A 288,358-nucleotide genomic window follows, 5' to 3' on the forward strand; every position below is an offset into this window, starting at 1 on the left:
ATAAAAATACTCTGAGCACCTAACAGGCAATTTATATATTAAGGGGAAACACATATGTCATAAAATAGTCGGGATTTTAAATGATTAAAGCACTTTTCTCATGCATGTCATGCATTGGAGATTGCACTTTTACTTTCTTTTGTTGTTACTGTCTTCAATGCTGACTACTTTTTAGAACTCTACTTGTTAGAGCATCCATTTCTTTCCACAGCTTCAATTAAAATGCAGTATGGCTATTTGTCAGCGTTGCATTACACAGCAGCTCTAGGCTATCTGAATGCTGATGATCCATGATGCAAACTATCTGGAGGCGCAAGTGTAAACCTGGGCCAGCTTCCTTGCCTCTGATCAATTTTCTGTAACTGTGTCCAGGATTGTGTGAGCTCAGACAATGCTGATTTATATTGTTATAACTTAAAGTCTGAAGTTAGGGAATTATTCTTATTGCCTGAAAAAATACTATCTGTCGTCAGATATCAGTGATTTTTCATTTTGATTGGATTGCTGTTTGGATTACTTATGCTCCATCTCCCTTTTCTGTCTCAAAGTTTGTCTCCATTATAAAGATTATTCAGAATTGTCTGTGCTGCTATTCAACTATCCATCACAGTTGATGGGCGCTTTCCCAATATCTGATTATCAACTATTACTTTGAAAAACAAAGCCTATGTATTTGTCCTTCTTCCCATTCTGAATAATAGGATCTCTAAGTAGGAACCATTTGATGTTCCCCCTGCACTATTTTTCTCCCAGTATGCTGTTGTGAAGAGGTGGCGATGGCAGAAGTCTAGCTCCTTGGTGAGTTGTTAAGAGCAGTTTAAGAAGTGTGAATGGTGTTTTCTTAAGGTGAATAAAATGGTGCTTTCTGCAGTGTTGTTTATAATGAAAATTATGATGTTCTGTACTACATGCCTAATTTAATAAACAACAGCGCGTATGAGTGAAACACTATGAATCATAAAATACACTTAAATAAAATTTAAGAAAAATATATATAATATTAATGGAAAATGATGGAGTTAAAATTGTGTGGACACACTAATCCTAATTTTATAAATATATATGTATCTATATTGTGAATAAATAGATGAAAAGTAAATTATATAACTCATTATTTTCTTATATTAAGTAAAATATATAATCTTAAGTAAGATTATGGGTGGTTTTAATTTTTTTTCTTCAGTCTTTTCTGTAGTTTTTAAATATGTGGAATGGTCATGTCTGTTTTTATAGTCAGAATTTAAAATATCTTTACTACAAAAAAAGATTGCCAAAACCAAATAAAAACAACTTACCTCCTTTCTCTCATTTGCTGAAATAAGAGCAAAGTCTACTTAAACTACTCAAATTTCTTCATAAACTTTCAAAGAATCATGATTTTTTTCTTTATTGAGGTAAAATTTGTATTTAACATAGTATTTCAGGTATACAACATAATAATTTGATATTTGTATACACTACAAAGCGATAACCACAATACGTCTAGTTACCATCTGTCACTGTACAGTTGACCCCCTTCACCCATTTTGCCCACTCCCAACCTCTTCCCCTCTGATAACCACCAATCTGTTCTGTGTCTATGTGTTTTGTTTTTTAGATTACATGTATAAATGAAATCATATGTATTTGTCTTTCTTTATTTGACTTATTTCACTTAGCATAATACCCTCAAGCTCTATTCATGTTGTTACAAATGGCAGTATTTCTTTTTTCATGGCTGAATAATATTCCACTGTACCTATATGCCACATCTTCTTTAGCCATTTATCCACCAACAGATACTTAGGTTGTTCCCATATTTTTGCTATTGCAAATAATGCTGCAGTGAACATAAGGGTACACATATCTTTTCAGATTAGTGTTTTTGTTTTATTTGGATACATTTCCAGAAGTGAAATAACGGATCATATGATAGTTCTATTTTTAACTTTTTGAGAAATCTCCATTTTTCCATAGTGGCTGAACCAATTTACATGCCCACCAGCAGTGTATAAGGGTTCCCTTTTCTCCATATCTTCTCCAACACTTGTTGTTTCTTGTCTTTTTGGTAGTAGTCATTCTAACAGGTATGAGGTGATATCACAGTGTGGCTTTGATTCGTGATGCTGAGCATCTTTTCATGAGCCTGTTGGCATCTGTTTGTCTTATTTGGAAGAATCTCTATTTAGATCCTTTGCATATTTTGAAAATATATTGTTTTGTTTGCTGTTGAATTGTTTGATTTTTTAAAATACATTTTAGATAATTAACCTTTTATAATTTGTAAAAATTTTCTCCCATTCAGTAGGTTGCTTTTTCATTTTGTTGAAATGGCTTACTTTGTCAGGACTGATTTCAAGGAGCTTATGTTTTCTTCTAGGAGTTTTATAGTTTCAGGTTTTATATTCAAGTCTTTAATTCATTTTGAGTTGATTTTTGTGTATGATATAAGCTGGTGGTCTAGTTTCATTCTTTTGCATGTGCTTGTCCAGTTTTATTACCATTTATTAAAGAGACTGTTTTTTTACCCATTGTGTGTTCTTGGCTCCTTGGTTGTAAATTAATTGATCATATATGTGTAGAATTTATTCTGGGCTCTCTTTACTGTTTTATGGATTTGTGTAGTTTTATGCTAATACCATACTGTTTTGATTACTATAGATTTGTAGCATAGTTTGATATCAGAGAATGCAATACCTTTAGCTTTGTTCTTCTTTATTAATACTGTTTTGGCTATGCAGGGTCTTTTGTGGTTCTATATAAACTTTAGAAATACTTGTTCTATTTCTGTGAAAGATGGCATTGGAATTTTGATAGGAGCTGCATTGAATCTTTAGATTGCTTTGAATAGTATGGGCGTTTTAAGAATATTAATCCTTCCAATCCATGAGAATGGAATATATTTTCTTGTTATTTGTATGTTCTTCCATTTCTTTTATCACTGTCTTATAGTTTTCAATGTATATGTATTTCGCCTCCTTGGTTAAATTTATTTTTAGGTATTTTATTCTTTTTGATGCAACTGTAAATGGGTTACTTTTAAAATTTCTCTTCCTAGTAGCTCATTATTAGTGTATAGAAATGCAACAGATTATGTTGATTTTGTATCCTGTAACTATACTGAATACATTTATTAGTATTTTGGTGAGGTCTTTATGGTGTCCTATATAGTAACATAGTAACTGCAAATAGTGCCAGTTTTACTTTGCAATTTTGATGCATTTTATTTTCTTTACTTGCCTAAGTGTTGTGGCTAGGATTTCCAATACTATGTTGAATCAAAGTGGTGAGAGTGGGCATCTTTGTCTTTTTCTTGATCTTAAAGGAAAAGCTATCAGTTTTTCACCAATGTGTATAATGTTAGCAGTAGGTTTATCATATATGGCCTTTATTATATTCAGGTACTTTCCCTCTATATTTACTTTTTTGGGAGTTTTTATTATAAATGGATGTTAAATTTTGTCAAATGTTTTTTACATCTTTTGAGATGACCATATGATTTTTATCCTTTATTTTCATAATGTATCAGGTTGATGGATTTGTGAATGTTGAGCCATCCTAGCATCCTTTGAATAAGTTTCCCTTGATCATGCTGTAGGATCCTTTTAAGGTATTATTGAATTTGGTTTGCTACTACTTTGTTGAAGATTTTTGTATGTGTGTTCATCATACATTGGCCTGTAATTTTCTTTTTTTACAGTGTTTTGTCTGGTTTTGGTATTAGGGTGATGCTGGCCTTGTAAAATGAGTTTGGAAGCATTACTTCTTCATTTTTCTGGGATAGATTAAGAGGAATAGGTAGTAGATCTTTGAATGGTTTGTATAATTCACTGGTGAAGCCATCTGGTCCTGGACTTTCATTATTGGGAGATTTTGATCAGTGATTCAGCCTCCTGCTTAGTAATCAGTATATTCAGATATTATTTTCTTGATAGTTCAGTCGTGGAAGATTGTATGTTTCTAGAAATTTATCCATGTTTTCTAAATTGTCCAATTTGTTGGCATATAATTGTTCATAGTAGTCTCTTATGATCCTTTGTATTTCTGTCATATCAGGTAACTTTTATTTCACTTTTTTTTTCATTTTATTTATTTGAGCCTTTTATTTCTTGGAACGTATAGCTAAAAGTTTGTAAAGTTTGTTTCTTTTCAAAGAACCAAATCTTAGTTTCATGAATCTTTTCTACTTTTACTTTAGTCTCATTTCATTTCTTTTTGCTTTGATCTTTATTATTTCCTTCCTTCTGCTAATGTTGAGCTATATTTGTTCCTCTTTTTCTTGTTCCTCTGGGTGATGATTTAATTTAGTCTTTTTGTTTTTTTTGTTTCTTGAGTAGGCCTGTATTGCTACGAACTTTCCTCTTAGAATGGCTTTTGCTACATCTGATAGATTTTGTATTGTTGTATTTACATTTTCATTTATCTGAAGGTATCATTTGACTTATTCACTGACCCATTGGTGGTTCAGTAGCATGTGGTTTAATCTGCATGTATTTGTGATTTTTCCAGTTTTCTTCTTGTAATTGATTTCTAGATTTATACCATTGTGATCAGAGAAGATCCTTGATGTGATTTATTTTTAAATGTATTGAGACTTATTTTGTGGCCTTATATGTTATCTATACTGGAAAAGGTTCCATGTACACTTGAGAAGAAAGTGTTTTCTGCTGCTTTTGGATGGGATGTTCTGTATGTATGTATTAAGTCCATCTGATCTAATGTGTCATTTAAAGCCGATCTTTCTTCATTAATTTTTCTCTCAGGATGATATATCCATTGGCTTAAGTGAGGTATCAAAGTTCACTACTATTACTGTATTTCTGTCAGTTTCTCCCTTTAGGTCTGTTAATATTTGTTTTGTACATTTAAGTGTTTTTCTGTTAGGTGCATAAATATTTACAAGTGTTGTATACTCTTATTAGATTGACCCATTTAATATAGTGTAATAACATTCTTTGTCTCTTGCAGCAGTCTTTGTTTTAAAGTATATTTTGTCTCAGGGTGCCTGGGTGCCTCAGTTGATTGAGTATCCAACTCTTGATTTCAGCTCACACAGTTCATGAGTCTGATCCCTGCATTGAGATCTGCACTGACAGCACAGAGCCTGATTGAGATTCTCTCTCTCCCTCTCTCTCTGACCCTCCCCCACTTGCACACACTCTCTCTCTCTCAAAATAAATAAACATTTAAAAATAAAGTATATTTTGTCTTATATAAGTATAGCGGTACCAGCTTTCTTTTCATTTCTATTTGAATGGAATATCTTTATACACTTCACTTTTTGCACTTTCATTTTCAGTCTGTGTGTGTCCTTAGTCTGAAGTAAGTCTCTTGTAGGCAACATCTAGATGAGGCTTGTGTTCGTGTTTGTTTGTTTTAAATTTATCCAGCCACTCCCTGTCTTTTGATCTTTGAATCTTGTCCATTTACATTTAAAATAATTATTGATAGGCATTATTGTTTTCTGGCTGTTATTTTTAGTTCCTCTTTGTACCTTTCTTCTCTTGCTTTCTTTACTTTGTGATTTGATGCCTTTCTTTAGTGTTATGCTTAGCTTTCTTTTTCATTATCTTTTGTGTATCTTCTCTAGGTTTTTGCATTGTGGTTACCATGAGGTACATGACAGCCTATGTATATAACAGTTTAAGTTCATAACAACTTAAATATGAATGTATTCTAAAAACTCTACCTCCTCCCCTCATGTTTGTTTTTGATACCATATTTTATATCTTTTTGTTTGTGTATCCCTTAAATAATAATTGTAGTTACAGTTATTACCTTTGTCTTTTATCCTCATAGTAGCTTTATAAGTGGTTAATCCACTACCTTTCCTACATATTTGTCTTTACTAGTGAGATTTTTACTTTCATACGTTTTCTTGTCTTTTCAGCTTAAAAAAAGTCCCTTTAACATTTCTTATAAGGCTGGTTTAGTGGTGATGAAATCTTAGCTTTTGCTTGTCTGAGGAACTTTTTATCTCTCCTTCTATGCTGAATGACAACCTTGCTGCGTACAGTATTCTTAGTTTGAAGTTTTATACTTTCAGCACTTTGAATATATCATACCACTCCCTTCTGGCCCTTAAAGTTTCTGTGGAAAAATTGGCTCATAGTGTTAGGGGGATTCCCTTGTACATAACAGATTTTTTTTTTAAGATTCTCTATCTTTGATTTTTGGTATTTTAATTATAATGTGCTTTGGTGTGGATCTTTTTGACTTCATCTTATTTGGAACTGTCTTTGTTTCCTGGACCTTGATGTCTATCTCCTTTCCAGGTTAGGGAAGCTTTTAGCCATTATTCTTCAAATAAGTTTTCTGCATTTTTCTCTCTCTCCTCTCCTTCTGGGATCCCTGTGAAGTGAATGTTACTTCACATGATGTTGTCCTGTTGTCCCTTTAGTTATGTTTACTTTTTAAAATTCCTTTTTTCTTCTTGCTGCCCTATTCAGGTGCATTATATTATCCTGTCTTCCAGGTCACTGGCTTTTTTTCTGCTTCATCTAGTCTGCTGTTGAACCCTTCTAGTGTGTTTTTCAGTTCAGTTGTTGTGTCCTTCTGCTCTGTGACTTCTGTTTGGTACTTTCATATATTTTCTATGTTTTTGTTTAAAGTTATCTCTGTGTTTATCTTCTAAATTCAGTGAGCATCTTTATGATTATTACTTTGTACTCTTTGTCAGGTAGATTACTTATCTTTGTTTAATTTGATCTTTTTCTGTTTTGTCTTATTCTCTCATTTGGAACACATTTCTCTGTCTCTTGATTTTTTTTGTTTGACTTTGTTTGTTTCTATGTGTTAGGAAAAACAGCTTTTCCTCCTATTCTTAAAGGAGTGGCCTTGTGTAGGGCATGAACTTTATTGATAAACCTTGTGTTAGGTCTTGGTTGTCTCTCAAACCTTTGTGATTATCTGATATCTTTTCTCCCTTGGAGAGAAAGATTATTTTTATCTTTTTATTTTATTTTATTTATTTTATATTTTTATTTCTTTTCCTGTTCCTTCCCAGGAGTACCACTTTATCCTATACTTATGCTCAGTCTGACACATTGAGTTTCATGCTAGGTCTTTTGAATCTACATCAGCAAGTTGAATTTCTCCTGATTGTTCTCATTCTTCAATGTATTGTTAAAATATAATGAGGTCATGAGAAACAAAGTGTCTCTCTTACTGAAGAGATAACATTTCATAGCGTAACTTTTGCTCATCATGATATTAGAAAACCTCTTCAGGTGATGATGGAGAGGAGTGTAGGGGTTAAAAGGAAGAGAGTTCCATTCTGCTAATGATAGAAGTGGGCAGAACACAGGGATGAAGTTAGTTGATGATCTCATCTGGCTACACAAGAGTGGGTATATCACTGTTTTGCAATTGGGTGAAATGGAGATCTGACCTATGGTAAGGAATTATTTCATAAAAATGGAAGTTAAAGTGGAGTGATACCTGCCATGTTCAGCTTTTGATCCCAGACACCTCTATCTTTGACTTAACTCCTTATGGGGACCTGAATAATTCTTTGCTCACGAGAAGACTCTTTTCTAGTAATTTCTGGTTTTTCTTTAAAGAATTATCTTGTCCTCTCTTGGTATATATTTCTCAAAGATCTTTGTGACAAGCATGTGGTATTATTAAGAACTCATTGCTAAACTCCTTCTTATTTCCAGAAAGTTATGATTCTTATTGATTTTACTGCTGCAACTGAATTGATTTTAAAAATCAAAATGTCTTCTGGTTAATGCAAAGGCTAACAATGATGAGGAAATCTAATAATTTTTTTTAGCATATTGTCCTATACATAGTGGTCTTGCACACCATTAAATCTAACAATAAAGGTGAATGACATGATAGTAAATAATGAAGGTGGGCTGTCTGTCTTCTTCATCCACATTCAATTGTTATGTTTTTAAAATAAAAATAAAGGCAGTCTTTAAGAGAATATACAAGGAGATCCTTCTTTCTGGTCTTAGTTACTATTAATTTAAATATAAGTTTTAGTTTTCGTCTGTAGCCTACCAAGAAAAGTCATCTCATTTCCATTTGTTCTATCCCAGCTAACAATAAGTATTGGAATATTGAGAATGTCTCTCTTGTAACTCCAGTCAGGATTTTGGGAGGGTGTATCCCACTTAATGCTTTAAATGGTGATGTGGGCTCTGAAGTTACCACCTCACTGACCTTTAGATACTTTCATAAAGAATACAGACAATGACTCAAGATGGTGAGTTTTATATTCCCTGGATCATAGAAATTTGAATGATGATTTATTTCAACTTGGATTGGAAATAGAATGGTCACCTATTTTTGAATAGTTCTACTACTTCCATCATTACTAGCTCTCATACTAAAATCATTTGTAGTTTTATTCCATATTTTGATTTTTTCTCATATATTGTGCAACAGTAAGTTTTAGACTCAGTTAGAGGTTCCTACCTTCTTCCCCTTACCCTTTTCTTGTCTAAAGACTATTATAATATTTTTGTAATCCTTGTTTTTCTCTCTGAAGTTCTGTGGTGGTTTATGTTTTGCAGGGTGTCTTTTGGTAATTTTTTCACAAAATGTCTATAAATATTCTTAGTCCTATGCATCCTCATGTGTACTTTCATTTTGTTCTTATACATGAATAGTAGTGTTATTTTTCTCAGAAAATTGAATATGTGATTTATAATTTAGTGTTAGTGATAAAAGTTCTGATGCCAATTTGATTTTCCCATGCCAGATAATAAGTTTTTATTCTTTCTCCAGGGAAGCCGGTGACTTTTTCTCTTCCATTTAGATTCTTGAGACTTCACCACAATACACCCCAGTGTGAGTTTCTTTTGCACTAACAGTATATTCAGTCACCAGACTTGGGTCGTTATAGGCTTTGACTTTATTTTTTATTATTCCTTCTTTTCTATTCCCCCTGTATTTTCATTTTGAAACTCATAATTGATGGGCCTTGATGGTTCTGGATCTAACCTCTTTGTGGCTCAGCTTTTCAGTCATATTTATCCTTTTACTGGGCCTGCTTCTGCTTATCATGGGGAGGGAGGTGGTACAGAGCTCAGTGGGTGCTTGGAATTGATTTGTTTTCCTAGTGTGAGAACTCTTGGTCCCTCCAGGACTGTGCTATGTCTTTGGTGCCTGGATCTTCTTCCAGATCTGAATTGATACTTCATAGAACAGTATTATATGCAGGCAGAAGTCCTTTTTGTCTTTCTGTCTTTTTATAGACCGCTCTTATCTTTCATTGCCCGTATATACTGTGAGCCCTCCCTGAACAGATGATTCATGGGCTTTCAGGAAATAGTTCTCAGGGCATCAGTCTGGGGGCAGTAGACACTGTTCTCATCTGCTCTGCAGAGTGATAAAGAGTGAGCCCAATGAACACAATTACTTTATTGCATATCTGATGTTTTAGGTTTATTTTTTTTCCCTCTGCCTTTTTGTATCAGTCTTGTTTCATTTGCTTTGTATATTTAAGGAATATTTTTTAATTTCAAAGATATGAATGACATTGGTTCTTGTTTCCCTGTGATGTTACAAGACCTTCATTTTTATATATCTTTTTTTCATTTAAAAGAGATTTTTAAATTTGAGAAGATATAGATATTTGGTCTCATTTCAGTGTTCATATCATTAAAAATTCCAAGACAACAGGCTGCATGCTCAATGAGATTTTTCAGCCTTACTGCCTGTTCAAAAAGCAGATCTGTGGTTGAGGATTTGCCCCCAACACAATCAAGGATGATCTCTCTTCTAGGAGTTTCCTTATCAGATCTGCAACAAAGCTCAGTCGCTCTCCTGGGATAAACAGGAAAGTATCCAAGTTACATTAAGTATTATATTATAGTCTGGAACCTAGCATTTCTTTTCCATAATACTTTTACACTTAATAGCTTATCTTACCCACACATTTCCTGAACTGTAAAGTATTGCTCACTGTATGGTGTGGCTGGCTACACTGAAGTACAAAGACTCTAGTCATCTTGTATTCATGAGAACCAAGACAGGACTGTAATTAGAACCTAGGTATCCTAATCTATTGGTCTCTTTCTGCTTTTGCAGAGCAACACATGTGATGGGAGTAAGCTCGCATACTCACCACATTCAGTGTGTTTCCTGCTGCACTAAACAGAAACTGCACTCTGACTTCATCGTTTAAAGAGCTGGTTGGGTCTGTTAATTTTTGGTGGACTGATAGGAATTTCTTTAATTAAAAATGATAGTAAACAGTTTTGGAGCACTTACTGGTCAGGCAGGTTCTTAATTAACTAAGTCATTCTCACCACTGTCAGTTGAGTTAGGGGATATTATTATCATCTTCATTTTACAGATGAAGAAATTGAGAAAGAGAAAGTCCATCTCACAGCTAATTACAGGCGATGCCAGGACCCTGGCTTTCTGACTCCAGAGCCAATGCTCCAAACTAAGGACACAAAGTAAAGGCCTGTGGGCTAAATTGGGTCAGCTACCTGTTTTTGTTTTTTGTTTTTGTTTTTGTTTTTTATTGCCCATTAATTAAGAATAGACTTTACATTTTTAAATCGATTACACTTTAAATGGTTGTGTAAGTACTTCCAGGATATCCTCAATTTTGCCTCAGCCCCACGAAGCCTGTAACATTTATAATCTGGCCCTTTAAAAAAACGTGTGCCAACTCCAGCAAGTCTAACCATGAGACTAATTCACACACTCCTGCATTTTATTATGAGTTACGGTTAGTTGGGCATAGCTCATTGTTGGCCATACTAAGATACACTTTCGAGTCTGGAGAGTGAAAACAATTTGTGGCTTGTATTGCTCTTCTTGCCCATTTCTTCCTTTCTTGTAAGTAAAGTCTTAATAGGATGTGTGTATGTTTTTAAATTATTGATATTATTTTAATTTTTTTTAACGTTTATTTATTTTTGAGACAGAGAGAGACAGAGCATGAACGGGGGAGGGTCAGAGAGAGAGGGAGACACAGAATCTGAAACAGGCTCCAGGCTCTGAGCTGTCAGCACAGAGCCCGACGAAGGGCTTGAACTCAAGAACCGCGAGATCATGACCTGAGCTGAAGTCGGATGCTTAACCGACTGAGCCACCCCGGCGCCCCTTAAATTATTGGTATTAATTGATATAATCTCTCCCTCTCTTTACCTCTTTCTAAATGTACCTAGTTTTTCCTAGGGAAAAAGGATTGTGCAGAGACATAGTAAATCTAAAAATAAATCAAGAACTCTGCCTCAGGATCTCAGCTGTTCTTTTCAGAATCCACATTAGCAATTTATTTGGTGGTAGGAAGGCTCTGGAAAAGGAATAGGACATACACCTGCCTAAAATACAGAACAGGTCTTCTGCATAGGCATTGCTTTCCAAATAGGTAAATTCATACCAAATCCCCACATTATGTTCATAGGAACCCTTGCTTTGCATGAAGTTAGGGCAAAAGAACTGGTTTGGAAATAATATTTTTATCTGTAACAAGTGTTACACATAATTGTTTCGTGGAACACTAATGGTCATTTGGTGTTGGGAGTCAGGACATCCACATGGCTGAATAAGTTTGAAAAATTCTTGGTTAACCAAGTTTAATTAGCCAGAAATTCTCCTAGAACTCATAATATGCTGATTTCTATTATCAGTCCATAAGTAGATTGATAATGGAATCAGTCCATGACTAGAATATATAGCGTGCAGTGTTTTTTAAAGTTACAAGATGATGAAGTTTGTTGTTGTTGTTGTTTGGTTTTAATGAAATGACTTGTGCTTTAGGGAATACAGTTTAGGGAACACTGGGAACCATAGTGAATTGCTCTTTCCACACTAGAAAATTTTTTTCTGCCCAGTGAATCAGTACCAGTTGATTAGAGTCAGAGCACCGTTTCTCCTGGATATTACAGAACAATATTTATAAATCCCCATTCTCCCATTCCCGTTTCCTGTTTTAGATTTGATGCAAACTATCAGCCTTCTGTGTGTATATGACATTATATCATTCTTTCCAATTCCAACATACTTTTATAACCACAAAATTTTCAGGATGACAAATTATTCCTCATTGCTTTTCTTCTTGGTTTAACTGTCTTGTGTGCACTCAAAGAGCTACCTTAATCTAATCAGCCAGTTCTCTCTAAATCACAGTGTAAAATAGTGACAGTTAATTCTTACCAAGATGGTGAGTTTCTGGTAACTTCTATCTCCAAGGCTCTTTGTAAACCAGTATTTAAGTCTGGAGGTTATAACATCGGGTAGGGAGGTGTAAAACCTTTTGGCAACTGACCACATTCTTCATCTATAACATAAAGTGTCACCTACATAAATAGACAGCTATTACTTTTGTACTGATTTACATTCTATCCAGGGATTGTCTGAAATTGATTTTATTGGTTTTCTTTTTTTTTTAAACAATCTTCAGATGGAGAAACTTACTGAAATCTCTAAATAAAGATCAGTCTCATCTGCCCTGACAACCTTTGGCAATCTTGTCCCCACCCCTGTGTGGCAGAAATTGGCATTCCCACTTTACAGCAGGGATCCAAAAACGATAGCAATTTCCTTGTGCACATCAATTTCTCCTTGTGGATGGGCAGTCTTTGGCTATAATCAGATATGTCAGCTCTTTGCAAAAGAATTGGAAAGTGGCCTTACTCATGTGGAAATCTAATAGCGACTTGTTGTCACTCCCTTTTAGCAGCACAGCCCCAGGCTGTCAATGTCCTATCCTGTGTCATGCTGCTGCAGTGGGCTGGGACCCTGCCTGAAGAGAAATTGCTGAACTGGGCCATTTTGCTCACATTTGGAGAATTCATGATGTACACTAGTGCTCGCTCTCTCTTATGATTGACTTAGACAATGAGGTTGCCAAGTCCTGGGTATTTTGGTCTGTCAGGAACTGGTATAAATTTTGGAATCATAATTCACCCAATGAAAATCAGTTAATGAGAACAGTCCAGGTATTTGTAATAATCCATTTTAATTTTTTGCACTATGAAAAACATGGCACCCTGTTGTACTGAATTGTCATCCTAAGTTTCTGTCATTGCACTTAGATATTGTACCAAATGGGAGAGGTAATATTGGTAAAAATGAAATTCAGAATATATCTTGAGCAGTCATTCTCTCAAACATTAGATGCCAGCTAATTGATTTTTAAGTTTTTACTTTTCAACTCCATTACACTTTACACCTCAGTATATTTTTGTACTCTCTTACATTTTGTGGAGACATGGTATCAGATTTCTAGCTTTTAGCAGAACTGTTCAGTATATCAATTCCTGTTAACACAGCTGTTAAATATTGAGATCATGCTGCATGTTAAATGAAATCAATTTTCAAAGTAAATTAAGTCCCTGAATGAAGGTGGGTGTACCTTTCCACACGAAGGAAGAAATGTTAAGAGAGTTGCATATATAAGCAGATCTTGGGGAAATAAACTGAGTTGTCTGTGGAACAGTTGTATTAGGATGCAACCATTCTATCTTTCTCTGGTGCCTTAAAAAGTAAAATATATTTAGTACAAGTTCAAACACAGAAGACAAAAATAGAGATTTTGAAAATATGATTTTTGTCTGGCAGACGGTTGGTTGTCTTTGCTTTAAAAGAACATCTTCTTGGTCTAGAGTTCAATGTACTCCGATTCCTCATTCATTTCTTCCAATCAGGAGAGAAAAATAAGGTCTAAGTCAAGTCTAAAGCAATTATTACAGTTTAATTAGCTAGTTTTCACTATAGCTGAAACTGTAGGAGTCACATACATCATTTTAAATACTGAATGCTGTAGTCTTCTATAAAACCTACCTTGCCTATTACACTCCTAAAAAGTAGGCTTTAACCTCATTTCCCCTAGTTCTCACCTCTTTCTCCAGCTTTCTTTTCTATGTAGAGAAAACAAAAAGTAAGAAAAACCTTAAGGAGTGTGAAAGAGTAAACACTTTCCCCCCACCTCCAGTTTTCCATTTTAGTGTGGCAAGAAGTGTACTGATTATGTATTACATGGATTACAGACTGTAGTATATATGAAAACATCATATATAATTCATATTCAATCAGACTACTGATAGAAAAAGGTTTTATGAGGTTTTTACATCTTCTCATATTCCATAATATTGTGAAATGTAAGATAAACAGTCACTTAGCAAATACTTTGTCTTGTGGCCTCAAGATAGTGTTAGGTAATCCAGAGGGGTGAGACTCGTGGAAGAGAAGATGCAGGGAGGGCCTTCATGTAACTTGTTATCTGCTTTTTGAGAGAGAAAACTTACTAAGATAAACATAATTGTAAATCTTTCAATCTTTTCATGGGGCAAAACTATATGTAAGATTATTCTGCGCGAGTCTAAATGCAAGTGAATGTAATTAAAGTTGAGGCAAGTTGAAGACTTGAGGTGGAATGATCAGGCCAGGAGAATTAACTGAGGGGTCATGGGGAAGAGAAACTTGCTGATAAAAGGAAAAATCAGAAGGTAGGCATATTGTTTTTGTCAGTGAGGGAAATGGTCTAGAGGAGGGGTTGGCAAATTATGACTCATGGGCTAAATCTCGCATGTGGACAATTTTTGTCTAGTTTCATGTATGTATATGTGTATGCATGTATACATTTTTTGTTATTGAAATAGGGTTGACATACAATGTCATATTAGTTTCAGACGTACGACATAGTGATTCAACAATTCTATACATTATTCAATGTGCAACCATGATAAGTGTAGTCACCATCTGTCACCATTCAGTATTATTACAGTACTTGACTGTATTCTCTGTGCTGTACTTTTTATTCCTGTGACATATATTTTATAACTGGAGGTATGTACCTCTTAATCCTCTTCACCTATTTCACCTGTCCCCCACCTTCTTCCCCTCTGACAGTCATCAGTTTGCTTTCTCTATTTATGAGTCTGTTTCTCCTCCTTTGTTTGTTTTGTTTTTTAGATTCCACATATAAGTGAAATCATATTTGTCTTCCTCTGTCTAACTTATTTCACTTAGTGTAATTCTAGTTTATATAACATAATAATAAAGGGTAGTTTTTAATTTTTAAAGCATTGTAAAAAAAAAAATAAAACCAAGAGGAATCTGAGACAGAGACAGTATGGCTCAGAGCCTAAAATAGGTATTATCTGGGTTCTTCACAGAACACATTTGTTGACTCTTAAGATTTTGTTAATGTTTATTCATTTTTGAGAAAGAGACACAGTGCAAATGGCAGAGGGGCAGAGAGAGGGAGGGAGACACAGAATCCAAAGCAGGCTCCAGGCTCTGAGCTGTCAGTACAGAGCCGGATGTGGGGCTTGAACTCACAAGCCATGAGATCATGACCTGAGCCAAAGGTTGGCTGCTCTGTGCGATGTTAGCTCTGAAGCAAGCTAAAAGTGACAGGGCACCAAACTGAGATTAAGGGGTAATATTTGGAAACTTGAAAAGTTCTGGCAGCAGGATGGGGCAGGAGGACAACCCTATGGAGAGTTCCCATACCAGGGATACAATTTAAATTCTCATTGAGGTTGCCAGATTCCAGCTGTTTCTTCATCATATGGTAAGTATCCCGAAGTAGAGATTTTTTTTTTTTTGAGGAATGAAGGTGAGTATTTAGAATGCAGCATAGAGATGATTGTTATGTCAGACAAAAGATGAACCAAGTGGAGGAATTTGTAATAGAAAAAAGGCAGAATGTTGCTTTATGTCTTCAGAAATAAGACTGACAGAGGAAAAATGGACAAACAGACATTTTAAGGCAGCGAATAGGGAAGTGTTCCTTCTTCGTGGAGCACTAGTATTCTGGAGGGAGGAGAACGGAGAAGTTTCACGGTCTAAGAGACTCTGGCATAGGATACCCACATGGATGTTAGAGCTGAATGGGTGCAGCAGGTACCTTGAAACCTCTATCTCCTAGCTTCATGGAACAAGAGCAGGGTTGCAGATAAAATGCAGTGTAACCAGTTAAATTTGAATTCCAGAAAAATAGCAAATACTTTTAAAATATAAGCATATCTAAAATAGTATGTGTTACATACTTACACTAAAAAATTTATTGGGACGCCTGGGTGGTTCAGTAGGTTAAGCGACTGACTTGGTTTCAGGTCAGGTCATGATCTTGTGGTTCATGGGTTCAAGCCCCACGTCGGGCTCTGTGCTGACAGTGTGGAACCTGCTTGGGATTCTCTCTCTCTCTGCCCCTCCCCACCTGTGCTCTCTCTCTCTTTCTTTCTCTGTCTCTCAAAAACAAACATTAAAAATTTATTGTTTGTCTAAAATTCAAATTTAGGCTTCTTATATTTTTATTTGCTAAATCCGGCAACACTAGGTAAGAGCCATTGACACTGCCTACTGACCTTCTTACTGGCTCCGTGAAAGGGTAGGATAGTTTACTGGAGGCTCCATGCAAATGTCTGGAATCAGGGTCAGCACTTATTAGACATATGCTTTTGGCCACATCACTTAAATTCTCTTAGCCTTCTGTTCTCATTAGTGTGGAGCAAGGAAATTCACTCATTGAGAGTTAGGTCTGTCCTGTGAATAGCAGAACGTTGGAATCACATGTGACCTTAAATTCTTCTATCTAATGCTCTTTTTACGGAAGAGAAGCAGGCCTAAAAAGGTAAGGTGACTTTTCCAGGAACCCACATTTCTACCTGTGATGATGTGAGCATTTCTGGAATCTGAGTATCTTGCTTCTCTGTTCAGTGCCTTTTTTTTTTTCCTTGACACTGTCTTCTATTTTCAAAGACTATAGGAAATAATGCACATTCAAGTTTTTTTTTTTTTGTAAATTGTAATATGCAGAATATAAATGCATAAAATGATTGTTTCTAGGCTGATATCAGAGCATGGAAATCACCTTCCTAATTATACTAATTCATAGTCCTTCTGCTGGAAAAATTTTTTGGGTATCAGCTCCTCAGGAGTCAGGAGTCTTAACCTTTTAGATGGTCTCTGGAAAGCACAACTGATAAATTAAAGCCAGAGTTATCAAAACAGGTTACCTCTTCTAAATCTTTTAAAATCTGACCTCATTGGAAACAAGCCAAAGCCATTTGATGAAGGTAAATATCCTTAGATGCACACACACCGGCCTTTTGCAATTCACTGTTGACAGCTCAGGCTAGATGTACAACTTGTATATTGCTATCTGCCTTGCAGGAGATGATTCGTATTGCAAGGCAAGTCACATCCCTGCCAACATTTATAGCTGCTCTGTCACCGTGGCAGTGACAGGCTGACACCTCCCAGATGCCTAGATTATTTTCCCCTCAGTGTTAATAAACAGGGCGAGGGTGGAGGAATGAGGTAAAATAATAACATTGTCCAGGCAGTTAATGCTAAAGAAATATTTAAATAAAGGAGGAACTGACCTGAACATGAAAAGAGACATTGAAAGGCAATGTTTAAGATCCAAAGTCTAAGAAGAACTCTTTAGAGGTCCCTCTTTGGAGGAGAAAGATTTGAGCCTCCTTGGTTGCTGCTCCTTTGTGCTGTTGCTGTGGATCATACCCTCTCTTTCCTATAATTGACTCATTTTGGCTCAGTTAAGAGTGTGGGAAATTTTAATCTTATATCGAGATATATAACTGCTGGGTGATACGACTGATTCATTGTCTTGTGAATGTGTTTAAGATTTCTTTTTCACAAATGATTCTGTGGGAGTTGGGTTTATTTTTATATTGCTAAATGTTGTATTACATATGTAAATGAAATTTTGCTTGAGGAAATTAGAATGAAATATTTTAAGATATGTAAAGCTTTTAATCCAGCAAATTATTTTGGAAATAAAAGGATTTTTCTTCCTTCGTGCTTATTGTTTGCTCAAAATTATATGTGCCATACATAAATACCATGGATATACTCATAGGGACTTAACACAGTCTAAAAATTCTTCATTTCTTACAGAATCTTTTAAAAAACTCAATCCCCTCGTATTTTCTTGCATGTAACAAAATATTTTGTACTTCCACTGCAGTCTAGAATCTAGTTTTAATCTCCATTGCCTTTTAGTGGTATCTAGCCCTTTAGAATTATCAAGTAGATTATATATTGCTTTTCTTTACCCTATAAAGCACAAGAGCAGCTTTCAGTTTACAAATTCAATGCATATGCTTTTTTTTTTTTTAAAACCAAGCCAAATTGGCAATGACTGCTAAGGATTTACTTTTCTGAACCCAAGTTAGAAAGAGACCTCTAGACTTCTTAGCTGTGTTGTTGAGGTTTGAGATACACTCCTTGCCTCCTTTACAGTACACATTATACATGTACAGTATACACATAAGTCACTAGGCTTCAGTCTTCTACAGTAACAGTTTGAGACTATGTCACTTTGGGTTTGTGACTATAAATACCTATTCTGTGCTGATCACTGTACTGAGAAACATTATTTGAATTGATTAAATGCTTGCTTGTTTGCTTGTTTAAACCAGTCTTTTAAGCCTGGTACCTTTGCAACTCTTGAGTTGGTGGACTGGGATTAGTATCAGTATTAGTGCTTTGGGAACTTGTGAAAGCATGCAGATTAGAAATTTATTAGGAAGAAGTAAGATATTCCTCATCTTTTAAATACAGTGTGAATGGTATTCTGTGTTGATGTTTTTATGATTTGTCCCCCTCTCCTGTTTCTCCACTGCTATCCACATTTTAACCATTGTTTTTACTGGGATCATTGCAAGATCATTCTGGTTAAGTTTCTGTCTCTCTTCAGGGTCCACACCCATAAAATCAAGCAAATAAAGAATCAACCCTTATCATTTCTCTGAATAAGGTAAGGTATAAGTTTTCTTATGATGTATTCTTCCCAGGATTTATAAGCATTCACCCCAGATTATTCTTCAGAAGCAAATGAACTAAAATTAATTTATAATAAAAAGGCATTTAAACAGAATCCCATGGAAAATTCCTGAATTTCATGGAGTACTGATTTTTAAATTGTGTTCCACATACCTCCATAGAAGGGTTCCTTGAGTGCTGATATGAACATGTTATGTTGGTTGTTTTATTTGAAACCTGTCTTTAGGAGAGGTTGTGTTTCCACAGACACTAAAATGAATCCCTTCCAGCACCAAAGTTTCAAAACTCCGCAGTAGTTGTCTGTGGTATCATAGACACTGTGTCTTTATTTTGTGGATAAAGAAACTAAGGATTAATGTTATTTAATGCAAAGTCTTAAAAGGGGGAAAAGCTCTTATATAATGATGACTAATGCCATGTAAAAGGAATTATTTTGGCACAATTGATGATGTCTTTTTCCCTTGCAGTTTTTTAAGTTTCTTAGCTGGTAAGATAACTGTGTCAGAAAAGTTGCTTTTGATTTGACTTTCAAAAGAACTTAAAACAGTTCATTATTTCTGTTCTATTTTCAAAAGAAACCTCCAATTTTTATGTCTTCAATGAAAGTGATTTCATCCACAGTTAACTATTTACAATTGCCCCACAATCTGCAGAGTCCCCCAAGGGAACTGCTCAAGTTACTCTGGTCTGCTCAGCTGGCTCACTCTCAAACCACTACCCAAATCTTTTGGCTTTTCTTTACCCACATCTGTATATCTCTTCTGAGATTTGTCTTGCATCTGTCCCCTTCCCTCTATTATCACTGCCCCCATACTTTCAAGACCCCAGTCTTCTCTTGGCAGGATGGTACAACAGGCCTGCCATTCTCCTGGTCTTAGATCTTCCCACATTCCCATTTATTCCCCATATTTATTACAGCCCTGGTGGTTTCTGTAAAACACAGAAGTGAGCACTTCACTGAGGCCCATACAAACCTCCCTGTGTCCCTGTAGCCCTCATTCTGAAGTTTGTGCCCCTCAGAAAGCCATTCAAGGCTCCACAGCTTCATGCCCCAGCTTTTCTCTGCAGCTGCATCTTTTGCTGTTCGTTCCCTCATACTAAGATGTAGACTTAGTGGGCTCTTCACAGGTTCTACGTTCTATCCTTTTTGTGACTGTTCTCAGGCTAGTCCTTCCTGAAACACCCTTCCCCAGTTCTTTGGTCTCATATTCCCATTGACATGGCTGACTTCTGTTCATCTTTCAAAACCCTCCCCACAGAAGAGATTAATCACTACCTATTCTGAACAGAGGCCCTCTTAGTTGGTGCTCTTGGGTCAGACTGGGTGGGATCAAATCCAAATACCATCTTTTAGTAGCTGTGTGACCTTAGATAAGTTCTTTTCCTTCCCTGAGCCTCACCTGAGGCCTCTTATTTGAAATAATAATAATGTGTCACTCATTGAGTAGTTACCAGAATACAATAAAATTTAAGACAGAAGAGTACTTGCTATACAGTTTGGGCTCAATAAATATAACTACAATTACTATTATTATTTTTATCAACTTAATTCATTAATTTAATGATTATTTATTTTGAAAGATTGAGAAAGAGAAGGAGGGGCAGAGAGAAAGAGAGAGAGAGAGAGAGAGAGAGAGAGAGAGAGAGAGAGAGAGAAATCCACGTTCAGCATGGAGCCCATTGTGGGCCTTGATGTCATGACTGAGATCATGACCTGAGCCGAAATCAAGAGTTGGATGCTTAACTGAGTGAGCCACTCAGGCACCCTAATTAATAACTTGTTCAAAAATATTTATTTACTGTGTGTGTGTGTGTGTGAGAGAGAGAGAGAGAGAGAGAGACAGAGAGAGAGAGAGAGAGAGAGAGAGAGAGAGAGAGAGAGAGAGAATCCCAAGCAGGTTCCACACTGTCAGCGCAGAGCCTGAAGTGGGGCTTGATTTCACAAACCGTGAGAACATGACCTGAGCCGAAATCAAGAGTCAGCCACTTAACCAACTGAGCCACCCTGGCATCCCTATTAATTACTAACATCTATATTCAGTTATTATCACATTTCACATTGTATTGTAATTATTTATTTATACTCCAGTATCTCAATAACATTTAATGAGGATTTTAAGGGCAAACACAGCATTCTCTTCATCTCTGTATCTTTAGAAGTTGCTATAAGGCCAGAAACGTAGCAGACAGACAGTAGGTATGAAGTGCTTTAAAAAGAACAAAATACTGTGTAAGTACACAGCAATATCACTCTACCATGAGAAAGAAAGCACACGGAAAATTCAAAATGAGAGATGACATAAAAAAGTTTAAAATTGACATTGGTTTAAATTTTAAGATGTACCTTGTTTAGACTAACATCAAAATATGAATATGTTTGCAAGTTAAGTGCCTCTATAGTAGAAAAATGAACTGTTCTGATGAGTAGCTTAGTTAAAAAAGAATCCATAAATTACATTGTTTGTTGGGAAACACACAAAATTGATCAACTCTCATGAGGAACTTCAGCTGTTGAATATGGTGCCTCCACTGTACCCCTGAGCACCTCAGCCCCTACATACCTTCTGCCAGAGTCACACTCTTGCTGTCATTGGTGCATTGAATTAATTGCCACGTAAGTCTGCATATATAGGTTCATGGAATCATTCCCCCAAGACCCACACACCCTTGTAAGTTTCCATCCTCCTTTGTGACCTACCAGAAACTTGGAGGGCTCTGGTAGTAATCTCACCCCCACTTTTTCATTGCCTTACTCTCCAACCATGAATTTAAGCGGTACTTGAAGTGGGGTTGTTTGGTGGTAAAACCACATGTAGAATTCCAAATAACTGAAAATATGATCTTTGCAAGTTGAGCACAGTCAAGCTTACTAAATCCATGTAAACCAATAATTGAGAATATCCTGTAGATTTCTTTGGACTTTACAGTTTTACATAAGTACATAAAAATCAGAGGAACATAGCTTCTTCCAATGCATTTGTGCAAACTTTTTGCATTATCCATGGAAAAACAAAAAAATATTTAAATGGTTGATATAGCTAAAGTTCTAGTTGACAAGACAGGAAGAGGAGACGTGGGGTTAGGGATTAAAATGAGACTGACACAATCATAAGCAGCAACCATGAAACTACAGAGGTCATGCTTCGTACTCTGAGCTGATATACACCTCAATTCACATGTGTCAGTGCTCTTTCTGAGACTGAAAGTTGTCAGAGGCTATGAGATTGAAAATAAAGTCACATCCTACTTAAGATGAAGCTCTGTAAGTGCGTTAAGGGTGGGATGCAGGGAGAATGGCTATATGTAGCAGCTCTATGAATAAATATTTACTGAATAATTTATAAAACAGACTGATGCTGGTGGGATTATTTGATTTTTGTGAAAATCAAAGACTTTATGATAGCAATAATAATAATGATGATGATATTAATAGTAATAGCAATAAAAATAAGAAGAAAAACATCCTAAAAGTGTTTTGATAGCATGTACATTTTTTCTGTAACTCCAAGAAGAGCTAATGATGTGCATGTAATCTTATCAAGTTAAATTAGAAAAACAAAACAAACAAACAAAAAAACCCCAGAAAATTTGCTATTGGCGTGTGGCACATTCCTGAATTTCATGCTGTTTTTGGACTTTGCCCCAGGGAAAGAGATATATTATTTTGGATGTGAAAGAGAGATATTATTTTAGCTGTGACAGGATTGCAGATCAGGTATTAAACTGGCCAATGGGAAATTTTGCAGATAGAGTGGCCCTTGTTTCATAATTGCTGCAATTTTCTGGCTCTGAAATAATAGGAAGTTCCAATATGGATTTGAGGCAAATGATATGAGTAGATTTTAAAAAAGGAGACTCCTGTTGACAGTAAGTACAAGACAACATATGATATTGGGGGTGCACATACCACATGGCTGGTTAATCTTCAAAGCTTATTTCATGTCAGAAACCAGAGCCAAGTGAGAACAGCCTCTTCCAAATCCAGACAGCTACCCGAAAGCCAACCATCAAATGCAATATTATCTCATTAAACAAAGCTGTTTCCTCCTGATCAATCTTCTTGAAAAAAAAAAAAATAAAGTGATGTTCAGTTTTTTAAAAAATATAAAATTGGTGAAATTCAAGAAAGCTGTTGGCATACATTCAGCCTCCACCATATCATTGCTTCCTCAGCATGAGTTGTTTTCAGGAAAAACAGCAATCGACAGTAATTAATACTAATTACTCATCTTATTCTTTGAGTTTTTCTGCTCTTTTCAATATGTACTCTTCAAACTAAATATTTGAGGAATGGAGAATTTTTCAGTTCAGCCCTAACATGCTATTTTATTGTAAGCAGGAAAAGGAAGAACAAAGGATATGGTCATGTAAGAGTAGAGATGTGCTTAGGCCTCAAGGGAAGTTATAAACTTCTTAAAGATGTAACGTTTTATTATGGGATTTATTCCAACAATACTTTTTTATATCTGTGTAGTTATTGCAAATAGGCAAGACAACATTGCAGGTATTATTGCTCCTGTCCTTGGTATTATCCTGCTGTTACTGGTACTACTCCTATAGTATCTTTCCTAGGTGGTACTCTGTACTTAAAAACCATCAATGACTCTTCATTGTCCACTGAGTTAAGAATAGAATTTCTGATTTAGAGATTACAAGCTTCATACATAATACAGTCCCCCCTTCCTTCTCTAGTCTCACCTTGTATTGTTTCCTTGGATATTCCCCTCATGATACGCTGGGCTCCTGCTAACTAGACCAGTCGTGACTCCCAACCCCATTCTTAGTTGACGTGCCTTCTTTACTCATGCATGGCCCTTCCATTTTTTAGTTTCTTTGATCTACCAAACTCCTTATGAATAAATAATTTCTTCCACTTTACAATTCATGTAACATTTTTACACTTTTGTTAATAGTACACCTTAGTAAAAGTGCACTTTTGTGTACTTGTATCTGCCTAGTATTCAATACAGTTGTCATATTAGACTTGAAATAAATATTTGACATATAAAACTAAACCATCTAAAAGGGTAGTTATATTTCCTACCCTTTACAAGGGGAGGTGTGGGTATAAACTATTTTCTTGGTTTTAGATATATTCGTATAATATAAATACTTACATATGATTATGGCAGACAGTTTTTTCTGGTCTGCACCTAATAAACATATCCTCTTGGAACCTGTGTATTTGAAGTCCCTCTAAATTTTGTCACTACTCTTCTGATTAATTCTTATATTTTATCATGGTTTCCAACATACACCTAATAAGGACTGGTGGGTCAGAGCTGACCATTTGACAATGATAGTGGGATATTGGGACTGGGTGGGAAATTTTGTCCCAGCAACTGCTATTCAGTTTGTTAAGTGGCCATTCCAAGCTACATCACTCTTTAAACCTGTTTTTTTCCTACTATGGTCCAGACCTGGTGTAGATTGAAACTTTATGACAACTTTCATAGAGAGGAATTTAATGGTAGTAGAAACTTGCGATTTTGTTGTGTTACCATTCAGTGTTTGTTCCTTTGCCCTCAGATCTTTTCTACAAGATATGGTAGATCTGTATTTCTGTGAAATCTTCTTTAAACGCTGTTCAACACTTGACTCTTTTTTTCTTTTTAAGTTTATTACTTTTGAGAGAGAGACAGCATGAGTGGGGGAGGGGCTGAGAGAGGGAGACAGAATCCCATGCAGGCTCTGCACTGAAAGTGCAGAACTGTTTGAACTCACGAAACCATGAGATCATGACCTGAGCCCACAACAAGAGGTGGGCACTTAACCCACTGAGCCACCCAGGCACCCCAATACTTGACTCTTAATTTTACCTTCTATGTTATGTAAATTCAATACAGTACATGTTTAGCACAATCAATGCATCATAATTCTTTATTTAATAGTCATTAGACCTTTTTTACATAATGCACTATAGCCCCAGGGCGCCTGGGTGGCTCAGTGAGTTAAGCATCAGACTTCACTCAGGTCATGATCTCACAGTACTTGAGTTGAGCCCTGCGTCAGGCTCTGCACAAACAGCTCAGAGTCTGGAGACTACTTAGGATTCTGTGTCTTCCTCTCTCTCTGCCCCTACCCCGCTTGTGTTCTCTTACTCTCTTTCTCTCTCTCTCTTTGTCTCAAAAATAAATAAACATTAAAAAAATAATGTGCTGTAGCCCTATTTAAGGTAAATCCTTGTGTGACTAAAGGCATGACGCTGAACTGCAAATATGTATATTACAAATGTCCACACGCAAAATATCCTGGCAAAAAGTCTTTGATTAACATAATAGATCCTACTGAGTGATTAAAATGAGTGGATACAGTAAAGGGGCAGGAGTTTATAAATATTGATTCCTCAAGAGAGACATGAACATTGATATACCTTAAGAACAGGTTGGTGGTACAGCAGAAGTGGATGACATCAGAATTGATAAACTTTTCTTTTCTCCTTTCCTCCAAGCACTTCCAGAGAAATAAATAACTGTTGTATTGAAAATTTGCAAACACGTTCTTTGTTCCTGTATAGTTGCCATTTTATGATTGACTTTAGGCTATTCGTCATGTAAATACTTTAAGATGATGGAGCTCTATATGAATTAACTCACCTCCAAGGTAGTTGAACAGCTTTTAGTACATTCCCTGTCTGGACATGGGAAGGATTTCTGTTTGGGACCACTTATTCTCACATGACTGGTTTACTTATTTGAACATTCAGACCTTATTGCTGTCTGAGAAAGAAATTACTCTAGAGAGAAGTGAGATGGTGAATCAGTATTAGATGGTTTCAGGCAAGGGAATAAGCAAGGTAATAGCCTTCTTTATCATTAGTATTTATTCAGAAAGCCATTTGGAATTTTATAGTCAACTTCTGTGATAACCCTCCAAAAAATAGAAAAAAAGAAGAATTTTTTCTATTATGGAGTACTTCCATACAGAGAGACTGCCTATTCTTTTGGGAATTCTAACCCTTAAAATGAGTTCTTACCAATACAGTCCAATAGCCCCCAAGACATCTCTAACAATTTTCTGGGTGGCAGTTTACATTTATCAACAATTGCTATGAGAACTCAAAATTGAGAAAAGCATAAAACTAGAGATATAATACTTACCATCATTGGGAGATTAATCAAGAACCTCAGGGACTAACACTTCATGGCTTTTCTTTTCAAACACACACACATTTTTGAAGAAAAATTAATAAAACAAAGATAACCATGGGAATTAGAAATTTATTCAGGATAAGAATAAATTATAACATGACCATGGAGGCAAAAGGGAGTGGGGGCTACGGAATTAACATACGGAACCAGCTTTAATGTGTCCAAGCATATCCCAACAAGTTAAGGACCACGTTAAACAAAGCTTTGTAACTTTCTTTAAAGTTGCATTATTGGTATTAAAAAGTGAAAATATTGATGCTAGGGGCAAATCAGACTCTTGGCAGTACCTGATAGAATTGGAACACTGAAGAGAATCTTATTCACGGTTTCATTGTCCCAGAATTTCAGTTTTGCCAGGGTACACAGTTTGGTCATAGTTAAGAGAGACTGATAGAAGCTAAACAAAGGTTTAGGACACTAAAATGTCAACTAGCCCAATTAAAGGATTTACTACAGGCAGCATTATTTCTCATAGAAGATACAGTTATGTTTACTCTGTAGGACAATAGAAGTTGGTTATGGAGAATATCTCCAGAGGTGATTTGTTTTAAGAGATGTTATATTCATTTGATGAAAACAACAACAATGATGTTAAATCTGATTAAAACTCTTCTCATTGTTTTATAATAAACGTCTCAATGACAGCCATTTGAGCAGGCCAGATTCAAAGTCCCTTGCCTTCTTAATCAGTGCTCGATAAGTCATTTGATAAATCTTTTTACTCACCTTTTTCTAGTACACTTGCATATATCCCAACTTTCGTTAATGTTGACCAGATTCTTCAGACAGGTTATAATAAATAGATGGTAAAGTCCTCTATTCCTTCCTTTTCTTTTCTGTCTCAAAAAGCTAGGATTATAGATTTGTAAAGAAAAATCCTAAGCATAAAGAAAAATGTAGAAAATATAACAAATGCCCATAATATAGTCATCTTTCAGCATAAACAAATTATAATAGTTTGTAATATTTGCCATTAATTGTGGGTTTTGAGTGGATTTCTTCTATTAGGTTAAGGAAATTCTTTACTTATCCTTATCAATACTGGTCCTGAATGGGCCAATCATTTTTCTATTTATGGTATTGGCACTATGTGGTCATGAGGTTTCGTTTTTTTGTTTTTTACTATGATAATTTGATTTGCTCCCATTTAGGAATTTTGCTGCTGTTGTACATCTTTGCACAATTTTGATTCTTGATTACATGTTATAGAGTGATTTGGATATCTTTCCTTTGTTTTGTAGTCTTTGAAAGGATTTGTATCATATAAGCTTTACCTGTTCCTTAGAGGTTTAGGTTACATAATGTTTTCTTAAAATTACGTGGCCTAAGCCTTTTGGAAGGTTATATATGTGTGCGTGTTTGTGTGCGCGTGTGTGTGTTTGTATAGTGAGTTGAGTGGTGGATGTAGGTGAACCATCAGTAATGAACTGGGGAAATGGGATTTTAACTGTTTATTAAATTGCTTTAATAAGTGTTGGTTTATTTTCATTCTTGAGAATTCTTCTAAAGGTAGCTTTAGAAATGCTTTTTTATTTTAGTTTCTCATTTTATCTCAGTTGTCAAATTTATTGTTAGAGGTTATTCACATTATTCTGGTTTTTCCTTTACTCTGCCTGCTAATGGTTCTAGTTTTTGAACCATGTGTCAGTTATTTGTACCTTTTCCTATTTTACTAGAAATGCCTATATTTTATGAACATTAACAGCTTCAAAGAATCAACTTTTGATTTTATTAGTTTAGTGTTTTTCTGTGTTTTCATTAATTTCTGCTTTCACATTTAGTAGTTTTATTTCTCTCTATTCTATTAATTTTATTTTTATTCTCTGAGTTGAATGCTTAACCTGTTTTACACTCATATATATAACGAGTGCATTTAAGATTTCCCCTTGCCTTTGATTAAGACTTTAGCCATTTTGTTATATAATACTTTCGATTCTGCCTAGGCTTTTAAGTTGTAAATATGTTATTATTTTCATTGCAATTTCCTCATTTATCTATGTATTAGGAGTTTATTTTCATTGTATTTAAAAAAATTTATAAACACTTTAAGAACTTCCAATTTCTAATATATTTTGACAATAATCAGAAAGTAGTCTGACATTTATTCTTCAACATTTGTTATTTGAATGCTCTTGAATACCATGGACCAGGAGACAGAATTTAAAGCTGTGTAAATAGTAAGTGCAATGACAGTTCTGCCTTGTGAAGGTTAACGTAATTTAGTTTCTGGCCTAATCCAGAATAAAGCATCTTCCTTTTCTCTTCCATTTATAAAAATAACATTTTAAAATTATTTTCACTTGCTGTCACCACAGGGTAGCGATGTATGGATGTGATATGGAGAAGTACTTTATAAAAAGTGAGAAAATGAGCTTTAGTACCAAGGAACATTGGTTTGAATCCAATTTTGATATTTAATATGGCATTGGGCAAGTAACTTGAAATCTCAATATTTTCTCTTTAATTTACCCATATAGAGCTTATACGTTTTTAAACATCATCTCCTACTCCTATAGAGATGCAGGCATCGGTCCACGCTCTGAGAGGACACTGTGTGGAAAGGTGATTTTACCAGGTGAGGCGGGCCTGTTCACTGCTTTGTCATTTTTTCCGTGTGAAATTACAGTGCCATCAGAATTTGAAATGGCTACTTTCCTAGACCAGGTACAAAGTTTCTAATAAAATTTGCTGGGAGAAGACCTAAAAAGGCAATTTTCTTTCCACTTTGATATTCAAATGAGCAATGTGCAGACTTCAGCTTTTCTTTCTCTAATAAGATGGTAAGGAAATGAGTTTGGTGATTTTTTTTTTTCTGCTGTTGGTTATCTACAACACTGAAGTTTGCAGCCCTTTAACTTTCCCTCTGAGCAGCCATGAAATTAGTGATGTTTTGAACATGTGTAAAGTAATATCTTTATTGTCCATCAGCCTTAGTTTTCATCAGCAGCTATTGCTGTTTTGGCTGTGGGGCTCTCCCTAACCCCTGATGGGGCAGGCCTGGGAGCTCTGATTCCCTGAGATGCTGGTTGTACAGTGATAGCGGGGGAGCCCGGCAGACCTACAGGTTCACTTGCAGGGACTCCGCAACTCACTCAGGTCCCTGTGAGACAGCACATTTTGTGTTGGTATGAGGCCAAGGAGCTCACAGCTGTGACTACTCAGCTGGTGTTCCCTCAGGCTCTCCCAGAGAAATTGAGGTGGGTGGAATGTGCATGTTGAGAATTTGGGTGCGTATTATATATTTCTCAGTGTCCTTAGGTTGTGAGGGTACAAGGGCAAAGTAAAGAAGTATTTTTCTTTCCTTTTTCGTGGGTAGTATCACCCTGGGCCTAGAGAGGAGAGAAAAGTTTTATTTTGGGGTTTTCTATATATTTGTGGTTGTTTCAACTAGTTGTTTTTTAAAGTTCTGTGGGGGGTTTCTTATCTTGGCAGAGGAGAGCATCAGAAGGCATATATCAAGCTTGATAAGCAACTCAAAAATAGCAAGGCCACAAATGCTTGAACTCTTTCCTAAGTGACATCTCTTAATAACCCAGTGCATTTAAAAAATCTAGCTACTGATAGGTTTTCATAATCATTTTAACAAAGCAATATTTCTGTGCAATATGGAGAACAGAAATCAGGCAGTTTTCCTAAGATGAGGATTTATCTATAGCTTTTAAAGTAATTTTTTTATCCTCAAGAAAATGTAATAGGAACAGAGGAATTGTGGGACCCCTGTAGAGGCTGGGTCTGGGCAAATATATCTTCATTTGTTAAGTTGTTTACATGTTTATAGCAAGCCTTGCTCTTGGCAACAGACAGAAAATTCAACCAAATGTTGCCTTTGCAAAATCGTTCTTATTTTCCACTCAAGCCAAAGGAAGTTGCATATTCATTTGAAATTTGTTATTGGCTTACTGTGACTAGAGACATCCTAAACTATGAATTTTTAAATCCATGGATTATTAAAAAAACAAAGTTTTGCCAATTCTTTTAGAAATGTGAAAAAATAACTTGGGAAATAGGGAAAGTATTGAGTTAGAAAAGATAGGGTGGGGAGAAGTGAAGGGAAAACGAAATGAGAGATTCTTCTCTGTAGTCAGTGCCTTTGTCTTAGAAGAAACAATTCTGAAGGAAAAAAAATGGCTTCTCTTAAGCACATGAAAGGTGCTCAGATTTTGTCTAATATTAAAAATCATGACATATGTCAGATGGCTGTCAGGATTCCGAGGTAATATTAACTTTGGTTTCATGGCAGTGCTCTGCCACTACTGATTTCACATTTAGCAGAGTCCATTTCTTCATCTCGCCTTCAGAGCTGCTAAATTCAAGATTTATCGATCTAGTGTCAATCATAGATGCTTTATTTTCTGAGTCCTTGCCTCGCCTAACTGACTGTAGCCCCTGGAAGAGAAGACACTGTTAACACCGGTGAATGTGTGTTGAGGCCTTGCAAGTGAGGGAGGAAGGGTTTAGTGGGGTCAGTTTGTTCAGAGCATGAGTGCTAATTGAGAGTTCAGGCCTGGGAGCTTCTAGGTCTTGGCGCTTTGCTTCAATTAAGAGTAGTCAGAAAGAGATCCTCTAAAGCAGCACATACATCAGGGGAGGCGGGGGATAAAAGTAGTGATTACGACACTGGGGAAAATGACAGAATTTTTTTTGAAGATTTGCAATATTGGTATTGGCATTTTATGAAAAAAGACTAGCATAATTTATTCAACAAAATTACCAAATCTAATTACTTAATACTTTTCAAACACTAATTTTGAACAAAATGTATTCAGTGCAAAGTTATAAAAAATATAAAAGTTAAAAATATTTTTTAATGTTTATTGTTTGAAATAAAGAGGCGGGGAGGGAGAATGAATGAATAAGAATGAGCGGGGGAGGGGCAGAGAGAGAGAGTGAGACACAGAAACTGAAGCAGGCTCCAAGCTCTGAGCTGTCAGCACAGAGCCTGACATGGGGCTGGAACTCAGGAACTGTGAGATCATGACCTGATCTGAAGTTGGAGGCTTCACCCAGGTGCCCCAAAAGTTAAAAATATTTAAATTACTAGCCACTAAGTGACATCTCTGGGCTCTGCTGCTTGGTCTCCATTTCTCTCCATCTTGGGACCAGCGAGGTCACTTGGAGCTGTATTTTCTGGTGTGTTCAGTCCAATTGACCTTCAGTATCTTCCTGTCATTTAATAGCTCCCCTGAGTGGAGTTATCACCTCCGGGGATCTTGCCTGTTCTGTCCATAGGGTCAGGTTTCAGCAGTTTTGATTTCTTTGCTTGCCGTCTTCAAAGAAGCGGTCCTGTCCCTAGTCCTTCTTTGTTCCCAGCTGAGGCATCTGCCTGTAAAATGAGCTCCTCCATCCCTGTCAATCTTAGGCTGTTTGTGTGGGATTGTGGTGGGGCTGGGGGAAGGACAACAAATATGGCAGGAAGACAGTGACAGAGAGTAGTTGGTACGGCTTGCAGTGAGGATGTCAGGAAAAGGGGTTGCACAGGAAGTGGAAGGGGAGTCTATTAGAGACTGAGGTAAAAGTGCCCAACTAAGTTGCTGACCTTTGTCTCAAACATTTGCATGACCACAACAAAAGTCCTAGTGTTTCAGTTTTTAAAAATAGCAATGTAAAAGGTGGTGGTTTTCAATCTTGGCTGCACAGTGGGAAGCTCTAAAAATATTGAGGCTTGGGTTCCATCCCCCTAGAGATACTGATTCAATTGGTCTGGGTTGTGGTCCCATCACGAAAAGTGCAAAAATCTTCCCAAGAGATTCCAACATGCAGCAAATGTTAAGAACTGTAGTTATAAGGGAATACTAGGATTTTGAAAATTAGTACTATGATCAGTATTGGGAAAGTATAGCTGTTACCTTTATTTTAACCAGAGGGAGACAGGCTCATCTTTAAGTGCATCTTCCAGGTGCTAGGAACAGTGCTGAGTTACTTATATTATCTTTCTCATTTTTATAGTAACACCATTAGGTGAGGGTAGTCAACCCCATTTAAAAGGGGAAGAAAGTGAGACTTAAGGAAGAGAAGTAATTTGCTTAAGGCGAACCTGCGGAGGTAAAGCTAGCAGCTGGGACTTAATTCTGGGTCTATATGATTCATCTTTTTTCTTACCTTTCCTTTAAAACACAGTTGTGAAGTGTAGTTATCATGGATTGCTTGAAGACCTACATTTTTTGTGCCTTATGTGTAGGGATAAGAAAATAAGTCTATGTGTTCTAATTACTATAATCTGTAAAATTGCTCAAAATTAGAAGTCAATAAATTATTACCCACTGTCTGTTTTTGTGTGGCCTGTAAAGTAAGAATGGGTTTTACATTTCTAAATGGTTGAAGACAAATTAAAGAAGGGTATTTCATGACCCTTGAAAATGATTTGAAATTCAGAGTTTGGTGATCACAAATAAAGTTTTATTGGCACACAAGTACATTTGTTTGTTTATGTATGTTCTATAGCTGCTTTCACACTGTATGGCAGGGTTGAATAGTGATGACAGAGACCATATGGCCAACATAGCCTAAAGTATTTACTATTTAGCCCTTTACAAAATATTTGTTAACAAAGTAAGACCAGATAGAGAAATCTTAATGTACAAAACTGATGTACATATGGAGAATGCTTGTACACATTAAATATATATAACAATATAAAATAATTTGTAAGGTTCTTTGAAGGTATGCTGTGCCCTAGTGCATTTCAGTGTTGGTTTTAAAACCATTAGATGACCTTGGGGGTTGGTGCTTAGACAAATGAAAAGTGAAAGCATAATAAACCATTATTCACAGAAGAATAATCATAGGAAAGGTAAGACCTTTTGCAAATGGCGTCAGTAGCAATTCAGGATTAATTGTAATGACTGCATTCCTTTTTAGCTTTACTTGTAAATTAAGTAAACCACTATGTAGTACTGTTTCTAGTTTTGCACTACATTTCTTTTTCCAAAATTTCAACTTTTTTATAATTTTTTTATAATATTGGTATGTATAGCAGTGTTTTCAGAAATGTACCAATTCAGTTATGTGCTGTCTTTGCTATAGCAATATATCAGAGTTTTTCAAGATGTGTTACATGTGCATCAGAATTACTTAGGATGCTTGTTTTATTTTTTTTAAATTTTTTTCAACGTTTTTTATTTATTTTGGGACAGAGAGAGACAGAGCATGAACGGGGGAGGGGGAGAGAGAGAGGGAGACACAGAATCGGAAACAGGCTCCAGGCTCCGAGCCATCAGCCCAGAGTCCGACACGGGGCTCGAACTCATGGACCGCGAGATCGTGACCTGGCTGAAAGTCGGACGCTTAACCGACTGCGCCACCCAGGTGCCCCAGGATGCTTGTTTTAAATACAGATTCCAGTGTCCCAGACTAGACCTACTGATTCAGGACCTCTGAGGGTAGGATTCTTTCAGCAAGCTCCCTGGGTGAATTCCATGCTCCCTGTAGAGTGAGAATCACACGCTAAGTCATGAGTGAAAATATTTATGGTTATACTAGGAGCATAGATTTATGGGAGCAGGCAAGCAGCGTGTTGAGATGCCTGCAGAGAAATGGAGCAATGTCAGGTTTCTGTAATCCCAGGTTGTATGAATGAAAGCAAATATCGAAACCATCTTATTAATAATAAACAGATTCATTCAGGGAGCCTGGGTGGCTTAGTTGGTTGAGCGTCCCAACTCTTGGTTTCAGCTCAGTTCATGATCTTGTGGTTCATGAGGTTGAACCCTGCATCAGGCTCTGCAGTGACAACATGGGACCTGCTTGGGATTCTCTCTCTCTCCCTCTGCCCTTCCCCCACTCATGCACTTGCTGTCTCTCAAAATAAACTAAAAAAAAAAAAAACAGATTCATTCAACTGGGCAGAGAAATAACAGAAATGAGGAAACTCATGAAAAGAATGGAAGCTGGGATCCATTGCTGCTAGTTTTATTCCTGCTTTATCAGCATATGATTGATTAAGGGCCTTCCTGGCATCCCTTGTTCATCTTGGAAATGACCAAGTTTGCCTGGAATTTTCTGTTTGCTCCTTCAGATCCATTCTCCATCCCTTTCCACCTACCCTGTTCTCTGTTTGCAGAGGCTGAACTGTGTGGACTGCATCAAGAGGCTTCTCTGCCCAGTAGTTTCTATTTGGGGTGATAAGTGGGGTGCCTCAGCAGGAGGTTGAGGGAGGAAGGTGAAGCTCCTTCACTGTAGAACCAACTCTGACTGTAAATCACTGCTCTTCTCAAAGTGACCTTTTCGACACAATACTCCACTGCCAGGTTCTGTTACATGCTTTTGCATGCTTTTGGGTCTGAGGATAGTAATAGCTCTGTGGTTGCAAACCCCCAGCTTAAATGCAGAATCCTTTGTGTTTGTCTACAGTCTGCCCACACATTTATATATTTTGGCCCCTCTTTGAATTACTCTAATTTGACTATGACATCTGTTTCCTGTTTGGACCCTACTGAAACAACAGTCAAACATCTATAGACAGAGTCCAAAAGGAGAGAGGAAGCATCATTTCCTTATTGAGCAAGGGTTTATTTTATCAATTATGACAAGCTCCTTTCTTCAGAGCCCTCACATATACTATTACCCCTGCCTAAGACCCTCTTCCCTCCACCTGTTTGGCTAACTCCTTGTCCTTTTAAAAGTCACCATGATTGCCAGCTTCTAAGGGATGCCTTAAATGCCTCCCCAAAATTAATTCCCTCTGCCCTACCTTCTCATAATATGCTTTACTTTTCCTTAATTGTACCCATCCATGTTGTAAGTAATTTATGTACATTGTTTTTGGCTATCTATCACACTGGGCTGTAATCTCTAGGAGGCCTCTGAATAGTTTAACACTTGGCCTTCACAAGTGCTCATATGATTTTTGTTGACTGTGTGAATAAAATATAGTTAACCCAGCAAATTTCATTGTTGTCCTTTCCCCCTGGGAAAACCTATGACACATATAAACTACATTTTTTGCCTGCTATTTTCTATGCTTCCATAAACCCACACCCTTTTGTGTGACCAATTATGCCACTGCCTACATAGATGGAACTCTAGGTCTCAGGTGAATGGTTTTACTTGTCTCTCAGAAATTTGCCTATTTTAGGAAACATTCGGTATAAGAAACCTACCAAACAGATTGTCAGTAACCGATAAAAAATACATTATACAAAGCAGGAACAATTGCATGGTAAATGTAGAACTGGTGCTGGGTGAACCTCAGTGAGCAGCCATTTACATTTTCCTGGGGAAAAGACCCACTGAATTCCCCTCTCCCCTGTCCTTCTCTCCAAAGAGTTTCTAAACAGAGACAATAGCAGACATGTATCTAGAGCAAAAGGCTTCTCCTTAGAGAATCAGTGTCAGAAATTTTTAGGTGATAAATTTGACAAAACTGCAGGTTTTTATTTAGATTCCCTTTTTGGGAACTTAGTAACATTTCCTACATGAGTAGTCTAGATTAGAAGGAGAGGGGAAGGGGGTGCCTGGGTGGCTCAGTCGTTTGAGCATCTGACTTCTGCTCAGGTCTTGATCTCTCAGTTCATGAGTCATGAGTTCAAGCCCCGCACTGGGCTCTGTGCTGACAGCTCGGAGCCTGGAGCCTGCTTCGGACTCTGTGTCTCCCTCTCTCTCTGCTCTTCCCTTGCTCATGCTCTGTCTCTCTTCTTCAAAAATAAATAAAAACATTAAAAAAATTTTTAAAAAAGGAGAGGAGAAATAAAACCGTTTAATCACTATAAATATTTGGAGATTGAGTAGCCAGTGAGAACTCCTCCTGATAGTGCTTCCTTTTTTTTTTTTTTTTTTTTCCATCCAAACTCCTCATAATGTGGATTTCAGTTTCTTTATAGTGTAAGACTTTGGGAGACATAGATGTGAATGAGTAAGGTGCCCATAGGGATCCATAAAGGTTATCAGTTTTTCTTTCATTTGTATTTCTCCTTTCATCTATCCACTCATAGTCCTCACCCCATTTCAGTTTCTCCCTTCATGGAACAAAATGTCCTGGCCCCAAGGACTCATCTCTTTCTCTTCTTGAAGGACTGCAGTCAGTGCACTTTCTCCTGCCAGCTGCCACCTCACGCTGAGAAATCATGCAGATAACTACCCTTCTCCAAGTCATCACAAGCCCAGAGACAGTCTTTCTGCATTGCACCAAATGCTGCTGTGAAGAAAAAGAAAATCAATGAGAATCTTCCCGTATTTCAGTATGGGCTGGCCTTCTTCCTTTGTGTGAGATTTCAGGGCTTGAGAAAAAACTTTTCAGGCCCTCCCCACCATTTTGCTAATTTTTGAAATTTCTTTGTTAAAGGCTTAACTTAATATTATAGGCCCTGTATTTTAAAACATTTTTCCTGTGTGAGGTAACATATAGCACACTGTTACCACTTAAACATTTCAATTTAAGACTGTCAGATGCAATTTGAAAGCAGATTTCTGCAGGGACTGAGGGAGCAAGAAAACATGAGGACCCTGTATTAACCACAGAGAGGAGCAGAAAGGGGATACTCTGCTCTCAATAGAAGCATCCTTTACTTTTGCCTAGACACATCCCTTATTACAGTCTCAATTTTACCTAACTTTATTACATTTTGTCTAGTTATTAAAGGCATTCCAAATAAAATGATACACAATGAATTTTCCCTGACTTTGGCTAAGGCAGAGAAGTATTTACTTCATTATTAACAACCTTTCAATGTATGTGTATGTTACAGAACTAATATAAAAATGCATGCATTTTAGACTTGTCATTAGTAACATACATATATATATATATATTTTTATTAACATGAGTTAAAACAGTAATATGGATTCTGTATCTCCAAGGGAGTAGGATTTCTAGACCTGTAAGACCACAATAGTGATAGTATGTGTCACTTTGTACCATTACCCTTCAGAAAGTGCAAACAGGGAACATTTATTAAACACTTCAAAATTTGTACCTCCATCTAGTGGTAACTGACAGAAATAACATGTTTTTAAATTGATTTTGTAGGCCCTGGGAGAAGATAAATGGAAAAGTTCTTGGTCAGCCAACATTCATATTCAATTCAGTTACGTTTTGATAAGGAATGGAAAGTGCAAAGTCGAGTGAGACTTGGAGTAGGAGTAGACAAAGCAAAGGCAAGGAATCTCATTCCTGAATGGTAGAGTAGGCTGGAATTATTCAGGATGGAATAAGCCAGGGTTCCAAGCAGTATTTATGTCCGGGAGAGATCACAGGACTAAAGGAGGGGTGATTTGTTTTGAACACGAAAAAGAGGGTCAGGGAATTACCCCCGTTTGCTCCTTTTGCGTCATCGAATGGCCACCCTTCCTTATGGCTGTCCAGTGTCAGTCTCCTTGATGACAAAGAATGCTGTTAAGAGAAGATATTTTGGGATGGGAAAGAATCCCCTGGTTTCCTTAAGTGTCTCGTTTGAAACCCCAATGAGAATATATCTCAATAAAATTTTATTTTAAACTGATAGGAACAAAGGATATCTGCTTCCCGAGTCAAGCCACCAACGAGAAATGCTTGAGAGGGTAACTTGTTAAAATATATAAGTTCCTTGTCCCAAATTTTCTCAGAACCCTTCTTAGATGAATTATTTCCAGGATTCTTTCTGAAAGCAGTAACCTGAGGTTATTTATTTTAATATGAGCAAGACAAGCCAGTTCCATTTTACCTTTATTTTAATGTGATAAAAGAAAGGATTGCTTAGATTTTTCAAATGTCACAAAGAGCTTTCATTCTACTAAGGGTGGGAAAAACTAGTAAGTCTAATAAATCAGACTGACTATAACATTTATAGGTATATATAATTTATATAAAAATTCATGCTTTTTATTGTGAGTTGCCTCAGCACTGGAAAAATGTAGTAAAGACCTTACGTATGCTGTTCCTTAAGCTTTGCCTGCACTTGGCAAGGGACAAAGACTCGAAAAGTGCGTTTTTCTTTTTTTCTTTTTTTTTTTTCAACGTTTATTTATTTTTGGGACAGAGAGAGACAGAGCATGAATGGGGGAGGGGCAGAGAGAGAGGGAGACACAGAATCGGAAACAGGCTCCAGGCTCTGAGCCATCAGCCCAGAGCCTGACGCAGGGCTCGAACTCACGGACCGCGAGATCGTGACCTGGCTGAAGTCGGACGCTTAATCGACTGCGCCACCCAGGCGCCCCGAAAAGTGCATTTTTCAAAGAATTCATCCTAAATGTCATGGACAACTAAGACAATTGATATTTTTTAATTTTATTTTTAAATTTCTGTTTTGAACCATAAGTGTTTTGATTTTGGACTTGAGATTTTGTAGTCACTTTACGATACAGTAGTGATAGTGTTAATACCCTGTAATATTTAATTCATTTATTTATTCATTCATTGTTTTCATTAATTTGTTCTGGTTTTATTAAAAGGATTCTTTCTGGATTCAAGTGGCTTTGGGCTTTAGCACATAACTTTGCTGTGTGTGCGTTTATTTAACAGATGCTTATTGGTTGTTATGTATCATGTCTGGAACTAGGTGCAGGGATACAGTCATAATTTTGGACTGTGTGAGGGAGACTTTGTAGGAGTTGTCTTCCTGAAAAATATTTATGGTAAGTGCCAAAGTTGTAACAACTGTGGCCTCATTAATAATTACTTCTGATGGCTTCTCACTTTTCTTTTGGTTCTGGAAAGATTTATGCAAGGAGGTAGCTTTCTTAGTTTTTGAAAATCATAATTTAACCCTCCCTGCAGGATTCTGCCTACTGTGGAAACATCATTCTTCTGCCAGCTCTAGGTACCCAGTTCTGTCCGTCTGAGGGTAGATCACACTGTCACAAAGCACACCGGTAGGTCTGAGCAATAGCCAAGTGGAGCTGTTGGTGGAAGTTATATAGAGGGAGTGTGGGCACTTAGGCAAGGTGTCCACATTGCATTTGAGAAGTCACTGGAAGGCTGGCCAGAGTCTGGGTAGGAAGTAAAGGCCACCAGCCAGGGCAATCAGCAGCTCCCAGTGCTAGTAAACTGGGGATCACAAAAAGGTAGGATAGGAGAGATTTTACTTGGCAGTCTTGTAGCTCTGTTGACAGCTTTTAAATATTTAGATACATATTATGTTGACTCCATTTATTCTTTTGCCCCCAGGCCTGTGAAGGTTTCGGATGGGCCAGATGGCTGCTTCCCATGGACTGCCCCTGTCCTGCCCTGGCTCTGCTGGGTGTCACTGTCTCTCATCAGCTACTCTGCACTGCCACTCCTCCTGGCTGCTCTGTCACTGGTTTTCTTGGGCCTTCACTGCCGTTGCTCTCGGGAAGTGCTAGGACTCTGCTGGTACGAAGGCTTTTTGGGAAGCACACTTGCTCCAGGTTTGTTTTCACTGTTATCATCTCTCAGAGGTGAACCCAGACAGTACTGGTGCTCTTATATTTGAAAGAGATGTTGAGTGAAATTCCTCTTTGTTTGCATATACAGACCTCACAGGACTCAGGTACGAGTCCAGTAGAGACTGGGGACAAATTCCCATGAAAGAATTTTAATCTGCGAGGAGATTGGGGTTAAGTAATTTGCCTAAAAACATATAGAAATAAGTGACAGAACTATGTTTAAGTCCGTGTTTCTGATTTCAAATCTAGGGCTCTGTGATGGCAGGCTGGCACCTGCTTTCATTTTATCAGGACTTACTTCCTTTTGAATTATTCCTTAATTGTTTTATTCATGTTTATTTGCATTGTCTGTTAAGAGTGTAAACATCTAAGAGCAAAATCAAACATTGTCTGGGAACTGTATCTCCCAGAGCACATGGGATGGTGCTGAAAAAATAGCAGAAGCTCAGAATAAATTATGGATAATATAAGTTTTGTCTTTGGGATAGTAATCTGAGGTATCAAAGACAAAAAGTCTTTGGAGGTTGATTCAGGTCACTGCAACATCACTTACTATTTGTGAGATCTTGGGCAAATTGCTTAATCTAAGACTTTGTTTATTCATCAGTAAAATGGGCATAGTAAAAAAAATTATCTAATGGAATGACTATAATTCAATGATTAACATAGGTAAAGCTCAAAGAACATAATATGCTCCTAATAAATATGCTAGCTAGCATCATCATTTCCTAATCAAATTTCAAAAATCACATGGCATATAATATTTGGCCATTGCATTAAGGAGTCTATTTTCCTAATAATGAGGAGTAAGAACTAATTTTCATACTGGAATATGTGTAACAACTAGCTCAGTGATTGTTTTAATGATGTTGACAGCTTCAATGGATCTATCTTTTCGCTGACATCAGTGATAAAAACTTAGTAGATATCAAGGATATATTGCATAGATGCCAGTGGTCATGAAGAGCTCAAGCATATTCATTTATGGACACGGTGGGCTGAGTAGGCATGGAGTGTAGAACTGGGTCATGCCCTTTTTGTTCCTAAGTAAACTCGTTCTCACAGTACAAAAGAAAAAAAATACTCCTGTCTTGTCTAAGAGCTACTCCTTATTTTCTATTTTTTGAGGAAGACATTACAAAAAAAATTTTTTTTTATTATAAATGGGATCCAGGGAGTCCATTTTACCACCTCATCATAACTCGAGAAATTAACACTTGTATGGTGCCTCAAAGTCTTAAAAAGAAAGCAGTGTTGAAAGATAAAATGTCTTGCATTTCTACTGTGTTATCTACATTAGACTTATTTGAAAGTTCCTTGAGGACTGAAACCCTGCCTTTTCCCCCACTGTCTACAGCTCAGGGCTAAATACATGCTATGAAAACCCATAGCAAGTACATCTTCCCTCAGACCCCTCCCCATCATGCTTTCTTATCCCCCACCAAAAGTAGAATTCCTTGTATATGATACAGGCCACAGACAGGCCACCTGCCAGTTGAAGAAACCGATTTAAAGAATTGACTACAGTTCCACATCTATCTTTCAGCTCCAGCTATAGATGGTTTATTGTGCAAAATAAAAGGCTTGGGTATTCAGCTGACAGAGAAAGTAGAAACCTCTTTGTTTGTTGACAGAAATAAAATGTGTCTTGTCATAGGTGTTGATATCACATATTAATCGCCCCTGCTGGGGAACATGGGCACCCTAGTGTGGTGTGCTATAAATATTGATGTGATCACCCTGAACTGGCAGGATGCCTGGGAAGCCATGAGAGGTATAGATAAAAGATTTTCATAACAGTGTGCTCAATTGCCCTCCACCCTCCTCCTTTTTTCTGCTTTGTAATCTATGCATCTCCAACTAATTTCTTCCCTGTTCAGTCCCCAGAAGTATGGATGTTCCAGGAATATGGTAGAATCTCCTCCCTCTTTTCAAACAGAACACCTAATCCTTTTATCTTTTACACTTTATATAGTTTTTGACAACAATCCCAGCTTCCTCCACTGGCTGCCTATCTGGTGGAGTGGAGGGTTGTCTGTCATTGGCTGCTGGTGAGGCACCATCCAGGCCATTTCAGCTGCAGGGGCAGAATTTTATGCTGTGATGTTATTTTCAGTTCAGGGGACACTTTCTAGTAATCAAGTTGACAGTCTTAAAGTTACATGCCGACCGGAAGAAAATTATTCTGTTTCTGAAGGCTGAGCAATTGCTGATGCTCACAATGGCCAAATGCCAGTCATCTGTGGGATATGTGTTGTTGCTTTGCTACTGTTTACTGATCCTTGCCAAACACAAGACATAGTCTGAATTGTGACCAGATTGAAGTCAAGATTGGGATCCATCATTTAAAATAAGGCTACCTTACTGCAGCAGACTGCATTGTGAACTGTTTCTACAGTAACACCTTTTGTTGCTTCACTCACTGAATATTCATTGAGCATCCAGTGCACATAGGTACTGTGATTATAGGGATGAGCAAGTAAGACAGACAGACAAGCTCTTTGCTCTCAGTCATATTCTCATAATAGGATCTTCAAGTAAGCAAATAAGCAAGGAGCTCATGAGTTATGGAGACTATTCACTACATTAAGATAGAATGGGAGAGTGGGTGGTTATAATAGATTGGGTGTTCAGCAATAGTGTGAAATGTAAGTTTTTAAAAGGAACCAACCGATTATAGCTGGGATAAGATTTTGGCCCAAACAGACTATTAGCTCATGTACAGTTTTTAATGTAGAATGTATGGCATTTTGAGGAACAGTTTGGTCAATACCTTTGAATATTTTTTATTATTAAATGACGAGAGGCAAAGCTGATTGAGGATAGGTGAAAAGAGAAAGGGGGAACCACAAAGAAATAGAGTGGAAGCAATTATTTAAGGTTGTTTAACAAAAGATAACTTTAAGCTCTTCCAGAAAAGGTCTGAACAACAAGGGCCAAGAAAAAATAACAAGATTACCCAGTCTTATCTAAGATGAGGATTTTGTTGGTAAGAGAGACTCTGTGTTGGATCCTCAAAAGGCTATCTCAGCACCCTTAGTTTGGATGAAGTCCATATGCCTTGAGAAGCATTGACAATTCCCTTCTTCTGTTGTATCTGTTCTTAGAGGTTGGCATGGAATTTAATCAATGTTGAATGCTCAGATTTTATAGATGATGTCAGTAAGTAAGCAAATGTGAAAAATCTTCCTCCTTCCCCCAATTGGAAATTAGACCAGCTGCAGAACTATGTAGAATTCCTTGTCTAAATCTGTACCATTTTTGCCATTTTGAAGCACTGATAGAGATAAAGAGGTGGGAGGGTTAAGAGAGAACAATGCATTTGTTTCAAAATATCACTTAAAATGGCTCCAAACCTTTATTTTTCAATATTTGGGAATGAACATCCTATGAGGAATTGTAGGAACTAGGCTAACTTAGTCAACTAGGTTGACTTCCTTTTGTGATCTCATGTATATGCTTATTCCAGGAAAATTAAAGACTTTTTTTGTAATATAGAATAGAACATGCTTCAGATTATTCTCTCAAGGAAACATACAGTTATAAGTAGGTCTTATTGACTAAATTTGTCCAGCTTTATGTACATTGGGGAGATTTTATTTGAGGCAGTGTTTTTGGTTTAGATGTTTTTCCCTGAACCTAATTTACCACATTCTCCACAAATTTCTGCATGGAGCATGATTATTATATTTGGGAAGGTTCTTTTTAGAGACAGTCTGAGAGATGCAAGCAGGCCTTTTTAGGTGGGAAAGTAGCTCAGAGAATTTTTTAGATTCAAGATTTGATAATGACTACTAAAAAAAAAAAGTTCTTATATTTAAATGACAATTGACAGCTTAAGACAGACAGGTTGGATCCCTATGCCTATCTTCAGAAGCTTAAAGTTAAAGAGATCAAATAATTCTGACTGAAAGCTATATTAAAGAGCCTGGCTAATGTGGGAAATAGATTATAGAGTCTGATCACAGGCTTTATGCAGAAATTGGATTTCATAGATATAATGTGAATTGCACAAAGCGATCTATTCAACAGGGGCAGGACCTGACAGTACTTAGAGATTTCATTTGGAAGGGTTTGAAAATACTGCGTATTTCAGTTTATTTTAAGTGATGGATGAATGGGGCAAGCTAAATATTTGATTTTAAGAACTTTTTTAATTGAAATAAAATTATAATGATTTTATAAAATAAAAACGATTTCAAGAACTTTGGCAAAACTATAGGGCTTTGAATGAATCTTATTGTTTTTCTGAAATACTATTTCTGTTCTGGATTGGTGAGGCAGTAAACATTTTGCGGATATTTCTAGTTCCTGCTGAGTTTTGATTGAAAAGAGAATAGGCATTTTGATACTGATTATGTTCTTTCTCTTGGGCCTTCTGACCTTTCCAAAATAGAACTGTCAACTGAATTAAATCTTTTGTTGAATACGCCTAGCGCAAGGGCCTGTACTTGAAGAAACATGACAAAATGAGGAAAACAAGGTCCTTGCTCTTAATTTGTTCAATCTAGAAGTAGAAGCATCCTTCTATTGTCTAGTGGTTATCACTATCTGAAATTTCTGTATCACCTTAAATTCAACATGTCCCAAGCTAAACTTAATTCTTACCTTGTTTAATGTTGGTGATGAACTACCTTATCTTCCAAGCCTGAAATGCAGAAGTCTTCCTTGAAACCTCTTTACTCTTTCATCCAGGCATCAAGTTTTTTTCAAATCTTTCTTCAAAATGTCTTAAGACTGAGGTTTTATTCTCATGTACAAGGGCATAATAGCTATTCCTAGGTTATAGCAGTCATCTCCTAAATAATTTCTGTGCGTATGTAAGTATAAAGTTATCAACTGTCTTTTCTTGAAAGATATGTCCTCATTTTAACTAAATTATTTAATTGCCCATTTGAAAACTGCTTGATTATATGCAAGTAGGCATATGAGAAAATAACTGCTCCAATTTATTGAATGGTTAATGACGTCTCATTTGGTGTTTCTGTGGCTTTTTGCATATTTTTTCCTCTATTCTCTCAATAACCCTATCAGGTGAGTACTATTAGATCTGTGTTATAAAGTTTAACATATAATATTTAAAGATTTACTTTTTATGGTAAAAATATGTTTTCATGGAAATAGTTTTATTTTGCTTTTTTAATTGGCTAAATAAAAATATTTGGCTTTTCTAGACAAATTCTAATGGATTGGTTGATTGATTGAAAGTTAACTGAAATGCAACGTGAGGCGACCTCTGGTAATGGGATGCCTGATAGATTCTATTACCTGATCAGGACTGTCATTTAGAAAGATACTCTGACAACATTTTATACAATGTTTTATTGAGTATTCTACCACAGGGAAGGTATTCCCCAAGTTTTTGTTCAATTAATAAACCTTGAAAACTAGTTGATATGCTGTTACATAGATCTGGAATAATGAGGATTCATAGAGTGGAATTCATATGAGAAGGAGAGGTCAGATGTTACAGAGCCATGGGGTAAAGTGACCAGCATCTGGTGATAAAAGGAAGTTTCCAAGAGAACTCTGGAATTTTAAGGACAGCTAGGAGAAAAGTGATGCTGTAAAGGTACAGAAGGATAGCAGTTCCTGCAGTGATGCTCAGATTGAAGCTTTGGACATTTGAGTGTCATAATAAAATAGTTTTGTATATTTTGTTAAAATTTTAAACGATTATTCTTTCTCTTTTCAAGCAATTAGTGCCAGTTTCTCCTAGTTCTGTTATACTTTATAATGTCCAGTCTTCATTTCACTATCAATATTGAAGGGAAATCTCTCACGAAAGTAATTTAGACTAGCATACTTCTTCTTATGGACATTTATATAGTAAGTCAGCAACACTCATTATCTCAAAGCTTTTGTGGGTCAGAAGTCTGGGCACAGCTTCTCTGCTTAGAGTATCATAGACTGCAATCAGGGTGTTGTCCAGGGCTGGATTCTTAGCCAGAGACTCAGCTGGGGAGGTGTCCACTTCCCTTTTTGCATGGTTATTGGTACCATTTGTTTCCTTGTGATTTTAAGTTTCATGAAAGAAAGCTTGTTTTTTCTGCAAGAAAAGAACTAAGCTAGCGAGATTGAATCTTATATAATGTTACATAATCGCAGGACTGAAAGCCTATGGCTGTGGCTGCATCTGTCGGTTAGAAGCAAAACACAGGTCCTGGTTAAACTCACCGGGAGGGAATTTACAAGCTCATGACTACCAGAAGGCAGAGATCGTGGGACTACCTTCACGTCTGTCTGACACAGGGGAATATAAGAATTGGTTTATAATGAAAAATTTCCTATAATTTTAATTTCCTTTCATATCTCTTCACACATGAACATATTAACTTTGGATGAGGATTGAGGGCACCTGGGTGGCTCGGTTGAGCATCTGACTCTTGATTTCGGCTTGGGTCATGGTCCCAGGGTCCCACAGGGGATTGGATCCCCACATTGTGCTCCATAGTGAGCATGGAGCCTGTTTGAGACACTCTCTCTCTCTCTCTCTCTCTCTCTCTCTCTTTCTCTCTCTCTCTCTCTCTCTTCCTCTCTCCCTCTCTCCCTCTCTCCCTCTCCCTCCCTCTCCTGCTGCCCCTCCCCTGCTCATGTGTGCATGTCTGTGCTCTCTCTCTCTCTCAAATAAAAATAAAAATATTACAAAATGAGAATTTAATGTTGTTACCCACTTTCTGCTGTTTTACTAACTAATGGCAAAATGTGTACTACCATGAAATAATGTTTGCTCTATATTTTTTCCAGCTCTATTGAGATACTATTGGCATATAATATAGGTAAGTTTAAACAACACAGTGTGATGATTTAATACACATGTATATTGTTAAATAACTATCACAATAAGGTTAGTTAACACATTCACTCCTTCACAAAATTACCCTTCCCTCTGTGCAACACCCTCCTCCCCGCAGAGTAAAATATGTAGGATCTACTGTTAACAACTTTCCAAATAGATAATACATTAGATCCCCAGAACTTATTCATCTTACAGATGGACATTTGTACACTTACACCAACATCTCCCTATTTCTCACTCACCCCGCCAGTTTTTGCCAACCACTATTCCACTCTCTGAGTATAGCTTTTTCAGATTCCACACATAAATGAGAACGGTTTGTCTGACTTATTTCACTTAGCATAATGCCCTCAATGTTCCTCCATGTTGTCCAAATAGCAGGTTGTACTTCTTTTTTCATGGCTCAGTAATATTACATTAAATATATACTCTTTCTTTTTTTAATGTTTATTTGAGAGAGAGAGAGAGAGAGAGAGAGAGAGAAACAAAATGAACAGGGGAGGGGCAGAGAGTTAGGGGGACAGGAGACCCGAAGTAGGTTCCATGCTGACAGCAGAGAACTGGATGTGGGGGTTGAACTTGTGAACCACAAGATCATGACCTGAGCCAAAGTCAGATTTAGCTTAACTGACTGAGCCACCCAGGTGCCCCTATACTCATTTTCTTTATCCATCTACTCTTCAGTGGACACTTAGGTTGTTTCCATGTGTTGACTATGGTAAATAATGTTGCAGTGGACGGTGAAGTGCAGATCTCTTCAAGATAGTGATTTCATTACCTTAGCATATATGCATGTAAGTGGGATTGCAGGATCATATAGTAGTTATATTTTAATTTTTTGAGGAACCTCTATACTGTTTTCCGTAGTAGCCTTATTTACATTCCCACCAACAGTGCACAAAGGTTCCCTCTTCTCATGTTCTTGCCAACCTTTGTTATTATTATTATTTTTTTTAATAAAAGCTACTCCAACAGGTGTGAAGTAATTTTTCATTGTGAGATTGATTTGCATGTCCCTGGTGGTTAGAGATGTTGAACATCTTTTTATGTACTTATTGGCCCTTTGCATGTCTTCCTTCAAAAAATATCTATTTAAATCCTTTGGCCATTTTTTTTAAGTTTATTTATTTATTTTGATAGAGCTAGAGCATGAGCAGGGGAAGGGCAGAAAGGGAAAGAGGGAGAGAGAGAGAATCCCAAGCAGGCTCTGTGCTATTAGCACGGAGGCTGACATGGGGCTTGAACTCTAAACACAAGATTATGACCTAAGCAGAAACCGAGAGTTGGAAGCTTAACCGACTGAGCCACCTTGATGCACCCCACCTTTGGCCATTTTCAAATTGAATTATTTGTTTTTTGCTGTTGAGTTGTAGGAGTTCCTTATGTATTTTTAATATTAACCCCTTTTGCGATTGCATATATCTTCTCCCATTAGATTGCCTTTTCATTTTGCTAACTTTTTTTTTTTTTTTCTGTGCAGAAGATTTTAGTTTGGTGTAATCCCACTTGTTGATTTTTGCTTTTCTTGCTTGCACTTTTGGTGTCGCATCCAAAAAATCATTGCCAAGACCAGTATCAAGGAGCCTTTTTTCCATTTTCTTCTAGGAGTTTCATAGTTTAAGGTCATATACTTAGCCTTTAATTGATACTGAGTTAATTTTTGTGACTGGTATAAGACAGGGGTCCAGTTTCATTGTTTTGAACAATTCAAATTTCCCAGCAACATTTATTGAAGAAATTATCTTTCCTCCATTGAATAGTCTTGACTCCATTATCAAATATTAGTAGACTGTATATTCATGTATTTATTTCTGGGCTCTCCATTGTGTGCCATTGATCTATGTGTTTGTTTTGATTGCCAGTACAGTACTGTTTTGATATAGCCTTGTAATAAAATTTTGAAATCAAGAATCGTGATACCTTCATCTTTGTTCTTTTTCAGGATTACTTTGGCTATATTTGGGGTCTTTTTTGGTTCTATACAAATTTTGGATTATCTTTTTATTTCTGTGAAAGATGCCATTGGAATTTTGATAAGGATTGCATTGAATCTATAAATGGGTTTTGGTAGTGTGGACATTTTAACAATATTAATTCTTCTGATCCATGAACATGAGATATATTTCCATTTATTTGTGTCTCTTCAATTTCTTTCAACAGTGTGTTGTAGTTTTCAATGAACAGATATTTCACTTTTTTGGTTAAATTTATTACTAGATATCTTACAGATTTTGATGTTACTGTATATTTGATTTTTTCTTTTCCAGATAGGTCATAACTAGTATATAGAAAAACAGCTGATTTTCAGATATTGGTTTTGCATCCTGTAACTTTATGAAGTGTCTTTTTCTTCTATGTCCTTTTCTGGCTTTGGTGTCAGGGTAATAATGCTAGCCTTGTAAAATGAGTTTGGGAATATGCTCTCATCTTCAGTTTTTGGAAGAGTGTGACAAGGATTGGTGTTAATTCATCTTTATATTTAGTAGAATTCACCAGTGAAATCATCTGCTCCTGGGCTATTTTGGTTGGCTGGTTTATGTTTACTGTTTTAATCCCCTTACTCATTATTTGTTCCCTCAAATTTTCTATTTCTTCGTGGTTCAGTCTTGGTAGATTGTATGTTTCTAGGAATTCATCTATTTCTTGTAGGTAATTTGATTTATTGGCATGTAATTGTTCATAGTAGGATATTCTGATCCTCTGTATTCTTTGTTGTCAGTTGTTATGTGTCCACTTTCATTTTTTGTTTATTTGAGTATTCTTTTATTCTTGGATAGTCTAGCTCAATTTGTTTATCTTTTCAAAACCAGCTTTTAGTTTTGTTGATCTTTTCTATTGTTTTTTAGGTCTCTGTTTTGTTTACTTTGCTCTGATCTTTGTTATTTCCTATGTGCTAATTTTATGCTTGGTTTATTCTTCTAGTTCTTTGAGGTGTAAACTTAGGTTGCTTATTTGAAATCTCACTCTCTTTTTTAATGTAAGTATTTATCACTATGAACTTCTCTCTTTAAACCGCTTTTGTTTTATGCTGTAGGTTTTTGTGTTGTAATTCCATTTTCAACCGTGTCGATATATTTTGATTTCCCTTTTGATTTCTTCTTTGATCTATTGGTTGCTTAGAAGTATGCTGTTTAATTTCCACACATTTGTGTATTTTCCAGTTCTCCTTTATTACTGATTTTTGGTTTTATACTGTTGTGTTTGGAAAAGATACTTGGTATGATTTCAGTCTTTTGTATTTGCTGAGGCTTGTTTTGTGAGCTAACATATTGTCCATCCTAGTGAATGTTCTGCTTTCTTGAAAAGACTCTTACGCGACTGTTGGGTGCAAAACTCTGCATGTCTATTAGATCTGTTTGGTTTAAGGTGTTATTTGAGTCCTGTTGCCTTATTGATTTTCTGTTTATATGATCAATCTATCCATTGTTGTAAGTGGGGTATTGAGCCCCATACTATTATTGTATTGCTGTCTATCTCTTCCTGTATATCTGGTAGTATTTGCTTTATATATTTAGGTGCTTTGATGTCGGGTGCATGTATATTTACATTTGTTATATCCTCTTGATGAATTTACCCCTTTATCATTATATAATGACCTTATTTGCCTTTTGTGACAGTTTTTGACTTAAAATATATTTTGTGTGATATAATCTTAGCTTACCCTGCTCACATTTGTTTTCCATTTGCATGGAATATCTTTTTCTATTCCTTCATTTTGAGCCTGTGCGTGTCCTTAATGAAGTATAGACAGTATATAGTTGGATCTTGTCTTCTTGTTTCTTAATCCATTCAGCTGCTCAAAGCCTTTTGACTTGGGAAATTACTGTATTAACATATAAAGCAATTATTGATAGTTAAGGACTTAATAATGCTAGCTTATTTTCTGACTGTTTTGTAGTTTCCGTGTTCCTTTCTTTTGCTGCCTTTCCTTGTGAATTGATGATTTCCCTAGTGACATGCTTTGATTCCCTTCCCTTTTTCTTTTGGCTATCAACTTTAGGTTTTTGGTTGGTGCTTACCATGAAGCTTATATATAAATTATCTTGTAGATATAACAGTCTATTTTAAGATGATAGCAACTGACCTTCAATCACACCTGAAAATTTTACACTTTTACTCTCTCTATATATTTTATGTTTTTGATGTCTTGTTTACTTATTTTTTGTATTGTTTAGCCATTAACCAATTATTGCAGCTATATTTATTTTAAATACTTTTATTCTTTAAACCTTTTTACTAGAGTAAGTAATTAAAATACTACCATAATACAGTATTATTCTGAAGTTGACCATATACATACCTTTTTGATTTTGCTTGATATTTTTATGTTTTCAGTTAATAATTAGTATCCTTTCATTTCAGCCTGAAGAACACCTTCCAGCATCTTATGAGGCAGGTCTAGTGTTGATGAACTTCTTAAACTTTTGTGTGTTTGGAAAGTATCTCTCTTTCATTCCTGAAAGATCAGTTTGCTGGGTAAAATATTCTTGGGCAGTTTCTTCTCTTAGCAGTTTGAGTATATCCTCTTGCCCTCTCTTGGTCCTTTAGGTTTCTGTTGAGAAATCCACTGATAGCCTTTTAGGGATTCCTTTATATATGAAAATGTCTTTCTCTTGATCTTTCTAAAATTCTCTGTGTCTTTGATTATAGACAGGTTTATTATAATGTGTTTGGAAAAGATCATCTTGAGTTGAAATTTGGGGGTGACCTATTAGCTTCCTGAAATTGAATATCCAAATCTCTCCTCAGATTTTGGAATTTCTCAGTCATTATTTCATTAAATAAGCTTTCTGCCTCTCTTATGATACAATGACCCTAGTAATGTGCAGATTGTTTCTTTTAATGGTATTCTATAATTCAAGTAACCTTTCTTTCCTATATTTATTTATTTTTTTTACTTTTTGCTCCTCTGGCTGCATGATTTCAGATGACCTGTCTTCTACTTCATTAATTCTTCTACATGATTGAGTGTTCTTTTGAAGCTTTCTATTCTGTTCTTCAGTTCAGTCAATGTATTTCTCAACTCTAGGATTTCTGGTTTTTTAATGGTTTCTGTTTCTTTGTTAAACTTCTCTTTTGTTCCTGTATTGTTTTCCCAATTTCATTTAGTTGTCCTATCTATGTTTTCTTGGTGTTCATTGAATTTCTTTAAGAGGATTACTCTGAATTATTTTCAGGCAGTTCATAGATCTCCTTTTCCTTAGGTCATTCGTTAGACTTATATTAGTTTTCTTTGATGGAGTCATGTTTCCTTGATTATTCATGATCCTGTGGCCTTGGATTGGTGCCTGTACATTTGAGGAAGTAGGTACCTCTTTCAGTCTTTAGTGATTGGCTTTTGGCAGGCAAAGCCCTTCACCAGTCAGCCTGTCCAGAGATTCTGGGTAGGTGTCTGAAGGTGGGCTTGCTGCTGATATCCTCTGGTGGTCAGGTGTCGTGCCTGAATCAGCAAGTGGGCAGTCTTCCTGTTTGTGTACATAGGGACAAGCCTGATGCCTGGGTCCATGTGGGTGGGCCTGGTACTTAGGTCTTCTGTAGTGGGCCTGGGACTTGGATCTGTGTGGGCTGGCTTGGATCATGGTTCATAGGGCCAACCAGGCCCTGGATACCACAAGGGTGTCCTTGGCAGCTGGATCTAACAGAGGCTGGACTATCTAACAGATGGGCTGGAAGCCTGGGGTTATGGGGCAGGCCTGGCCCTGGAGTGAGCTTGAAGCTTGGGGCCATGGGAGTTGACTTGTAACCTGGCTTAGGGGACTGGCTTAGCAGTTGAGCCTGCCGAGAGCAGACTGTCATTAGGATGGGCTGGGAGCCTGGGTCCAAGGGGACTGGTCTAGAGTATAGGTTCATGAAGGCTGGGCTGGTAGTTGGATGCGCTGGGGGTTTGGGTATCTGGTAGTCAGCCTGGTGCTGGGACTGCCTCAGAGCCTAGCCTCATGGAATCCTGAGGCTATAGGAACTTCTTAGCACCATGAGAATTCCCCGGGGCTGCTGCAGATGGCAGGTGCCAGGGTGAGCTAGGGGGCTGGATTTATAGGAGCCTGATGGAAGCCACCTAAAGCTTTGGAGTTAGCCTGGTACTGGGGTGGGATGGTTCTGTGGTCTGTGGTAAGCTGGGTGCTCAATTAACTCTCCTCCCATGGGGAGCGTGTCTCTCTGTGTGCTGCACTCCTCTGGGCTTGTGGGAGGGATGATTAGAGTAGTATAAATCAATGTTTCCTACCTCTTTGATGATTATTTTCTTATTTCTTTGCTTCACCTAGGTACTGTAATCCCTCACCTGGAATCCTTGTCTCTTGTGAAATAATTTTCACATGTAGGTAGTTGTTCCAATTGATGTTTCTGGAGGGAGAGGATGAGCTATAAGAAATTCCCAGGCTGCCATTTTTCTGCTGTTACTCTCCCCATATTTTAAGTTGTTCTTCTATCCTAGATATTAGTTCCAAGTATAGTAAAAACAAAGGGGGAAAAAAACACAACAAACTAGGAAACCAGATTCAAAACAAGAAAAACAAGCAAGCAAACAAATATAACAGAATGCTAAAGGTCTAATGGTATAAATCTAACATTATTTGTTCATGTTTCACTTGCTCAGACTGCCTCAGTGCATCCCACTGTTCCAGAAAACATGAATTTAGGAATAGCTTTCCTAAGCCATTATGAGGGTTAAGTCTAGAAACAGTCATATGGTTTCTAAAGGCAGTAGGATCCAGAGAAGTTATCTATCATCTCTAAATCTGTTGGTGCTTCACCGATATGTTTTTACTAAAGCAACTTAGTCCATAGAACGAAAGAAGCAAAAATGTCCCTCAGAGTGGTAACTATCTTCTCATTACGTGTTTAATTTAAGAAATATATTCTCTTTGCATTTTATTGCTGAGTGATTGAGTTGTATGGGGATATATTGTGGGTGAGGAGAAGTGTGTGAGAAAAATATCAAATCCTTTGCCTGGCATTTGATTTAAGCCTTCTGTCCTCATAAACATTCTTGTAGTGATGAATTCAAAATTTCTAGCTGAGTTTTATTTATTAGTAAAATGAACAAAATAAGACTGTAAATATTTTGTAGAAATTTTACTACTTTGGTTTGTTAGGATTTTGGTTATTTTTTTGGGAGAAAGATTTGTAAATCTTTAATCAACTTAAAATGTTGTATATTGATCCCTTGGTTAAGCATGCAACTCTAACCCTTTATAATCAAGTTCAAATAAAGTTTTTAGACCAAAAATATTTTAATTTGATCTTGTAGTCAAGGAATATTGGCTTATACAGATAGCCCTGGAAGAATTCTTTTTATTTGGAATTATCACACCAACAGTTGAATTACTTGACGGCTGAACTTATATGTTCACTAACACGTGGTTTTCTGAATAGTTAACTTTGCTGTGTATGTGGATGGATGGATGGATGGATGGATGGATGGATAGATAGATAGATAGATAGGATATGAATTTTATTTAATGGTAAACATCGTTGTTTGGACAATATTTTCAAGCCCTCCTTACTAAGGAATTGGTGATACTCTTAGCTGCATCAGGTCCAGAGAAATATTTCTCTTATGATTCTGTTTGTTTCATTTTTTGATAGCCTGATGTACCATCTCAAATAAATTTTTTGAGTTTCACCCTTAGAGATGTTAGCTTGACAAAGTTATCACAGGTTGTATTCACTCTCTGCAGTTTCTCAACTATATTCCTGTGATTCTACCTACTATTTTGCTGATTTTCTTTTTTATAGGGATGTGAAATCTAGAAGTTAGAGTTTTCTCTCCTCCAGTATATGTTTAGCAAGAGGCTATGGCTGCCCTAGAAAGTAATCATTTCTCTGTGCTGTTTAGACAGACATTTCAGGTTACAGATCTTGCTCTCTAGTTGTTTTGGGATAAGGAATGACCTCTAGGTTCAGTGTTCTGAAAACAATGGGCTGCAATATTCATGAACATTAAGTCAGTTTCCTTCTAGCTCTACTATTAAATTACCAGGGTTCTGCTGTTTACCTGGTTCGTTTTAGTGTGTGTGTGAGATAGCATCTATAGAGATTTGTAAGCTTTTCAAACCAAAGAGCCAAAAATATCTATATTAAATAAGTGCTATGAAATGAGGCAGTGTGAAAACAAGGGCTGAGATTTTGAATATTTGTCTCAGAATTCATTCCTCTTCACACTCTGTTCTTGGCCTTGTGCCTAGATCCCTATTTTCCTCTGTGCATGGTACCTTTTCTTATACTCTAATTATTCTCCCTTCAACCTCTTACAATAATTAGGTAACATGTAGTTGTTTTTTTTTTTTTACCTCAGACTTAAAATTTAATGATTTTTAAAATTTTTATCTCTTATGTCTTGTTTATTAGTTTCACTTTAGGAGATAGCATTGAAAGTAATTCATTAAGGGTTACATGCTAAGGGGTGTATGTACTTGGGGGTGTTTTGGAATTGCTGATGTTTAAAGTTAAAATGTGTTATTTTAATTTAAGCGAAATGTTTTGGAAGTGAGAGGTCATATTACAAGGTCTCTTGGTTTCCAGAAGATGGTGTCTGTCTCTAAGGTTATAGAAAAATGATCACTTCTGTTCATGGCTGATTAGTGTATATGGAAACTAGAAAGAAAAAATTCTAGAAATGAATTTCTCTTCCTACATAGGGTCAGGTGGAAGGGAGACTTGCCATTTCCAGATACCTTCTTTAGAACAAATATAAGCCTTTTTCTCAAATACAACACAGCAGTGCTTAGAGTTTACAATTGGATTTTAAGTGAACACAAGTCAGGGAATTATTGAAGAATATACAGATTTTTCTCCCTGAAGTGAGTATGATTTCCATTGTTTTGGCTCGTCTCCATTCATAGGGCATGAAGTTTGTAATTATAGCTTTTTACCAAGCTTATTTTAAGGAATAGCTACTTCCAAAGTCTCTCTGGACACATGTATTGTGTATTCAGTTGTATGTTTCTCCTGCTGACCAATGCACTGAAGGAAGCTATAGTATATTTAAAGCTCAAATGCTCAAATGCTCAAGAATATTTGAGATTCTCAAGCCTTAATAGCAAGCAATACAATATTCCCCCAAACTGTAAAGGTGGAAAAGCAGAGATATTTTTAAATGTCTGCTGAGCTTTTGAAAATAAATATACTTCTCTGAACTTATAGCAGTCATGTCTAAACATCATAGGATATTGGAGCTAGAATAACCTAGAGATAATTTATTCATCTCATAGTATCATAGATGGTAAAAATGAGACTCAAAATGTGAAGGGGAAGGTCCAAGGTAATATAAATAGTTATTGGTCAAATGAGTCATAAGCACATCTCGTGCTGTTTCATTTTCACCATATGATGCATAATGCACACCTCCCTTTGAAAGTAGGTATTTGGCTTGGAAGAATTGCCTTATATATCTAATTACATGAGAATTACAAGGCTGAGAAATAGTGATAGCTCAATATCAACTCATTGATCTAATGCAGATTTGCAATGAATGTAATTAATATACCATTATGGAATCATCAGATACCAGTTTTAGGTCCTTTTATCTTAATTACTTGCAGAAAAGGTATTTTATTTTCCTTTTCATAAACAGAGATGACCCAACAAACCTCACTTTTTATACCTCTTTAAAAATTCTAGACAGAGATTCATTTTTCTCACTGACATCATTTTAGGGAGAGCTCATTTTAGCCAAAAATAAATGAAAGTAGCTTTATTCCATCCTCCTTAATGTCCTTTGCCTGGACCTCCCCAAATACCAGAATCACATGGGACTTGAAATCAGCCTATATAATTAAGCAGTTTAGTTGTTGTGGCTTCATAATGTTTGATAACAACAAAAACAAGTTGGTGTCTGGGTTATTTCAAGGATGTTTAGTATAATTCTAGCAAACTGAAGAAAACTTAGATGCAAATAATAATCACAACCTCTTCACTCTGCATTTTTAACACCTACAACCCTGTAATTCACTGGTTGGAATATTCACCTTATACATTTTTGTTGTAAGTTGCTAGGGTATAGAAACATAAATTAATGTGAAAGACTTGCTTTAGACTTCATCTCTTTAATATTCACATTCAAGTTTTTAATTGGAATGAGTTCAAAATATGCATATCAGGGCTCTTTTTGACAATATAATTTTGTAATTTTGATGTGATTCTGTCTCTATGAGTCTTTGTTTTCTCATCTATAAAATGGAGATCATGATAGTTCTGACATAACTGGAGTTTTGCACAAAATGAAAAAAAAAACCCTATATACTTGAAAACATTTTGCATGCATTTTTAAAAATACCTTGGTATATATATTTATGATTGCATTCTATTAAGATTGCAATTTGATAAGATGCTGCTAGTTTCATTTCTAACTCAAATTCTACCGCACCCACATCTCATCACAGAAGTCATCACCACTTCTATAAAGAGCCAGTTCATTTGTTTCAGGCCAGTGGAAATGCCTTTCTCTTATCTTCTGCTCCCTTTAGCATATTAATTACAACACTGATTATTATTCATCTTTGCATCTCCCTAGCTTGGTAACTGACACTCATTCAATGAGTAATCTTGTTTTCAGACCAAGGACGCCTAGACTAATCTGTAGCTATCATTGTGTAGGATATTGTGAAGAGCCAGTAAATTGGCTAATCCAGTTTTTTAAGACCCTACTCCTAAGAAAATGTTGGGAAGATCAAATGCTTAGTCACCTTTGCATCAACCAGTTTTTACTATCTTTCTAAAAAAGAACAGAAACAGGAAACATTCAGAAGGCAAGGAGTGGGTTGATTATTGTTAAACGTTCCTCCCTCTGCTCTTGAAAGTGTAACTTGGCAGTAGTTCTCACTTCTGAATATTGACAAAGTGTTGAAATGAAGCTGAACTTCACTTTCATCTCTCTACACCTGATCGCCCACTTCCACTAAATAGAATGACAGCAGTTACCATCTATTTGCCTTCTTGCAGGGACTTTTGAGATTATCTTTGCAAAGTATTTTGAGGCTATTAAGAGAGAGACACTCCAAACATATACTGGCATTTTCTGTTCCTAAATTTCAGTGCTCATCTTAAAAGTTAATATTTTCTTCTTGGCATTCTTGGGGATAGTATCATAAACTGGCATAAAAGTTTTCAGTACTATGTTATCAAGCCCCCATGCTCTTTTGCTGAAAGTAGAGGAAAACATCTGAATTTCATGAAAGATTGGTCTTATGCTCAGTAAAGTGCAAATATCTACAGCATTGTCTCTGAAAACATAATAGGGCAATAGCACAACACTCTTAAAAGATAAAGTCATTCAAAACAACACTTCACAGGGGTCATTTCCTGACAATGGCATTCTCCTCTCAGAGTTTCAATACTCCTTCACTCTATTATTGATGTAGAGGGTCTTGCTCTTAGCCTAACCATTTTCCCCTCATGCTTTTTAGAATAGAATGTAAGGTTACTCATGTGCTTTGCTATACTGACTTAAGACAGATCAAAAAGGAAACACAGGCAATTTTACTATCACCATTCTTGTTATCTCAATTGTGATGTGGATATTTATGGTTGAGATGGTTTCAGTGCCTCCCAGCTTTCTAATACACCCCTAACTATGATTTACTCCTCCAACTGTTCCTTCCAATAACAAATTCAATTTTTTTAAAGTGTCTAAACATGCTCTTGTGCTTCTCAAAACCCATCACTGATATCCACTGCCTAAATGTAAAATCCAAATATCTTAGCCTGGCATCCAAAACCCACCACTGTATGGCCCTAACATGCTTGTTAGCCTTAACTCGTTTGTTCCCTAGGTGAACTGGTACTCTCCACAAACTGCTATTCTACTCAGTGTATATTTAATCTGTTGTTTAAGTTTTTATTTCCCCAGATTTTTCAGCCTGTTTTTCCTATTACCATAATTGTAGGCCATGTTCAGATCCTATCTTTTCCAACTATTCCAGGGGGAAATGACTCCTATATTTTTGAAGGTGCAGTGCTACCCTTAGGTATAACTACTTTTGTTAGTATTGTTGTTATTTTTATATGTTTCTTACATCTCACACTGTACTAATAGCACCATAAGTCAGAGTTAACAGATCAACCACGATTATCATCCTCACAAGATCATATTCCTACTCTGTGCTCAAATATGTGTTTACTTGAAGATAGCTAATACCATTTATCATACTTCTGTGGTTAGTGTTGCAGGTGCTACATCAGAAGTTTAAGTGTATTTTTATTATTTTAATAAATCTCACAATGATACTGTAAGATAACTACTTTTACTATTAATTTTTAAAAGGGGGAACAAAGATTAAAAAAAAAATGAAGTGACTTGTCAAGCTCATAAAGTCAAAGTGTCCAGTACAGAGTTTCAAACAGATTTATTTCATTTGGGAACTTCATCCCACTAAGACTTAGGGTTAAAGTCCACTAAAGGTTTCAATAGAAAAACAAAAGCAAAAGAAGAAGCATTTGTGCAAAACCCGCCAGGCTGGTTAATGAGACCACAGCCTCCCAACACTTCTCTGACAACTTGAGTATGAGAAATATCCAAAATTGAAACACTTTAGGGATAACTTTTTGTCATAGGTTGTAATCATATGCTATATTTACTGCTTAATTTAAGTTATGCTTCAGACAATGTGAGGGTTGGATTCTCTGCTGATTATCATGCTTGAAGTTGGTATATTTTGGGTCAGCTGTAGATCAACTTGTAAAGGTAGAAAACGTTTTATTCTATATGCTTTTGTGTAGAATCAGGTCAAATTTATTGGGGGATAACCTGACCTACATGAGCCCCTCCAAATTTTTTTTAGGGTGCTCATATGTTCCACTGGGAGCTCATGTTAAGATCTGATTTCTGAGCTAATGTCAATCAAAGCTGGCCCTCTGTAGTTTAATTTTATGTCACCTGTCTTAGATCTGGTAACTGGGTTGTGATTGCTAACTCTGATTTTGTTCCTGTGTCCCTTTTGCTGTCAGGATAAATCTTGGTACATCTGGAACTGATTTCCCTAGGGAAAGAGTTTAGATGTGGACCCGGGAAATGAAAACTCAAGCACGGTGTGAGATTTGCCAAGGGTATAAACAGCCAAGATGTATTTGAACAAAACTGATGCCCAAAAGGGTTTACTAAAGAATAGGATCAATAAGAGTTCTAGGGTATGGAAGTCAGAGTAGGTGATATAAAGCAAAGGGACAAGCAGATGAGAAGATCTGGGTTAGAGAAGTCCAGAACTAAGGGACTAAGATGAGAACCTGAGAGGGTTAAGGCAAGAATGATCTTTGGGAGTCCAGAATATGTTCTGAGATGAGTCAGATAATGCCGTAACAAAGCTTGCTTATTTTAAGAGCTTGTGCCACTCTTCATATAGTCCTTGCTTTTATCTTTTAAAGTAGCCATCTTTACAAGTTGTCTTTTTTATTTTTCAAAATATATTCATGTGATGACTTCCATCAGTTATTCATCCATTTATCAGAGAGGATACAGTACCAGTCATAAGGGAGTTTTCAGTCAAGTGGATAAGAGACAAGAATCAAATAATCAAGCCATACATAATAAAATTCAAGCAGTTGAATATAATTTTGAATACTTATATAAAGGAAGAGAACATAGAAGACCTTCATGAGTAAGAATCAGGGAAGATGAGACTTAAAGTGAGATACTAACCACCTATAAGATGGAGTATTTGCCTCAGGCAAAGGAAATAGGAAAACTATGGTATATTTGAGGAGCAAAGAGAAGTGTGGTGTCACTGGGGCATGGTAAGGGATAAGTGACTGGCATGAGAAAAGATTGGAAAGGTGAACAGGGGTCAATAACACCTAATGAAAACCAATAAAATGATAGCAACTAATACTTATATGTCTATGTCAATATATATGAATATCTCTGTATATGAGTCTATATATATATGAGTATAGATGTAGATATGTATTCACTTAATAAAACAAATCTATAAGGCAGATATTAGTAATGTTATCCTAGTTTCCAGATGAAACATCTGAGACTCAGGTAACTGAACAACTCCTAAGTTCATCCAGCTAAGAAAGAGTAAAACCAAAATTTGAATCTGGGCTGATTAACTGTTAGTCATGAATGCCTTTACATAGTACCTCTGGACTTTATTAGTGTTAAACTTAATCCTAAAAGCATCGAGGTGTTAATAGCAAAGTGGGATAATCGTGGTTCATGATAAAAAGTAATTTGGGCTTGTGGATACAAAATAGATTGGAGAAAGACACTAACTAGCAGGCTATAAGAGTAGGTAGAATACCCTGCTATCTAACACTCTTAAATTCCTTATCAGTTGATTGGATAGAAGCTTTAAGATCATCTGATTATCCACCTCAGCTGTTCATCCAAGAGGATCCTGAGGTCTGGAGCTATTTCCTGTGAGTCACAGTTTTATGCTGCTGCTCTTCTTATAAAACTGTAAGCAGTTTGCAGAATTGACAACTATTCAATATTCCAATAATTCTTATTGCAGGCTGAGTAGTTGCCAGTAAGATTCAGGTCAATTTCATCAGGCATTTTTTCCTGAAATCAGCAGACATTTGCATAACTCAAACCAATTTTGACCGAATTTTAACTCTATGGTATAGACAGGGGCTCAAGATAGTGTAAATGTAATAAGAGTATTATTTTAACATTTTTCAAAAACTATATGTATTAGGAATATAGCTTTGAAAAAAATCTAGACCATTTAAACTTTTTATATGTGTTAGGAATATAGCTTTGAAAAAACATCTAGACCATTTCATGTATTTGTTCATTTACTTAATCTATATATCTATGTCAAGGATATTCTGTGTATCAGGCTTTTTACCCAAAGTACTGGGTATATATAGTGGTGAGCAAAACAAATAGAGTTCTTCTGCTCATGGAGTTTAAAATATGATGGAGACATATATTGTTGGTGAGAATATAAAATGGTACAGCTGTTGTGGAAAACAGTTTAGTGGTTTCTCAAAAAGTGAAACAGTTACATATGACCCAGTAATTCCACTCTTAAGAATGTATATACCTAAGAGAAATGAAAACATTTGTTCATGAAAAAACATGTAAAAATATTCATAGCAGCATTTATAATAGCCTAAAAAGTGGAAACAACCTGAATGTCCATCAGCTTATGAGTGAATAAACATTATATGATGTATGCAGACATCCAGGGAAGATGGTGGAATAGGAGGACCTTAAACTCACTTCCTCCTACAGTTGGAATGAAAATACATTCACATCAGTGTAAATAAGCCAGAAAATGACTGAAAGACTGGCAGAACAGACTCTCCACAGCTAAATGTAGAGAAGAAGCCACATTGACAGGGTAGGAAGAGCAGAGACTTCGTCTGGAGCCAGATTCCTGGGACTGTCCTCAGGAGAGAGGAATGCAATGGGCATGTAGAGGGTAGAGGACCAGACCCCCCACACCAGGCATGGGGTGGCCACACGTGGAAGATGAATCCCCATAATATTTGACTTTGAAAACCTGAGGGGCCTAACAATCACTGAGGTTTAACCCCTGGAACGTTAAAAATCAGCAGGCAGCTTTGGAAGAGCTGGAGGGCAATAGGAAACCGAGTCTCTGCTTTTAAAGAGACAGCACAACAAACAGCCATGCTGAGATACAACAGAGAAGCAGCAATTTGAGAAACACCTGGGGTATATTGGAAGAGATTTATTTATTAATCTCAGAACACATACTGGTGGAGCAGGGATTTTTGGGAGACTGCTTTAATAACAAAAGAGCTCAAGAGCACCATTTCCTTCCCTTACCAATCAGCCTAAACACACAGACCCTGGAGGAACCAGCACCATGTGAATATTCTCCACCTAGCTTCTTAACCGTGCCCTGCCCCTACATTCTCCTGCAAACCTACCCCACCAACCGTCTTTCCACACGTGTTTTCCAAAGCAGCACTCTAGCCTGGCAGTGTGCAAGCAGCTCCAGCAGGTGCCATCACCACTCCAAAGTGACTCCTTTGCATAAATGGCTCAGCCACACATAGGAGACATCCCTGAAGCTCCAGGCTCTGGTGAACAGGGGACAGTGCACTGCAGGGCGCTATAGGACCTCTTCATAAGGCCACTACTTTCAAGAGCAGGGGACGTGGATGACTTTGCTAACACATAGATACAAACCTAAGAGAATTAGACAAAAATAAGAGAGGAACATATCCCAAGTGAAATAACGGGACAAAATCACAGCAAGAGAGCTAAATGAAATTGAGGTAAATAGTATGTATGATAGAGAATTGAAAGTAATGATAAAGATATTCACAAGACTTGAGAAAAGAGGAGGTCTGGAGGACCTCACAGAGACATTCAACAGAGAAAAAACATAAAAAAGAAACAAAGAAAAAGAATTCAATAATTGAAATTAACAATACACTAAAGAGCATAGTTAGTAGATTGGAGGAAGCAGAAGAATGGATTAGTGAGCTGGAGGGCAGAGTAATGGAAAGCAATAAAGCTGAGTGGAAGAGGGGAAAAAATGATATAAGTAACTCACTGACACCTTCAAGCATAATATTTGCATTAATAGGGATCCTGGAAAAAGAAGAGAGAGAAAAGGGGGCACAAAATTTCTTTGAAGAAATAATTACTGAAAACTTCCCAAATCTGGGGAAGGGAACAAATTCAGATCCAGGAAGTAAAGAGAGCTCCTAACAAAGTCAACACAAGGAGGTCCGTACCAAGACACACTTAGTAATTAAAATGGCAAAAAGTAGTGTTAAAGAGAATTTTAAAAACACCAAGAGAAAAGAAAACAGGTACATACAAGGGAAACTCCCTAAGACTATCAACAGATTTTAAGCAGAAACTTTGCAGGCCAGAAGATAGTGGCATACTCAAAGTACTGGAAGAAAAAACCATGCAACCAGTACTCTAATCAGCAAGGCTATCATTCAGAATAGAAGGAGAGATAGAGTTTCCCAGACAAACTAAAGTTAAAGGAATTTATCACCACTAAAGTAGCCCTACAAGAAATGTTATAGGGCACTGTGAGTGGAAAGGAACTACCATAAGTAGGAATAAGAAAAATAAGAAACACAAACGCAGTAAAATTGAGTATATCTATAAAAATTAGTGAAGGGATTCACAAAATAAGAGGATGTAAAGTGTGATACCTTATACCTAAAGTGTTACGGAAGGGGGTGAAAATTTAGTACTTTTAGAATGGGTTCTGACTTAAGTGACCATGATATTAAGTAGACTGCTATATGCACAAGATGTTATACACAAACCTAATGATAATGATAAGTAAAAACCAGTAATAGATGTGCAAAAAAATAAATAAGAATGAACCTAAGTTATCACTAAAGAATGCCAGAAATCTGTGATACAAGACAGCAAGAAAACAAAAAGGAAGAGAGGGGAACTACAAAAACAATCATAAAATGAGTAACAAAATGGCAACAAGTACATTATGTTGAATGTAAATGGACTAAACACTCCAATCAAAATACATGGAGTGATGGAATGTATAAAAAAGCAAGAGCCATCCATATGCTGCTTATAAGAGACTCATACCTAAATGCGGATGTAGACTGGCAGTGATGGAATGGAAAAGCATTTATCATTGTGAATAGAAGTGAAAAGAAAGCTGGGGAAGTAATACTTATTTTTGGACAAAATAGACTTTAAAACAAACACTGCAACAAAAGACAAAGATATAATCATAAAGCTAACAATTCAGCAAGAAGATCTAACAACTGTAAATATTTATAGGCCCAATAGGGCAGCACCCAAATATATAAAGCAGCTATTAACAAACAAATGAAGTAATCAATAGTAATAAAATGATAGTAGGGGGCTTTAACATACCACCTACCACTTGCATCAACCAAACAGAAAAACAATAAGGAAACAGTGGATTTGAATGACACATTAGATCAGATGGATCTAACAGATCTATTCAGAACATTCCATCCTAAAACAACAGAATACACATTCTTTTCAAGTGCACATTATACATTCTCCAAAACAGATCACATATCAAGCCACAAAACAAGTCTCAACAAATTCGAAAAGACTTAAATCATAACATGCATCTTTTCTGAGCCCAACACCATGAAACTAGAAATCAACGACATGAAGACATCTGGAAAGAACACAAATACATGGAGGTTAAATAACATGCTATTAAAGAATTAATGGGTCGACAAAGAAATCAAAGAGGAGATCAAAAAATACATGGAGACAAATGAGATTGAAAACACAATGGTCCAATAACTTTGTGATGCAGCAAAAGCTGTTCCAAGAGGGATGTTTATAGCAGTACAAGTCTACCTCAAGAAGCAAAAGAAATCTCAAATAAACAACCTAACCTTACACCTAAAGGAGCTAGAAAGGAAGAACAAACAAAATCCAAAACCAGTAGAAGGAAGGAAATAGTAAAGATCAGAGTAGAAAAAAAAATAGCAAAATAGAAGGTAAGAAAACAAACAAATAAAAAAACAGATAAGTTAAAACAGAAGCTGGTTCTCAAATAAAATCAGAAATGAAAGAGAAGTAACTGACACCACAGAAATACAAATGATTATAAGAGAATGTTATGAAAACTTATACTCCCACAAATTGGAAACCTAGAAGAAATGGATAAATCTATACAACAATATAACTTCCCAAAACTGAGTCAGTAAGACATGAAATTTGAATAGACCAGTTGCCAGAAATGAAATTGAATCAGTAATCAAAGGAGTCCCAACAAAGAAAACATGATGACCAAGCAGTTTCACAGATGGATTCTACCAAAAATTTAAAGAATTGATATCTATTCTTCTCAAACTATTCCAAAAAAATAAAAGGTAAAGGAGAGCTTCCAGATTCATTCTATGAAGTCAGCATTACCAAAACCAAGTAAAGACACTACCAAAAAAAGAGAACTACATACTACTCTCTCTGATAAACATAGATGTAAAACCCCACAAAATATTAGCAAACTGAATCCAACAATACATTAAAAAAAATCACTCACAGGGGCGCCTGGGTGGCGCAGTCGGTTAAGCGTCCGACTTCAGCCAGGTCACGATCTCGCGGTCCGTGAGTTCGAGCCCCGCGTCAGGCTCTGGGCTGATGGCTCAGAGCCTGGAGCCTGCTCCGATTCTGTGTCTCCCTCTCTCTCTGCCCCTCCCCCGTTCATGCTCTGTCTCTCTCTGTCCCAAAAATAAATAAAAACGTTGAAAAAGAAAAAAATTAAAAAAAAAAAATCACTCACACTGATTGATTGCAGTTTATTTTGGGGGCTCAAAGTGGTTCAATATTCACAAATCAATCAACATGACACATCACATCAACAAGAGAAAGGATATAGAAACATGATCATTTCAGTAAATGTAGAAAAGGTATTTGACAAAACATAGCATCCATTCATGACACAAACCCTCAATAATGTAAGTTTAGAGGTAATATATCTCAACACAAGAAAGGTCATATATGAAAGACCCACAGCTACTATCATCCTAAATGGTGAAAAACCCAGAACTTTTCCTCTAAGGTCAAGAACAAGACAAGGATGTCTACTCTTGCCAGTTTTATTCAACATACCACTGGAAGCTCTAATCATAGCAATCATACAAGAGAAAGTAATAAAAAGCATCCAGATTGGTAAGGAAGAAGCAAAATTTTCACAATTTGCAGATAACATAACAAGTAGACTCTAAAGCCTCCACCAAAAAACTAGAATTGATAATGAATTCAGTAAGGTTGCAGGATACAAAATTAATATACATAAATCTATTGCATTTTTATACATCAATAATAAAATAGAAAGAAATTAAGAAAGCAATCCCATTTATAATTGCACCAATATAATAAAATACCTAGGAATAAACTTAACCAAGGAAGTGAAAGACCTGTACTCTTACAACTATAAAATGTTGATGAAAGAAATTAAAGAAAAATTAAAAATGGAAATTTATTCTATGTCCATAGGTTAGGAGAACAAATATTTTCAAAATGTCCATACTATTTTAAAGCAACCTACACATTTAATGCAATACCTGTCAAAATACCAAGAACATTTTTTTCACAGAACTAGAACAAATAATCTTAAAATTTGTATGAAATTATAAAATACCTAGAATAGCCAAAGCAATCTTGAAAAAGAGGAACAAAACTGGAGGTATCAGAATCCCAGATTTTAATATATACTATACCAAGCTATAATAATCAAAAGAGTATGGTACTGGTACAAAAAATTAAAAAAAGCACATAGATCAATGGAACAGAATAGAGAGCTCAAAAATAAGCCCACAATTATATGTTCACTTAGTCTTTGATAAAGGAGACAAGAATATGCAATAGGAAAAGACAGTCTATTAAAAAAATGGTGTTGGGATAACTGGACAGCTACATACAAAAGAATGAAATTGGATCGTTTTCTTATACCATAGAAAAAATAAACTCAAAATGAGTTAAAGTTGTAAATGTGAGTGAGATCTATACCATAATAATCCTAGAAGAGAGCACAAGCAATAATTTCTCTGACCTCAGCTGTAGAAACATTTTTCTAGATATGTCTCCTTAGGCAAGGAAAGAAAAGCAAAAATAAACTATTGGGACTCATCAAAATAAAAACTTCTGTACAGCAAAGGAGACAATCAACAAACTAAAAGAGAACCTACTGAATGGGAAAATACATCTTCAAATGACATATCTGATAAAGGGTTAGTATCCAAAATCTATAAAGAACTTATCAAACTCAACACCCAAAGAACAAATAATCCAGTTGAGAAACGGGCAGAAGACATACGTGAATAGACACTTTTCCAAAGAAGACATCCAGATGGCTTAACAGATGCATGAAAAAATGTTCAACATCATTCATCATCAGGAAAATGCAAATTAAAATTACAATGATATATCACCTCATACCTGTCAGAATGGCTGAAAACAAAAACAAGAAACAAGTGTTGGTGAGGAACACCTGTGCACTGTTGGTGGGAATTCAAACTGGTGCAACTACTATGGAAAACAGTATGGAGTTTCCTCAGAAAATTAAAAATGGAATTATCATGTAATCCAGCAATTCTACTGAGTAGTTACCCAAGAAATATGAAAACACTAATTCAGAAAGATACATGCATCCCTATATTTATTGAAGCATTGTTTACAATAGCCAAAATATGAAAGCAGCCCATGTGTTTATCGACAGATGAATGAAGAAGTGGTGTATATGTATATATATATATACACACATATATGTATACACACACACACACACAAATGGATTATTAGCCATAGAAAGAATGAAATCCTGCCATTTGTAACATTATGGATGGATCTAGTAGGTATAATGAAAGTGAAATAAGCCAGTCAGAAAAAGACAAATACCATATGATTTCACTCATATGTGAAATGTAAGAAGCAGAGCAAAGAAAAAAAAGAGACAAACACAGATTCTTAAGTATTGAAAACAAGGAGTAGTTTCCCTGTAGTTACCACAGGGAAAGGGGGTGGGAGGATGGGTAAAGGAGATTAAGAGTATACTTATTGTGATGAGCATTGAGTAATGTATAGAATTGTTTAATCGCTATATTGTATACCTGAAACTAATATTACACTGTACATTAATTATACTGGAATTTAAAAGATAAGTCAGTAGAAAATATGCAGAAAATTGTGGAATTTGACGACAGTAGTAGTGTATCTTACAGCAGTGAAAATAAATGAGCTATCAGATAACAATAATGAAGCACGAAAGCATAATATTGAGAGAGAAAAGCATGGTCCAGATGACTGAGTAAAGTATAATAGTAATTATAAAACACTAATAAAATACACTAAATATAGCGCTTACTCCTATACAAATATGTGATAGAATAATGTTAAATTAAAAAGGAGTAATTTCTAGAATGTGGGATAAGGATTAATTTTGAAAAGATTGGCTTAGGAGATAGTCACGGAGGTAAATTAAGTAGATTAAATAATGTTTTATTTCTGGGTTGGGTGTTGGCTTACTGTTCACAAAATTACTATTCTCTACAATTTGGTAATTGTAAATGTATTATATGTTATACTAAAAAAAAAAAGATAGGAAGAAGATTGAAGAAATATCATTCTAGACCGAAGCAGAAACATGTGAGGCCCAAATCCAAGAGGCCCTATGAAGTGTTAAAGAAATTAAAAGAAGGCAACTGGACAGCCGTGAGCAGAGAGAGGAGACCAAGGTAGGCTGCAGACGTAGAAGAAGCTTCCAAGTTCATTATTTTATTTCATGTTCATAACCATCCTGGGAAGAATCCAAGAATCCAGCTGGCTGTTACTCTTCATGTTTTGCAGATAAGGAAATAAAAGTAAAAGAAGAAGAAAAAAGGTGAATGGAGTCTTTAGTAGAGCTCAGGAAAAGAAAAGTGCTTGTTGAGAAAGAATCCAGTTAGAAGCAAGCTGCACCTGCCTGCAGAGTCTCTTGAGGATGACCTTTTCAGCTTAAACAAGCGAGTGTATAACACCTACTCATGGAGAAGTTAAACCAGCTAGACCCTTTCCTCCATATCTCTGAGCAAAGTGACCATTCTTAACAGACTGTAGTTGCATTCTATGGAGAAATTGATCTAATGGTCCCAAACTCAGGCTGAACAGGAAAGAGTGAGAGTGAGGAAATATGCTCTATTAAGAACGGTGGGAATAAGTAAAAATCTGTGTACTGAATATGTAGGTTTCTTGCCCCTTTATGTAAGTCTGACCCAGGGGCGTTGTCATTAAGGTGTATATGCTCCTGGGAAGGAAAGCAGATTTCTCTCTGAGCACACAAAAAAGTCACAGAAAAAAAAAAAATATTGTAAATGCTAATATCTGGGACTGCCCCAATGAAAAGCCCTGATCCCCATCTGATAAATCTATGCAAATAATTCATCAGTTGATATAACTTCCATTAAGTGTTTAATGCTTCAGTATGAAATATGAATACATAATCTTTGAGAAGACATTGCAAAATGAGAGACAAAAGGAAGAGATAGTAAAATACATGAAATCCAAGAAAGATAAGAAATCTTTAAATATATAAGTAATATCCCCAGAGAGGAAAGAAAGATATCATGCACATAAAATAAGAACAGAATGTTATATAAATCAAACACTAAAAGAGTAAAAAAGTTCTTAGAAACAATAGAACATTATGATACAAGAAATATAAAGAAAATTTGGGAGTTAAAGGGTGAGAACTTAACCCATAAATAAATGAAAAAGCCAGAGATAGACTATAGGAAAACTCTTCCCTGAGAAATGTACATTGGGAAGCTCAATCCTTTAATCTCTCACGTCTTTACTGAAATGGTATCTGATTTGTGAGTCCTTCTTTGATGAATGTACTTAAAATTGGAATTAACCCTCTTCCTTCTGGCACACTCTGTTACTAAAACTTGCTTTCCCCTCATAGATCTTATTGCATAATATATATCACACTTATATATTGCCTATATCCTCACATTAGAATGTAAACTGCGATATTTTGTTTTTGTTGTTGTTGCTTTGTTTACCAGCAACTAGAACACTGACTAAATAGGAGAAGGAGAAAATACAAAGAAGAAAATTAAAAAATATAAATTATTAAAGTTTGATTTGGAAGGGAGGGAATGGAGGTGAGGAAAAAGTAGATATATACAACATTATTCATATCAAAGACTCACACTATCAAAAGAAATGAAAATATTAATGTATTTTACAAAGGAGTAATGATAAAGATAAGAAGAATAGTAATTACAAACCTTCAAATTATCAGCAATTAAACACAAAATGCAAATGGAAACTACAATGATTTTATTAAGGTTAGTTTTATACTGAGAAGCAGTAATTTCCAAGATGTATTTTAGTTGAAAATGTAAGGTTTAAATTGTATAATATGCTATATTCTTGTTTTAAAAAATCCATATAAACATGCTTATATATGTAAAGAAAATATCTATAAATACCTACTGGTATTGATAGAAGATGAGGCTTATGCATAAAAATCTACATGATATTTTGAATTTGGGTATCATAAGCATGCATTCCAATATGCCTATGTTAGCTTTTTTTAGACTGTCTAGGTAAATGAGAACTTATTTTGTTTTACAAAATGGCCCCTTCCCTTCTTGAATAGCTTATGTCCTTTTATATTCTTTCTGATGTCCCTTCCAGGCTGTCTTCTGCCCTACCACCTATGTCTGGTCATTTATCCCTCTTGTAGGATCCAAGTATACCTTTTATCAGCTCTTTTGTGGCACTTGCCATATTAGTTCATGGTTGTAACAGTTAAGGGAATTGTTCCCTTAGTAAACTATAATCTTCTTAAGGATGGAAACATATTCATTTTGGAATCCCCAATAGCTGGCCCATAGCCTTAGTTTTATATCTATATTGGCTCACTGTATCTAACCATCCCTTGTAATAATAAGCACCTATAAATGATCTGTTGCCTGAATACATGAGTATTTTAAGGATTCTCTCCAGTCCAGTGTCCCATCTGTTTTCCAGAATTTTCTCATTGTTTCTTTCTGTCATAATTGTATTTGAGCATAATTTATACACATTAAAAATCACACTTTTTGGTATACAATTCTGTGAGCTTGACAAACATATATAGTTATATAACACCTCAACACAGCAAAACAAAAGTATAGAATATCATCACCAACCCCCTAAAAACTCTACTCTTCCACCATCATCCATCCACTCCTGGTATCCACTGATTTGTTTTCCATTAGTTTTGCCTTTCATTTCACAGAATGTCACAAAAATGAAGTATAAACATATAGCCTTTGGGTATGGCTTTTTTCATTTACCCAACATGCAGTGTAGGTTCATTGATGTTTTATGTATATGAGTAGTTCATTTCTTTTTATTGCTGAGTAGTTTTCAATCATATGAGTATACATTTTGTTTATTCATTCACCCACTGAAGGAAATTTGGGTTGTTTTAAGTTTGGGGCTATTATAAATAAAGACATACATTCATATACTGATGTTTCATATTTAGTATATTTTGTATTCTAAATTTTCAGTTCACTTGGACAAATACCTAGGCATAGAATGGCTAGGTTAAAAGGTAAGTATGTCTTCCACTATAGTGGAAACCGAAAACTGATTTTCAAAGTAACTGAAACATTTTTCGTTTTCACCAGCAAGGGCTGAAAGTTCCAGTTGTTCTCCATCCTCAACATTTCACATTGTCAGTTTTTTAAAGCCATTCTGATAGGTATGTCTTATTGTGATGTTAATTTATATTTACTTAATGACTAAAGACATTGAGAATCATTTCATGTGCTTATTTACTTTCCATCTAGTTTCAGTAAAGTGTCTGTTCATATCCTTTGGCCATTGTTTTTTAACTGATTTTTTTTTTAATTGAGTTTTCAGAGGGGCGCCTGGGTGGCTCAGTCGGTTAAGCGTCCGACTTCAGCTCAGGTCATGATCTCGCGGTCCGTGAGTTCAAGCCCCGCGTCGGGCTCTGGGCTGATGGCTCAGAGCCTGGAGCCTGCTTCCGATTCTGTGTCTCCCTCTCTCTCTGCCCCTCCCCCATTCATGCTCTGTCTCTGTCTGTCTCAAAAATAAATAAAACGTTAAAAAAATTTTTTTAAATTGAGTTTTCAGAAGTTTTTATATACTCTGGATACAAGGCCTTTAGTAGACCTATGTTATTTAAATATTTTCTTCTCAGGTTTTTTTTTAAGTTTATTTATTTTAAGAGAGAGAGAGAGAAAGTGTGCAAGCTGAAAAGGGGCAGAGAGAGAGGGAGAGGGAGAATCTCAAGCAGGCTCCCTGCTGTCAGTACAGAACCTGATGCGGGGCTGGATCTCACAACTGTGAGATCATGACCTGAGCTGAAATCAAGAGTCGGTCGCTTAACTGACTGAGCCACCCGGATTCCCTTCTTTCACCTTTCTTAATGCAAGATATTTTTTCAGGAATAAAATTGTAGGTTGATAGTTTTTTCTTTCAGTAAGTTCAGGGTATTAGCTGTTCTCCTTTACACTGTTTCTGATGAGATGTTTTTTTTTTCCTTTATATATTGTGTCCTTTTCCTCTGACTGCATCTAAGATATTTTCTTTATTACTGCATTTGCCTTGGTTAGTTTGCTGCATGTTTCTTGTTGTTGAGACTTCTTGAGCTTAGATCTGTGGGTTTGGAGTTGCCATCAAATTTGGAAAATTATTAGCTATTATTTCTTCAAATATTTTATTTGCCCCCACTTCCTTCAGGGGAATCCAATTACACATATATTAGGTCACTTAAAAGTGTCCCACTGGGGACGCCTGGATGGTTCAGTTGGTTGACTGTCTGAGTCTTGCTTTTGGCTCAGGTCATGATTCCACAGTCCTGGGATTAAGCCCCGTGTTGGGGTCCATGCTGAGCATGGAGCCTACTTAAGATTCTCTCTTTCTCTCTCTTTGTCTCTCTCCCTTTTCCCCTTTCCCCAGCTTTCACACTTTGTCTCAAAAAAAAAAAATTGCCCTACAGGTCATCAGTGCTCTTTTTTGAAAAAAAGCAAACAAGTAAACACCTTCTTTCCCTCGTTTCATTTTTAGATAGTTTCTAATGCTGCTTGCTTATTTATTTATTTATTTATTGTTTTAGAGAGAGAGATAGAGCATGAGTTGGGAGGGGGCAGATTGTTTTCAGGTCTCAGGTTGTTTTCTAGTGATTTTTCTCCTCATTACCAGCCATATTTGCTGCTGCTTTTCATTCTGGTAACTTTTTTGTTGTATGATGATTTTTTGGAATTATCTTGTTAATTGCTGGGTATATATTTGTATTCCCATAAATATTCTTATGTTTTTGTCTGAGATTCAGTTAAGTTACTTGGAAAGAATTTGATTGGGGTCTCACTCTTTAGTTCCATTAAGCATATTGTATTAACCAAGGTTTTCCAGAGAAAGAGGATCAATACAGTGTATATATATAAAAGAGATTTATTAGAAGGAGTTGGCTCATGCAATCATGGAAACTAAGAAGTCTCATAATCTGTCTTCTGCAAACTGGAGATCCAGGAGAGTTGGCAGTTTCATTCAGTAGGATTCCGATGGCCTAAGAAACAGGAGCACCATGGACAGAAGATTGATGTCATACCTTAAGCATTCAGGCAGGAATGGCCAAATTCTTTCTTCATCTTCCTTTTTGTTCTCTTTAGCCCCTCATTGGATTGGATAATATTCTCACCCACAGTGGGGAAGACAAATTACTGCACTGGGTCCACTGATTTTAATGCTAATTTAATCCAGAAAAACTCTCAAAGACACACCCAAAAATAACGTTTAGCCAAATATTGGGGCATCCTGTGACCCAGTCAAGTTGACACATAAAATTAACTATCACATAGGCCCATGGCCATGCTGGACTTAGGGCAAATTAGTTACCACTAACAATGTAAAACCCTTCTGAGTACTAAATACCTTTTAAATTATTAGGTTTTTCCAGTCTGGCTTGGGGAAATAGACATTATGACTGCATGAGCAAAAGGCCATTCTTTTACCTGTGTCCCCTTAGGTACCTTATTCACACATGTGCTAATCAGTACTCAACTGCATCAACAGGAACCCCCTGCATTTATACAGAGTTACCTCTTTGTCAAGATCTCTCCTCTTTAGCACTCTGTCCTATGAAATCTGGCCTTAGATGTCCCTAAATTCTCAACTTTACCTACTTAGGGAATTTGCCAAGGTACACATGGGTCTCTCCTGTGTCCTAGCCAGGCTATTCTTTTAAGAAGGAAGCTGGGGCAGCCAAAGGGATCACTTTATCATTTCCTGTCTCTTAGGAAATACTGTCTTTCTCACCTAAAGTCAAGTCTCTGGACAACTAATGTTTCTCATATTTTGTCCTTTGTTGTTGTTGTTGTTGTTGTTGTTTCAGGCAGGAAGGCAAATTCAATCCCTGTTACTCCATTTTGTCAGACAATGGAAATCTTTCAGCTATTTTTTTTTTAACTAGGTGTAACAATAAAAAGAAAATTCTAATGTATTTACCCATGTAGTAACCAATTTTGGTGCTCTTCCTCCTATTGTTTGAATACAGATTTCTATATATGCTATCATATTCCTTCTGTCTGAAGAACTGCCTTCAAAGTTTCCTAAAGTGAATGTCTACTAAGAATAAATTCTTTCAGTTTTTGTACATCTTTAAACATTTATTTTGGATTCAATCTTTTCTTTCAGCTCTAAGTCACATACCATAAAATTTATCTTTTAAAGTATAAAACTGGATGGTTCTTAGTATTTATACAAAGTTGTACAATCATCACCACTATGTAATTACAGAATATCCTTATCATTCATGTTCAGTGGTAGTTATTCCCCATTCTTTATTCCCAGTCCTGATAACTACTAACTTACTCTCTGTTACTGGGATTTTTGTCTATTTTTGACATTTTATATAAATAAAATAATATATGGCATTTTGTATTTGATCTCTCTCACTTAGCATTATCATATGGATATACTGCATATTGTTTATCCAGTCATCAGTTAATGGGCTTTTGAGTTATTTCCACTTTTTAGCTATTATGAATAATGCTGTTATGGATATTCCTGTAAAAGTATTTGTGTGGACATATATTTTCAGTTTTTTTGAGTGTGTAATCAGGAATGGAGTTGGTGAGTCATATGATAACTCTATCACATTTTGGAGAGCTGCTTAACTGTTATTCAAAGCAGTTGTTTAATTTTGTATTTCCATCAGCAATATATAAAGGTCCAGTTTCTGTACATCCTCACCAATACATATCATTGTCTATCTTCCTTATTTTTAGCCATCCTAGTAGGCATGCAGTAGTATCTCATTGTGGTTTTGATTTGCATTTCACTAATGAAAAAATGGTATTTAGCATTATTTTGTGTACTTACTACACATTTGTGTATCTTACTTGGAGAAATATGCCTCATATCCTTTGCCTATTTTGTTAAATATTTTTGAAACTAGCATAATATGTTCTAAGTATTTTATCCCATTCTGTGGTTCATCTTTTTATTTTTGATGGTGTCCTTTGAAACACAAAATATTTTAATATAATATTTCTTTTTTTTTTAATGATTTTTTTTTTTTTTTTTGAGAGAGAGAGACAGAATGCACAGGGGAGGGGCAGAGTGAGAAGGGGACAGGGGATCTGAAATTGGCTCTGTGCTGACCGGAGACAGCCCAGTGAAGGACTTGAACCCATGAACTATGAGATCATGACCTAAGCTGAAGTTAGACGCTTAACCAACTGAGTCATCCAGGTGCCCCAGTGTAGTATTTCTTATGTCAGGTCTTCTAGCATCCAATTCTCCCAGTTGTTGTTTATCTGGGAATGTGCTAATTTCTCCTTCATATTTGAAGGACAGTTTGTTGCATATAGCATCTTTGATTGACAGTCTTTTTCTTTCAGAATTTTGAGCATGCCATCAACTGCCTTTGGTCTTCCATGGACTGTGATGAGAAATGATATGTTGGAGCGCCTGGGTGCCTCAGTCGGTTGGGTGTCCAACTTTGGCTCACGTCATGATCTGTGGTTCACGAGTTTGAGCCTCATGTCAGTGTCTGTACTGACATCTCAGAGCCTGGAGCCTGCTTCAAGTTCTGTGTTTCCCTCTTCCTCTGCCCTTCCCCTGCTTGGACTCTGTCTGTCTGTCTGTCTGTCTCTCTCTCAAAAATAAAGAAAACATTAGAAAAAGAAATTATCTGTTAATCTTATTGAAAATCCCTTACACATGTTGAGTCACTCCTCTCTTGCTGCTTTTAAAGATTCTTTGTCTTTAAAAGTTGTATTTTGATGTCTCTAGTGTAAATTTATTTGAATTTTCCCAGTATCGAGTTTGTTAAACTTCTTGGGTGTGTATATTAGCATTTTTAATGAAAGTTGAAAATTTTGCAGGCATTATTTCTTCAGATATTCTTAAAAAAAATTTTTTTTAATGTTCATTTATTTTTGAGAGAGAGGGAGACAGACAAAGTGTGGACAGGGGAGGAGCAGAGAGAGGGAGACACAGAATCTGAAGCAGGCTCTGAGCTGTCAGCACAAACTGTGAGATCATGACCTGAGCCGAAGTTGGATGTTCAACCAACTGAGCCACCCAGGCGCCTTCTTCAGATATTCTTTATAGTCATATATTTCTTTCTTTTTTCTCATAAACGTACTCTCCATTATGTATATGCTGGTACATTTAATGGCGTCCTACAGGTCATTGTTTATTTTGATTCTTTGTTCTTGTTTCTCAGATTGGATAATCTCAGTAGACCAGATTAAAGTTTTTTGTCTGCTTGTTTGTTTGTTTGAGAGAAAGAGAGTACAGGTGGGAAAGGGGCAGAGGAAGAGGGAGAGGGGAAATCTTAAGCAGGCTCCATGCTGCACCACAGACCCTGGCATGGGACTTGATCTCACAATCTTGAGTCATGACCTGAGCCTAAATCAAGAGTCAGACGCTCAACCAACTTAGCCACTCAGGCACCCCAAATTTAAAGTTTTCTGATTGTTTTTTCTGCTAGCTCAAATGCTGAGCCCTTCTAGTAACTTTTTCAATTCAGTTATCATACTCTTATAACCTAAAATTTTTATTTGGTTATATTTCATAAATTTTATCTCTTGATAGTCTCTATTTTGTAAGACATCATTCTCATGCTTTAATTTTTAGATATGGCTTCCTTTACTTCTTTTATCATATTTAGAATAGCTAATTTAAATGATTTCTCTAGTAAATTCAAGTTTTGGGCTTCCTCAAGGACAGTTTCTATTGAATACAATTTTTTTTCCCCTGTGAATAGTGCATAATTCTTATGTGTTTGCATGTCCCCTAATCTCTGCTGAAAACTGGACACATCCATTCAATGTGGCAACTATTGAGATCATTTTATCCCACCACCAGTATTTTTTTATCATAGCTATGGATTTCATTGGTTTTGCTGCTGTTTATTTTTTTAGTGACTTTCTTGAAGCAATTCTGTAGTGTGTATTTGTTATTGTTATATGTGGCCACTGAGGTCTCTGCTACCTCATCTCAGTGGTCACTTAATCACTGCAGACTTTTTTAAGTTTCACGGCCTTGCTGATGGGCTCTGTGTATGCTAGAGTACAACTTCAGTGTACAGGAAAGCAGTTTGCAGCTCTGCCTTAGATTTCACTTTCTGCTTGTGCAAGAAATCTCAAGGTCTGCCAGAGATGAGACCTTAGAGATTTCTCCCAATTCTTCTAGGCATGAATATATTCCTCGCTATGTATGCCACCCTGTGTATGTTTGTATTTCTCTAGGCACCCTGGAACATATCTGAGATTTTTCAAAGCCTACTGTAAATATCTCATTGCCTAGTTTTTCCCTTAAAGTTGTTTGTTTTTTTGTTTTGTTTTTTCCTTTGAGGTATTGTTTGCTCCATCACCATCTCTGAGAGTGTGATGTTAAATAACTGCCACTGAAAAATGCCCCAGGGGAAAGACTCTTTACTCTGTGTAAGTCTAAATAAGGTCAAATAAAGACATATCCTCTATGTGATTATCTCCAGAGAAGTGCCAAACAGTTCAATTAATGCCAATTCTCTAAGGAAGGTGATTTGGGAGCTCCAAATCTGCTGTGCCTTCTCCAGTGGCTGGTAGGCTTCTGCTTTTATCCATTAGTATAGGATTATTGGTTTTCAAAACTTTGGAGCTAGGAGAGAGGTGGACAGGAATGGTAATAGGATAGGCTTAAATACCAGAAATCTCACTGTTCTTACAAAGATTTAGTTATTTTTCTTGAATAAACACTCTTAAGATTGTCAAAACTTAGGCGAATTTCCAGAGATATGAAAAGGTTGATTTTGGCAAATTTTGCCAACTGTTCTCATTGCTTTTATGAGAGGTGGATTTTTGGAAATCCAGAAAGACTTTTCCATTTCTAATGACATCAGTTACCTCAGTTTTGAGAATAATACTGCATGTAGAAACATGATAGAACTTTTTTTCTTTTTGGTACAAAAGATGTTGTTTTACTGTCCTCTCCCTTGCACTATTGCCTGTGAGAAGTCTGTAGTTGTTCATGTCTTTGTTTCTTCGTATATAATTGTCTCTTACCCCCACCCCTGGTTTCTTTTAAGATCTTCTCTTTTAAATGGTTTTATTCAATTTAATTATGAATAATTTTCATCCAGTTTCTAGTGTTCGTGGTTCATTGAGCATCTTGAATCTGTGAGTTTATAATTTTAATCAAATTTAGAAAAAAAAATGTAGCTATTATTTCTTTAAATAATTTCTGAACTTCTCCCTGTTCCCTAGCCTCTTCTGGGGCTCCAGGTACACATTTTCAGGTCACTTTACTTTCTCCCATAAGTCACTGATGCTTTCATCATTTTTTTCTCAGTCATCTCTTCCCATCTATTTTATTTTCTATCATTTCTATTGCTGCTTTTGTTCTTTTCTATATAATGTGACTTTTCTCCAGATACCTTTAAGATTTTCTTTTTGTTGGTCTTCAGCAGTTTGACTATGATGTGTCTGGTTGTGGATTTTTTTTTTCTTTTCTTTTTTTGTGTTTGTTTTGTTTATTTTAGTATTTATCCTGTACAAAGCTCGCTGAGCTTCTTGGATTTACTTTTTATTTAATGTCTTCCATTATTATCCTGCATCATACATCCTAAGCAGTGCCTACACTCTATTTAAACAACCATTAAACAAACATGATATTTTCTTATCCAAAAAGTAAAATTGCAGAGTAGTTTCAAGGGGGAAGATGAAAGAATAAATAAGTATTAGCTAGTTTAGAATATTCTGCGTCTAACTCTTGGATCAGGTCTCTTTACAAATTTCTTTTTTTTTTTAGTGTTTGTTTATTTTTGAGAGAGAGAGACAGAGTGTGAGTAGGGGAGGGGCAGAGAGAGAGAGAGAGGGAGACATAGAATCTGAAGCAGGCTCCAAGCTCTGAGCTGTCAGCATAGAGCCTAAAGTGGGGCTCAAACTCATGAACTGTGAGATCATGGCCTGAGCCAAAGTCAGATACCCAATTGACTGAGCCGCCCAGGTGCCCCAGAAATATCTTAAGAATAAAAAGTATGTACCCCAATGTATGAAAACTGTGCCCAACTTTTTTCATCTCTAGGAGTCAAAATGTGTACAGGGGGAAATTTTCCATTTTTCACAGTAGCCGATTACATTCCTACCAGGACAGAAACAAAACCCATTAAAACTATAAAACAAAAGCTAATTACCTTTTAATATAGGTGAATTTCACATCATTCCACATAATAGTCTTAAATCATGGTATATTCATAGGGGTAAAATTTCCTCACAAAATAATGCCATTATAAATAGCCTTTGTAAGGGTAATACTGGAAACTACTGTACAATTTTAGCATTTGGAAAGTTTGAAATGGGATATACATTTAAGACAACTTTGATGTTTGAAGTTCTAAATAATCCATACACATACTGCTTTATACATCATCCACATTGATTTCAAGTAACAACTGTTTGGAGAACAAAAGTGAATTTCTACAAGGAAAGTAGGATTCATTTTATTTTACAGATTGTCTATATAGATTGAATTAGTTAGAAAATCATGAAATCTCATCTTCAGTTACTGCAGTTTAGGTGGAACTACATTACTAATTCATACCAAAAAACCACTTATTGAAGTAGAGGAGAATTAGCCTTAAATGTCACACTTAACAGCATTAGCTCTCAAAATACCACAGTTGGTTATGAACATGAAATACATTCACAGATGTTCACAAAACCTACCTAATCATACCAACATTAGAGTTCAAAAGAGAGAACAATTGATTTCCTGAAGAGAAAGGTTTTTGAGAGCAGGATGAACCTAATGAAATGCAGAATCTTTACTAATAATTAATAACCTGGAGGTTCTCAATTCAGCTATAGCTAAGAAGTAAGTAAAGGTCAGTCTTAACAGAATATTTGCCAGCTGCCTAATAGTCCCCCCAACCCCCCACCCAGAGTTACTAAAAACCAAGAAATATTGTTTAATGTGTAAAATGTGGAGAACTTCAGAGTGCTTGAGAGATATGAATGAGATTTTTTTTTCTTGTAGCATTTTATCCAAGGTATTATAAAGCAGGAAAATAGGAAAACACATATTTTCATGCAGATAAACAACATTCCTTTGGGAACAGCAGGCTGTGTCATTTTCAATTAGAAGACTCATTCTGACCATTATGCAGTTAATTCAGAAACTAAAAAGAAAGAAAATACTTATTTATTTTGCATTTTCTTTAGGGGTTTATATATCATCTCCATGGGCAACATGAAATATTTTCTGAGTATTAAATTTCTGAGTATTTTATAATGTTAATACATAGAAAATGCACACACACATACATTTGTGTCAGATAGTCTGGCATAAACATGGGTGAAACCAATACCTAACTTCACAGCTAAAAAATTAAAAATACTATTGAAACTCCTGTGTATTCCTTTGAGATTGAGTCCATGTGCTCTACTACATCCCCATCTCCACCAGAGGTAATCAGTATGCCTGTACTGATTTTAAGAGATTTTTAAGAGATTTTACCTTTAGGGGTGCCTGGGTGGCTCAGTCGGTTGAACATCCAACTTCGGCTCAGGTCATGATCTCACTGTCCATGAGGTCAAGCCCCGTGTTGGGCTCTGTGCTGACAGCTCCGAGCTTGGAGCCTGTTTCAGATTCTGTGTCTCCCTCTCTCTCTGCCCCTCCCCCACTCATGCATGTGCTCGCTCGCTCTCTCTCTCTCTCTCTCTCTCTCTGTCAAAAATAAATAAACATTAAAAAAAAGAGATTTTACCTTTATTTAGCCATAAACCATATATTCTTTTATTTTGCTATTTTTTTCTGTTAATAAAAATAATAATACTATATGTAGTAATCTGAAATCACTCCTTTACACAATGTATTTCTAAGATTCATACAAGTTATTGTATGTAAGAGTAGTTCATTCATTTTGGGGGCACCTGGTGGCTCACTTGGTTGAGCATCTGACTTTTTTTTTTTAATTTTTTTAAGGTTTATTTATTTTTGAGACAGAGCGAGACAGAGCATGAACGGGGGAGGGGCAGAGAGAGAGGGAGACACAGAATCGGAAGCAGGCTCCAGGCTCCAGGCTCTGAGCCATCAGCCCAGAGCCTTATGCGGGGCTCGAACTCATGGACCGCGAGATCATGACCTGAGCTGAAGTCGGACGCTTAACTGACTGAGCCACCCAGGCGCCCCATGAGCATCTCTTATTTTGGCTCAGGTCATGATCCGTGGGTTGTGGGATGAAGCCCTGGCGAGCTCCACACTGATCATGGAGCCTGCTTGAGATTCTCTCTCTCTTTTCCTCTGCCCCTCTGCTCACATGCTCTCTCTCCCAAACAAAAAAATCACAAGGATGAATTTATTTCCCTAGGGTATTCAACAGTTTGTTTATTCTCCTGTCAATAAACAGTAGTTGTTGCCAAAATTTTGTTTTTGTAAGACTTGTTTCAATGAATTTCCTTGAAAAATGTTTGATCTTTACTGATGTATATATGCAAGAGTTTCTGCAGAGTGAGGATTTTCAAGCTGTAGATCATGCCATAATACAATCATATACTTCCAATAGCTTGTCATGGTTTTAAATAGAAAAGAATAGAAACATTTCATGAAAAACGGTTTCAATTGTTTCTGTATTCCTATACACATACATACTTACATATATATGATTGTAGTGGGACACAATGTGAAATGCAATGTAATGTGGATTAGGTTCATGAAAGTTTGAAAACTGTAGCTATGGAGTGGAACTGCTATGTTACAATGTATTTTCATACTTCATGTTACAAGCTAAGGCCTACATGTTTTCAAATTGGCTATAGCAATATACAGATTTACCTAGTCTGCCAAGAGTATATGTTTTCCATATTATTATTAACATTTATTTGTTACACAATTTTTGCCTATTGGGAGGAAAATGGTCTCTAATTTTGGTTTTTAATTTGAATTACCTGATAACTGTATTTTTTATTTTTCTTCATCTTTTTAAATATTTTAATTTCAGCATAGTTAACATAAAGTTATATTCGTTTGAGGTGTACAATATAGTGATTCAACAATTCTATAAACTACTCAGTGCTCATCATGATAAGTGTATTCTTAATCTCCTTCACCTATTTCACCCACCCTCCCACCAGCCTTCCCTCTGGTAAGCACCAGTTTGTGCCCTACAGTTAAGAGTCTGTTTCTTGGTTTGTCATCTACTTCCTTTGTTCATTTGTGTTGTTTCTTAAATTCTACACATTAGTGAAATCATATGGTATTTGTTTCTCTCTAACTTATGCCACAGCTTTATACTCTCTGGTTCCATCCGTGTTGTTGCAAATGGAAGGATTCATTCTGAACATCCTTGTTTTGTTCCTGATCTTTGAGGAAAAGCTCTCAGTTTTTCACCATTGAGTATGATGTTCACCGTGGGTTTTTTTACATGTGGCCTTTAAAATATGTTGGGAGTACATTTCTACTTTGAGGATTTTTTCCATGAAATGATATTGTACTTTGTCAAGTGCTTTTTGTGCATCTATTGAAATGATCATATGGTTTTATCCTTTCTCTTGTTGATGTGATATATCACGTTGATTAATTTGCAAATACTGAACCACCTTGCTTCCTAGAAACAAATCCCAATTGATTGTGGTGAATGGTTTTCTAATGTATTGTTGGATTTGGTTTGCTAATGTTTTGTTGAGGATGTTTACATCTATGTTCATCAGATACATTGGCCTGTAGTTCTCTCTCTCTTTTTTTTCATAGTGTCTTTATCTGGTTTTGTTATCAGGTTAATTAATGGTGGGCTTATAGAATAAATTTGGAAGCTTTCATTCATCTTCTATTTTTTGGAATAGCTTGAGAAGAATAGGCATTAATTCTTCTTCAAATGTTTGATAGAATTCACCTGTTAAACCATCTGGTTCTGAACTTTTGTTTGTTGGGGGTGTTTATTTATTTTTTTTTAATTCTCTAAACAGCTTTATTGAGGTAAATTGACATGTAACAAATGGTACATGCTTAGTGTAAAATGTGATGTTATGACATTTGTACACACCCATGAAACCATCACCATAATCAAGATAATGAACATACATATCACCTCTAAGTTTTCTTGTGCCATTTTTTTAATTGTGTTAAAATGCACCTTACATAAAATTTACCATTAACCATTTTTTTCCTTTTCATTCCTGTTTTTATTTTTTTATTTTAAAAATTTCAATCTTTAAGTCCAAATTAGTTAACATATAGTGTTATAATTATTTCAGGAGTAGAATTTAATGATTCATCATTTACATATAACACCCACTGCTCATCCCAACAAGTGCCCTCTTGAATGCCCATCACCCATTTAGCCCATACCCACACCTGACACCCCTCTAGCAACTCTGTCTGTTCTCTGTATTTGAGAGTTACTGGTTTGCTCCCTCTCTCTCTTTATTGTATTTTTCCTTCCCTTTTCCTGTGTTCATCTGTTTTGTTTCTTAAATTCTACATATGAGTGAAATCAGGTGATATTTATCTTTCTCTGACTGACTTATTTTGCTTAGCATAATACACTCAGCACTATTGACAATAGCCCAATTATGGAAAGAGCCCAAATGTCCATTGACTGATGAATGGATAAAGAAGATATGTATGTATGTATATAGACAATGGAATATGACTTGGCGACCAAAAAGAATGAAATCTTGCCTTTTGCAACAATGTGGGAATGTTTTGATTACTGATTCTATTTCATTGCTTATAATTTGTTCAAATTTTTTATTATTGACTCAGATTTTGGAGGTTATATGTTTCTCAAAATTTGGCATAAAGTGTACTGGACATTATCTTATAATGATTTGTATTTTTGTAGTGTTGTTTGTTTCTCTCTTTCATTTCTGATTTTGTTTGACTCCTATCTTTTTCTTTAAAAATATTTTTAATGTTTGTTTATTTTTGAGAGAGAGAGAGACAGAGAGAGAGAGAGAGAGAGAGAGAGAGGAGGACAGAATCCAAAGCAGCCTCCAGGCTCTGAACTGTCAGCACAGAGCCTGACATGGGGCTCAAACCCATGAACCATGAGATCATGACCTGAGTGGAAGTGGGATGCTTAACTGACTGAACCACCCACTCACCCCTCTCTTTTTCTCTTTTTAATGTTTATTTATTTTTGAGAGAGAGAGAGAGAGAGAGAGAGAGAGAGAGAGAGCGCGCACACATACATGGGCGAGGGGCAGAGAGAGAGGGAGAGAATCCCAAGCAGGCTCCACACTGTCAGCACAGAGCATGATGCAGGGCTTGATCTCACAAACCATGAGACCATGACCTAAGCTGAAATCAAGAGTTGCATGCCTAACTTACTGAGCCACCCAGTCACCCTGACTCCTCTCTCTCTTTTTAATTTTTATTTTTTGGTGAGTCTGGCTAAAGGTTTATCAATTTTATTGATTGTCTCAAAGAACTAGCTCCTGGCTTCATTGATATATCCATTTGTTTTTTATTTTCAATGTTATTTCTATTCTCATCTTTAGTATTTCCATCCTTCTGCTGCTTTTGAGTTGTTTGTTCTTCTTTTTCTAGCTCCTTTAGATAAAATTTAGGTTATTTATTTGAGATTTTTCTTGCTTCTTGAGGTGAGCCTGAATTGCTAGAATCTTCCCTCTTAGAACAGCTTGCAGTATTCCAAAGATTTTGGACTATTGTGTTTTCAATTTCATTTGTCTCCATGTATATTTTGATTTCCTCTTTGGTTTCTTGGTTGATCCATTCATTGCTTAGTAGCATGCTTTTTAACCTCCATGTATTTGTGTTATTTCTAGATTTTTTTTTTTTTTTGTGGTTGATTTCTAGCTTCATAGTGTTGTGCTCAGTGTTGTGGTATGATTTCAGTCTTTTTGAATTTGTTGATACCTGTTTTGTGGCTTAATTTGTGAGCTGTTTTGGAGAATGTATCAGGTGTACTTGAAAAGAATGTGTATTCTGCTGTTTTAAGATGTTCTAAATAGATCTGTTAGATCCATCTGGTCCAAAGTGTCATTTGAAGCCACTATTTCCTTATTGGTTTTCTGTTTGGATGATATGTCCACTGAAATAAGTGGTATGTTAAAAATTCCCTACTATCATTGTATTACTATTGATTACTTACTTTATGTTTGTTAATATTTCCTTTATGTATTTGGGTGCTCCTATGTTGGGTTTATGTATAAATATTTATAATTTATGTATAATATATTTATGTATAAATATTTATAATTGTTAAATCTTCTTGCTGGATTGTTCTATGATCATACAGTGTCCTCCTTTATCTCTAGTTAACAGTCTTTGTTTTAAAATATATTTCGTCTAAGTATTGCTACCCTTTCTTTTCATTTCCATTTGCATAAGTGATTTCCCATGCTTTCACTTTCAGTCTGCATGTGTCTTTAGGTCTGAAATTTGTGTCTTGTAACTGACATATAAATGGGTTTTGCTTTTTTATCCATTCTATCACTCTCTGTCTTTTGATTGGAGAGCTTAGTCTATTTACATTCAAAGTACTCATTGATAAGTATGTAGTTATTGTATTTTGTTGCTTGTTTTATGATTATTTTCATAGTTCTCTGTTTCTTTGTCTCTTGCTCTCTTTTACCATGGTTTGATGGCTTTCTTTAGTGATATATTTGAATTCCTTTCTCTTTATCTTTTGTATATCTATTGCTTGGTTTTTACTTGTTGGTACGATTAGTTTAGATATAAATCTTCTGTATATAGAAGTCCATATATTAAGTTGATGGCCACTTAAGTTTGAACCCATTCTAAAAGGACTAAATTTTTACTCCTTTTTCCCCATGTTTCAGGTATATGGTGGTATACTTTACTCCCTTTAATTTTGTAAATCCCATGACTCATTTTATAGATATACTTAATTTTATGCCTTTGTGCTTGTTGCTTTTCTTCTACTTATGATCTTTTCTTTCTCTCGAAGAGTCCCATTCAGCATTTCTTGTAGGGCTGGGTTAGTGGTGATGAATTCCTTTAATTTTTGTTTGTTGGGAAACTCTTTATCTCTGCTTCTACTCTGAATAATAGTGTGGCTGGATAGATTATTATTGGTGGAAAGATTGTTTCTTTCGGGACTTTGAACGTATCATTGCACTCCCTTCTGGCCAGCAAAGTGTCTGCTAAAAAATCAGCTGAAAACCTATGAGGCTTCCTTTGTATGTGATCGTTTTCCTTTCTCTTGCTGCTCCTAAATTTCTCTCTTTATCACTGCATTTTGTCATTTTAATTGCTGAGTGTCTTGGTTTGAACCTCTTTGTGTTGATTTTGTGTTGTGCCTCCTGGATCTGAATTTCTATTTCCTTCCTCAGATTTTGGAAGTTTTCAGCTATTATTTTTTAAGGAATTTTTCTGGGACCCTTATAATGTACATATTATAGCTTTTGATGGTGTCACTGAGTTTCCTAAGTTGATTTTCATTATTTTATTTTATTTTATTTTATTTTTATTTCCCCCTTGTAGCTTGATTGCTTTCTGTTACTCTGTCCTCCAGGTTGCTAAGCCATTATTTTGCTTCCTCTAATTTACTATTTATTCCCTTTGTGTATTTTTAATTTTAGTTACTGAGTTCTTCGTTTCTGATTTTTGTTTTGTTTTGTTTTCTATTCTTAAGGCTCTCACTGAGATATTCCACTCTTTTCTCAAGTCCAGTGAATATATTTATGATCATTACTGTCAATTCTCTATCAGGCATATTACTTATTTTTGTTTTGTTTAACCTATTGCTGTGATTTTGACCAAATCTTTCATTTGGGTCATATTTCTCTGTCTCCTCATTTTGTCTAACTCTCTGTGTCTGTTTATATGTGTTATGAAAGTCAACTTTGTCTCCTGCTCTTGAAAGTGGTGGCCTTATGAAAAAGAGGTCCTATAGTGCCCTGCAGTGTAGCGTCTTATGTTCACCAGAACCTGGAGCTACAGGGGTGTCTCCTATGTGTCTCCTTTGCCTTCAGTCTAGCCATTTGCATTGTATCTCTCTGTCTGCTGTGGGCAGGGTTTGTTCCCTGTGTTGTTAGTGAGCCAGTCCAGAGCTGCCTTGGCCTTGAGTTGAATCAGACCAGGTGTTTATCAGAGATGTGGTTGCATCAAACTGCAGGGCACTCTCCCTGTGTTGTCCTCTGAGAATCTTTAGTTGTTGGGTGGTGCCTCCAGTCAGACCAGATATGTGCCTTCAGCCCACTGTTGGGGCCACATTCTGACTGGTGTGTGTGTGTGTGTGTGTGTGTGTGTGTGTGTGTGTGTGTGTGTCTTTGGAGAACTCCTGCCAAGGGGAATCTTCAGGAGAGTACAGAGGCAGGTTGTATGATGTTAGCAGAGTTTGCTCTAGTCTGCTGTGGGAGAGGACTTGGAGCTGCTTTGGAGGGCCATTTCAAGGAGGCAGGTCAGCAGGAGAATGTGGGGGAAGTAAGCTGCTATAAAGCTAGGTAGAGAGTAAAAGTTGTGCTGTGCTGGTTCTGGCTGATGTCCTTATATCTAGGCTTGAGGGAAATGACACCTTCCAACTCTTTTCTTCTTTGGAAAATCTCCTAAAGATCCCTGCTCCACCAGCATATTATCTGAAATTAGTAAATAAATCTCCTTCCCATATATCCCAGGTGTTTTTCAAAGTGCTGCTCTATGCTGTATGTCATTGGGGCTGTTTTGCTATACTTCCTCTGTAAGGGTGGGAACTTAGTTTCCTATAGTTCTCTGGCTTTCCCAGAGCTGCATTGATTTTTAAAGTTCCTGGTATTAAGCCCAAATGATTGTAAGAACTCAGGAAGTTAAGCCCTTCTGGTTTTCAACACCAAGGGTTATGGGGATTCATCTTTCCAATGCTTGTCCCTCTTGGCTAGGGTGTTTGTTGTGGGGTCTGCTCCTCTCTGTTCTCCATGCCTGTGGTGTCTCTCCCTCCCTTAGACAGTGTCATGGGTCACTTTGATTCCCCAGTGTGTCTCTGCCCTTTCTGCCCTTTCCAATGTGGCTTCTTCTCTACTTCTAGCTCTGAAAAATCTGTTCTGACAGTTTACAGGTAAATTTCTGGGTTATTTACACTGATGTGGGTATTACCTAGGTGTTTCTGTGGGATGAGGTGAGTTAGGATTCTCCTACTCTGCCATATTCTAGAGTAGCAAAATTGAAATTCCACAATTACTGATCTATTCTCTAATCTGTGTATAAATTTTTTCTTTGTTATGAACTGTGTTGCTATGAAAATCCTTGTACATGTATCCTGGTACACATATGCAGAAGTTTCTCTAGGGTGTCAAGATGGAATTGCTATTTTAGAAGTTGTATAAAAGTTCAGTTTTACAAAATAAGGTAAATTTTCTTTCCACAGTGATTTTGTCAATCTATACTGCCAACATGACTGTTTAATTGTATGTATTGATCCACATCATTTCAAACACTTGTTGGTCATTTCTCCATTTTTAATAATTCTTGTGGGCGATAGTAATACCTCACATAGTTTTAACTTACATCCCCCTGAATAATGACTTTCAGCTTGTTTTTCATATTTTTATTGACCATTTGGATATATTTTTTGGGAAGTGTATATTCAAGTCTTTGTCCCATTTTTCCATTAGGTTTTCTGTATTTTCCATATTTACTTGTAAGAATTAAAATAACATGTATTCTGGGCATAAATTTTTGTCAAGTTGCCAATATCCTATAACAATGTGTATTTTATCCCTTCACTTCTCTAATGAGTATATTTTAGTGGACTTTCAATGTAGTCTTGTATATCTACTTGTGACATATGTTAGTGCATTTTCAATATGTCTAAGGACTCTTTTTCTAATTCAGATTCAAGAGGTTGTTCTTCTGTGTTACTGTCTAGAAATGTTACTGTTTTGACTTCACATTTAATATCTTTCTCTTGAATTATAATTTTGTTATGATATGTAGCCATGCTCCGTCCATTTCCCCCATATCTGCATTCAGATGTCCAGAGCCATCTTTACCTTGTGTTTTCTGTGTCTTCTTTTTCATAAATTAACTATCCATTATTATAGGCTTTCTACTCTGTTCCATTTGTCTATTTATATACCTTTTCAACAATATTACTGTGTCTGTATTACTATATTAAGAAAGATTTGATTTCCTTATAGCAAGGTTGAGAAAACTGTGGCCAGTGGGTCAAAATCATCTGATACGAAATTTCTCCTGGTAGAACACATGTTTGATAAGATTGATGATCACTGAGAAAACCAAATCTACAGTGATTAGACCATGAAATACTACTTTTTGTCAGAGAGTGAGACATGTAAACACAGAACCATAGAAATCACATAAAAAGAGGAGTATTCAATGTGTTCATCTTCCTATCTGAAACTGATGCTCACATATATTGAGATACAAACTTTGTATTGAAATATTGATTTGGGTTACTGTGTTCCTGAAACCTTGCTGCTTCCACTTGATATACACTTGAAAAGAGTCTGGCTGTGGTTCCAATGAATCCAGTAGTCGTGAAATAGAGAAGATTCAGTTGCCTCCACCTACCACTCATCTTCAGTAGCAGAGTGTTCAAACCATATGTGCTAACTGCCAGAGTGACTCAATCTTGGGTCACTGGACTGTATACAAAAAGTCTTTACAGATGATGATCTAAGGTGTAAGTGACTACGGATATATGTATTGTAACTACAGATGCAGCTTCTTTTGGTTTATTATACATCTCAGAGAAAATTCATGGTACTGAGCTCCTGTGCCACTGCCAGGTACTGAGCTTAGAAATGCTAGTGATGCTGGGGCTCTTGGGTGACTCAGTTGGTTGAGCATCCAACTCTTAGTTTCAGCTCAGGTCATGATCTCACGGTTTGTGGGTTTGAGCCCCACGTCAGGCTCAGCGCTCCTGGTGCAGAGCCTGTTTGGGATTCTCTTTCTTTCCCTCTCTCTCTGCTCCACCCCGCCCCCCCCCCCCCAACTCTCTTCCTCTCAAAATAAATAAATATACTTAAAAAATAATTTTAAAAATGCTAGTGATGCCTTTAACTTCAATTCAACATTGTTGAAAAGTGCCAAGATCAAGGAGTTCAGTTGAAGGTGATTTTTCCCAACCATTCTTTACCTTGGTAGGCTCTCTATGTGAAAAACAATGCCCCAGCAATCTTTTGGAAGGTGAAAACTATAAGATCTGGAATTAAGAATTCTTGTTCAGCCAAAAAAAAGAGTTGCAAAATTAAAATTTGTACTGTAACTTAAGAAAAAAAGATGACCTTAAATCTGGTTCACAGAGCATAATTTCTCCAGTGCTTCTTAATTTATGTGCTAATGACATGGCATAGCATGGCTAATAACATCAATAATAATATAGAATACTTAATATCCATTTGGATCATAAAGATTAAAATTCAGTTTCAGGTTTGAAGTTCAAAAGTCATTTTATTTTTAAACATTTAAGGAGAATCGAGACATTAGACTGAGAAAACATATCTTTTGGGAGTAGACAATCTATAGTACTCTTTTCTGGAGAATCATCACCACAGATTCTATTTTTGTAATGTGATTAATGCATGTTCATGAATGTGGCTCTGAATTAAGACTGTTTATTTTCTTTTCCATTTTTCTGGTTGGCCAGATTTTGGGTAATAGTTTATTCTTCTTGTCCATTGAGAAGTAATTTTAGTCAAATTGACCATATAAGGAAGTGAACTATTATAACCAAATAATATACAGTAATAGCCTCATTATATTGATGTAAGTTTGGCAGTGACAAAAATGCAACTGGTTTCTCGAATTGCTTGACCATGGATCAGCAGTCCTTTTTCTCTGGTCCTACCCCTCGCAAGCAGTTAAGTGGATAGTGGTCCCCTATTGCACACCCCCACCAAAGCCATCTAAATTAAAGCTGGAGAGATAGTATTATAGCATTTGTCATGCTCTTTGACCACCCAAAATCTTTTCTTGACTATAATATATAAAAGTTCATAGTAAGTATACAATTGAATTGAAGTTAGAAGCAATGTATTTGGATATTAGCTACTTTTTAGCGTTAGGGAAATATTTAACACCTTGAGCATCATTTTTCCTAATGTATTAAACAAGAATATTGTCAGATTTTGTGTGAACTTTATTTGAGGGGTATGTGTAGTGTGTGTGTGTGTGTGTGTGTGTGTGTGTCTGGTTTATGCATGTGTCCGTGCATACCAGTTTTAGTTGAACAGAAGTCATGTACCAAGTGTTTTCTTACCTTCTTAGGTGCCATTTTATTAAAATTAGGATGACTAGCATCATACTTCTCTTGCTTCTCAGTACCCTCGTTGCATGACAGATTGCCTGGTGACACTGTGTTTAATATTTAATTAGCATTACATAGCAGTTTACTATTTCCTTCTCTAAACTAATAAAATAATTGTGTTAATGTATCTTGAGTCTCTATCAGATTATCCATATAATGGTAGCACTTTTTTGAGTTCTTTAAAAAACATATATTGATTTCCAATGATGATCATTCATTTGACAAATATTTATTGAAGCAAAGGTTTTTAAAGGCACTTCTTGAAATCAGGGGAAGAGGTGGAAAAATTTTCCATTCTCCAACGCTGCCACCCTAGAGCCAAAGATGAGAAAAGGATGAGATAACTGTGAAGGTCCAGCATGATCATGAAGGATCCTATGGGGATAAAACAATTAGAGCATGAGAACAGTATCTAAGTTGTCAGCAGATAGGACACACTAATGTAAGTCAGCAAAGCAGTCATGAAATGAGAAATGGATTGATAAGCTTTTTAGCTGAAGATGCATGTACACCAATATTTAAAAATTTGAAGATGAGAGACCTAGAAGGAAAACAGAATTATAGTTAGGCATGGGTGTGGTACAGAGAAGGGGTGTCTGAGAATAACTTTAGTTACAGTAATATTGCTTCATACTGCTGTGTTCTTTTGAGACAGTCATCCTTGCCTGCCAAAAGGCTTTAAGTTTCTACATGGATAAGTAAGAGGAAAGGAATTTCTGATTTAGTCTGTTCAGTATTTAATAGGTGTCATTTTATTCAATCTATATACCTTATTTTAAGTGAATAACCAAGGCTTATAAAGATCTATTCTTTCTATTATTTTGATACTAAATCCTGCTTAGATAAAAAAAAAATACATGACTCGTGCATATCCAGTCTATACTTATTTCAAATATAATCTTTTCATCTATATTAAAATACTTATTAGCAAACTGCTCAAGTCAAAGCAAAGTATTTGTATCTAATAAGATGTGCAGTCATATGCAAGAACACACATTTCCTAAACTTAAGTTTTGAGGCTGGAAAAGCTAAACTCATAATGATAACATGTTGAATATAAGTATTGTAATCCTTATTTTTCACCCTTTTTCAGCAAAGAAAAGGTGTTTTATATGAAAAGAAAATTTTCTCTGATAAGATTATTAATGAGCTAATACATGAAGATACATGAAGGAAAAACATGGAGTGGGGGAGAGTTCCAGGAAGGTGAACAAAGGCAAAAGACTGTGCAAAGATTCTGTGGTGTAAGAGACATAAATTCTTCCATAACTTAAAGAGTCCACGTGGCTAGAATGCAGAGACCTGAAAGAACAGTAATGTTAAGGGCCAGGCACGGTAGGAGCAAGACCATACAGGAATTGGAAGACCATGGCAAGTGTTTTGGTCTTCATCAGAAACTCCATAGGAAGCCAATGGATTATTTTAATAAGGAAGGTGGAGAATGTTCTGATAAAGTTAGTTGCATAATTTTTAGATAACTCTATGAGTTGAACACTTATTAGAAGGGGATAAGAGTAGATACAGGGACGCCCATTAAGAGACTATTTTAGTAGTGTAGGAGAGGTAAGTGTAGGAGAGGGATTGTGGTGGCTTTGGACTTTGGATTTGACTTGAGGGGAAAATAGGACCCTAGAATACCTCCTGGATTTCTAACTTATATAATTGAATGGAAGTTGTTAGTATTCACTGCAGTGGAGAGCACTGGGAAAAAGAAGAGTCATTTTGGATATTCGATGCTCTTTATGTTATCCCAGTAGGAACATTATATAAAGATTGGAATATGCAATCCTGGAGTTCTGAAGAATGGTCTAGCCTGGAGATAAAATTTTGCGAATCATTAGCGTATCAGTGGTAATCAAAGCCTTCAGGAGGATGAGATTCCACGGAGAAAAAAGTTTTAAATGGTGAAAGGGGAGGGCATGTCTGAGTTTTGAGTTACGGAGAGAGTATAAGGGGACAAGTCTGTAAAAATGATAAAGGAGATCATAGTATCACCTACATCAAAGAAACAGAATCTTATAAATGAAGGTGGTTAACAGTGTTGGATCCTACTAAGGAGTCAAGAAAAATAAAGACTGAAAAATGGCAACTTTCTGCTATTTGTGTATGTTGAGTTAAGCAGGCAGCCAAAATGATCTGTTGTTCATGTCAAAGAGTTAGGGTGCTTTATTTCCCAGTAGTTTAATGCTAAAGAGAGTAAATGTATATTTGTGTGCAGACATTTTGAAGTGTTATTATTTTTCTGGGGCAAATGTGAGAATACAACTGATGACCCTGGAAAACAATTCCAAGGAAAAGAGACTAGAAACTAGCCTGGGAGGTACTGACTGGCACTAGCACTAAATTAGATTTCTCCTGCTGTTTCATCCTCAGCATGGTTTTCCATGGCAACCAAGTTTAAATGGTTCTGCCAGGTGAACAGGTCAGTACAATTACAGCCATTTGTCTTACCACTTTTATTTGTCATATTAGGAAGCCTGCATTTTTGTTTGGGAGCCTATTAAAATTTGGTCGAACTTCTTATCACTGTTTCAGTTCAAAGCTTTTAAAAGTTCTTTTGCAAGCAAGGAAAAATATATATTAAAACTAAATCTAAGTGAGGAATAATTTTCACTATATAAATTAGAATCACATTTTGAATAGAAGAATATAATGAATTTTAAGTATAAAAACCTATTATGTCTTGGTGGAAGACACAAAGGGTTAGATTAAATAACTTTAAAAATCAAATAGCAGTCTGAAGTAAAATATATTACTTTGTGAAGATCAGCACACTTTAATAAATTTACTTTTGTTACTGAAGACAATAAACATAATCAATGAATCATTAAACTGAAAGCATAAACATAGCCAATTTTTAGTTTATGAAAGGTAGTGGTGCATTGCTTTTAATCTTCACATGTGCTACCCAACCCTGAAGAAAAAAAGTCCTAATGTAACATTGAGCCATGTAGTATTGGGACAATGTAATATTGACAAAGTGGAGATGGTTTCTCCAAAGTAACTTTAAGCAGTGGAGATGCAAATTATTCACACAAGCCTCTAAAATGGCTCGGAAACCGAGCACACGTTCTTTTAGCCAGGTACACTGCTGTGTGCACTGTGACGTGACAGATATTTTGCTGTCACTATTCACATGCCAATAATTTTGGTCAATTTTTAAATTGATTTAGTTTTGATTTCTAGGAGCAAACTAATTGTAAGTGTCTCAAATTTGTTAATTTATAGTTTTAAAAACTGCCACCTTTAGATCTTTCACAGTTCCTTCTAAGTTGAATGTCTCATTTGAAGCGAAAAAAAAATGTCAACATGAAATGACTCAGTTTAGTTTTAGGTCTCAAGAAAAATACAAGCTGAAGTTGCAACCTTTAGAAATCACAAGCCATTACTGCATCACAAAACTGGAAAAGGATTAAAGCCTAATTATTCATTAAATATTTACTACAGTTCAGGGTTTGATTTGATTACCGTATGTCAATTTCCAGGAAAGATAATACAAGTTCAGATTTATCTGTGCCCTGAGCTACTGATTGTTGTGGATCATTTGTCTGAGCATGATCTGAGCTTGCAGATGTTTAACTTCTCCTCCAGCATTTATGACAAAACAAAGCAGGATTGCTTGCTCACAGAAGCAAGCAACGTGGCATAAAGGTTCTATTTTAAGCTAATGAATTCCACTTGGGACAACAGTGCTCTAGGTTGCAGGGAGAACCAAACACTTGACTAATGAAAGATGGCAATATTTTGAAAATCCTACGAGGGAGAGATTTCTGTATTTATGAAAGAATGTGAAGATGCCACCCCCCCCCCCCCCCCCGCCGTGTCATTATATTCCACTGTTTCAAATTTTGCTATTAACAGACACACAAAAACTTTCTTGGTAATGATGGGGTGAAAGTTTTGGGTTGTAAAATATCTCTCTCAATGTGTTTTTTGATTGTGTATGTGTGCCATAAATTCTTTGAGCTTTATTCTGTCACCACATTGGGCACATTAACACAAAGTGATTTTGCTAGACTTTTTTGTGTACAGAATACACAAATACTAGAACCCTTAGAACCAACAGTAAAAATTGAAGAGAGAAAGGAGAATCCTGTACATCTTGTATGTTTTCTTTATATATTTCATGGTCTATAATTAGGCAAAGCACAATGAGAGATATTGATATGATGAATAACTGAATTATAGTTGAGTGACATTTACATGCTCTGATCCCCTAGACAATGTAATAATGTTAATTTTAATAATTCTATTTATATTATGGAGCATTAAAGTAAGGCTCTTGGTAGGGTGGATGAGAGGGTTACTCTCCTCTCCTACCAAATACTTTTTGTGCACATATTCTCCCTAGACAGACTTTTTATCATAGAGATATTTTGAAATGGCTGGAAAACCATTGTTTTAATGTTTTGCTTGACTTTTTCTCTTCATGGGTCCAGCACTTCACAGGAAGCTTATGCTTCTTATTTGTAATAATCATGTTCACGTGGGTTTTTATTTGGGCATCTATGCAATGATTTCAAAAGCAAAGGAATCAAAGCTGACTTTAGTTATTTGCATATATGGAAGATTGACAATACGTGTCTACTTTGCTGGTTATAACCTAACATAGTGTAGGTCATAGTGTAGTATAAGTTAGCTGCTTTTAGTAATGGAGTTAAGACTTAGTGTGTTACAACTGTATTGCAAGAAGTAAATTACTTATATGTATTACTGAAAGTTGCACAATCAGATCAACTTGGAATAACCGATCAGATCATCATTCTGTTTATGCCATTTTCCCTTAAGTTCATATATCCACTTTAGAGGGGGAAATATAATATTGGAATAGCAGCACAAACACCAGGAACTGGTCATAATCCTGGGTAAATAGACATGTGAGACAGCATGGTACATATGTTAACATTGTATGTATATGTACCAGTGTAAAAATTGTAGAATTATTGATACAGGGTGTGGAATGGTGATTCTAAAATTATATACACATACAATATAATAAATATATTTTTTATATAATATATATATTATATGTATATCCACAGATAAAATAGATTATATGTATGTTTATATATATGTATATGTATCACACATAAACTAGATAAGTCAGTGTTTCTTTTGATCATAACATTTTCATTACTAATCACACTGTATATGAATCTGTTAATTTAAAGATCTTGTTAGTGTCATTAAACAGGTTGAAAGTAAGGGCTATGCATTGAGTTTTCCATGACCTATGGAGTGGATGCATTTTGCAAGCCCATTTGAGTAAGTGAGCAATGATTTGATACTCATTCATTTGCTTAATATCATAGACAATGCAAATTTTGTTTTATTGGCTGTATATGATACAACTATTCTATTCTTCCAAATTCAGTTTCTAGCTTTCTCCCCTCTGTGCTGTGCTCCAGGAGACTGATCTCTCTGGACTATATCAGTTTTGGTCTGTGGGAAACCTTGACTGGAGATCTGAGGGAGAAAGGGAGGAGAGTGAGGTCAGAGTATTTATCACCCCGACTCACTCTGGTAGCTCTGTCATAACTCTGCCAGGTGGCTGTCTACACAAAGTGCTTTCTCTCTGTCTCTCCCTTCCTCACTCCCTCTCTCTTCCCCTCTTTTTTTCCCTTTCTTTCCCTTTTTCCTCTCTAGCCCCTGCTCTTTTCCCACCCCTGTTTCCAGGTTCCAGTAACCTGTCTTTACTCCTATCTCATCAGGCCGATGATGATGATGGTGATGGTACCCAATTCCTTGATGTTACTAGGCTAAGATCCTGAAGTTTCTTGAAGTCTCCCTTAACCATGCCCACACTTTTATAAACTGTTCCTTTATGAAATGTTTCTTAAATTATCCAGTCTGATGTGCCTTCTGTTTCTTGCTGGTTCCTTACCTGATAAACTGATATCAGTGAAATAAATTCTGAAAATAGGAAATGTACTGGACATTGCCAAATCATGTTGGTTTAATTTAACTGTTATTTTTAATATTATTTATAGAATTACAATTTTTGTTCCAAATAAAGAGTGATGCTTTTATAAAATCCAATTCCCTAATGGCATCTAAAATCAAAGCTTTTTGACAATTTTCATTTGAAGAAGAAAACAATTCATGGTATTCGGTTGAACTGTCATACTATGAAATGATGCTGTTCAACATTTAATATGACTTTTCACTCTTGGATATATTTAATAAGAATATTTGAGATTTATAAGGTGTGGCTACTCTGACTGCCTCAGCTTGTGATGTCAAGGCTTCATTCCTTCCTTTTACCCACAGTAGTTTTCTGTGGCTGTTTGAACATGCCACGCTGATTTTCTGTTCAGGACCTTTTCACTTGTATAGGTATACTTTATACTCTTCTACATCTCCATATTAGTCAGGTCTTAACTCATATGTCACCTTTACAGGGGCCTCCTCTGTTCTATCTAAAATATTCATTCACTACCCATCATACTCTGTATCTTTACCCTGATTCATTTGCTCTCTAGCATATTTACTATATAAAAATATGTTTTGTTATGTTATATTTGTGTTTATTTATTATTGGTCTTCACATTTTTCCAACTTAAGTTCTATAAGAACAAAGATGGCATTTTCTTCAGAGGTAGAATACTCCCACATAAGCAGTATTTTACCTCTAATTCCCAGTGTGATCATATTTGGAGAAGGGACCTTAGGTCATCTTAAGAGTGAAGCCCTCACAACTGGGTTTAGAGCCCTAATAAGAGACACTACAGAGCTTGCTTCTTCTTTTTCTTTCTCTCTCTGCCATGTGAGGACATAGCCAGGAAGAGAGCTCCTACCAGGAACCAAATCAGCTCACACCATGATCTTGGACTTCCCAGCCTCCAGAATTATGAGAAATTCTTATATTTAAGCCACCCAGTCATTGGTATTTTTTATAGCAGCCTGAACTACAACTACAATGAATTTATTTTTTCTAGAATAATGGTAGTTGTAGAATGATGTTACTCCAAGTGCTCTATACAAGGTGACAATTGATCTCAATTTAGCAATGGGAAGGAGAAATTTTAGAGTCTCCTTATAATCTAAAAGTACCAATGAACTTATAGGCAGAGACAGAAGTTTACATGGGGAATGACTTGTGTGTATATGTCTGCGTGGTGGGGAGGGTGAATATTTTCTTGTTTTTAAGAATTATCCCCAACAGTAAGTGAATGTATCAGTTTTAGCACATTCTACATGTTTTTACCCTTTCAAGTACATGCCTTTTGAAGGTGTGAGGAGACTCACTTTCTTTACAGAGTGATAAGAAGTGCAGATTGCATTTTAACAATACAACTGTGAAATAAGAGGAGGCATATGTTTAGAAGAGGGATTTCAACAACCTATGGACAAATTCCAATGCCAGGTCCAACTCTTTTATAATAAAAAAGAAATTTTAGTGAAGAATTCCAGGGAAGACTAATAATAAAAAGAATGACAGTTTCTAAGGAAATAAAGTGGTACTTTTTTCTTTTATACTTCATGTTTATTGAAAGGCCAGCATAAATTTCAAATGTTAGTGATAGTTTATAATCAAAACAGTAAGTTGCCTTCCATAATTTTCTGTAGCATGCACAAGAAATATATATTCTCTTTTTTCTCCTTTCTTCTGACATTGATCATAATCTACTTAAGTAAGAGATAACTTCTTTGTGTCATATGGCTCCTGCAGTGACAAGAAAAATGTACTTTCCACTAAAGTTCAATATTGATTGATTACAATTAACCTCAAAATGATCACAGAAAAACTGTATACATCATTTATTTTACTTCCTCTACAAAATCAGCTTAATATTTTCATCCACAGTATTTCGGTTGTGCTTGAGGCATATTAGAATATTTTCATGCAGTTCACTCTTGCAAATAAAAGAGAAATTCTGCTTTGTGGTCTTTTGCATATATGTTTAATAAATTCAAGGGAAAATCTCTACTCCACTTTCCCTCTCCTTCTCTTCATCCCTACTCCTATTAAACTTTTCCTAGTTGGTAGAAAAGACAATTAAAATATATAACATATAAATATGAACATGTAGATGAAATAAGGGAGGGTTTTGAACTGATTGATAACATTTAGTCTGTGTTTTAAAAGTATTATTCTAGCTGTTATATGAAAGCTAGACTGTAATGGGGGTAGTTGTGGAAGCAAATGACTGGTAGGAGGCCATTGCAATAATCCAGTTGAGAAATAATGTTTGTTTGTTTGACTAGTGTGTAGGTAGTAGTGTTAGTGAGAAGAATATATAGAATAGTATATCTTGTGTACAGGAAAAGAGAAAATAAGGAGTTAAAGATGGCCTATATGTTGGTGAGGAGATCTTATAATTTTTAGTGCTGTGGGCAAAAAAGAAATCAGAACAAAACACTTGATACTTAATGTACTCGGTGGGCAAAGAAAATAATATGAGTAGGGGCACCTGGGTGGCTCAGTTGGTTGAGTGTCCGACTTTAGCTCAGGTCATGATCTTGCAGTCTGAGTTTGAGCCCCTCATTGGGCTCTGTGCTGACAGCTCAGAGCCTGGAGCTTGCTTCGGATTCTGTGTCTCCCTCTCTTTCTGCCCCTCCCCAGCTCATGCTCTGTCTCTTTCTGTCAAAAATAACTAAACATTAAAAAAAAAAAGAAAAGAATATGAGTAATTCTCCTCTTATAAGAGATAATCAGAAAAATTAATTCCATGGGTACTTGGTAAATATTGTCAGGTAATGTCCAATGGCTGTTTGATTTTTGTCAAGTCATATTAATTTTCAGGTTTCCATATATATTTTCATAGTTTTCTTAAAGAAAAATAGAATATTATTAAGCATTCTTTGATTAAGCACGAACTTTTTAGAAATTCTACTTTTCTCTCTCATGATTGGTATTTCTGTAGTAGGCATTAGAGCATCCTCTGCCAAGAATATAAAGGATCTAACACATTGAGTTCAAGGTGATGCAAACCATTTCATCATGTCCTGAAACATGTTAGTTTTCTGGAAACATAATTGAATCGAAGCGTATTAAAATGACCACTAGTTTTAAAAAGTAGAAGAAATGTGCTGTTATGTGTAAATGTACCTCTCTTTTCAATTCATAATATAATGGACTTTTTAACTAGTGGTTAAATTGTCAAGTATAAAAACCTTCAAGATTTATTCAAATTCCATTTTCATGAAATACACTATAGGAGCAAAAGTTCACTTTTAATGAATTTGAGATTTAGAAAATAGTGTGAAATCCAGAGTGCTTTCCTTAAGCAATGTTGCTAAATATAGCAGAAATAATCTTGCTTCAAGACATTTCCAGTCTCTTGATGCTGACTACTGCATTATTTTGAAAGTTGGAAATTAGACCAAAGATAGAAGTAAGCAACTATAAGTTTCAAGTTCTGCCTTTGAGGAGTCCAGATAACCAGTGTCTGAGTTATTTAGAGTGAGGTCCAGGATTACAAAGTTTTCCTTCTGATGTTCTTCATGTGCTATCTCATGTAGCACAGCTTTGCTTGCTCTCTACCGGGGGTCAGCAAAGTACAACCCAATGCCTCTTTTTATAAATACTATTTTATTGGAATATAGCTACAGACCTTCATTTAGGGTTTTGATAAGGATGTTATGGCCCACCAAGTCAAGAATGTTTACTATCTGGCCCTTGAGATAGATACAGATAGCTACAGAAGAAGTTTGCTGGTTCAAGACCCCCTGCTATGCCTCTGGTGTTGTCCCCTCACCAGCTTCTCCAGAACTATGCATATGTCCCTTGACTTTGCCCCTTGGAGGCAGGTGCCCCAGACCTAAGATTTAAAAATATGGCTAAGACCATAGTGATATTTAACAAATAGTGATATTTAACAAAGAGGCACAAAGCAAGTTAGGATGGGGGCTTGTAAGAAACAGTGACAGCAAGGTAATGTTCTGTTTTCTTATCTGAGGTGTTGCCTACAGAGATTTGTTTGGTTTGTGAGAATTCATGGAGTTGCACACTTATAAGATATACACGTATCACAATTTAACAAAAAACAAAAGGTTTGTATTTGAAAGCTTGTGCATAAGGTAGAGAATTCTGGAACTGGCAGAGAAACAAATTTCAAGTAGGGTTATATTTCACTTGGTAATGAGCCATGCCTCTCAGTTTGGGATGCCCCTGTCACTTTTTTACTTAGAGGCAACTTTTTAAACTTGGTATATATATTATATATAATATAATATAATATAATATAATATAATATAATATAATATAATATAATATAATATAATATATATATGTAACATGTATATATGTATATATGTATGTTATATATATAATATAATATATATATATATAAGTAACATATGTATATAAATTAGTGCCTATATAATACTTTCTATAGGCACAAGCCATGATTCTCTGTTTGAGATGTTCTTCCTTCTCGTCCTTCTTAGAACTGGGAGCCATACACAGTTGTACAGAAGCTTCCATAGGTCCCACCTTTATCCAAATGCAGACTCCTCACTTCCTACTTTTCCTTAAGAAGGAAAACCCTCCAAACCTCATAATAATTCCTACAATAATGCAATGGCGATCACAGTGAAGTCAGGGTCTCACATTATTATACAGAATTATTATTTGGTTGTCTTGAATGTCCATTCTGGAAAAAAAAAATTCCTTTACCATGAAATAACCAAAATGCCTATAAAAGTGGTCCTACCCACAGCAAAGAAAAAACAAAAGACTTATTGACCTTTATGATGACTTCTCCATGCCCTGAGCAGCAGTTGGTTAATGTATACTTTGACAGCTTTAAAATACCAGTTTGCCCATAATGAAAAACTCCCTGATTTGTTGGAAAACTGCCAGTGGAGTGCTTAAACAGATTTAGGAATCAACACTCCATCTTTTGTAATGCATTACTTCTTGCTTTATATGAGAAACTATGTTTGGGTAGCTTTCTAGAAAAAGTTATTCTAGGCAGATACCTATTCTAGGGTATAGTACTCAAGGCATTTTTTTCCAAGCACCACTGTGTTTGTATGTAAATTACTTACTTACAAGCAAACATATGATGAAAAAAATATTTGGCAATTGTGTCCACAGTTTAAACTGAGATCGTTTTTTAGCTTCTACCATTGAAAAATGAAAACTGAAATTACCCTGACAAACAAATACTTTCATATACTTAAAATGATAACTGTTCACTTTGAGGCTGTCTCCCTTAAGCATCTCTTGCTACTCCTGAACTTAAAAATGGGATCATGAATCGTCACTGATCCTTGCACTCAGAAGTGCTCCAGGCATTTCTGCCCTTTTCAACCCTCATACTCAGACACACACACTGTTTATTAAGAACCTATTCTCTCTTAATGCCTCCTAACTTTCCATCATTCTGACTTTGTATGGGGAGTCCTGGATTAATCTGTTTTATATGGGGTGTTTCCCTGGGATGTTGCTTCCCTCACACTTGGGCCTGTAGACCTGTAATGGCTCACTGGTCTGTACCCCAAATAGTCCTACAGTTTCTCTCTAAACTGCTGTAGTGTTTTTTTTCCCCCTAAGGGAATTGGGAGAGCAGGAGTTGCTGCTTTAATCTTCATCTCCTATCACCTTACCTTTAACAAAGCTGTTAAGTCTTCTTTGAAAATGTGTGTTCTTCCAGGCAGGTGGTTTAGAAGCAGAAATATGCTGTTAAATAGTACTTTTACCTTTAGAGATATGATCCTCATAGTCTGAATAGCCCTGTTCAGTGTGGATTTAGATTTCAGGCATAATCTTTAAATGATATCTCATTCTGTCATTAATATGATTGCATTGCTTGAGCTCTCCTAATTATTAGCACCTATACTAGAGGTGGGTTTGGGGGTGCAAGTAAAGGCATGCATAAAGCCCAAACTACACTCTCAGCGTAAGTGGCTGCCTAGTCAGAAACCTGGGAGGGCTATGGTAGAGTGAACAGCTGATTTCCCTGGGACTGAGGGTTTTCCAGAACATGAATTTTTCAGTGGTAAAACCAGGAGTCCCAGGCCAGCAGGAACAGTTGGTCACCCCACTGGAGAGATTTGTTTACTTTCTAAAAACCTTCCCAAAGGGAGATTCTAAAATCTTTGGGAAAATACACTATAAAGGATGTTTTAGCATAGTCAAACTAACTCTGTCCAGCTGTAATCACACGTGATGTCAACTTTTTTATAAAGGGCCTTGAGGGCCATATGGTTCTCATTGCAGCAACTCAATTCTGCCACTCTAGCCTGAAGGCAGCCAATACGTAAATTAATACACATGGCTGTTTCTGAGAAAACTTTATTTACAGAAACAGGCCATGGGTTGGATTTGGCCCACTGGCTAAAGGTTGCTTGCTGTAAATCCAAACTCTCCTTATTTTAAAATTATTTTCTATATTCTCCATTTATGCTTAATATATTTAGGTAAATGCAAACATGTATTACCATTTAGTTAACAAGGCTTATCAATATCACTACCATCATACCTGTTTATGGAAGATGTGTCATAGAATTTAAAATATTGCAAAGGAAATATAGGAAAATGTAGAACATGGGATTACATTAGACATCATTATACTAGTTTAATCTCTATGATAATTTTTATAGTATTCTAATGTATGTATTGGTATAAATGTCCGAGAAGGAAGAAGGATCTGTGAATTGGAGGAGGCTATATTTACTATAACTTCTATATAGCCCATAGTGTTTGACTATTTTAATTGTCTTCTGTAACTTTGAACCCCCTAATCAAATTACACATATTCATCTTGAGAAATATTTCCCAAATCCAAGATGCAGGTAGTGGCACCTTTTAGAACAATAGCTTAGTTGCACACCATGCTCCCTCCCCTCTCTGCTCCAGCCAGGGCCTCAATGAGCCCATTCTGTTCCTCCTACCTGCTGTGCTTCCTTCTGCTATATACCTTTTTTCTTGCTCTTTCCTCTTCTAGGAATTTTCTTCTATTTCCTTTAGCATCTATCTACAGATGGATGAATAAAGAAAAAGTGGGGGGGGGGGCGCCTGGGTGACCCAGTTGGTTAGGCATTGGACTCTTAGTTTCAGCTCAGGTCATGATCTCACAGTTTGTGGGTTTAGGCCCCACATAGGGCTCCGTGCTAGCAGTGAGGGGTCTGCTTGGGATTCTCTCCCTCTCTCTCTGTCCCTCTCCTGCTTCCTCTCTCTGTATCTCTCAAATAAATAAAAACCTTTTTTAAAAAAGTGGTATATACATACAATGAAATAGTATTCAGCCTTAAAAAAGGAAATACTGTCTTTGTGATAACATGGATGAACCTCAAGGACATTATGCTAAGTGAAAAGCTAGTCCCAGACAGACAAATACTGTATGAGTTCATTTATATGAGTTCTCTAAAATCGTGAAACTCATAGAAGCAGAGAGTAGTGGCTGCCAGAGATTTGAGGGCAGGGAATTGGGGAGTTGTTATTCAAAGGGTACAAAAGTTCAATTATGTTAATTGAATAGGTTCTAGAGATGTTCTGTACAACATAGTGACTATAGTTCATAATACTATATGCACTTCAAGATTTGTTAAGAGAGTAGATCTTATACTAAGTGCTCTTACCAAAAAAATGAAATGAAACAAAACAAAGGGACACAAGGAGACTCCACAAAGTATTGGAGTTGTCTTTTACCTTGATGTTGATGATAGTATCATAAATGTTGGCCTGTTTCTGAACTCATCAAATTGTACATGTTCAATTTTTATAGTTCTTTATATATCAATTTTACCTCAATAAAGCCGTTAAAAAAAATAGACAAAAACCTGACCATCCTTGCAATTATAGTTCAAGTGTTGCTTCTGGAGGACAGTGTTTTCTGAGCTCCCTGACTAGGTCAAACTCCTCATTTTTGAGTCTATTAGTGTTTCTTGTTTGTTTGTTTTTTAAAGCATTTGTCATGGCTACAGTTCCGTAATTTTATGTTTGATACTGTAATTGTTTCACATATATCTGTCTATCCCTCTGTGTTGTAAACTCTAACAAGGTAGGAACTATATCTAGATTTCTCACTGCTCTGTGCCCAAAGTATAACATATTACCTAATACAATGAGCATTTAAGCAGTCAATTGAATAAGGGAATGAATGAAAGATAAAGAAATGAATGAAAATTTAATTTGAGGGAGATAAGAGACAAGATACCTAGGATATAGGAAAATTTATTTTGATGTAATCAGTATAGAAGGAATTTTGAAAGCAGGAATTTTGACTTGCTATTGCTATGGAAACATTTAAAAATTTGCATGGGAGACACCACTGGACAAGGTTATTTTTGCTCTTTGGTTATCATACACCCTAGTAGAGAAGCATGCATTAGTATGTAAATGTTTCAGATCCAAAATGAGTTTTTATAGTGATAATGATCAGTGTATGGAGGATATCAACCTTAACTGAAGTTATTTTTACATTACTGCCTTATTTGCAGATCAACATATTGACAACTAGTATTATAAGTTAATCTCTTTTATACTTTTCTGGGCCTGCTATTAGCATTTTTTCTTTGCAGATATAGATATTACATATCTACATTGCTTTTCTTCGCAAATATATATATTACATGTCTATGTTGCTTTTCTGTAATAATGGGAAGATTGAAACTGTTTCCCTATTCTATATGAAGTTGAAGTTGGGATTCATTATGGATTATCAGTCATGTGCATGTGCCACTTAATGGCAATATATGTTCAGGAAGCTGAAGACTATAGTGAAATAGGGCCAGCAAAATGTGCATCCGAATGATAGAAAACATGAGAGGGCATTTATGGACCACATTCATAAAGTCACCTCAAATCTGCTTAAAGAACCCTAGTGGAAGATAATCAAAACAACAAAAGATTTTGCTTGATTTTCCTGTGCTGATGTTTTTAGCAATCATGATATCTATTCAAGTACTTGGATACTAAGCTAAAGTTAGGAAGAGATAGGCTTAAATTTTGTCTGTTAAGCCATTAAAAGTCACTCTAGGCCAGTGGTTCTCACTCTTGGCTACACTTTGGGATCACTGGGGGACCTTCAACAACTGTTGATGCCAGGAACTACCCCCTCAAGATTATGATTTCATTGATTTAGGATGTGACCTGGGAAGTAGGAGTTTTGAAGACTCCCTGGGTGATTCTAATGTGCAGCCAGGTTAAAAACCATTGATGTAGGACAATTCAGACTAAGTGGGACTTTAGAGAAATCTAAAAAAAATCAAACTCCTTTCTGTATGATGGTGATTTACCTTTTTATATATAACTGCTATTCAAGGAGTGTTCCCTGGACTGGCAGCATCGACATCACCTGGCAACATGTTAGAAATGTAGACTCTCAGACCTGCCAAGTTAGAATCCACATTTTAACATGATCTTCAGGTGTTTCAAATGATCATTAAAGTTTGGGAAGTGTTTTTAGCACATTTCTTTCTTTGTCGTTTTGCTCCTTCCAAATGTTTTCTCAGCCTGATTGTCTTCAACTATTAAATGGACATCAGATATTACTGGAATGGATGGCCAATCTCTTTCCTGGAAATAGCTCATTATTTATTTTAAGTCCCCTAAGTTAGAAGCTTCTAGGTCAGAAATTGCCTATCCACTGTGCACATTCTGAGTTTCTTTGACTATAGAAATATACTTCTAATTATGAAATAAATATCCTTTTATATACAATTTCCAAAAATACCTAGCAGTTTTTATTAGGCATATTCCATTGGTGGTGAGTGTTAGATTATTCATTTAAAGCATTTTACCATGCATTTCAAATTCTGGTCCATTTTTCTGCTGAAGGATATTTCAGGATTTCAGTGACTTCTTGTTCTGAAGACTGGTGTTTCAAAGATAAAATGCTGTTGAATGTTTTTAATATTTTATTTTGTTTTGAACTCAACAAAGAATGTTCTCTAAGCAGTCAGTTGTACCTGTGGAGAATGGTTTGGAGCTTTCAGTTACCCTTCACTTATAGGAATAGGGAAATTTGCATGTGTCTGAGTGGATGATTTTGTTATTTAGGTCAATCAAGTAGAACCATTCTGATGCAGCTTTATCCAACATTACAAATTATAGTTTAATGGACTAGTAATAATACATTTTGAGTACTTCTTTTTGTTCTCAAATGAATTGTAGAGCAATCTCTTGTGTACTGAATCAACACTTGTCATTAGTACTGATTCCCACCTAAGTTGGCATTTTGTCTACTCCACTCCATTCCCATCACAGGGTCCTATGACTGCACTCCGTATTGTAGATTGAGAGGAATAACACAGAATGAGCTTGCCTGGTAAACTGCAATGACAGAAATGAATTGGTTCATCATCAGGAACGACGATGCTGGGTCAAGTTTTCAACCATGTCGTTTTCTCACACATCTTGTGACATTTTGCAACAGTTGGTTCATTGCTAGTTGTATTTTTTATAATGTAATGCTAGTGGAAATTATTTTCTGCAATTCAAATTTATCATGCATGATAAGGAGACACAGGGGACTTTTGGAAAATGAAAACATTTTCTAGGAGTGGGAACTTGTTTTGACTTTCACACTAACCTTTATTAGCATGAAATAAAGTTAGCATGGACATGAGTAAAGGTTGAACTCCCTCATTAGAAAGAATTTTTCACATAATTATATAAAATAATACCATATTCCTGAGTCCCTGACCACTTACATTAAAGGCATATTTCCTGGCTCTGTAATGCCACACTAGCAATGAAACTCTCATTCAGTTTCACGACTTGTGAAACATGGTGCCCAACTGCTAACAACTTTCTTCTTTATTGTGCCTTGCAATTTTCACTCTTCTGATTTCCATCCATTAAATCATACATGCATTCTTTCCATCTGTCAGGCTTCTTTAGACTGGTGATTTATTTGGATATTGTACCTGGGCTTTTTATTTTTGCTGATTAGCTTACCCTAAATCAGTTTCTTGCACTATAGCTCCTATAATCTGCAGGCTAGAACTGCTTGACCTCAGATTCCTATTGGTCTTGGAAGAAGAATTGGACACAATCTGACTCCTACAGATTTTGGATCTTTTGCTTATCTTGAGTTAATGACTAAAGCTCAATAAATGAAGGAGTAACATTTGATCTTGGGATGTTTCTTCTTTAGGTAGAGCTCTATCAAAAGCTTTAGGTTGCATTCCTGGCCTTGCTGATGTGAAACACAGTGAGATGAGCCACTTTTCAGAATCTTTTTGGGCCTCCTGAGAATGATGACCAAAGTGTGTGATGAAAAGGTGAACATGACCTTTGGGGATTTTAAGCTTTATCATGATTTAATGGCAAATCAAATTCCCAGACGTGACTGTCTCAATGAACACTCACTTTAAAGGTGAGAAATGTTTTTAATTTTTGTAGGTAGTTGCTCTTTTCTAGCTGTCAAAGTCCTTGTTTGCTTGCCCTCTCTCATCCTTTCCCAGTCTGGTCTTAGAGTTAGAGGAAAGGATTTAGAGTATTCCTATTCAAGTGGGGACTTAGTGGTCCTCAACCTCATGCCTACTTCTTGGAAGCTGGCTTCAGAAGCCACAGTGGGAAGGGGAACTTTACTATCACATCCACCTTTAATTTTGGAGATGCTACTTCCAAAAAAAATTAAATACTTCATGAAAGTATGATCTAGCCTAGAGTTTGTAATGAGCCAAAAGCACACCTTACATGAGATCTTGCTGCCTAGGCCAAAGGAAGCAACCTCATGTGGTTAGCAGGTACATCCATGCTCATAATTATAGGACCTAAAAATTCAGAGTCCCTGATGGCAATTCATTTTTGTTTATTTAAATATAATATAATATATATATATATATATATATACACACACACACACACACACACACACACACACACACATATATATGTGTATATTTTTAATTTTATTTATTTATTTTGAGATAAAGAGAGAGCACAATTGGAGGAGGGGGAGGGGGAGATGGAGAGAGAGAATCTTAAGCAGGCTCCAACCTGTCAGTGCAAAGCCCAATGTGGGGCTTGATCTCATGAACTGCAAGATCATGACCTGAGTCAAAATCAAGAGTTGGGTGCTTAACTGACTAAACCACCCAGCCATCCCTGTTTTAACCAGGCACTTACTGTGCCAGATCCTGTTTTAGTCATTTTGCATATATTATCATGTTTAATCTTTATACCTTAATTGCTTTTTTTACTTTATCTTCTTTGCGTATGGAGAGATTCAAGCTTAGAAAGGTTACATAACCAGTTAAAAGTTCATCTAGCTACTACCTGATGGAACTAATATTTGACCCAATGGTTGGCTGACTTCAGAGTTCAAGTTTTTAGCCCACTTATGATTCTGTGCATCATGAAGAGCTAAGGAGGCCTCCTCTAAAATGGCATGTGAAAAAAAATCCCACTTGGAAAAGCTTGCATTAAAGTATTTCAGTTGTCCATTACAACATTTTCAAAACATTGAAGACCACTTACAGAGATTACTGGTGACAGTACACTATCAGTTATGACAGTTGCTCCTTAGTCACAATATCAGGTAACTTGAGTGGCTGTTGCCCATGTTTCCATCCTTTACATGAATATCATTCATTCAGTTCTGGTCTCCAAGCTACACCTGCCCAAATATTGGCAAGACTGTCCTAGTGGTGGTTGGCACCCCACTGAATATTGCACATTTTATCTTACGTGACTAAACTCTGTCATTCTGTTTATCAAGAATACCTTCTTTTTAAATTTTTTTTAAATGTTTATTCACTTTTGAGAGAGAGAGAGAGAGAGAGAGAGAGAGAGAAAGAAAGAGAATGAGCAGGGAAGGGGCAGAGAGAGAGGGAAATGCAGCATATGAAGCAGGCTCTAGGCTCTGATCTGTCAGCACAGAGCCTGATGTGGGGCTTGAACCCATAAACCATGAGATCATGACCTGAGCTGAAGTCAGATGCCTAACCAACTGAGCCACCCAGGTGCCCCTATCAATAGTACCTTCTATTACCACATGCTTTCAAAACATCAGAAATCTGACTTCAGCCCCCAGTCATCCAGATTTTGACATTCTGAGTCCATTATTGATAACTGGAAGTATACCAATTGGACATTTGGTGTTGAGAGGGCCTTGGGTAACAGTATGGAGTTTCTATAGCAAGCTTTACTTGTTATTTCTCACTGTACTTCCATTTAGAAAACTTATATAAACTAAAGGCTCAGATATTCCTGATGCTCCTGACTTGATACCTCATCAACCCTTTAGTACTTTGGGAACTGTTGCCCGATCAGAAGTTACTTCCAGTATGAAAAGAGGTAGTTTAATAGGTGAGCTAATAAGTAAAATTACTTATGTCCATGGCTTCTCAATGAGATCCTGTGCAACCAAGTGGAGGCTCTCTGGTTTTAATTTAGGCACACCCACACAGAAAGCTATAAATACCTTGGTCTCCATCCACATATTCTCTCCTTATTTACATAAGAGATCACAAACACTTGGCACATTTGTTACAGCTCTTTCTTATATCCGTAAGAGTGATAGACAATCAGTCATAGCACTGTATCCCCCTGAACTTGGCTATAACCTCACATTCTTCACCACAGTCCAAGAAGCTTCTAGCAATTGAAAGGCATTGCCATGTAAGATGAAAACTCCTTGCCATTCCTTTTCAAGTTAATGACATAGATTTGGCTGTCTTCCTGGCTCTTTATTTCAGTTTTTCGATCTCTTGGTCTAGCTTCTCTGTTTCACTTGCTGAACCTCAATTTTGTTTCCTTTCCAGACTCCTGCCATACTCTTAATTACATGGATTTCAGTGACCATGCTCCTGTCTCTCAGTTACTAGAGTTGTAATCAGACACCTGGTAACCACTATGCATGTCTCCCAGGATAAATACATTTTACAGTTAAGAAAAATCATTGTCATCACCTCATAATATGAATAAAACTACCAATAAAATGAAAGAGAAGAAGACATTTCATGAATCTAGAATGAGAGTAAGAGTGAAGCTAATCAAAAGAGAAAATAGTCGAGACCAGCATACACGAGGAAGTGATGATGACTATCGCTAATGTATCTTCTTTTCTCCTTTTATTCATACATAATAATTATTACATAGTATAATTAATTCCTCACAAAAATAACCTTCAATTAAACATTTTCCCTATTAAGCTTTTTTCCAAGTATCTCTGTTCCCCCTCCATTTCTCTGGAAGCAATGGTTAGGGCAGAGAATGTAAAGGGGGTAAGTTATAAAAGGATTTCAATTTCCTTTAGTAAGTTACTCTCTGACTATTTTCACTAAGCTTCCCACAAACAAATAGACTCCTATATTCCATCCAAATCTTCTCACTATGCAGGTAGGCCCTAAATATCTATCTTGCCTAATGCTACTTTCAACACATTTTGTTTTCAGAGATACAAATACAAGGGAAACCAAAAGAAGTCTTCCACTGAATCTTTCCATATAATCTGTTTGAAGTGAAATTTCTTTAGGAAAAGATACTTGCTCAATGATGTTTTATATCTTGACTTTTTGGAATGAAAAGCTAAAGTAAAAAATACATTTTGTGCGTGATTTTTTTTTAGAAGTACATATTTTTGTATACTTCTGCTGGCAGATTCTTTCGGTTTCAATGATGATTATTTGGAGTGTTTATATTTTATGTGTGGATAGAAACATATTTCTCAAAATTAGGCTCGAGACTAGTCAAGCCAAACTGATTGCATCTTAGACTTCAGACATGTGAAAATTTGCCTGAAAGAAACACTATAGAAACAAATGCTGAGTCCAAATCTAACCTATCATTTGCATAAATAGATATATTGTGTATCAGATAGAAATTTCTTCTAGAAATTATTTTGTAAGTGACTTAAAATAGTATGCATAGTTTATGATTTACATTACAAAAATATTTTTTGTTTCATTCTATCACTTTTATTTATAATCTGTAAACACAGACTAATTTGACTTTGATCAAATTTCAGAATAGTAAAAATGTCAGATAAAGGCTACTCCTTAATCACTTGATTAAATTATTAAAGAAACATTCTGGTGTCTCTTTAATCACAAAAGAGGCATATCACTCATTAAGTAAGAAGCAAGGAAAGGCAGAAACAAGGATAGGAAGTGGAATAAATTTTCTGTGGCAATAACAATTTTAAGGGATTAAAATTATACTATATAAGGGCACCTGGGTTGCTCAATCAGTTAAGTGTCTGACTTTGGTTCAGGTCATGATCTCACAGTTTGTGGCTTCAAGCCCCACATTGGCTCTATGCTGACAGTGCAGAGCCTGCTTGGGATTCTCTCTCTCCCTCTCCCTCTCTAAGCTCCATCCCTGCTTGTGTGTGTGGTCTCTCTCTCAAAAATAAATGAAAAACTTAAATAAATAAAAATTATACTGTATGAATTTATTACTGTATTATGCTACTGATATCATGTTTGTGTGTATTTCATGTTATACATTAACTAATTACATATAATGCTCTAATTGAGCCTATTTATAAGAACTTTTGTTCTTTTCATTACTTTTATTTGTGTGAAAGAAAAGTTTCAAAAGAAGTAAAAAATAATATGATGACTCTTGATAAACTAATCATATCCATTTTTTTCTGCTTCTTCCTGTTATGATTATAACAAGGTGAAAATGTAACCTGTTAATCAACCAAGATGCACTTCTGTAAATAAATGGATAAATTGTGGCATATCCAAACAATGGAATGTTATGTAGCACTAAAAGGAAATGAACTATAAAGTCGTGAGAAGACATGTAGAAGTCTTAAGTGCATATTACTACGTGAAAGGAGCCAATCTTAACAGGCTATATACTGTATGATTCCAACTATAGGACAGTCTGAAAAAGGCAAAACTAAGGAGACAGTAAAAAGAGCAGGGCTTGCGGAGGTCAAGGAGGAGGGAGAGATGAGTAGAAAGAACAGAGAATTTTTTGAGCAGAGCAGCTATTCTGTATGATACTATAATGGTAGATTCAGAGTGAACCTTAATATAAACTATGGATTTTTAATAATAATGATGTGTTAATGTAGGTTTATCAGTTGTAGCCGATGTACTATTCTCATCGAGTATATTGATAAGGAGATTATGCACATTTGCTGTCAGGAGCCATATGGGTACTCTGTACTTTTTTCTCAATTTTTCTAGCAATCTAAAACTGCTCTAAAAAATCCTGCCTATTTAAAATAAATAATAAAATATAACCAGTTCATATTACTATATCTAGGAAGACTAGCATAGTCACAGTGATCATATTTTTAGAAATGATTATCCAGACCTGTGGCTCATCAAAGGATTGTTTTCTCATTTGTGAACTTATTTATGGGCAAAGAATAAAATTAAGTTACATTATTCCTAACCTAATAAGCCATTTATATAGTAACAAGTACTATTTCATAAAACAGTTTACATATATACACATAAAGATCAATTAACACAAAATTTACATTATTTTATAATTCATATGCTATAAATATTGGCTGATTGTTTTACTGTTATCTGAAGAATTCAACTTGTCCAGAATTATTTCTGTTTATTTTCCTCAATTTATATTTCTGTTTCAGTTGGACTTCCTAGAGAGACTTTACAGTCTGAATGGCATGCCCTTTCTGATTGATCCCAACTCTTTTAGTTAATTAAATATAGACTTTACATTTTCATGTTTGTATTTGGTAAAGCAAAATTGTGTATTTTTCATTATCAGTGAGATGGATTTTCATGATAATGAATAAAATACTTAAATACTTTCTGTTATCTTTGATTTGTAGATACATTCTTTGGCTTAATTGGCTACCAAGTTTTCATTAAGCTATCAGTAAGGATTTCTAAATATTTTCATGTGGTAGTATACAAAGGCCAATTTGGAAAAGACCTAATGTCTCATTCATATCATTCCATTAGGAATTTCTCCTCTGCACACCCACCCAAAGTCCATCATAGACAATAATTAAGAATCAAGTTTTATGTCCTAAATATTAGTATGTCCTGATGTGTATTCTATGGGCCTCAGGTGTTAATGGATGCTATATGGAAATACTTTGTCATCAAATATATCTAAAAAATGCTAAGAAATTCTTTTTGTAGGATTTTTCAGATCCTTTTATTTGTTAATGTACAAAATTAATCTCAAAGCCAAGGTAGTGTGGTGTATTTTACCATGTGGTCATTTTTCTTTTTGAAAGAATATCTTGCAGAATGAGTGTACCATGAGATGTACTTTGGAACTCTTGATCTAGAATATTCAGGCAACTAATGCAGATGCCACTTAGGTGTTTCACCATTTGTAAATTATAATGAATTATCTTTGACAATTTTCCATCTGCAATTCTGAATAGCAAATATCAGAGAAATTTTCTTCCTCTAAATCTTAATACAAGTAGAAAAGTTCCCAGATCCCTTTATTACTGATTTTTTTTCTGTACTTCTGTTTTATAAATCATGAATCATAATAGAAACCTGGCTTATGAAACATAACATACATTATACCTTAATATTTCCAGAAATTTGCACAAGAGCTGGCATTCTTAACTGATTAAAAACTCACAGAGGGTGGAACATTATTATTATTCTTTAAAGAAGAGGCTATTAGTTTCAGAAACGATGTCCAATTTACCATAACTGGTTTGCCCTATTCTAAAAAGGGGAATTCTGGCATCTTCACCAATACAAAGCTTGAAACATGTATCTGATAATTTTTAATTGGAAAAATAGATGGATTAATACTATTATGGGAAACTTCTGAATCCCTTCAGAAAAGGGATTCTGAACTTAAAGTATTAAAAGCTATTCCGCAAGTGATGTGATAAGGTATCTTATGTGAGAGGGAAATAAGAAAATTTAAATAAGTGACCAAAGTGTCTAGAAACTATAAAGGGTAGTTTCTCTACCTATAAAACTGTATCTTTTTAATCAATACCTTTTATTACTACCAGTATCAAAGTGAAGTGACCCTCGTTCTAACCTCAGAACAGACTGGTATATGATTTAAACTTATTATGTACAATTATGTTGTACTCTGTAGTGAAAAACTGTACGTTTGCAATTAGGTTTTTTAGCCTGGACAGTGGCAAAGTGAACCGCTTATCAGAGTGTGCTGGGGAAATTATGAAAATGTAAAAATGGTAATAGTCCATATTTGATGATTCTGATTTAGTAGGGCTGGGATGGGGTCCCTAAATTTGTATTTTTAAAAGTTTTTTAAAATGTTTATTTTTGAGAGAGAGACAGGGTGCGAGTGGGGGAAGGGCAGAGAGAGAGGGAGGCACAGAATCCAAAGCAGGCTCCAGGCTCTGAGCTGTCAGCACACAACCCAATGCAGGGCTTGAACTCATGAACTGTGAGATCATGACGTGAGCCAAAGTTGGATGCGACCAACTGAGCCCCCCAGGAGCCTCCCAAAATTTGTATTATTAACCAGATTCTCAATGGCTCAGTATGCAGCTATCCGGTGCCTTTTTTGTGATCCTGCGTTTAGAGTCACTGATGTTGAGTTATGAAAGCCCAAAGAGCCAGAAGTGAGCAGCATTTAGCTATCAGTAACTGTAGGAGAGGCTATGAATCTAGTGAATATATGGATATAGTCACAAGAAAATCACAATCTGTGTGGGTCAAGAATAATCAGTTAAGTCGTCACAGTACTCACCTCTCTGTCTTCATCCAAGACTTAGTTTACTAATTCAATATACTGTACTAAATTGTCAGATAAGAGGAAAGTTTTTTCCTCGTTGTCACATGAGTACTGTGGTTAAGTGAAAGTGATCTTATCCATTACAAATTAATAAACTTGACTAACCTGATTCATCAACCTTTGGCCTGTCAACAGTGGAAAAACCAGAGAGCCTAACTGTGGATGATAACAGATTTATCAAGAAAATGACACTTTGGGGGCCTCCCTGGAGCTAGACATTGGATTTTCTCCTGCTCAGTCTTGAAGGAAGGGAGAAATGGCAGTTCCCTCACCCCATCCTAAACCCATGTCTGCCACACTCTTCTAGATACCCCATCATAGCTTGGGTTCCCTGAAAAGCAGATGAGACAAAGAAATTGGAAGAAAAACTAACAATAGTTGGAAAAGCTATTTGTATAGTTTGGGCAGTTTCTGCTCTTATTATTATTTAGATTTTTCTAGTATTGGTTAATCAAATCTTGCCCTTTTTGCTCTTTTTCACAGTATATAAGCACCAGAGGACTGTAAAATACAGTAAAAAGTGCCGTATTTTATCAATTTTGTCATTTCCTTATTGTATTAGCCACAGGGCCAGATTATTGAACTTGAGTAACAAATCAGAGCAGATTAATTTGCTCTTGAATCTTAAGAACATTCTCTGGCAGTCTCTAATATTTCACACAAGACACATCACACAGCAATAATGGACCTCCGAAATCCTTATTTCAATTTGGTGCTCATTTTTGTTTCCCTCTTCCTTTTTTTCCACATCTACACTCTCTTATTTCCCCAGTCTACTGCCATAGATTTGGTTGCTTGTTGGTAATGAAGCTCTGACTTACAAATGTCAAACTTAATGAAAAACGGGGAAAAACATGGTACAGTGGGCCACCAAAATTCCTGGGAGCCTCACACTCATCAGAGGTCACTGGTTTTGCAAATTCATCAATTAGACTTTAAAATGAAGGTACCATCTTCTGACTCTTGTCTCTGGGGAGCTCATTCACTACACTGGGATTATTTCACTGTGAAATATAATAGTGAGCATTTGGAGAGTTTGATATGTATATATATCTATGACAAACAGTTCAAATCAAGTTTTATCTTAATTTTTTTAATGTTTGTTTATTTTTGAGAGAGGGATGAAGCATGAGCAGGGGAGAAGGCAGAGAGAGAGGGAGACACAGAATCCGAAGCAGGCTTCAGGCTCTGAGCTGTCAACACAGAGCCCGACACAGGGCTCAAACTCATGAACTGCAAGATCATGACCTGAGCCAAAGTCGGATGCTCAACTGACTGAGCCACCCAAGTGCCCCTCAGGCTCTGTACTGATGGCTCGGAGCCTAGAGCCTGCTTCGGATTCTGTGTCTCCCTCTCTCCCTTCCTCTCGCCCACTCACGCTCTGTCTCTCGCTCTGTCTCTGTCTCTCTCTGTGTGTAAAAAATAAACATTAAAAGTTTCAGATGGAAGGAAAATTGAAATTTAATCAGTAACTTAAGAGAATATTTTAAGTAAATATTTTGTTATATATTTATGTGTGTGTGTATATATTTTAATTCCAAGAAAAGGTTTTACCTCTTATTAAAAAATTGGTTAAATATCCTGACTACCCACTAAATGTTTTGTGTTATACTTGTCTCTTATCACAAATTGATACAGAACAAACATTAGAGCATTTAAGCACCTAATTAATATATATATTTTACTTTTCCTCCATCTGATAATCTTAATAATATTCTTGTTCTAGGTGTTGCCCATGGACAAATATATAGTGCTAGCATATGTTTGAGAGAAGGAAAGTGAGATAAAAGTAATCTGAAGGAAATAGTTCTGTAACTATACATTTGTATCCATGCATAAAGATGGTCTCTTTCTACTTATGTTTTATAGAAACATTACAACACAAAAATTAAACCAAATTAAAAGACTACTCTGGGTAATTTTTTTTTTTGGCTTGTAAATGACTTGAGAAGAATAGTATATTTTCCACTTAAGTATCAGTTAAACACATTTGAACCACCTGCTGTGTGAGTTACTAGGCACTATCCTACGTGTGTGTTACCCCTTTAACCCTATCTTGGCTGTTATAATATGCCTTTTAAAGAGTAGAAAACCAAAGACAAGAGATACTCAATAATGTTCCCTTGCTTACATAGCTAGCTATGTAACTGTGTAGAAATACCACTTTCTGGACAGCTGTGGTAGATTAGGCCTCATGGCTAGAATTTTTTGCTTCCAGAATCTATGCTTTTTTCTCTATAGCAGAATTACATTGTAATGTAGTCAGGGTAAAAAATAAAGTCACATAATTGTTCATCAGGCATTCATTCATTAATTATTCCCCAAAAGCTTAGCATTGTGTTTGGTAATTTTGGGGAATTGCACATGAAGACAATGGTGACCCTTCTCCAAGATACAAAAATAGAAGGAGAAATGAAATATCAGTAAATAGGTACCTATCCTACCAGTGGTATCCAGCTGTCTTTGATAACTCTGTATTAATTGTTTCCCAAACTGTTGTTAAGAAATCCATCTCACCTCTCATCATTTCCCCTGTCTTTTGCAGTTTGGATGGCAGTGGCAAAGTACAGTACTCAATTAGTCATGGTGGCTAACTGTTATAATGACTCTCAACTCTTGTAGTTTAACACAACGTAGTACAAACTCATTTCTTATCTGTGGCAGTTTGCAAAGCAGGTTGGAGGGGATTATGGGGAGGGAGGAGCATGGGAAACACTCTATTTCAATCACTTACAGACTCAGTGTCTCTCTATTTGTGATGTTATGGTCGATACATGATCTGCAAAGCTGACTGAGGAGAAAGGATGATGCAAAAAAGATTTTTATGGAGCCAGTTTTCTTCCACATGCCATTTGTTGGAATGCAATTGCATGGCCCTGACATAAAGGCAGAGAGGTTGGAAAATGGATGTTAGCTGTGTTCCCAGAAGGAAAATAAAATGACTCTATGAATACAAAAAAATGGTCTTTGCCACAAGTACCTCTGCCCCCTTGTTAATTTAAGAGGTTTGATTAACAGAAAACAAACCTGAAGTTCAGATCAAAAACTAGTTTTCTAGGGTATATGTGCACGTGGGGACATCTTGGGCTTTTCATCTGTAAAAAATCCACACGCCTGATTCTGTTCTCTCGTACTCCCCTGTAGACTGATACTTCATTTCTTATACAGTCTGAGCTGGGGTGGGGACAATTAGCATGTTTGTTCAGCCTCTCACAATTCCCTTGAATGCACTTCAAGACTGAGGTTTGGAAATATTCAGGGATCCTCTTTCATTTCTGTCTCAGGGAAAATGATAGATTTCTCCATTGATGTTTTTGTCATTTACTCACTTATTTTTTCAAAAATATGTGTTTGGTGTCTACTGTGTACTAAAAATTAAAGCTGATGGGGTGTGTGTGTGTGTGTGTGTGTGTGTGTGTGTGTGCGCGCACGCGCATGCATGCATACACATACAGTGGTCAAAACGGACATGGCCCTTGTCCTCTTGGAATTTGTAGTTTAGTTCATGGGGCACAGAGAGGGGCATATATTAAAGATTACATGAAATGAGGATACTTCTAAAAGCTGATACATATTATGAAAGACATTGAGGGTTGGGCAATATATTACAGTGAGGTTTATCCAAATCTTGGTTGATTTTTGAGAGCTGAAGAATAAGTGAGAGTTAACTAGAAAGTGGGAAAGAGGTCCTAAGCAGAGGAAATACTCTCCTCACTCCCATTCCCAATACAAATGACTCGGGTGCCTCCACTTACCACTTTCTGTGAAGCCATAGACCATGCAGTAGCAATCATAGAGATTTCCCACCAGCATCACAGGATAGAGAAAATCATATGAACCTTCTTTATAGTCTCCAAGGAGGGAAAAAATTAATCTCTGCTGATGAATAAGAATCTTTTTCCTCCTGTGACTGTAACACATTTACTCTCTTGATCTGAAAATTAAATCCTGTTTAGGTTGGGTTTCCCTGTGGCTTTTCAGACCATGTAAATCTTCGAGTACCCCTTTTCTATTCTCTCCTAAGTAAATCTTGTTGTACATTTTACAAGAAATAATATGAATAAGACATTGGTATAGTTTTATAAATGTTTATGAAAGATTCTAGAAATAAATAGTATAAGTAATCAAGTGTCATAAAATACTTCAAACAATGAAGAATGAAATTAGTTCTGGAGTAAGTGCATCGATCCTATAGTAGTCAAGACCAACACTTTATGGATAGGAAGGGGAAATTATAATTATGGTTTTCAGGAAAGCTGTATCCAGTTGACGTGGAATTGGCTAATATTGATGCCAACTATAAGTTAAGAATTGATTAGTGGTTTGAAGAATTACTTTTAATTTTTGTTTTATTTGTACAAAATTAAAAATTTATAGCCTTCAAGCAATGATAACCTGATTACGGTCTTAATAGCCAAAATACTACACTAATATTATTTCAAAATCTGAAATAGAAGAATGTAATTTTCTAGCGGGCTTATGAAATTTCAGCACAGTCAAAATTATAATGGACACTAATGACACGTAATCAAGGTTGAGTCTGTTAGCTAAATAAACAATTTTAATTCGTGTTTGAAGTGTAAATAATGTGATTCATGAATTTTGTTTGGTCCCTACTTGGATACTAGCTGACATTTTGTCTTTATCCTAGCCATTACAATGGTGAAAATGTTTCCAATTTTTTTTCTGGTTATGAATGGATCTTACTTTAAAATTATTCATAACTCATTGATGTATTTTATTTCACAGAATTACTACAACCCAAATATGAAGCAATGCTTTTAAAACCTTCATAGTAGGGGCTTCTGGGTGACTCATTTGGTTAGGTGTCCAACTTTATTTGGCTTAGGTCATGATTTTGCAGTTTATGAGTTCAAGCCCCACATCAAGCTTTGTGTGGACAGCTCAGAGCCTGGAGCCTACTTCAGATTCTGTGTCTGCCTCTTCTGCCCGTGCTCTGTCTCTCTCTCTCAAAAATAAATAAACATTAAAATTTTTTAAAAAAACTTTCAAAGTAAAAGAGAAAAAGGCATTTCATTCAGCAAATATAATATCAAGCACAGAGATTAGAAAATCCACTTCACCTACTGTGTTTTGCTGTAGAGCATGAATAATCCATCAACCAAGAGTTTTAGGAAACATATTTTCCCCTAGAATGAGTGACTGTCATTTTGTGTCAAAGTATATTAGAATCTTTTCTGCATCTGTGACACCAGATGAACTTCCATGGTTGTACCAAATTTCAAGAATTTGATTCACTATCCTTCTAAGGAATATTCTACAGAAATATGACTCTTTATGTTGTAAATAACAACAAAAGAACCTGTTCATTGTGGTCTAAACAATAGTTGTTTCATTGGCTCACATTACTGAACCATCCAGAGATAAAACATGAGATTCAAGTTCTTTAACACGATAGCAAGGCTAAGGCCCCATTTCTCTGTGTTCTTTACCCCTGGGGGTGCTGGCTTTGTCCCAGGGGACAAAACAGCAAGATAACTACTGCTAGTGTTAGGGCAACATGGTTTTGGTTTATATTCACTGGAATAAAAAGGGGTTCCTTTCACTGAAATATAATAAGAAGTGCTATGTAGGCCAAATTAAGAAACTGCCATGAATTTAGGCTTGGTTTTGTTATTCATCCATAAAATAGTAACTGTTACGAGGAGTAATTGGGTCACCTTGAGTTCTGGGTAATAGTTTCTCGCTTGGTAAAAGAGGGGATTGTAGGATGTTAAGAATGCACACATGTTATCTAAGTGCTCCTTTTTCCAGCTAGTCCTGAATTTGATGCATTCTTTTCTTATAATATCATTGCTAAACTTCTGCCCATAATGTTAAAAGTCATTTTACTATAAATCCTAAATTGGATAGAGCCCCAGAATTTATCTGGTATTCGTTAACGTTTACTAAGTTTACTAGTTGGCAAGATACCCAGTTTGTGTCATTTTCAGATTGAAGAATGATATTATACCAAAAATGCACATCTTTACTTTATTGAAAATAGGGAAATTTTAATGTAAATCAAGCCTTAAATGAGACTTCAGAAATTTTTTAAATCATATGTTCTTGTTCCTTGGGGGATAGTAGGAAGAACAAAGAGAATTTGATCATTGGAAAGCAAAAGTCCTAGTATTAAAGTGGTATAACATTCTTATCAAGCTTTTGGAATTACTTTTTTCTTGCCTTGAAAATACAAGGTTTTTGAAATTTTTTTGCACTTTCAAGCTTTCATATTGTGAGTGTGTTGGAAACAAATCTTCAGTGGCATTTAAAAGCAAATTAATTAAAGTTTATGAAAACCTACAAAAATTTAATTCTGTTTAAGATTCTGCCACACATGGAGAATAGGGGATAATATGTGAAAGGAATGGAGAATAGGGGATAATATGTGAAAGGAAAGTGTGTCTTCTGGCAAACAAAATGGGATGGGGTGGTTGGGGAGCAAAACAATTATGAGGAAAACATTAATGTGATGTTACTGCAGAGGTTAGACATTTCCTTAAAATAGTAACATTTCATAAGGATTATAGGAAAGTCGAGGGAAGCAAACATTTCTCGGAGTATAATCACATATGACATGACTTTTTTCTTTGTAGACCGTAAGTGCATGTACACACAGTGAATTTAAACTACCCACCTCTATCATTCCTTTCTTATCATACAGATAAATATATAAAATATTGCTAATATTCAAAGTGTTCTGGGGACGGTGAAAACATGCATTACTATAAATTGCTAGTGTGACTATAACTTTATATATCCTTTCCTAGGGATCATTTTAATACATATAAAAGTCTTAAAATGTATGTACCCACTGGTTCCACTTCCAGAGATTTGTGCTGAATTGATAATTGGACAAGTTTGAAAAACACAGGGAAGATATTCAACAAAGCATAGCGCAAAAGCATGAAAGAATGAAAATAAACCATATAATAAAGTATTATGTTACAGTTGAGTGATGATATAAATCAATATTTCTTGGAATAGAAAGGTGTTAAATGTTTTATCTACACTGATGAATAAATGTAATGTCATTTCCAATAAAAATGTCAACAAAAATAAAAAATATAAGGTAAGCTAAAAAAATTGGAAAATGAAGAATAACTAGAAGGCACTAATAGTGCCACACATATAAGAAAGAGAAAAAGAAAGGTAGAAAAGAAGAGAGGAAGGGAAGGGAACAAAAGGGAGCCACAACATTGAAGGACTTCAGTTTCCTATTGCTGCATAACAAACCACCTTGAAATTTCAAGGCTTAAAACCACCATCATTTACAGTGACTCTTGAGTCATGATGATGGGCTAATCTCAGTTGGTCCCTCTAAAGAATTTGAGGGTGGGATGGTTCTAGGGTTATTTAGACTGACCTCATCTGAGAAAAATGGGTTGGTTTGGGCCTATTTCACCTGATACTCATCCTCCTTCTGGGCCTAGTGGGCTAATTTGGATATCCTTCTTGTGGCAATAAGTACAATAAAACAACGGAAACACAGATGTCCTCTTGAGGCCAAGACTCCGAGTTGCTGTATCATAAGTTCCACTACTTACTGTTAGCCAAAACATGTCATAATGTCTGTTCAGATTTAAGGAATGAGGTAGGAACTACAGATTTACAGGATGAAGGGCATGGATAAAGGGTGAAGAACTAGGGGCATAAATACAACTATGAAAACACCCATGTGACAAATTACATATTTTTGTAATGTGTAAAGAGTTCTTATCAATCAAAGATTAATTATTCAAAATAAAAAATACACAAAAAACAAGAAAACACAATTCATTCAAATAGGAATACAAAAGTTTTGTAAACATATAAACCTCATTAATAAACTTCAACTGCATTTGGAATTAAATAATGCTTATTAAGATAATTAGATACTTCCTCTTACATCCAAGAGACTGACAAAGTTTAAAATTTTGATAGTAGATTATGTTGAGCAGGGTGTGAAGGTACACAAATATTCCCATTCTCTCTTGGTAGAAACCTAGTTTTTAAGACTGCATTGGATGATAATTTGATAATGTCCATCATAATATGAAATGAATATATATTAAAAAAATTTTTTTTCAACGTTTATTTATTTTTGGGACAGAGAGAGACAGAGCATGAACGGGGGAGGGGCAGAGAGAGAGGGAGACACAGAATCAGAAACAGGCTCCAGGCTCTGAGCCATCAGCCCAGAGCCTGACGCGGGGCTCGAACTCACAGACCGCGAGATCGTGACCTGGCTGAAGTCGGACGCTTAACCGACTGTGCCACCCAGGCGCCCCGGAAATGAATATATATTTTAAACAACAGTTTTACTTGTAAGAACTTATCCTCTGAATATATATATATATGTGTATATATATGTGAATATATATATATGTGAATATATATATACATATGTGTGAAAGAATGTAAATTGTAATTGTGTAACACTCAACATAATTTGAATATCCATGAATACTTTGTGCTTATGTAAATTATGGTACATTCATATAGTAGTATACCTTGCAAACACTGAAAGAGTGAAGTAAATCTATATGTTGTCTCTTGTAGGGTTTTTGTTGTTTTTTAAAAAAAATTTTAATTTGAATAGTTTAAGGTGTCTGATGTTGGAAATAGTTTCCTTTTTATTATATAACTGTTTATGCTTGTTGGTATTTTACAATGTATAGTTCAAAATGACCATTAGAAGCAAAATGTGCATGACATAGTAAAGCAGCAAATGAACAGAACATTTAAGTATTATCCTTTCTCTGCAGAATTATACACATAAAGGCACATACACATAAGAAAGACTAGAAAGTTGTTCACCAAATTATGAAAAGTAGCTTTAATGGAATGTCGGGTGATATTTATCATTATTTCTATGTATCATTTTGCTTTTATTTTATTTTTAAAGAGCATGTGGTATCTTTCTAGTGAAAATCTACTTTTATGTTTTTACATCACATCTTCCTAATCTAAATCTACAAATGGGTACCTTTGAATATATTCCTTTAACTATTGTTAAACAAATTTTGAGTGCCTGACCACTCTGTATCAGAGAGTATTCTGGATGCTGCAACTGCATCCAGTGTAAGGGGCTAATATTCCAGTAAGGGAGCTAGATAATGAACAAAATATAAGCAAGTGAATGAGTAATATAATTGTATATAGTGGTTAATACATATAAACATTTAAGAGATAACCCAGTCTGCTTCCTGCTCAGAGGAGCACCATTGTGCCTTGACTCAAAGTTTTGAGCCAATCTCTGATTCTCCTATCATTTATTTGCACATATTCCTTTAATATACTTTTTATACATTGACGACCTACTTTGTGAAAGGCATTGTGCTACATGCTAGGGATATGATCTTAAATGAAATATGCTCTACCTTATGGTGCTTATTATAGTCCTCAATATCACAGGTGATTTTTTTCTCAAAAGAAGAATTTGACATGATCATGGCTCTTAAATTGGGAGAATCAGAGCATTTAAGCACAATTTGGGATTTTTATCAAAGTACACATGACAGACTGATTCCTTCTTACTGTATTCTACTGGATTCACACCATTATTTTGGGTTCGTATCTATGGGAGCAGAATATGTGGGTGGTGTATGCGCTTTAAACATACCTTCGATGATTGCAAAATATGTCTCCAATTGGGAACCACTGAGTTTGATCATCAATATGGCCCATTCCTGCTCAAAAATGGGACATTGCTTTAGCTTATTTAGGCAGCCAATGGAAAAAGAATTACAAAATTTATGTCTATGTCTCTATCAGATAATAAGTAATTCCTGTGAAAATACTAGTTGGAGTTACTCCCCCGAGAATTGTCTGGCATGATTCTCTATGTTCAGAAATGATGCTACTGACTACTAGAAGCAAATGTGACTTCAAAGTCAGTGAGCAAAGGAAGCGAGAATATCTCCTTGAATATAAATCATAATGCCAAAACAACTTACTGAGTCAGAAGAGTCAATGGGAACACGAGTTAGCTTTATCATTTGTGTCATGAAGATAAAGCCACTGGTTAAGTTATTGGTTCACTTTTGGAAGCACAGTTTTGGTGACAAGTGTGGGCTGCTTTTGAGTTTCACTTTTCCAGAAACAAACAAACAAACAAACAAGTGAGGAAGAGAGACAGGAAAAGAAGAGGGAAAAGAGCATTGTACTAGCGACATTGATGTAATTTCATGGGGTATTTTCAGTATCTCTGCAAACATCTATTGTGTGTCCAATGTTGAACTCAATCTTTTGCCCTTTTTTCTCAGCTTGAATTCCAGAGCATGTGATAAGTTAGGAGAGTAATGACCTGGAAGATATCTGATAATTCTGTCTAGCTACCTCTAATTCCAGAATACTCATCTTTGGACTTTTTGTTTTGTTTTGTTTTAAGAGAGAAATATATCTTCATTTGTTAATTTGGTGTTATTAAAATTTTTTCTTGGGGCGCCTGGGTGGCTCAGTCGGTTAAGCGTCCGACTTCGGCTCAGGTCATGATCTCACAGTTTGTTGAGTTCAAACCCCGCGTCGGGCTCTGTGCTGACAGCTTGGGACCTGGAGCCTGGTTCAGTTCTGTGTCTCCCTCTCTCTCTGCTCCTCCCCTGCTCACACTCTGTCTCTCTCTCAAAAATAAAATAGAGATTAAAAAAAATTAAAAAAAATTTTCTTATATATAGCCATACTAAATCCTCACTGATAGAAGTGATCATGCATGTACGTAAAGTAATCATGACAGACAAGTAAATCTTTTTAAGTTTATTTATTTTTGAGAGAGAGACAGAGAGAGAGAGAGAGCGAGCATGAGTGGGGGAGGGGCAGGGAGAAAGAGAGAGAGAGAGAGAGAGAGAGAGAGAGAATCCCAAGCAGGCTCTGCACTGTCAGCACAGAGCCCGATAATGGAGCTTGAACTTATGAACCGTGAGATCATGACCTGAGCCGAAACCAAGAGTTGGAGGCTTAACCAACTGAGCTACTTAGGTACCCCGACAGACAGATAAATCTAATTAGCATTCTTGCAGACGCTCTTATCTAACAGAATATCCCAAGTTATATAGTTAAATTTTTAAAAATCTGCACACATTAATCATTGATTAAAACAATAACAAAAATATTTGCATGTGGAGGTAAGACCAAAGAGATAAAATTCAAGAAATAGAAAGGTCTATAAAACTTTATTATAGTCATAATAATAATAGGAATGGTAATTCTAACATTAAGATTTTAAGCAAAGCATTCACAATTGAGTAATAATATTTGAATATTTATGTCACTAAAATGAAACAATGCAGAGTTGCAAAAATATATTGGCAATGTTTGATTTGTATATGATTTTACATTTTAAAAATCTTAGATATATTTGACATTCAACATTGTATAAGCTTAAGGTGTACAGCATATTGACTTAATGCATTTATATTGTAATATGATTGTTGTTGTAGCATTAGCTAACACGTCTATCATACCACATAATTATTTCTTCTAGTGTTGGGAACAATTAAGATTCTAGTATCTTAGCAAGTATAATGTTTATAATATAGTTTTTTTGGCTATAAGCACTGTAGGGTGTATTAGGTCTCTAGGGCTTATCTACTAGTTGCAAATGATTTGCGAATAATTTTAGTGGCGGATTAAGAAAGGGATGGTTTTACCTAATGTTTTTGTCACCCCTAATGTTTTGTCACATGAGGATAACTACTCATGGGTCACCTTTCTAATAGGATGGCCCTGATTGTCTACTAGGTATTTTAATGTATTGTGATTAATTTGTTTGGACAGAGAAGCATATAGAGTAAAACAAAAACTATTGAGATGGAATGAGATCCTGAAGGGACACAAAACTATTAATCAGAGTGGAAGTGTCTGTTATTCTGATGCACAGCTTTTCTAAGTTCTTTGAAGGGGATGATAAAGCACAAAGTATGTGGCCAAGAGTCCTTGACAGGAGAGACACCATTTGATTAATGAGATATGATGTATAGTTGATTGATTTTTTAGCACATTTGGTGTTTTTCACAATGATCCATCTTAATTTTGGATATATTATCAATATATTCAGTAAATGTCACTGATGATGCCTATCACAACAGACATGTTTTTCCATGAAGAGTCTAATTTTCCCCGTAATTCATCATTTGTGTTTAGTTCAGACCCAGTTTTATGTAGCTTCCCATGAATATTGATCTTGAAAGAAATAGAGAAGAAAAGCTCTTTTACTACTGTCTTTTATTTGTTAATATTACATCTAAATATGGCTGTATAATAACAGTGCATCATTGAATCTATCACATACAATGTTAGATTACTTATAAATTCTTTGCATATCTTTGGGCTTGCTTTTGGACTTCTTTTTCTATTCCACAGGTCAGTCCTTGCATTTGTACTCTACTAAGTTAATACAGCATGATAATGATTATTATCTGATGAGACAAGGACCCCACTTGCTTTTCTTGCTCTTAATACTCAGGTTCTTTTAGGGACTTTAACTTCCTACAAAAATTCTACAACCAGCTTCTTAAATTCCTACCCCAAAAGTGACTTAAGTTTAGAATTATCATAAATTTGTAGATCAGATTTTGAGCAAGTGGTACCTTTGTGCTTTTAAATCTTCTAATCCATGAATAAAATACATACAGGTATTGATTTAGGTGTTCTTTAATAGTTTTCAAGAAAATGTAATCATTTGGTCTATAAAGTCGCTGTGGGTTTTTTTTTCAGATTTATTTCTGGAAATATATTTATATTTTATTATTTATATGTTATATCTTTTATTTATATTTTAGTTGCTAAAGTTATATTTTTATCTGTTCCTATAATACAGAAATACAATTATGTTTGTATTTTCTTTCTCTATTCAAAATTTGCTAATCTCTCTTGCTAATATATGTCCTTAAAATTGTGGGAGGCAACCATGTAGAGCAGGGGTTACAAAATCCAGTCTGCAGACCAAATCTGGCCTGCTCTTTGTTTTGTAAATAAAGTTTTACTGGTACACAGTCATGCTCATTTGTTTATGTATTATGTATGGCTCTTTCCATGATACAGATTTGAATAGCTATAGCAGAGACCAGACAGCAAAATATTTACTATCTTGTTCTTTACATGAAATGTTTGCTAACCTCTGATGTAGATAATCATATCTAACTCTCCCCCACAAAAAAAATCCACAAAACTTTATTTTTTCTTTGCAATCCTTACACCTTTTAATTATTGTTCTTAATAAAATGAAAGTGTTTCTTTTTCTTAAATTTTTTTTTAATGTTTATTTATTTTGAGAGAGAGACAGAGTGTGAGCAGGGGAGGAGCAGAGGGGGAGGGAGACACAGAATCTGAAGCAGGCTCCAGGCTCTGAGCTGTCAGCACAGAGCCCTACATGAGGTTGTAACTCACCAACTGTGAGATCATGACCTGAGCGAAGTCAGGCGCTCAACTGACTGAGCCACCAAAGTGTCCCGAAAGTGTTTCTGTTATGATATTGTGTAAAAATGTTCATATTGGGTAACCGTTTCTTGTTCCTGCACTATACAGAATTGCTTTCACCATTCTGCCACCAAATATGGCATACTATAACTATGTAAATCAGGCTAAATTCACTTTTATTCCTAATTTGAATTTTGACCACTGCCTTTCTGCATATATACTGAGATGGTCATATATTTATACTTTTAATATTTTAATATGGTAATTTATAATAATCAGTATTCTAATATGTCAAAATTGTATACCTGCTATAAAGTCAACTTAGTTATATTGTATTATCTATTTTAGAAAAAAAATGTATTAGTGAATTTAGTTTTATAATTTTTTGAGGTAATGTTTATAACTGAGATTGTTCTCTAATTTTCATTTCCCATATTGTCCTTCAGTGGGTTTTGCCATCAAGATATAATAGCTGTATCAAATCTTAAGATTAGAATCATTTCCTTTATGCATGTTTATTAAAATTCACTATTTTGGACTGGAGTTTTCTTTAAGATAAGATGTTTTAACTACATTTTTAATAATTCTAGTGACTGTAGAACTGTTCAGGTTTTCTACTACCTTTAAATTTTTTTTTTATTTTATTGTGGTAAGAAGACTTAATATGAGATCTCTCTTTTTTAAAAAAAATTTAACGTCTATTTATTTTTGAGAGAGACAGAGGCAGGGGAGTGGCAAAGAGAGAGGGAAACACAGAGTCTGAAGCAGGCTCCAGGCTTTGAGCTGTCAGCACAGAGGCCAACTAGGAGCTCAAACCCACAAACTACAAACCACAAACTGCAATATCATGCCCTGAGCCAAAGTTGGATGCTTAACCAAATGAGCCACCCAGGCACCCCTGATATCTACTTTCTTAATACATTTTAAAGTTTATAATATAATAATGCTGAATATACATACAAGGTTGTACAGAAGATCTCTAAAACTTAGTCATCTTGCAGAACTGAAACTTTAAAATGCCCATCTGTTGTTAATTTTCCTTTTACCCTTACTTCCAGCCCCTGACAAGCAGCATTCTGCTCTTTCAGTTTATTAATTTGACTGTTATAGATACCATACATGAGTAGAATTACGCAGTATTTGTCTTTTGACCATTTGTATATCTTCTTTGGAGAAATGTCTCTTCAAGTCCTTAGCTCACTTTGTAAGTGGGTTGTTTGGATGCTCAGATGATTGACTTCAGTATTTTATTTTTATTTTATTTTTTGAGAGAGTTTATTTATTTTGAGAGAGAGAAAGAGAGCAAGTGGGGGAAGGGCAGAGATGGAGAAAGCGAGAATCCCAAGCAAGCTTCGCATCTCCAGCACAAAGCCCGATGCAGGGCTCAAATTCATGAACCATGAGATAATAACCTGAGCTGAAAACAAGAGTTGGATGCTTAACTGACTGAGCCACCCAGGCACCCCAGTATTTTAGCTTTAACTTGAATTATCATCCTAGTTGTACTCCACAGTTTTAATATATAATATTTGTATTATTTTTCAATTCTTGATTTCCCTTTATTCTCAATTTTGCTTTTTTTGTTTTTAATTTTGAGACCATACCTTTAAATATGTACAACTGTAATTCTATATTTCTGGTGACTTAAAACGTTGGTCATTCTAAATTAACCTTCTTTTATCTGTAGTAATGATTTTTCCCTTGTATCTGTTTTATCTGATATTATCTGGTCATACCTATATCATTCCATCAAGCCAACTGTCAGTTACCGTTTCTTGGTGTATCTTTTTTCCCTCTCTTTACTTTCAAACATTCTGTATCTGTATGTGATAGATAATGCTCTAGAATTTTTAGTTTTAAAAAATATTTTTAATGTTTATTTCTATTTGAGGGAGGGAGGGAGGGAGGGAGGGAAGGAAAGGGGGGGAGGGGCAGAGAGAGACCAAGACAAAATCTGAAGCGGACTGCAGCCTCTGAGCTGTCAGCCCTGTGCTCTAGAATTTTAAATATAACATTTATTCCATTTTATTTTTTGTAATTATTGTATATGTGAATTTAAAACTATTAATTGTGCTGCTTTTTGCCCTACCTTTATTTTTCTTCATTTTTGCCTTTATTTGAATTTCAGGCTGTGATTTGTTTTTCATAGATTTTTCTCCCATTTTTACTAGTTTGAAAGCCATCGACTGTGTCTGTTCCTCTAGTGTTCATATTACAGAAATTTTACAACATACATCATTCACTTATCAGAATGTATTGTCATATGATTATTGGTACCTTAAGCGTTTTTATGGAAAATGCAAGGAAGTTAGAAAAATTAATTATTTTTAACCTCCTGCTGACCTATGTTTTGGTTTTTGTGCATTCATACATCTAAATGTGTGGAAGTACATACCTGCCCCCCCAAACATTGTTTTATACATAATTGTTTGTTTATATTTATCTACATGTTTACCATTGATTTTCTCATCTTTCCTTCTGGCTTCTTTAGGCTTTTACCTGTTGTCATATTACCTTCAGCCTAAACTACATGTTGTAGAATTTTCTTTAGTACTGATCTGAAATTCGTCCACTTTTTGCGTCATTATTTATCTTAATTCTTTAAAAGTATTTTGAGGACTACAGAATTACGGTTTGACAGTTACTTTCTTTCAAGCTATTTACATGTCATTCCATTATCTGTAGCAGTCCAGTATTACAGTTAAGAAGCCTGCTGTCATCTTTCACTCTTTTTAGATTCTCTTTTCTTTTCTTTCCTTTTTTTTTAAAAGGGCTTTCCTATGATGTTTATAGAGGTGGATTCTTTTTTAATCAAACTTATTTGAATGTTGAATCTTTGAATTGATGTATTTGTTTTGGAAATTCCTTAGGTGTGGTCTCTTCAAGCATTGCCTTTGCTTCATTTCTTCTCTCCTCATCTTCAATTAAAGAGACGTTTGATCTCCTTGTCTCCCTTTTCCAATCTTTAACTTTTAATCTCTTTATACTCATTATGAATAGTTTCTGATCTATTTCTCGGTTTACCACTTTTCTCTCCACTGTGTTTAATAGAGTATTAAACTGGTCCGTGGAATTCTATTCATTTTTTTTTCCCCAATCTGTTATTTGTCTGTTGTTTGAATTGGGTCAATTATATATTTATCTCCTCTCAAGCTTACTGAGTTTATCTCTCATCTCCACTCTACTATTGAACCAGTTCACTGAGTTTTTAATTTCAGTTATTGTATTTTTCAGTTCTTTATTTTCAACTTGGTTCTTTTTTTTTTTTTTTTTTTTTTTTTAAGACCCAGCGCAAGCAGGGAGAGGGACAGAGGGATAGAGAGACAGAATCCTAAGCAGATCCCATGTTCAGCACGGACCTTGACACGGGGCTCGGTCTCATAACCTCAGGATCATGACCTGAGCCAAAACAAAGACTGACTGAATCACCCAGGCACCCCCAATTTGGTTCTTTTTAAAAAAGTAACTACTTTATATTTTAAAATAGGTTTAGATTTACAGAAGAACTGTGGAAATAGCATTGAATGATCCCATCCTTAGTTTCCCCTATAATGTTACATATTAATATGGTATATTTTGAAAATTTAATGGACCAATATTGATATTATTATTAACTGCATTCCATAACTCATTTAGAATTTTATAGTCTTCATGTCATTTCACTTTTCTGTTCCAGAATCCCATCTATGGTACTACTTTATTTGTTGCTCAGGCTTTTCTAGCCTTGTATATTAGAAGCTTGTCAGTTGTCCTCTCTGTCCCATTGATACATTCTCACCATTATTGAGTTATTTTAACCACTCTACTATTTCCTAAAAGGTTAGCTCCATGCTCAAGCCTGCTAGACACCACCTAATAGGTGACTCTCTGATTGGATGTAATGAAACAGGGACTGTGGCAGTGTGAGTGTGTGTGTGTGTGTGTTTCTCCATTGGTGTTTTTCAGGTTTGAAAAAATATTTGTTTAAATATTTTAAAGACTAGGATGATGTTGCCCAAGTAGTTGTATAGAAAAGTGTTTTTTGACATGATATGATGGATCTTATTCTGCCAAAATTTGATGGTTTTACTAAGAAAAAAAAATGCCACATCAAATTTGTAAGCTGAAGACTACTATTACTTTACAGATATAGAAAATGCTACAAAAATGAAAGAATCTTAACTTTATGCAGAACCCACTATATTCAGCAGATAAACTTCAGCATCTAAGTAAAAATAAGCCCAAAGTTTCAAAGGGCAAATTCTAATATTCTTATATTCTAATTAGTTTGAGCAAAAGCTTTGCTATAGATATTGTGAATTGATATTAAAAGTGAGTTGTCTTATTTTTATTTAATAAAACTCTTGAAGAAAAATATTTTCTTTTTAATTGACTTCAAAGGGCAAATCAAGTATCATTTTCTTATATAGAATATGAACTCAAGCTTTCTTTTTTCAAAAAATTTTTAATATTTATTTATTTTTGAGAGAGAGAGAGAGAGAGAGAGAGAGAGAGAGAGAGAGAGAGAGAGGAAGCAGGGGAGAGGCAGAGAGAAAGGGAGACAAAAAGTCCAAAGCAGGCTCCAGGCTCTGTGCTGTCAGAACAGAGACTGAAGGGGGCTTGAACCCACAAACCATGAGATCATGACCTGGGCCAAAGTCAGACACTTACCCAACTGAGCCACCCAGGCACTCCTCAAGCTTTATGTTCTTGACCTCATGTTTGGAAATACCTTTGAAGCTTGGAAGAAATTTTTCTGTTCTTATGGCAGTTGTCAAAAGATCATCAAGAGAATATAGAACTCAAGTGTGACTTATTTGCCAACTTGCAAATTAAATCACTTCATACCATAAAATCTATTCTTTTTTACCCTCAATAAATGCATGTGGTTTTTTATTTTTTTGTTTTTTGTTTTTTGGGTTTTTTTTTTTTGCTGTCATTCTTCCTTACACCTCTTTTATGTTAAGGAATAACAAATTGCTTTTTTATGGGTTTTTCACTTTGAAAAAAAAGACCTAAAAGGTAACACAGAAATTGATTCCATTTAATAAGCAACTAGAGAGAAAACTTAGGCCACAACAGTATCAAGGCTTATATTATTATCATATGATGCATATTTAAAGAAAATAACTTGGAAATATGGAAATGATTTTACTGTATTTTATTTGTGTTTATTCACAATATTTAATTCATTTTGAAATACTTTTAAATGGGATTGTGAGTTTTTACATTTTTCAGAAAGTAGGCATGAGTTCTCAATCTTAATGGCTTTCATTAAAACATTTCTAATTTTAAAATTAGTAGATAGTGACAGGCAACTTAATGCTTTTAAATTCTTATAGAAAAATAAATAATAAAAATTAACAAATGAAGTATTTAAAGCAAGATATTATAAAATAGAAAACAAAATAACTCTAGTACTTGGGAATTATGATTAACAAATAAAGTATAAAATATTAAAGAATAAAAACAATGAAGTTGATACATCAATAACTGATTTTTAAATTTCATAACAATATTGACAATATATGGCCAATCCAGTCAAGGAAGCAAGAAAAAAATCTATAACATAAAATCAGAAATGTAGACATTGTTACAATAAAGGAAGCCATAAAGTGCATTATAATGAAAAACTGTGTTTATCTGTATACAAGTAAAATTTAAATCTCAACATAGTGGATAATAACCAATATTTATTGATTCATGATGGGTCAGTAATTTGTATTTTTTTTATTATACAATTTATTGTCAAATTAGCTAATATACAGGGTATATGGTGTGCTCTTGGCTTTGAAGTAGATAGCCATGATTCACCACTTACAAAAATCACCCAGTGCTCATCCCAACAAGTACCCTCCTCAATGCCCATCACTCATTTTTCCCATTCCCCCACTCCCTCCCACCCTCAGTTTGTTCTGTGTATTTAAAAGTCTCTTATGGTTTGCCTCTCTCTCTCTTTGTAACTACATATTTTTTTCTTTCCCTTCCCCCAAGTCTTCCATGAAGTTTTTAAACTTCCACATATAAGTGAAAACATATGATATCTGTCTTTCTCTGACTGATTTATTTCACTTAGCATAATACCCCCGAGTTCCATCCATGTTGTTGCAAATGGCAAGAGTTCATTTCTTTTCATTACTGAGTAGTATTCTTTTGTGTGTGTGTGTGTGTGTGTGTGTGTGTGTGTGTGTGTGTGTGTATGCGTGTAGCCCTGCTACAAACATGGGAGTACCTGTGCCCCTATGAATCAACACTCCTGTATCCTTTGGATAAATTACCAGTAGTGCTATTCCTGGGTTGTAGGGTAATTCAATCATTAATTTTTTGAGGAAACTCCATACTGTTTTCCAGAGTGGCTGCACCAGTTTGCATTCCCACCAACAATGTAAGAGAGTTCAGTGGGGCAGTATGTTGAATTGTTGGGATAAAATAAGTCATGTACCAAAGTTGCAATATAATCTGTATTGTAGGAATTAAATAGGTAAAAGTGAAAGAAAAACACCTAAAAATCAAAGAATTATGAAAGTATGAAAAACCAGGTGAATAATTATTTGATCTAAATTTGAGAGCATAATAATATATATCTGGCATTTTAAAAAACACCCCAAATATATCTTCAAAACCCTAGTATTTACAGGTAATTATAAACCATTAACCACTACACAGTATTAAATTTTATGATTACTTTCTAAAATAAGGTTATAGTTGCATGATTTATCTTATTAATGTTCATGTGCTCAAAATTTTATACAGATAGAGAAATGTTTGGGATCAACTAGGCTTAGTGTCTGGCTAGGTAAGTGTGATGAAAGGAAATAAGAGCCAAAAAGTTAAGGATATTTGTAAGAAGGAAATCATGGCAGACCATTATATTTAAGATGGATATGAAGGAAGACAAGATAAAGTAGACAGATACTGAGAAATAGACAAGGTCAATTACTTCAATAATTCAACTAATATTGCATTTTTATTACGGGTCTCTTCCAGAAAAGAGGGTGAGGAGAAAGAAAGAAATAGATTGACTTGGAACTTAAAGTCTAAGCAGAGAGCAGTCTGAGAAACATACAAACACACAATCACAAAACACCTAAGTTAAACTCTTTGAAGGATTTTGTTGTACATCAAAAACATTATTGCAGGGGAATTTGATCCACATAGAAAGTGTCAAAGAAAAAGTTGGATGGGACATATTAAACAGGTAAGGAAGACCTCATTTAAGACTGTTGCCAATAGGGGAGAGAGAGAACTCCATTCCTTTGAAACCAAAGCAAAAGAGGTTTTAAGCATTGAAGTGAGCTAGTGGAAATATAGTGGAAGTTGTTAGGGGTTTTGGTTAATGTGATTAGGCTATCATTGTTTGCTAATTGACACTTCAGAAGTAAGGCCCCTTCCCTTTCACAGAGACTGGGACCTAGGGGCACTATCTTCTTGATGATTACATTTCAAAAGAATGGCTCCAAGGTTCTTGAGGCAAACATTCCTGGGTTTTAAAATTGACAAATGTCTGGGAGATGATTTACATTGAAAAGGGCCAAAGAAAGAATTCACGGTTATAGATTTTCTGAAGTAAATGATCTTAGAAAAGATAGGTCTGGGGCCTGAGTGGCTCAGTCTGCTAAGTGTCTCATCTCATGGTTGGTGAGTTCCAGCCTACATCAGGCTCTGTGATGATAGCTCAGAGCCTGTAGCCTGCTTTAGATTCTGTGTCTCCCTCTCTCTCTGCTCCTCCCCTGCTAACACACTCTCTCTCTCTCTCTCTCTCTCTCTCTCTCTCTCTCTCTCTCTCTCTCAGAAATGAACAAACATCAAAAAAATTATTTTTAATAAAAAAAAGAAAAAGAGGGGCACCTGGGTGGCTCGGTCGGTTAAGCGTCCAACTTCAGCTCAGGTCATGATCTCAAAGTTCGTGAGTTTGAGCCCAGTGTCAGGCTCTGTGCTGACAGCTCGGAGCCTGGAGCTGCTTCAGATTCTGTGTCTCCCTCTTTCTCTGCCCCTCCCCTGTTCATGCTCTGTCTCTGTCTCAAAAATAAATAAATATTAAAAAAATTAAAGAAAAAGAAAAGATAGGTTAGGGGCTGATATTCAGTAGGAAACCTGTGTGAAGTTTAGTTAGGCTGAGGGGAATATTAAAGTTACCTGATCAGATATCAGCTTAAATTTTCCTAAAAAAATATGAGACTCTAAAGAATGACTGCTAACCAGAAAAAGAATTGGGGAGCAGGGGATATTTTGGCCAAGAAATTCCAAGCAGAGGAAAACAACCGATGCAAAGGCAGCTGAATCTGTAGAAGAGAGGAATGATGAGCCATAAAGCAAAGTTGGAGGAAGATATCTGACTTGCATCCCCAGGAAAACCTTATAGGAGTATTTCAGGGCAGAAGTGTCAACAGAATCAAATACTGCTCATAGTTAAGAAAGATTAGGATAAAAATATCCCACTGAAGTTACTTCTGTAGAAATAATGGGAACATCAGCAAGAGCTATATTGGAGGAATGACAGGGGCTGAAGCCACTTTGAAGTAGGCTTTTGAGTGAGTGTAAGCTTAGGAACCAGAGAGGTAAAGAAACAAGATGTAGATTTACTCGTCTAAGATACTTTCTTATGAAAGTCAAGAAGTTACATCATAGCGAGGAGAATGTGGTATAAATTGTTATTGGTTTGTTTACTTTTGTCTGTTACTATTTTTGAGAAGGTAGGAAGTTGAATACATTTAAAAGTTATGAGAGAGATCCTTTTGTGTGTTAGAGGTTGATTATGTAAGAGAACTTTGTATAAAATTTCTAAAAATATAGGCGAGAACAGGATCTAATATAAAGGCAGAAAGATTAGTCTTAGATGAAAGATGGGAAGCTTTTCTGTTCATGAGAGAGGAAGGGATTAGAATGAGTACAGATGTGAGTAATTTTGTAATTTGGTAGCAGAAAGAGGAAGATGCAATCAGAGGGTGAAACAAAAGATTAGATCATCTGCTTAGAGTGAGAATGGTATCCAGTAGTTGATAGTCATATATTGTGATATACATTTTGCACCCTTTTGAGATTTATAATTATTGGGAAGTATTTTGGCCTCTTGGGTGGCAGTTTTCAAAACTTCTACTTTGGTATATATACAAATATATATACAAATAAACAGTTTTGTCGACCCAGGGTTGGTATTTTTCCATATTGAATGGGGGGGGGGAACAAACCCAAAAAACAAAACAAAACAACAACAAAAAAACAGCAATACAATGGATTGCATATTATTGACAAATTTCTTAATTAATGGACCATTTATTTTAGGGGAAAATGTGAAAAATAAGAGGTTGGTTCATTGTGAAAAGTGGAGATGTTAATTGACTAGATATCTATCGTAAGAAGATTAAAGCATACTCCTAGTAAGTGAAGTAGAACCAGAAAGATGGATTAATTATGTTCCCTGAGGAGGATGTCCAAATTAATGATCTCAGAGGCCATTAAAAATTCCAATATATGGCAATGAAATTGGCTGTCTGAGGTAGAGAAGAGAAAATATTTTGTTGAAAATAAGAAGGTCAAGAAATTTAGTGGCTAGAGCGTTAGAAGAATCACCCATTTTAGATGCTGAAGTCAACAAGGAAAATAAAATAGTAAGAATGGGAATCCTCAAACCAGAAGTCAAGTCTTCAATAAATGATAATTTATCCAAAAGTACACTGATAATGGCAAGAGGAGCAATTGAGATAGCCAAATAATTTGAACATCAAAGAGAAGAATATTTTTTTCCAGAGGACAGGTGGAGAAAACATCTGGAATAAGCAAGAGGGAGCAAGGAGAATACCACAATGCCTCCTGAACCTGAGATATTTTATGATGAGAGAGAAAAATAACCCTGTTATTGGGAGGGGTCTCAGGAATAAAACAGTGAACATTATTTCATTTGAGGCAAGAGTAAAAGAGAGTTTTTGAGAACTATGTAGTCATGTACAGTGTAAAGGATAAAACTTCTGGGGAGCCTGGGTGGCTCAGTAGATTGAGCATCCAACATCAGCTGAGGTCATGATCTCATGGATCTCAGAGCCATGTCAGGCTCTGTGCTGACAGCTCAGAGCCTGGAGCCCGCTTCAGATTCTGTGTCTCCCTCTCTCTCTGCCCCTCCCCTGATCATGCTCTGTCTTTCTCCCTCTCTGTCTCAAAAATAAATAAAACATTAAAAAAATTGTAAAAAAGGATAAAGCTTCCAAAAACCAGAGTGAAGTTTTTTTTTTCTTAATGTTTATTTCTTTATTTTAGAGAGAGCACAAGTGGGGGAGGAGCAGAGAGAGGAAGACAGAGCATCCCAAGCAGGCTTTGTGCTGGTGCGGGGCTTGAACTCATGAACCGTGAGATCATGATCTGAGCAGAAATCAAGAGTCGGACACTTAACCAACTGAGCTACCCATGTGCCCTTAGAGTGAAAGTTTTGAGAAAGAAGAGAAAGGAAAATGAGGGACAAAGCAAGAAAGTGAGGAAAGGAGAATGCAAAGATAAGGTGATATTCTGTCGATTAACTGAAAATAAGGAAACTAGGCTTAATTGAAAGAATTTTTGATAGCCTTTGAAAGGACAATGAAAATTTAGTGCATTTTAGTCCCAAAATCTTAGCTCAGGGATGTGGGGTTTGGCCCGGGCAATATTGTCCTCTTATCTGCAGCATATGGTGATATAGCAGGTAACCCCCTTGCTTTTCTTGCCTGTAGACTACACTTTCACCGTGGTGTATGAACATCAGGCATTCAGATATTCTGTTAAAAGGTGCATCATAAACTATAAAAATAAACGTGTCTGGTAAGATCCATCTTTATCTCACAACTTAAATGTGTATATTTAAGAGAATGTGTATGTTGAAAACAAGATTGTGAGATGGCTTTGAAAATAAGTGTTTTAGGTCATTTTTAAAAGTATGGCTTCTGAATGTTGGTCAATTAGAGGGAATGCCAGTGGCCCTGGAAGCATAATAATCAATCCCTACTATGTGACCTTCATTGGAATGGAAAATATGTCTTATCTTACCTTTCTAATTTAGGGCTCAACAAGAGTGGTGAGTGGCAAGTTTCAGGCATTGACTTGAATGAGATTAGACTGTGGACCTTACATGTGAAACCATTGTTTGTTTTCTGTGATGGTGGCATTTGAATACCTATGATGTGTCCCAATCATCATTTAAAATATACTGCCAGAATTTGTAGCCATTTACTAATTCTTGCCTAATGGTAAGAAGGAAAGAACTTACATTTTGTTTTTAATAAGGACTTGAATTTTTTATTCCATATGCTTTTTTATTGCTGTACCACAACATTTTAACTTTTATTACAAGTACATACTAATTATATAAAAACAAGAAGATAAAAATATACTTTAAGTGTCTTACTTTTAAGGTACATTGGAGTGAAATATTTTGTTAATGAATTAGAGGGCAAAGCCTTTTGCTTATTATGAGGCGACAACATAGCTTGCTAAAAGAAAACAATATATATACATCAACATTATCAGACCAAGCCCTCATCACACATATCCTCAATTCATGGTAAAGGAGTGGTCAGAAAAATTAGAAAACAAATTCCAAAGGTTGTCTTTTAGTCTTGTTGATTGTTTCCTTCACTGTGCAGAAGCTTCTTATTTTGATGAAATCCCAACAGTTCATGTTTGCTTTTGTTGCCCTTGCCTCAGGAGAGATATTTAGTAAGAAGTTTCTACAGCCAGCGGCAAAGAGATTACTGCCTGTAACCCTCTAGGATTTTGATGGTTTTCTGTTTCACATTTAGGGAGAACATATTTGCAAATGACATAGCTGACAAAGGGCTAGTATCCACAATCCATAAAGAACCCACCAGACTCAACACCCAAAAAACAAACAATCCAGTGAAGAAATGGGCATCCATATGCTTTTAGCAAGTTTAGTGTCACTGTACCCCAGTGTATTTATCTCTAATAGAAAGTTATTTTCTCAAAATTTGTTTTGAAAGGTTTTGAATAAAAATAGCACCCAGGAAAAGCACTGACTTATATAAAACACTCAATTACTTGTTAGTCTTTTCAAAGTGAGTATCTCTGTTCTTTTTTTTTTTCTTAATTTTTTAAGATGTTTATTTTTTATTTTCAAGAAAGAGAGAGAGAGAACGTGAGCAGGGGAGGGGCAGAGAGAGAGGGAGACACAGAATCTGAAGCAGGCTCCAGGCTCTGAGCTGTCAGCACAGAGCCCGATGTGGGGCTCGAACCCACAAACAGTGAGGCCATGACCTGAACCGAAGTCAGATGCTTAACCGACTGAGCCACCCAGGTGCCTCAGAACATCTGTGTTCTAATTACATAGTTTTAATATTACAAGAGCTAAACCTATATTATAACATTTAATAAAGCAAGAGATAATTTTGTGGTCCCATTTCAAGTGAGATATGCCTTCTATGTACACAGGCATTCTGTTTTTGACCTTTCAGTAATAATGTAATAATGATATTCTAATCTTAGTGTATAGAAAGGAAAGTGGAGTAATGTTTGTTGCTTTTCTCAGGTTGTAGATATCAATAAAGTGATTTTTATAATTAGCTTAGGTAGAAATTTAAAGCACTGATAAAAATCAGTAATATTATTTGTCATTGCTGCTATGAAAGTTAGATACTATAGATTCTTATATTTTAATGTAGCAGTTCCTAGCAATGGTTAGTAAAGAAAAATCATTCCGTTTAAGTATCGTTGTTATTTGTATGGTAATTAAGTGAACAAGGACCAAAGCTTATATTTAATATGCATAACAAGCAGAAACATTAGAGTAGTAAACAAATTTAAAAGGTATTATTATTCATTACCATACATATTGTGGTTTGGAAACATTAATGGTAAAAATGTTAGGGAATTACAGTTGTTAACTATATAATACCAAGTACTAGAAATTTTAATTTCACACATGAACCAAACTTGTGGTTTGAATAATTTTATAGGCAAACATTTGATTCTATGTCGTTTGTTTGTAATGCAAGTTTGTTATAAACAGAAAGTACTAGTCTTTCATTTTCTATCATTTATTCTTTAATAAACAAATATGGCACATGGTCAAGCAAACACTGTACTGGATACCAGGGCTGCAACTCTGACCCTACCTGTGAGACCTAGTTAAAGCCTATAGTTAACCCTGTCCTTTGTGTGTGTGTGTGTGTGTGTGTGTGTGTGTGTGTGTGTGTGTAGTTAACCCTGTCCTTGTGTAATAAATCATCAAAAAATACAAAATCGTATGATAGTTGGAAATATATGCAAAATCAAATGGACAACTAGGGTAAGGAATACCTACATCTTCCTGGGAAATTCCAGGAAGGTTTCGCAAAGGAAGCATTGATCAAAAATAAGATTTCGTAGACTTGATATTTCTTAATTAGAGGAAATATGGGAGGACAAATTGTACCTGGGGTATAGAAGCATGAGAGAACATGGCATGTTCTGATTTTTTTATGGTTTGAGTACAGGATTATTAGGGGAGAATAACAGTTAAGCAGGAGAAAGGTGGTATACAATTCTGTAACTCATGCTAAAGTATGTAGATGTAGAGGTCGAGCTAAAGCTAATGATGCATCCTATTGTTTCCTTTCTCTGGAGAACCCTGACTAATAACCTTTTCTGTTCTGTTATTTTTCTCTTCTCTGGCTTGCTTGCTTGCTTTCTCTCTCTCTCTTTCTCTCTCTTTTCCTTCCTTCCTTCCTTCCTTCCTTCCTTCCTTCCTTCCTTCCTATCTATCTATCTATCTATCTATCTATCTAATCTATCATTGGGAGGAGAATGAGACAAGAGAGGGACATGGCAAAGGACATGAGAGAGAGACAGAGACAGAGACAGAAACTGACCAAAAAAGAGAAACACCAGATTAGGAAGGGAAGATTATTGTGAGTGGCCTGGATAGTTGAGATCCTATAATCATGTGGAGGCTTTTCTAAGATAGTTTTGAGTACAGTTACTTGATCATTTCTAATCTGATGTTGGTATGATGCTAAACTTTTGATTCTATAAATTGAGTTATAATCCTTTATTTGACCTTTAAGCTTGGTGTTTGAAATTGTTCTCTCTGTGGATTCATTTTGGAATTGTATTTTCTGGCTTTTCCTCTTCAGAGCACCTTGGATTTACACTATATACTAGTTTCCATCCTCAATCTTAGTCCACCTATTTGAGCAGTCAATACTATCTTTTTAAAAATTATTTGTTATTTTTTTTAAATTTACACCCAAGTCACTTAACATATAGTGTAATAATGAATTCAGGAATAGAGTTTAGTGATTCATCACTTACATATAACACCCAGTGCTCACCCCAACTGTCCTCCTTAATGCCCTTTGCCCATTTTGCCCATCTCCCTTCCCAACACCCCTCCAGCAACCCTCAGTTTGTTCTCTGTATTTAAGAGTCTCTTACGGTTTGTCTTCCTTTCTGTTTTTATATTATTTTTGGTTCCATTCCCTTATGTTCATCTATTTTGTATCTTAAACTCCACATGTGAGTGAAGTCATGTGGTATTTGTCATTCTCTGACTTATTGTGCTTAGTAATATACACTCTAGTTCCATCTATGTTGTTGCAAATGGCAAGATTTTATTCTTTTGATTGTGAAGTATATTCCATTATATATATTATATATATGATATATATAATATTGGATTATTATATATATTATATATATAATTATATATTATATATAATTATGTATAATTATATACATATTATATATATATATACACATATATATATATTTCTCACATCTTCTTTGTTCATTCATCAGTTGATAGACATTTGGGCTCTTTCAATACTTTGGCTATTGTCAATAGCACTGCTATAAACATTGGGGTACACGTGCCCATTCTCAACAGCGCACCTGTACCCTTTGGATAAATACCTAGTAGTGCAATTGCTGGATCATAGGGTAGTTCTGTTTATAATTTTTTGAGGAACCTCCATACTGTTCTCCAGAGTGACTGCACCAATTTGCATTCCTACCAGCAGTGCAAATCTGCATCGTCGCCAACATCTGTTGTTGCCTGAGCTGTTAATTTTAGCCATTCTGACAGGTGTGAGGTGGTATCTCATTGTGATTTTGATTTGTATTTCCCTTATGGTGTTGAGCATTTTTTTCATGTGTCTGTTAGCCATCTGGATGTCTTCTTTGGAAAAATATCTATTCATGTCTCACGCCCATTTCTTAATTAGATTATTTGTTGGTTTTTGTTTTTGTTTTCTTTCTGTTTTTGTTGATGTTGGTATTGAGTTTGATAAGTTCTTTATATATTTTAGACATTAACCCTTTATCTGATATGTAATTCACAAATATCTTCTCCCATTCTGTTGGTTACCTTTTAGTTTTGTTGATTGTTTCCTTCACTGTGCAGAAGATTTTTCTCTTGATGAGGTCCCAATAGTTCATTTTTGCTTTTGTTTCTCTTGCATCCAGAGATATGTCTTTTAAGAAGTTGTTGTGGGCAAGTTCAAAGAGGTTGTTGCCTGCTTTCTCCCCTTGGATTTTGATGGCTTCATAAGAAGATATTTGCAAATGACATAGCAGATAAAGGGTTAGTATCCAAAAATCTATAAAGAACTTATCAAACACAACACCCAAAAAACAAATAATCCAGTGAAGAAAAGGGCAGAAGACATGAATGTATACACACACACACACACACACACACACACACGATGGAATATTACTTGGCAATCAAAAAGAATGAAATCTTGCCATTTGCAACAACATGGATAGAACTAGAGGGTATTATGCTAACTGAAATTAGTCAGAGAAAGACAAGTATCATATGACTTCACTCATATGTGGAATTTAAGATACAAAACAGATGCACATAGGGAAAGGGAAGCAAAAATAATATAAAAACAGGGAGGGTGACAAAATATAAAAGACTCTTAAATACAGAGAACAAACTGAGGGTTGCTAGAGGGGTTGTGGGTGGGGGAATGCCTAACTAGGCAAGGGTTATTAAGGAAGACACTTGTTGGGATGAGCACTGGGTGTTATACATAGGGCGTTATACATAGAATCACTGGATTCTACTCCTAAAATCATTATTGCACTATATGCTAACTAACTTGCATGTAAATTAAAAGAAAGAAAGAGAGGGAGGGAGGGAGAGAGAGAGAGAGAGAGAGAAGAAAAGAAAAGAAAAGAAAAGAAAAGAAAAGAAAAGAAAAGAAAAGAAAAAGAAAAAAGAAAAAGTCCAGATTCATTCTTCTGCATGTCGCTGTCCAGTTTGGCTGAAAAGACGGTCTTTTTTCCATTAGATATTCTTTCCTGCTTTGTCAAAGATTAGTTGGCCATACATTTTTGGGTCCATTTTTGGGTTCTCTATTCTGTTCCATTGATCTGTGTGTCTGTTTTTGTGCCAGTACCATACTGTCTTGATGATTACAGCTTTGTAATACAGCTTAAAGTCTGGAATTGTGATGCCTTCAGCTTTGGCTTTCTTTTTCAGGATTGCTTTGACTATTTGGGGTCTTTTTTAGTTCCATACAAATTTTAGGATTGTTTGTTCTGGCTCTGTGAAGAATGCTGGTGTTATTTGGATAGAGATTGCATTGAATATTTAGATTGCTTTGGGTAGTATTGACATTTTAACAATATTTGTTCTTCTAATCTATGAGAATGGAATAATTTTCCATTTCTTTGTGTCTTCTTCAGTTTCTTTCATAAGCTTTCTATAGTTTCCAGTGTATAAATTTTTCACCTCTTTTTTCAGGTTTATTCCTAGGTATTTTATGATTTGGGTGCAATTGTAAATGGGATCAATTCCTTGGTTTCTCTTTCTGCTGCTTCATTATTGGTGTATAGAAATGCAGCCGATTTATGTACATTGATTTTATATTCTGCGACTTTGCTGAATTCATATATAAGTTCTAGCAGTTTTTTGGTGGAACCTTTAAAATTTTCCACATATAGTATCATGTCATCTGTGAACAGTGAAAGTTTGACTTCCTCCTTGTCAGTTTGGATGTGTTTTACTTCTTTGGGTTGTCTGATTGCTGAGGCTAGGACTTCCAACATTATGATAATTAACAGTAGTGGGAATGGACATCTCTGTCACATTCCTGACCTTAGGGGGAAAGCTCTTGGTTCTTCCCCATTGAGGATGATATTAGCTGTGGGTCTTTCGTGTATGGCCTTTATTATCTTGAGCTGTGTTCCTTCTCTCCTACTTTCCTGAGGGTTTGTGTCAAGAAAGAATGCTGTATTTTGTCAAATGCTTTTTTGCAACTATTGCGAGGATTATGCAGTTCTTATCCTTTCTTCTATTAATGTGATGTATCACATTGATTGATTTGCACATATTGAACCAGCCCTGCATCCCAGGAATAAATCGCATTTGATTGTAATGAGTAATTTTCTTAATGTACTGTTGTATCCTTTTTGCTAGTATCGTTTTGAGAATTTTTACATCCGTGTTCATCATGGAAATTCGTCTATAGTTCTCCTTTTTAGTGGGGTCTTTGTCTGGTTTTGGAACCAAGGTAATGTTGACCTCATAGAATGAGTTAGGAAGTTTTCCTTCCATTTCTATTTTTTGGAACAGCTTCAAAAGAATAGGTATTAACTCTTCTTTAAATGTTTGGTAGAATTCCCATGGAAAGCCATCATGCCCTTGTTTGTTGGGAGATTTTTGTTTACTGATTCAGTTTCTTTCCTGGTTATACGTCTGCTCAACTTTTCTATTTCTTCCTGTTTCAATATTGGTAGTTCATATGTTTCTAGGCATTTGTCCATTTCTTCCATGCCCAATTTTTTGGCATGTAATTCCTCATAATATTCTCATTATTGCTTGTATTTTTGTGGTGTTGGTTGTTATCTCTCCTCTTTCATTCGTGATTTTCTTGATTTGGGTTCTTTCCTTTTTCTTTTTGATCAAACTGGCTAGTGGTTTATCAATTTTGTTAATTCTTTTAAAGAACCAGTTCCTGATTTCATTGATCTGTTCTACTGTTTTTTTTTTATTCCATATCATTGATTTCTCCTCTAGTCTTTTTTATTTCCCTTCTTCTGCTGGTTTTGGGCTTCAAGTTCTTTTTCTAGCTAGTTTAGGTGTAGGGTTAGGTTGTGTATCTGAGACCTTTCTTCCTTCTTTAGGAAGGCCTGGATTGCTATATACTTCCCTCTTATGATGGCTTTTGCTGCATCTGAGAGGTTTTGGACTGTCATGTTTTCATTTTCATTGGCTTCCATGTACTTTTTAATTTCCTCTTTAATTTCTTGGTTAACCCATTCATTCTTTAGTAGGATGTTCATAATCTCCAAGTATTCATGGTCTTTCTAAATTTTTTCTTGTGGTTGATTTCAAGTTTCATAGTGTTTTGTTCTGAAAATATGCAAGGTATGGTCTCAGTCTTTTTGTACTTGTTGAGGGCTCATTTATGACCCAGTATGTGATCTATTCTGGAAATGTTCCATGTGCAGTTGAGAAGAATGTGTATTCTGCTGCTTTAGGATGAAATTTTCTGAATATATCTATTAAGTCCATCCAGTCCAGTGTGTCATTCAAAGCCATTGTTTCCTTGTTCGCTTTCTGCTTACGTGATCTGTCCATTGTTGTAAGTGGGGTGTTGAAGTCCCCTAGTATTATGGTATTATTATCAATGAGTTTCTTTATGTTTGTGATTAATTGATTTATTGGGGCACCTGGGTGGCTCAGTTGGTTAAGCGTCTTACTTCAGCTCAGGTCATGATCTCACAGTTCATGAGTTTGAGCCCCACATCAGGCTCTGAGCTGACAGTTCAGAGCCTGGAGCCTGCTTCATATTCTGTGTCTCCCTCTGTCTGCCTCTCCCCTACTTGCAGTCTCTTTCTCTCTCTCAAAAAAGATACAAAAAAATTAAAAAGAAAATGTGTATATATGGGTGTTCTCATATTGGAGGCATAAAATATTATAATTGTTAGATCTTCCTGGTGGATAGAGCCTTTAATTATGATATAATGCTCTTCTTCATTTCTTATTACAGTCTTATTTTAAAATCTAGTTTGTGTGATATAAGTATGGCTACTCCAGGTTTCTTTTGATTGAGTCTTTAGGTCTAAATTGAGTAAGCAACATATAGATGGGTCTTGTTTTCTTATCCATTCTGACTGTGTCTTTTGATTGGAGCATGATATTGCCCTCCACCTCCAAACACACATAGTATATTTCTATTTTTAAGGATCAAGTGATTTACATTTTATATACTCTGTTACCAATATAAAATGATGGAAAACTCCCCAATTGTTTTAAAGATTATTTTATAGTATTCATAGTGAAAACCAAAAGATTTAATAACAAGAATAAACACAAAACAACAGTGGAGATTGCTCTCATAAAGAGAGATGTAAAACCCTAAATAAAATGTTACCCAAATTATACTTTATATTAAAACATAAAAATGGTGCAGTATAGTAATTACATCTATATCAAGTGGTCTTAAGATATAAAAACACAAAATAAAGCTTTTTCATCTCTTTAGATATTTAAAAGGCATTTTATAAAATTCAATGTTTATTCTCAGAAAAATAAGTTTATTCAGATGACTAATCATATTTATCTAGAATAATAACAGTTATTATTAAATAGTACATGTTAGAGGCATTCACATTAACATCAGGAACAAAGAAAGCAAATCACTAGGTAAGAGAATCAGTAATCTATAGGCAAACACATTATGTGATCATCTATCTAAAAAATCTCCAAGATCAACTGAAAAAATAAGTTGGTTTTGAGGATAACTTAATAAGTTAGCTGATGCAAAATAACAGACATTGATAATATCGTCAATGACCAGTTAGAATTTTAATAAAAGTTAAAATATTATATATTTGATTAAGTACCTTTAAAATTAGAATAAAATAAAAAAAGAACAGCTTACTATTCAATGATGGATGACATTTTTCCCAATTAGCATTTTTATTGTTCTTCATTTGACTATAAATAACCTTGGGAGTTTATACACTGGAATCTTGGCTAAATTTTGAGATGTAAAATTTATCTTGAAATTTAAAATTTTCTAAATTCCTAGATTTCTAATTAGTTATAAAAATATAATTTATTAAATTTTTTTTACATTTATTTATTTTTGAGAGACAGAGCATGAGTGGGGGAGAGGCAGAGAGAGAGGGAGACACAGAATCCAAAGCAGGCTCCAGGCTCTGAGCTGTTAGCACAGAGCCTGATGTGAGGCTTGAAGTCATTAACTGTGAGATCATGACCTGAGGCGAAGTTGGACACCCAATGGACTGAGCCACCCAGGTGTCCCTAAAAATATAATTTAAAACAACTAAAAGCAAGAACAGTGCTTGTATGGATTTGTCAAAAAGGAAGTACATTTCAAATTACATTTTACTAGACACATAATAGGATCATGAAATGTGGTAAAATTCTGACATATGAATAGATTGGTCTACAGTAATTTATGGAGGTCCCAGAAATAGCAGAAGAATATCAGATATCTGTATATGTGGATATGAAACAGGAATTATCAAAAGGCAACTTTGCCTTACACTGTCCCTGAGTCAGTTTATTGTCATTGACAACATTTTGTGACACCTCCTTTTTACCACAGTGAAGGAACTTAGCACCCTGGTTTCCCCAGAGCAGTTTGTGGAAAGGAGAGAAAAACAGATATTGAAACCTTTAAAAGAACTCCAGAGCAGAAGTTTTCCATGCCCTTTTTGCCTTTTTCTTATTTCATAGTACTTAGTTTAGGTCCTAGTTAAGGGAAAGTTTTAAACCTCTACCTAGAAAAACTTGAAAGGACTTTTTTACCCCTGCTGTATGCCAGAGTTGCCTGAGAAATCTCAGAGAAATACTGCTTCTCAGCAGGTATTAAGGGAACTTAAAACTGCTTACTGTGTTGTAGAGGAATAAACTTTGTAGCGAAAACTCCAATTATGTCATAGTCAGGAACATATTTTACAAACTGAAAAAATGTGTATAATTTATTCTTCCACATTTTTTTTCTAAAATTTCACTCATGTGATTAAAAAAGGAACTTCTTCAAAGTAGATTAAGAATTCCCAGAAAAAAGTATGTCTCTGATATATTGGGTTTTCTAAAGAATAATTCAATATTTTGAGGCTAATAATTGTGCATGGAAAGTCTCTTACGGGATGGTCAGCAGGGGAGGACTTAGTGTGGTTACATATTCAAGAGTCATGGGAGGTGGGCAGTGGTGTGAAGGATTAAAGCCTAGGGGAAAGCATTACAATGAGATGGGTAGAAAATAATATTTTGGCTGATCTTGATGAAAAAGAGGATTATAAAAGTAGGTTTCCATGACTATTTTTTCCTTTTCAATTCTAGCATGGAAAATTTTCCCCTCAAAATAATATAAATTCTAAAGATACAAATTTGTTTGCACTGGCGTTCATTCACAGGACACTCAGTTTGCTTTTTGGGCTTATTTTGATCACATAGAATTACTCAATTTAAATGTGCTTAACTATTTTGGGACACTTTGATATTAAGTGAAAATAAGATATCAAGAGATTTTCTAATACTACATTTCAGTGTCAGGGACTATATTTTACTTCTTTACCCTTTGACAATATGGTAAGACAATATGGTTAATTATCTTGAAAGTTTAGAGACATTTATGATTCAGGTAAAGAGATTAAGATACAAATTACAAGTAGAATATTGAGTCCTAGGAATAGGAATCATTTGGTTATAAAGGATGGCTTTTCATGGATAATAATCCCTCCTCCACCTTTTTTGAAAAGATCTCCAAATTTGACTATAAAAGATACCAGATTTTTCCAATACTTCTCTTAAATCTTTACAGGGAGTTAGGAAACAATTGCGTAGGTATAATGGAAAAAACAAACAGATTTTATGGATTGAACAAGATGATTGTCTCTTTTGGAAAGTCACCTTGGGCTACTTTGAATACTTTATAGCCTATTTCCATGCTCTGTAAATTATAATATATTTGACTACTGTAAGTTTTCTATTTTTTTTAATTATATTCAGCAGAAGTGGAACGACCTTACAATCCTGTTTACAGTCACATCCTGGTCTTTTGTCAGGACGTTTCACAGACCAAGTCAAGACTCATTTAAGAAGGATGAGTGGTCTGGGAAGAGTATTCAGACACAGCATTTATCTATCTCTGACTTATCTCACTTAGCATAATGCCCCCAAGCTTCATCCATGTTGTCACAAATGGCAGGATTTCCTTCTTTCTCATGGTGGAATAATATTCCATTCTGTAAGTATACCACATCTTCCTTATCCGTTTACTGGTTGATGGATGCTTCAGTTGTTTATATAGCTTCATTATTGTGAATGAAGCTGCAATGAACATGAGAGTGCAGATATGTCTTCAATATTCTGTTGTCATTGCCTTTGTATGTACACCCAGAAGAAGTGGGATTATATGGTAGTTCTATTTCTAATTTTTGTGAAACCTCCATATTATCTTCCATAGCAAGGTTGCACCATTTTACATTCCCACCAATAATGCACAAGGAGTCCCTTTTCTACATATCCTTGCCGCCACTTGTTATCTGTTGTTTTTTTTGATGATAGATAGCCATTTGCACAGATGTGAAGTGATATATCATTGTGGTTTGATTTGCATTTTCCTGATGGTTAGTGATATTGAGCACCTTTTCATGTACTTGTTGGCTATTTGTATGTTTTATGTAGAAAAATGTCAGTTCAATTTCTCTGTCCATTTTTTTTTATCAGATTGTTATTTTGCTATTGAGTTGAATGAGTTCCTTATATATTTTGGCTATTAATCTCTTATCAGCTATATGATTTGCAACTATTTCTCCTGTTCTGTAGGTTTCCTTTGCTGTTCAGAAGCTTTTTTAGTTTGAGTAGTTCCACTTGTTGATTATTGCTTTTGTTATCTTTGCTTGTGGTCTCAAATCCAAAAAAAATCATTGACTGGACCAATGTCAAAGAGCTTACTCTTACGTTTTCTTCTAGGAATTTTATTGTTTTAGGTCTTCTGTTTAAGTCTTTAATTCATTTTAAGTTGATTTTTGTGTGTGGTATAAGGTAGGGATCCAGTTGCATTCTTTTGCACATGGCTGTCCAGTTTTCCCAATATAATTATTAAAGAGACTGTCCTTTCCCCATTGTATATTCTTGACTCCTTTATCATAAATTAATTGGATCTATATGCAAAAGTTTCTTTCTAGGCTCTGTATTTTCTTCCATTGGTCTATGTGTCAGTTTTTATGACAATATGATACTGTTTTGATTATTACAGCTTTGTAATACAGTATGAAATCATGAAATGTGATGCGTCTGACTTTGTGCTTCTTCCTCAAGATTGCTTTGGTTATTCTAGGCTTTTTGTAGTTCCATACAGATTTTAGGATTGTTTTTTCTATTTCTGTGAAAAATGGCGTGAGGATTTTGATAGGGATTGTACTGAATCTGTAGATTGCTTTGGCTAGTATGGATGTTTTAATAATATTAATTTTTCCAATCCAGGAGCACAGAATACTTTCCATCTGTTTGTGTCTTTAATTCCTTTCATCAATGCTTTGTAGTTAGTGTTCCATGTACAGATCTTTCACCTTCTTGGTTAAATTTATTCCTAAGTATTTTATTATTTTTGATGCTAATGTAAATGGGATTATTTTCTTAATTTCTTTTTATGATACCTCCTGTTATTGTATAGAAATGCAACTGAATTTTGTATATTGGTTTTATATTTTGAAATTTTACCAAATTTGTTTATTAGCTCTAATGGCTTTTCATGGAGTTTTAAAGTTTATATATATATAATATCATGTCATTTTATAAAGAGAGACAGTTTTACTTTTTGTTTTCTTTTTTGGTTGTCTTTTATTCCTTTTTCTTACCTAATTGCTCTGGTGGAATAAAAGTGATGAGAATGTGCATATGTTTCTTGTTCCTGATCTTAGAGGAAACCTTTCACCATTTAACATCTAGTTAGCTGTGAGCTTGTCCTGTAGGGCCTTTATTATGTTAAGGTACATTCCCTCTATATGCACTTTTTTGAGAGTTTTTATCATTAATGGATATTGAATTTTTTCAAATGCTTCTTCTGCATCTATTAGGATCATATGATTTTTATCCTTCATTTTGTTAATGTAGTATATTTCATTAATTGATTTGCAGATGTTGAACCATCCTTTCATCCTTATAGTAGATTCCATGTGATCGTGGTGTGTGATTCTTTTAATGTACTGTTGAATCCAGTTTGCTAATATCTTCTTGAAAATTTTTATATCTATATTCATCAGGGATGTTGGCCTGTAATTTTCTTTTCTTGTAGCATCCTTGCCTGGTTTTGGTATCAGGGTAATGCTGGCCTTGTACAGTGAGTATGGAAGTGTATCTTTTACTTTTTTTTTGGAAGAGTTAGGAGAGTACTAATATTACTTTTTCTTTAAATGTTTAGTAGAAGTTGCCTTTGAAGCCATCTGGTCATGGACTTTTCTTTGTTGGGAAGTTTTAATTAATGATTCAATTCCCCTACTAATAATTCGTTCTTCAGATTTTCTATTTTTTTATGATGGAGTATTGGTAGTTTGTATGTTTCTAGGAATTAATCAGTTTCATCAAGGTGGTCCAATTTTGGGTGTATGACTGATCATTATAGTCACTTATGATCGTTTTTATTTCTGTGGTACCGGTTCTAATGTTTCGACTTTCATTTCCAATTTTAGTTATTTGAGTCCTCTTTTTTCTTGGTGAATATAAAAAAGTTTTTCTATTTTGATTATCTTTAAAACAAGCAGCAAATAGTTTCATTGATCTATTTTATTGTCTTTTTAGTCTCGATTTTCTGTGTTTCTGCTCTGAACTTTGTTACTTATTTCCTTCTAATGTAGGGCTTTTTTCTTCCTTTTCTAGATCCTTTAATGCACAGATCCAGAATAAAGACTAAAGAAGCAAGGGAAAAACAAATAAATAAAGAAAAATGTTTTTAAAAAGAAATATTTAAAAGTTTCAAAACCTACAAAGAGGTTAATTACAACTTTGATTAGACAAATTTCCCACTGTCCTACTTTGTAGGTGTATACTGTCGGTTATCTTTTCTACAAACAATAAAGGACAGAATTTGCAGCTACAGATATGGTAATCTTTAATAAGCATTACAACATAATATGTCATACACATTTTTTTTCAAAGTGTGCCACCTTAGAATTTAATCTCTTAAAAGGTTGTCTGTGGTTTCTTAAAATGTGTAGATGGTTGTAAAATTATCAGTGGTAGGTCTTCACCATTTGATCAAATAGATTTATTTACCCTAAAAATGAAATATTTTTCTAATTTTTATATATGTAAAATGTATTTAAAAATTCTTCACCGATCTGTTCTCACTATTAACTGGGACACCTAATTAAATACATTATGTGAAAATATCTCCAGGGAAATCTTGTGGAGGTGTGTGATGAAAAGAAAATATTCAATGTAATAAATGCAGTTCAAAAAATAATAATAAGATAAGCAAGCAGAATTGTACTATAATGATAGCTACCCTACTCCATTAAACATCTCTAGTACCCACATGGACAATAATAATAAAGAAAGCAACATGTCATGAATTCAGGCATACATGTAATTTTTGAAAACAATTCAAATATATATGTTTTAATTATACTACTCTGCCAAATAACCTTGCATCTGGAGTGTCTTATGAATTCTGAAAGAATAGCAATACTATTATACTCAGAAGGAAAAATTCCACACACATGAACAAATCTAACAAAATATTTTGTTTTCAAATATTTTTTAATGTTTATTTACCTTTGAGAAACAGAGAGAGTGTGAGCAGGGTAGGAGCAAAGAGAGAGGGAGACACAGAATCTGAAACAGGCTCCAGACTCTGTGCTGTCAGTACAGAGCCAACAGGGGGCTGGAACTCATGGAATGTGAGACCATGACCTGAGCTGAAGTTGGACACTCAACCAAATGAGCCACCCAGGTGCCACTAACAAAATATTTTAAATTATCAGAGTTAACAAAATCTATAGTGAAATCTGTTCAAATTTTCAAGAAAATAAAATTGGAAAATAAATGATTTATTTTTATTTTAGTATTTTGATTTTTAGAAATAGTAAGCAGGCAATTGCTTCATTTATACCTAGTTTAGTGTTAAGAAATTGTCTAGTAAATTTGTAATCATAGACAGGTAACAAGGTAATTTGTGTGAAAATGTTGAGAGACTGAATATACAAATGGACAATGGCCAAACATATATAGAAACAGAACTGTGGCTTACAATATGCAGCAAGCAACCCAGGAAACCAACCTATATACAGTAACCACCCCAGAAAGCCAGCTGACTATCTTTAAGTCAGACTTGCAGGAAGTCAGACCACTGTCTCTAGCAACAATCCAGAACGCCAAACAATAGCTTCTATAATGATTGACCTCAAGATGCAGGGCCTGATTAACAACTGACACCTTCACTAATTTTTATATCAGCTTTCAACTTACCACTAACTAGAGAAAGCTAAGTATGTACCTCTAACCAATCAGTTAGCCTATCTTTACTTTCCTCATGCCAACAGCCTCCAATCAGGTTATACCTGAATTCTTCCCCTTTTTCTACTATTCTAGGCTTTCTCATTCCTCTGCTTATTATATTTGTTCAACAAATACTAGTGAGCCTAAAGAAACTAGTTTCATGAAATGCTATTAGAATCTTCAATTTACTCTCTTACCTTTTTTATTACCATTCAAGGCATCTTCCCTTTCAAAATTCTTGCTGTCTGGTCATCTATGGAATTCTTGCTGTGGCTATTTTTTTCTATCTACAAATTATTCTCTATCAGCTCTTTAAGATAAATGTCTTTATTCTTTGTAATTGGTAAATCCTGGAACTCTATTCTGGTTTCTACTTTGTTCTTTTCAAGGAAGAGTCAGCAGAGTATTTTAGTCTTTCAGACCAGGTAATAATTAACTTCTGCTTTCTGTCTAGGACTTTTTTTACTCAGACATTTGCTTTTCTGAATTTCTATAATTAACACATTTAAATGACCTCAAATGTTGGCAGTAGATATGATTATATGATTCTCTTTGAAATTCAACATTATGATAAAAGAGTCCTGTCAGTGTGCCTCTGGCTTCCAGAAAGCATATAAACCTAGAACAATACCATTTGAAGTTTGTTAGCATTGAAGCCATTTTTTCTTTCATCAAAAAAGAGTATCACAGATGCAAAAGACCTTGAAGATAATGTACTCAAAATTGCTAATCATGACAAGAAGGAAATCGAAGTTCAAGAAGATTTCATAGGTTGGACAACGTAACAATTCTCTAGTCTTTCTGAAACTGCTGCTCAGTGTTCTCAAAGCAGTTAGTACATACCTCACCATGGTAGAGACAGATTCCCTGTCTTCTTAGTCCAAATAGATATGGACAGCCTCAGGGAACCTAGGGTATTTCCAGTGACCTTTAATTAGCTGCCTCTTCAGATCAAACTTAGTTTAATACTGTAACATTTCTCAGGCAGGATGCCAGTATCAGATAAAGAAAGGAATGTCTTCATAATATATAAAAGTGAACAACACAAGTTAACAATGACAGCTTGAAAGTAGTACCTGCACACACAGAGCACTGGGACAAAGCACACTGACCATGATTTCTTTTTCCCACAGTGCATTTCAAACAATTACTTTTCAAAGTGGCATTTTGTCTTTTCTTCCTTAAAATATGGCAGTACAATTCTGAACAGCTACAGAAAGACTTAGGCCATGGTGGAACGGTTATTGAAGAGTTTATTTTCCATCCAATGAAAAGTAATTATATGTAATTATCAGTTTATTGCAGATATATTACTGCATTCAAATAATTCAGACATTTTATTCAAAGCAAACATCTGGGCTATTTAAATTCTACGGTTAGGAAGGGTAATACTTGCCAGACAACAATGATAGTACAGGTATATCCCCTGCATTTCCAGTGTTCATGTTCCACCCCTTTGCTTTTACAAAGGACCTAGATTAGTACCTGTTTTCACTACCTGAAAGAAATGTGAAGAGGAATTTTGCTTTTATGAAAAAAGGCAAAAAGCAAAAATAGCATTCAGTGTTTGTTTTGCAGCAGGCCATTGTTGAGGCGGTGCATGCCTGGAGCAGAGAGAATGGTACCTCCATGCTCCTTCCCCAGGAACTAGACTCAGCATTTCAGCATCAAACTGCCATAGCTTTGAACTATGTCTGTAAGCATCTGTGCTTTATCTCGATTTATTTTGTGCATCCATTAGCAAGACGTATCAGAAGAACCTAAGAGAGGTTGTTTTGGGGGTCTGGGAATGCTCAGAAAATTTTCCATATAAATTAATGGTAATTGTTTCTTTGCTTTACTTCATTTCAGCTTACAAATGCTTTCATAGGAACCCTCTACTTTTGGATAGCAGAAATAATTTGTTGTTATCACATTTCTTCGTCTACTTTTCAACTTAATTTATAGGATAGATCATAAGAATTATTGCCACAAAAGTAACATTTTCAATAAATCAAATGTTCAAAATGTATTGGCAATAAAAATAAACATATGCAAAAGTATAGTAAAGAAGCCTTCTCCACATGTAAGTTTGGAACTCATGCTGTTTACCTCATGAAAATAGCTATTCACTAGTTTGATTTTTAAAGTAAAGATTATTTTACATTCTATAAAGTAGAACAGATAACAGGTGAATCTTTTTAACATCTATTTTGTCTTTTGTATGTTGTCATTTCTCCCAAATAATATAACACAAAAAAAAAGTGTCATAAAATTTTCTTCTGAAGGCATAGTTATTTCAAGGACAATAATTTATTTTTTTAATTAGTTGCTTCTCAGAAACTATTGTTCTGATTGAGAAAAGTAATATCACATTAACCTTATAAGTAGACCATTAATGTCCCCATCTTTTGCATGATTTCTTTATTGGAATCCATTTCACAGCTATAATATGTAGCACATACATGTATGTACAGAGAACTCTATTTGCTATTATTTCTTCTACTCTAAATGACAGCTTGATTCCCCCCCTTATAACTAGTAAAAATGTTTTTATAAACTGTAAAAAAATTATGTGAAAATAATTTTACAAGCTTAAGTATGGTTTCTATGGCTATATAAAACTGCTGGTGAGATTTATCATAATAAAGAAAAATGCAGTTGCTTTTTTATTGTTATGCACAATATTTATTTGACTCGAATTACCAAGAACTGTACTCTTAATGTTTCACAGGACTTGGTTTAACAAGTACATGTACAGTATCCTTTTTGATCATTTAAATCTATAAAATCTTTCTTTTTTCTTTTCTTTATTTTCCCCTTTTTTCCTTCCTCCCTTCTTCTGTACCTTCCCTCCTCCCTTTCTTTCTCTTCTGCTTCCTCCCTTTCTCCCTTCTTTCCTTCATGCCTTTCTTCCTTTCTTCTTTCCTTCCTTTCTTCTGTCTTTCCATGTAGGACTTGAATTGTGAAATGTCTGTGCAGTCCAGACATTACATAGTTGGTTCCTGCAATTTATTTCTTGAAAGTGTGGCAACAGTGTTTCTAGTTTAGATCTGTTCTGTTTATTACAGAACCATTTAGCAGTTGTGTATGAAAAAGCTCCACCTATATCATCAAAGACATATGTGTGTATGTTTGAAGGAAAAGAAAAAGAGCACCTAAATTAGTATAGAATCAGTGGAGTCTTACTGTTGTTACCAGTGCCTCAGGAGCTGAGCAACCAGTTTAGCTCTAGGTCAAGTTAAGGTAAGAGCAAGAATAAAAACTCTTCAATGCAACTTTATTTTGTTAGATATGTCAAGGATTCAAACTTGAAAAATTATCTAGGACAAGATATGTGGAGTGGACAGGGAACTTCATTTGGTAGGATTTAGCACACTGCAGTACCCTGATAAGCTACTTGGTCTCGAGGCACTATGTGTCTGCTAGTACCTAGGATATTGAGAAAAAGAAAATCCACCTAATATACAGTTAAGAAGCTTGTCATTAGAATATAGGGAGGAAGGGATCTTGGAGACAGAGCAGATGGATATTGCAGGAAAGGAGACTTAAGAATATCCACTTACTTCCTGGTAGAGGGAGAAGGAGAAAACAAAAGTTTAAAGCAATGGCTCCCAAATAATGGTTACCTGTTAGCATCACCTGTCAAGCTTTAAAATAATACTTATTTTCAAGTCCCACACCGGACCAATTAAGTTGCAGTTTCTGGGATGAGTCCCTGGAATTAGTCTTTTAAAAAGTCTACCCAAATGGTTGCAATGTGCAGCAAAAGCTAAAGCAAGCTTTAAAGTGATACCACACTAAATCAGAGTATAGGATATATACTTTGTCATTTAGTAAATTTGACATTGAATATTAGTGTGTTTCATTTGGCTTGTTTTGCTGTGTTGTGTTTCCATAAGTAAATTGTTTTTTGAACATCTGGATGGATGAGGGTATATTTGATTCTAGCTATAATTTGTTAACCTTGTTGTCCTACTCTAACAGTTATATTTTAACCAAGATATAGGGGTTTGATGACAGCTTACAGGTATCACATATTTTAATTATCTCCGATTACCTTTCTCATTGTTATAAACCATGGACTCCAAAAAAATAGTTTATCTAGGATGTTATCTAATTTCTCCCAGTAAATAATTCAGAGCTTTCTTATGGTAGTGCCATGAAGGGAATGCTGCAAGACCTTGAGATCCCTTCATTCCTCTTAGAGACAAGGTTCCCAGCCTTATATCTCCATCTATAAATAACATCATTAAAGTGTCTTCCAAAGACAGCATGATGAAAGAAGTCTAAAAACAAACTCGTTGGTCGACAGATGCAAGCAATATAAATGGATCTGCTACCCTCCTTTATAATTAGCATGGCCACAGAGAGATTCTCCCATCTGAATACCTGCTATATATGCAGCTGCATAGATAGGGCTTAGCTGCCCACTGTGTACAATGGGTCTGATGAGATGCTGGAGAGCAGTCAGGGATTCCAAGAAGCACTGTGTTTAGGCTAAGGTAAGGCTCACAGGGAAGGTGGCAATGAAGCAGAGTAGAGCTCCTGACAGGTACAGATGGCAGCAGCAGCCAAATTTAATCTCCCTTCATACGTGTGTGTGTGTGTGTGTGTGTGTGTGTGTGTGTGTGTGTAAGAAAATACTATTTTTTTCCAGTGAGATCCATTTAGAAGCACCCAAATTCCCTTTAATTTGCAACAGTGTACCATAAGAATATTACCACTTTTTGTGTGCCATGACATGAAAAAAAAAATTGGAAAGCAATAATACAGTTTAATTTTGCATACATCAGAAGCACCATAAACAGCACAAATTGTCACACAGTCAAGGTGTTATTGTCTTCCTTGACTGTAATTCCAACGAATGTATTTCCAGTTTTCTTCTTTCTTTCTGCTATGACTCCCCTGTTGAGAATCTCCTCTTTAACTTTTGGAGAACCAGTAGACTCAGCACCTCATAGATCCTTGGTTTTAATGGGGATCCAGTGTGCAAGGAGCTCATCAAATTCATCTATGGAGATATAGAATTAAGTATTATATGACAACACATATTATACTTAAAAATATATTATGTAATATAAATAAATATAATAAGAAATATGGTAAATTGGGAAGAATATCCTCGAGTGACTAGATATTTGGAGGCAAGGCAGTAAGCAGCCAGAGAAAAAACTGCTATTTGCAGTGACATTTGTGAATTCATTTACTCTCAGTGCCACCTAAGTTTTAATTACAAATGTGAAAAACTTTCCTGAATCAACTTTGAAGAGACTAGTGATCAATGTTTGTCTCAGAAGATTTTTATAAATAATCTTTAAAAGAACTGTAAAAAAAATAAGAGAAATTCATTCACCTGAACAATTCAATTCAATTTAAAGTATATTTATTGAGTGTCTATTAAGGGAACAGAACATGAAATGTTCAAAGCCTTGACAGCATTGTTTGCCAAACATATTATGAATTGGATTACACAAGGAGTTGTATATAATAAGTAGGACAATGACTTATTTTTTCCCAGATATATCCCACTTGAGAGGCAGAAATAATTCTAGTAAAATAAAGTTGAAATCAGATAAAGTATTTTTTGCCCTCTAAAGATACTGTTATTTGCATTTTGTATCTCTACCGACATTGGCCCATTATTGTTTACACAGTCTATGGCTTCCTCAGTTATGTCACTTAAGACCTAGTTCTCCACAAAATCAAAATGTCAGAAATGGCTTTGTGTCTTTTCTTTTTGTGTGTAATTCCCTTCTTTAACTCTTCCAACAATTTAGACCCTACTATCTAGGAGGAGGCCTTTTCTAGCCAAACCAACTTTGATGTAAGGACACACTACTAGCCATACACTCCTTAGTTAAATTTCAGACAATATATTGGTTTTACCACTGACATTTATATTTTAAAACCTATCTTCAAAAGTGAAGAAATGGGGTGCCTGGGTGGTTCATTTGGTTTAGTGTCCGACTCTTTGATTTCAGCTCTGGACGTGATCTAACAAACTGTGAGATGTCCCTCTCTCTCTGGCCCTACCTCCCTCTCTAAATAAATAAATAAATAAATAAATAAATAAATAAATAAATAAATAAATAAACCTTAAAAATAAAATGAAGGAGTGTTCTATATAAAGGACTTCACCTAAATAAAAAATTTTAAATTAATTTAAAAAATCTGGCAAAGGGCTTTCTTTGAATTTAAATTGTATGGCTATCTTGGCCCAACATTTCAGGAAAATAGAAAAGCACTTATTTACCCAAGAAGTGTCTGGTCAGAGGTTATTATTTAACAGTGAAATATCAGGATCTACAAGTCTAAACAATATTAAATATAACATAATCAATTTAAATATATATATATATATATATATATATATATCAACCAATGATATTTTTTAATCTTCACAGATTTTATTGAAAAGTTGGAAACATTGGTAATTGATTTTGTTACAAGTAAAACATGCTCATGTAAAAGTTCTATAAGTTATCTTTTTAAAATTTTGGAGGTAATAAAACATTCTTCCTGCCAAAAATTATTTTCAAACAAGAAACATCCTTCTTCAGACTGCTTTAGTACATTACACATATTTTGCTAATGCAGGGAAAATTATACTTCCAGTAAATACATTTTGATGAGACAGAAATCAGATGTAGACATTATTATTTCCTAAAGCAGCATATTCCCAGACTCTTAAAAAGATCCATGAGTTCTTGATATATGGTAAGCTAGTTATTTGCACTGAAGACCCCAAGAACATTATTAAGTACTTATTTCAGCCATGCAAATAAAATTAACTTACTATGGTTACCTACTACTCATTTTGTTTCCACAAAGGAGTTGTACAGTGCATAGAATATAAGTTGATTGTGCCATGCTCCTTGGTAGGAGAAATAAAAGATAAATTTAGAGATAATCTAAAGATTAGCAGCACTATTATTCTGTTAGTTTGGTACTCTAGAAAGATCAGATGCTAAGTAAATCTTGGGTATTACTGAAGACTCAGATGGTATCTTTGATAATGTAAAGTGTTGTGGGTTTTTTTGTCTTCGTAAATCTAGTGATTATAAATCTAGTGATCTTTTAAATTCATGTACAGTTGAGACAGTCAGTTCTCCTCAGATAGCTGGGAAATATCACTATTCATTGATCAAAGGTATTTCTGTCTCAGCAAATCTTAACTCCATGTCAACTACTGAACAATTGATTTCATCACTTACTTCCCAGTTGAAGAAAAATGTACATTTTTTATGCATTAGTCATCAGGTAAGGAAGCATTTTTGTTCTTAGAGTTTCACTATTTTAGATGTTGAGATATGGGATTTAGTTATTGAAGGTATATTTCCTTTTCAACACATTGGAAATAATAGCCTTCAATTATTTTAACTATTTAGGTTTTAAAATGATTTTCCCAATAGATCTTTAAGAAAATACTCACTAAAACATGATTCTCCCCCGTGATTTATTTAAAAAAAAAAAAACTTATCCTGAGAACAGTGGAGAGCTTATAAAATTATTCATGTGATTATAAATAGAGCATTTTTATTTGGATACTTGAGGCCAAAGTACTATATTGAGTTGAATTATCTAGATAGTATTTGGATACTTGAGGCCAAAGTACTATATTGACCTGAATTATCTAGATAGTAAACTTAATTCTTTACTCATATCAAGCTATAATCTACTTACCTGGTGGGGTAAGTTATTACACAGATCAGTATGTGTATATTTTGCTCTATAGATGTCTAAATCTAACAAATAGTATATGTCCTTTTTTTCATATATGGCAGGCATACTTAGAAAATGTGTGTCATTTCCCAAAGTAATAATTGAATTATTTCTTGTCTCTGTAATCATAAGGGTAAGGTACATAGACTAATAGTGCTTTATGCAATATATGTGTATACATAATATCAATATGAAGCAGATTAAGAAATACAATTCCTATGATTTATGATTTCTTTTTAAAAAATCATGCTCCCACGGTGTCTGATCTTTCTTCAAACATGGTGTGTATGTATTTTTATCACTATTTCAATGCCACATTGAATTTAACATCCTCCCATAATTGACATTATGAAATTACAGAATAACGTATTTCCACACATCAGAGATGGATGGATTTAAAAAATGTCTAAACATAAAACCAGATATTGTTTTCCAAATTTAAGACCAAGCTTAAACTATTAAGTCATCCTTTGTGAACCAGGTGCTGTCTGTGTTGAAACATATATGATTCTGGGATATATCATTCAGTTAATTTCCATAAAAGCACCAGGTGAGCATGACAATATGTGCCCAACTTTGAGGTGGAATCTTTGGCCTCAAACTGATGTAATTAGAGAAAGAGACAGTTACATAACTAATTGCAGTTAAGTTAGCAATTATATTTATGGCCCATACCTATGTAATTTGCTGTTGTTAACTCACTGAATCTTCAATATAATGTTATGAGAAAGGTAATATTATTATAATTTTACAGATGATTTTAAGGAATTTGTTTATACTGAAGAGACTGGTAAGTAGAACGGGAATGTGAATACAGGTTGTGCTGATTTATGTCCAGCTTGTAGCTACCATGCTCTGCTGTTTCACTGATAGATACCAGCTATGAAATGAGCCCTGGGAGCTTTCGTAGAGCAACTTATTTTTACTTGAATTGCCACACAAGAGGTGAGCATTTTCTTTAAAAAGGATGATAGTTTCTTCCTCTTCAGTGTAAACATTTGAAAGAATCATTCAGGAGAGTGGGAGGCAGAGTAAAGATAATAGTTCTGAAGGATGTTCATAATCACTATAATAAGGCATCTATTTCCAATAGAGCTTATTTACTTATGTGAAGTTCATTCTTGCTGGCCACATTTAAAGCATGTAGACACAGGTAAATCCTGACCAAATGTGTGTTGTGGTCATATTCTTTTAGATAGTGGGTGAAAATACTGAATGAGGGGCACCTGGGTAGCTCAGGCAGTTAAGTGTCCAATTCTGAATTTCAGCTCAGATCATGATCTCATGGTTGTGAGATCAAGTCCTGAGTTGGGCTCCCTGCTGGGTGTGGAGCCTGCTTAAGATTCTCTCTCTCTCTCTCTCTCTCTCTCTTTCTCTCTCTCTCTCTCTCTCATTCTCTCTCTCTCTCTCTCTCTCTCTCTCTCTCTCATTCTCTCTCTCTCTCCCCCCTTCTCCCCCTCTCCTCCTCTCTCTCTCACCTGCCCCTCCCCCACTCATGCTCTCACACTCTCTCAAAAAAAAAAAAAGAAAAAGGAAATACTGAATTATGCTAAACAGGTGGTAAGAATTTCAGCCTTCATTTGGATAAGGTATGACCCAGAACCTTGAAGTATAAAGTTGTAACAAATAAACCATGTATATGTAGCACAGATATAGGTGCAGGCACCCATCAACTTGACATACAATCTCAGTGAAGTTTAATCACCAAACTAGGAGCAGGATTTATTTATCCAGCACTAAGATGCTTCAGGCCCTCTACAATTCTTCAACTTCTTTTCCATCTGTAGACTGCAAATTATATTATATAGCTATTTGTTTTCTATAGATTCTGAGAAAATCAAATGAGACTCCAGAATTAAGGTAGTGTGTGTCTGTGTATGTATATATACACACGTATATGTAAAAGATATGCTTCCTTGAAACTAATACCTATACCTTCTGACAAACCACGCGTGCGCGCACGCACACACACGCACACACACACACACACACACACACACAAAAACAAACGTTTATTTAAAGAGTACAAGGGAGGGGTGCCTGGGTGCCTCAGTTAAGCATCTGACTTCAGCTCAGGTCATGATCTCACAGTTTGTGGGTTCAAGTCCAGTTGTCAGGCTCTGTGTTGACAACTCGGAGCCTGGAGCCTGCTTCGGATTCTGTGTCTTCCTCTCTCTCTGTCCCTCTCTCTCATGCTCTGTCTCTCAAAAAATAAATAAGCACAAAAAATTACTTAAAAAAAAGGGTACAGGGGCGCCTGGGTGGCGCAGTCGGTTAAGCGTCCGACCTCAGCCAGGTCACGATCTCGCGGTCCGGGAGTTCGAGCCCCGCGTCAGGCTCTGGGCTGATGGCTCAGAGCCTGGAGCCTGTTTCCGATTCTGTGTCTCCCTCTCTCTCTGCCCCTCCCCCATTCATGCTCTGTCTCTCTCTGTCCCAAAAATAAATAAACATTGGAAAAAAAATTAAAAAAAAAAAAGGGTACAAAGGAGTCAGATTGGAAAGACTGGGTCACTAAATACAAACACAATTGTAAAAAGGAGGAAAAAATGCTAAGACAAAGGACGTCAACTTAAATCAGTCTCTTCACAATAGAAGAACTACAGTTTTTTTGATTTCTATATTGTATCCAAAAAGTTTGTGATTTGTTTTCACTCATCAGTATTGAAAAAGTTGGGAATGAAGCAGTATGAACATAGTGGTTCCGGCTTAGAGAAAATGTTCAGTTTCATTATTTGGGGACAAGAACTGTATACAGTAGCCCTGATGTTGGATTTGGCTTGCTAGTATTTCGTTGAGGAATTTTGCATCTATATTCATAAAGGATATTGGTCTGTAGTTTTCTGTTGCTATGAAGTCTTTGACTGGAATTGGTATCAGGGCAATGCTGGCCTAATAGAGTGATTTAGGGTGTTCCCTCCTCTTCTTTTTTGAAAGAGTTTGAGAAGCATTGGTGTTAATTACTCTTTAAACATATGGTAGAATTCACCAGTTAGGCTACATAGTCCTGGGGTTTTCTTTGTTGGGAGTTTTTGATTACTTATTCAAGCTGTTTACTTGTTATAGGTCTGTTGAGAGTGGGGGAGGTCTGTTGAGGTCTATTTCTTCTTGAGTCAGCAGATAGCCTGTATGTTTTGAAGATTTTTTTTTAATCCATCTAGGTTATCTAACTTATTGCCATACAGTTATTCAATTGCCTGCTCAGATATGCTATTGAACCCCTCCTCATTTCAATTATTGCACTATTCAACTGGAGGATTTTTCCTGTGTTTTTTTTTTTCAATTCTGTTTATTAATAGTCTCATTTTGCTCAAATATTGGTTCCCTGGTTTATTTTAGTTCTTGGTCATTGGTTGCTTTCATCTCTTTGGCATATTGCATATTTAGGACAGTTGATTTAAGGTCTTTGTAAAGTAATGGGGCATCTGGGTGGCTCACTTGGTTAAGCATCTGACTTTGGCTCAGGTCATGATTTCACCGCTCATGAGTTCAAGCCCCACATTGGGATCTGTCTGGAGCCTGCTTCAGATTCTGTGTCTCCCTCTCTTGCTGCCTCTCCCCTGCTTATGCTCTTTCTCTCTCAGAAATAATAAATGAATAAACTTAAAGTATTTGTGGAGAGCCTGGGTGACTCAGTGGGTTAAGTGTCCGACTTCAGCTCAGGTCATGATCTCATAGCTTGTGAGTTCCAGCGGCATGTCAGGCTCTGTGCTGAGAGCTCAGAGCCTGGAGCCTGCTTCAGATTCTGTGTCTCCCTTTGTCTCTCTGCCCTCCCCCACTTGTGCTCTCTTTCTCAAAAATAAATAAACATTAAAAAAATTAATGAAAAAAATTCTTTGTAAAGGCTTCTTCCATAAGGATGGTTTCTGTCAGTGTATTCTTTTCCTTTGAATTGACCATACTTTGTTTTGTATGCTTTGTAATTTTTAGTTGAACATCAGGCCTTCAAATATTATGGCATGTCAAACTTTGGAAATCAGATTCTCCCCTTCTTTCCTCAGGGCTTGCTGTTCATGATTGCTGAATGTTTAGCTTGGGTTTGCCAGTGTTTTGACTGAGATTTCCTTGAATACCAGAAGTCTTAACAAGAACAGCAACAACTAAGCCATTTCTTTTATGCTTTGTGAATTGGCTCTGGGCTAAGACACTCTTAACACTTAGCCAGGCCATTTACAATTCTTCCCAGCCTTGCACTGAGACTATAGATTAGCTTATGGTGAAAGCTTAGAGCCTTTTCATTTCCTTTCTAAACATGTGCCCCATTGTGCCCCATCCTGCTTATGCACTGTTGCTCTCTTCATTTCCCAGGACACTCAGGTGCTTTGAATGTACTCGCTAATTTGCCAAAGGAACTCTCTCATAGGTTCTTCCTCCTAGGCCTTAGGAGACCCCTTGTATGTCTCAAGTATAATCTTTTGCCCAAGCAAATGTAGATTTTTTTGATGCCTTGCAAAGTTTTCAAGCAATACCCACAACACACCAGCCCAGAGCGGGTTCTGAGATAGACAAAACAGAGACCAGCAACTTGCATCAGTCTTTCAGGTCCCCAGTCAGGTTAAAAGAAACACAATAATCTGCAAATAAGATTTACTATGCTTCCTCCAGATCCAAGGACCGGAATCTGAGACTGGAAACATGGGCTGCCATTTTCAAGACTGCCACAAACCTGGGGAGGGCTTGGGAAAGCACAGACAAAATATCTCAAAGATTTCCTACTGTTATGGCCAGAATTCATGATCCCCAAAGACCACCAGGGAGCTGGGTCTGATGCAAAAGCAAAGAGCCTCTATTCGAGCTAGCTATAGCTCAGTCCCCTACCTGCACCAATGCAGAGGTGAGATACCGGATAGAGAGCGGGCTTTCATGGCCTTAGCTGATTGGCTGGGCAAGGGTCGTGGCCTCAGCCGATTGGCTGGGGAAGGATAGAACAATGGCTGCCAAGGTGTGGTCCCAGATCAGCAATTATCAGCGTCACCTGGAACTTGTTAAAAATGTAAATGTAGTGCTCGCTTCAGCAGCACATATACTAAAAATGCAATTGTTGGGCCTGGTGGTCACAGACCCACTGAATCAGAAACTCTGGGGGTGGGGCTCAGCAATCTGTGTTTGAACAAGTCTTCCAGGAGATTCTGATGCACCTGAAGTTTAAGAACCACTGTGTCTGAGGAGTTCTAACATGTTTGGCCTCAGTGTATACAGAACGTTTCTCACTAGTCACCTATTAACCACTGGCTGTCAGCTTTGCTGTGCTTTATAAATACCTAGCACCAAACACCATCCCCAGAGGCTCTGATTTAATTGGTTTGGGGAGGGGTAAAATGCTCCCAGGTCATTCTAAGCCTGGACAGGGTTGAGGGCTCCTGCCTCTGGCCCCTACCTGAGAGAAGCCCTCCCTCTTCTACTCACACTTTCCACGCCTCTCACACTCCCCTTCCTCCCACCTTAGACTTCAGAAGAATGCATCAATCGGTAGCCTGCTTTCTTAGAAAACATAAATTACTCAAGGGGAGGAGGCGTGGTCTGAGGTTTGAGCGGGAACTTCTTTCTGCGGCCATGTCGGGGGACATAGTCACTAGTCGGCTGGCCTAGGTCTGCTCTTTCACCTACCACTTTTTTTTTTAAATATATGAAATTTATTGTCAAATTGGTTTCCGTACAACACCCAGTGCTCATCCCAAAATATGCCCTCTTCAATGCACATCACCTACCCTACCCTCCCTCCTACCCCCCATCAACCCTCAGTTTGTTCTCAGTTTTTAAGAGTCTCTTATGCTTTGGCTCTCTCCCACTCTAACCTCTTTTTGGTTTTTTCCTTCCCCTCCCCCATGGGTTTCTGTTAAGTTTCTCAGGATCCACATAAGAGTGAAAACATATGGTATCTGTCTTTCTCTGTATGGCTTATTTCACTTAGCATCACACTCTCCAGTTCCATCCACGTTGCTACAAAGGGCCATATTCTTTCTCATTGCCACGTAGTATTCCATTGTGTATATAAACCACAATTTCTTTATCCATTCATCAGTTGATGGACATTTAGGCTTTTTACACAATTTGGCTATTGTTGAGAGTGCTGCTATAAACATTGGGGTACAAGTGTCCCTATGCATCAGTACTCCTGTATCCCTTGTCCTACCACTTTTTAACTTAGATTTTTCCTCATTTAGTATCTGATTACTATAAACTTAATTGTTTCCAGTTTTGGCAAATTGTTTCAGATAGTTTCTTTTTTTTTCTTCTTCTTCTGTGTTTAGAGCTTCCAACTCTGTCATTTGCTGATGTCTATGATTATTATTTCCACCAACATCTCAGTGAGAAAAATCTCTTTGGGACTTTCTGCTTACTGATCCCTCTATTTTATTCCTATCTCCTGTTATATTTACTGCTGTCATTGCCCAGATTAATTTCCATAGTGCATCATTTTAACCATGTTTTCCCAATATCCTAAATTCCCTGTCTGTATTTCCTTGCTGTATTGCATTTCTTTGGCAAATGTCCAACTGTGGATGAAACCAGGTCATTGCTTTCTCCTTTCCAAATGTGGACTTCTCACTCTGCTGAGAACAGCACCTATCTGTTTCCATTGCTGTTAATACCTGGTCATTAACTTCAGCTGGGTTCCCAGTACCACTCTGCTATCTTTCTGTGTTTCCCTTGTCAGTTTGCATCTTTCACATTTTTCGTAATATCTCTCTTCTTCCACTTTGATTTAGTCAGATTTCTTCTTTTTTACTTCACAAAGAAAAGAGAGATTTCCAGACAGTAAGTTCTTGACTTTTGGACACTGAATCCATAAACCAGATTTCACATTTGTGCTCATCATGTACTTCTACCCACTAATGAAATCAAAGAGGTTTCTCATTTCTCATCCAAAGCTAAATCTTCTACATCTGCATCCCTTCTTATATCATCTTAGCAGCTCTGACTCTGTGGTGTTCATTATCTGTGGTTAGCTGAAGCCAGCTTGTAGTGGCTTGCAAGAACTGATGAATTAATTTTAAGGAATTTTGAAAGTTAGCTGATGTCAATTTGGTAGGTGGAAATTGGCCATGCTGGGAATATTTATCCCATGTAAATCACCAAATGCTACAAGTGTAGGCTTAAAAAAAACTTTCAGAGGTGGATGTTAGACATTTGTCAGCATATCACTGCTTATCTTCTACCTCTCCATTAAATTTTATTCCAATTAACATATTTAAAGTGTTGGTCTCTCACAACCTAAAAACTGAAAACCAAAATACTAACAAAAGCTCATGTCTCTCTCAGCTATTGTATCTCTCCTCTCCTTTGTAGTCAAGAGCCTACAGTAAAATATATCCTTAACTTATAACACAGTATATTGCATTGAAGGTGAAAGATATTTTTGAATTGACATTCTTTGGGCCAGTGGATTAGATATTTTCATTTAGTACTGATTGAAAATTTTTGTGAATAGGGATTAAAAGCCTTAAAGATGCCCCTGTTCTTTGATTTATTAGTGGTATTTTGGCAAATCTATCATAAGAAAATAATCTGTGTGTAACCAACATTCAATTCACATTATTTTTAATAGTGAAATATCAGAAATAATTTAAATGTCCAAACAATAGGGGTATTTTTAAATGAATAATGCTGCATTCATGCAACATGTGAATATATGGTCAGTGGAAATGAATTGATCATAACTTTAAGTATAATTTCTAAGAGAAGAAAGCCGACTGGAGGGAAATTTGCTTCTATGTTAGAATGGAGAAAGAACAAAAGCCCTAACGAGGTAAGAGAATATAAAATTTTATGGAGGGTAAAATCACAGAATTCCTCTAATAACACAAAGAGATATTGTTATATTCAATTAATATAGCTTGATTAAGCTGCCTGATGGGTTTCCATGGGGGTGAAAGTAGTACAACTTACAATATATTAGCAAGTGGAATTAACCAAACTAAAATTTATATTAAATTAATTTTTTATTTTCCTTTAATGAACCTGTCAACTTGGCTGAGGAACATAATGCATTTCAAGATATCCTATAGCAAAATTTATAAAAACATCAATAATTTGTTCTAAGAATACTTTAAACATTAAGAATAAAATCTAATTAATTTGCCCTTTAGGACATGATAAAGAAATAAGCTTCTGCTTGGTAACTCAATTTATTTATTTTAGCACTGGGTTTGTAATTACTTTAAAGTAACTGTGTTATTTATTTTCATTAACTAAATTGAATAGTAAATATAATATCACCATATCCAGGAAAATCTCTAAATACATTGAAGAGCTATAAGAGTGAACTTGAATGAAGCATTACAAATACTTCTGATCTAGAATAATCATAGAGCATTTGGTAGTTTTAGATTACCCCTGTTCAGATGATATTGTCATTAATTTATTTTACTATATGGAAAAGGATGAGACACTGAAAGGCTAATTCACTGCTTAGTTTTTTTCCTTTAACTTCAAAATTATATCATCAAAATTATTTAGGAACTTGTTTTAAATTTTATTCAAGATTCTCTCCATATTTCTAACAGCTTAATGAGATGGAGAGGTGGTTACTAATTTTCTTTCTAAAAGAGAAAGACAAAATAGATTATTCCAACTGTTTCACATGTACTCATTACTTAGCAAATGAGTATCAGTGTTAGGAAAATCTCTGTTTCTAACTCCAAGGGCCTACTACATATCTGTATCTGTATCTATCTATATACATATACATATAGAAATAGATAGAGATATATTTGATGTTCTTTAAAAAGGGAAACTAGCTTTATAACTACATTTTTCATATACTCTAAGTCTATTGCATATTTCAAGTGCTTTGAAACTTAGCATGCTCATTGAGTCAGAGATTGCCCAATTTCCATCAACTATTCTTTGTTAGTAACCGTTTGACTGTTGGTTTTAGCATAGCACCATATAACTAAAGTGTCCACTTAAAAAATCATTTCCCATGTTCCTTTGTAGTGCGGTGTAATGATGTGACCAAATTCTAGCAAAAACTTAAGCAGAAGTTGTTGTGTGGGACTTTAGTAAATCTAGAATGGTGGAGCCAGAAAGATTAAGGGAACTTGTTTCCCTGAGAAAGACAGGGTTGCCTTTCTGATCTTATTTTGTCTATGCCTACCTGTTTTTTATGTGAAAAAACTACCTTATTTAAGCCATTGTTTTAGGGATCTTTGTTATTGGTACTTGAATGAAATTTGTAACATACCTGGTCATGTTCTATGTTCTTTCATTATTACTAGACCCATTTATCTTTATTAATTTCTAGCACATCCAGTTGTGTTATATCTTCTCCAGTTTCCTATTGTTGCTGGACCTAATATCTAAGGGATGTGCTATTTACCTATTCATAAGTCATTTAGTTGGGCTATAGCTGTCTCTAAATAGCACAGAAACAACTAGATAAAAATGTGGAAAAAAATCTTCCATTTTAATATTATAGTGAAAAACATTTGCACAACTCTATCTTTCTTCCAGAGGTAGCACCCTTGCCTTCCTCTCCCACCTGCTTTTGGAGATCTGTTTCCATCTCAGTGAAACACCTCCGTGTAGGAGGTATCATCATGTTCAGTGACCCCCATCTCTTCATCATACTCTGTTATTTATCTCCTCACCCAAATGGGGTAATAATTGCAACCTTTCCTCCTGATATTTCAGGCAGTTAGCCCAAAGCCACAAATAGAGTCAGAATTTTTTTTATGAAGTGTATTTTTAGTTGATATTAAGAAAAAGGGAACACTGCTTTCTAGTATTGAAGATTGCAAAATGTAAAACTAAGAGTTGGTGACAGCTGTGACTCCAATATGAAAACACACATTGGTGTTAAGAGAGTAAACAGTATAGAGCAGATAGCTCACAAAGTCCGATAGCTTTTGGGTTTCGAAGAGTAATTGTCCCAGAAGTCCTTATTCTTGGTTAGTTATATGAGTCAATAATTCTCCCATTAGACTAAGTTTGTCTCATTTTAATATCAAACATTTTGCAAACAAAAGTTCTGATCTACAAGCCGAGAAGCTGACATATGTATCTTTAATGAAATAATTTAATTGGTCTTATGGTATTTGACACTGGGCAGCCAAAACATTTTTGCTTCTTGTGCGACGATTCCAATAACCTTTTGTAGACAGTGTTTACAGACTTGCATGACTAACTTGAGGCCTACATATCCTCAAAATACGAATAAGGGACATCCATGTGAAGCATTTCAGAATTTCAAAAAAAATGTGTACCTTGTTGTTAGTTGATTATTTTTTAAAAGGCAGCCTTTTATTTAAATGAAAAAAATATTAGAACCATGTATGATATCAAAAAACTTACAGTGAACATAAAATGATGTACCAGGCGGGAACATATCAGCACATTTTATCAGGGGGAAAAGAAAGTTCAGGATTAGTGGGATTAAAATATTTTATCTTCAAGCAATCCTTCTCTCAGGCTTCTTTCTGAAACCCAGAGATTTGTTAGAATAATGTAATCTCTGCTCTTCTAGGCTCTCTGTATATCTAAGGACTGGAAAAAAGAATTTCCTCTCTGTTTATGTGAGTAATTCCTCAGAAGCATTAATTATTAGATCCCCTTTGTCAGATTTTGCACTGCAGAAGTAGGGGAGTAGAAATTGAGTAATTATCTTGCTCCCATATTATATATTTTCTTTCTCCTTTTTATTTTTAATTGGTACACTGGGTAAGATGCAGATTTTTATGATGAGGTATTTTAAGTGTTGTTTTGGTACATATATCCATCTAACAGAAGGGAATATTCTGAGGTTTCAAATTATTTGAGTGGTGTCCAAATTATATTTATTTTAAATAGTTTTTTTTGTTTGTATACTTTCTTACTTGTGCCCACTTTATTATAAAAAGAATATGAACAACATATAAATATGTGTAATATGTAGGAACATAAAGTGCATTTAAATAAAAAACAAATGAAGAATAAACTAGACTTAACCAAGTGCCCTGGAACCACTGTGATTAGTTCCTACCATCCATGCCATCAACTCCAATACACTTACAAGGAGCAGCCCACATGTTTGATCATACATTTTTGAAAAACACAAGGAGGGGAAAATAATTCTTTATTAAATATTTAGCATTTATATCCATGTTGTCCAATAGCATAGCCACTGGCCACATGACAGTTAGACATTTGAAATGTGGTTAGTTCAAATTAACATCATTCTGGGGGCACCTGGGCGGCTCAGTTAGTTAAGCATCTTACTCTTGATTTGGGCTCAGGTCATGATCCCAGGGTTATGGAATTGAGCCCCACTTTGGGTTCTGCGCTGAGCACGGAGTCTGCTTAAGATTCTCTCTCTCTGTTCCTCTCCCCTGCTCATGTGTGCTCTCTCCCTCTAAATAAATAAATAAATAAATAAATAAATAAATAAATAAATGTAACATACACTTTTAATTTCAAAGACTTGGAATTAAAAAGTTTCTCAATTTTTATGGTGCTTACATATTTAATGAAATATTTTGGATATATAGGGTTAAACAAAATATATTATTAAAACTAATTTCACCTGTTCCTTTCCACCTTTCTTAGACTGACTACTAAAAATATTTAAAATTACATGTATGGCTTGCAGTTGTGGCTTTTATTATATTTCTTTGGGACAGAACTGGTTGATGCAATAAAATAATTTCATTACTCCAGGAAAACACCACTATTCCTAATACAGTCTTCATTTTGCATGGTTCTGATATGCATGGGTTTCAGCTTCTGTTATTTCCATTTAGTTAAAAAATACTAGCCCTCCAACAATATGATCCAAAGTTTAGTTACCAGGTTATATTAACTGTGAGTTGCTGCATAAAGTACAAATTTCATGGCTAGTTACGTATTTCACAAATATTTATGCACATCATGATTAGTGAGCAATCATGGCACTTCCTTCATGGTCTTTTGCTGATTGGTTACTGGATATCTGTTATTCGGTCGATGTAACACAGGCAGTAAAGCATGTAGCTATGGTGCCTTCTGGTCTCCTAGTGACAAACCATGTGACACTTAACAATTACCAATTATCTATTGATAATCAAAACGGACTAGGCCAACAAAGATGAAACTGCAGTAAATAAAAAATGATGAATGTGGAAGTGAAACTTTAATTACAGGTATATGGAGTCATTAAAAAAACAAAAACAAAAAATCGCTGACTCAGGAAATGTTGATTGAGAGATCCGTATATGTAGTCCGAGGAACTAAATGAAGGCCGACCCACAGACTTAAATGGGAACAGTTGCGATTGAAAGGCTGCAGAGGAAGTGATGCTGTCAAAACTTTACATTAATGGAACTTTCTTAAATTATGTTCTAACACTGAAAGCGTGAGGAGGATAAAATGTTGGAAGCTCATGCAAACTTAGAAAGGGGTATGACAGTTTGCCAGGGCATAGAGAAGGTGTCTGCTCCCTACCCTAAGTGATAAGGCAAGAAGAAGGCAAGCCCTATTCCAGCTGCTCTTGATGGGTTCCATAAAGAAATAAAACACTTCAATTCTCAGTGCTTCTACCGGTGTATAGTATACTTAATAAATACTGGTTTTACTATTTTTAAATTCCCTATACAACTTATCCCTAAGAGTAAGATAATTTTAATGTTCTGACAAAAGTTTTCAAAGGTTGCAGAACAATAAAACATCTTTTTATTGATTATTAAGAGAGTTTTACATAGTGTTAGCTTTAATAGTCATTTTTACACTCCTATGGTAAGGCAAAGTGAGGACTGCCTATATTAAGATCAGAGAAATATTTTCTGAAGTTTCTTATCAAGAGGTTATTATTTAAACCAGTGAAAGCATTTTAAGTCCTTAGAGCAAAGTCAGTGACCGGATTTACTGGATTGGTTTTTGTAAAACTCACCAGTCATGGCATGATTAGAAGAGAGTTCTCTGGTGGGACATTGTGATAAGAGCCGGGGGGGTAGCTCATCGATCATTTCTTTTAATCCACTGATAGAGTGAAGAATGGATAATCAATTTTTTTTCAAATATTTATTTATTTATTTTTGAGAGAGAGAGTGTGTGTGCATGTGAGCAGAGGAGGGGCAGAGAGAGGGAGAGAGAGAATCCCAAGCAGTCTCCATACTGCCAGCAAGCTGAGCCAGATGCAAGGCTCAAACTCACCAACCATGAGATCATGACCTGAGCCAAAATTAAGAAAGAATTGGACAAGTGCTTAACCAACTGAGCCACCCAGGTGCCACTAGACTATCAATTCTTAAGGGAAATTTTTATCAGCATAATTTCTTTCTAATCTTAAAAAGGGGAGCAGCAAAGAGTTTGGGATTATATTCTAAAAGAAATACCTCTACTGGGGATATTCTGTGTTACCAGTTAAGTAACAAAGGGTCTTATGTTTTAACAATCAGCAGAATAATATGGTTATCAATTAGATTAACTATTAAATCAGTTAGAGGGGTATTGATGGTTATAAAAGGTATATATATTCTGAGAAGTAATCTTTTACTTCACGTTTTCTTTTCTTGGTTTGAGATGCTGAGTTAGCCAAGTAAGATTTGGTATTGAGACTATGGAGTCGATCTATGGGTACTGTTCTTATTTGTTCTTGTTTATTTGTTTGTTGTGCACCCTTGTGAGCATTCGTTAGTACTGATAAAACTGAGCACTGTCTGGAGTACTTATGATTTCATTCTACCTCCTTTTTCCATAGAGAATTATTTTACCACAGCATGTTAGATCATACATGAAAGTAATCTACTTTCTTTTCCCATTAATTCTTTCCTTTATCTTCCTTATATTGGCTATGCCAAATTTTCTATTTTTAATATTTTGACATAAATTTACATGTCATAGGATCTTCATAGGGACAATGTCAGGTAAGGCAGGCATTTTTATTTCCCTTCGTGACATGAAGGAAATGAGACTATAGGGAAAAGGTGACTATTTGTGAAATCCATGAGAGCGCATCTGACAGATTTCCGGTTGCTGGGAGCATAGTTTCCTAGAGGCCTGAGCTGTTTCCTCTGAAATCTATCACAGGAATGCTATGGAAGGCTTATTTCTAGGTAACTTGAGATTCCTCCGAGTAGCTAACTTTGATTGGAGTACTCTCCCATGGCTGCATTTAGTCTTCCCTGGACTGCCAGTCTGGGACATGTCTACCTACCTTTCCTTCTCTCTCCTTAACTCTGGGTCATACTCGCATTGTAGTCTAGTGGCTTTCTTGGCCTTTCCAGCCTCTGCCTTGTTTTCTTTCCTGTAAGCATTTCCACTTATAAACTTAGATAAGAGAGAGCTGGCTTTCAGAAACATAAGAAATGCAAACAAACTTGGTGCTAGAGATTTCAGCTTCCTGTTTCAGCAGAATATAGCACTTGCAGGAGCTCACAGGGAAACCATTGAAACTCTGTCAGCCTCTATGTACCCCTACATCTACCTGTTAGAAGAGAATTATGACTTCTTTTCCTCTTGCACTTTTCAATTTCTTGATTAGAACCTGTCAGGCAAAGGAGCCCGGAAAATGGGGTCCATTTCCTGTCCTGTAGGGGAAAGCATAGAACAGAGGAGTTGGTGTTGAGGACGTATACATGATAGTTAGAAACAATTCAAGAAAGAAGTGTTCCTAAAGACAAATTCTTCTTGGCTGGCCATTTTTACTGTCCATTTCTTTTGTGCCATTTTATTGTAGATTTTATTCTTTAAACTTGACTCAGGATCAGACATTGAAATTCCTTAAAATATGATCACTGTAGGGCTCTGCATCACTCTTTCTGGATGTTTCTCTTTCAGTCTTTCACACCCACTCTTTTCTAGCTTCCATATCCTCTGCAAGTGACTGTTCTGTTAAGATGTAGGAATGGATGCATTTAGAGAGAGCAAAATGTTGATCTGCTTCTTTATCAGTTTGAAGGCGAGAAAGCTTTATTTTTCTAACCTGTCTTTGTGTTTTACTAACCGTTTTCTAGGGGTGTGAAATAGTGGCAATAAATACTTAAACATTTAATCTTCTACTGATAGCTTAGCTTCTTTGAGGAAAAAAAAAATCAGAGTGTGGTCTGGTAAAAAGCCGAGATATTTTGCATTTTTCTTTTTATCGAATCCTTAGCATGAGGCTCCTGTTGAAGGATTTGTTTAATTATTGAACATGTACCACCTTTAAGTCATTTATTATTCTAGAATCTGAAAATAGAGTGGTGAATAAGACAAAAATATCCCCTGCTCTTATGAAATTTTCATTTCTAGTGACAAGGGCCATCAATAAATGGTTAAATCAATTAAATAAAAAAAGAGCGATGATGATTTCAGACAGAAGTAAAATCTGTGAATAAAATACAACAACGCAATATGAAAGAATAGATAGCTGGGTATGGGCACAGAATGGCTTGGAATACCTATCTAAAGAGTTGCATTTCTTTGAGAACTGGAAGAAAAAATTTCCAGCTACCTAGGGCCAGAACATTCTAGGCAGAGAAAGCAGAACGTGCAAAGTTCTTAATGCCTATTCCTGGCAGAAAAGAATCGGACATTGTTCAGCAATGCAGAAAGTCAGTATGGCTGTATCATAAAGGAACAAGGGAGAGTTAAGAGAGTTATGAAAGGTGAATTTGGAAAAACCAGAATCTGTAGGGTTCTGTAACTATGTTGAGTTTGTGTTTTATTCCAAGAGCAAGTGCACATTATTGTAGCAGTGAAAACACAAGTGTTATGTGCTCTGGTTTGTATCTTTTAATTAAAAACTAAGACTAAAATAAGTGAACCATGTTTTTTATCAATCTTTTATTCCTTGCAGTTGCTATATTTTGGAATATACTACTTTTCCATTATCCATAAAACAACATAATGAACATTTTATCATGGGTTTTGGTTATCTTATTTTTTTATGAATACATATAATACTCTGACACAAAAGTATATTGAAAATCTGATATATTTTTGTTGATATATTTTTATTTCCAAAAGTGTACTAAAATTAGAAGACTAGGACAATAGAGTGTAATTGTTGCTTCTAAATTTCTTAAATATTGCATATTTATTGATTACTTGTCCTGGAAGTCTCACTAGAGATCCAGACTGACTCAAGTCCTGTACAAATAATCTTTGTAAGAAAAAAAAAATTGTCAAGTGATAGGAGGTAGAGAAAGGAGAAAATGTAATAGTGCAGGGAAGGGAGTAAGCATTATGTGGAGAAATCCATCAGATAACATTATAGAGTTCAGCACCGGAAATTACTTGCATTCGCCTGCTGGAGCATTTCTAGAAGAGAGGAACATAAGCTTTATTTTCAACCTCACAGTTCTTGTAATAAAAAGACTCCCCCCCCCAATGGAATGAACCCCAGCCAAAAAAAATGAGGAGATAAACTCTTCAAAAAGCCTTTCTGCCAGTTATTAGAATGATTAGAATAAAAGGCCAAGTGTCATGAATTTTGATACCTGTTCCCGACGGTGGACAGCACTCCTTTTGCAGCCTCCAGCAGTCCAGTTCATCTCACTGTACTTATGTGCACTCAGCAACATGGCTTCTGTGCTCAAAAGTACTTCTTTCTAGCACATTGTACAGACCTTTTATTCAACACATGAAACGTTTTGAGTTACTCTAGGGGAAGATAAATAACAACAAATATTAACATCCTTTTTTCCAGATTTGGGATTGAGAAACAAAGTTGGCAGGCAGACAGCTGTGATGCTATAACTATGGAAGTTCTTTCTTCCTGAGCTAAATGAAACTCTTATTTAATGACTTCATTTTCACACTTCCTTTTCCTGTACTCCTTCAGAAATAAGTTTTAATTCACTCAATCAGTCAGAATTGTTGAATGTCTATTTTGTGTCAGGCAATTTGTTTTCAACATGAAGTGAGTTGTGGATAGAGTATGTTGATGTTAAGTGTGTATGTGTTTGTGAGTTTGTGAGTGCTGATATACAGGGTAACTTATTTACTAATTTATTTTCTATAAAAGTGTGTTAAAATAGATAAAGTGCTATACAATAGAGCTATTTTATGAGAAATAATATAATGCATATACAAATTGCATTTTGCTTTGGAGCAAGAATAAAATTCTACTTAGTTTCATTTTTTAAAAAATGATTATATGGACTACAAAACTTACCTTTCTTACAAAGCATTTTTTAAAATATTAGTATGCATTATTTTTTTTTCAATATGTAACCACCCCATTCCATTTATCATGTTTTATCTCATTGGACACCTACAGAATAAATGAAAGTGAGTTACCATTGATTCCACTAGCAGAGACAGTGTGTATACAATTGGATAGAAATCTCAAACCATTAAAGCATTTCTCACTGAAAACGTAACTTAAAATCCTTAGACTGCTCATATGATGTTCTTGTTATTTATTGTCCAAAGTCATACTTTTGTTATTGAATATTTAACCAGGGGTCTTTTCTACTTCGGGTATATAATCTCTGAGACCAGTTATTTGATTTCTGGTGTCAACCTTGCTTCTTCTCTTAAAATATAAATCATAGTTCTTGCCATCAGTCTACTTTAAACCACTAGGTTGTCCTCTTAAAAGAAAGGATTAAGGATATGTTTTACTTTATGGATTCCTACAAAATTTTATTATCTACTATATCCCAACCTGGCTATGACCCAAGTTGTCTGCCAAAATTATTTTTGCTAAGTACACGCATGGCGTCCATGTCATGGAAACAGTTCAGTCTTCATCCGGATACTGCATAGTTCAGCCACCAAAGGGGAGGGTAGAAATCCTCTCCTCAGCACAGATACGGAACTGATAGCATTCCTCATCCTCTGATTACAGTCACTCCTCTAAGGAAGAAGGGTCAATCTGTGCCCTTCAAAATACTGAATCCCTAAGTAATGGCATCACCAGTGACCCAGGTTCCAGGGGTCATAAGGTGTGAGCTACACACTCATGATCTCTCCATGATCTTTTGTCTCTCAGCATATCAGACACTCACTTTGGGCTTCTTATATGTGTACCACTGGTTTTCATCCTTGGGTAACATTTATATGTAAACTGTTATAGCCCTCTCCATCATCCAGCTGTTCCTTCAGAAAAGCTCAAGTAGCTATATTGTAGGATTCTCCCCCTTTTTAATTAGTGTAAGAAAGATTGTTAGGCTTTATTTAAAGCAAAACCTCTAGAAATTAACATAACTTACTATAGAAAGTAGGAAAACATTAATTTAAACATTCAAAACTTTTGGTGACTTGAGCATTGGTGTTTGAATTTTATCTTAAAAGATGAGCTTGAAAGCAAGTCTCATGGAGCAATAGATTAAAGGCACAACTCTCAGAGGAAAACATTGACAACTTTTTAATGATGGCTTTAAAAGAAAGCACCACATCATTTCTGATCAAAACTTATGATTCTTATTTACGTGTCCCATATAGAAGCAGAATTTTCAGAACTTACATGTGTCTGTATATGACACACAAAATGTGATTTAAAAGTGATTTTAAAAAAATGCAACATACAGTTATCAAACTTCCTGTGACAAACATGCTGCAGGTGTCTTTAAAAGCATTACAGAACCTGAATGGTGGAAAGCCTTTGATTGCTCCTGTGTTGGTTTAATTTTAAATACCATATGCCATGATTCAGTTATGAAGAATAAATATAGGGCATTGTTAATGGATGGGTATTTGGGATGGCACAGTAAGTTCATGTTTGATGCTCTCTTATGAAAACACAAAGCAATCTTGATTAGAATTTTTGGGAAAATTAAAAGACGTAGCTGAGCTCAAAACAAGGATAAACTTCTCCACAGTTCAGAAATAAAAAGAGAGACAAAGCAGTGGATGATGCTGAATCTATACTCCCCTGGGCAGAAGCTAGCTGGTAATGGGACTGAAAGTTCTCCCTGTAAAGTCTGACACAGGGCCAACCTTCTTGCCTGCATCCAGAGCTTGCATCCAATTCCTCAAATGTATAAAACATAAAAATGATAAAGTGTTATTTTTCATCTAATACCCTGAATCTGCAGTTTCATAGTAAACAGCGAGTCTAGGGAAGAGAAGGGTAAAGGCACAGTTCTGGTGATCAGGAACAAAATCAAGCCGCTCTTTGACTCAGCAAATTGAACTATGACTTCTCCCATGAAACAACAAGGGAGAGGCTTTAGAATATCATAATAAGAATTGGTCTTAGACTTCCAGGGAAGATGGCAGAGTAGGAGGATTCTCAGCTTACCTCATCTCACAGATACAACTAAATAACACCCACATCAGTGTAAACCCAGAAAGTGATCTGAAGACTGGCAGAACAGACTCTCCACAGCTAAATATAGAGAAGAGGCCACATTGAAAAGGGTACAAAGGACAGAAATGTGGTCTGGAGCTAAAAGGAACCCATGGACCTGTGGAGCAGTTTGTGGGAGGGACATATGCAGTGGACAGGAGAGGGGAGAGAAAAAGGCCCTCACACCAGACCCCCCGGGTACCAGCAACCCATATGGGGAAGACAAATCCCCATAATATTTGGTTTTGAAAACCAGAGGGGAGCTAATTTTGTGAGTTCTTAAAATAAGTGGGTCTTCACATATAGAACTTTAACATCAGTGGACTCTGCTCTAGGAAAGCCAGGAGGGTGAAAGGAAACTGAGTCCCTGCTCTTAAAGAGACAGCACAAGCAATAGCCCTGCAGAGACACAACATAAAAACAGCTGTTTGAAAAATTGATGGGGTATACCAGAGAGAGATTTGTTTACTAATCTCACATCATGTGCTGGAGAGGCAGGGATTGTTGTGAGACTTCTCCATAAATAAAAGAGCTGGCAGGCACCATTTCCCTATCCCCCTAACCCGCATCCTAGATACCCAGACACCTGTGGGAACCAGCACAGTGCCAACACTCTTCACCTAATTGCATACACCCCATACCCCACCCCTACACTCTTTTTCCTCCACCAACCTGGCTAGCCTCAGAGAGATGATTGAGTAACTGCAGGTCCTCTCCCACAGTGAAGCTGCACAGATCTTCCTGGCACTGCACACCCTGCTCCCATGCTATTCTGTGGATTCACCCCCGCCAGCCCTATGGCAGTTTTCTAAAGCAGCTCCCATAGCAGAACTGCACCAACTTTGCTAACACTGTGGACCCCTTCCTGCATTCTCCAGCAGACCTGCCCCCTCCAATTCACCCTTGGTTAGAGCCCATCCAAAGTGCTTCCACAGGCCTGGCAGTGTGCAAGCAGTCCCAGTAGGATCCAGCACCACTCCAAAGTGATTCCTACCCTCGTGAGAAGGGAATAACCACATATACCAATCTAACTGCCCCAGCAGCAGGCTGGGGCAGACATCTGCTCTGACTGCAGGCTCCACCTGCCAACAAAAGCTTCTCAGGGAATAACAAAAGGAAAGTGCCCTGCAGTTGAGTGATACTGCATCTATGGAAAGTGCCTGGTCTAACTCAACCTAAACCCAAGGTGGCCACAGACTGGCCCACTAACAACACAAAGACCAAAGCCTGTCCACAACAGGCAAAGAGAGTCAAAACAGATGAAGGACTAGACTGATGACAAAAGCAGCTTAGCCGCAAATAGGGCACATGCAACAAACATAGGAGACACCCCTGATGTGCTAGGTTCTGGTAATGGGGGACACTGAACTGCTGACCACTACAGGACTGCTTCTTCATAAGGTCACTAATTTCAAGGGCAGGAGATCTAGTTGACTTTCCTAACACATATAAACAGACACAGAGAGTTAGAAAAATGAGGAGGCAGAGGAGTATGTCCCAAATGAAAAAAGAGGACAAAATCACTGCAAGAGAGCTAAACAAAACAGAGATAATATGCCTGCTAGGGAATATAAGATAATGGTTATAAACAAACTCACTGGATTTGAGAAAAGAGTGGAGGATCTCAGTGAGACCCTTAACAAAGAGATAGGAAACATGAAACAGAACCAACAAGGTATAGAACTTAATAACTGAAATTAAAAATACACTAGATGGAGGGGCACATGGGTAGCTCAGTCAGTTAAGTGTCCGACTTCAGCTCAGATCATGAACTTGCTGTTTGTGAATTCGAACCCTGAGTAGGTCTCTGTGCTGATAGCACAGAGCCTGGAGCCTGCTTCGGTTTCTGTGTTTCCCTCTCTCTCTACCCCTCCTCAGTCTTGGTCTGTCTGTCTCTCTCTCTCAAAAATAAATGAACATAAAAATAATAAAAATACACTAGATGGAATAAATAGTAAACTAGAGGAAGCAGAAGAACAGATTAGCAATGTGGAGGACAGAATAATGGAAAGCAATCAAGCTGAAGAAGACTGAGAAAATAATACAAAATGAAAATAGACTTAGGGAACTCAGCAGCACCATCAAGTTTGTATTACAGGGATCCCAGAAGGGAAAGAGAGATAAAATATGGGGGGGGGGAGGCAGAAAACGTATTTGAAGAAATAACAGCTAAAAACTTCCTGAATCTAGGGAAGGAAACAGAAATCCAGATCCAGGATGCACAGAAAGCCCTGAACAAAATCAATCCAAGGAGGTCCACACCAATACATTTAGTGATTAAAATGGTAAAAGGTAGTGATAAAAAGAGAATTTTAAAAGCAGCAGGAGAAAAGAAAACAGTTATATACAAGAGAAACCTCATAAGGCTATCTCTTGATTTTTCAGCAGAAATTTTGCAGACTAGAAGAGAATGCCATGTTATGTTCAAAGTTCTGAAAGAAAAAAAATATGTTCACCTGAGAGTATTCTATCTGGTAAGGCTATCATTCAGAATAGGAGAAAAATTTTCCCAAACAAAAGTTAAAGGAATTCATCACCACTAATAGCTCTACAAGAAATGTTAACGGGGACTCTTTGAGTGGAAGAAAAGAATGTAAGTAGGAGTAAGAAAAGTAGGAAACACAAAATAAAATTAAGTATATCTGTAAAACTCAATCAAGAGATTTACAAAACAAAAGGATGTTAAGTGTGATACCATAAACCTAAAACATGGGTGAGGGAGGAGTAAAAATTTTGTGTTTTCAGAATAAGTTCAAACTTAAGTGACCATCAACTTATATAGACTTCTATATGAAGTAGATGTGATATCCAAACTAATGGTGACCACAAGTATAAACTTGTCATAGATATGCCAAAAAATAAATAAGTAAATGAAGAGAAAGGAATCCAAGTATCTCACTAAAGAAAGCTAGCAAACCATGATGGGAGAGAGCAAGAGAAGAAGGGAACAGAGAAGAACTACAAAAACAACCATAAAACAAGAACAAAATGGCAATAAGTACATACCTGTCAATAATTACTTTGAATAAAGGAAGTAATTGATAATAAAACACTGATTGCAGGGGACTTTAACACTCCTCTTACATCAGTGAGTAGATCATCAAATCAGAAAATCAACAAGCAAATAGTGGCTATGAATGACACATTGGACCAGATGGATCTAACCGATTTATTCGGGACATCCCTTCCTAAAACGAGAATACAGATTCTTTTCAAGTGTAGATGGAATATTATCCAGAATAGATCCACACATTAGGTCACAAGTCTCAACAGATTTGAAATATTTTAAGTCATACCGTACATCTTTTCTGATGACAATACTATGAAACTAGAAATCAGCCACAAGAAAAAAATCTGGAAAGAACACAAATACATGGAGGTTAAATAACATGCTACTAAAAGATGAATGAGTCAACCAAAAAAATCAAAGGGGAAATTTTAAAAAATACATGGAGACAAATGAAATTGAAAACACAATGGTCCAGTAACCTAAGGATGAAGCAAAATCTGTTCAGAGGGAAGTTTATAGCAATGCGGACCTACCTCAAAAGCAAGAAAAATCTCAAATAAATAACCTAACCTTACATCTAAAGGAGGTAGAAAAAGAACAAATGATACCCCAAAACAGTAGAAGAAAGAAAATAATAAAGATTAAAGCAGAAATAAATGAAATAGAAATAACAACAACAACAAACAACAGAACAGATCAATGAAACCGGGAGCTGGTTGTTTGAAAAGATCAACAAAATTGTTGAACATTTAGCCAGAAATACCTAAAGATAGAGACAGAAAGAGAGAGAGAGCGAGAGAGCACTCAAACAAAATCAGAAATTAGAGGGAAGAAATAACAACCAACACCACAGAAATACAAAGGATTATAAGAGAAAGGGAATATTATGAAAAATTATATGCCGCAAAATTGGAAAACCTAGAAGAAATGGATAAATTCCTGGAAACATATAACCTTCCAAATCTGAATCAGGAAGAAATAGAAATTTGAACAGACAGATTATCAGCAATCAGTAGTTAAAAAACTCCCAACAAACAGAAATCCAGGACCAAATGCCTTCACAGGTGAATTCTATCAAAGATTTAAAAAGTGAATTCCTGTTCTTCTCAAACTATTCCAAAAAAATAAAAAAGAAAGCTTCCAAATTAATTCTGATGCCTGTTTTACCCTCATACCAAAACCAGATAAAGACATTATAAAACAAAAGAGGCCAGTATCTCTGATGAACATAGATGTAACACTCCTCAACAAAATATTTCCAAATTTAATCCAACAATACATTAAAAAAATTATTCACCACAATCAAATAGGATTTATTCCTGGGATGCAAAGGTGGTTCAATAATCACAAATAAGTCAATGTGATACATCATATATCAATAAGAGAAAGGGTGAAAACATATGATCATTTCAATAGATGCAGAAAAAGCATTTGGCACACTATAAAATCCATTCATGATAAAAACTCTCAATAAAGTAAGTTTAGAGGGAACATAGTTTAACATATTAAAGTCCATATATGAAAAACCCACAGCTAATATATTCAATGGTGAAAAACTAAGAGCTAGGATAAGGAACAAGGCAAGGATGTCCACTCTCACCACTTTTATTCGATATAGTATTGGGAGTCCTACTCACAGCAAGCAAATAAGAAAAAGAAATAAAAAGCATCCAAATTGGTAAGGAAGAAGTAAAATTTTCATTATTCACAGATCATATAATACTATAAGTAGAAAACTCTAAAGACTCCACCAAAAACTAGAACTAATAAATAAATTCAGTAAGGTTGCAGAAACAAAATCAATGTACAGAAATCTATTACATTTCTATACACTAAAAATGAAGTAACAGAAAGAGAAATTCAAACAATCCCATTTTCAACTGCACCAAAACCAAAACAAAAGCCTAGTAATATACTTAACCCACGAGGTGAAAGACCTGTACTCTGAAAACTATAAAACATTGATGAAAAACTGAAGATGACACAAACAAATGGAAAGATATTTCATGCTCATGGATTGGAAGAAGAAATATTGTTAAAATGTCTGTAATGCCCAGAACAACCTACAGATTAAATGTGATCCCTATCAAAATGCCAACAGCATTTTTCACAGAACTAGAACAAATAATCCTAAAATTTGAATGGAGCCACAAAAGACCCTGAATAGCCAAAGCACTCTTGAAAAAGAAGAACAAAACTGGAAGCATTATAATCCCAGATTTCAAAATATACTATAAAGTTGTAGTGATCAAAACAGTGTGGTACTGGCAACAGAATAGATACATAGATCAATGGAATAGAATAGAGGACCCAGAAATAAATCCATGAATATATGGTCAGTTAATCTTCGACATAGGCAAGAATATGCAATGGGAACAAGACAGTCTCTTCAACAAATGGTATTGGAAAAACTGAACAGCTACCTGCAAAAGAATAAAACTGGACCACTTTCTTACACTATATACAAAAATAAGTGCAAAATGGATTAAGGACCTAAATATAAGACCTGAGACCATAAAAATCCTAGCAGAGAGCGCAGGCAGTAATTCATCTGACATCAGCCATAGAAGCATCTTTCTATATATGTCTCCTGAGACAAGAGAAACAAAAGTAAAAATAAACTATTGGGACCACATAAAAATAAAATACTTTTGGACAGCAAAAAACAAGCTACAAAACTTAAAAGATAACCTACTGAATGGGAGAAGTTATTTGCAAATGACATGTTAGGTAAAGAGTTAGTATCCAAAATATATAAAGAACTTACACAATTCAACACCAAAAACAAATAACCCAATTAACAAATGGGCAGGAGACATGAACATACATTTTCCCAAACTAGACATACATATGGACAATAGACACATGAAAAGATGCTCAACATCACTAATCATCAGGGAAATACAAAACAAAACCGCAATGAGATACCTCCTCACTCCTGTCTGAATGACTAAAATCAAAAACATGAGAGACAACAGTGTTGGCAAGGATTTGTAGAAAAAAGGAACTCTGTTGTGGAAATACAAACTGGTGCAGCCACTCTGGAACACAGTATGGAGTTTCCTCAAAGAACGAAAAATAGAATTATTATATGATCCAGTAATTCCACTGTGAGGTATTTACCCACCAAATAAGAGAACACTAATTCAAAAAGATATATGCATCCTATGTTTATTGCAGCATTTTTTTACAATAATAAATTATGGAAGTATCCACACAGTGGAATATAATTCAACCATAAAAAGGGATGCAATCTTGCCATTTGTAACAACGTGGATGGAGTTAGAGAGCATAAGTGAAATAAGTCAGTCAGAGAAAGATAAATACCACTGATTTCACTCATATGTATAATTTAAGATACAAAACAAACAAGCAAAGGAAAGAGAGAGTGAGAGAGACAAACAGAAACAGAGAACAAACTGATTGCTACCAAAGGGGAGTTAGGTTGAGTGATGGGTAAAATAGGTGATCAGGATTAAACAGTACACTTAAGATGAGCACTAAGTAATGTATAGAATTTTTTCAATCAGCTGTATTGTGCATCTGAAATGAATATAACACAGTATGTTATATTGGTATTAAAAAATTTAATGTTTATTTATTTTTGAGAGAGAGAGAGAGACAGAGCATGAACAGGGGAGGGGCAGAGAGAGAGGAAGACACAGAATCCAAAGCAGGCTCCAGGCTCTGAGCTGTCAGGACGTGGCCTGACATGGGGCTTGAGCTCACAAACCATGAGATCATGACCTTCACCAAAGTCAGATGCTTAACCGACTGAGTCATTCAGGAACCCCTGGAATTAAAATGTTTTTTAAATGTCTGTTTATTTTTGAGATAGCACAGGTGGATAGCACAAGAGGGGACAGAGGATACAAAGTGAGCTCTGCACTGACAGCAGTGAGCTTGATGTGGGGCTTGAACTCAGTAACTGGGAGATCATGACCTGAGCCGAAATTGGATGCTCAAATGACTGAGCCACCTAAGTGCCCCTGAATTAAAATTAAAAAAAAAAATAAGAGAAGAAAGCAATTTCGCTGTTAAAGGGTGGAAGTGAGGAATGGGGCTAATCTAAATTGGCAATAACTGATACTCCTATCTTTATTTGATTTTACATTTTATGTTATTCATTTTTCATTAAAATCTGATTTTTGTCTCAACTTACGTGCCTAACCTTAAAAAAAATGAAAAACTTCAACCATACTGAGAAATACAGGTGACAATGTAAGGAGCACTGAGCATTATCAAATCTTAATATTTGCCACATGTGCTTTTCATCATTTTTAAATAAATAAATCATTATAAATACAGTTTAAACCCCATCTGTAATTCCATTTTTTTGCTTCCCATGTAAATTTTCATACTAGTACAATATAAGGCATCTACATGCAATATATTATACTATGTTTGAAGTTCACAAACTTTGAGTAAATTGATTGCATCAGGCAATATGTTTTCTTTCCCTAACTTCTGTTTACCTTTCAACATTCTAAGGTTTTAATTTCCCACTAAAACTCTATGAGTCCCCATTTCTCTCCATTGTTTCAACACTTAAGCGTAATTTAATTTTGGACAATCTAATGGCTTAAAATGTTACTATTTCTTTAAATTTGCATTGCCCTGATTACTCATGAACTTGAGCACCATTTCAGGTGTTTATTTTTCATTCAGGTTTCCATTTCTGTGAATTACCCAATAATAATTGTCAATTATAATAATGAATTTTCTGATGTTGAGTACTCCTTGCATTTGCAGTGTGATATTTTTTTTATATTGCCAAATTCAGTTTACTAGTTGTTTACTTAAAATGCTTATATTCATTCTTATAAATGAAGTTTTTATGCAATTTACTTTCTTGAATTGTCACTGATTTTAGTATTTATATTAATTTGAGACTCACACTATTGCTCAAATACTGTTCTCTTTTCTTTTTTGTGTGTGTGTGCATTTATTTTGACCACCTGTCACTCTCATTAGCATGTCTCACAACTACTCTTCCATATTCCTGCCCTTATTTATTGTCTTCATTCTGAATGATTTACTAAATATTATCTTCCTATTTATTCATTCTCCAACCGTGTCTGATGATTATCTTATTTTTATTACCTTTTCTTGTTTTAATTCAAGATTATTTCTTCAATGTAAACATACTATCTCCCAAAACGATTTTAATTTGGAGTAAATTTAAATTCAGATTGTTGATTTTGTTGGCTTTCTTGTCTTTTGGAATTTATTTATTTATTCACTTACTTTGTAAATTATTGTGGAATCTTGGTGTCTGTTTAATTTTGAGTACTGAGGTTTTATTGTCCTCTCATCCTCTCTCTTTGTTCTCTGCCTTCCTCTCATCACTTATCCTAGTTGCCTACTTCCAGCTCCCAGTGTCCCCCTGTCTACAACCAGGAGTGTGTGTGTGTGTGTGTGTGTGTGTGTGTGTGTGTGTGCATGTAATTTTAATTCTGGTAGAGTTAAGGTACAGTGTTATATTAGTTACAGGTATACAATATAGTGATTCAACAATTCTATACATTACTCAGTGCTCATCATGATAAATATACTCTTAATCCCCATCACCTATTTTGCCCCACCCAACTCCTCTCTGTTAGCCCTCAGTTTGTTCTTTATAGTTAAGAGTCTATTTTTTGGTTTGTCTCTTTCTCTTTTTTTTCCTTTGCATATTTGTTTTGTTTCTTAAATTCTACGTATGAATGAAATCATATAGTATTTGTCTTTCTCTTACTGACTTATTTCACTTAGCATTATACTCTCTAACTCCATTCATGTTGTTGCAAATGGCAAGATTTCATCCTTTTTTATGGCCAAACAATATTCCATTGTATATATACACCCTATCTTCTTTATCCGTTTATCTGTTGATGGGCACTTAGGCTGCTTCTATAAGGTGGCCACTGTAAATTTTGTTTCTTTTTGCCTTATTGCAGTGGCTAGAATTCCCAGTACTATGTTGAATAAGAGTGGTGAAAGTAGAATCTCTTCATGCATCCTAATGTTAAAAAGAAATCAAAATATTAATATTAGCTCTTCTGTTATCCCACAGGTCCTTGAGACTCTGTTCTTTTTTTTTTCCTTTTTTCATATTTTATTCAAATTGATTAAATTTTATTTATCAGTTTTCCAGTTCACTAATTCTGTCTTCTGCTATCTCTAATCTACTATGAAGTCCACAGTTGAGTTTTTATTTTGATTATTATATTTTTCATTTTTATAAATCCCATTTTCATTCATAATAGCAAATAATTAGAAGATACCCAAATGTTCAACAGGAAAATGGTTAAACAAGTTGTGGCACATCCATATCATGAAAATACTACTCTTCAATGAAAAAGAACTAATTTTTGATAAATTTGACAATTTGGATATATTTCCACGAATTATGCTAAGTGCAAAACGCCAATCTCAAAAGGTTATATACTGTATGAAAACACATATATAGCATTAGTGAAATAAAAATAGTTACAGACACAGAAAACAGATGAGTGGTTGCCAATTTGGGAGTTCTGACTATAAAATGGTAGCAGAGAGGAACCTGTATATTAGAACTATTTGTATCTTGTACTGTGGTGGTGTTCACCCAAGTCTACACATGTGATAAAATTGCACAGAACTGAATATATGCATATAAACTGAGGTTTGGAGTATATCTAGGAAAAAATACTTATTAATCTAAAACCTGTGGACAAAAATCCTTAAGTAGATTACCACATGCTGCTAAATAAAACCCTACAATGAGACAGTTTCTTGATGAAATATGTCCTTCAGGCCTTGCCTGTAAAGGTCAGGAATAGGACCAAAATAATTTATTGTTCTGTGTAATGAAGTAAGAGAACATTTAAGAATTCACGGATAGATGAAGAGAAGGATGTATGAGACACTATCATGATAAAGAAAACTGGAAACTGGTTGGTGGGGAACCACATAAGGCATTAAGAGAGGGGAAACCATGAAGCAACAATGCTTTGGGAGACTCAAAAATGAGGCAAGAGGCAAAGTGAGAAGTTTCTGATGGTGAGTATGTGAATATACTCCCTTGACATAATTTCAACTTGTTTCCTGGCTATAGCTCTCTACTCACTGCCACTCCTTCCCCCTCCTTGCCTTCTCTACCAATTCCACTTGCCTTTACTCTTCACAGAATAACTGGTGTTTGGGGGAGATACAAGGTCAAGAGAAAGTAATAGTCTATAAATAGGTTCATTCAGGGTGCAGAACAAAGAGGTCAGACACACACACACACACACACACACAATTCAGTAGGACAAAATCAACCAGAGAGTCTCCACATATTTTGTTTTGTATATATCTATATCTATATCTATATATATATATATATATATATATATATATAGATAGATATATCTATATCTGAGTATGTAGAGTATGTGTAGTTAGTAAGGAATTTTAGTTTAAATATTATGGAGCAGGGTGATCTCAGTAGGCTGAAGGAATCCAGACAAATATTTGATAACTCTACTAGTCATTTCCATATTTTCATGGGGATCTTTCAGTTCCAGCCTCCTCCCTTTCCAGTCCCCTCAGTAGCAGAGCTACTGGAGTACTGGAATGTCTGTAGGGAAGATGGGAAAACAGAGCTTTTCCATGTGATTGACTCCAATCCAGCCTTGTGAGTTCTAGTTATCTTCTGAAATAGAATACAACACCATGACCACTGAACTTTTTTCAGTGGATTCTGACTTACCAGCTATCTGACCATCAAGAGTATCACTTAAATCCTTATTTGTCAGTAAGGAAAAAAGGTGAGGGTCACCAGAGTTTGCAGGCTTTACTGAGTGGCCTCCTTCAGTGGATTTGCAAGTGCAAATCTCAAAAGACTATCAAGATATCTCATGCTGGAGAATGAAAGGGAAAGGAAGATATAGCTCCATGTTGATGCTATTTAAGTAATGGTCTAGTTGGAAATCTCCCAGTTTGGATCAACTCTTCCCTCAGTAGAAACCACAGATGAAATATGAGAAGGAAATATATTTTGGAAACTTTTAGTGAAGCTGAATGGAATATTTTCTATTGAAGCTAAGTGAAAATCAGAATTGCTAAAACATACACAAAATCATTTACCTACAACAGAAAAAAAACCCCTATGTTTGAAGTATAATTTGAAAAATTCCTGGGAAGTGTGTTAAGAGAAGACACAGAAAAGTTTGTGTGTATATAAGGTGGGAGTGTATGTCATGGTTTAAGAAGCATATAGGTAAAAGTCTCTTACGGGTCATTAAATTTTTCACTCTTTGACTCTCATTCTCATTTTTGAGTCTCCAAAAGGTTGATGCTGCATCAGTTTTCTCTCTCAACTGCCTTAATCCAGTGGTTTTAAAATTGTGCCTTGAAGAGCCAAAGGGATTCTATACAGGTCCCTCAATGATGAGCACCCATAGTAAAAGAGAGGGATGGTAATCATCATGCCATTTTACCAGATCAGGTTTGCTTCTGTCAGTTTTATTTGTTTACACTTCCAGACATGATTTTTTAGCAAAAAAAAATATATATATATATATAGTTTGAGAACAAATGTGTTAGAAATCCCTAGATCCTTGATTGTAACATTAGAAACACTGTATCAACATGCTTTGCTGTGAAAAAAAATGATATGCATCTATAATATATCTTGCTGGAATTCATATAGTAAGATGAAAATCCACATTTTCAAATGTGAAGAGAAAATTATCTCAAAAGTAAGTTGATAAAAGCAAATATTAGGTCCAAAGCTTAATGTAGAATTTATACTTCTTTTAGCTTCTCAGTTTTGATTCAACTAATGGAAGACTAGAGATTTAACACACTAGATTCTATATGACACTTAACCCCTCAAATTACAAGCAAGGCCCATACTGAAATAGTCATTGTTTTATTAGTAATTATATAACTGTACTAATTAATACTGTTTTATGTATATTTAAAACTGTGTGAGCCTTCTTAATATTATATATGAATGTAAGTACCCCATCTGAGAAAATTGTCTGTATCAGGGATGTTCACCATGATTGTAGTTTCCCATCCAGTAAAATTTGGATATATCATGAGAGAGCAGTGTATCCTATTGACTTCTGAAGATGACTTCTGAATCTTTTCATGATATCAAAGTAGAAGCACTATTTCTAGAGTAAAAGGATAATAGTCCAATTGTACTTCGAGGTAGGTAGAACACTACTGGAAATACTGTGTTTTGTTCGTAGTAACATACTTTGTGGAAGATGATCAGAGATTACCAAGTTCCTGAAGAGTCTAAGTACTGTGGAATACCATGTCATCTGTTGGGCATTAGAAGGATTTCTATGAAAGTAGAGTCAAGAGAAGCCTTGGAAGGTGGAGGTAGAAATTGTAACTCTCTTCAATAAGGTAATTGAATTTATTAGCCGGAGGGCAGAACTAAGACTAACAATTGGAAGTTCTATGAGGCAAATTATACTGATCAGAACAAAAATTGTGTATACATATGGTAGAAAAAATGTGCTGCCTTCTGAAGTCCTACATTTATTAAAGATTTTAGATAAAAAAAATGAAATAGGAATACTGAAGATTGATTGAAGGAAAATAATATAACTTGACATTATAGATTCAATATGGGTTAACACTGTAGGTATATTGGAAGAAAATAGATACTAAAAGAAACATAAGGACATGCAGAAATTGATACTCCCTCTTCTGTGCCATTGGTATGTTATATTCCTAAACATGACTCTTATAAATAGACATTATCTTCCTTTGTTGTGGTTTGGTTGAAGAGGGTTTAGATGTCTCTTGTGAAAACTATATGTGAATTCTGAGGAATGAAAATGAGCACCTATTTATTTTGTTGATATTCTGTAGTTTGAAATGGTTTACAATAATAAAACAAGAGGAGGAGAAAAAACTAAATTATATCATTAACTTCCTTTTAGGAATTTAGCACTTAAAAAAATACCCACATTCAAGTATATAGTCAGAATTTCCCTTCATTAAAAAAAAGGCTAAAGCAAAATGACTTGTAGAATTTTTTTAAAAGTTACCTTCCATGTACCATGTTCATCATGCTTTACCTTTCAACACCTGCAATGTTTCAGTTACATTCATGCATATATTTCTTTAAAAAAAGTTTGAGATAGAATTCCTTTTTCTTCTCACTTTTGAATAGAAGGATAATTAGTTTCTTTTAAAAAATTTTTAATGTTTATTTTTGAGAGAGAGAGAGAGAGAGAGTGAGTCAGAGCATGAGTGGTGGAGGGGCAGAGAGAGAGGGAGACATAGAATCTGAAGCAGGCTCCAGGCTCTGAGCTGTCAGAGCCCGATGCAGGGCTCAAACTCGTCAACTGCAAGATCATGACCTGAGCTGAAGTTGGACGCTCAACCGACTGAGCCACCCAGGCGCCCCAAAGGTTAATTAATTTCTAACAGCCACTATCAGAATTGTTATTTCTAGCAATATAAATTCGATAACCATCTAGGTGTTTTCATTTTTAAAATGTATCTGAGTTTGGGGTGCCTGGGTGGCTCAGTTGGTTAAGTCTCTGACTTCAGCACAGGTCATGGTCTTGCAGTTCAGTTCGTAGTTCAAGCCCTGCATCAGGCTCTGCCTCAGAGCCTACTGTTTCCTGCCAAGCCTGCTTCAGATCCTCTGTCCCACTCTGTCTCTGCCCATCCCTGGCTTACTCTCTCTCTCTCTCTCTCTCTCTCTCAAAAATAAATAAACACTAAAATATATATATATATATATATATATATATATATATATATATATATATATATATATGAGTTCCTATAGGAAAGACACAAGTGTTTTGTGGAATCTGGAGAAAGGTACCTGAGTAAACGAAGAAAGAAAGAGGAAAGATATGAGTGGGAGTGAGCATGAGAAGAAGGGGCTGTATGCCAAATCCGTGCAAGACAAAGTCACTAGAAGCAGAAAGAGGAGAAGCTATGACCTCTTTTTGATATCCACCACTTCGAGAGGGAGGGAGATAAGAAGTGAATATTGACTTTATCCGTATATTTCTTGAATTGGAATGAAAACAGCTCTAAATTATCCCCTGTGTAATGTTTGTTTCAAAACTATTTTAGCACGTTTAAGGAACTTTCTTCAATGGTTAAGGTGCAGAAGTAACCAGCTAGTCGTCAGCTGGTTGAGTTCAGGCCAGAGGAGTGCTTTTGTTTGGCCAGCGCACTACTTGTTTTTCAACTTTTTTTTTTTTAAGTTCATTTATTTTTGAGAGAGAGAGAGAGAGACAGAGTGCGAGTGGGGGAGGGGCAGAGAGAGAGGGAGACACAGAATCCAAAGCAGGCTCCAGGCTCTGAGCTGTCAGCATAGAGCCCGACACAGGGCTCAAACTCACGGACCCAAACTCATGGAGCATGAAATAACGACCTGAGCCAAAGTCAGATGCTCAACCAACTGAGCCACTCAAGTAGGCACCCCTACTTTTTTTAAATTGAGACCAAATGCCTTTGGGCAACCTCTGAACTCTCCAGTTTTCCTTTGTCCTCACCATTTCCACTGTTGCCTAGCCTACTTCATTCATTTGTACACCTTGCCTGATCTCTGGAGGCACTTGAGTTTCAGAGCCTTGAGACAGAGAACAAATCACATGGAACAAAAATTAGTTACACCTGGGCTGTGGAAGGAGAAGTAACTGGAACTCAATCACAGAGAGTGCTTGACCTAGACATGACAGCTCAAGAATAAAAATTATATTGAGAAGTAAATAGCAGTGCAACAACTACTTCTTTGAAAGAAGGAGGGCAAACGATCTCCATAGACTGCATACCAATGAGAACTCAGGTGATGTGGCAGTGATTGTGATCACTGATGGCCCTTGTTTTTACTTTGTCCTGCTGCAGCCTGAAATATCACATGTATGAAAAATAAAATATATAGTATTTGTATTAAAGTTTTGTTATGTAATGTAGGCAACTCTGTTATATACTATGTTAAACATCTTATAAAGAGCTATAACTTATATTGCACTCTAAACATGTTATTTGCTATGAATTTTCATCTTTAATTCTTATTTCTTTAGCCATTTATTAAGGTGAAATACAGCAGTTTTTTTTGTTGTTGTTGTTGAACTTAATTTTCAGGATGTGCCATTCCTTATCTACAAAACTATTTCCAATTAAATTATATTTTTGATATAAGACTCCCAAACATATTTTTTTTTCTGAGAAAGAGAAATAGAAATGTATTAATAATGTTTTCTCTATTTACATATAAGTAGATGCAACCACATCATCAAAGTGGATAATATTTATTGTGGGACAGTAGAATATAACTAGTCAGGGTTATATAATAAAGTCAAAGTTTATTTAAATATTTGTGAAGTATCAAATTAGCATACCTAAGACTGCAAGGGAACTTAAACACCTTTCATTTTTAGAATCTTTGCATGGTGCACAGAATATATTTTTATCTTTTGTGACTTGCTCATTTCTCCAATTTCATTGTTTCACAATACCTGCTCACCCTCACCCTGACTCCTATTTTATGGAATAATGTATAGTCCATAAAAGTTCCAGCTATCTCTTTGAGATTTTGCAAATGTGAGTTCCCTCTTGGTTCTTTATCCCTATTTCTCTTCCCTTATTAATCAAAGTCCTACTTATCCTTGGGTGAACCTTTTCTTAAAAGGCCAGATAGTGGTTATTTTAGGTCCCTAGAGTTTCTGTCCCAACTGTTCTACCTTTGTAGCAGTAAGCAAGCTACACACAACACACAAATAAATGGGCACAGCTCTGTTCCAATAAAGCTTTATTTACACAAAAAGGTACTAATGGGTCATAGGTTGTTCATCCTAGCATTAGAATTCGATTCAAATATAATTCTGATATGTGATCATTGAGTGCCATGTCTGAATAGATATCATACTGTATTGTAATCCTTGGATTAATTTTCAGAATTTCAGACTGTATTGTTAGATATGAGACACTAGAGGTAGGGAAAATGGCTTAATCATTCCTCTGTCATAGTACCTGATAATTGTCTGTTTGAAAACTAAGGTGCCTTTGGCTATTTTTGAGGCGTGAAGAATAAGCATGAGGTTATCAAACCTATTTTTAAAGCCTCCAAAAATAGAGTGTGGAAAAATAACAAAGCCAATTTTCAACACTGCCTAGAAGATCACTATGTCTCGAATGAATAATGTCAGACTGATCTGTTTCCATTTTGTGAAAAAGGGGGAAAAAACCTCTTTCTTTTTAATGTGGAAAAGATTGTGTTGAACGTTTGTTGTTATGGACTGAACATTTTCTAGACATTTGGGTTTTTAAGGAGGAGGGGAGTGTAGCATATGGGGTGAGACTAGTATTGAGTAATGTCATCTAAATGTTATTTTTAAACTAGTTATGATTTTTAGAGGCTTTAATAATTCAAAAGAGAGAATACTATTAACTATATTGCTAACACCAGGTGGAGAAGCCTCAATTAAGTCCTAGAGGAAAAAGAAAAGGTATTTAATTGATGTTGGCAAAAGTATATAAAGAAGTTATGTTTCAACAGAATAAAAGCACAGGAGAATGTGACTATTTGCATAAGAAAAAGTAGACAAATACTAGATGAAAAATAATTCCTATGACCTGTATAGCAAGAACAGTTTCTATGGAAATAGAACAAAAAGGTGATTCCATCATAAACATAGAGCCTTACTCCCCACGATAATTAAAGAGGGTACAGAAACCCATTTGACCTGCCATATTAAATACCCTTAAATATCCTTCTCTTCACAGTATTGAAATAAATCCCTGTAATAAATGTCTGTGGAACTTAAAGTAAAACCTCATGCCACAGCATGCCCTACCAAGCCCTGAAAGGTCTGGCCCTTCCAGCCTGTCTGATAAACACCTTCACCGTCATTGCTTAAAGAGCTCCAGTCTCACCAGCCTTTCAGCTGTTTAGAAAACAAGATCTCTTTACCTACAGGCCTTTTCTTCTGATACTTCCTCTAGGTGATAAGCTCTTTATCTAGATATTTGCTTCTCTTCATTCAGATCTGTGCTTAAATGTTATCTTCTTAGAAGAACTTTCCTAGCCATGGGTTTAACTCCCTCCACTTCTGCTTCATCCCGCCCCCTACCTATTACCCTGTTTTCTTGTATCAGTATCTAACATTACATTAAGTTCTTTATGTAGTTGTTTCTTGCTTGAATTTCCCAATAGAATCCAAGCCCCATAAGCACCAGGAACTTTTCTCTCTTGGTCACCTCTTTTTTCCCATTGTTGGGAATTTGATTGGCGTCATGTGGAACAAAACAAGTATTTGTTGAGGGCATGGCTATTTATAAATCAGCCATTTGGAGAAAAAGGAAGTTCAGGCAGAGCTTCCCCCTTCCCTACAATGAAAGTGTCTGTATGGGTTGTAATATGTTGATATGAGTTTCTGAGGGACGTTAAGGAAACATAATGAACACTAAGTTTTTTAAAGATGACTTATTAGATTAAAAGTTATGGATTAGGTACCCTCTTTTTATTTCCTCCTTAGCTTTATTTATGTGTTTATTTTCTCAGTAGCCACCCATCCCCTGTCTCTCAGAGAAAACCACAGATAATCTTCTTTTATTTTGATGCTTATTTAAAATGTGGCTCAGTCAGTTAAGCTTCTGACTTTGGCTCAGGTCATGATTTTATGGTTTGTGAGTTTGAGCCCCGAGTTGGGCTCTGTGCTGACAGCTCAGAGCCTGGAGCCTGCTTTGGATTCTGTGTCTCCCTCTCTCTCTGCCCCTTCCCTGCTTGCACTCTGTCTCTCTCTCTCAAGAGTAAACATTAAAAATGAATGAATGAATGAATAAATAAATAGAATGTCTAAGATTATAGTAAAAATAGACATTCTCTCAATTTAAAAAAAATGTGTGGAATTATTTTAGAATAAAGCACTGAATGTTGAGTCATTTGTGACATTTCAGTTTAATATTAAAGACTTTTATTTAATATGGTAAAGGACATTCTTTTTTAATATACCATATAGCAGATATTAAACAGTAAAAAGCACAAGAACATTATGAATGCTCTGATGGAATAACTCATGATGATTCTTTATTTTTAAGTAATTTTTCTACATAGGTTTTAAGGCACATATTTCTTTACTTAGTAAATTGCAAAAGGCTTCTTTTCAGGATTAGAATACCAAGAATTCTAGCTCTCTATGGATTGCACTATTGGAAAATAACACATAGAAAAAATGTTCTCTGCACTGTTCTGCCACTGTGAATGTCAATATTCTTGGTATGCCAGAATTTGTTAAAGCTAATTTAGTCCAGACTGTATTCTGTTTGAGGTCAAGATTATATCTTCTACTTGTAGAAACTGCATAGAATTTAGTAAATCTCTTACTTAAATTATTTATATAAGGATATATATGTCAAGATATTGATTGCTTAAAAATCTAATAAATGCTACTTAAATGGAATTTATATTCTATATTAAAGTAGGTATCATCCTTGCAACCTATACTACTAATAAATGTGAATATGAGTGACATAGTTCATTTCAGTATGGTAATAATTTACACTTCAGTTCTCAGTAAGTTTTCATGTAACAACCACCAAGGACATTTAAAATAATGAGAGATTCAGTGAAATTATATACTAAAAATTATTACTGAAGGGCCTGAAAATGCTTCTCATCCCCAGTCAGTGATGCATAAAGGAAATGTCTGCCTGCCTTTTACTATTTCAAAGTGGAATCTTTTAGCTGATGTGTCTGTCATCCTTTTAGGCCTTGCAACCTTCATGCATTCATTTTTTTCAAATTTTATGTGAATATAAACCACCTCTTCCGTGATACATGGTCTTAGTACCCTTTGAGTTTAGCTAGTTCTTTTTTTTCTTTTTTTCTTTATTTCCTTCTCTGTCTTTTTCTTCCTTTTCTTCTTTTTAATGGCAAAGGACCTTCAACGCAGCAAGCATTCCTTGATTATTTCTAGCTATCCATGCAGAATTTTTCTGGTTGCATACTGAGAAAACCCCATAATTACAAGGATATTTATGATAGCAGCACTGCTATTTCAGGGAACTACATTATAGTTCACACTAAAAATAAAAGGGCAACATATTTTGCATGCTGGTAGCTGCTTTCCCTTGATAGATGCACTTGCTTTTTCTATAGACTTAAATTTATCCTTCACCATCTGCTCTGCAAGTACTCCAGAAAATACAATATTGCATTCTGAATTCCCTTGAAAGTAAGTTACTCTTCCTCTCTATGGATTTCCTTGTAGGATTCTTAGTTTTACCTGCATACAAATGCCCCATATTTGGGGAGCTCTAGTAATCTTGCACTTCAATTTAGAGAAAACTTGGGAGAGCATCCAGGCAGTCCCTCCCATAATGCTTTGGGCATGACTGAGGAGATGACAGAGGCAGTTTTGTTTTAATGATGCCTTAAAACAACAACAACAACAAAGTTATGTTGAAGTGGCTGTTATGTTTTGGTTTGTTTTTTAAATTCATTTATTCATTCTTTCAATTAACACTTGATTGAAATATTTTTTCTTGAAATAGTTTTGGAAAGAATTGTACTAACCCTGCTTACATAGATTAAGCCGCAGTGTGTGTTGTATCATTTGCAGGACACTGAAAGAACACTTTAATACCCTCTCTACCTAAGTCTCCCAGTGGTACAAACTAAAATTTTGCTCTTGGATATTCGGTCCTTTGGTTTCTTTTGGAAGTTATCTTTTAAAAAATCCTCCAAACCTTCAAGTAGCCATCTTAATTATTTTTATGTGACTAATTTCCTAAACATCAGGGTTTCAGGGCAATCATAAGGTTCTCGTCCTTGGAGAGGAGAGAGGCAGGTGAATTAGGTTCTGAATACTGGGAGGACAGTGCTTTATATATAGTCTACAGTTGGTAGATATTTGTTGAGTGAAAATGGGAGGGTGAATAGAAAACACTAAGATAAATCTGCCCTGTTGTAAGATACTACCCTGAGCGAGTCTTTTTTCTAGACATTCTGACTTTGCCTTTGACTCTCCAATTCAACTAAAGCCCTACTTCATTTCAGTTACAGGACTGTATCTTTTAAGAAAGAGAGAAGATGCTTCACTTGCATTTGATATTGATAACTTTCCAGATTTTTCAAACTGTTATCATATGGATCTTGAGGTGAGAACACTCAAGGAATTCTTGGGTATCATTAATTAGTCCTAAAACACTCACATTCAAAAACTTCACTAGAGGTTACTTCTGAGTTTGTAGACATTTAGAAATGGTGCCATTGAATTGGTGAAGGGCTAAAAAAGTGAAGGAGTTTGCATGTGAGCTGCTTATCTAGAGATCAGATGAAGCTGATAAAACTTCCCTGATTGTTTTTTAAAATAGTAAGGTCCCACTTGATGTTTCTGGAGTCACCTTATGTGCTATAACTCTGACTCCAGCTCTCTTCTCCATAGGCATAAAACAAGCACGTGTTCAGTGCTGGGGGCAGGGCGTACAAAAGCCCCCCACTGTGACTTTCAGACTAAAGTCACCTAAGAAAGATTCCAACATGTGACTCTGCTGGTACACCACAGAGAGAATCTTCCTTTTGCCAAGGGATTGGTTTAGTTGAAAACAATCACCATATTTGGCACTTACTATTTCCTTTTTGTTTGTTTTTGTACAGCAATTTAGAAAGGAAAAAAACAAACAAACCAGTATTTTATTTTCATATTATTATTTTTTAGAAGGCTCTATTTAGAAACATACCGTTTTAAGGCTGAATGAGAGACCTTAGAAGTAATCTAATCTTTTTCTCATGCATATATCCCTTTACATCACATATTAAAATGATTTATCAGCTCAAGTACTTTAAATGTCTTGGAACTTACTGTCTCATCAAACATCCCATTCCACTTTAGCAGCTTTGTGGGTAAGAAAGTTTTTATATTGAGTTTAAATCTGTATCCCTAACCCCTCTGTAACCTGAACCATTAGTCCTAATTTTGCTCTCTAGAAGTACAGAAAAAAATAAACTCTCATTCACTTAATAACCTCTTGCGTACTTTAAACCATCTAGTATATACCCATAAAGGCCTTTTTAAATAATCAATCAGTCCAAGTTTCTGCAACCATTTTTTTTTTAAAAGTCACAGGTTTTTCAGAAATGGAAGAAATTTTAGAAAACATCTAGTCTTTTTTTTTTTTGAAAACGCATTTCTATAAAGTACTAATTCTGGAGGTGATAATAGTAAAAAAAAAAAGTGCACAGTAAGATCCTGATCTGTAGTTCAGTCAACTTATACCTGTAATTCTTGAACTGGGGACTCATCTTCTTGGAATTATGTGAAGGGAGCCCCAGGATAAATCTCATGGTTCTTTTCTTTTTTTAATTTTACATTTTCCTGAATATTTTATCAAAGAAGTCTCATTATTTTTATATTAGAAAAAATAGATTGACATAATAAGAATTTGAATAAAAACTTGGCATGAAATATGGGATTCCAAATGCTTTCAAGTTTTCAAAGGGGAGCTGTTATGGACCAAAATTTATATGTTGAAGCTCTAACACTCAATGTGACTGTATTTGGAGATGGGACTTTGGGAGATAAGTAGGTTAAGATGATGCCATTAAGATGACTTTCATGGTGGGATTATTGCCCTTATTAGAAGAGACACCAAATAATTCTCTTTTCCTTTCTCTTTCCTTCTTCCCTGTTCCCCCTCTCCCATCTCTCTCCCTCCCTACCTTTACCTTTCTCTCTCTCTTTCCTTCTCTCTTTCTTTCCTATATCTCTTGAGAACAACCAGAAACTGACTACACTGGCACCTTGGTCTCAGACTTCAAGCTTCCAGAACTATGAGAATATAATTTCTTTTGTTTAAGCCACTCACCCTATGATATTTTTCTACAGAAGCCTGAGAAAACTAAGATTACAGCTTTGTCTAGGCCAATTGCTATCAACCAAAGGTGATTTGACAACATCTGAAGACAGTTTGATTATCACAATTTGGGGAATGCTACTAGCATCTAGTGGGGAGAGCCACTAGAATTATAAACATCCTATAATGTGCAGGAGAGGAACCCACAACAAAGAATTACCTGGCCCCAATCTCTATTATATTGGGGTTGAGAAATGGACTTGGCTACCAATAGGGGTACCTCAATGAAATGTTTGTTATTCATAATCATTTATTATTCATCTGCAAAATGCACAATATGAAATAATGCCATAGAGGAATGGTCTTTCTAAAGTAAAGGAAGCTACATGTCTTTTCTCTGTTCACCAACTCTGTAGCAATTCATAATGATGCTTAATCAAAATTTTTATTCTAATGTCAACAGAATCTTCTTCAGTTATTTTATGAAAATCAGTCATGTCCTATCTCAACTTCAAATAACAGGGCCCTTAACATTCAGGCTGTTTCAGATACTGCTTATATTAGTCAGGATTATTCAGAGAAACAGAACCAACAGGGAGTATACATTAGGGGATTTATTTTAGGAAATTAGGTTACACAGTTATGGAGGCTGGCAAGTCTAAAATATGTAGGGTGGAGCAGGCTGGAGACCCAGGAAAGAGATGACGCTGCAGTTCAAGTCCAAAGGCCATCAAGCTGCAGAATTCCTTCTCGATGATGGGGAGATCAAGCTTTTGTTCTATTCAGACTTTCAACTGATTGGATGAGGCCCACCCACATTATGAAAGGCAGTCTGATTTACTAGAAATCTACTAATTTTAATGTAAACCTTATCTAAGCACTGTCATAAAAATGCCCAGAATAGCATGTGAGCAAATATTTGGGTGCTGTGGCCCAGCCCAGTTGACACAAAAATTTAACCATCACAGTTGTTCTCTTTTAACTGCATTGTATGCCATCCAGTGTTCACTCTGGACCTCCTTTAAGGCTCATAGAAAAGGCCAGTGACACAAGGTATGGTGGGAGCCTCTACAAAGAGTCTACTTTGCCAGGCTTTCTTCAGCCAGGAAGGTAATTATAGTAGTTTTGCTTTAGTCCAGTTGGTGCCTGAATCCGTGTTTCACTTTGCTCTATTACTAATCTGCCTTTGTTCTCATGTTAGGAAAGGCAATAAGGCCAGCCTCTGCTCAGTAGTCCAGTCTAGGCCAAAAGGTCCATCTCAGCCTGCAGGTAACCCCATAGACTCTTTTTAGTCTTGCCCTGAGATCCAGTGAACTTCCTCTAGTGAGCAGAAATTTGGGTGAGAGAGATTTATGGTTGCTGGCAGTAAAGATCATCTTTTGCTTGCACCCTCCTAGGTAATAATGCTTCATTTTATCCCCTCACAGAGGTTTTATTTGTGTTGACTAAGATGGTGTTACAATTTCCTTCAGCTTGGCTAAACTTTATATGAGTATTTTCCTGATTATTGGCCCTTGACTTCCCTTTCCATAGAGCATTTACTTCAGAAAACTTAGAATTATAAGTTTTTTTCTCTGCCACTTTGAAATGTATATAAATATTCTCTCAGCCTCTGAACAGATTTATAAACCAGAAAATGTCTTTATCAGGAGACTGGGAGCCATCCCTTTGAAATATAATCATCAGGGAAGATAGTGCCCCTATTTCTCAGTCTTGATGGGAATATGGGAGCCTAACTTCCATGGCTACCAATTATTAAACACAGATGACATAATCAGAGAGAAAAAACATTTGCAAACTCAATGATAACTCAGTTTGCTGGACACATGCCATTGATTAACCCTCCCACTAAGGTCCTCCAAGTACCTTTCCACTAGCTCACCCAGCACTTAAAAACCTTTCTGCCTTTTGTTTCAGTGAAGTTCAGTTCAGTCTCTCTCCCCTATTGCAGTAACCTGAATAAAGTCTTCTTTACCTGTTTAATGCTATCTGGCACACTTTTTATTTTGACAGTATTTTTAAAGTAACCCTCAGCTTCCTATACTGTAAGCATAAGTAATGACGATAATTTCAGGTACCACAATCCATCTGAAATCACAGAATAAACAGCTTTCTGTGGCAGGCTCGTTATACTTGCTCCCCTCAGTTTTCAATGAGAAACTGGTTGGTTACTATCTTTGAGGCATGACATTCAGGGAAAAGCAACATCTTCCCATATGTTCAGTAGTTGATAATTTTTAAACAATCTTTCCTCTGAACACGTCAAGTCACTATCCAGAAAATACTAACTTTAAAATTAATTTCAATACTTTTCAATCATTAAATACTTTTCAAATATTAAAATACAAGTAATAGTAAGGATAGAGAAAACAAAGCCAACAAAGAACAAAAGCCATATAAAAATGTTTAGAAAGGATATGAGAAGTCATTTAATCTATATTTTTCAAATTTGGAAAGATAGCCATAAAGAAATGAAAAGATACATAACTTTAGCTTATAACTTCTTGCATTAATAGTCAGTACATTTTCATTTTGACCTATTACCTACCACACTCTTTCCCTCAAAACCTGTGGTTTTAATAGTGTAAAATAAAGATCAAGAAATAATGTATTTACCAAACTGATCCTGCTTGCCTCTATTTTATCTACTTTTTCTTCCCAGCCTCCCCTTGGATTTAAAGGTTTAGTTTTGCACCTGACAATGACATTGACAATGATGTAGTTAATTAGAGATATTTTAAAGTTCATTGTTGTAAAGTTTTTATGTATAATAATGAAAAAATAGCAACTTTTGAAAAAGTAAAATAAATCTTTTGTTAAATTAATTTAATTTTTGTTTTAAGCCTACCTACTAAAGGGTTCATTTAAAATGTTCCAAAATTAAAATCAATTTATTAGAATAAATATAAGAAGCACAGCTTGTAAGTAAAAATTGGACTATCCCCTCTGCTTGGAGTTGGAAATCTTCCAAATCCAGCTTAGTAAAACTTGGTTTATTCCATGTGTAAATTAAAAAGAAAATAAAAGGTATCAAAAAAGTTTTAGGAACTTTCTAGCACCAAGGACATGACAATTATTTAAGAGTTTAAAAATCATTTAACAATACAACAATTAGAATTCCTATACCAGAGAAATTCCCTTCTAAACACTGGATATCATTTTCTCTTGAACATCATTTTCATAGCATCAAGGCTTGGGGCTGTGTAAATATTTGTTTTGCAAAGTTGCCAAAAGTTTCAGAGCATTTCACTGAGTTTTTAATTAATTTTTAAAAACAAATTTTCTTTTTCTTAAATTGCTTCTGTACTCAAGAGAGCTTCAGTAGTTTATCTCAAGATGTCTTAACTGTGTTATTTACTACTCATTTTAGTATTGGAATTCTTTTTTCTTCTGGCTAATTGGCCATTAGCACCCTTAGTATTTGGATAATGTATATAAAGCACCATAGAAATCTAGAAAAATTCTGTGCATGTTTAATCTTTAATGCAATGTGTTACTGATAAGAAAACACTTTATTGCAAGACTTTTGATGGTAAGACTGTCTGTCAGAAAAGTCACTCTTGGCTTTGGTACTTGCCCCTTCCTCCTGTCTCCCTCCCTCCCTCCCACGTAATAACCCCAAAGGTGATATTACTGACTACCCTTCTTTGGTTTCAGGATTTATAAACATCATTTTCCTTTCACGGAAATGTAATCTGCCCTATAAATCACCACAAAGGCCTTCAGAATTAACAAATCTGAGGACCAAATCTATACTGAAGAGAGGTGGGCCATTATTTGGGTATGATGTGTCATCCACAGTTTTCTTTTGGTTGTTCTAATTGGGAAAATATTTGACCTTACATTTTATCTTCATGGAACAGAATGAATTAATTGACCTGTGTTCTAGTTTTGTTCAATGAACTATGTCAGAAGAGAGTTTCTGTTCTCATTCAACCTGTGGAGGACTACTTTTCATAACCCTTAAAACTGAGAAAAATCTCAAAGATATTTTCAAAACAGATGCAAAATTATCTTTGGTGCCCTATAATTAGAATGAAATTTTTAAGCTAATACTTGGATTCTAATTTATTAAAACTTTAACTGAAAAACAAAGTAAAGATTCCTCAAATACTTATGTGGTCTCTGGTATGACACTAGTTATTATGAGTAAACAGAAATTATTAAGAGATGGGGCTGTTCTCAAGAAACTTGTGTTCTAGATATCCGGAGGAGATAATTTCATAAATGATGATATTTCAAAGCAATATTTGAAACCTGCTGTGGCAGGGACAAATCTTATTTGCAAAACTTAGAGAAGGTTGGATAATTTTCAGCACATTGTGAGTAGGTCTTCGGGAAATTATGGAAAACTTCAAGTAGGGTAGGTTTTGCTTTAGAGGTATTGGCAGAGATAGGATGCATTTTCAAGGACTGTGAATGATCTTATGCGGGGTCTACTTGGTCGTTTGTTGAACTGTTGGACACATCTGACTTCAGGAGCTTTCTAGCCAGACTTAGTCTTCATTTTAAGAGCTTTAGCTTTAAGCTCTTCATTTTAAGAGCTTAGTAACATAAGATGGTTTTGTTCTGCAGAGAATAACAAATTCTACCAACTCCACAGCCACTTCCTTTTTTTATGTGGAGGTAGATAGGTGGTTACGTGGGTGGAGGGTAAGGGGTGGGGAATTAGAGAACTATGCAAATGTGCAAGTTTTGGAGGTGCCACTCTTAGATGTTTATTAGCCTGAGTAGGAGCTTGCCCCTCTAAAGTAGAATCAGCTATAGAGCAACAGGTAAAGGCTTTCTGCTTCCAAGAAAAATAATACTGAAATTCTTCTATTCTACTATGCTACATAGCTTTAAAGTGGGAAATAGGAAAATGATAAGTTGAAATATGAGCTGGGTAGAAAAGATGTAGTATAAATGCTTTGAGGATGCAGAGGAGAGATTGTTGGTTCTGTGGTGAGTTTTATTTATTTTTTTCCTTTCTCCAAATTTGTATTTAAATTCCAGTTAGTTAACATACACTGTAATATTCATTTCAGGTGTAGAATTAAATGGTTCATCACCAACATACAACACCCAGTGCTCATCACAGCAAGTGCCCTCCTTAATAGCCATCACACATTAACCCATCTCCCCCACCTACCTCCCCTCCAGTAATTCTTTGTTTATTCTGTATAGTTAAGAGTCAGTCTCCTGGTTTGCCACTATCTCTCTTTTTTAAAATTATTTTGAAATAATTTTAGATTTACAGAAAATTTGCAAAAAAAATGTACGTAACATTCATGTATACTCTATCCAGCTTTTCCAAATATTAATAGCTTACATAGCCAAGTACAAATGTTACAATGAGGAAAATAACATTGATACAATGTTACTAACTAAACTACAGACCTTATTAGTGGTTCACTAGTAGTTTTAGCCCATAATGTCATTTTTCTGTGCTAGGATCTAATCCAAATTCCTGCATTGCATTTAGTTGTGGTATCCTTTTAGTATCCCCCAATCTGTAATGGTTCTTGAGTCTTCCCTTGTTTTTCATGACACTTTTATGAGTACTACTTAATTATTTTTTTGGATAATTTGGGATTATTACTAAATTTGGCATTGTCTGATGTTTTCTCATGGTTGGATTGAGGTTATACATTTTTTTGGCAAGAATACCACAGAAATGATGTGAAATCTTTCTCAGTAAATAACGTTAGGGGTATATAATGTTGCTATAGGCTATTACTAGTGATGTTAACCATAAGCACTTAATTAAGATGGTGTCTGCCAGGTTTCTTCACTGTAGGGATACTGTTCTTCCCTTTGTAATGAATAGATATCTAGGGATATACTTTGAAAAATCCTTTTTCCTCAAAATTTGGGCACTGACTTTAGGATCCACTATTCCTAAAATGGCCAAAGTAAAAAATGAAAATAAAAAACAAAAACAAACAATAAAAACCTCAACAGTTATTATGGATAATTGTGTGAACTGATTCCCCCTACCCAAAATTATAATTTTAGCTAAATGTCATATATAGAGTCTTTGAAAAATACTGCTTTGGAAGACTCATTGCTTTCTGAATGTGCTAAATCTTAAATTATGATTTCCCATTATTTGTCCCTAGCTAGCTCTGAACTTCTCAATTTCATAGCAACCAGAATTATAGTGATTAAAAAAAAGAATTTTATTTCTGTAATATTCCTAACCTATTTTGCAAATAATTTATTTTGTTCTTTCTAACTCAATTAAAAAAATATATATTGAAGTATGATTACCATACAAAACTGTACATGGTTAGTGTTTACAACTCAAAGAATTTGGAGATAAATATACACTCATGAAACCATCACCACAATCAAGGCCATGAACATATCCATCACCTCTCAAAGGTTCCTCCTCTCCCCCTTTTTTTCTAATTAAAAATTATTTTTGTTGTATGGTAAGGGAAATGACATAAAATCTACCTTCTTAGAAAAATTTTAATTATACAATATAGCATTGTTAACGTTAGGCACTATATTGCACCATAGATCTCCAAAACTTAATCATTTTACATAACTGAAGGTTTCTACCCTTTGACCAACAACTAAAAAGCCTCTACACAGCAAAGAAAACAATAAGCAAAACGAAAATGTAACCTATGAAATGGGAGAAAACATTTGAAAATCATATATCTGATAGTCGGTTAATATCCAAAACATATAAAGCACTCTTACAACTCAATAACAAAGCAAAAAAATTAATCCATTTAAAGATGGGCAAAGGACCCAAATAGACATTTCTCCAAAGACATAAAAATGATCACGTGGTACATGAAAAGGTGCTCAACACCACTAGTCATTGGGAAATGCAAATTAAAACTACAATAAGATATCACCTCTTACCTGTTAGGATGTTTTTTATCAAAAAGACAAGAGATAAGAAGTATTGGTGAGGATGTGAGTTAAGGGAACTTTTAGACATTGTTGGTGAGAATATAAATTGGGGCAGCCACTATGGAAAACAGTATGAAGAATCCTCAAAAAATGAAAAATAGAACTACCATCTGATCTCACAATCTCACTTTTGGGTGTATATGCAAAAGAATTGAAATCAGGATCTCAAAGAGATATCTGCCTTTCCATGTTTATTGCAGCATTATTCTCAATAGCCAAGATATGGAAACAAACTAAATGTCCATTGACAGATGAATGGATAAAGAAAATGTGGTATACACATACAATGGAATTTTATTCAGACTTTAAAAAAGAAGGAAATCTTGCCATTTGTGACAACACAGATGGACCTGAAGACATTATGCTAAGTGAAATAAGTCAGACACAAGAGGACAAATACTGCATCATTCCTGTTTTATGAGAAGTCTAAAATAGTCAAACTCATGGAAGCAGAGAACAAAGTGAGGTCCTGGTGGTCTACCCAACTTATATGCATTATTTATATTTGACCTTTTAAATGATACAATTCCAAACATTCATCTGAATTAAAAAATTTTAAATGGGATAATTACATAGGAAATAGAGCATGATCAAAATATCAGCTAATATTCTGATATCGCTCTCTTAGAGAATATGACTTTTTCCATGGCCAAATTACTCTATCTTAACCTTGCTCACAGGTATTTGGGGTAAGACTCTAAGTGAGAGACTTGCATCTCCAGTATATAATGTGTGTGAATCTATACTAAGCAACTAAAATTTTAAAAAATGGCCATAGGATGTCCATTACGATTTGGCAACCAAGTCCTCCTTCATTTCCCTTGGAATTCTCTGAAACTAACTGTGTTGCTACTCTCCTTCTGTCTAATGTTGTTGAAATGATACACTTCAAGGGCTTATCTTCTTCATTTTAGAGGTGGTGAATAAAATCACTGGTTTCCAACTTGGCTGTCAATTAGAATCATCTAGGAAGATTTAAAAAATACTGGTACGGGGGACTTCTTTCTAACTGAAGAGAAGCAGCTATAGAGCAACCTAACACCCAACATTTTCTCTCCGAATCACGTGAAAAGACAAGTAGTGCTTTGATCACATGATAAGTCCTGTGTGTTCAAACATTCATCAGTTACACAGCAACTATTACCTGGTTGGACACATGTTCTAAGCAACCATGTTTCTTAAAACACACACCCACCCCACACACCGACACCCACACCTACACCCACCCCCCCCCCCCCCCACACACACACACGCACCTACCTGGGTGTATTACAAAGGTTAGTACATAAGTAGGAGAGTTTTTATGATTACTAAAATACCCATTTTGTGAGAAGGAAACTTTTGGAAGGTATAAATAAGAACAGAGTTTACTTCCTTCTAGTCATTTTTCTTGAGATAAGATTATATACATACATACATACATACATGTATGTATGTATACATATATATATGAATATATATAGTGAAATGTATATACGTATATATAGTGATCTGCAAATTTTATGTGTGAAATACACGGAGTTTTGACAAGTAACACCCATGTAACCCACACCCTTATGAAGATGGAAGGAACATTTTATTACCACAAAAAACAGTGCCCCACCCCTGAGGCTGCCATTGTTCTGAATTTCTTTTACGGTAGATTGTATTTCCCTGTTCCAGAACTTCATAAAATATGGAATCATACAATATGCACTCTTTTGTGTCTATCTACTTTTATCCAACATAAATTTGATATTTATCTATGTTGTGACAAATATCACTAGCTCTTCTCTTTTTATTTTTTGGTGGTACTCCGTTTTAAGAATATACCCCAATCTTTTATATCCACTTTCTGGTTGATGGATATTTAGGTTGCATACAGTTTGGGGCTAGTATGAATAATGTCTTCTTGGACATTTATGTGTAAGTTAGTTTATTTGTTTGCTTTTGTTGAGACTTACTTTTCATTAGTCTTGAGAGTGGAATTTGGGGATTATATTTTAAGTTTATGTTTAAGATGACAAGAAACTGCCAAACGTCTTGTCCAGGGGTTTTATTATTTTTATATTCTTGCCGCCATTGTATCAAAGTTCTAATTACTGCACATTTTTGCCAGCATATGGAATTGACAGTCATTTTAAATTTAGCTTTTCTTTTTGGTGTGTGATGGTATCACACTGTGGTTTAATTTGCATTTCCCTGATAACTAAAGATATCATGCATCTTTATGTGCTTCTTGGCTATTCATAGATCTTCTTTTGAATTGTCTATTTAATTCTTTGACCATTTTTATGTATTTTTTAATTGTTAAGTTGTAAGAGTACTTTATATATTCTTGATTCAAGTTGTTTGTCAGACATATTTTTTCTAAATGTTTTCTCTCAGTGATTTACACTTTCATGTTCTTATTTTTTTTCTTTAGATAGTGTAAAAGTACAGAATTATTCACAATCATATAACAGGGCTCTACTTGAGCTGTCTGAAACAAAAGAAGTTGGTTTGGAGGATTTGTTGTAAGATATAAGCATGGGTGTCTCAGTCAGTTAAGTGATCAAATTTGGCTCAGGTCATGATCTCATTAGTTCGAGCCCCACTTTGGGCTCTGTGCTGACAGCTCAGAGCCTGGACCTTGCTTCAGATTCTGTGTCTCCCTCTTGGTCTGCCCCTCCCTGCTCTTGCTCAGTCTCTCTCTCTCTCTCAAAAATGAATAAACATTAAAATTTTTTTAAAAAGAATATAATCCTATATTACAAACTAAAAAAGGGGAGATACTATAAGGTCTGAGGAAAGAACTGGAAAAATAGACTTTATGTTAAAAGGCAATCCTCCCTGTTTCTGCCATCATATCTTTTTTACCAGTTTTCTTTTCTGCCTCCCTCTTCCACTTTTAAGGACCATTGTGATTACCTGGTCACAACCAGAATGTCTAGGATAACATTTTTATCTTAAAATTAGCTGATTACACCCTTAAATCTATCTGCAAACCTAATTCTCTTCCATCATAGAATATTTTCACAGGTTCCAGGGATTGAGGGGGTGGACATCTTTGGGTGAGCCATTGTTCTATATACCAAAAGTTAAATGATCTTTTCTAAGGCAAGCGTACTAATAATCAAATGTCTCAAAGTATGCAGTTGATGATAATAATAGATGTATTCAGTCTTAATGGATTTTGATATTGCCTTTACAAATTACACATACACACACACACACACACACATACACATACAAGAAAACCAAATGGATAATAGATTCTGGGAGAATTTTGGTTAATCTTCATGGCACTTTTGAAATGTTATTCCTAGATTAATCACATTTATATCTCATAATACGTACTGGTTATAAGAAGATTTAGCATCAAGTGGCAGAAAACAAAAATAAGTAATGTGTCTTAAGCAAGATACAAGTTTACTTCTCTGTCTTTAAAACCTAGGCCATCTATGGCTTGGAGGTTCTTCACCAAGCATCAAGAACCCTGATCGTTTAACATATTGAACCATTTTTAAATCATTATATGTTTACATTCTTTTGTTTCAACTTTTTTTTATCTTTTAAGCTTGCCCTGCTCCAAGCTACATAGCTTGCTACAACCTAAGATACCAGCTACATTTAAAAAATCTATTTATAATTTATGCTTTCTAATAATAGTTCCAATTCAAATACACATATTTTGATTAATAGCACACTTTAAATTATTTCTGCCATCTTAGTATGGGATTTTTTTTTCTTTTTATATATTTATCAAATGTTTTTTTTGTTTTGCTTTGTTTTGTTTTTTGGTCTTTTTTTTTTTTTTTTTTAATTTTTTTTCAACGTTTATTTATTTTTTTTTTTGGGACAGAGAGAGACAGAGCATGAACGGGGGAGGGGCAGAGAGAGAGGGAGACACAGAATCGGAAACAGGCTCCAGGCTCTGAGCCATCAGCCCAGAGCCCGACGTGGGGCTCGAACTCGCGGACGGCGAGATCGTGACCTGACTGAAGTCGGAAGCTTAACCGACTGCGCCACCCAGGCGCCCTGGTCTTTTTTTAAAAATCATGTCTTTGAGGGGCATCTGGATGGCTCAGTCAGTTAAGTGGCTGCCTTCGCCTCAGGTCATGATCTCATGGTTCATGGGTTCATGGGTTTGAACCCCACATCAGGGTCTATGCTGTCCGCATGAAGCTCACTTCAGATCCTCTGTACCCTTTCTCCCTGCCCCTCCCTACTTGTTCTCTCTCTCTCTCAAAAATAAGTAAATAAAAATTTATTTTAAAAAATGTCTCTGAATGTTTTTGTTCTTTTTTCCACTTTTTTTCTCCATAGGTTTATAAGTTTACAGTCTAATTCTTTTTTTTAAGTGTATTTATTTATTTTTGAGAGAGATAGTGTGTGTGAGCAGGGGGCGGACCAGAGAAAGAAGGAGAGTGCTTTCAGCATGGAGCCTGATTTGGGGCTTGGCCTCAGGAACCATGAGATCATGACCTGAGTCAAAATCAAGAGACCGATGCTTACCTCACTGAGCCACCCAAGCACCCCTACAGTCTAATTCTTAATATTTCTTTTTCTTTCTCATTTTCCTCCTCCTTCTCCTCTTCTCCTTTTCTTCTTCCTTCTCATCTTCTTCTTTGGGGATTTTTAAAAAATTTTTATTCATAAAGGCATCACGTTTTTGGGTTTTTTTTTCCCCCTAACAAGCATTTTAAGTAAGCCTTTCTTTGGGAGGAGTCAAAAATTATAGCATATTTCTACTTTCCTCTGTAATGTTCCATCTCCCAACTGTTGTTGTTGTTTCAACTTTGTTTATATTATTACCCTACTAATCTCAATGTACTTTAACTTTGTTTTTTGTTTTTTGTGGGGTTTTTTTGTATTTTTTTCATTTCTTTGGTCTATATTCCAGGATGTTTCTACTGATTTTAAAGTTCACTATTTCACTTCCCATGGCTCTCCAGACACCTAGGTAGTAAGTCTATTAAATTATTTCTTGTTTAATAGCCATCAGCTTCTGTGTCATAACTATTTATTTGTTTGTTTATTTTTGGTTGTTTTCACTTTGCTTCTCTGTAGAAGATATAAAGTTGATCATTTCAACATTCTTTTCAGGTTCTACTTTTCAAGTTCTACTTTTTTCTGGGTCCTGAGTTATAACTGTTTATTTTGTTCAGTTTGCGTTACTCTTTCATCATTTTAGTTTTCCTCTAGTACTTTGTAATTCTTGGTTGCAAGGGCATCTTTTTTTTTTAATTTTTTTTAATGTTTATTTATTTTTGAGACAGAGAGAGACACAGCATGAGCAGGGAAGGGGCAGAGAGAGAGGGAGACACAGAATGTGAAGCAGGCTCCAGGCTCTGAGCTGTCAGCACAGAGCCCGACGCGGGGCTCGAACTCAGGAACTGTGATATCATGACCTGAGCCGAAGTCGGATGCTTAACCGACTGAGCCACCCAGGCGCCCCTGCAAGGGCATCTTAAGGCAGCCATTCCTTTATTACACATCCAAGGAATACATAATTGTCTTAAAGATGCTGAGCCTTGGCTTGTTATGTTACAAGACTCCCAAGATAGGCTTTACATGATTCATATGCAATTAGACTTTGATTTCTTGTGGTTAATTTCTGGGGTTATTTCATCAGATACATTATATAATTCTAGAGATCCCACTTCAGTTCCTAGTCAACAAAAACTCATTCTTCTCCTCAAATTATATTATATTATATTATATTATATTATATTATATTATATTATATTATATTATAATTAATTCTATTATAGGTTATAGCTTTCCCTTATACTTGCTTTATAAACATCCTTAAAATAAATCATAGATTCTATTACATTGACCAGCCCTACCCCATCAGCCCTTTGATTACCTGACCTAACCCAGAATATTTCATAAATGTATTGCTTCATTTCTAGTCTATGGAAAATGTTCTTTCTCTTTTTTTACTTATGGTAATTTTGGTTTGGCAGTACTTGTTCTTTCATTTATATGTATTCCAAATGACATCATGAGAGGTTTGAGCAGTTGTGAAGTTTGCAAAATTGATGAGGAAGTCTTTTTTTTGCTATAATTTTAGAGAGCTTGTTTGTTGTTGTTGTATTTTAAAGTTTCACCTGTTTCCTCCATTGCTCTCAGGTTGTTGTTGTAACTTCCTTCTGTCATCACTGTGGTTAACTCAAGTGTGCCCTAGTTATGATTAATTTTAATTTATTCATAGCAAGCTAGGTGGACTTTATAAAATTATGATTATAACAGCACAAAATATTGAATTAAATATCAAGTGCTTCTTTGGTGAATAGTGAAATCAAGTATTTTGTTAAATCAAGTCAAATCAAAAGATATATAAACATCTGTTTTTATAAGCCTTTCTTGATTATTGCCAAGTTCTCATCGATGCTCCAAATTGCTGAGTTTGCAGGATAAGTGACCTTCAGATAAATGACATGTTTCTGCTTTATTTTCTCCTCACAGGACACTTGAGACCTGATTACCATGGATGAAAGGTCAGTGCATTTTCTACTGTAGAAAAAAAAATTCTGGCATATGTCCATTTTAGTTTTTATTCTAGTTATATAAAATGAAGATTATTTTCAAATCATGTGTGTGTATATATATGTATATATACATAATTTTGTATAAATACAAAAACAATAAAATTTATCTTATTTCCAGCACTAAATTGCAGCTAAGCTCATGTAAAATACAAGTTGGCTGAAATTTCCCTGAGCTAACTCAAATATTGGCTGAGATGATAATGTGTCCTCATTTGTTCAGTACAAATTCAATCATAATGTGGCAATTTTGCCATTATAAAGCTATTTGCAAAGGTATTCAATGACTACAGGAATATTTAAGGACCAGCTCAAGCAGTTCATTTTAGTCACCTTTTTACTGAATCGACCTCAAATGATGCAAGGACCTTGAGGCCTGGTGATGAATGCTTAAATGAGAACTGTTGAGTAATTCTGCCCTTAAAGTGAGGAAACATTACCACTTAGTGGCATGCATTTAAATCAGGGAAGGAATAGAAATAAAGAATACCTACCTTCTACTTTTCTTGCCATTTGTGGGCAATAATAGTTGACTATTATTGCATTACTGTGTGTTAACTTGCTTAGGATTCTTTTACAATTATAAATTAATATAAGTTGGAATTTTGAGGTGAGTAACTTATCTGGTTAAAATAATGCACAAAATGTGTTGTTTAACAGGAAGATATATGGAAGGTGAATCTCTGAGTGGATAGAAGGAGCTTTTCAATTGGTTGCCTTCACTCCTTTCCTCCTTTCTTGGCCTGTTAGTTTCTTAGCGCTGCAATAATAAATTACTACCAACTTGGTGGCTTTAAAAGACAACAGAAATCTGTTCTCTCATAGCTCAGGAAGTGAGAAGTCTAAAATCAAGGAGTCAGGATTAGTCCCCTTTGTCATAAGGGACCGTTTGTCTGTCAAACGGTTGCACTTCTGCCATTAAAAACTCGCTTTGCAGCCTCTGAGGGAGAAACTTCCCCAAGCCTCTCTCCTTGCTTCCGGTGGTGACACAGAATCCTTGCTGCTCCTTGGCTTGTAGGCACATCCCTCTAATCTCTGCCTCCATCTTTGTATCGCCGCCTTCTCTGTGTTTCTGTGTGTCTTTTCTGTCTCTTATAAGGAAGGGCATTATCATTGGGTTTTAGTCTAACCCTAATCCAGTATGATTTCTTATCTTAATCTTTACCATAATTATATCTGCAAAAAACATATTTCCAAATAAGGTCATGTTCTAAGGTTCCCAGTTGACATGGATTTCGGGTGTGACCACTAAAAAACCCACTATACTTGAGATTCTTTCATTTCATTTCATTTCATTTCATTTCATTTCATTTCATTTCATTTCATTTCATTTCATTGTTACCATCAAAATCCAACAGTACTGTGTGGGGTGTGTGTGTGTGAATCTAGCCACACTGTTTTAGCATAACTGCCTCCCTTGCCATAATTGATTGGCTCATTTTGAGAGCCTAACTATTATTTATGAATAATTGACACTGTTAAAGGAATTTAAAGTTGAATCAAGAACCCCCAAGTCTATTGTGAATGAAGGAGTTGTAAGTAGAAACTATGAATGATTACTATCTGACATGTGGATTAAAGTAAAGAAAAGTTGGCACACACAGATGGGAGAATGAAGCCAAGAATCAGAAGAGGACAAAATCAAGAAAGGGAAGAAAGATTACTATTTTGTATAAAGTCTATTATTCTAATTCCCCCCCCCCAGGCCTGATAGTATCTCCTCTTTTTAAAAAAAATTGTAACAATTAACCACCCAGAACCATCATCTTTTGTTACAGAAAGCTCTCATGGGGTTCTCTTGTGTGATCTTGAATAAGTCTGAACTTTTACAGCATTCTTGCATAAACATGGGCAAACATCATATAGGGGAAACTATGCAATGGCCAGGTAAGAAGAAAATCAAAATGAGTGAAACTTAAAGGAAGGTGCACACTGAGAAGAGAGTATGGTCAGTCAGACATGTAGTGTCTTGTTCTAGAATTCTTCTTTAGTTGGTGTTTGGGAGGTTCTCTCCTTTGGTCAGATTTTGTAAAACAGGAGTTCATTCTCTGACACTTACACCTATAAGTGTGCCACAGATGGCTAGCAGAGCTCTGGAGAAATTAATACTTACTATTTGATATCACATTTAAAGAATTTAGAAATACTAATATTTTAGAAATATTGTGAAAATTATGTTGAATATTATTTGAATATTTGTTAATATTTTAAAACCCGTAAAATATGCAGTGTATAACAGTCATTATTATAAGTCAATTTCTATTTCACAATAGACATATTGTGAAAATTATGTTGAATATTTGTTAATATTTTAAGTCCCCTAAAATATGCAGTGTATAACAATCATTATTATAAGTCCATAATTTAACAATTAGCTAAGGTATTCAATTCATATCATAAAACAGTTATTAAGCAACACAGATATGCCTGATGCTCTGCAGAGTGCAAGGCCTACAGGATATAGTAAATACAAAATTGGAAATCTTAGGGAACTTGGCAGTAGACAAATTATAGAACACAAAAAAACCTTTGATTCAAAAATAATGATTAGGATTTAATGAACAATTAGTGTTTGCCTGATACTGTTCTATGCATTTGTGTTTTAATTTATTTAATCATTAAGATAGTCTGAAGAAGAAAGTGATTGTTTCTTGTTTTTAGTTTTAATTCCAGTATAGTTAACACAAAGTGTTAACATTAGTTTCAGGTGTACAGTATAGTGATTCAACACTTCTATTCATTCCTCAGTACTCACCATGATAGGTGTACCCCTAATCCCCTTCACCTATTTCAAGTGATATCTTATTCCCCTTTTACTGACAAGAATACAAAGACATCGAGAGGTTAAGTGAACCTTCTCTATAACAAAATTAGGAAGGAGTGAGAGATGAACCCAAGCAATCTTTCTCTCAGCCGGAGTGTGTAACTGCTTTAATGATCTCACATATCTGATGAGGGGTGCTGGAATGATGAGCCAGCTCTGGCTGTGAGTGAAATAAGAGTTCCCAGAGAAGGTAGCATTCCAATTCAGCCTTTAACAGCTTTATTCAGGTATAATTTATAAATAAAATCCATACATATTTAATGTATACAATTTGATGAGTTTGGACATATGCACATACCCATGAAACCATCCCAACTTAGTCTTCAAGGAAGGAATATATCGAGATTAAAAACTTGAGTGAGTATATTTTGGAGGAAATGGCAAATGGACAAAGGTATAAATAAGTGAAAAAAAAGAAAAAAGAAAAAAATGGTATATTTTGAATAAGAAAATGGGGGAGAAGATTTAAGCCAGCTAATAAGACCATTATGCACTGATTTTGAATACCAATGAAAGTATGATATATTTTAATTTTTTCCTTATATTTGTATTTCCATTGCATTCGTATCATTTCAATATTCTATATAATTATTTTTCTTTTAGTTTTGGTTTAGTTTTTACTTTTAGCTTAGCAATTCTTACTTTATCAGTTAGTTATGAAATAAACTCAAATGATAATGCATCGTTCAACACACCTGGCAATGCTTAACAAAGTGTTTTCAATGCCTAAAAATACATTCATTGTTCATATTTTAAGTACATATATTTTAATTGAAGTGTATTTATCATCATTTTATAGTACAGACACTTTTCATAAAGTGAACACACCCATGTAAATAGCAACCAAATGATGAAATAGAACATTCCCAACATTTCCCAAAAGTACCTTTGAGCCCTCCTCTGTCTGCATCCTTTCAAAAGTTAATCATTTTCCTAACGTCTTAAACCATAGATTAGTTTTGCATTTTTTTGCACTTTATATCATTGGAATCATACATTATGTATTCATATGTGATTTCTTTTGCTCAATATTGTGTCTATAAGATTAATTCATGGCATTGCTTCTAGTATTGATTACTTTTAACTTATGATAGTCCCTCATTTATCTCTTTTAGCACTTAAGTATATTTATTTTAAAATTTCTGGGGGCGCCTGGGTGGCTCAGTCGGTTAAGCGGCCGACTTCGGCTCAGGTCATGATCTCACGGTCCGTGGGTTCGAGCCCCGCGTCGGGCTCTGTGCTGACAGCTCAGAGCCTGGAGCCTGTTTCAGATTCTGTGTCTCCCTCTCTCTGACCCTCCCCCATTCATGCTGTCTCTCTCTGTCTCAAAAATAAATAAATGTTAAAAATTTTTTTTTTTAATTTCTGTCAAGCTTTTCCATAAAACTCATTTTATCATATAGAAACACATGATTCTGTTATTAATTTGGTTAACTTAATCTAACATTAGATTTTTTTCATGTGTTTGAGAAGTTTGTGTTTCAGGGTTATTCTGATGGAGAAGTTTTCTAGGTTTCTTCTTCCTCTTTCTTTTCCTAAGAATGGGATGGTTGTAGGGGGCCCTTAACTTCCCCAGATCTTTAGGTCTCCAATCCAAACTCAGGTCCTCCCGTGATGTTTCAGCACTGTGACTCAGCTACAGGATTGGTGGTGTTGATCTTACAAAAATGATTGTTTTCTAGCTTTATGTAAGCACATGTAGGTGCCTAAAATTTGTATTTAGGTTGCTCAATGATTTTGGTCTAAGTTAATGGCATTGTTTTCCAGGCAAGGAGGCATTTTATGAAATGAAACTTTAACCCAAAGTAGTTTTTTTTTAATCAAGTGAAATTAAAGCATAAATAACTCCTTGGTGCCATATTGGTAAAGGGGATAAAGAAGATATACCAAGTAAGTAACACCTTGGGCTTCAAGTCATCCATGTTACTTTAGTGGGTAGGAAATAATCGTCACAAGGGCTAAAAGAATACACTTAAGGTACAGTGCACTTTTGCATTACAGAGTCAAGAGTTTAAATGCCAAGCTCTAAGTTGAACAGCTGTTTGACCAGTTGTTGGGTAAACCTGATCAATTTTCTCCCATCTCCACCACTGCAAAGAATTATAAATATAGAGGACCTCCCTTTCTGAATTCACGAAGTATATGAGGCTCTGAAATGATATGTCAGCCCAAGGGAACTGACTGTCTTATTATTAAAAGATCAGAGCTGAAATACTGTAGGCAATGTGCCAGCCAGGTAGAGGACCTTCCTGACCCAGTGTGTCGTTCTGAAGCTGACTTCTTCCAGAAGTTGAGCATAACGCATGTGGTTGCTTACTGTATTGGAGCTGAAGTCAGGATGTGTCCTGAATTATTAGAGTTTATTTGTTTGGCTCAGTTGCTTTGAAATGAATTCTCACCCACGCATTTCATGTCCATATTAGCAGTATTTTCATTTTTAGAGGATTCGTGATGAATGAGAATCACAGTAAGATTTCCCTAATGGCCTAGGATTTCTTTTATTATTATTATCACTATACTTCTAATACAGAAGCTTATTTTACACTCAGATTTTTTACTAGAAACCATTTGAAGGACTTGCAGATTTATATTTATAAAGAGAATTTTGTGGGGTAGCAAACAACTTCAGACAGAGGGTTTAGTCTCCATGTTCTGAGTCTAGTGCCTAAAATGGTCTTTGCCGGGGCGCCTGGGTGGCGCAGTCGGTTAAGCGTCCGACTTCAGCCAGGTCACGATCTCGCAGTCCGTGGGTTCGAGCCCCGCGTCAGGCTCTGGGCTGATGGCTCAGAGCCTGGAGCCTGTTTCCGATTCTGTGCCTCCCTCTCTCTCTGCCCCTCCCCCGTTCATGCTCTCCCTCTCTCTGTCCCACAAATAATTAAACGTTGAAAAAAAAAATTAAAAAAAAAATAAAATGGTCTTTGCCACTGATTATTTTGAAAGATAAATACAATTATACAGTGGTAGCAGCTGTGGAAATTAGAAAGTTTCTAAGACTGGAGAATGTCATGTAGGTTTTTGAATGTGACTTTTTTAGCATGTGACAATGTGACATAAAATATTCTAATAGACCCAAACACAAGGAGCAGACTATCATGGGGAAGAAAAGTCAGCAAGCATCTTCATGTAGTCAGATGTATCCATATAGCTACACAAGAAATTCAGATACAACATATCCAAAATAAAATTTTCTTTTGTTTCAAACACACATTTTCCCTATCCTTCCCATTTCTAATGGAATTATCATTCACCATTCTCCAGGTGAAACATCAGAGTATTGCTAGATGTTTCCCTTTCCTTTACCTTCTCCATAAACCATCTCCTGTCCATTCTACTCTTGAAGAACTCTCAAGTTCATTTGTTTCCCCTCCATTCTCACTACTGCTCTCTAAGATCAGAATCAAATCTTTTCAGGCAAATGAGCATCTCAGCCTCCTAACACACCTTCCTGTTCCAGCCTCCCCTTTTTGTATCCATCGTTCACCCTGTCATCCAAAATGTTTCTAAAGCCCACAACTGATTGTGTAAACCTTCTGTGGCTTCTTTTTGCCTACAGAATGCACACTCTTCTCAGCACATGTATGATCTTTCACAGTTAGACCTGAGATGCCTCTTTCAACCACATTTCCTACATTCCTCAACATCTCTCTATGTTACATCATATCAAACTTATGTATAATTTCTTGACTTAGCCAGTCTTTCATATGTGTTGATGTGTCTTTTCCTTTGCTTGCATAGACCTTCTCTTTTACCATCTCAACAGACTAGCAAGTGCCTGTTCATTAAAATCACTTATCATCTACCACTTTTTACGTATCTCTATTTTAATACTAATTATGCTGTATTTTAGTTGTATGTTTTGTTTTATTCCCCTGCTAGACTGGAAGGTATTTAAGAAAAGTCTTCTTCAAACTTTTATCTTCTCTTTGTTCCCACCACCCTCAGGATTCTACCATAGTCTCTGGTAAATTATAGGTATTAATATATATCTAAATGGAAAAATAATGACTCAATTTAGGTATGTAGAAAGAGAAATAAAGCACAGATGGAGAAGATTTTTCCTATCAATTGAATTTGAATGTTGAGTGGGATGACAGTTCATTTGATTGTTAAGTGGTCAAGGGAAAACAATTTTAGGATATTTGTGATTGCCTTTAATGTAAACATATATTAGTCCTTTAAAAAATTCTTATATTTAATGAATGTAAGCAACAAAAGTTCTTAGTTTCTCTGACTTGGGCTCACACATTTATAGTTATATAAACTAAGGAGACTTGAGTGACTTTTTGCAAAAGATGATTTTCTCATCTAACTCAGATTATCAATTTATTGTCTTAAGTGTAGAATTTCACTTCCTGCGTACATAGATACATTCTTGAGACCCTCTATGAATTGCCTCCTAGTTTCTACTTGATAGGTGGCTGCATTTACTGCTGTATGACATATTTATCTCTTTTAAAAGGCTTGTACCATATTTTTTATCTTTGAGTGAAAATTGTTATATAACTATCACTTGTCCTTATCATGGGAACATCCAGCTGTGATAAAGTGTTTAAATATAATCAAGCACTCTTACCTAGAACAAAATAATATACTTCTTTGTTGTAAATAAGAGCTGTTAGCTACCATTGCTTTTATCCTACTGTGCATCTACTTATTGAACATTTCTGTTACATTGGTCTATATGTTTAGAAGTTCTGTTTACTCCTCTGTGTTGACAGGCCAGTGTCATTCTGTGTTATAGTTATCTCAACAAACCACACTGTACTGCTCCACACATTTATCTAATAGCAATAGCTTCATTGATCAATAAGAAATTATAAGAGTTACACAGGAGCATGTCATATTTTTTTCCCCTTTTCTTTCTCTCATCTGTTCCCTGCCTCTGGCAACCACCAACCTACCTTTGTATCTATGAACTTGTATTTTAGTTTTAGATTTTGCACATAAGAGAGATCGTATGGTATTTGTCTTTCTCTGTCAGATTTATTTCACTTAGCATAATGCCCTTGAGGTCCATCCATGTTGTCACAAATAGAAAGATTTCATTCTTTTTTTATGGCTGAATAATATACCATTGCATATATATACTACAATGTCTTTATCCATTCATCCACCGAGGGACATTGAGGTTGTTTCCATATCTTGTCCATTGTAAATAATGCCACAGTGAACATGGGGTACATGTATCCTTTTGAGTTAATGTTTGCTTTTTTTTTCATGTAAGTACCTAGAAGTGGAATTGCTGGATCATATGGTAGTTCAATTTTAAGTTTTTGAGAAGCCTCCATACTGTTTTCTAACTTACATTCCCACCTGTGGTGCACAAGGGTCCATTTTTCTCCAAATCCTTGCCAACACTTGTTTTCTTATCTTTTTGATGATAGCCGTTCTAATAGGTGTGAGGTCATACATACCTCATTGTGGTTTTGACTTACGTTTCTTGATGACTAATGATGTTGAACATTTTCATGTACCTGCTGGCCATCCGTATGTCTTCTTTAGAAAAACATCTATTCAGATCCTCTGCTTATTTTTAAATCAAATTGCTTATATTTTTTTACTGTTGGGTGGTATGAATTCTTTTTTGAATTTGTATATAAGCCCCTTAACAGATATATGATTTGCAAAGATTTTTTTCCGTTCAGTAGGTTGCCTTTCATTTTGTTGATGGTTTCCTTTGCTGTGCAGAAACTTTTTAGTTTTATATAGTACCACTATGTTTATTTTTTGCTTTTGTTGCTTTTGCTTTGGGTGACACGTTAAAAAAATCATTGCCAAGACCTATGTCAGAGAGTTTATAGCCTATGTTTTGTTTTTGTTTTTGTTTTTGTTTTTGTTTTTGTTTTTGTTTTTCCCTGGGAGCTTTATGGATTCAGTTCTGACGTTCAAGTCTTTACTAGATTTTGAGTTTATTTTTGTGTATGGGTGTAATAAAGAGGTCCAGTTTCATTCTTTTGCATGTGGCTGTTTAGTCACAGCATGTGGCTGTTTTTTTTTTTTTGTTTGTTTGTTTTGTTTTGTTTAATAGCATTTATTGAAGAAAATGTCTTTTCCCCATTGTATATTCTTGGTTCCTTCATTGCAAATTAATTGATCATATATGCACGGGTCAATTCTGTTCAATTGATCTATGTGTCTGTTTCTATGCCAATATCATATTGTTTTAATTACTAAAGCTTTGTATTAAAATTTGAAATCAGGGAGCATCATTGGATATTTTATATCTAAGACAACCCATGGTAAATTACTGCCACTCAGTTGGATAAGGTTGCAAAGAAGATACTAAAAAAGAATTGTTATCATACCTCCATCTCTTAAGCTTGCTATGTCTCTAAAGAATTCATGAACGAAATTGCCCAATAAATTAAGAGGCTAATATTCTGTACATTTAAATAAATGTGCTCAACTATATTTAGTTTTGCCCTCTTGTGTTAGAAAAGACCTTGAGGTCGACAAGCAAAGTTGGGAAATGATAAGTTCCAATATCATAGTAAAAAGATAAATACACCCTGCTCTATTCCTAACCTATGCAATTAGCTCTGTAGTAGGATTTAAATGTCTACATGATATTCATCTTTATCATTATTTTTTAAAATGCACTGAGAGGGTAGAATTTCTAGAATCTAGCCCTGAGCTATAGATGTCTTAATTTTATTCATCTCATAATGTGCTTTTTAACTAAATAAATCATCAAAATTAATGAGAAGCTTTATAATTTCATGTTTATGAACAGAATTATGATTTTCAAAGTTAAATTCTCTAGTCATTTGATTTTTTTTCTTAGTGTCAAGCAATAAAATGATGGTAAGATACAAATTTAAACATAAATGTTGGGATTTTCACTTTTTATTATAATATAAACTCATCTTTTATGTATTTATGCTTGAATTATATTGATATGCAGTGTTTCTAGCTATATGATTATTCTTATGTTATTTGTGGGATGCATATTTGTATTATGAACTGTACTCATCTATAGTCAAATTTTCTTTCCACTTCAGATGAATATTATATGGCTGGCTTAGTAACGTGTGCACGTGTACGTCTGTGTGCACACTTTTATATGTACTTCATGTAAATTTAACAATCTATTGGTTTTTAATTTTAATTAGTTAGTTTTTAAATTTTGAACTGGAAACACTAAATCTGGGTAGCAAACAATTCAACTAAATGTTTACTTGATTTTCCCCAAACTAAAGAATCTGCACTTAGGAAATTAATCATTGAGAGGCTTGATGAAATGGGACAAGACAGTATGTTCAGCCTGACTCTCTGTCCAGAAAAGTGGACAGAAAGATTATCATGACAAAGTTATTTTATTTCTAGTTTGTATGTTGCTGGAGAAGTCAGTCAAGGAGAAACACCATGTGCATGGAAGGCAAATCTTTCCCTCTTAAGTTCATCTCACCTGTACCATGGAGAAGAGGTCATAGTACCTTAATGGATGGGCTTCTCCTCTTTCCACCCATTGATTAGCAGATGTAAGTAGGAAGAAAAGTGAGGACCATACAATTCATTTCTCCCATTACCAACAACGTATAGAGCAACACTGATCTTTTAGAGGACAGAATTGAGTAAATTCAAGATATTCAGTTTTTAAAATATTTAAATCAATTTGTCTTGGTGGATTATTTTTTAATTAAATCAAAGTAAATGATAAAGAAATTTAAAGGTATCCTTCTGACAGAATGAATTCACAAAGTGAAATATTCACGTGGAAAATTGAAAGCCAAATCTTCCCCCATTATGATTACATTTTTTAAAGTTAAAAGATAATTTTGCAATTAAAACAAATTTTGAGACTCAAATAATTTCAAAAGTATCATTTTTGAATTTCTTTTATAAATTCCCATTTCTAAAAGCAAAGCAATAGACTTCAACAATTTAAAATTTCACAACTATTCAGATTATACTCCCTACAACAAACTGACTTTGCTATCTTCTAATTTGAATTTCAAATTTAAACTTAAACTTTACCTTAGCTTTGCATATTGCATCTTTTTATATTCTCACAATCATTCTATCATTTTGGAATAATTTTGTCTTTAAACAGTAATAAACACTCTGACTCCATTTTTTTGACTGATGACAGCTTTTAAACATTATCTTATTCTCTGTTCCCCTTCTGATCCACATATGAGCAAGCAGATTAGAAAGCTAGGGTAGTCTCCTTTGGTATTAGCAGCAAGTTCAAACAGCTTGTGTTAACCTTCAGCCAGGTCTCATCCCTTAACTGCCATAAAAAGCCAAGCCATTTTCAGATCAGCTTGGGAAATCTGCACTGCTCTCCTCAGAAAACATTGTTTGTGAGTAATAAACCTTTTTCATACACTCTTAGTACATGTGTGGCATCATCAGTCTTGACATCTGAACCAAGATTTAGATAAGCGTCCATTCTGCTGCTTCAAGGTGACATTAAACAATCCATCTTTATACTATCAGATCCTTGTGTGCCCAATGCTAGGTTTGTGATAAATTATTGCTAAATGGTAAAAGATTCTTTTTTCCTTACTCTAGAGCATATAATTTTAGTCAAATAGAGAATTCATTATTTAATTAATGCACACTTTATTGAGAGGAGAAGTGTTATATGTGTTTGCAATTACATAGCCCCAAATATGAATATTTTTAAAATTTTATTTTATTACGGTAAGAACATTTAACAGGGGATCTACTCTCTTACCATATTTTTATATATACAATATATTATTGTTAACTAAGAAACAGTATTTTACAGATCTCTAGAACTCATTTATCTTGCTTAACTGAAACTTTATGCCCATGAATTAGTAACTCCCCATTTCTCCCTTGCCCCCAGCCTCTGGCAGCCACCATTCCATTCTGATTCTGTGACTTTTATTGTTTTAGATAATTTACATGAGTGGAATTACACAGTATGGTCTTTCTGTTATTGGCTTATTTCACATAGCACATCTCTGGGTTCATTCATATGTGCATGTTGGAGAACCTTCTTTTAAGAAGCTGATTAGTTCCTATTGTATGTATATACCACATTTTCTTTAATCCATTTAGGTTGTTTCCACATCATGGCTATTATGCATAGTGCTTCAATGAACATGGAGGTGCTTAATATAGCTTTGAGATCCTGATTTCACTTCTTTTGGATAAATACCCTGAAGTAGGATTGCTGGACCATATGGTAGTTCTATTTTTAATTTTTTTTGAGGGAAATTCATACTGTTTTCGATAGTGACAGCACTATTTTACATTCCCACCAACAATGTGCAAGGGTTTCAATATCTCCATATCCTTGCTCCTTGCCAACACTTGTCTTTAGTTTACTTTAGTTGTTTAGTTTAGTTTAGTTTAGTTTAGTTTAGTTTAGTTTAGTTTAGTTTAGTTTTTTATAATATCCTTCCTATTAGGTGTGAAGGGTTCATCTCATTGCGGTATAGACTTCTTTGATGATCAGTGATGTTAGGCAAACTTCCATTTTTAATTGGGATATCAGGGAGTTTTTTTTATATTGCATTGTATAAGTTTCTTATATATTTTGGAGGTTAACCCTTATCACATATATGGTTTACAAATATTTTTTCCCATTCCACAGGTTTCTTTCTCACTCTCTTGAATTTTACCTTTGTTCTGCAGCTTTTTAGGTTGATATAGCCCTATTTGCTTACTTTGTTTTTGTTGCCTGTACTTAGTGTCATATTTATGAAATCATTGCCAAGACCAATGTCATGAAGCCTTTCCCCTATGTTTTCTGGGAGTTTTATAGTTTCAAGTCTTTTGTTTAATTTTTAACCCATTTTGATTTGATTTTTGTGTATGGTATGACATAAGGGCCCAATTTCATTCTTGCATGTTGATATCCATTTTCCCAACACTGTTTGTTGGAGAGACTATCAGTTCCTCGTTATGTATTTATGGCAATGAATGTGAATATTTATATACCTAGCCTTAGTTTTGGTTTTGGAAATATTTTAACTCTAGCATTCTTATCTATCAGATGGAGATGATAACATACCCCTTAAGAGTTCCTGGGAGGATTGAGTGGTTTACTAGAAGTATATCACCCAGGGCAAGATTGAACATATAGACAACACAAATGTTATTTTGCTTCCCCACTGTTTCCTGCTAGCTATAAAAGATGTGTAAGATGTGATGTTTAACTTTACTTAGAGATAACATATGCAATTATAAAATAAACATAATAACAAAATTCATACATATATGAAAATATGTGCTAAATGGTGCTAAACCTTTTTATACACAGTGGTAGAGATGTGATTCAGAACCCACCCTCTTATCATGTCAGCCAAACAAACAATTTCCCCAGTATACCAAATCATTTATTAAGCACATTTGTCATACCAGACCCTGAATTAAGTGGTTTATATTCATTTTGTCATTTAATACTTACAACTTCTGTGAAGTGATAATGATGATAATCCTAATGATAGTATCATTCACTAATACATGTGTTAGGGAATGTTCTGAGTATTTTACATATGTAATTGAATCCTCATGATATTTTTATGAGGTAGATGATGTTACTTTTCTCACTTTATTGATGAGGAAACTGAGACAGAGTCAAATTACTTTTCAACGGTGATGTGGATAGTAACTACCCAATGGAAGCAGGTTTGGACCTATGTTTTGGGTTAACTCTTAATGCCTATAGATATGATTACTAGGCTCTATTACAAGAAAATAATTCAGAGATTGATTTGGCTCATTTTATGAATCACTTAAAGAATTTAAATTCCAGCAAGTATTTCAATAAAATGAAACTAGACTTGGTACAAGACATATGTGAAAAAAAAAGGGTATATTGACTATCTTATCACTTACGTATGTCTTTGTGGGAAGGGCTATCCTTTATACAGTAGGAAAATATGGCTGCTGCTGTGGTATTAGGCCTCTGCTAAGGTCTTCCAACTTTGAAATTTTTCCCAGAAAAAAGCAAAACCTGTGAGGACAGAGAAGTTTGAAAATGTAAATCCCCTCAGAGGGAGAAAACATCCATATGTAGAATATAAATGGTCATTCCAAACCTCTTCTCCCAGCTGCTGTTGGAAGCCTCAGGCAGGACTCAGGTTCCTTCTTAGGAGTGGGAAGGAAATCCCTTGAGATGTACAAAGCAGTGAGGATAGTAAGGTCAGTGAAACTCAAGGAAAATGTAACAGGGTTATTTGGTTATTTGGTCATTGTTGAACTTACATATCTGTTTTATTTTATAAATCATTCACAAATCTGTGCCTTTTAAAAAACTAATAAAGGAAAAAAGTGTACCCTTTATTTAGCATGAATCTAAACATATTTTATAATGTTTATTCGGTGTAAACCAGTATTAAATTTCTTCAAGTTCCACAAACCATTTCTTTTAAGACTTTTTATATTGCTTTCTTTCTGTAGGCCTCCCCATCCTCCCACCTAGAAAGAAACAGCATTATCTTCTACCTCCTTTACATTTTGCTGGAATATACTGAGTTTTTCTTCATATCTCTGTTATCTGCTGAAAATAACAAGAATGTTATTTCTTTTTTTCTCTTACTTGTCCTTCAAAGATATAAGAAAAGTTAGCTGTGGTTCTTCTTACTTGATTAATTGGAGCAGTGACATCAATTCACTCAAAATGATACCTGCTGCATCAAAAATGATGCCACTAGTGGGAAAAGAGCGACTCTGTCCCTTACCACCATATTCCCCATCACTGACATTGCCACATAAATGTAACCCTTTGCTCCAAATGTCATTTGTTTCAGCACTGTGGTGCCAACAGTAGCTTCTTTGCCTAATTTTTTAGTTATTTCTCCCATTAGTCTTCAGACAAAACAAAATTAAATAACACAGTCTAGGTTATTATGTTACTTTAGAGTTGTTAATTTAGTCCATTATTTTGAAAGTAGTTCTAAAAAAGATGACAGTCTGAAGTATTGAAAATGTATGAATTCCTACAAAAATTATAGTTAAGTAAGCTTATTTCAGACCTTTGTTATAGAAATTCTTTTTCGTTGTTGTTGTTGTTTTGTTTGTTTGTTTGTTTTTTAGTTTCAAGTTTTTATTTAAATTCCAGTTGGGTAACATATAGTGTAATATTAGTTTCAGGAGTATAGAAATTCTTTATTAGAAGTAGAGATAATCCTAAGTCATAAGATATCTTTACATGACAAATGAATGCACCATTAGAAATTTGGAAACTTTAGCCTTTTAAAAAGCCATAAAGATCACATTTCTGGCATATGGCAAATGATATAAAAATGAAGAAATAATTTGGAAGCAAATAATTTTTGATGTGTATTCAAAACTGTCCTGCTTGTGGAGGATGTAAAACAATTACAAAATCTAGTTTTCAACAGTTAGCCCACTATTATTTTATGTAAAATTACTTGTAGTCACTATAGGTGATTTTTATATGGTACACTTATCTTAGCTCCATTTTTAAATTTGTACAACTTAATATATTCCTTTATATTGACACTACACTGTCATTTTATTTACATTTTCTTATGCTTCTTAATTATAGTATATCCACTTTAATGTAAAGTAAATACCTGATCTTAGGGTTTTAGAAAAAAAGATGACACATTGAAGATTATTGTAGTGACCTACCACTACCATATGTGACTTCTGGGTCCGTTTGGCAGTTTATGGCACATCTTCCCACATACAAGTTATTTTTTTTATTTTATATGGTGGAGAAAAAGTACACAGATGTGTATCTAGTCAGAAAAAGAATTTATAATCCACAGATTATAAAAGCAGAATTGAAATTAAGATTCCCTATAGATTACAGATGCAGATTTCTTTTTCGGGTGATGACTAGAGACAATAAGATGTTGGCAAAAAGCAAGATTATGCCAGGATTCTTTTCTAGAGACAATTCTTGATAGTTTTTTTCCCCTCATTTTTGTCTCCTTATCTAGTTTTTAATTTATATTTTCAACATCTCATTATTTAGTTTTTAAATAAGGCCTACTCTACTAGTCAGCTTTGCCTCCTTCAAAATTAAAGCTGAACAGTTTGCCAATTTTATTTTGGCATCATAGTAAGAACTTTCAACTGAATTTCAGCCTTATTCTGGAATACTCAGAGCTCACTTTAAGAATTTGGGTAAAGACATTTTTCACAGAATAATTCTGTAAATAGTGTTGCTGTGTGCTGTGTGATTTTAATATTCTAGAATATAAATTAGACTTCAGAGGACTCTCTTGAATGTTTGGTAATGTGAATTTACATTTTTCTTTCACAGAGATTGATAACCATATCAGTATCATAAAACCATGTGAGAGGTAATAACATAATTTAGCCAGAGGTGCCAATCTTTTTACATTTTACACGTATTTTGCATCTCATTATGAGATAGACAGGTTTTAGTTGTAAGTTGTGACAACCATCATGTTTGTCTCCACAATATGTTAGGATTTCCAAAAAATAGTGCTTTCAAGCAGAATGATTATCATTTATTTTGATAAATGTACATAGATTACAGACAGCCAGAAGTGAGAGCTATACATTTCAGATATAGTGGCTGGATTTGCCTCTTGACAACACAGATTATGTTTGTCAAAGAAGACTAAACATTTTAATAAATTGATGCTTGAACCTCACTCTTAAATTTTCTGTGAAGAAAACTGAAAATTTCGATGCCTAAAGAGGCAAATGATGATGGTAGTCTGTCCTGTTCAAACAGGACAGTATGTCAAATAGGGCATAATCCAACAGGTTTTGGTTCTTTTGAGAGGACTAAGGCACATTAAAGTGGATAAAGGACACACATAATCACAAGCCCAATTTATCTCTTTACTGATGGCAAGAAGTACTCAACAGACTGTTTTGCTTTTTAAATAAAAACACAGCAGTGGCCAAAGTCCTTGATGACTTCATTGGAAATCATTCTGTACCAGGCATGCAACTTTTCATACCATTACATCCCACTGTAGACACTGCATCTAAATCTGTCCTAGAGCCCCAGGAACTAGTACTCACTAGTTCCACATGCCACTAGCCTAAATGTTGTGTCAATTGATCTTTACTGCTTCCATTTTCCAATTTCAGGTTCATTTATTCAGTATTTATTAACTCATTCCCTAGGCTAGGAACATCTTTGGAGGAGAAACAACAATGAACGTGTAAATCTTTAAACTATTATATAGGAAGAGCAAAAATAATTAGTACCAGGTGTGCAAATGACAAACCCAAGAGCGGGGGAATTTAAAGGACTTGCTCAAAAATTACAAAGAATGGAAACACAAATTTAAATCGTATTTATCATCATTAAGGAACAGTTATTCTTTACACAAGAACATACCCAGAAAAACTTCATTGTGACCCTGAAAAAGTTTTATAACTGGTCAAATCTTCAGTTTATGATATTCATTTTGCAATTTTTTTATGTGAACAAATTTCAGAAACATAGTGACTAAAAGGGAAGAGCACTTTAATTTCACACCATTATCTTATGATTTCCTCAAAGAAAAACAATGCTGTGTTAACTAAGGATAATGTAAAATTGTAAATAATAGATGAAGGTAATGGTTTTAGAGGATTGTGAATTCTTTGAATCCCCCTGCATCTCAGGAGTAAGCCTAAACTATAAGGCAATTGACTAAAATTAATTTAGAGCATTCATATTTTAATAGAATAATGTTAGGGTTTCATGAGTTTTCATTGTGGGTTACTCATAATGTCATCTAATTGGCACAAGTTTGAAAAATAACAAATTTTATTAATTAAATATGTAAAATTGATGAATGAGTCATTGAACTATTTCCAAAGACTTTTCCTTGAAGGCATATTAATCTTCAATATACATTCCCATTAATGGTGTAATTATTTACACTGTCAATTGTTAACATATCAAGGAACATAAAATGATTACATTGCTACTAGGGATGAATTGCAATTTACAAAAACTCTTCTCAAGGGCTTTAATGGTATTAACATTTTCCAGTTTTTATTCTCATGAACCAATGTATGTTAATGCACTCTGGCGAATGGTTCTTGCAGAAGTCCTGTTGAGAATTGACCTAGGCTAATTTGAGCAGTCTGGGTTATCTGGTTCTTCTTTATAGATACTGGTAGCTTCTCATGATTTGAAATAGAATGCCTTGTCCACAGTATAAAAAATGAAATTATGTCTCCAGCTGAATTCTACACACATATAAAAATTTACTAGCAAATTACTAGAAATTTTACTAAATAATTTCTTATACATTTGCTAATTTTCCAACTCTAAAGAATTTTAGGCTATTGGAACTGCCATATTTGTATACCTTCTTTGTGTCTCTATAATATTTCTGAAAAATCCTCCTATATTAAACACTTCTAATTTCCCTCAATAAAATCATTTTTAACATCCTTATGCTAGTTAACTAACCCTTCTGTTATTCAGTTTGTTTGTTTGTTTTTATGGTTCATGTTTGTTTTGACTGGCCATGGACTTCTAATTGTGTTCTTTAAACTACTTTTTACCCTTGAAGTGTATTTTTTTTAGTAGATTACCTCAAATGTTAACTAACAATCACTAGGGCATCCATTCAAGTGGATTCATACATAAAGGCACACACATATACACACATAAGTATAATGTCTATACTTAAATTACAGGTAACACAAAACACTCTGGGAAGAAGTCTTTTTTTTTATTTTTTATTTTATTTTAAAAATGTTTATTTATTTATTTTTTTAAAAAAAATTTTTGTCAACGTTTTTATTTATTTTTGGGACAGAGAGAGACAGAGCATGAACGGGGGAGGGGCAGAGAGAGAGAAGGAGACACAGACTCGGAAACAGGCTCCAGGCTCTGAGCCATCAGCCCAGAGCCTGATGTGGGGCTCAAACTCACGGACCGCGAGATCGTGACCTGGCTGAAGTCGGACGCTTAACCGACTGCGCCACCCAGGTGCCCCTATTTATTTATTTTGAGAGAGAGAGAGTGTGTGTGAGGAGGGTAGGGGCAAAAAGAGAGGAAGAGAAAGAATCTCAAACAGGTTTCGTACTCAGTGCAAGCCTGACACTCTGTTTATACATCCCTCTTCCCCAAATTCAAGTCCTAAAACCCATTAATATTTTTTGTTGTCTCCAGAGTTTTATCTTTTCCAGAATGTCATACAGTTGAAATCACACAGTATGTAGCCTCTTCAGATTGGCTCTTTACACTTAGTAATGTACATTTACATTTTCTCCATGTCTTTTCATGGTTTGATAGCTCAAATGTTTTCAACGATGAATAATATTACATTGTTTAGATGTACCACAATTTATTAATCCATTCGTTTACTGAAGGACATCATGAGTGATTCTAAGTTTGAGCAATTATGAATAAAGCTGTTATAAAGTCTGTGGGCAGGTTTTGGTATGGATATAATTTAAAACTACTTTGGTAACTACCAAGGAGTGTGATTGCTGGGTTGTATGGTATGAGTAAGTTTGATGTTGTAAGAAACTTTCTATTTATCTTACACAGTAGCTGTGACAGTGTTTCATTTCCACCAGCAATGTAACAGAGTTCCTGTTGCTCTACATCCTTACCAGCATTTGGTGTGTTCTGTGTTCCAGATTTTGGAGATCCCAGTAGTTATGTTGTGGTAACTCATTGTTATCTTAATTTGCATTTTCTGGATGATATGATGTATTGCATCTTTTAATATATGTTTGTTTGCCATAGGTGATGTGTGTGTTAAGGTCTTTGGACAATTTTTACTTTGTTTTCTTATTCTGCTTAACATTTCTCTGTATATTTTGGATAAATCATTTTATCAGATGTGTCTTTTGCAAATATTTTTTCCACGTTGTGATTCATGTTCTCATTCTCTTGATACTATCTTTTTTGGAGCAGAAGTATTTATATTTATTTATTTTTTATCTTTTAACACTTATTCATTTTTTGATAGAGAGAGACAGAGCATGAGTGGGGGAGGGGCAGACAGAGACGGAGACACAGAATCTGAAGCAAGCTCCAGGCTCTGAACTGACAGCACAGAGCCCGACACAGGGCTTGAACTCACAGACCATGAGATCACTTCCTGAACTGAAGTCGGATGCTTAACCGACTGAGCCACCCAGGCGTCTCAGAAATATTTAATTTAATGAAGTTCAGTTTATCAGTTATTTAAGGGGTCGTTTCTTTGTGTTGTATCTAAAAAGTCATCACCAAACCCAAGGTCATCTTGCTTTTCTGCTATGTTATCTTTAGTTTATAGTTTTGCATTTTACGTTTAGGTCTGTGATCCATTTTGAGTTAATTTTTGTGAAGGGTATAAAGTCTGTTTCTAGATTTATTTTTACATGTGAATGTCTAGTTGTTCCATCATTTTTTTGTTGAAAAGACTGCCTTTGCTCCATTTTATTGTTTTGCTCGTCAAAGATGAGTTCACTATACTTATGGGGAAGTATTTCTAGGCTCTCTTTTCTGTTCCATTGATCTATTTGTCTATTCTTTCATTTTATGGTATTTGTTCAATACCACAGTCTTTTACTGTAGTTTTATAGTGAATCTTGAAGTTAGATAGCATTAGCCTTCCAACTTTGTTCTTTTTGTTCTGTATTGTTAGGTATTTTGGGGCCCTTGCCTCTTTCTGTGAACTTTAGAATCCGTTTTTCTTTTTTTTTTTTTAACTTTTATTTATTTTTGAGAGAGAGAGAGAGAGAGAGAGAGACTATGAGTGGGGAAGGGGCAGATAGAGAGGGAGACACAGAATCTGAAGCAGGCTCCAGGCTCCGAGCTGACAGCACAGAGCCTGATGCGGGGTTCAAACTCAAACTGTGGGGTCATGACCTGAGCTTAAGTCAGATGCTCAACTGACTGAGTCACCCAGGTGCCCCTAGAATCAGTTTCTCAATATCAATGAAATAAGTTGCTAGAATTTTGATTGGAATTGCAGTGAATCTGTGGGTAAAATTAGGGAGAATTGACATATTGACAATATTGAGTCCTCCTATGTATGAAATGGAATATATTTAGTGTTTTTTTTTTTCATTTTGTTCATTAGAGTTTTATGGTTTTTCTCATATTGGTTTTGTGCATATTTTGTTAGATTTCTATGTAATTATTTTGTTTTCTGGGGGTGTACTAATGTAAAAGTTTTTTATTTCAAATTCCATTTGTTCACTATTAGTATATAGGAAAGTGGTTGACTTTTGTATATTTACCTTATATTCTACAACCTTGCTATAATTGCTGATTAGTTCTAGGAGTTCTTCTGTTGATTCTGTCAGATATAAAGCATATCTACTGCAAAAAAAAGGCAGTTTTGTGTCTTTATTCCCAATCTATAAAATTTTATTTCCTTTCCTCCCGTACTGCATTACAAGAATTTTGAGTACAGTGTTGAAAATTAGTGGTGAGACGGGACATCCTTGCCTTGCACCTGATCTTAGTGGAAACACTTCAAGTTTCTCATCATTAAAATATGATGTTAGTTGTAGACAGTCTTTATCAAGTTGAGACAGTTCTCCCTCTATTCCTAGTTTAGTGAAAGATTTTAACATAAATCGGTGTTGGATTTTGTCAAATGCTTTATCTGCCTATTGATATAATCATGTGGTTTTTTTGTTTTGTTTTGCTTTGTCTGTTGCTGTAGTGGATTATATTAACTTATTTTCAAATATTGAACCAGCCTTGCATATCTCGGATAAATCCTACTTGGTCATGATGTATAATTATTTTTATATTTCTTTTTATTTGATTTGCTAATATTTTCTTGAGGAATTTTCTACCTGAGTTCACAAGAGTTTGCTGTGTAGTTTTATTTTCTTGTAATGTCTTCATCTGTTTTTGATATCAGGATTATGCTAGCCTTGATGACTTAAGAACTATTCCCTCTCTTTATGTCTTTTGAAGAGAATATAGGCAGTTGGTATAATTTTTTCTTTAAATGTTTGGTAGAATTCACCAGTGAATGCATCTGTGCTTCCTGTACTTTATTTTTTGGAAGGTATGTTCAGCTTTTTACTGCTTGTTAAAATGGAGTGGCAATGTCAAGCTCCTTGTATATGGATTGGAAACTGGAAGTCATAAATTTGGTTTTAAAGTTGATAATTTTTTTTTGGTTTTGATTGATATTTGAATGACTATGAAACTAATTTAGACTGGATATTCCAGCTAATGTTATCTTGGGTTTTGTGCTGTTTCTGGAAATAAGTCCTTTTTCTTTAAATTCCCAATAATTCGTGCCTAGGTGATATTTGCATAACTGTTTAGCTGTCCATCTTCCTAAATGTAAATAGTTGTTCGGCTGTATATGTAGAATCCGACATTTGTTTTTACTGAAAGAACAAAATTAGCCCACTAAAGAATCACTCTTAGAAAAATAACAATTATAGAATTTTTGTGTACTTAAATAGTATTGAGTTGTAGACATCATTAGATAACTTCACTTGGCTTGGATATACAGGGAGGGAAGATCTGTACTTGACTATATCCATAAGAAAATATCATGCATGAAAATTATGCCTAGTGCATAATTCTTGTGCAATGTATGTATGGGCATTTTTTCCAATTGAAAAAGATGTGGAAATATCATTTCCTATATATGTTCATGTTCATTTTAGCCCATCCAGTTCCTCTTTTCTGTAAATCATCTATCCAGCTAGGAAACAAATGTTTACATAGGCCTCACAACCATCAAAATCAAGATGATTATAAAATTTCCAACTATCTTTTCATCTCTCCTGATGATGAGCAGAGAAAAAAAGAACAGCTTCTAATGCACGATCCCTATTTTAACTTACAATCTGTGTAATTATAGATGACTGAGTGAAAAAAAAAAGTACTAAATGGAAGTTGAATTCTTGGCCCAAATCCTGTGAATCATTGTTTATACCCTCTAAGAGGAGTGGTTCCAAAAGAACTTTATACACAATATTTTAAAAAATATTTTTGTTTAAATCCAAGTTAGCTAACAGTGTAGTCTTGGCTTCAGGAGTACAATCCAGTGATTCATCACTTACATATAACACCCAGTGCTCATCCCAATAAGTGCCCTCCTTAATGCCCATCATCCATTTACCCCATCCCCCCAACTAACACCCCTCCAGCAACCCTCAGTTTGTTCTCTGTCATGAGTCTCTTATGGTTTATCTTCCTCTCTTTTTGCCTTATTTTTGCTTCCCTTCCCCTATGTTCATCTGTTTTGTTTCTTAAATTACACTTTGAGTGAAATCATATGATATATGTAATATACTCGTTCCATCGTGTTGTTGCAAATGGCAAGATTTCATTCTTTTTAATTACTGAGTAATATTCCATTGTGTATATATACCACATCTTCTTTATCTATTTGCCCATCAATAAACATTTGGGCTCTTTCCATAATTTGGCTATTGTCAATAGTGCTGCTATAAACATTGGGGTGCATGTGCCCATTCAAATAAACATATTTTATTCCCAATATTTAAAGTCAAGAACAGCACTTGTATTTCTAATGTTTTCTAAAAAATCACCATAACTTTCACTAGAAACAATTATAGCTTCTTCCTCACCCTAAAGGGATGTTACTGAATGTAGTAAGTATTTCAATTCTCTATTTGGAACACATTGTAAATTTCTATTTATGACTTTACAATTATCATTAGTTGAGACTGTCTCATTAGCTGTCTTCAAAGATGTGGCTATTGCAAAGGCAATGATTCATGCTCAGTTATGAAGCTCAAATACAGTGCATTTACTACCTAAAATATTTCTTTGCTGAACAGAGGCTGATGTATTGGGCCAATTGTTGGGCGATAATAATCAAATAAAAAATAACTGAAGGGAGGAGTTTTGTTTGTTTGCTTTGCCTTAATTGTTTTAAATACTTTTTCTCTCATAGAGAAGCCCCTCTGTTGTCTTTACCTTGCAATCATCTTCTTCAGGATTACCATAAAACAAACCCTAATATATTATTGACTACCAGTCTCCTTTTTTGATGGCGTGTATTGGCCACAAAAATAAACCTGAATTCCATGTTAAGTCAAACAGGCTTTAAGGAATTAATTAAAGATTCTGGGGAAGAATTAAAGTATTATATTTTAGTAATATATGTTACTCTTCCTAGTGTTCATATTTATGTCAATGTTAGAGGCTGAAAAAGAAATATACATATATATTTATATACACATATATATACACATATACATTTATTTTAACAAATCATGTTAATTGCTATTGTAAATAATGAAAATAAACCATTTTAACTGCATGCTTTTGATAACAACATAGAGAAATCTCATGGATTCACTTGGTGAATAGAAACAGCCCTACAAATCAGTATGATATCTTTGGAGTTCCACATATTCATCCAACAGAGTAGCTCACTTCTAACTAAATTATAATCTCCTATGTATACTTGTTATCGTATAAAGTATTTTTAGATAAGTGTATGGATTAATTGATTAACAGTGTTTTTCTTATTCCAAATACATGGTAGTTTAACTGAGTTTAAGAAGGATTATCAAAGTGAACTCATATAATTAAGCATGACTTCACATCTAAACAAACTGAATAATGTTAGGTAAATTCAATTAAATACCTACCTAATGATGAGAACTTGGCTAAGTCCTATGGGGGAAAATAAGAGAAGTGAAACTGGTTCTTGGTAGTTTATTGGTTCATTGAAGAGAGTGGAAATATACCAAATTATGTAAAAAATATATGAAAAGTTATAGAATATGGTATTAAAAGAGCAGAGCTATTTAGCAGTACTGATTTCCAGTTATTTGTGTAAATATCTCTCTGTTGAGAGGACATTTTTGGCATAAAGATTTTAATTTTCAATTAATACCTCTCACCAGGAACTTTCAGAAGCAGCTTGAAAGTTATTTTATAAACCTATCACATTTTTGCAATCATTAAGAACCAACACAGATACACACACACACAAACACACACACACTCATGTACAGAAGTTTGTACAACAGAGATAAGGAATGAATCACATGATCATGAAGAAGAGTATGTTCACTATGATGGTAACCTAATAACAACTGGGACAAGTCAAGGCAGGTAAAAAAAAGAATAAAAAGGAAAGAGGCCTCTAAATATGGCTTTGTGTTGTATGTCCCCTACCAGTCTAGTATATACATCTCCAGATCCTTTTCAGCATTTTTGTTTGTTTCCAGAAAGACCAGAAGTACCTTGATCTTCATATCCCCTCACTCAAGAATTCCTTTTTCTGTTTAGATGATTGCACCATGCTTAACTTCATAACATGATGTTCTCTCTCCCTGGAATTTCTGCTTCTAGTCATTTAGTCAACAGATATGCATATAGTATCTATGTGTATGTATACATATAGTATCTATGAAATGTATTATGTTAGGGGAAGCAAACACTTTGGGAATATCTTCTGTGTACCTGGAAATACACAAGAAATGGAAATGTGAAGCTTGTAACATGGAGAGAAGGAAAAAAAAAGTATAATAGAAGGTGTTAGTATGTTACAACAGATGTGAACTAAAGTGCTAGGTGAGCACCTAACTCAGGGTGGTTAGCAGGTGATTAGCAGGGATAGGGTCCAAGACAGGAAAGGGAACTGGAACTAAATTCTGAAAGATGGGTTGTTTTTCAGGCAGACTACATACAGATGCTGACCACTCCAGGTAGAGCCATACAGTTCAGTATAAGTGGCCATACCATGATGTGGGAATATGGCAGGAAATCAGGCTTCATGTCATGTTAACTAGTCAGCTCTACAATTTTTAGAAAATGCAGAATTATTGAGATGTTTTATACATGAAAGTGATATGATAGAATTTCATTCTAGTAGGATAGATCTAACCCTATAAAAGATGCATGGAAAATGAAAAAATTGTAGGGCATATATAGAGACCATTGGATATTTGAGTTTGATAGCAGCATCGGGTTCAGACAAGCCCACCTGATCTGGGTATATTGAACGAAAAATGTGGGACATAGATTTATATTTTCTATGGCATGGAAGAATCATTGAAGGCTTGGGAGTGGGGGATAAATGGTATTAATTACTAGTTCTTATTTAGAGAAATATCTCTGGAAAAAATCAATGTAGGATTGATTAGAAAGATAGTGAAAGTGGAGATAGGAAACTGATTAGGAGTCATTTACAGTAGGTTGAAGCCTGTGGCTGAAGTTGGATAGTCAGTATGTATATAGAGGAGAGAATGACTCAGAGATACTTGATGCAAAAAGAGGCTGTCTTTGTTTCTTGTTTAGTTTTTCACTTATGACTACCTTATATACTATATAGATTATTTTGCTTATTGTTTCTCTCTATAACTGGAATATACAAATCATTTATCTTTTTTTTGCCTAGTATTTTATCTCTAGAACAGTACCTAATGCATATTTGTTTGTTGAATGAGAAAAAAGTATCAGTGACAGAGAACTAAAGACCTTTGAATTTTATCACCTATATAGCATAACCCCACAATCTCTGAAAATTAAGAAACAACTGACATTGTTGCTAGGCTAATTCTTTCTGGAGATACTTTTGTAGTTTGAAAAATAGTAACTTTTAAATATTACTCTTTTAACTGCAGTTATCGTTATCATTATTTTGTAGTATGATCTATAAAGTCACTATGAATACTGAATGAGTGAATATTGATCTAATGCTCCTAGGGGAAATATGTATATATCTCACATAAACTATAACCTTAAATCCCAAGCACACCTTATCCCAGTAGATTCTATTTTCTTTCCTTCACAAAAGAGAAAAGTTAGAACTGATAACTCAGTGACTTGCCTAAGACCACTCTACTCATAGGTGCCAGAGTTGGGATTTAAACCCGGTGCAACAAACCCCAGGATCAGAGCTTCTTACAGTGCACTGTGCTGCCCCCTAGAATCTTCATCCTCTCCTCATCTCCGTGTGAGCACTGACACAGGAAGGCCTCGCATTGCCCTCTTCCATCTCAGGTGGGAACATGCAGCGGGAACGTAAATTGTTTATAGCTCTGTGCGTGCTCATGAATGACTGCCAAAGCACAACAGCAGTATGGGTTTTCAGGTTACAAATGTTTTAGTAGGAAAGAGAATTCACAATTAAAGAACCTGTAAATACAGAATCCATTCATAATAACAATAGACTACTTATTTTTATGTGGATGTGTAATAATTAGCTACTCCTGCATTCTAGAATAATGTGTCTCAACTCAGATATTTGGTGTTAATAATATGAGAATCAAACATTGGTGGTGTTGTTAGTACTATATATTACCTGATATTTGGTTGATTTAGCTAAATTATCTTGTGATTTTGGCTACATATAGAAACTGCTAAAGTGCTCTAAGAAATATTATTTCTTTCCTCAATGGATTCCCCCCTTTAAAAGAATTCTCTCTGCACCTGCTGCTTTAGAAATTTCTCCTAGAATCTTTAATATACATTCTCAAATGTAATTCATAACACCTGCCCTCGATTATTATCTTTTAAAAATTTATATACTCAGCACATTATTAAAATACCAGTTAATTATAAATTTCAAGTGTAATTTCAGCTATGTCAAAACTTATCTTTTGATGTTAAAACATGCTCTAAGGAAATTACAGTGTATACAAAATCAGAGAAATGTTAGCCAGTGAAGATGAAGCATAAGACATATGTGCAGAGATCACTTAGAATCTTTTCAAATTGCTTTTAAAAATACTGTTGTGGAACATTTTGATTTTAAAGAGGTACTCTGCTTTCCTATAAAAATAATGGGATTTTCTTTTATTTATTTTTTTAAAAATTAATCTTAACAATATGCTATAGGTAATTTTCAACACTGAGAATTGGGAGAGAGAATTTTTGGGTAGATGGTGGCACGTGGCATTAATTGACATGAAACCAAGACTAATTGTATTAAAATGTAACTGTCTGCCATAGATCAGCTGGAGCTTTTGCGGACAGTGGCAGGTGTCTGTCAGTAGCATATCAGTCTCAATCCTCAGTTGTTTTCGGAGAAACAAATAAGGATATCGCTATCTTGTATACAAGAACAATGAACTGGGTAATAATCAAATTGGGCCTAATTTTCATGTTTCCTTTATGCTGCTGGGTCTCCTACAACAAAAGTCTCTTTTGAAACAGTTGGAAGCCCACTTGCTGCTGATATATGCAGGCTCTATAAGAGGGGCGTGAAAAATATCTCTCTTATGTTGCAGTATCTGGCTTTCTTGTGGTTTAATGTACCAGTGTTCATCTTCCTGTGTTCAGCTTACAGTAAGAATAAAAGAACAATCAAAGTCTTTGAGTTAAAGCCATTTTTAGTGTGGTAAATACTAGTTACCCATAACCTCTCTTGGCCCAGGACCAGCTCCAGTCAGTAATAGGAACTTCCATGCACATCCTTTTTCTGGGTGCCAATTAGGAAGCACCTTGGGAATAGAAAAGATTGGCTTTAAAGTTATGGGAGTAACTCATTTGTCATGACCTGTTATAGACCGATGTTTGTGTCCTCCTCGAATTCGTATGTTGAACACCTCCCCCCTGACACACACACACACACACACACACACACACACACACACACACACACATAACCAGTGTAACTGTATTTGGAGATAGGGCCTGTGAAGAGAAAATAAATGGGAAATGAGGTCACAAGGGTAGGGCCCTAATATGATAGGTCTGATGCATTTAGAAGAAGATACACCAGCCTTTCTCTTTGAATGCACACTTAGAGGAAGGGCTATGTGAAGACAAAATGGTCATCTGGAATCCAGGAAGAGCATCCTCACCAGAAACTGAACCCTACTGGAACCCTGATCTTGGGCTTTGCAGCCTCCAGAGCTGGAAGGAAATTAATATTTGTTGTTTAAACCATCCAGCCTATGTATTTGTTTATGGCAGCCCAAGCTGCCTACCATGATTCTCTTCATGGATTATGAAACTCAACTACCTTTTACATTTTCCTCTCTGAATCTAAAATCATATATGTTGTATGTTTGCCTCCCTCCCTTCATCCATCCATCTACCCCTCTTTCCTTCTTTCCTTCCTCCCTTCTCTCTTGTTCTTTTTCCCTCCCCTCCCCTCCCCTCCCCTCCCCCCTCCTCTCCCCTCCCCTCTCCCCTCCCCTCCCCTCCCCTCCCCTCCCCCCTCCTCTCCTCTCCCCTCCCCTCCCCTCCCCTCTCCTCTCCTCCCCTCCCCTCCCCTCCCCTCTCCTCTCCTCTCCTCTCCTCTCCTCTCCTCTCCTCTCCTCTCCTCTCCTTCTTTCTCCCAAATGACTTTTTATTTACAGTGCATTTCAAAGAAGAAAAAAAAACATTTCCTTTTCCTGTTTTCTTTTTTAATTTTTTTTAAATTTTTTTTTCAACGTTTATTTATTTTTGGGACAGAGAGAGACAGAGCATGAATGGGGGAGGGGCAGAGAGAGAGGGAGACACAGAATCAGAAACAGGTTCCAGGCTCTGAGCCATCAGCCCAGAGCCTGACACGGGGCTTGAACTCCCGGACCACGAGATCGTGACCTGGCTGAAGTCGGACGCTTAACCGACTGCGCCACCCAGGCGCCCCAATTTTTTTTTATTTTAAAACATTCTTATTATAAATAGCTCAAAGAATACCAAAGACTATAAAGTATCAAAGTTCTCCTTCATCCTGTGTCATTCTCATTACTCTCCACAGATGTAACAATAGGTATAATGAGTAAGATATACTTTCTTCCTGACCCATATTTATGTATTTATGTGCATGAGTCATACCTAAAATAGATATACATGTTCAAGTTAAAATTAGGTCATTAAGGTGGACCCTAATCCCGTATTACTGGGTGCCCTTATTATATAAAGGGGAATTTGGACATAGACACAGACATGCACAGAAAGAAAATGATGTGAAAACACACATGGAGAATACCATGTGAAGATGGGGGATTGGATCAATCTGTCTCTAAGCCAAGGTAAGCCAGAGTTTGCTGGTAAACCACCAGAAGCTAGGAGGTGGCAAGGAAGGACTCCTTTTATGTTTCAAAGGAGCCCTATGACACCTTGATTTCAGACCAAGCCTTCAGAACTGTGAGACAATAAACTTCTGTTGTTTTAAGCCACCCACTTTGTGTTGCTTTGTTATGACAGCTCTATGGAACTAAAACAATGTTATACTTCAACAATGATTTTTAATAGATTAAAAAAATTTTTAATGTTTATTTTTGAGAGAGAGAGAAAAAGCATGAGTTGGGGAGAGGCAGATTGAGAGAGAGACACAGAATCCAAAGCAGTCTCCAGGCTCTGAGCTATCAGCATAGAGCCCAATGCAGGGCTCAAACTCACAAAGCGTGAGATGACCTGAGCCAAAGTCAGAGGCTTAACCAACTGAGCCATTAAAAAAACTGAGCATTTTTTAAATGCAACCTTCCAGATAACTGTTATCATATGCCCAACTCAACACTGGCTACTGAGAAGAAAGAGTAAAACAAAATTAAATACTGCAATTTAAGTAATAAACCACACCATAGTATATACTTTTAAGACTCACATTTGTAAAATCACTTTTATTGATGATTTCTTTCTTTTTAAAATATTTTCAAAATCACTTGGGATTTTCTTAAAAAATGATTTTCTGTGATGCTTTTAGTTCTTTAATTTCTTAAAAGAAAATGTTCTTGAGGAGAGGGCAGTGGGGGGATGTTTCCATGAAAGATTAAAGAGTATCTGACAATCAAAAATAACAAATTAAGATAAAGCATCTCTACCATTAAAGTGGATATCAAAAGTAAACCACAGTGGGTAGTACCTCGGCTTATATATTTGTTTACACAGATAATGTCAGGAAGCACTCTGTTTCATAAAGCAAGTTTACACCTATTTTATGCTAATGACACTTCACATGGTCATGGATAGTTATGTTTTTCCTTGAGAAAGCACAGAGAAAATCTGCAATGTTATTTTTATCAGTAAATTACTAAACAAGAAGTATGCCCCAAATAGTGTTCTAGACACTTCAAAGGCATTTTTTAAAGAACTGCTATTTTGTTAGAAATGGTATTTTTAAAATTTTTTAAATTATTTTTTAATGTTTATTCATTTTTTGAGAGACAGAGAAAGACAGAGCGTGAGTAGGGGAGGGGTGGAGAGAGAGGGAAACAGAATCCAAAGCAGGCTCCAGGCTCTGAGCTGTCAGCACAGAGCCCGACGCGGGGCTCGAACTCATGGACCATAAGATCATGACCTGAGCTGAAGTTGGACGTTTAACTGATTGAGCCACCCAGGTGCCCCAGAAATTGTATTTTTTTAAGTTAGTACTACCTTACCACCTATGTACCAACAACAGATCGAATCATGAATTATGCCTTTGTCTATGTTCTAACCATTCAATTATTTTTCTTAATTTTACCTAGAGTTCTATGATATTGGTGATTTGTTCAATTGATAAGGAGACTCCTTCCTTCTTCCCTAAATGCCTGCTTCCTCATTCTGACATCTTGTCAACAAATGGCTATTTTTCACAGCACCTTGTCCTTGTATTTATGTATGTATTTGTATATTTATTCCTATAGTTTTTTGTTTTTCCACATGCATGTTTCTTAGGTTTCATTCTTAAGTCACAGCTTACACACACTCTGTCAGCTCAGAAATGGCACCACAGACAACTGTGAGATAGATCATGTTTATAAACATGTCAGAGAGGTAAAAGTACAATTGTTTCCCAAGTGTTCCTTGAAGTATTATATTCTGAATCTCAAGAACTCATCAGCAGTTTTCCTGGATGATGAAAATAGCACATATTGAAAGGGCTAGCTTCATGGCAACCCAAGGACAGAGCAGTGGGAATGACCCTTCCAGGGTGCAGGGAATAATTCAAATCTGAAGCAAATCACACAGAAAGAAATTGATTAAGCTCAATTAGCCTTTTATAACCATGAGTCTGCAATTTTAAGCTATATTAGTAATAAGATATTTCATGCTCCAAACAAATTGGGGCCTAAATTTTAAATAATTGTGGTTACTGTTGAACACACACACACACACACACACACACACACACACACACACCATTTTTTTTAAATGCACATTTTGAAGTTCTTCTTTAATAAACATTTTGTTCTACATGGAAGTTCAATTGAAGAATTTCCAGTTATACAGTTGGTCCATGCCATACAAAGACTTTGCTGTGCACATTCCTTTAGAAATTAGGATTAGGCTTTGAGCAAAGTTCTTTTCTCAAGTCTTGTGGAACTACATATCCTTCTATTGAGATAGTTAATTTGAAGTAAACAATGATAGTACAGTGATTGAGATGAAGAAAAAGAAGACACATTCTTGAAATTATGCCATTTTATGCGAGCACATGGACTTTTTATTTTTGTTTAAAACTTAAAGATTGAAACAAAATGATATCCATGAGGTATATTTTTGTTTGTCAATTGAACATTTTAGTTCTTGTCTAAAATATTTTAATAGTACCTTTAAAATTAAGAAAGCATCCACTTTAACTGTTAAGTAGTTCATGATATGTTTTTCGCAAAAAAAATTATTATTACTGGTTACTGCTTGCATACTAACTGAAAATAAGTTTGTCATTTAGAGGAAATGTTAGATGCCGCATGTCAAATAACTACATATGCCACCAGCCCTAATCTCTCTGGCTATATGAGCCTGATTTTATTGCCTCACATTAGTCACACATTGGCTGAAGGCCATCCCGGTAGAGGTAGAGGGAGCATGAACTTTCAAGTAACTGGATATGGAAATTCTCAGAGGACAATTTTCTCAAAGAAAGTTGGTAAAGGTAGGCTAATTTGAAGCTGAGTCTTCATCAGCTTCTTAGAGATGGGTACACTGGTCCAATAAAGGGGCTCTGGAAAGTGCATGGACAACATCTATCATGGGTGGAATGAAACAAAAAGAAAAGCTGTTAGAGAAGATTCCTATTATAAGATTCTTGCTTCCCTGACTTCTCAGCTTTAGTAGATTCTTAGTTCTTTAAGGACATGGACCTTCTGTTCATTGTTCTATGTGTACGTCTGTGTACGTGTCTTTGTGTGCATATGTGTTTTCTATAACCAGCATAGTGCTCAAGAGCAAACTATATGAATAATTAAGTAAATTCAAATACAATTTAAAATAAAGTTTATAATTCCACTGGACAGCTAGTAATTTGCCAAGGTCCACTTAAAGGAGCATTCTTATAATTTGGGCTAGAGGATAGCAGAAATCAGTTGTTTCAACTCTCCTGTGCAAGAATATCCCAAGAAGTAAGTTTAAACTCCATGATTTCAGGAGAGAAAATAGAATTTCAGAGCTGATGTGATTGGGAGAAAAAGTGTAGAGAAGGAATATTTTCAATAACCTACGGAGCAATTTTCAAACAAGCGTTTAAACATTCTGTTCCTGTAGTTTTACTCTATGGCTGAATGAAACTGCTTGTTAGCTATCTTCCATCAAGAAATGTGAGGTTTGGGGAATCTGGGTGCCTCAGTCGGTTAAATGTCTGGCTCTTGATTTTGGCTCAGGTTATGATCTCACAGTTTGTGAGATTGAGACCCATGTCTGTTCTGAGCTGACAGCACAGAGCCTGCTTGGGATTCTTTCTCTCTCCTTCTCTCTCTGCCCCCCCCCCCCCCCCCCCACTTATCTGGTCCATCTCTCTCTCTCTCTCTCTCTAAATAAATAAATAAATAAATAAATAAATAAATAAATAAGCTTAAAAAATGTGAGGTATGGCCTTTGAGCTACTTGCCTACTGACTGCTCACTCATGTGTTCATTTTATTTGGCACAGAGTGCTTTTGTCACTAAGATGCTTTTGAATGACATCAGAATCCTTGGAAAGTTGGCCTCTCCTACTTCTCCCCAAATAGATATTAGAACATTTTTTAGCAGAGTCCAATAAAAAGAAAGAAATTTTGAAGAAAACAAAGAAATTCATGTGGAATGAGAAAGAAAGACTTCTCTTGATTCAGGAGAAACAGCACAGAAAATTTCTGACTAGAAATTGGAGGATTTGGTAGGATGTGGCTAGTGTTTTATATTAAAGGGAGAATAATGATTTTTCCTAAATCTCATTTTCCATATCATTGGTTGTTCATAGTTTCATGGAATGGAGAAAATTACAAGTATTTTCTTCACAAAGATTTGTTTTTGTGAAACACAGGCGGTTATAATTTCTGGCTTCTTTCGAGAACAATAATCATTTCATTAATGGATAGTGGACACAAATTCTGAGAGAGATTTTGAAAAAAGTGTTTCACTTCGAAAAAATTTTATATAGGTTGATATATCAAAGTCAGGAAAAGATTATTTCCTAGACAGGTTTAATGAAGCACTCATAATATTATCAAAACATAATTTCAGAAGATCATTTATCCCCATTCAATTCTTTTTCCTAATTTCTGTCTTTCATCATTAGAACCCCCATCAACCAGAGAAACAACCACATCTTTTTACTGTGTTCTACATGTTTGTCTCCAAATGTGAGGGCAAATAATAGAAAAGAAATAGAAAAGAAAGAAGTACATTAGAAAATGAACCACATAATAAATTACTTGATTAATAACTCAAATGGTTTAGAAATGCCGAGAGAAAATAGACTGTGTTTCATAGAATGATCATGTAAGGAAGGCTTTATGGAGAAAGTGGACTTAAGCAGAGTTTTGAAATGCTGACCCTATTTTCATCTCCTAGGTTTGTTCTAGATAAGGGAGAAGAACTTGAGGATAAGGAGGCATGATTGGACTAAAGGGTGGGTTCAGCACCTATCCTTCAAACCTGTCCTTAAAACCTGCACTGCACATTTTTGGGTGGTGTAGGGTTGTAGACAATAGAGACATTCTCTTTTCTTTTCAAAGAAAGTCATTTTTCATGGTATCAGTTGTGTTACTTTATTTTTGAATTTTTTTTAATGTTTATTTTTGAGAGAGAGAGAGAGAGAGAGAGAAAGAGAGACAGAGCGTGAGCTGGGGGAAGGGCAGAGAGAGAAGGAGACAGAATCCGAAGCAAGCTCCAGGCTCTGAGCTGTCAGCACAGAGCCGCATGCAGGGCTGGAACCCATGAACAGTGAGATCATGATCAGAGTCGAATTCGAACACTTAACAGATTAAGCCAACCAGGCTCCTCAGTTGTGTTAACTCTTGATACTTGTACTTAAAGGCTTGATGCAGCAACTATTAATATCATTTTGATCAACTATGGATTTTATTTTTGGTTTCTGCCTTCCTGGCTTATTTTACTTACCCTTTACAATGAAACAAACAACAGCAAAAAAATGCCTGATTGGTTTTAAAATTTCATGTGTTACTCTGTGTTACAAGTTTAAATTGTTTTTTATGTTTATTCTTAGAGAGAGAGAGAGCATGCATGCCGGTGGGGAAGGGGCAGAGAGAGAGGGAGACAGAGAATCCCAAGCAGTCTCCACACTATCAGCTCAGACTCAGACACAGGGCTCGAACCCAGGAACCGTGAGATCATGACTTGAGTTGAAATCAAAAGTTGGGCATTCAACCTACTGAGGCACCCAAGTGCCGCTACAATTTTGAATTAACATTTTCCCAAACTTAAAACTGACTTTATCATTACCTTTTTATTATCACAGCATCTAAATGTCTGCCCATATGGTATTTTAAAAATAGTATGCAGGGGCGCCTGGGTGGCTCAGTCAGTTGGGCGTCTGACGTGGCTCAGGTCATGATCTCATAGCTTGTGGGTCAAACCCCACATCCGGCTCTGTGCTGACAGCTCAGAGCCTGGAGCCTGCTTTGGATTCTGTGTCTCCGTCTCTCTCTCTCTCTCTCTCTCTCTCTCTCTCTCTCTCTGCCCCCCCCCCCACACTCTGTCTCTCTCTCTCTCAAAAAATAAATAAACATGGGGCGCCTGGGTGGCGCAGTCGGTTAAGCGTCCGACTTCAGCCAGGTCACGATCTCGCGGTCCGTGAGTTCGAGCCCCGCGTCGGGCTCTGGGCTGATGGCTCAGAGCCTGGAGCCTGTTTCCGATTCTGTGTCTCCCTCTCTCTCTGCCCCTCCCCCGTTCATGCTCTGTCTCTCTCTGTCCCAAAAATAAACAAACGTTGAAAAAAATAAATAAACATTAAAAAAAATTTTTTTTAAAGAAAAAAAATAGTATCCAGTACTTAACAAGTAGATGATCTGGTATGTCCTTGAAACATATGACATAATTTTCAACAAGGACTCTAAGGTCACAAAGGTTTCTAGGAACACAGCTCTCATTCTTCACCTTAAAAAAAAATCTAGCTTTATTGAGATATTGCTGACATATAACATTGTGTAAGTTTAAGGTGTATAACATGATGATGTGATACGTTTATATACTGTGAAACGATTACCCCAATAAGATTAGTTAACACATTGATCACCTCACGATGACAATTCTGTATGTCTAGTGAGAACACTTAAGATGTATTCTCTTAGCTACTTTTAGGTATATAATACATTATTGTTAACTGTAGTTACCATGCTATATACTAGGTTGTCAGAACTTATCCATTTAATTTTTTCCAAGTCTGTGTTTTTTCCATGTTTCCATATGATTATTTTATTCTTACCTATTTCACTGATCCATTCTTTAGCTGTATCTATTCTGTTGTTAAATACATCCATTGAGTTCTTAGTCTTAATATATTATAGTGTTAATATTAGGTGTTTAATTTTATGTTATATTAATATTATGTGTTTTTAATATTCTGTGTTTATTATTAAACATTATTATTATTATTAAACATTATTATTAAACATTATTATTACGTTTAATATTATGTGTTTTGTTTTCCCAGTTCTAGAATTTTCATTTTATTATATCTTATAGTTTCTTGTTCTGTGAAATTCTTCATTTTGGTGTCAAACTTCATGATCTCTCTTGGGCCTTTACCTATTGTTGCTATTTTCTAAAGGCTTGTGCACATCTGGTCATTTTTGATTATTTATGAAAAATTACATATGTAATTTGAGGCTCCAAATGGCCATAAATCCAAATGGGACATGGGTTCATTTGAAACTGACTTTCAAATTTCAAATTTCAAATTTCAGATTTTTGTTTCCTCAGCCTCTGGGATATTTTCAGGACCTTTTCTTGGCTTATCAGTATTTTGGCTGAGGCTACTATTTTAGATTTAGCAAATACTTTAAGGATACTGTGGTATGCAATATCAGTTTGTTCCTTTTCTTTTTTTCAGCAATATGTAACCCCCACCTCAAATTCTCATTGTCTTGGTGGTTTTCAATGCCTTCAAGTACTTTTTTTTTTAATATATAAAGTTTTCCTAATTGCTCCTGGCCAGAGAGTTTGTTTTATAAAAACTAATCTGCTACAGCTTGAAATAGAAGTTTCTCCATTTTTATTTCAGTGTTTTATTCTGTTTCATGGTGATCATACTTTTTTTTTTTTTTTTTTTTTTGGATTCTGAGAATGCTAAGCAAATAAAGCACAAAGTTTTCCTCTGGTTTTTGAGGTAATTCTTTTTTTCAGAATTACTCTTTTAATTCGGGGTCAAATTTTTATTTGGTGTGTGTGGTACATCTTTAATCTGTTTTATATCACTATGCTTTTCTAGTTACTCATCCCTGCATTTGAAGGTATATTTAGGCTCAGTATTTTCTTCTGGCTAAAGTAAGTTGGTGGTTATTAGCCTCCCTCACCGTCCAATGATATGTTGTTTGCTAACCTCATTTCAGGACTGTAACCTGACTATCTCATTGATGTACAAAATAGCTTGCTTACTTTTAAATTCCCAGAAGTGATGGCTAAGCCAGAAATGGCCTACTCAAATGCTTAGAAGGATAACACAGGTATAATAGATGCAAGGATGTTGTTCCTCTGAGGCAGTGGGCTATGTTGAAGCAATAAGAGGGTGTCTGCTTACCTCTGCTGATAGCATTTGTGTACATTTATATTTTATATTAGTGGCTAGTAAATACACAAAAGAGTTGATCTGCCACTTTTTAATAAAATGCAGTTAGGGTTTTTCTAACTCCAAATATAAGTTATTTAATAATCTTATTTAATCCTCAAGATAACCCTCTGAGGTAAATACTATTATTATTCCCTTTAATACCCGAGGGAATTACAACTAATAAGTGAGTAATGTATACAAAGCATTCAGTTTAGGCATTGACATTTCATGAGAAATTTATACATGTAAAAGTTCTATATGTTGTCCTTTTTATGGTATAGTTCACTTTTTCTGAACAAGATTGGAGACGCACAGAGTTTTAGATAAGACACATCCAAGCACCTAAGCAATATTCAGTTGTTAGGTCAATGGTAAAAACACCATGGTCCCAGAGTAAAACATTGTCTTCATCATGACTACTTACTTGTGCTAGAGTAGTACTGTTATGAGGCATGTCTTTAGGAGACACATTTGAAAGTGGATTGGTGGAAATTTAAAATGCACCTTTTTCTTTAAGTGTCAGTAAAAGTTTAACTGGTCTCTATTAGATGAGATGGTGGAGTATCTTTGCATTCTCTATTAACTCCAGAGAAGTTTCCTTGTGATGAGTGTGTACTCCATAAAACTGAAACAAAAGGTAGTGATACTTTTCATAGTGAGATGAAATACCATTATCCCTTTGTCAATATCTAAAAGCACATTATTCAGCATAATTATATTTTTAATATCTGCAAGAGAAAATACAGAGACATATATGCATAGATAAGAACTAAGTTATGATTCCTCCAATATTAGTTAGACTCTCATATATAAAATGAAATGGTTTATGTGGCAAGTGTAAGGAGTCTTTTTTATTTCCAACATGATAATCTTAGCAGTATTATCATCTTAGGATGATAATTATTATCATCCTATCAGAATGTTAATGAATTATAGAAAAAGCAACCTTGTTAGTAGTTTGTTACATTGGCAAACCCTTTAAAAGTCCTAAAAGTGTGTTTTTAGAATGAAAATATTTTAAAGACTTTTCAATTAGTTAGATCTTGTAAGAAGCAAATTATTGGACTACATGTGTCTCACTTTCTGAAAACAGCATCTTTGGCTCTATTCCAGTGTGTGTGTGTGTGTGTGTGTGTGTGTGTGTGTGTGTGTGTACCACATCTTTTTCATCCATTCATCCACTGAGTGACATTTAGGTTGTTTCTATACCTTAGCTATTGTAAATAATGCTGCAGTGAAGATGGGCATACATACACCTTTTTGGATTAGTGTTTTCTTTTTCTCTGGACAAATACCTAGAAGTTGAATTGCTGGATCATATGTTCCATTTTTAATTTTTTGAGGAATCTCCGTACAACTTTCCATAGTGGCTGCACCAATTTACATTTCCACCAACAGTACACAAGGGTGCCCTTTTCCCCACGTCCTTGTCAACATTTGTTATTTGTCTTTTTGGTAACAGCCATTCTAACAGGTGTGAAGTGACACCTCATTGTAGTTTTGATCCTATGCAGTAGGATTTTTTTTTTAATCTACATCATGACTGTTAAGCACAGGATTTAGTGAGGCATAGTCCTTATATAGGTATGCCGTACTGTGGTTCACTGTCACACTGACAGCAGGTCAGATCCTGGCTTTGTGGGACCTAAAGTTTATGAACACTTTCTTGAAATTAAAAAATAATAGTTAAAAAGTACCTATTTTGGAAAAAAAACCCAAATATTATAGATACAGAATAAATGCCATAAACATCACAACCTCAAGAAAAAAAATGTTTTTATTAACTACTTGGCATGAATTTATCATACCTTTTTCTCCTACATTTTTAGTTGTGTCTTCTCATCCCAATGATTTCATGAAATCTCTTACATAGAATGGAAATGCTTAGTCTTTTCTCTACCAAAGTTAAACAATTTTTTAAAAAATATTGATAGTTTGGAATATTTTGTTTCCACTTCACAACCCATTATTTCTAATATTACGCTAAGAATGTGATGTTACATATTAGAATGCATCAAACATACAACTTTATAAACAAATATTCTCATGGTGTAGTGCTCTATACACATAGAAATATGATAAATTATATTTCTCATTATTCTTTTTTTTAAACGTTTATTTATTTTTGAGACAGAGAGAGACAGAGCACGAATGGGGGAGGGTCAGAGAGAGGGAGACACAGAATCTGAAACAGGCTCCAGGCTCTGAGTGGTCAACACGGAGCCCGACGTGGGGCTGGAACTCATGGACTGCGAGATCATGACCTGAGCCAAAGTCGGAAGCTTAACCGACTGAGCCACCCAGGCGCCCCTATTTCTCATTATTATCAAAAAAAGAGGGGCGCCTGGGTGGCGCAGTCGGTTAAGCGTCCGACTTCAGCCAGGTCACGATCTCGCGGTCCGTGAGTTCAAGCCCCGCGTCAGGCTCTGGGCTGATGGCTCAGAGCCTGGAGCCTGTTTCCGATTCTGTGTCTCCCTCTCTCTCTGCCCCTCCCCCGTTCATGCTCTGTCTCTCTCTGTCCCAAAAATAAATAAACGTTGAAAAAAAATCAAAAAAAAAAAAAAGAAAAAATATGGTGCATTTATAATTGTATATGCTGCATGGTCAGGTCTATGACCAGAGGACTTCCATTTTGAATAGATGTTGATGAAGGCTGTACAATTTAATTGTTTGATGATTGGAAGTATTCTCCATAGAGTACTTTTTGGTACCAACATCTCAAATATTGTTTCTCCTCCGCTACCACATACTTCTAATGTTGAACTCCAAAGCACATTCTTACTGATAATATGACTGTATTTGTTTTTTATTGCTACATGATAATTTACTGCAAACTTTGTGGCTTATATCAACATATTTGCACTGGGAGGAATCTGTTTAAGAAAAAAGAAAAAAAAATCACATATTTTCGGTAGATAAGACATTCATTCAGGAATGACATAACTGGCATGTCTGCTCAGAGTCTTACTGAGCTAAAGTCAAAGTTGTCAGCCAGGACTGCAGCTCTAATCTGGGCACAGGGTCCTCTTCCAGTTCAGTTGTTGTTGGCAGAATTTAGTTTCTTGTGAGGACTGAGGTCCCTGTTTTTCTGCCGCTGCTGAAAGGGTACTGCTCTTGGCTCTTAGAGGCTCCCTGGAGCTCCTTGCCTCATGATCCCCACGGACACTTCATAACATGGACGTTTGCTTTCTTCTAAGCCAGCCAGAATGTGGGGTTTTTTGACTTATTCTTCTGTGACCTGATGGAAAAAATTGCTTTTTATTTTTAAGGACTTATGAGACTAGTGCAGGCCAAACCAATCTCCTTGTTTTAAGGTCAACTGATTTGGGAACTTAGTTACATCTGGAAAATCCCTATAAAACAGTACCTAGATTAGTGTTTCATTAAGTCCGTATGAGAAAGTATGTGCCTTTGGGGCCAGGAATCTTGGAGAACCATCTTAAAATTCTGTCTGTGACAGAATTTGGATACACAACTCCATGTAACAAGGTAAAGTGCTCTGGCACAATGGGCGATAAGGGAATTTCTAGGGTAGCAAGTACTAGCTTAACAATACGTGGAAGTGACCTCACATCACATATTATATACCATTGAATCCTAATAAAATATATCCAAATTCATGCTTCTCTGAGCTGCATCCCATGCACTTTGTTGCTTCAGTACCATCCCATATGAGATGAAGCATAATGAAAGGAAAATTAGAGTAAATAGAGACTGTGTTCTTAACCAATAGCACTGAAGTGTCTTATTTTGCAAATTTTGGCAGAGTTCCACATGAAAGCATTGTTGAGGCCTCTCCCAGGACCTTGAAAGAGGCCTTAGTGTAAAAGCTTAATTAGCTTCACGGTGACTTTTCATCTGATTGATAACAATATAGAAGCTGCTTTTGTGCTGTTTGTTAGGAATTGAAAAATAATATAATTTAATGTAAAAGATTAGGTGACACTACAGAAAAAAATATTGCTATTTTTTAGTGATTTGTTATAGTTTGCATTGACCTGGCTTCCTTTCTCTTTCTCTTGTTTGTTATCAGAATCCTACTTTCTAGTGGGGAATCCATTATGTGAAGTTTGGCTGGAGACAAACGGTGTTGACCACTTACAGTGGCAAAGCAAAAAAACATTCCAAATTATTTCAATCATACCTTTCTCTGAACCTTTTCTGAATGACCAGGAAAGATATGGCCCTGCTTTACTGGAATTACTAAATGTAAACCTAGAGCTGGCAATGATTGCTTTCACCGCTGCATTTAGAAAGTTTGAGAATGAAACCAAGCAAGAAAAACTGAGCCAAATGTGAAGAGTCCAATGACATTATTTTAGTATGGTTTCAGCCAATTTTGTAGGTCTATATATTTCCTTTGTTTGTGTGAGTGAATGAGTTATCACTTCCGACCTGAAACTTCTCGACTCCTGTATTTTCATTTTCTGTGTGAACTGAATTGTGAGACATGCTAGGATTTCTGTGGCAACTGAGTGGTGAGTGAAAAGTAGCTGGAGACCATTAGATCAGAACTTTAGTAAAAAAATGTGCACTCCAGCAGACCAGATCTTTCTGTGCAGCTCTTATAGAAGAGGCATCACATTTACTTGTCCTTTGAGTTCAAAAGACAAAGAAAGACCCATTTCATATTTCTTTTCATTCCATTTCAAAATTCCTGGGAGAGAATCCAAACTACTACTAACTGAGGAGCGGGGTCTGAAAACTACTGCAAATAGGCCAAACCCAGTTTGCTGCTGACTTTTATAAATAAAGTTTTACTGAAAAACAACCAAACCTACTTATTTTCACATTATATATAGCTCCAGCATGCTGCTGTGGAAGAGTTGAGTAGTTGTATCAGATATGGCCCACAAAACCTAAACTAGTAACTGGACATTTTTAGAAAAAGTATGTCAACTCTTGGTTTAGGATTTCATAGAATAAACCAAGCAACTGGTCCACTCTACAGTGTAGGGGAGCTTCTCAGAGTAAAACATTGAATAGATATCCTGAAAGACCCTCTATACCTGATGGAGGAATTGGTTTTTTGTTGTTGTTGTGACTACAAGCAATCCAAATCAGTACCCAGAGTATTGCTAGAAAGCTCATCAAATCCTAAGTAGTTTCAGTGACACGGAAAGGACTTGAGACACAGTAAAAATATTTTACTCTTTAGTGGTGTCAGAACCATCACAGTGATGCAATACAGATCCATGATTTTAGATGGTCTTAAGGATTTGGGATTGTATTTTAGCTGATACCTGGGTAATAACAGAATCAAGACTTATAGGAAAGGATAATAAGCTAATACTATGCAGTGGGTACTGGTAAAGGAGCTGGAGTTTAGAACAGATAAAAGATTCTGGAAATTAAGATTCAAATAAAGAAGCAAGAACAAAAGATTATTGTATGGATTGGGAAAGTATGTTGAAGATTAGGAAAGAAGACAACAAATTCTTTGGCACACACATACTCAAGGCACACAAGCAGGTAGTTTGGATAGCTGCCTTGGAGCAGCAAGACTAATTTTGAGGTGCTGTGGCTGGTAAGTCTGACTTCTTGGAAATACATGTTTAGGATTTGTGCCAGGACTGGGCCTAGTGACCCTATGATAGTTTCATGGCTCCACCACTGAACATGTCATTGGGAAGGCAGGGAAAGAGGATTAAATATTATGAAAAGTAAAGCATCAATGAAAACAAGAGACATGGGTGATAGCTGGATTCAATGCACTGGAATAAAGTGTCTATATTTTTAGTTCAGATTTTCTGAGTTGCTGAACCTAAAAATTAGATTTTTCACTTACTTGCCTGGTTAAAATCACAGATTTTGAATACAGTGGGCAAGTGCCCTGAATGGATAAAGATTCAGAGGATTAATAAGAAAGGTGGATAGTCAGAAGGACTTTGTCTCTTTGGTGTCCTGAGGCAAGAAAAGAGCACACTGGATTCTAAAGGACAAAGAGGCTGTTTGTAATTATAGAAGGAATATGGTGTGAATGGAAGCCTTCTCTGTATAAATATAGTTGCGCAAAGAGGAGTGATTGTGACATACATGCATGCATACATACATACCAAATGCTAACAATGTAAAGCAAGATAATAAAAAGGGCTGATGAGAATCCTTTCTCTAGGCATGGTTCCTTTTATTATTGGTGTCTCTTCTGTACTCCATGATACTATCAAGCCAGGAGAGATGAAATCATAGGTGAATTAGTAGAAAGACCTCATAAATCCAGCTGCTTCTCTCATTTTACAGGTAAAGAGACTAAGGACTCCCGAGTCAGATTAAACTGCTTAATGTCACAGCCACCTATCTCCGAGTGCAGTATTCTTTTTGCTAGTAGATCTAACATCTCTGTCCAATTACTCAGGGGATTCTTCTCTTGGTTTTCTCACATTTCAAGTGTTGAGTGCCATTTTTACAGGTTATAGAGAAACCGTTAGAATGGTTGCTGCCTTTTTGTAAATTTTACAAAACCCAGTCCCCCTCCTGCCTTAATTCACTGGTCTCCCTCATTACTTATCTGTCTCTGGCTTTGAACTGTGATTTTGCTTTCCTTTCTGACCCCACTGTTACCTAGTTTTGTTGTCATCATTTAGAATATGGTAACTCTGTTCTTGGCTCTTCTCAGCTCACTATTCACATGGACCTAGAGGAAATAAGTAAGACCGAGAAAGACAAATACTATATGATTTCACTCATAAGTGGAATCCAGAACTTTTTATATAAAATTGGTCCCACACCCGCGTTTGAATACCATACACAAAGATAAACTCAAAATGGATTAAAGATCTAAATGCAAGACCTGAAACCATAGAAATTCTAGAAGAGAACACAGGCAATAATTTCTCTTACATTGGCCATGCCAACATTTTTCTAGATATGTCTCTTGAGGCAAAGGAAACAAAAGCAAAAATAAACTATTGGGATGTCATCAAGATAAAAAGCTTCTGCACAGTGAAGGAAATAATCAACAACACTAAAAGGCAGCCTATGGAATGGGCTATCTATCTGAAAGAGGGTTAAGATATAATATACATAGAGAATTTATACAACTCAATGCCAGAAAAACAATCTGATTAAAAAGTGTGTAGAGGACTTGAATAGGCATTTCTCAAAGAAGATATACAGACGACCAACAGATACATGAATAGATGCTCACAATCACTTATCATCAGGAAAATGGAAGTCAAAACCACAGTGAGATATCACCTTACATCTGTTAAAATAGCTAAGATCAAAAAGACAAGAAATAACAAGTGTTCACAAGGATGTGGAGAAAAAAAGAACCCTTGTGCACTGTTGGTTGGAGTGTAAATTGGTACAACCACCATGGAAGACAGTATGGAGCTTCCTCAGAAAATTAAAAATAGAAATACCATATGATCCAATAATACCACTATTGGATATTTACCCAAAGAAAACAAAAACACTCATTTGAAAAGGTATATGCACCTCTGTGTTTATTGCATGATTGAAATAGCCAAGATATGGAAGCAACCTATGTGCCCATCAGTAGATGAATAGAGAAGGAAGATATAGTGTACACACACACACACTTGCACACACACACACACACACACACACACAGAGGAATATTACACAGCGTAAAAAGGGATGAGATCATGTCATTTGAGACAAACATAGATGGACCTAGAGGAAATAAGTGAGACTGAGAAAGACAAATACCATGATTTAACTCAAAATGGAATCCAACAAAACAAAAACAAGAACAAACAAATGAAGAAGCAAAAAAAAAAAAAGCAGAATCATATCTATAAATATAGAAGACAAACTGATGGTTTCCAGAGGGGTGTGGCAGTTGGGTAAAATGGGTGAAGGGGAGTGGGAGAAACAGGATTCGAGTTATGGAATGAATAAGTCACCAGAATAAAAGGGACAACATAAAGAATATAGTCAATGATATTGTAATAGTACTATAAGGGGACAGATGGCCACTACACTGTTGGTGAACATAGCATAATTAATAAACTTGTCGAATCACTATGTTGTACACCTGAAATTAATGTAACATTGCATGCCAACTATACTCAAATAAATTTAAAAAATATATTGGTCCCACACCTTGAATACTTCTTTCTTTGAAACCTATTTATTGGATCACTTACGGATAATAGGAGTCCTATCCTAACATTGAGTTTGACAGATCTGTCCTATGCTGAGACAGAGAGTGGAATCAACCAAAAATGACTCATTCTTCTGAATTCTAGGTCTCCCTTGACTACTCTGTGGGCAAGAATATCTTCTCTAAGAATATACTCTCTTCTTAGAATATCTACATGTGATTGACCAAAAATAACCAATTAACCTTAACCTATAATTTTTAAAGAATACTTTATAAATGATGTAATGCATATAAATTGCTTGGTGTAGAGCAAGATTTCTCAATCTCAGCATTATGGACATTTTGGGCCACACAATCTTTTGATGTGGAAGACTTCCCTGTGTTTAGCATTATCTCTGGTTTTCACCCACTAGTTGCCAGTAGCACCCCACCTGGTAATGATGATAAAACATGTCTCCAGATTGTTAAATGGTCCCTGGGGAAAATTGTCTCCAGTTGAGAAATATTGGTATAGAAAATGGCATATAGCAAACAACTTGAAGTAATTAGCTATTTTTTAAATAATTTTTAAATTTTATTGGACTAAGTTTGTATACAGTGACATGCACATCTTAAGAATATAATTAAAGGAGTTTTTGAAAAATTTTACAGCAGTATAACTAACATCTCAGTTAAGACATAAAAGCATTTTCAGTGCCACAAAGAGTACTACCCTCATTTCCATTCTAGTCCATCTCTACTTTTTATAGGTAACCATTTTCTACTTTCTGCTGCAGAATTTATTTTTATCTATTATTAAATATAATGTAATTAGAATTATTTCTTATTATACAATTTCTTAGGTGTCATTGGATGTGAAGACCATTCTAAGTTTGATGAAGTCAATTGTATTTTTTTCTTTTATGACCAGTACTTTTTGTGTTCTTGCTAAGAAATTTGGCCTGCCTAAGTCCCCAAATTCATCCCCCTAAATTTTCTTCTAGAAGCTTTACAGTTTTAGGTCAAATGTTATGATCTATGACCCATCACAAATTAATCTTTGTGTTTGTTATAAAGTAAAGGTAGAGGTTCATTTTTGCCCTTATACATGTCAAGTTGTTTCAGCAACACTTACTGAAAGACATTCATATTCCTCATTTGAATTTGATGCCTTTGTAGAAAATAAATTAAACTCTTTATGTCCATCTTTTTTTCTGGATTCTCCATTTGATTCCTAGCTGCTGTTAAGCCCATTCAGTAATTTTCTTATCTGAGATATTTTACTTTTCCATTTCAGAATTTCCTTTTGGTTTCTTCTTTTTATCATTTTCAGTTCTCTGCTGAGTTTCCCATATCACCATTATGTCCATATTTTCCGTCACATCCTTGAATATACTTATATATGTTTTAAAGACTTTCTCCCATAATTCCAACATTTCAGTCATCTTGAGGTCTTTTTCTTGTTATATTGACTGTTTTCTATTAAATATGCATTACATTTTTACTGTTGTTTCTTATGTCTAGTAATTTTTGTTGTGTGCTGTGAAGTTGTGGATATTACTTTGTAGTAATCTGGACTATACTGTCTTTCCCTAAATGGTGTTGAGATTTGTTCTGGCAAGCAGTTAAATTTCTAGTGGATCTGGTTGATCTTTTCAGGGTTGGTTTTAGATCATATACTTTAGTTTTTCCAGTTTTAGGGCTTGATCCTGAATCTAGAGTATTATACTTACTCCTACATTGTGATTTTTCTGAGTTTTCAACCAATTGTTCAAGGTGTTTAGTAACATCTTGAACTCCTCACTCTCCAAGCACAAGAATGATTTCTGGAATCTTTGTTAGCTCTCCTACCTATGGTACTTACTCCCTACAAAGACTTGTCACATGGTCTAACCTTCCAACAAGACTGTGTGGAACTCCCATACAGATTCCTTAATGACCAGTACCCTGATCTGTACCTTCCATTCACTTCAGCAGTCCCCAAATCCAATATCTGCTCCCTTGGCTCAGTGAGATCATCATGCTCTACTTGGGGTGAATATTCCTGCACTGCAGTTTAATAAATTATCTCAAAGGGATAGATAATAAAATATCTCAAAGAGGAAATGTGTAATTCATGTGTTCCCTTGGACATAGCATAATGTATACAGTTGTTGAATCACTATGTTTTACACCTGAAACTAATCTAACATTGTGTGCCAATAGTACTTCAATAAAAAGAGTAACAGTTTGGCACTACGTATTGACCAATTCCTAAAAATTCTTGCCTCATGTATTTCATGGTCGTTAATGGCAGACAGGTAAACCCAGTAGCAGTTTATCTGTCCTGAGCAGAAATGGAAGTCTCCTAATCTTTAAAAAAATGTTTTACTTATTATATAAGTAGTAAATATTTATTGTAGAATTATTAGAAAATATAGAAAAATGCAAGTATATGATTCAAAATATCTATAGAAACACCACTTAGAAAACAGGAGTTAATGTTTGGTATATTAAGGGCTTCTTAATTAGGGCTTCTTCTTTATTCCCTTCTTTTCTTTACAAGAAAATAAATAGTTTGGGTCCCTAAGACTTTTGGTCAGCAAACAGACCTGAGATAGCAATTGCTTCTTATGATTCAAGGTCCCACTGGACAATGTCATTGTCATGCCAATGTCATTGACTCAAGAGAAGCCATCCTTAGTTTGCCTGCACATCTTCCATCTCTACTTCTTTTAAAGATTCTCAGATTTTGTTTCAGCAATTATCTCATTGACCCTCTTAACCCAATCCTCATTGACTGATATTATAGTCACTTAAGTAGCTCTGTACTCTCTTGATCAAAGAGTAAGCTTTGACCTGAGTTTGATCAATCAACCTCAATCTTTAGGGAAGTGATAAAGACAAGGTGGTTGGCCTAGATTCACTCAACGTCAGAGTGTAAACTATGTTACTGATTGGATCCTACTACTTGGACCCTCGAGCTACTTGTTTTTGATGTCATTTTTTTCCCTTTGAAAAGTACAATTAACATAATTGTCCCATGCTTCTGGCTTGTTTCATCACAAGTGCCATTGCATATGTCTTCCAAACAAAATTGGTCCTGGGGTGGACGAGAAATCTTCAAGAAGATGTTGAATCAATTACTGGCCTAAAATAAAGTGAAAGGCTCATCTGGGGCTAATACAAAGAGGTGGCTATAAAATGGAAGTGACTACTATAGTAGGTCATGGGGTTCAGGGTAATTAAAACTCTTGGACCAATAAAGACCCCTGTGTAGAGTTAATTGTTTGTGGGATTCTTCAGAATAAAGTCAGATTTATTCTCCACTCCACACATGGCAAATTAACAGACCTGAAACTGCAAACCTGAGAATTAAGGACTTTCAATTGTTTCTTAGACTTGAGGCAATTTATCAACCCATGACCTTGAATGAAGACAGAGTCACCTATTTTGGATGATGGACCTCACTAGAACACTATAGATACATGTAGTGAATTTCTCCCTAGTCTTCCTCAAAGGAGGCTAGAGCCATCCACTTGGGCAACTTGGCCCTGGGAAGGGTGTGCCTTAGTTTCTTTGTCTGTAAAATGAAGTAATTATGTAGCTGTCATAAAAATTGTTTTGAGGATTAAGAAAAATGTAATACCTATGAAGTACATAAAATAGTACCTGGTTCATAGTAAGAGCTTAAGGATGCTAGTTGTCATTATTATTAAATACAAGTTTTTATAAACCCTGTCCCCAAGAAGTGTGTCATGTGTGTATTTTATGGAGTCTTTGCTGTTTGCTATTAAAAAGAATAGTTATTTAAAGGCATTTTGAAGCACCACAATATGACAGTGTGAAAGATGTTTTTTTCAGAGGCCCTCAAATTGTCTCATGTTTTATCCCAAATCTACTTTCTTTGAATTTGCAATTGGCCATGTAAGTAAACTTTGTCAAGTATTCCTGACTCCCAGAAGAGGTAATCCCTTTTCTGTAAAATCTAGTAGCACATCAGACATACTTCTTTTATATCACTGTTCACATTGCATTATAGTTAGTTGCTTTTGTATATATTTCCCCTGATGATTAGCTCTTTATGATATGAGGGGAAAATGTTATAGTAGACTCAGTGGCAGGAAATCAGGATTAAAGTCTGCATTCCTCCACTTAATAGCTTACATTTTACCCATTAAATTCCCATATTCCTTATTTTTCAAGTGGGAATAACAATATAACTAAAATTTCTGTTGGTTAGTCTTACATTGTTATATGGTAAAATGGTAGGAGCATGGAAGTGTCAGTCTTCCTGGGTTTGAACTGCAGCTCCCAGTTCCACAGTCACTAGCAGCATGACCTCACCGAGTTATGCGCTCTCAGTTTTTCTGTTTCCTCCTCTCTAATGGAGGGTTGATGTGAGGATAAAGGCAGCCAACTCATACAAAGCACTGACAGCAGGGTCTACCTAGCACATAGTAATTTCTCAGTACATGTTAAATTACTACTGAAAAAAATCAAATAATATATACATGGATATGTGTCATAAACTGCTAATATAGCTATTCATTACTAGGATGAACTGTTTTAGAATGTGAGTAAAAGCATGAGTTTACTTAATGAACACTTTTTACTTTTTTTTTTTTTTTTACAATGTATGTGTATTGATTTGCATAAAATAAAATAAAACAATGAACCAGAACAGATAGGTGTATTTAAGGTCAATGCTGTGGGGATTCCTGGGTGGTTAAGCCCCTGACTCTTGAGTTCAGCTCAGGTCATAATCTGGTGGTAGGGTCAAGCTCTGTGTCGAGCGCTGCGCTGGGTGTGGGGCCTGCTTATGATTCTCTGTCTCCCTCTCCCTCTTCCCCTCCGCACCTCTAAAACGTTTAAAAAGTAAAGGTCCATTCTGCTTTCGCCACTGTTTATTTTTAAGACCAACGTGGTGAGCTGAAACTTCACATTAGGACGAAATGAAAAATGGTTGAACCTAGCTTTAAAAAACTGCTATCCCTCAAGGTATCCTTGACTTTGAACAGTTTGCAAAAGAGGGGAACTAGTCCTCTCCTCACCATGTGCTCTTCTGCCATAGTTGTTACAACAATCACTACTGCCCCCTTCCCATAGTTCGGAGGCAGGAAACATCATCTCTTTGTGTCTCTATATAGTTGAATGGAGTGGCTTTTCTTCCCTAAAAAATATTTGTTTAACATGCCTGACATCCTAGAAATAAATTTAACACAACAGTAAAAGCTTCCTTACATGTTAATATTTATATATTTATTCTTTTAAAAAAACACTACTTTTTTCTGTTCCTGAAGACTGCATGGTGTTTAAGTAACATTTGCAATTTAACATAAAGTGGTGTTTTATATGCAACTTAAATAACTTTTTACATTTTATTTCATGATTTTATATAGTGTCCTACTGACATTTGCTATCCATATTTGAAATCCCATATTATTGCTGGCTTCATAGATTGCAGCTATAAAATAGTACACAAGACTGAACATTTTCCACAAATCTCAAAAAACTGTAGGAGGAAATAGGTTAAAAAATGTAATGTTTTAAAATGACTTAGTGAAGAAGATGGCGGCTTAGGAGGACGCTGGGCTCACCGCACGTCCTGCTGATCACTTAGATTCCATCTACATCTGCCTAAATAACCCAGAAAACCGCCAGAGGATTAGCAGAACGGAGTCGCCGGAGCCAAACGCAGACGAGAGGCCCACGGAAGAGGGTAGGAAGGGCGGCGAGGCGGTGCGCGCTCCACGGACTGGCGGGAGGGAGCCGGGGCGGAGGGGCGGCTCGCCGGCCAAGCACAGCCACCGAGTCTGGCTTGCAAAAGCGGAGGGGCCTGATGGACTGTGTTCCCACAACAAGCGCGACTTAGCGTCTGGGAGGTCATAAGTGAACAGCTCTGCTCGGAAAGCGGGAAGGCTGGAGGACAAAGGGAGGGAGAGCTGCTGAGCCCCCTGACAACAGAGCTCAGTTTGGTGGGGAACAAAGGCGCTCGCCAGCGCCATCTCCCCCGCCCATCCCCCAGCCGAAATCCCAAAGAGAACCTGTTCCTGCCGGGGAACTTGCTCGCTCCGCGCAAACACCCAACTCTGCGCTTCGGCGGAGCCAAACCTCCGGCAGCGGATCTGACTCCCTCCCGCTGCCACAGGGCCCCTCCTGAAGTGGATCACCTAAGGAGAAGCGATCTAAGCCTGCCCCTCCTGCCCCCGAGCACCTTGCCTACCCACCCCAGCTAATACGCCAGATCCCCAGCATCACAAGCCTGGCACGGTGCAAGTAGCCCAGACGAGCCACACCACCCCACAGTGAATCCCGCCCCTAGGAGAGGGGAAGAGAAGGCACACACCAGTCTGACCGTGGCCCCAGCCGTGGGCTGGGGACAGACATCAGGTCTGACTGCGGCCCCGCCCACCAACTCCAGTTATACACTACAGCACAGGGGAAGTGCCCTGCAGGTCCGCACCACTCCAGGGACTATCCAAAATGACCAAGCGGAAGAACTCCCCTCAGAAGAATCTCCAGGAAATAACAACAGCTAATGAGCTGATCAAAAAGGATTTAAATAATATAACAGAAAGTGAATTTAGAATAATAGTCATAAAATTAATCGCTGGGCTTGAAAACAGTATACAGGACAGCAGAGAATCTCTTGCTACAGAGATCAAGGGACTAAGGAACAGTCACGAGGAGCTGAAAAACGCTTTAAACGAAATGCATAACAAAATGGAAACCACCACAGCTCGGCTTGAAGAGGCAGAGGAGAGAATAGGTGAACTAGAAGATAAAGTTATGGAAAAAGAGGAAGCTGAGAAAAAGAGAGATAAAAAAATCCAGGAGTATGAGGGGAAAATTAGAGAATTAAGTGATACACTAAAAAGAAATAATATACGCATAATTGGTATCCCAGAGGAGGAAGAGAGAGGGAAAGGTGCTGAAGGGGTACTTGAAGAAATAATAGCTGAGAACTTCCCTGAACTGGGGAAGGAAAAAGGCATTGAAATCCAAGAGGCACAGAGAACTCCCTTCAGACGTAACTTGAATCGATCTTCTGCACGACATATCATAGTGAAACTGGCAAAATACAAGGATAAAGAGAAAATTCTGAAAGCAGCAAGGGGTAAACGTGCCCTCACATATAAAGGGAGACCTATAAGACTCGTGACTGATCTCTCTTTTGAAACTTGGCAGGCCAGAAAGAATTGGCACGAGATTTTCAGGGTGCTAGACAGAAAAAATATGCAGCCGAGAATCCTTTATCCAGCAAGTCTGTCATTTAGAATAGAAGGAGAGATAAAGGTCTTCCCAAACAAACAAAAACTGAAGGAATTTGTCACCACTAAACCAGCCCTACAAGAGATCCTAAGGGGGACCCTGTGAGACAAAGTCCCAGAGACATCACTACAAGCATAAAACATACAGACATCACAATGACTCTAAACCCGTATCTTTCTGTAATAACACTGAATGTAAATGGATTAAATGCGCCAACCAAAAGACATAGGGTATCAGAATGGATAAAAAAACAAGACCCATCTATTTGCTGTCTACAAGAGACTCATTTTAGACCTGAGGACACCTTTAGATTGAGAGTGAGGGGATGGAGAACTATTTATCATGCGACTGGAAGCCAAAAGAAAGCTGGAGTAGCCATACTTATATCAGACAAACTAGACTTTAAATTAAAGGCTGTAACAAGAGATGAAGAAGGACATTATATAATAGTTACAGGGTCTATCCATCAGGAAGAGCTAACAATTATAAATGTCTATGCACCGAATACCGGAGCCCCCAAATATATAAAACAATTACTCATAAACATAAGCAACCTTATTGATAAGAATGTGGTAATTGCAGGGGACTTTAATACACCACTTACAGAAATGGATAGATCATCTAGACACACGGTCAATAAAGAAACAAGGGCCCTGAATGAGACATTGGATCAGATGGACTTGACAGATATATTTAGAACTCTGCATCCCAAAGCAACAGAATATACTTTCTTCTCGAGTGCACATGGAACATTCTCCAAGATAGATCATATACTGGGTCACAAAACAGCCCTTCATAAGTTTACAAGAATTGAAATTATACCATGCTTACTTTCAGACCACAATGCTATGAAGCTTGAAATCAACCACAGAAAAAAGTCTGGAAAACCTCCAAAAGCATGGAGGTTAAAGAACACCCTACTAACGAATGAGTGGGTCAACCAGGCAATTAGAGAAGAAATTAAAAAATATATGGAAACAAATGAAAATGAAAATACAACAATCCAAACGCTTTGGGACGCAGCAAAGGCAGTCCTGAGAGGAAAATACATTGCAATCCAGGCCTATCTCAAGAAACAAGAAAAATCCCAAATACAAAATCTAACAGCACACCTAAAGGAACTAGAAGCAGAACAGCAAAGGCAGCCCAAGCCCAGCAGAAGAAGAGAAATAATAAAGATCAGGGCAGAAATAAACAATATAGAAACTAAAAAAACTGTAGAGCAGATCAACGAAACCAAGAGTTGGTTTTTTGAAAAAATAAACAAAATTGACAAACCTCTAGCCAGGCTTCTCAAAAAGAAAAGGGAGATGACCCAAATAGATAAAATCATGAATGAAAATGGAATTATTACAACCAATCCCTCAGAGATACAAACAATTATCAGGGAATACTATGAAAAATTATATGCCAACAAACTGGACAACCTGGAAGAAATGGACAAATTCCTGAACAACCACACTCTTCCAAAACTCAATCAGGAGGAAATAGAAAGCTTGAACAGACCCATAACCAGCGAAGAAATTGAATCGGTTATCAAAAATCTCCCAACAAATAAGAGTCCAGGACCAGATGGCTTCCCAGGGGAGTTCTACCAGACGTTTAAAGCAGAGATAATACCTATCCTTCTCAAGCTATTCCAAGAAATAGAAAGGGAAGGAAAACTTCCAGACTCATTCTACGAAGCCAGTATTACTTTGATTCCTAAACCAGACAGAGACCCAGTAAAAAAAGAGAACTACAGGCCAATATCCCTGATGAATATGGATGCAAAAATTCTCAATAAGGTACTAGCAAATCGAATTCAACGGCATATAAAAAGAATTATTCACCATGATCAAGTGGGATTCATTCCTGGGATGCAGGGCTGGTTCAACATTCGCAAATCAATCAACGTGATACATCACATTAACAAAAAAAAAGAGAAGAACCATATGATCCTGTCAATCGATGCAGAAAAGGCCTTCGACAAAATCCAGCACCCTTTCTTAATAAAAACCCTTGAGAAAGTCGGGATAGAAGGAACATACTTAAAGATCATAAAAGCCATTTATGAAAAGCCCACAGCTAACATCATCCTCAACGGGGAAAAACTGAGAGCTTTTTCCCTGAGATCAGGAACACGACAAGGATGCCCACTCTCACCGCTGCTGTTTAACATAGTGCTGGAAGTTCTAGCATCAGCAATCAGACAACAAAAGGAAATCAAAGGCATCAAAATTGGCAAAGATGAAGTCAAGCTTTCGCTTTTTGCAGATGACATGATATTATACATGGAAAATCCGATAGACTCCACCAAAAGTCTGCTAGAACTGATACAGGAATTCAGCAAAGTTGCAGGATACAAAATCAATGTACAGAAATCAGTTGCATTCTTATACACTAACAATGAAGCAACAGAAAGACAAATAAAGAAACTGATCCCATTCACAATTGCACCAAGAAGCATAAAATACCTAGGAATAAATCTAACCAAAGATGTAAAGGATCTGTATGCTGAAAATTATAGAAAGCTTATGAAGGAAATTGAAGAAGATTTAAAGAAATGGAAAGACATTCCCTGCTCATGGATTGGAAAAATAAATATTGTCAAAATGTCAATACTACCCAAAGCTATCTACACATTCAATGCAATCCCAATCAAAATTGCACCAGCATTCTTCTTGAAACTAGAACAAGCAATCCTAAAATTCATATGGAACCACAAAAGGCCCCGAATAGCCAAAGGAATTTTGAAGAAGAAGACCAAAGCAGGAGGCATCACAATCCCAGACTTTAGCCTCTACTACAAAGCTGTCATCATCAAGACAGCATGGTATTGGCACCAAAACAGACACATAGACCAATGGAATAGAATAGAAACCCCAGAACTAGACCCACAAACGTATGGCCAACTCATCTTTGACAAAGCAGGAAAGAACATCCAATGGAAAAAAGACAGCCTCTTTAACAAATGGTGCTGGGAGAACTGGACAGCAACATGCAGAAGGTTGAAACTAGACCACTTTCTCACACCATTCACAAAAATAAACTCAAAATGGATAAAGGACCTAAATGTGAGACAGGAAACCATCAAAACCTTAGAGGAGAAAGCAGGAAAAGACCTCTCTGACCTCAGCCGTAGCAATCTCTTACTCGACACATCCCCAAAGGCAAGGGAATTAAAAGCAAAAGTGAATTACTGGGACCTTATGAAGATAAAAAGCTTCTGCACAGCCAAGGAAACAACCAACAAAACTAAAAGGCAACCAACGGAATGGGAAAAGATATTCGCAAATGACATATCGGACAAAGGGCTAGTATCCAAAATCTATAAAGAGCTCACCAAACTCCACACCCGAAAAACAAATAACCCAGTGAAGAAATGGGCAGAAAACATGAATAGACACTTCTCTAAAGAAGACATCCGGATGGCCAACAGGCACATGAAAAGATGTTCAGCGTCGCTCCTTATCAGGGAAATACAAATCAAAACCACACTCAGGTATCACCTCACGCCAGTCAGAGTGGCCAAAATGAACAAATCAGGAGACTATAGATGCTGGAGAGGATGTGGAGAAACGGGAACCCTCTTGCACTGTTGGTGGGAATGCAAATTGGTGCAGCCGCTCTGGAAAGCAGTGTGGAGGTTCCTCAGAAAATTAAAAATAGACCTACCCTATGACCCAGCAATAGCACTGCTAGGAATTTATCCAAGGGATACAGGAGCGCTGATGCATAGGGCCACGTGTACCCCAATGTTCATAGCAGCACTCTCAACAATAGCCAAATTATGGAAAGAGCCTAAATGTCCATCAACTGATGAATGGATAAAGAAATTGTGGTTTATATACACAATGGAATATTACGTGGCAATGAGAAAAAATGAAATATGGCCTTTCGTAGCAACGTGGATGGAACTGGAGAGTGTGATGCTAAGTGAAATAAGCCATACAGAGAAAGACAGATACCATATGGTTTCACTCTTATGTGGATCCTGAGAAACTTCACAGGAACCCATGGGGGAGGGGAAGGAAAAAAAAAAAAAAGAGGTTAGAATGGGAGAGAGCCAAAGCATAAGAGACTTAAAAACTGAGAACAAACTGAGGGTTGATGGGGGGTGGGAGGGAGGAGAGGGTGGGTGATGGGTATTGAGGAGGGCACCTTTCGGGATGAGCACTGGGTGTTGTATGGAAACCAATTTGTCAATAAATTTCATAAAAAAAAAAAAAAAAAAAAAAAAAAAAAAAAAAAAAAAAAATAAAATGACTTAGTGAAGCAGAAGTTTCAGTAAATTTCTTTTGCTAGAAAACTACTGTTAAAATTGCCCAGCATTTAGGATAACAAATAGAACTAGACATTTGTAATTAATAGCCAATTTTGAAATAATTCAGAGCACTGTTATTTTAGGTAAAGTCCTTTGAAATATAATTATATCTGATTCCACTGGAGCTAATGATAACAATGTTCCAATTTAATTTTCTTTATATTTACTTCTATTAAAAATATTCAGAAATATAATGAATTGCATTATCAATTTATTTAATATAACCCTGAGACCATACTCTGTGTCTATAGTCTCTATTTCTCTTAAGTACTTTATTAACAGTATTTTTTGTCAATCTCCAGAAATATTCTTATGGGTCACACCAATAAAACCTTAAGAGATGTCTAAAAATTCCGTAGAGTGCAACTAACTAAACTGAATTGACTTACTCTGAATCTTTCAGATGACCGGTTTCCATGTTTTCAATTGGGCTTGCATTTATGGCAAGCATTTATTTTGAGGTTTTGTTTTTTAATTTTTTTAATATTTATTTTTATGTTTTTGAGAGAGAGAGTCTGAGCGTGAGTGGGTGGAGGGGCAGAGAGAGAGGGAGACACAGAATCGGAAGCAGGCTCCAGGCTCTGAGCTGTCAGCACAGAGCCCAATGTGGGGCTCAAACTCACAGACCACGAGATCATGACCTGGGCCGAAGTCGGAGGCTTAACTGACTGAGCCACCCAGGCGCCCCCTGCAGTTATTCTTTATCTACATTTCTAGAATGTGATTTTTTGAGGGTAGGGATTTTCTTTTTTATTCCTCTTGTATCAGCAGTCATTGCAGTTTCTGGTATCTGGTAGTTACTTAATATATGTCAGCCAGATATGCATCTAAATTACCATACTGTAGGTACCATGAGATCCAAACATGAAGAAAAATATTTTTAGAGTAAAAGAAGACTCACCATAAGCACAGGTTAGAGCAAAAGAAATTGAACATCTGCAAAGAATATTTTCCAGACTCAAGGTCTTTTAACAGTCACAACCCCAGTTTCCATGTCTCCCTGCTCAAGACAGTCCTCAGTTCATGCTGACAAAACTTGTCTATTTCTTGTTTGTGTCTCCCTACCTCTCTTCTTTTTTTGATACAGTTCCTTAGCTCTAGAATTGTGATTCAAGAATTCATTTAAATGAGTCCCCTTAGCCAGTCCACATTTTAAAAAGAAATGCATTAAAGGGGCACCTGGGTGGCTCAAACTTTTAAGCATCTGACTCTTGGTTTCGACTCAGGTCATGCTCTCACAGTTTGTGGGATTGAGCCCCATGTTGAGCTCTGCACTGTCAGTGTAGGGTCTGCTGGAGATTCTCTCTCTCCCTCTCTCTCTCTGCCCCGCCCCTGCTTCCACATGAGCTCTCCTTTTCTCTCTCTCTCTCAAAATAAATAAATAAACATTTAAAAAAAGGAAATACATTAGAAGCAGAACTATATATATATATATATATATATATATATATATATATATATGAACACACACACACCTAGCTGGGCTATCTAGCAGTATTGGTGTGAACTATTAATGAATCTGTTTTGTTTCTCACCCTGGAACACTAAATACACATCTCTTGCCAGGCACCATGGTGTATGAAGCATGGTGTATGCATTTGAAGCAACTGCACCAGGAAATGGAACCATCCCAGTTAGCCTCCACATTTGCCAAACATGTGATCAGACAAATTATTTTGCTTGATATTCTAATGAAAAGGCAGATAAATAAATGGAAAGTTCAAAATAAATTGAAAGCTTGTTCTATTTAAAATGATAGAAAAAATAAGATTTGACAAACTCCATGCTGTAGTTTTTGTAAGTTACTTTGTCCTGAGTAGATTAAGGGGTTATTTGGCCATGTATTTCAGATTGGGTCATTACTGCCAATTACAAGACTGGGTCTTAAGATCTGTTTGATCTAATTGATTAAATACTTGGATTTATAAGCTAACATCTTCTTCTCCTCCTGAGTAATTACAGGTTTCCTAACTTAAACTGAGGAAATAAAGTTTGTGTTCCGGTTAATGGTTGATTTGTGTGTTGAATGCAAACATTCCGCCAGTGATTTATTTCATTAACTCAGTAATCATTTCAGCTGCAGTAACCTTCAGTCACAGGCAGCTAATGTTGCAATAAAGACTTCTGAGAGAAGCTGATACCAGAAGCCTCTGTCCATATTTGCAAATCAGCCCATGTATCAGGATACTCAAAGACTGATCCAGGGGAGCACAAGACTTTAGTGATTTTTGCAGACGATAATTTTTAGACAGCCTAAAGATTGGTTAAGGAGAAGAGAAGACTAACCACAGATTCCTCCAGGCTTCTAGTTTTAAAAGCCTATGAAAGATGATGGCCTGCATACCATACACTGCAATTATCCTACATTAGCTCATCTGAGGTCAAAGTAGGAATAACAAGTATCAGGTTTCATTTTTCTTCTGTTTTACATGATATCTAAAATCAGTGTTGGAGAGGTAGGTCACTTATTCTGAAAGAGTAATAGGGGCGCCTGGGTGGCGCAGTCGGTTAAGCGTCCGACTTCAGCCAGGTCACGATCTCGCGGTCCGTGAGTTCGAGCCCCGCGTCGGGCTCTGGGCTGATGGCTCAGAGCCTGGAGCCTGTTTCCGATTCTGTGTCTCCCTCTCTCTCTGCCCCTCCCCCGTTCATGCTCTGTCTCTCTCTGTCCCAAAAATAAATAAACGTTGAAAAAAAAATTAAAAAAAAAAAAGAGTAATAGAAGACAGAAAATTACATTGAAATTATTTTCAGAGTATTTCAGACTCACTGGCTTGAGATGTATAAAAATTCCTCTCCAGTCAATTGACTGAGTATGACATGGATAAACATTTGGCTAAACGTAGAATGGATGCCTTTTTTAAAGAAAAATACAAATAAGCCTGCACTTCCCAGACTCTCCTTGCTTTGAACAGTGAATGAAATAGGTTTAATGCTTCTAAGTTAAAAGTTGCCATTACTTTCTAAATTCGTCAGTCACTTCTCAGCATTCTTTATTATTAATATTATTATACTTTTTTCCCCATACTTTAACAACAAATGCCTATAGATTAAGGCAAGTATAAGTCTGTTTCAGAGGGTTTTTGAGGTCTGTTATAGTGTTTTAAGACACTTTCTGTGTTTATAGGTGTCTGTATGTGTTTTTATGCTCATAGTTTCTCATATAAAAGTGAGACATTTTTTTCACTCTAACACTTGTATTGCATTGAGAATGAATCTGTGGTATTGAAAAAATGGGGTCATTTAGATGTTAATGACCTGCAAATTCACATTTGTTCCAAATGGTTCTCTGAACTTCATACATGCAACTACTCATTTGGCATTTCCACTTATGTGCTTAAAGCCATTTCAGATTCAGAACATCCGAAATAAAACACGTGCTTTTCCTGTCTGCTTCTCTCTATCTCTAATCAAAGCTGTCAGGCAACTCTGGCCTCTGAAGTATTCTCACTGCATGTACTCATGCTCTCTTCCAATTTTTCTACTTCCTACTGTCTGAGCCATCTTTTATTTTTTTATTTTTTTATTTTTTTATTTTTTTGAAAAGTTAAAAATTCCTTAATTTTTTATTCCTGGTACCACTACCACAATTTACAGGGCAATATACCTGATGTGAGCCATCTTTTAAAGATACAGATATGATTTGCAATTGGTTCTGAAAACTGTCCGTCAGGTTTTAGAGCTGTTTCTTGATTAATCTTAGGTTCTTTTACTTTTGATTGGTGTCTGAAGATAAAGAACACATATCTTCAAGCTCAGGAAAGCAACCTTACCTTTTATTCTATTTCTTTCTTCATCCTTTGGCTTTAAAGGAGAATCAGTAATGGATGGGAAAGACCTTGCTCTTAGATGAGGACAGGCCTCATAATGTTTTTCTTCTGGCAGAGGCTGGTATATCTTAGGATAAGGAAAATAAAAGCTAGTCTCATAGCTTGATGGTACCTTAAGACCATCTTCCAGGCAAGGGAGAGATAGACTTCCCGTAAGGTGATTTCAGTGGTATCAGAAGAGACCAGGGTGCATATTCCCATTGGGACAAGGTTATCCATAGTTGAGACACAGTGTGTTTCTTTGTTTGTTTTTTGTTTTTGGGGTTTTCTTGATATTGTTGTTGGTGGTGGTAGTGGTAGTGGTAGCCAGGTCTGGAGCCCAGAATGGTCTTGAACTCAAGACCCTGACATCAAGACCTGAACTGAGCTCAAGAGTCAGACACTTAACTAATGAGCCACTCAGGCACCCCAAGCAAGGCACAGTGTTTCTTCGTATAAGAGGTTAATTTGCTATGGCTGAAGTTCAAGCACTTTTTACTGGATATTCTCAGCTTGTTGACTATAATTTTCATTATGAGTGTTAGTCATAATACTAACTCAATTTTATATGCGGAGTCTTCTATTAGTAGTCTGTTTAAGGATTAACTGTTAAGTCTGTTAGTAGATCAGTTTAAGGATCTTTTTACCTGATGTAAAAAAATAAAGAGCAAGCTGGTACTGGTCTTTACTCCACTGCGTGTGTCATACTCAATACTTCATTACTTTTAGGACAAGGAAAAAAAAAATCCTACCATGGCATATAATGCCTCTGGCCTTTTTAAGTTTCTAAACAGTTTCATGCTTCTTTTAGCCTCAAGCCTTTGCAAATGCCATTATACTTTGCTTGATATATTTTTCCCTCTGCCTGCATCTAGTTCGCATATCTTCCGGTCTCAGCTTTTATGTCATTTCCCCATCCAAGATGAGGTCATATTTCCATATTACATATGTACTCTTCTACTGTACTCATCTACTATAAATAATTTAGTGCTATGTTTATACATGTGATTATTGAATTGATGCCCATCTCTACCATTCGAATGTAAGTTTAATGAATCCACAGACTGCATATATTGTAGGTGTAGTGGCTTGCACAATGAATATTTGTTACAAGAGGTAGTGTTCAATGAATATTTGTTAAATGGGTCAATTAATTTAAACAAGAGTACAAAAAAATAACTGGATCCTATAAATATTTGAACATAATATCAAATGCAAAAATATAATCTCCACTCAGGTATTGGGTACAGGCATTTAGATTCCAGAAAAATAAATGCCTTTGTTAAATATTTTTTTAAAAATAAAACTTAATAGTGAGCAGAGCATAATGTAGAGAGACACTGAATCACTATGTGATACACTTGTAAGGAATGTAACACTGTGTGTCAGATATACTGAAATTAAAAAAACAAAATTTATTAGAATATAAGAAAAAAAATGGAACTATCAGAATGTGCAAATAAATAATTGTGCCCTCATATCAATTTTAATCTGTAGAGTTAATCTTAACTATTTCCATGTCTGGAATGAAGTGGAATACATTGTAAGAATTAAACAAAATTCACTCTTTTCAAAATGTATGTGATACCAGTAAGTCTCCATTTCACAATTTCACCAAAGACTGAAGCAAGTAAAGGCATTTCTGTCATTTCAAGTAAATTGATAGAGAATGCCAGTCAGGATCTACCTTCACATTTTAAAATATTCTAAGAAAAATTGTTTTAAAAGATGCATGCATTCATGTTAGAGGGACACATACTACTCCCCATAAACAGCCTAGTTTATGCATCAGGGTGAAGACAAAACTGTGCCTTTTATAAAGGACAGATTTGAACATTATTTATCTTTCTTCCAAAGAGTAAAAAATTAAGTAAATATATGTAAGGCTATGAAAAGCTAATCCATCTAGACAACTTCAGTTTTATGATCACTGAAGTCAAGAGATTTTGACAAATAGCATGTTTTTCCCTTTGTTTCTGTTTTATGTGAAGCAGGATTCCTTTCACAATACAGTTGAACCCTATTTCACCACATAACCAAAATCTTGAATGGATTCTGAGGTAAAACTTAATGTCAGAGATTTTGTCCAATGCAAATCAATGACCTGGTCAAGTTAAAGACATGTTTTAAACTGATTACATGAGATGGCAAATCTTTTTTTTTTTTAAATTTTTTTTTCAACGTTTTTTTTTTATTTATTTTTGGGACAGAGAGAGACAGAGCATGAACGGGGGAGGGGCAGAGAGAGAGGGAGACACAGAATCGGAAACAGGCTCCAGGCTCCGAGCCATCAGCCCAGAGCCTGATGCGGGGCTCGAACTCACGGACCGCGAGATCGTGACCTGGCTGAAGTCGGACGCTTAACCGACTGCGCCACCCAGGCGTCCCAAGATGGCAAATCTTAATGAGAACATGCAACAACTATTATTATATTAGACGTAAATTCAATCACCAACATCAAGCAACATTAGTTTTGATTACTTGGGGACTTAGAAATTCATTTTTATGAAATATTGTTTTGTGGAATATTGGAAAGAGTTTTTCATTTATTTCCCATAATTAGCATTAAGAAGAGGAGAAAATTATGGTAATTTACTGGATTATAGAAAATTTAAAAACCAAGGCACAACTATGCCAATAAATTAAACCTAAAAAGATATAAAATGAATGTGAAGTTGAATGGTATACCAAATATGAAGAGTTATTTGGTGATAGTATAATGTGAGAGAAAGCATCTAGATTCAGATATACAACTTGGTTTAACAGATTTAAGATGATGCCTGTGTTATATCAGGTGTTTAATAACAGATGAGTTAAATGAACATTACAGATGTTGTAATAATCGTATCTTTTAATGTTAAAACTATATTAATCCTGCCTAGTCTATATCATAGCATTCTTGTGTTTTATCAAGAAAAATAATTTCTTACAGATATAAGTGTCAATGTAATTTGTGGTAACATATCATTTATCATCTGACCAAAATATTTGTACCTGGGATATCCTGATGATTTAAAGATACTTAAATTATACTTTGCCTGGGATATACTTGGCCTATATAAAGATTCAAAACTTTGGATTTTTTCATTTCTTACCTTTTGAGTTTGCAAATACTCAAATCTCTTAGTCTCTTTTCTCTTTCCTCTTATTTCTATGTACTTTATAGGTAATAGCATTCAATTTATTTTTAGGAAAAGCTATAAATTGTCTAACAGCTCCTGCCCACATCTTTTTTATTACTAAACTAGACCCTCTTCCACCTCAGCAGGGAAAGATATTGTGTTATGACAAAGTGGTGTGTGAAACAAAATATATGGATATTGATTTTTAAACTCCAAACTCACCATTTTAGAAAGGTAAAGAGGTTGACATCTAAGCATAATATATTCCCTCATTTCTGGTGACCACTACATCCCATTACAAAATGAGGTTGTCCCAGGTTCCATTATAAATTTCCTTCAGTGTTTGTAACTCAGCTGTAAAACAGACTCTGAGACAGAAACTCAACACACGGGGATTCAGCTCAGGAGTGCTTTATTTTTTCATTCAAATTTAGTTTAAATTGGTTCACCTGTTTCTAAGTGACAGGAGTGTTGTAAAAACAAAATAAATGTGACAATACAGCATGTCTATTTCTGCATTTCTGTAACTAGGAAATTAATTTCTAAAATACAGGGTTTTTTTTTCCAGATTGTTAGTTGCTGATATGATGTTATTGTTTAAGGGAGAGAGATTAAAATTCGTTGAATAGGCAAGAAACAGTGGGACACACTTAGATGAAAAATAACTCCTAGTTTCTCCTTGTAGGCATTTATTTATTTACTGACTTTTAGGATTAGCAGGTGCCTGTGTAGCCTTTGTCAGTGTATCAGGTAGATAATAATTTTCCTGTTAAAATAACTTTGAATGCATAAAGTTGGTGAAAAACCTAAGAAATGCAAAATGCACATTTACATACATTTTCAGGGATTTTTTCGTGAAGATAATTTAAATTCAATTTAATGTTTAATGTTACTCAAACCATGTAATTCAGTACCAATTTCAGTAGAATCATTCACCAGACAACACTATATATAATTATATATTATGTAATACTTTGGCTGCTACTGCTTTTCTTACACTTCCTGTATCATCCCCCTACATACAGTTTTCTGTTTCCTGGTCTGACACATGGCTTGTACTGAATTTAATTAGACTTGGACAGCCTCTGCTACTAGATCATTACCTTGAGGCACTAAATACAATCTCTGCTCCAGAACTTTCAGTCACTGAAGCATCTCCTCACTTTATTTCTCCCTTTTCATTATTTCCACCCCCCCCCCCCACTCCCTTTGGCTCCACAGATTTAATGTTAACACATATCAGTACAGTACCTGATCCAAACAGACTTCTGAACCTTCTCACTAGACCCATATCTAGGTCTACCCGTGTAAAGCTAATATGTTGAGAGAAGAAAAATATTCACGTTGATATCTCAAGTTTTTGGTACAAAAGTAGAGCCCAAGGCTTTTGCCAACCTTGATTAGTATTTTACATGGGATTTTTCCTCTATGATTTTGAGTAAAAATGATCTGTTATTGTCCTTTTCTATGATCTCCTTATCCAATTTTGTAAGCAAGATAAACAAATTGTAAGACAAGTTGATGACTTTTCCCTTTCTCTTCTCTGGAAGATTTTGTATATGATTGCTATTAATTTCTTCATAAATGTTGGATAAAATATTCCTGTAAAACCATCTGCTCTGGAGTTTTCTTTGCGGATAATATTGTTTGTCTGATTGAGTGGTTTCTTTGTTTGGATTAAAGATTTGATTTCCTTAATTGTTATAAGATAGTTTAAGTTTCCTACTTTTGTTGAATTTTTAAAGTGTACTTCCATTTGACTGATTTAAAAAAATTAATAATGAAATTAATTGAATTGATCTTACGTCAAGAAAATATTCTATTGTGAATAAGAGTTCCAACTAGCAACTATGACCAATTAAATTGTGAGACACTATTCTCAGTGCCAACTAGGAATTATTATCTTAAGTCAGGACTGTGTAGTATTTAAAGATATGTGTAAGCAAAAAGAAAGGCTTAGAATAACAATATAGAAGGAAGGCAGACGTATAGAGGTAAGTTGGAGTTAGGTTACATGATTTTTTACAACCCCTATGCTTTTTAGGCATTTAACCTAATTCTTTATAAATGGTAACTGTGTTTGGATCATATGTTCTCATCCATAGTTGAACATTAGAGTCACCTGTGAGTGTTTTTACAAAATATTGACACACGGTCCAAATCAAGTAAATGAGGAGCTTGGAGTTGAGGTCTGCCATACATTTTTGTACAAGCTCCAAGTGATAATAAGACAAAGCCAAGTCTAAGAACTTGGATTGATAAACAATTGCTGTCAGAAAAAGTGCATAGGTTTGAAGTACCATATTTATATTACTTGACTATGACAACTTCAAAGTAAAATATGGGATTGAAATACAATTTTTATGTTTCATTAATACTGTTACTTTTTTATTTTTTAAATGTTTTTTTTAATGTTTGTTTATTTTCGAGAGAGAGACAAAGTATGAGCAGGGGAGGAGCAGAGAGAGAGGGAGACACAGAATCTGAAGCAGGCTCCAGGCTCTGAGCTGTCAGCACAGAGCCCGACACAGGGCTCAAACTCACAAACCTCAAGATCATGACTTGAGTCGAAGTTGGACGCTTAACTGACTGAGCCATCCAGGTGCCCCTCATTAATAGGTTACTTAACAATAACTTAACACTACTATTACCTGAGCCTATTCAAGACATGAGGAATAAATTAGTAAACAAGTAGTCTAACTCCCTGGTCTTACGGAGTATGCTTTTGGGTTGTGGCAAAAGAGGAGCCACAAAGAAACAAGAAAGTTCAGAGCTGGCAAGTGTTTTTTGGGTAAGGGGGTGGATACTATAAATGGAATATCAGGGCAGTCCTTTCTGGCAATTAAGAACTTATGTTTAAGGAATGGGAAGGAGAAGATTGTGATGGGATTGTAGCAAGGAAAGATGGCATAATGGTAGGTAGAAGTCACCTCATAGCAGGCCTTGAAGTTGAAGCCAGCATGATTAGATTTCATTCGGAGCTTGGAACCCAGGGAAATAAAAGTTTGTTTTAAAAAATGGGGCCATCCTGGGTATAATATGAAGACTAAATTGAAGAGGAATCAGAGAGAAGGCAAGGAGACCGGTATTTATGTGCTCACATGATAGGGGGTTTTGACTTGTGTTCGGATGAAAGCATTAGTGAGAAAAAGAAGTAGATGACACAGAATATTTTGGAGTTTGTGCTGATAAGAATTGCTGAAGAATTTCATGCAGGGAAAGAAAAGAATAAAGAATGACTTCTAGGTTTTTGGCTTTAGCAACAGCGTAGGCAAGAAGATACAGAAGACTAAAGGGAAGAGCATTATGTGAAGAAGATGAAATCGGGAATGGAATTTTGTTTTGCCAGTGTCAAACTGTAATTCCTGTTAGAAATCCAACCAAAGGTATTTAATGGCCATTGGATATTCAAGTATGGAGCTCAAATAGGCAGAAGCAGCCGGAAGTAGAAGTTTTGAGTCAAATGTATTGTGACAAATAAGTCAGACTCCTAATGAGTAAAACAAGTCCTCGGCAAACTATGGGTCACAGGGACTGTAATGATAGACTTGCTGCCCAGAGCATAAAAAGAGGGGTACAACGGAGTCTGGTGTCAGGCTTAGCAGAAAATCGGTTCTTAGGAAGAGTTTGGACATACATAGAAGTCAGAAGTCAAGTAAAAGTTGGAGAGCATTGTGAAGAAGCAAAAGATTAGGCAAACCAGTGAGTCATAGCTCAGCAAACAGAAAGACTGGGTAACTTTATGTGGTCTCAACACCGTTCCTTCTCTTTCTGGTGGATCGGAGAATCGTTTCTGGAGTATGGCAATCTATGGCCCAAAGGTGAAATAGGGAACCTGACCAAGTAGATTATTAGCTAAATTAATGTAGCCAGAAATAAGGCTACCTGGATATTGGGCAGAGATTTAGGAACCTTATAGATGTGGGCTGATTGGATATTCCAGATAAATATTTAACATTCCACTTCACAGAATTCTGTAGATTTAATTAAATCCAGGAATATGATTTTGCTGACCAATCAGAAAATACTTTCTTTGGAGGAATGTGTTTACTAAATCTGTAAATATATATACATACATACATATGCAATACAAACACATACATGTGTATATCAGCAACTGTGGTGATCCTAGAACAAGTAAACCATGCAATGAAAAACCAGAGTAATTAAGTAATATTAAATTTTCTGCACAACATGTATTCATTGGATGTAAACTCTCCTGTATTTTCCTCAGGCTGTGTTTTTTGTGTAACTAAAGTGAACAAAGAAGATTTTATTACAGAGTATGTTTGTGATAGTAAAGGGAGTAAAATGTTTCATAAATAAGGGAAGTCTTTTGAATCCAAGATTTTGTATTGTTTCTGGCATGATTTCTTTATATAATAAACAAGCCATCTGTACACATCTGATCATTTCCTACATTTTTCTTAACAACAAAAAAATGTCCTATGAACATTATTTGCACATCTGCAGTGTTCTTGTATTATTTCAGATTTATCTCTTGTGAATTGCATAGAATATGTTGCAACAACAGAAAATATTCAAAGTGGAAAAAATTACTGCTTTGCAAGTAGGTAGATAACTGTAGCTTTGAGGAAACATTGGTATTCCCATATCAGGCCATTTGGAAGATTAAAACTTTTTTTTTTTTTTTAGTTTTCAGAAAATACAAAATAAGTATTCAATTAGTATTCATGTATTGTCTGCACAGGTAAATAATGGAATTAATTTTTATGTGTCAGCATACTCAAGAAAAGTAAAAAATAAGTGCTTACTTTGATGTAATGTAAGCTCGAAAGTTCAGAGGATAGGTTGTATATTTGGAAAATAGAGAAGAAGGTTTTTTAACTCTTTCCTCTAGGTCATTAGCACTACTATTGCAGGTAAGAAAGAATAAAGTGATATATGAAACTCTAATTACTCAGCTTTTCTTGTATCTCACATTACAGTAAAAGGTGTAAGGTCCAAAAGCACTTTAAAAACGACCCATAGGAGATTAGACGTATCTTAGGCTCCTCTTAGCCTATATTATAACCAGAAATCGAACTATTCCTGTATGTGTGATCTCTTGTATCTGTTACTAACATAATTTAAATACAGCTCTACTGGCGAATGAAGTGGAAATATCTATGTACTTCATCCTAGTGTGAGTGAATTCTGAAGTCAAATGTCACTGTTGTAGCACCTGGCAAGAAACGGAGCTGAGAGGTAAGCAGGGTACTGGAAGGGGGAGTACCGGACAACCACATGCAAGCCTGGTTCAGGCTGTGACTTGAACACCTTGTTGAAAGCTAATGAAGAAGCACTTATCTGTGTGTAATTTGGTACCTACCCAAAAAGGAAGGAAGGAAAGAAGGGACGAAAGAATGACTGTTTGCATCTATTTAGGTATTTTGGCTGGAACATCTCTAAATCATCAGAGATTGTGTCATTTCTTCAATAAGGAGATTGGAGCCTAGTGGAGTAGACACTGTTAGTCACTTCACCTTTAGCTTTGCTTTCTTCCACAGAACCTAGTTTTAGTGTCACATTTTATATCACATTTTCATTATCCATTCATTCTTACACATACATTTAAGTTGTTTCCATACCTTGGCTGTTGTGAATTATGGTGCAATGAACATGGGAATACAGATACCTCTTTGAGATGATGTTTTTGTTTCTTTCAGATATATACCCATCAGTGGGATTGCTAGATCATATGGTAGTTCTGTATTTAATTTCTTGAGAAAAGTCCATACTCTTTTCCATGGTGGCTGTACCAGTTTACGTTCCCATTAGCAGTGCCCAAGGACTCTCTTTTCTCTAATCCTTGCCAACATTTGTTATCTTTTGTCTTTTTGATACCAGCCACACTGACAGATATGAGGTGATATCTCATTATGGTTTTGGTTTGGATTTCCCTGATGATTAGTGATGTTTAGCACTTTTTCATGTACCTGTTGTCCATTTGTATGTCTTTGGGGAAAAAATGTCTGTTTAGGTACTTTGCCCAGTTTTCAATTCCATTGTTCTTTTCAATATGCTGTTTAGTCTATATATTGAATTATATCTTGGTCATTACATTTTTATTTATAAATTTTCAGTTTAGATTTTCTTTATATTTTCTATTCTTTGCTGGCAATCTCTAATTTTGTTTCACATGTGTTTTTTAAGTGCTCATTAACACATTTTTATGGTCACTGCTTTAAAATTTTGTTGGCTATTTGTAACATCTCAATGTTGGCATATGTTAATTATCCTTTTTCAATCAGTGCAATATTCCTGGATCTTGGTATAATCAGTGATTTTTTATTGAAACCTGGATATTTTGAGTATTGTTTGAGACTCTGGATCCTACTAGCTTTCCTTTTACTTTATTTTCTCTGACACTGCCATAACAGTGAAAGGGTAGGATGCTATCTTATTACTGCCAGATAGGAGCAGAGGTCTAGTTTTCCTCCTTGGCCACTGTAGACACATTCAGCCTTCTCTGACACTACCTTGAGGTGAGTAGGGACTGGGAAGCTTGGGCTCTATGTCATAGTGTAGGAAGGGTGAAGTCTAAATTTCCCATTCAGCTATTGTTGGTGTGGGTGGAATGGGCCCATATTTTTTTCTCTGCTATTTGACTGGGGTAAA

The sequence above is a fragment of the Prionailurus viverrinus genome, chromosome A3 (genome assembly GCF_022837055.1).
Source record: "Prionailurus viverrinus isolate Anna chromosome A3, UM_Priviv_1.0, whole genome shotgun sequence".
In the NCBI taxonomy this organism is placed as follows: domain Eukaryota; kingdom Metazoa; phylum Chordata; class Mammalia; order Carnivora; family Felidae; genus Prionailurus; species Prionailurus viverrinus.